General features: G+C 44.9%; 2 protein-coding genes across 13 annotated transcripts; one reads left to right on the top strand and one right to left on the bottom strand.

Annotated features, from left to right (window-relative positions):
* Positions 1-1,936: 1,936 nt before the first annotated feature.
* ERG28 (ergosterol biosynthesis 28 homolog) lies at positions 1,937-10,025 on the bottom strand. The gene is made up of 5 exons (XM_004584384.3): positions 9,795-10,025; positions 7,291-7,437; positions 6,049-6,139; positions 2,918-3,036; positions 1,937-2,765 (listed from the first exon to the last, which is right to left on the bottom strand). The coding sequence occupies exons 2-5, from the start codon at positions 7,421-7,423 to the stop codon at positions 2,686-2,688; spliced, it is 423 nt and encodes a 140-aa protein (XP_004584441.1). The 5' UTR covers positions 7,424-7,437; positions 9,795-10,025; the 3' UTR covers positions 1,937-2,685.
* A 428-nt stretch (positions 10,026-10,453) lies between these two features.
* TTLL5 (tubulin tyrosine ligase like 5) lies at positions 10,454-226,572 on the top strand. Of its 12 annotated transcripts, XR_009244284.1 has the most exons (34): positions 10,533-10,695; positions 12,321-12,489; positions 20,538-20,644; positions 27,571-27,653; positions 29,055-29,161; positions 33,950-34,080; positions 39,044-39,126; positions 44,258-44,327; positions 45,108-45,192; positions 54,854-54,955; positions 56,669-56,760; positions 57,509-57,616; positions 69,741-69,822; positions 71,162-71,223; positions 72,345-72,439; positions 74,561-74,602; positions 80,816-80,929; positions 81,185-81,276; positions 83,512-83,574; positions 87,951-87,989; positions 95,213-95,370; positions 96,274-96,574; positions 101,429-101,549; positions 104,271-104,417; positions 105,396-105,499; positions 107,948-108,075; positions 111,543-111,626; positions 112,154-112,555; positions 114,220-114,407; positions 130,393-130,547; positions 163,266-163,461; positions 175,356-175,573; positions 225,833-225,899; positions 226,270-226,572. XR_009244284.1 is itself a non-coding variant. In XM_058655595.1 (33 exons), exons 2-33 carry the CDS (start codon positions 12,416-12,418, stop codon positions 199,396-199,398), a joined length of 3,867 nt encoding a protein of 1,288 aa, XP_058511578.1. In that variant the 5' UTR covers positions 10,454-10,695; positions 12,321-12,415; the 3' UTR covers positions 199,399-199,532. The 12 variants fall into 12 exon arrangements, 11 of the variants coding, with proteins under 11 accessions (XP_058511578.1, XP_058511583.1, XP_058511582.1 ...); XM_058655595.1 differs by lacking the exons at positions 225,833-225,899; positions 226,270-226,572 and adding an exon at positions 199,365-199,532 and having other exon boundaries at positions 10,454-10,695; XM_058655596.1 differs by lacking the exons at positions 225,833-225,899; positions 226,270-226,572 and adding an exon at positions 199,365-199,532 and having other exon boundaries at positions 10,530-10,695; positions 114,223-114,407.
* Positions 226,573-228,280: the final 1,708 nt, after the last annotated feature.

The following is a 228,280-nucleotide window of genomic DNA, read 5'->3' as shown; positions in this document are numbered from 1 at the left end:
GTGCTTTACTTTTTAATCAGGAGAAATGTGCTTGCTCTTGAATCCCTGGAACTATACTAACAAAGTTTACTGAATCTATTGCTTTATTTTTTCTTTAAAAAAATATATAGTTTGTATTTTCTATTTGTACTACCAGATGTTTTGAGGCAATAAAGGATTTTCAAAGCCGGTAGCCTTGTCCTTTGCGTTTCCAAGCACTGTTGGGGGTGTGGGGAGGGCTGCAGCATGGGTGACAGTGGCTCCCCCAGGAGCATCTACATCCTTGGTTGACCAGGAGGTTGCCATCATGGAACAGGTTAGGTTTGAAATGCAAGCCTGCACAGGTTTCTGTCTCTCTACCCACAACGCCATGTCCAACATTGGGCCCTGAGCCCTTTGGCAGCCCATGCACACATCGAATTGACTGTGGAGTCCCACTGCTAGTGCTACTGGCTGTGCCCCACAGGGTGACTGGAGTGTGTGCCTGTATAGTTAGTGTGGCCACATGCCAGTGCGCTCAGCTCCATCCCAGTACCAGCAGCTCTGTGCTGTTGTTCTTCCCAGCTGTCCTACTGCTCGCCACTGTCCTCTCCGGAGTTGGGTTCACCTGCGGTCTCTTATGTTCTGTACACTTTTTCCTGGGGGATGTGCCTGGGCCTGTGGCCTTCAGGCACCACATTTATTAGCAATTTTTAGTTAGAGACAATGTTACAATTGTAACACATCTGGGATGGGGTAGTATGCAGGGGGCAGTATACAGGGGGCAGTATTCAGGGCAGTATACAGGGGGCAGTATACAGGGCAGTATACAGGGGGCAGTACCCTGGGGTAGTATACAGTGGGCAGTATACAGGGGGCAGTACCCTGGGGCAGTATACAGGGGGCAGTACCCTGGGGTAGTATACAGGGGGCAGCTGCCTGAGATTTTCCTGTCCCCTATCCATGGCACACAGGGATTTCTTTCATGCCATCTATATCTAGTTTCTGCTTGTTTTCCCCAAAATCTGTTTCTTAGGGCTGGTGCTTTCATGGTGCAGTGGGTTATGTTTGCTTGTGATGGCAGCATCTCATGTGAGTACCAATCTGAGTCCTGGCTTCTCTTCCTTTGATTTGGCTCCCTGTAAGGTACCTGGGGAGGCAGTGGAAGATGGCCCAAGTACTTGGGCCGCTGTCCCCCATCTGGGAGACCCGGATGGAGTTGCCAGCTCCTGACTTTGGCCTGGTCCAGCCCAAGATGCTGCGATCATTTGGGGAGTGAACAGACCTTTCCATCTCTCTACTTTTCAAATACAATGAATAGTGATTTCAAAAAAAAATGTTTCTTCTTTGACACCTGCACCCCACATGGCGTCTGGGTTTGACTCTGGGCTCTGGCTCCTGACATCATCTGCCTGCTTGTGCATAATCTGGGAGGCAGCAGTGCTGTCACTTACCTGGGAGACCTGGATTGAGGCACTGAGCCCCTGGCCCCTGGCCCCGGCCTCGGCTCGGTCCCTAGCCATTGTGGGCATTTGCAGAAGTGAACTAGTGGGTAGAAGCTTTCTCTGCCTGCCTCTCAAAAGAACCCAGAAGGGCCTGGCGGCATGGCCTAGCGGCTAAAGTCCTCGCCTTGAAGGCCTCGGGATCCCATATGGGCACTGGTTCTAATCCCGGCAGCTCCAGTTCCCATCCAGCTCCCTGCTTGTGGCCTGGGAAAGCAGTCGAGGATGGCCCAATGCATTGGGACAATGCACCCGTGTGGGAGACCTGGAAGAGGTTCCTGGTTCCCGGCATCGGATTGGCGCAGCACCGGCCATTGCGGCTCACTTGGGGAGTGAATCATCGGACGGAAGATCTTCCTCTCTGTCTCTCCTCTATCTGACTTTGTAATAAAAATAAATAAATCTTTAAAAAAAAAGAACCCACAAAACAATAACAAAATGAAGAGTATGTGGCAATAATGAGGAGCGTGACAGGGCAGGCACCATGTTTACTGGGCATTAGGGCTGCTCACAGTGGGGTATTCCCTAGACAAAAAGCCATGCTGCTTCGATCCTAGGGCTCCTGTTTTGGGGGGTCACAATACAAGCACTGACCAGAATGGATGGTTTTCTATTTATTATAAAAGTTGCTACACAAATATAGCTGACCAGAAGGTCTAAAAACAGCCCTGACTCTTGTAGCTCTTACCTGCTTATCGCTGTAGGAAGAGCCAGGGTCTTGCCCATGCCCAGGGAAGCCCTTCTTAGAAGAACTGCCTGTCCCTTGGGTGGCTTAGAGTCTTGGGTCCAGCAGCAGAGGCTGGCCTGAGCGGCTGTCACCTTGGGGCAGTCCTTGGTCACAGATGCTCTGGGTGGGCAGCAGCTTTAGGTCTCACAGTACAAGTTCCAAGGAATGAAAATGAAAAGAAGCTGGAAGAGGGAACCCGGCTGGGGCAGCAGGCTGGGGGTCGGGCGTGGGGAGAGAGGGACACACGGTGAACTTCGGAAGTGTGGGTCATTTCTTGGTTTTTGATGGAGTTGGAGCATTCACTTTAAAATCTTTTTCCAGTTGCGTGTATGTGTTAGCTGCTTTTCCATACACATGTTGTATCTGAAAATGTCACAGGTGTAAGAAACCAGAGAAAAGGGGCAGATAATGGAGCCAAAAAGAAGAAATGAGAAGGGTGGAGATGAGAAGACAGCCAGAGTGGAAGGCGATGGAATCCTGGACGTGGCACTCATGGCTTCAGTTTCTCTTCTTCTGTCTGGAGACTGGCTCCGCTTCCAGGTACCGAAGACCCACAAGCATCCCCAGGATGGAGAAGCCTGCAACAGAGAAATCAGTGGCTGCGGTGGGCATGGCACCTTCGCCCCGTGTCTTGCACATCTACTCTGTGCCAGTCCCGGGTAGGGACAGCTCCTAACTGTGTGTGTGGGGGCGGGGAGGGGGGGAGTGAGGTGTGGGGGGTAAAACTTACTTGCCACCATCAGGGGGGCCATGACGCCAATCGTGGGGGCTGCAGTTCCATATACGAGCAATTCAGACAGGAAGTGCCCCAGGGCGAGGAGGAAGGTCCAGAGAGTGATGTGGTAGAGCCTGTGGGTGGCAGACAAAAAGCAGGGACCAAGTCACTCTGTGCTTGTTAGAGCATGGAGGAAGAGCACTGCGCAGAGCTGAAGCTCACAGAGAAAGGCCCAGAGCAAGGCGCTGGCTTAGGGAAATGGACACTGCATCCTAAGAAAGACTGGTTACTGGATCACATTGGTTCATCCTCATCTAGGGTCAAGCGAGCGTTGCAGCTGCTCAGCTGAGAGAACAGTCCTCGCACCCACTGTGGATCTTTAAGTCTTAACAAGGAGCAGATTCTGCTCTAGAGAAGCAACAGCTTGGCTTACAGCAAGCCCTGGCAGAGTCTTAGGATGCTGAGATTCTAACAACCCACACTGGCCGATCTGTGTTCTGTTCCCGTCTGTCTGTCTGTCTGTCTGTCTGCCACTCAGTGGATGTATAACAGATGCCGCAGGATGTACGCCTTGAAAGGGAGTAAGGAGCAGGGACATGGCAGGGGCTTTCAGATGCTCTTGCAATACGGGCTGGCCAGTTGGTGTCTAGGTCTGGAAAAGCAGGCAGGGAGAGGACTCTGTGACAACCTCAGGGGAAAGAGAACTTGCTCCTTGGCTTTAGTTGGGCCTGGGGCAGAGGTTACAGGATGGCAGACCCCTAGGATTTCCATGACATTTTAAAAAGGTAGGAAATACTTCAAACATTTGGAAAGTTTGAACAACAATAGGCCCAGATCTTCACATTCGGACCCATTGGTCCAGACACTTTTTTCTAGGAAGTAAAACCTGTAGGTCACAGGTCATGGATCCTGTGTATCCTTAACCAATAGAATCCTCCCTCTGCCCTCTCCAGAAATGAATAAGATTTGTGTAAATCGAGGATGGTTTTACATATTGACTAAGCATGCTTGTATGTCTGTTGCCTTTGAGTTTCAGGTTTGGGAGAGGACAGCGCAACAGTGCATATCAGACATTAATGGATTAATGAGCTGGCAAAGGGGATACCTACACAGGAAATAGAAAAGGGATGAGTCTGAGCTGTTTTCAGTTGCTTTCAAGGCACAGTGAAATGCATTCCCTGGAGGCCAGCGTGATGCTCAATTGGCTAATCCTCTGCCTATAAGTGCTGATGGCCACTAATTCATGTCCCGGCAGCTCCACTTCCCACCCAGCTCCCTGCTTATGGCCTGGGAAAGCAGTAGAGGATGGCCCAAAGCCTTGGGATTCTGCACTTATATGGGGGACCCAGAGGAAATTCCTGGCTTTGGATCGGCTCATCTCTGGCCATTGCAGCCATTTGGGGAGTGAACCAGTGGATGGAAGATCTTTGTTTCTTCTTCTCTCTATAAATCTGCCTTTCCAATAATAATAAGTAATTCTTTAAAAAAAAAAAGAAAGAAAGAAAATACATGCTCTGTACCGCTCAGCACTTCTTCATCACGATTCAGGTCTTCACAATCATTACTGGGGTGGGTGCAGGGTGTGGTCTCTAAGCCATCACCTGGGATATCGACATTCTATACTGGACGGCCCAGGTTTGAGCCCTGGCTCTGCTCTCCCTCTTAGCTGCCTGACAAGGTGTACCAAAGGCTACAGCAGGTGATGCCTCAAGCACTTAGGTCCCTGCCACCTATGCCACCTACTTGGAGGACCTGGATGAAGCAGAGGGCTCCTGGCTGCCTTTGGCTTGGCCCTGGTTGTTGTGGGTTTTGGGGGAGTGAACCACCAGGTGGGAGATCTGGCTCTCTACTGTTCTAAATAAACGTGGATTTAAAAAAATGATTACTTCAATCTTTCCCTCCCAGTCACAATGAGCGGCAGAGCAGATGTGCGTTCCCAGTTTTCAGTTAACTTGGAACCACGAGCAAAATCTTCTTGTTTTTGTTCTTGGCCCCAGGCAGCTCCCTCTAGGACATGTGTCCCTCTAGGACAAGGAAACTATGGTTAACAGAAAATGTTCTAACTGCAGTTGGAGAAACCAGAGGGCTAATAGCCATGCTCCCAATCCCCTTCAGTTCTCTTCAGCTTGAATTAATTGGGAGAGAGCTGGAGCATTCCTACCCCCAAGGCTAGGAGCCTGCTATCCATTCCAGGCCTCCCTTCTGAACCGCAGGAGCACAGCCTCGAGCCAGCACCACTCCCTGCCTGTGTCTGCTTTAGCAGGAAGCTGGAATCAGGAGCCGGAGCTCAGAGCTGCTGGTATGGGATGTGAGCCAGGGCACACAGGTGTCCTAACCAGCATCTCACCTGCGATGCCCCAGGTCAGCTGTAAGGCGCTTCATTATTTAGATCTGCCCAAACCAGGAACCAGTCACTCCTCCCCGAGCTACCGGGTGGCACTTCATCAGGTAAAAGCTGCTGGTGTAAGAGGTGTTCCATAAGCATCACTGCCTGCCCCTTCGCCGGATGTCACGGGTTCAGAGAAGGCAGAGAAATCTTTTAGGAGGAAAATGACTGAGAGCCTCACCCAGTGGTCTCAACGAAAACCGCTTCTGCCTAGATCCTGAAGGAAGCTTGAGCCCCCTCTAGTGGCCAGAACCAGTTACAGCATCATGCAGACAGGTTACCCGGGACAGCCAAAAGCAGAGGGTTCCACCTGACTTGAGAACCCTAGAGGGGGAGAATTCAGCAGGAGGCCTGGCTGTTTCATTCTTAGCAGCAACTCTGCCTGGACATATGACAATTTACTTGGAAGTTCCTCTTTTTACGCATGGTGACTTCTGTTCATTTCTGCAGTTTAAGGAGGAATGTGAGGAAGGTATGTGTGGGCAGCTACACTAAAAACAGCCTACCACCCTACTTCAGTGAACAAGCAGAAGGTGACACAGGCCTGGATAATGCCACTGCCAGTTTGCTGGGTCAGTTCCAAAGATAATCCCGTTTTTCAGGCCTGCAGGAAATGGCACCATTAGCCTCTTATCATTGACCTTCCAGATAGGGGTCTTAAAGTGATGGACGGGTCTTACTTAACAGCGGGGTGCACTACCTCTGCCCAGCACCTGATTTCCCTCACGAGGGGAGCCAGGTTCTTCCTTCCCTTACGTACGTCTTGTTGTGGATGTCGATGGCACAGAGGCAGCGGATCACCGAGGACAGCAGCGTCCAGATCCCGAAGGTCCGGGCTTGCAGGCCGTTCACTGCACAGCACAAGACAGCAAGAATGTCAACAAGGGGCAGGGCGGTGGTCCTGCCAGAGTCCGACCCCTGCCCCCTTTTACCCAAGTCCTCTGTGGCAGGCAGGGGGCTGAATCTGACTTCCCTGTGGTGGGGTAGAGGGCAGGCGCTGGTGCCACACTTGGAAACCAAAGGGTATGGAAGGGAGGTGGGGCCCAAGAAGTGCTTGAGTGCCCTTCTGGGGTCCACAGTGGGAAGAGGAGTCCCAAGAGTGGACGTGGCGGTGGCTCACTCCCGTTGTAACTGAACATGGCTCAAGAGGCACCTCCACCTACTTCACTTCATTTGATGCCCAGAGCTAGGTCAGTGCCTGAATCTGGGTTAGCTATAAATGTGACACACGCCCATCAGCTGTTCTGAAACCACAGGTCAAACCACTGCAGCCAGCAGTGCTGGGGAGCACCAGCGAAAATGTCATAACACCAGTGTGAGGCTCAGAAAATGCTCGGGTTCATTCTGGAAGACCAGCTGGGTGGTAGGTGGGCTACCTCCGTAGGGACGGTGTCACGGTTAGGGAAGAAGCCAAAGAGTCACCCTCCCAATAACCTGGAGTGTATAACATGTCTGCCATGACCCAACTGCTGAAGAAGGCTGAGACAGCAAGAAAAGCTGCTTGGTGACTTTTTGGTGGGACCTGTACAGTCGCCGGGTAACTCTACTTTCTCATCTATTGGGTAATGTTTACTGTGCACACCAACTTCATGGCGCAGTGTAAGGTGAATCAAAAGGTATTCAGAGAAGCTACGGGAAAGGGGTCACGTATGCCCTTGATAAAGCCGACCCTTCCGGTGGCTGCTGAAGGTTAGATGAGGCAGGACTGCCATCCCTTGGAACGTGAGGAGAGCCTGGATTCCCGAACCTCCCCCAGGTTCCAGAAGGGTACTTTATGGCATCCATGGACAACTAAAACTGAAAGAGAAATCTTAAGATTCAGCAATCCACACCCAGTGTTTTGGGAAGCCTCTGGGAAGTGGCCTCAGAGCGTGGAGTAGGAAGAGGGCACGTGTGCTTTCCCAGGTCTCTGCTGTGCCGACAGCCCGCAGTAGGACCCACACCCTGGCCACCCCGACCACCCCGGCCACCCCGGGCGAGCACGCGGCTCCCGCCTTCTTACCGAGGTTCGGCTTGCCCGTGTAGAGCTTCTCGTAGAGGAACGTGTGGTCCCGGAAGCTCTGCAGCGTGTTCCCCATGGCTATGATGGACACCATGACCAGCCAGCTTCGTAACACGTTCAGGAAGCGGCTCATAGCTGCGCTCACACCTGGGACAAAGGTGGAGGACGTGAGAAGCCGAGGTCCGTGGAGCCCCTCTCTGTGGCTGACTCCCTTCAGGAGAGCCAAAAGTCCAAGCAGGCAGTCACTGCACAAGTGTCTCTATCAGTCCCTCAGCCTCATCTACCAGTCCTCTCTTTTTTTTCTTGATTGAAATTTACTTAATCAACTTCTATTTATTTAAAAGGTAGAGTGAAAAAGAGCAGGACACTGAGATGGTGAGAGGAAAAGGATCTTCCATCTGCAGAAGCCCACAACAGGCGGGGGCTGGGCCAGGCGGAAGGCAGGAGCCGTAACTCCACCCAGGGCTCCGTCAAGTACTTGAACCCTCACCTGCTGCCTCCCAGGGTTCACACTAGCAGGGAGCCAGATCTGGCTTGACACTAGGCACTCAGATACACAGCAGGGATGTCCCAAGCTCCAGTGCCCTGAACACATTACTCTTACTTCATTGGCCAGTATGTTGTCTTTCACTCTTTGCCTTTGGTCACTGTGTTGACCTTTACCCAGAGTGACAAAGACTGAATAGCACAGTGGACAGAAAAGGCAAATCCAGCGAGAAGAGTGGACCTGTACTAATATTACCATAAGGTGGAAGGCTTACAGAAACAGGTTGTAAAGCTTAGCTACACGAATAGTGGGGAATGCCCAGTATGTGACGAGGCAGGGTTCCTTCGAAAAAAAAATCATGGATATGTGTTCAAAAATGTTTTGCATCAAAAACAACTCTAGCTTTCCATTCTGGTTTCTAGGAACTTTTGTGAGTAGACTCGTCCAAGCAGGACAAGAGTCATCCTTGACTAAGCAACTTCTTCCAATTTGACCATCAGTCACTACTCCTTCCTTTCTGCCGTGCGGAATCAGTCCTCCTCTACCTCAGCTGGTTCCCATCCCTGCTCCGGCAAGCTAGCGCTTCAGGGCGTCCACACATCCACACACAGACAGGAGCCCGGTTCCTGCCGACAGCTGCTTCCAGGCCTGAAGCTACAGACCGCGGGGAACCACATCAACAGGGCACCCCTGGGTTTCTTCTGCTACTCTCTCTCTTTTTAATTTATTTATTTTTATTAGAAAGACAGGTATACAGAGGAGGAGACAGAGAGGAAGATCTTCTGTCTGCTGGTTCACTCCGCAAGTGGCTGCAACAGCTGGAGTGAGCTGAGCTGATCTGAAGCTAGGAGCTTCTTCCGGGTCTCCCATGAGTATGCAGGGTCCCAAGCAAGGCCTTGGGTCATTCTCGACTGCTTTCCCAGGCCACAAGCAGGGAGCCGGATTGGAAGCGGGGCTGCTGGGATTAGAACCAGTGCCCATATGGGATCCCAGCGTGTTCAAGGTGAGGACTTTAGCCGCTAGACTACTGCGCCGGGCCCTGATACTCTGTTTCTTAGGCACACTCACTCCACTCACTCAGAAGAACAATCCTGAAGTGTCACAGAAGCCACTGTGACTTTAAAACTAGCAAGCAAAAACAGTGGGAACAACCTTGGTGTGAGTTGCCAGAGCTATCCCTGACTGAGCCTTTGTGCCATGCACTCAAGAAGTATGATTTCATCCAATATTTCCATTTTATCAATCAGGGTGGGCGCAGTTAAACAGCTTAAAAACATGTGCATCAGAGTGCTTAAAGAAGCCTGCACCCCACACTGGAGTTGTAGGTCAAGCTCTGCTTCTCAGTCTAGTTTTCCGCTAACGGGCACTGCGGGGAGTAGCAGGTGAGGACCCAGGTCCCCACCACCCATATAGGAGACTCCTGACTCCTGGCTTCAGCCCGGTGCAGCCTGAGGCTGCTGTGTGCCTCTGGTGAGGCAGGCCATGTATGGGAGATCTCAATCTGCTGCCTCTGAAATAAAATGAAATCCATCTAAAAATTACAATAGTATGAACTTTCTTTTGGAGGGGGGGCAAAATACACTTGTCTTTTAACTCCATTTTTTTTTCATGAACTTTTAAAAGTACTCTCTTCCAACATTTTGGGGAAGGACAGCATAGGTCATGTCCCCACCACCCAGTGGCTGTGTGAGGCTGGGCGAGGTATTGTCGCATTTCAGCCTTGGCCTCCCTAGCTGTAAGATGGAGCTACAAACGTTCCCCTCAAGGGCCAGGGTGAGAAGAACGACATGATCTGCAAGTGAGGGGGCTCCTTGCACAGGGCTGGGTTCACTCGGTCATCCTTGGTCCCCTCAAGTGCACTTACCCCTCTTGCTGGTTCCCCCAACTTGATTATCCCCCATTCCAACCTCTCTCTCCTCCACAAGGCTGCGGATTTGGTATCTTCCTCCCACCCCACTCTTGGGTCCTCTCCATCAGAGGCCCCTCCGACACCCACGCCCACCCCTCCTCTCCTCACCTGGCAGCCAGAACCGCGGGCACAGCAGCAACCCCCAGCCAGCTTCCCCAGCACAGCTCCAGCGGGATTCCACCTGAGCCACTAAGTCCCGCCCCCGCCCTCAGCCGAGCGCCACGATTGGGCCGTTCCCTGCGGGCCTTGCTCTGATTGACTGATACGAGCAGGAGATGGGGAGTGACCCCCTCTGCTGCCAATCAGCGGCTGCCTGACTGAAGCCTCTCCCCGTGGGGCGCCGCGCCGGCAGCAAACCCTCCTGCGGCTCTCGGCGGGACTCGGGGTTGGGAGCCAACCTTTAAGGGGCGGAGATTTAAAAAGGCGAGGGGCGGCTCTACCTTTAGATAGAGATGGTCTCACCAAGAAACCATTGAACTTACCAGGACAATAAGATGCTGGACTTTATGCTTGGTAAATACCTCCAATGAAAGAATGTCAACTGAATTTGAACTATGGAAATGCAACAAGGTGGAGCAATCCACCGTGGGGGGAGGGTTTTGGGAGGGGCGGGGGGAATCCCAGTGCATTAAAAAATGTATCACATAATGCAATGTAATTAGTTTTTTAAAAAGGGAATTGCAATAAAAATATATGTTAAAAAAAGAAAAAAAAAAGGCGAGGGAGCGGACTAAAGTCCAGAGCGCCTTTGCAGCCAGCCCCGCGCAGGATTCGGCTCCCGCGCGGCGCAGCGCTGACGTCATCCGTTGGCGCCGTAGCCCGGCCCAGGCAGCGCCGGGTGGCGGGCGCCTGCGCAGTGGCTCCCAGCGGGCGGTTGCTTGTTGGTTGTTGTAGTAACGGGGGAAGCAGCCGTCGGCAGCCACTGTGAGCCCGGCTGGAACAGGAGGAGGGAGGCAGGCGCAGAGTGCGGTCCCCACCTACCCGCCGGAGCCATGGGAAGATGAAACAGGTAAACGCCTGCGCCCGCGCGCCTCCCGGCCCAGGGAGCTGCACCCCCAAGGGCTGGGCCGGCCAGGTCCACTGCACTTCCCTCCCCGAGCCCGGGATGGGCTTCCGGGCGCGCTGGGCTGAATCGCCGTGGCCGGGGCGCCCCGTGCTCTTCAGGGAGTCCTCCTGGGCTTGGGGGCAAGCTGAGGCTAGCGCGGTGGAGCAGGGCCCTTGGAGGGCGAGGACTCTTAACGAGGCGAGTGTTTTTAATCCTCTTTGGATCTCTCCCTCTCTTCCCCGCCCCGCTGGGCTGCTATGGTACTGGGTTGGCATCCCTTGCTGCTGTTGTTGGTTGTAACTTAAGGGGCCTCCCAATGTTTGGGGGCTTGGGGGGGACCTGAGGAGATTCCTTCGGGAGGCTCCAGAAGAGAAGACACCGAGGCTGTTAGGATTTGCCCATGGCCCTGGAGGTCTGCAGGGCTCGTGCGAGGGCTCAGGTTCTGGGTTTGGGGTTTTGTTCAGTTCCTGGTAGGATTTGCAACAGAATGTGGAAAAGAATCGAGTTCAGAAAGATGAACCTCAGGTGGTTTAGCTCTGAGCAGTGGAATTGTGGTCATTTAAACATTTTCATTTTATAATTTCCATTCTTTGCTCGAACCACATTGAACATGATTTTTTTCTCTTCCTCTGAGGGGGGAAAAAGACGTTTTAAATTAGAAAGGCCATGTTGGGAATTTATGCAGTTGCAGTGGCTCTTGGCGATTCAGATCCAAGTTTGTGATTTTCAATAAGGGAGAGTAATATTTTTTTTAAAAGATTTATTCATTTTATTACAGCCAGATATACACAGAGGAGGAGAGACAGAGAGGAAGATCTTCCATCCGATGATTCGCTCCCCAAGTGAGCCGCAACGGGCCGATGCGTGCCAATCCGAAGCCGGGAACCTGGAACCTCTTCCGGGTCTCCCACGCGGGTGCAGGGTCCCAATGCATTGGGCTATCCTCAACTGCTTTCCCAGGCCACAAGCAGGGAGCTGGATGGGAAGTGGAGCTGCCGGGATTAGAACTGGCGCCCATACAGGATCTCGGGGCTTTCAAGGCGAGGACTTTAGCCACTAGGCCACGCTGCCGGGCCCAGGGAGAGTAATATTTTAAAGAGTGTTTTGGAAGGGCAGTGCCCTCCAGTTATTGATTCAGGATATTTTCATCTTTGGGCTCCATTACGGAATTTGACCAAAACATGCTGGCATCTTGTGTCATTGTGTGTGAATAAATATTTGCAGAGGTCTCAAGTCCCGAGTGCTTATTTCTATCCTGGGGCAGGTTCTTATCGAGGTCCTAGTAAGGAATGTGTTCCAACATATACAGTCAGCCTCCTGCTCCTCCCTCAGACCACCCTGAAAGTGAAGTGAGCTGTCCTTTTGGGCGTGTGTTAGGTTTACTCTGTGAAAGAAACGGGAGAATAAGAGCTTTTTAAGTAGCTTCCAGACAGTGGTTGTGCCAGGTGTGTGACACCGCTAAGGTAAGCTTACGAGCAGCTGGGCGCTCCTCTATAACTGCTGTGTTTCCCATGATGTGGGAGACTGTCCGCCATCACCACTCCTTGCCCTGCTGCGTTGTGTAGCAGAACCATCGACTTCCCCCGCAGGAATCCGGGCTACCCGAGTTGTTTGATCCAGTGAGTCTGCAAGGAAAGGTCGTGGAGGCCCCTGTGTGCTGACTGTATGACAGACCCCCAAGGAAATGCCGGTCGTGATGGCCCGGGACCTGGAGGAAACAGCGTCATCCTCCGAGGATGAGGAGGTGGTAAGCCAAGAGTAAGTAACCAGCAGTCCTTTTGTTTTTGACCTCTTGCTTCCGGAGCGGGTACCTTGAGTTTCCGGTCCTCGGAGCCTCGCCCCACCGGTAGCCTCGGTTTTGCGTGGCCCAACGCTGGGTTCTGCTTCTCTCCCAGAAGCTGTTAGAACCGGAACATACGGCCCTATTTCTCTCGTGAGTGAACGCCACCTCCAGATGTTGCAAAACAGAGAGTGGGGTCTTGGTGAGCACTGGGTTAGAGCTGCTTAACACTGAGGATTTCAAAATGTTTAGGTGTTGGAGACAAGTAGGTGAGCAGATGGTGACCGTGCTTATGTTAAGGTTCTTGGGAGCCCTTAGAACCGCAGAGTGGGGGTCATCTAGAGATGGCAGGTCAGTTGCTGTGGTAGCTCTGCCGTGCTGCCTCCCCCAGCCGACCCGGGGCAGTGGCGGGGCCTTTTCCTCACCTGCTTCTTGTCTAGACTTGATGATGAACCTGCTGCCTCCGATTTACCCTGTTTCTACATGATTGGGCTCAGCCTTAGGAATACTGGAGGCCTTCCTTAGAGACCTGTAAGGAGCAGGGGGTGACTTGAAATTCAAGCTCTGCTTTTCTGGATTGAGAACCCCTCTTCCCTGTGCCCTCCGTAAATATGATTGCTCAACCCAGGGGAGAGTGCGGCTTAACGTGAAGACCCGTCTGCAATTCTCTAGGGGCCCTTTGGACGTGTTGTGCCGTGTGACTTGAAACATAGCGGGTGATGTCTCTCAGGCTCTTTTGTAGCAGTGTGCCTAAGAGCAAAGGAATACTTTGGGTGAAAGCACTCCGTAAGTGATGAAGCCATGCATCTGTAAGGCATTATCATTACTGGCTTAATATTCAATGTATGGCAGACTTCTGATAAAGATGGAAAATTGTACAGATGCAGTTTGAAAAAAATTATTGCAGCATTAATAAAGTTTGGGCACAGAAAGTAATGACAGTTTTACTATATTTGGGTCATTCTTTTTCAGGATACTAAAGTGGGTAATTCCCTGTGGTTGTTGGCCTTCTTGTGACTTTTTACTTTCAGTGCACCGCTTTTTGCCCATTTTGTGAAGTTTTTAGCTTCTGTTGCAAGCATCAGTCTTTCCAGATTGTTTTTCCCTCTTACCATTTCCTGTATCAGTGGGCCCGACAAGTTTTATTTTGAACTATACGAAGTTAGCCTTTAGGTTAAGAACAATCACATATTGACAGCTACAGATGGTTTGGCCCAATAGTAGAGCAGTTACTCTATAAATTCTGACTTGGATAAATACAGGGGTTCCCAACCCTTTTATGCCATTAATTCTCTATCAAAAAGAGTTTTTTTTTTTTTTTTTTTTAAAGATTTATTCATTTTATTACGGCCAGATATACACAGAGGAGGAGAGACAGAGAGGAAGATCTTCCGTCTGATGATTCATTCCCCAGGTGAGCCGCAACGGGCCGATGCGCGCTGATCCGAAGCCGGGAACCTGGAACCTCTTCCGGGTCTCCCACGCGGGTGCATTGTCCCAATGCATTGGGCCGTCCTTAACTGCTTTCCCAGGCCACAAGCAGGGAGCTGGATGGGAAGTGGAGCTGCCGGGATTAGAACCGACGCCCATTTGGGATCCCGGGGCCTTCAAGGCGAGGACTTTAGCCACTAGGCCATGCTGCCGGGCCCCAGAAAGAGTTTTTAAAATGTTTTTGTTTATTTATTTGAAAGAGGGAGATTTTTTAATCTGTTGATGTACTTCCTGAATGCCTGAAATAGCAAAGGCTGGGTCAACCCAAAGCCAGGAGCCAGGAATTTCGTCTGGGTATCCCAAGTTCCTGAAGAGTAACCTGCTGCCTTTCAGAATATCCACTAACAGGAAGCTGGGATTGGGAGCTGAGGTGGGACTCAAACACAGGAATTCCAAGAAGGGAAATGAGTATAGCAAGCAGCGCCCTAACTGCTGCACTAAATGTCTGCCCCAAGAATGCTTTTCCCCCGTAAGATTTACTAATTTTTATTGGAAAAGTGGATTACAGAGCAGAGAGACAAAGATCTATCACTGGCACACTCCCGAAATGGCAACGGCTGCAGCTGAGCCCTTTCAGAGCCAGGAGCCAGAAGCTTCTTCTGTATGGGTTCCCAAGGCCATCGGCCATCTGTCATTGCTTTTCCGGGCCACAGGCAGGGAGCTGGATGGGAAGTGGAGCAGCCGGGATTAGAACTGGTGCCCATGGGCTCGGCAGTGTGGCCTAGTGGCTAAGGTCCTCGCCTTGATCCCATATGGCCGCTGGTTCTAATCCCGGCAGCTCCACTTCCTCTCTAGCTCTCCTCCTCTCAGTATATCTGACTTTGTAATAAAAATAAAATAAATCTTTAAAAAAAAAAAAAGAAAAAAAAAAAAAGAACTGGTGCCCATGTGGGATGCCAGTGCTGCAGGCGAAGGTTTAGCCTACTGTGCCGTATCACTGTCCCAAGAATGTTGCTCTTAGGTGCTTAAAATTAAATGCCTATTGTTACAAAGAGTACCAGTTGCATCAAAACACATTTTATTTCTATATAATTATATAAATTATATAATAATTACGTAAATTATAAAAGATTATAAAATGTGCATTTTGTTATATTAAGTAACAAAAATCATTTAAATTTCTTTCAAGATTTACTTGTTTTCATTTGAAAGGCAGATTTTACAGAGGGAGAGAGAGAGAGAGAGAGAGAGGGAGAAGGTCTTCCGCTTACTGGTGCACTAAGTGTCCACAGCAGCCAGAATTGATCCGATCCAAAGCTAGGAGCTTCTTCCAGGTCTCCCACATGAGTGCAGCAGTCCAAGTACTTGAGCCATCTTCCAGTGCTTCCTCAGGCCATCGCAGGGAGCTGGATCAGAAGTAGAGCAGCCAGGACACAAATTGGCACCCATGTGCGGTGCCAGGGTCACAGAGCAGAGGATTACTAACCTGCTGTGCCACTGTCCCACCCTGTAAGTTTTTTTTTTGGGCCCGGCAGCGTGGCCTAGTGGCTAAAGTCCTCGCCTTGAATGCACCGGAATCCCATGTGGGCACCGGTTCTAATCCCAGCAGCTCCACTTCCCATCCAGCTCCCTGCTTGTGGCCTGGGAAAGCGGTTGAGGATGGCCCAAGGCTTTGGGATCCTGAACCCACATGGGAGACCTGGAGGAAGTTCCTAGTTCCTGGCTCCAGATCGGCAAAGCACTGGCCGTTGCAGTCACTTGAGGAGTGAATCGTTGGACGGAAGATTTTCTCTCTATCTCTCCTCCTCTCTGTATATCTGACTTTGTAATAACAATAAAATAAATCTTTAAAAAAAAAGTTTTGTTTTTTTTTTCCTAAAGAGAAGCATACAAAGACTGTTTTCTGCTTCGCTTGTATGAAACATTACACCGTGGGTGGTGCTCCTGGGTGAGCAGTTCTGGATGGGGAATGCCGAGAAGGTACTGGATGGCCTGGTTCTTGTCCAGTCTCCTCACACACACTGGGTAGGACAGATGATGCCATAGGATCTGGTGAGTTGTAATAACTGCTCCCTGAGAAGCAATGACCCACGGAGGTGGCACTGTGAGATATTTGCTGTGACTGTAAGAGGGTATTGAGAACCACGTGGGATTTCAGACGGAGTCGAAGGCACTGGTGCCTCGCTGCTGCCGTGGCTTCTTCCCTAGATCCCAAATGAGAAGCACCTGGCTTCTTTCTTTCTTTTAAGATTTATTTTATTTTTATTGCAAAGTCAGATATACAGAGAGGAAGATAAGGAGGAAGATCTTCCGTCCGATGATTCACTCCCCAAATGATTGCGACGGCTGGTGATGCACTGATCTGAAGCCAGGAGCCAGGAACTTCCCCCAGGTCTCCCACGTGGGTGCAGGATCCCAAGGCTTTGGACCATCCTCGACTGCTTTTCCAGGCCATAAGCAGGGAGCTGTATGGGAAGTGGAGCTGCTGAGATTAGAACCGGCACCCATATGGGATCCTGGCACGTTCAAGGCAAGGACTTTAGCTGCTAGGCCACGCCACCAGACCCACACCCGGTTTCTTAAGGAAGTTGGTGAGAAGAGAACTATGGTCGCTCTCCTCCCCACTCTCCATCTTTTCCCAAGTCACAGGCCTGTGCTCTGTTTTCATCCGGTCCTGTCGGGCTTGCTTTACAGGGGAGACTTAAATCACTGATGTTCACACCAGGAGCCACGCTAGACTCACAGTTGCAAAGCATCACCGGTTGCAAAGCCTTCAATCACCCAAAGGTGTTGCTGTGATGCCAAGATGTGCATCCTCGGGCACCTGTCAGGTCTGTGGGATGTGCTCCCATCCCCCAGCTGTCTGAGGATGTTCAGGCCTCGCCATCTGGAACCTTAGAAGCCATCCTGGCAGTGCTGTTCCTGGTGGTGTCATTTCAAAAAGCAAATGTAAAGAGGCCTTTGGTTTTTTTCTCCTTTCTATATCTTACTTGGAGATCCTAAGCACAAATTCATTTACAGATGTGGACACAGACAAGAACTTGATACAAAGTTTCTTTAGTTCCTGAAAAGAAAATAGTAACTTTAATTTCTGCCATAAAAGTGGCAGGAAGCAGTTATATAACGGGCGAAATCAGAAAGTGGCATGGTCACGTGCCCAAGGAGTGGTGAGGGTTGAAGTGGCCCGGGGTGGGTGATGGGTGGGCGGGTAGAAGCAGGGAGAAGTGGGGAAAGGCATTTCCAGGAGGGGCTGTGGAATGCGGAGGGCGGAGAAGCATTTTTGCAAAGACTGCTTCACTTGGCCATCTTTTTGTTATTTTCATTATTTAGTGTTCATTCACTTAGAGGCAGAGTGACAGAGAGAGTGGTATGGTCCACCTGGCTCATCCCCACGCCCTCCGCAAATGCCCACAACAGCAAGAGTCAAGTCAGGCTGAGTTCATGAGCTAGCAACTCCAGCCACGTCTCCTCCTTGGGAATATTTATTTGAGAGACAGAAGGAGAGCTCCCAAATGCTTGAGCTGGACAGGGACGAAGCTAGGACTCCAGAACTGGGATCTGGCAGTTGATGTCAGTGGAGGGGACTTGAGCATTTAAGCCCTCACCTGCTGCCATCCAGATGGCGTTAGCAGGAGGCTGGAATTGGAAACAGAACTGGGACTGGACTTGTGTATACCATGGAATGTGGGTATTGTACCTGGCATCTTAAATGGCTAGGCCAAACGCCCAATGTCCCTTGCCTCTGTCTTTTTGACTTATGTAGTTTATGTCCCAGGAGTGACATATCCTCATTAAATTGCTTCTTAACCAAAATGTTCTTTAGCATTTGATAAAGTAAACCATGAAACAGTTCTACTTGAATAAGTAAACACTTAATTCCTTAATTCTTTAAAAAAGTGGATTGTCTCAGTAGTTACCAACTTCTGATGCAAAGGAATATGTAAAGTCCCAGATTTGGACTTTTTCTCTTTAGCGCCACCTGGTGGGAGCATGTTTTTAATGACAGTTTAGCCTTTGTGTTTTTTAAGTTGACCTTCCTGAATGTGATCATGGGTCTACTCCGTTTTACTTTTCCATGGGCTGTAAATGGAAAGCTTCTCTGTCCAGAGGTTATTTTGCACAGAGAGCATGGATAGGGCCTTGGCCGGACTCAGCTGAATGCCGGGCTCCTGATGCTTGCCCTGCATTTGTAACTTGTAGCAGCAATCCCTCCTTTGTAAACATTGAGGCACAACGGTACCAGTTTGTAGCCAGGGCTAACTGGACAAGGAACTTTGAGTAGTGCCTCAATTTTTTCTCCAAGACCTTGGAGTTTAGTCGGCCTAGCCCCCCACCCCCCGCTAGCTAGAAATATAGTGGGAAAATTAAAGTTGGAAGACGTCATAGGAATCAGCTGGCTCCCTGCCCACAGTTTACAGGTGTTTAGAATTTAAAAAGCAAGCAATCATCCCCCCACCACCTGCCCCTCCCCATCACAGACTCTTGCTAAAACAAAAAATGTACCCTGTAAACCCCATTCCTCCCTGCTCGCACACCAGTCTTGGAGTCGGAACTCAGTTTATTTAATCTTCTTTCCCTTATCACTTCTCCGCCCTAAAGAGATGGAAGATTTTTTTTTTTTGCAACTCTGAGTAAATATCAGTTTGTCTAAGATGGATTTGAAAGTTATTTATTTATTTTGAAATAGCATTGTGTGTCTCTCACACATAAACAAAGAGTAAGATAGATTCCTTCCATCTGCTGGCTGACCCCCCAGCTGCTGGCAACAGCCAAGGCTGGAGCAAGCCGAGCAGGGAACGTGGAACAATGGACCTCCAGGTACTGGAGCTGTCTTCACTGCCTCTTAGAATGGGCATTAGCAGGAAGCTGGATCCCAAGTGGGACAGCCAGGACCCCGGCCAGGCACCATGACATGGGATCGCTGTCCCAGGAGGCGGTATAAAATGCTCTACCACAGTGCTCGTGGCTAAGGACATTTCTTGGTAACAGGGAAAGAATTTATTTTAGTCGGAGGTCCCAGCGTTCTGTCCTCTGGTTCCTTCACTGGCGGAAACTCTATGAATGATCTTAAAAAAAAAAAAAAGTTCATAGGTGATGCATGTCATGAAAAAGCCGTGCATGGATTTCAAAATCATTTTGCACCAAATTTTATCTTTTAATGTTGTTTTTCACAAATTTTTTTGAAGTATTCTTGTATATTATTCCATTTAACATAGGATTTCTTTAAAATGTATGATTTCCAATGGGGTGTTTGTATTAATTTTGGGGTCTTAGCTCAGAATCTTTATGGCTTGAAAAGGCAGTGTACATCATTGTGACTATATCAGGATTTTTTATGCATACTACAAGGGATTAAAATGTAAGAAAGGCAATTTTTTAAAAAAAGATTTATTTTTATTGCAAAGTCAGATATACAGAGAGGAGGAGAGACAGAGAGAAAGATCTTCCGTCTGATGATTCACTCCCCAAGTGAGCACAATGGCCGGTGCTGTGCCTGTCCGAAGCCGGGAACCTGGAACCTCTTCCGGGTCTCCCACGCGGGTGCAGGGTCCCAAAGCTTCGGGCTGTGTTTGACTGCTTTCCCAGGCCACAAGCAGGGAGCCGGATGGGAAGTGGAGCTGCCGGGATTAGAACTGGCGCTCATATGGGCTCCCGGTGTGTTCAAGGCAAGGACTTTAGCCACTAGGCCACGCCGCCGGGCCCAAGAAAGGCAATCTCACACAACGAAGGGGATGTGTTCACTCGCGGCCAGGCACAGCTGGATTCTGTTGCTCTTTGTCACCCAGAATCCCATTCTCTCTGACTTACTGTCAGGCCCCCACTGGCTGCCTCCTCCAACAGCTCGGAGCACCCCTCTGAAGGCCCTCAGGTGGCTGTTGCGGTTTCAGACTTTTGTCCCCTCTGCTTGCTGACCATAAGGAGGAAGAGGGGTGGGGACATGAGTTTTGTGGCACGGAGGGGTCAGCTGCGGCTTGGCATGCCTGCGGCCCATGTTGCCATGGCAGTTTGAATGTTGGCCCCCCTGCTTCTGATCCAGCTTCCTGTTCCTGTGTACCTGGGAGGCAGTAGATTATGATTCCCTTGTTGGAGACCTGGTTACAGTTTCTGGCTCTTGGCATCAGTCTGGCTGTAAACTGGTTGAGGATTTAAGGAGTGAGCAGTGGGTGCAAGGTTTCTGTGTCTTTCCCTTCCCCACCCCCACTCTGCCTTGGAAATAGATGAAAGTAAAGTGAGTGAAATAAACTTCCCAAGAGGAAGAGAAGCCGTCTGCGGTACCTGCTGCCGCTCACTCAGAGCGTCTTCGAGCTGACCTCTGTACAGAGACAGGCTCTGCTGGGCTCCCGTGTCCCTGGCATGAGTGCTGGCATGCCCAGCGTGCCGAGAGCAGCCATGGGCCATCCCTGAAGCAGCGATGGTGTCCACTGTAAGCCAGTGCAGGGCTGGGACTGGGAGCCGAGGGGGTTCTCACAGGATAGTTGGGATCCTCATTCCAGAAGGCAGGGGAAAGCTGCTCAGCCAGAGACTGCTAATGCGCTGTAGCACATGATTCAGATTTTGAGCTGTAGGTTAACGAAGACTTGTGTTCCGGCTCTAGGGATCATCCATGTATCATGTGGACCGGTGGCTGCAGGAGGATTCCGGTTCTGGTTTTCCATGCTGAGGCTATCCTGACCAAGGACAACAACATTCGAGTTATTGGAGGTGGGTGTACTCCCCCACGCTGGGCAGAGCTGGGCGTGGTCCTGACAGACCCTGTCCTGAAGAAGTAGATGCGACATATAGACAGGGCAAAGGAGTCCTGGCCACGAGACCAATCTATTGCATTGTTTTACTTGAACGAATTTGTTTCAGAATTATATGTGTTTGTATTTTTAAAAAGTTGTGGTAACATACACATAATGGATTTTACTATCTTAACCATTGTGTGACGTACAGTTCCTTGGCGGTTCGATCTATTGATGATTGTGCAACCGTCACCTTGGCCTAGCTTAGGAACATTTTCATCATCACAAAAGTGAAACTTGTATCCCAGTTCCTGTATACTGCCAGTCCCTGGCTACTGCTAATCTGCTTACTACACCTATGGTCTTGTTTATTCTGAATATTTTATATAAATGGAATCCTGTAACATGTGGCTTTTCGGATCTGGCTTCTTTCATCATGTTTTCAAATTTCATTCAGGTTGGGACATGTGTCAGTCTCTTACTTTTTTTCATGGCTAAATTGCTACAAAGAAGGGTCCTGTCTTTTTGTTTCTGTGAATAGACATTTGTGGTGTTGCCTCTGGCCATCGTTAGCAGTGCTGCTAAGAATGTTTGTGGACAAGTTTTTCTTGAACACCTGTTTTCAATTCGTTTGGGTATTTTCAGGAATGAAATTGCTAGACCACATGCCCCTGACACGTTGCACTCACTAAGAACCTGTGCAGCTGTCCTCTGCGGTGGCTGCATCCTTTCCCCCTCTCATCAGCAGTCTAGCGTGGGTTATTTTCTAACTGTTTACATTATAGCCGTTCAGGTGAGCCTGAAATGCTCCCTCACTGTGGTTTGGTTTAACTTTCCCTCCTGCCTACTGACCGGGAGCGTCTTTCTGTATGCTTGTTGACCATTCATGTATCTTCTTTGGAGAAATGGCTGCTTATTGAAGGCCTTTGCCCATTTCTTTTTAAAAATTTTTATATTTTACTTTACATATTGTTTACATAGTTGAGCGATGCATGCCCATGTGGGCCTTGGAGTAGGGTGAGAGGGTTGAGGTATGAAGGAAGGTAGGTTGGACGAATGTTTCAGTTGCTCTTTATTTTTTCTTTTCCTTTATTTTGGCAACTATGTCTGTTGGCAGATTGCAGAGGGGGCCTCTCCTTGCTGTCAAACTATGTCTGACCTTGGGGATGGTGGATCTTCATTTGATGATGCCTTGAAGAGAACCTCATTGTTGGGAACAACGTGCTGAGGCTGTCACTTCGTTTTGATAGTTCTGAGGCATTGTCTGCTTCCTTGTATCAGGGTTGCGAAAATCTTCCTAAGGTCTGTTTGCTGATCTAGTCCATCTTAATACATCCACAGTCCAAGGCACTTACTGCAGAGCTTGGCCAGGAGAGTGGGCCAACCTGTCCTGCTTTCCATCCTCTGATGAGGCATTCATTGTCCTCTGCTGGCCTAGAGAGCTGGCTGTCATATCCTCCATGTGCATCTGGGCATGCTGAACACTACACAGGCATCAGCAAATGAGGAGGCCCTGATATACGCACTCCAAGGTTAGACCACATATCTCGTGACTTTTCCCTATGGCCTGGGTTTGGGTCCAGAGATCTAGTTAAGGATTCCCCCAGACCTCCTTCTTCACACAGTGTGCATTTACAGGTAGCTGGCATTGTGGAGGCGGAGCCAGGGACATCCCAAGCAGCATGTCAGCTTCTGGGTTAAACACCTGGTGTTTGAACTCTTTAAGCAACTTTCATTGTCAGTAGCATGGTGATAGTTGGCTGAGGATTAAATGAAATCACTTCATGTTTGGCACGTAATAGCTCACAACTTGTGCCATTTACTGTGCTTGTTGAAGAAGGTTTGAGGTTGCTCTGTGATAAGCCAGGAGTTGAGACAGCTGCAAGGGTCATTGTGTTCTACTCCACACAGGAATTTGCAGGTTTACCACTTAAAGGGACATGGTTTCTTCATGTTATCTAACCTAAAGAACTGAAAAATCTTTGCTAAAAAATGCCCTGTAAATTCAATTCAGGCCAAAATACTTGAGGTGGGTGAAAGCAGTAAGGGTGATAGTATTCCCAAAATGTGCATTTTTAGCTTGCTCATTATACAAGATAATCTATTTATTCTATGGCAATAGAAAGATCCATCTTTTTTTTTTAATAATACTCAATCCTTTTTTAATATCCATTAATGTAGTGATTCCACTTAAGCAATTACTTTTTCTAAAACTCATAAATCTGTTTTGTTTTCTTTACAAATTCCTGTGATTAAAGAAAAACCATTAAGTTTGTCCTCAGATTCTTTGTTTTTGAATATTCTTAATGTTCCCAGGTTCATTGAGGCTCAGTAATTTTCTTTAGCTTCTTTGATGAATAATTTGAAGAACTCGTGCTACTTGCTGCCTTAGTTTTCTGAGTTGCTCAACAGTCACAGTTTGCACTTTTTTTTCGTAGCTCTCTTAAATGGCTGCCGTAAATCTGCTCAGACCATAAGCCTGTGGGTAAATCCTCTCAAGAGCTATGTGTCTAGGCCATCCATCATCTTCTGTTGCTCTTGTAGTGTTAGCTGTCAGACTTGCTTTGTCTGTTTATACATATAATGTTTTGATGAATTCATTGTTCATATATTTGGTAAATAGTGTGACTTCTCATGCTTTTTTGATGGAATGTGTCTTTTTCTCCATCATAAACTCCTCTCCTCCCCATTGTATGTACTTCAAGCATGTAAATAGGATTGTACTTTTTAATGAGAAATTCAATATTTAGCTTACATTTTTTTTGTGGAGTCAGGCAGTATTTTATAATTTGCCTGTGAATATATATTCACTATTTAGTAAGTGTGTGTTTGGGCAGCTTAACAGTGGAGGTTGTATATACAATTGAAATTCTTCAGTGCCAGTATTTAAAAGGTAATTAGCTTCAATAATGTTATTTTTTTCATTTTTAAAATTATTATTGTCGGGCCCGGTGGCGTGGCCTAGCAGCTAAAGTCCTCGCCTTGAATGCCCCGGGATCCCACCACTCTACCTCCTGTGATCCCATGCTGTTGTTGCACCATTGTCTGTACAACGTTTCTCCCACTTCCAGTTTGTGTAGTTCCCAGGATTAGGGAGATACCAGGTGTCTAGGTTATTGGCAATGCTGATCTTGCCAGAACCTGCTGACCATTAGGTCTGAGAGCCACACAGACCTATTTTGAGTTGTCAGATGCCAAAGATCGTATTATTTTCAATGTGGGACCGGTGCAATGTACTGAGCTCAGTGAGTTCGCTCCCAGCTCAGCACATGTGCAGCTCACTGTTGTCCCTGCAGGCTCGAAGCCTTTGCCACACTGTACAGAATTAGGTCTTGGGGCTTCCCAGACGTATTTTGGTTGTAACGTGGTTGCTGGTGGAGTTCTGCCTGCTGGTGCAGTTCAGATCGCTGCTGGCTAAATGCCGCTGGAATGTCTGGTCACTGCAACACCACCCTGTTGTTTTCACTGCTTTCCTGTGGCCCTCAGTCTCCACGTACCCCTCTATCGTCGATCTGTCCTCTCCTGTTTCCAGGAATGTGCCCTCTCTGCTTCACCCTGGCTAATGTTTCTTTATCTGTTTAGACATGTTCTCACCCTATTCTGCCATCTTGATTCTCTCAACAATGTTCTTTAACTCAATGTATCAAAATACTATTTTTTCACATACTATATTTAAAAATCATTGATAAGATATTTTATATCTCATATGTATTTTACGCTTAAAGTACATCTCAGGACTGGTGTTGTGGTGCAGTAAGTTAAGCTGCTGCCTGTGATACCAGCATCCCATGTAGAGCGTGGCATCAAGTCCCAGCTGCTCCACATCCCATTCAACTCCCTGCTAATGCTCCTGGGAAAGTAACTGAGGATGGCTCAAAGGCCTGGGCCCCTGCCACCCACCTGCGAGCCCCAGACTTCAGCCCTGCCAGGCCATGGAATTGAGAGTGGAGCCAGGACTCAGCCCATGCCCTCCGAGAGTGGGCTGTGGATATCCCAAGCAGTGTCTTGGCCTCTGCACCAATGCCCACCGGCCTTCCCTTGTGTTTCTTGTGTTTCCTTTTTGAAAGATGTCCAGTGTATCTGAGTTAAATTATAGTTAGGTGATAGGAATTAAAAGTGGTTGGTTACTACTTAACTGCTTGGTGAGAATCAGATCTGTCACAGAGTGCACTGGTGGTTGTTTTTCTTCTGTATTAGGAGGAATGAAAGATTACTAACACTGTAAGTTAAAGGTATAGTTTCCTATGTTTGGTTCTGTATATTAATAAAAATTATTATACTTTTACTTTCTACAGTATAAAAATTTTAATATGTAGCAACAACTATCCCCCCCCCCCAAAGCTTTATTTGAAAGAGTTCCAGAGAGGGAGGGAGAGAAGGAGAGAAAAAGAGACATTCCGTTCGCTGGTCCACTGCCCAGATGGCCTCAATGGCCAAGACAGAGTCACACTGAAGCCAGGAGCTTTCTTTGGGTCTCCAACTTGAGTTGGAACACAAACTCTTGGGCCATTTTGCGCTACTTCCTAGGCCACGGACAGGAAGGGAGCCTGACTGCAAGTAGAGCAACCAAGCATTCAAATGTTACCCCTGTTGGATGCCCCACGCCACGGGTCGTTGCTTTACCTGCTATGCCTGCAACAACTGTTCGTTGTTCCAAACATTTCATGTGAAAAAAAAAAATCTATCAAGTTGCAGAATACTACAGTGCATACTTGTATCCTTTCCCCTAAATGCACCGGTTATTAATGGTTTGAGTCTTTAAACCATTTGTTAATTCATTCAAGTACTTTACTTCCTGAAACCTTAGAAAGTTTATGAAAACGTAGAAGTGATATTTTAGCATATATGCTGCCAAAGCGAGCACAGAAACATAGAATTAAAAGATAAGTTTATTTTGGCACAAAAAATTTTTGAAATCCGTGATTATGTATCTCCTGAAAGCTAGATTTTCTTATGTGTAACCACAATAATTAGGCATTCGTAAAATATTGTCACCTGACCTACAGCTGTGACAGCAATTCCTGCATTGTTCCAGTTTTGCCCTTTATAGCTCCTTTATTTTGTTTATCTATCTAGGATCCAATCAAAGATTACATTTAGTTGTCATATTTATTTAGTCTACTTTAGTCTACAACCAGTTTCCAGACTTTGTGTGTCACTCATGACACTGATATTTTTAAAGATTCCAGACTAGCTGTTTTGTAGACAGTCTTTATGATGTATTGTTATCCCTGCCTGATGATTTCCATGTGTAGATTCCAGGGTGTTTTGTTTGTTTGTTTGTTTAAGTGTTCAGGACTGTCCCTGGGTGAAGTGCTTTTACAATGTGGCCTTTACAATGTGCTACGTTTGGAAGGGTGTGATGTCATGCATCGTTGGTGATGACAGGTTTGGTCACTAGGTTGTCGCATTGCCGAGCTGTCTCTTCCTGTTGGTTCCAAGCACTCCCTGGAGTGAGATGTTGAGACGTGCATGGTACGTTGTGTTCTCTAGGATGAGTCTCTCACCCATTGGTGTCCCTTGTTTCTTATCTGAGTTAATCTTATGGTTATTGTAAAATGGTTACTTTTCGTTTCTATCTTTCCTTCTACTTTTCTTTGTTGACTTTTCTATAAGTTTTACTTCATGTCGGAGGCAGAATAGTGGTCCCAAAGATGTCTGCTTCCTGATTCCTAGATGATGAATAGGTTACCTTGCCTGGCAAACAGATATTGACCTTGTAGCTGGATTTAAAGTGGCTCAACAATTGACTTTAAGATACCAGAATTACCCCAGTAGGCTTGGTGTAATCACTGTGTAAGAGGAGTCTGAGTGGTGTAATGTGAGGATGATGGCCTTATTGCTGCCTTTGAAGGTGGAGGAAGTAGACCTTAAGCCACAGGCAAGGAATAGGGGTAACCACTAGCAGTTGAAAAAGGGGAGGAAACACGTCTTACCCAGAGCCCACAAAAAGGAACATCTCCCCGCCAGTTCCTGAGCTTGGCCTAGTGAGATTTGTGTTAGACATACACACCTCAGAGCACTAAGATGATGGGTTTGTGTCTAAGCTGCCAGGTGTGGTGATTTGTTACAGCCGCCAAAGATAACCAGTGTACCTGGATTCATGGATTCCGTAAGTGTGTTAGAATCTCCCTTGGTCATTCCTCATTTAGTGTTCAAATTGGCTCTGTCAGTGGCTCCCTCAGGATTTTCTTGTGGCATGTTTTCAGTCTTTGGACATGACAGTATGCTTAGGCCTTCTTCCCTGAATTGGAATCCTCCATGACTTGGAATCAGACATGCACACACACATGCACACACACATACATGTACATATACATGTATACACACACAGATTTATTTATTTGCAAAAGTTCCAGAGAAAGTCCCAGGGTAAGAGAGAGAGAAAATCTTCCATCTGCTGGCTTACTCCCCAGGTGGCCAGGGCTATATCAGACTGAAGCCAGGAGCCAGGAGTTTCCTCCCAGGTCTCCCCTGTTGGTGCAGGGGGCCAGGCACATGGGCCATCCTCCACTGCCTTCCTAGCCATTAGCAGGGAGCTGGACTGGGAGAACAGCCAGAACATGAACTGGCACCTGTACGTGGTGCTTGTGTTGGTGGGTGGTGGCTTTATCTGCTGTGCATGACACTGTCCCCAGAACAAGCATTCTTCAGCAGCTCACAGCACTGCCTCTTGTGTTGTCTCCTAAGTCAGCACAAGTGACTGCCCTTTTCCTCCTGTCATCCACAAGAATCCCAAAGAATCTCAGGCCAAGAACCCTTGGCCCAGCATCATATCCTGCTTATGTATAGTAGTTTGAATGGTGGCAGTATTGGGGAAACAACTCTAGTGTCATAGGGTTTAGTCTCATTTTTACAGTTAGCTTTCTGGTTCCTAAAATTTGATCCTGTGCTTTTCTTTAGAACGTTATCATTTATCTTACAAGATTGTACGGACTGACAGTCGTCTAGTACGCAGCATTCTAACAGCCCATGGATTTCATGAAGTAAGTTGATTTTTGCTATTTCACCCGATCTGCTGAAAGGCTGGAAATCTTAACCACCTATCTGATGCTACCTGTTAGCAAGGTCAGTTTTCAACAACATCTTGGGAACCAGCACACAGTGATGGCGCAGAACTTGGGTTGAATTTCTGAATGGTCTTACCAGTTTCCTCTTACGATACATAGAAGACCTTTTCACAGTTTTGTTTGTTTGTTTTTCTTGTCGTCATTTTCGATTTGAGCTAGAAGCTGAGTTGCCCATAAGGATTTGTTTGATCTCCAAGTAAGATTATCTGATTGCAACAAAAATGGATTTTGTCTAGCTTAAGCCAAAAGGGATTTGTGGAGAAGGTGAGCAGGGGGCAGTTAATAGGCTCAAAGGCATAGCTGCAAAGTTAGGCTTCTGGAAGGAGATCAACTCAGGTAGCCCCAGGGATCTGGGGGCGGGGCCCTTTAGGATCATCATCAGCCACTGGGGGAGGGGGGAGGGTGGGGGTAGCGTGCGAGGTGACTCCATTCGTTGTCCTAATGCCTTTCTCTGCTTGGGGACTTGAGAAGCACATTCTGGAGATAGTAGATTGGCCGACTGCAGGTCATGGTTCAACCTTGTTATGGGAAGAGTTGGGTAGGTGATTGGCAGTGCCTTTAAAATGAAGGGATAAGCCATTGGGACATATCATCGAAGACTGGCAGAAATGCAACAGTTTCTGCTTTAGATCTTTTGAAAGAATTTATCAAGTCTGTTTGTCAGTAGGAGATGTAGTTTTTTTTTTTTAAGATGTATTGACTTATTTTGAAGCAGTTATAGAGAGAAGGGACACACACACACACTCCTTCCTTCTGGTGGTTCACAACCCAGATGAGAATAACAAACAGAACTGGGCCATATTAAAGCCAGGAGACTGCACAGGGTCTCCTACAAGGGTGGCAAGAGCTCTTAGATCTTCTGATGCTTTTCCCAGGCCATTAACAGGGAGCTGGGTCAGAAATGGAGCAGCTGGGACAAAAAATGGCACTTGTGTTGGACACTGTCATCACAGGCAGCAGCAACTTCATGTGCTACGGCACAATTCCAGCCTCTGTAGATGTTTTGACAAAGTTCTGAAACAAGTTTTTGTCTGTCATTTTTGCTGTGTTGTCTGGTCCTTAACATGGCGTCTATCATATTGTAGAAACAGTACATAATTTTTGGATGAATGGACACGTGAGTGCCATATATACATAGAATTTAAACTGTTGCCATGTTTTGTGAAACTCTGCTGTTTTCTCAGCAGGCTCACGTAGTAGCAGGGTCACCTCCAGAAACTGGATCAAAAGCCATTTGACCTTTTCTCCCTTGGCAGTTCCTGGGCAGGGACTCCCTCTGATGTTTCTCTACCTTCCTGTCTTTCTCTCTGCCTTCAGGTTCACCCAAGCAGCACTGACTATAACCTCATGTGGACAGGATCCCATCTGAAGCCCTTCTTACTTCGCACCCTCTCTGAAGCACAAAAGGTCAATCACTTCCCCAGGTAATCGCTCTTATAGCTGCTTCCTCAAATTTAAATGGTTGTAGCCATCAGAGATAATTAAAGTTCTTCAGGAACAGCAGCAACAAAGGCAGTTGTTTCGATGCAGGGCAGCAGTGTGCAAGCTGAGGTGTTCTTCTCCCTGAGTGCGTATAAACACTTGCTGAAGGGGACACAGATGGTTGTGTCATCATTCTTGTCTTACTGTTATTATTTTAATCTGAGAGAGAGAGAACAAGCTTTCTTCTGCTGGCTTACTTCCCAAATGCTCACAATGGCTGGATCTGAACCTCCTGAATCCAAACGCTGGAAACTCAATCCAGGTCTCCCGTGTGAGTGGCAGGAAGCACATCAGTTGACTCAGTGCTTTTATTTATTTCTTTTTAAAAGATTTATCTATTTTTATTGCTAAGTCAGATATATAGAGAAGAGGAGAGACAGAGAGGAAGATTTTCCATCCAGTGATTCATTCCCCAAATGGCCACAGCTGCCCCAATCCAAAGCCAGGAGCTCTTCCAGGTCTCCCACACGGGTGCAGGGTCCCAAGGCTTTGGGCTGTCCTCAGCTGCTTTCCCAGGCCGCAAACAGGGAACTGGAGGGGAAGTGGAACTGCCAGGATTAGAACCGGCACCCATATGGGATCCTGGTGTGTTCAAGGTGAGGACTTTAGCCACTAGGCCACTGCGCCGAGCCCAAGCCAGTGCTTTTAAGGGAGACAGTTTCTGGTTCTCCTTTCACAGTTACTATCTTTCTCCTTTAAAGAAGAATGGTTCACCTAGAATCTTTTCCTTCTACATAAAAATTTAATTGTATTTGAAAGGCAGATTTGTATAGAGAAGGAGAGACAGAAAGATCTTTCATCTTCTGGTTCATTCCCCAAATGGCTACAGTTGCCAAAGCTGAACCAATCTAAAGCCGGGACCAGGAGCCTCTTTCGTGTGTCCTACATGGCTGTAAGGTCCCAAGGCTTTGGGCCATCTCCTGCTGCTTTCCCAGGCCATAAACAGAGAGCTGGATTGGAAGTGGAGTGACTGAGGTACAAACCAGTGGCCCTATGGGAAGCTAACGCCATGAGGTGGAGGATTAGCCTGTTGAGCCGTGTCACTGTGTCTCTCCCCTCCCCCACACACCTAGAATTTTAATCTACTATAATATGCTTGGTTGTAAAAATTTCCACGGTTTCAAAGAAAGGTAGAAAGAAGATTGATATTTTATTGAATTCTAGTGTATGTCATCAAATCATTTTTGTATGATGGTGGTTTCTATTTCTGTGATTTGATTAGAATTAATGAGTGAGGGCCCAGCTTGGTAGCCTACTGGCTAAATTCCTCGCCTTGCATGCCCTGGGATACCATATGGGCATCGATTCATGTCCCAGTGGCCCTGCTTTCCATCCAGCTCCCTGCTTGTGACCTGGGAAAGCAGCTGAGGATGGCCTAAAGCTTTAGGACCCGACACCCAAGTGGGAGACCAAGAATAAGCTCCTGGCTCCTGACGTTGGGTTGGCTCAGCTCAGGCCATTTAGGCCCATATGAGATCCTGGCAGATGCAAGGCAAGGATTTAGCCGCTTGACTATGATGCTGGCCCTTATTTGGTTTTCACAAAATCCATATTCTTCTTGATTGCTCCATTCTACCAGTCAGTGTGTATAAAATCTGGGCCTCATAGTCTCTATTATCAGGTGGTCTCCTTGGTCTTCTTGTGCCTCTACCAGATAATTGTGTATGTTAGTCTTTCTACCAGAACCCAGTTTTATTTTATGTGTGAACTTCACTGGCAGTAAATAATTTAAACATAATTTTCTTCTGTGATGCCTGAAAGATGTGGATTTGATCTTCAAATTGTGTGACTGTTAGCTTGAAACCGATCAGTTGCATCTATTTTAAGTAGATATTGCAAGTGGTCTTTGAAGCAGCCCACACTGGAGTCTGTAATCCTGACTGTGTTGGTCGTATTTTTTTTTTTTTTTTTGGTCGTATGTTATTTATTTCAGTTGTTTTTGGTTTTCCTGGAGGTGCGTAGGAATTCTATCTCAATTTGGAGTCAATAATAGTGAATTTCAGCTTATGTTTTCCTTGTCTACTCTCCCATTGTATTATGCCCATAATTTTGAGAACATTCATAATCAGCTTTCTTCCTGTAATATACTTAGTGGCTTCTTGTGCAATATTCTTCCAGTTTCCATCCAGAGACTCACATGCAAATGAAATTCAGGCACTTTAATTTCCCAGTTAGTATTTTTAACTCTCTTGTAAAACTTTTGTATTTTAAACAAGTGCCAAAATAATGTAGAGAGTGCTTGTCTGTTTACCTGGTTCTCCCAATGTTAATACATGGAGTAACTGAATGTAACTCTCAAAACTATGATTTTTTTTTTTTTTTAAAGATTTTATTATTATTGGAAAGCCGGATATACAGAGAGGAGGAGAGACAGAGAGGAAGATCTTCCATCCGATGTTTCACTCCCCAAGTGAGCCACAACGGGCCGGTGCGCGCCGATCCGAAGCCGGGAACCAGGAACCTCTTCCAGGTCTCCCACGTGGGTGCAGTGTCCCAATGCATTGGGCCGTCCTCTCCTGCTTTCCCAGGCCACAAGCAGGGAGCTGGATGGGAAGTGGAGCTGCCGGGATTAGAACCGGCGCCCATATGGGATCCCAGGGCGTTCAAGGCGAGGACTTTAGCCGCTAGGCCACGCCGCCGGGCCCAAAACTATGATATTAATATTGAGGTTACACTCAGCTGAATTTCTGACTTTATTCTTACTTTGCTAGCTTTTTAATGAATGTTCCTTTTCTGTTTCAGTGTCCAGTCTAGGATCCCACATTGTATTTAGTTGTCACATCTTTTCAGTATCATCTAGTCTGTGATAGTCTCTCAATTTTCCTTAGCATTGCAGCAAAACTTCTGTTCTTATAATAGAAGTTCATTTAAATCAGTTTACAATATTTGTGATATTTCAATTAATTATATACTACTGAGTATTTAAGATGAAAATCAGTCTGCTATATGAGGGGTCTTCAAGTTCATGCAAAACTCATGACAAGACTGTGTATGGATTTCAGAATGTTTTTGCATTGAAATAAACTTACACTGTTTGTTATAACATGTCTGAATATGGTCTAGGTTGAGGCTCTAAGGTGAAGCATCAGTTAGGAAACAGCCCCTGTCCAAGCAACACGAATTCTTTATTTGAATCAAAAACAAGCATCAACTTTATGGTGAAGCTTTGTAAAAACATTATTGCTTTATGAAAAGTTTATGGGGACAATGCCCCCCAAAAGCCAGTAGTTTGTATATGGATAACTTATGTTTTTAAAGATTTGTGTATTTGAGAGGCAGAGTTACAGAGAGAGAGAGAGAGAGACTAAGACAAGTCCATCAGTTCATTTTCCATATGGCTGCAATGGCTAGAGCTGCGCTGGTCCAAAGCCAGGAGAGAGGTTTCTTCTGGATTTCTCAAGTGGGTACAGGGCCCCAAGTACCTGGTCCATCTTCTGCTTCTTTCACAGGCACATTAGCAGACAGCTGGATCAGAAATGCAACAGCTGGGACTAAAACCAGCACCCATATGGGATGTTGAAATCAGAGGCAACAGCTTTACCTGCCACGGCACAACACTGGCCTCATGGAATACTTGTTTTAAGGAGAGATAATAGAGTGTTGAAAATGAAGCCTACTGCAGCAGATCATCTACATCACTTCCAAAGGAAAAGGTCATCTCCTTTGTGCTGTGGTCGAAGGGAACTTGCAGTGGACAGCAGAAACAGGAGCCAATACCGTGGATACCTCAGTTTTGTTCAGCTTTAACAGCTGTGGGCCAAACTGTCCACCTCAGTGATACCCAAATTGGCTGCAAACAAGAGCAAATCCTTCAATGGAAAATTTGCACAAGTGGGATCAAGATTTGTGAAGCATTTCTTGGAAGAATTGGAACAAGAGGTGAAATACGGCTTTACAAGTGCTGTCCTTAAGACGCAGCACAGGGCTCGGCGGCGTGGCCTAGTGGCTAAGGTCCTCGCCTTGATCCCATGTGGCCGCTGGTTCTAATCCCGGCAGCTCCACTTCCTCTCTGTCTCTCCTTCTCTCAGTATATCTGACTTTGTAATAAAAATAAAAAATGAATCTTTAAAAAAAAAAAGATATATATATAAAAAAAAAAGACGCAGCACAATCAAAGCAGTGGCAAGCAGCAGGTGGAAGAGTTCTAGGGAAAGCAGCAGAGACAGGGGAGCGCGGAGAGCCAGGAGCAGTCACATCTGCTAATCACCCAAGTGTCTTGACAAAGTCAAGCAGAGAAAATGCTTGGGGAAGCTTCACCAGAGAGTTCTTATTACAGTTGCTCTTTGTGTTTCATCAAACAGGGCAACTTTTAAAAAATTAATAGGAAATGATTAGATATCACCTTAAATTCTGATTTGGTTCCTTTTGGATTAAACAAACAAACAAAACCCAGAATTTTGAAGGGCACCCATTTTTCTTCAGTTAGTAATGTAAACGGTATTTTGTTAAATTGTCACACCCTTCAGTTCTATAACAGTGGACCAGATGACTGCTGTCATCCCTGAGAAAAAGTGTTTTAGGTATTCCTGAGTAAATCTGGTTAAGGAATCTATTGGATGAAAGTGATTGGTATTACGATTAACAAGGGAATTGACTTGGACGATGTCTTCAGTAACTGCTCTGGGACTGTGAACTCTTAAGAATGTAATAATAGGAAAACCTCTGAGCTGTAATTTACTGAAATGGAAGGTTTTTTTTGTTGTTACTGTTCATTTTTTATTCTTTTTAAGGTCTTACGAACTAACCCGGAAGGACCGATTATACAAAAACATAATTCGAATGCAGCACACACATGGATTCAAGGCTTTCCACATCCTCCCGCAGACCTTCCTCCTGCCAGCTGAGTACGCGGAATTCTGTAGTAAGTGCTTGGCTGGGAATGCCCCAGTCCCTGGCACCTGAACTTGAGGCAGGTGCACCCCAGCATCTGCTTCAAGTTAACCATTCAATTGGTGCTTCTCATTTCCTTTAAGAATTTTTTTTTTTTTTTAGTTCTGTAGTGAAATAATTGCAGAGATAACTTTGAGTCTGTTTTATTTATTTATTTAAAAAAGATTTATAAATTTATTTTTATTGAAAAGTGAGATTTACAGAGAGAAGGAGATACAGAGAAAAAGATCTTCCATCTGCTGGTTCATTTCCCAAGTGGCTGCAAAGGCTGAACCTGACTAGGAGCCAGTAACTTCCTCCAGGTCCCCCATGCAGACACAAGGTCCCAAGGCTTTGGGCCATCCTCAGCTTCTTTCCTATGCCACAAGCAGGGGGCTGGAAGGGAAGCAGGGTCACTGGGACATGGACTGGTGCCCATATGGGATCCTGGCGCACGTAAGACGAGGACTTTAGCCACTAGGCTACTGTGCTGGGCCCATTGTTAGGGTTTAAAGGTACCAGTAAGCTATGCGCTGTTTGCTTTGAATTCAGAATGATCAGTAAGTACACATGGGAACCAAATAGGAATTTGCCTTTCAGCTCTGTTGCTGAGAAGATGTCAGAAAAGCGTATGGCATAGGTCTAGATCTAGGTCTAAAACTGAATGCTTCTATTTTTTAATTTAAAGATTTATGTATTTATTTGAAATGCAAAGTGATAGGCATAGAGGGTGAGACAGAGAGGGTCCATCTACTGATTCACTGCAAATTCCTGCACTAGCAGAGGCTTGGCCAAGTTGAATCTAGGGACCATGTCTTCCACTTGAGTACTGGGCCATCTTCTGCTTCTTTCCTGCATATTAGCACGAAGCCAGATTGGAGGCCGAGTAGCCAGAACTTAAGCTGGCACTTTGGTATGGGATGCAAGCTCTACAAGCAGTCGGTCAACCAGCTGCTCCACCATGCCAGTTGCTGGCTCCTTGCTCTACTTGAAGAGAAGCTTGTAGAGACCCATCCCAGAGACGACTGTCAGGAATGTGGAAGCCTGATGCTCCCTTGACTGCTCAGAGTGTTGGGAAGGGGATCCACACACAGGACTGTCTAGGCTCTAGACCGTGGCCAGTTGCAGGGTTGAGTTGAAATGAAGAACCCATGAGTGTCCTGCCAATCCCAGTCCTTTGTTTCCACGGGCAGCCTTCTTGGGAGCAGGAGAGGGAGTCAGCGAGTAGTTTGGGGTGGCACCAGCATTATTGAAGAGTAGTTTTTCCATGGAAATGTGTTCTCTGTGGCTGTCTCCTGTTATAAGACTGAGAAGTGATCCTAAGATCCAGGCAGTCTGATGCCAGTTCAGTGCAGATGACGATTTCTAAGCCATCAGTAAATTTATAGGATCATTATTTAGGTTGTAAGAGATCTTAGCTGTCAGACTAATCCTCCCACTTATTGTTTAGTTACTCGAAAGAGTTGCAGAGAGAGAGAAACATAAAGAGGAAGAGACAGAGGGAGAGAGACCATTCTAGCTGCAGGTTCTCTTTCCAAATGGTTGCACTAGCCAGAGCTGGGCTGATCAGAAGCCAGGAGCCAGGATCTCCGTGTGAGTGGTAGGGACAAGCACTTGGGCATCTTCTTCAGCATTCCCAAGATGCATTAGCAGGAAACTGGATCAGAAGTAGAGCAGCCAGGACTGGAACTAAGTAATGGCCTAATCTGCTGTGCCACAACGCTGGCCCGTTAAAGCCCTGATTTTAAAGATGGAAATAGATGGTATAAGCAAATCTCGTGCAGTGTCATATATTTGAAAAGCTAGAGTTAGAACTCATCTCAGTACTCCCAATCCCGTGCTCTTTCTCTTGGACTGAGCATGCTGCCACTTGTGAGTTGAGAGGTCGTGGGCAGTGTTAGAGAACCTGCTGGGTGAAGGTGATCCTGTAGGCACCTCTGCTCTGCCCTGATTCTTCTTGCTTCCTGCCCACAGTTTCAGGACTCATGAAAGAAAGTGATCCTTACTACATATCACTCTCCACATGACCACAACCCGTTGTGACTGGGCTGAGCCAAAGACAGGGCCCACTCCATCCCCAGACTCTCCAGTACGCAAGTACTTGGGTGGTAGGAGCCCAAGTGTTTGAATTATCACTTGTTCCCTCCCAGAGAACACATTAGCAGGAAACTGGAATTGACAGTGGATCTGAAACTTAAACTCAGGCACTCTGATAACATGGTGTGGATTTCCCACATTTTAGCCACTGCAGCAAATGTCCATCCTACTCAAAGAGCTTTTTTTTTTGGAGAATTTTCAATGGCATATGAGATTGGGCACATTTAGAGTGGTATAACCATATGGTGGGGTGCGGGGTGTAGGGAAGGGAGAGGGAGAAAAAGGTCAGATTTTAATCTGGTTCACTCGCCAAGTGTCTCTAACAGCCAGCTCTGGAACAGGCCAAAGGTAGCAACTCCATCTGACCTCCTGCATGGATAACAGGGTCTGATACCTGGGCCATTATCTCTGCCTTCCAAGGAACAAAAACAGGAAGCAGGATTGGAAGAGGCAGAAGTGGGACTAGAACTGTAGTGGTGGCATAACCTGTGTTTTGCTGCAGTGTCAGCTTTGTAAAGGCTTTTTGTTTTGTTTTGTTTTTCTTTCATTCTAATAAGTTGCAGCAAGGGAGAAGGCAGAGAAAGCTGGGAAAGAATGGACAAAGATTTTCTTTTTCTCTTCCTGGCAAATGCTTTGTGACATTGACAAAGTCAGGTTCCTGTTGGGAGGTCATGAAAAGACTGGCCTATACCAGAGTGAGAGGAAAGAAGAGGAGGTAGCAGTTGCCAGCAAGTTATCCAAGGAGAGGAGCTGAGCCAGGATTGTTCCTGTTGAAGGCCTGCTGGTGGGAATCCAAGTTTGGGGTTGGTAGGGGAGAGTTGGTGTTTTTATTCTGGGGAGGAAAGAAAGTGGCAGCACCTACAGGTGGGAGTACTGGCCTCTTAATCACTTAATCAGGAATGAGAGGAAACTTCACTGCATTTATATTGTTGTGTTCTTGACAAAATAGTGTGAATATCCAGGTGCCTAGCAACCTAGGCACTGAGGAATAAGGAAGTCTTTTGCTGTGATCTCAGAAACATTTATGTTTGCTGAGCTCCCCATATACATCTGTGTTCCTCTTTCTTTATTTTTTATTTTTTATGTTTTTAATTTTTTATTGGAGAGTGAGATACATAGAAAGAAAGAGAATCAGAGAGGAAGATCTTCCATATGCTAGTTCACTCCCCAAGTGACTGCAATGGCCAGAACTGAGCCAATCTGAAGCCAGGAGCCAGGAAATTCTTCCGGGTCTCCCACGTGGGTGCAGGATCCCAAAGCTTTGGGCTGTCCTCAGCTGCTTTCCCAGGCCACAGGCAGGGAGCTGGAAGGGAAGTGGAGCAGCTGGGGTACAAACTGGCACCCATATGAGATCCTGGTGGATGCAAGGCAAGGAGTTTAACCACTACACTACCTGTGTTTTCAAGTTTTTTTTAAATTATTGTTTTAAAAAATGCTTTATTGAAAAGCACATTCTCTCTCCCTCTCTCACTCTCTCTACCTCTCTCTCATACACATACACACACACACACAGAGGAAGATTGACCCAAATGGCTACAGTGGTTCAGGGTTGGCCATTTTGAAGCTGGAAGTCTGAAAGTCCAACCTGGTCTCCCATATGGGTCAAAAGAATTCAAGTACTTGAGCCATCAGCTGACCTCCCTGAACGGAGGGCAGGACCTTCTGCTGCTTTGCAGGTGCATTAGCAAGGAGCTGGATTGGATACAGGTTAGCTTGGGTTCCTGCTGTTACTCTTATGTGGGATACAGTCATTGTAGGAAGTGACTTACTTAACTGTGCACCACAGTGCTGGCCTCCTCCTATATTTATTTTTTTTAAAGATTACTTTTTAATTTAAAAAATTTATTTGAAAGACAGAAAAACATGCATCTTCCATGCATTGATTCACTTCCCAGATGCTTGCAGCAGCCAGAATACTGAAGCCATGTGTCTGAAACGATGGGTGGCAGGGACCCCAGTACTTCAGCCATCACCTGTCGCCTCCCAGGGTACAGATTAGCAGGAAGCTGGATCAGCAGCTGAGTAGCTGGGACTAGGATTGAGCACTCGGATCTGGGATGCAGCCATCTCATGCAAGGCGTGTCTTAACTGCTGTACCAAACACACATACCTGTCTATTTTTTTTTAGAGGAGGAAAAGAACAAATAAATAAATAAATATGTGAACTTTAGATTTTCCTCTTTCTCCCCTGCTTTGAGATATAACCACTGCCACTACCTGAGGTGTTTGATCAGACTGAGAGTGAATTGCGAGTTGACCTCCCTGAAGTGGAGGGCAGGACCCTCCTCTCCCCGGAGCACCTGGAAGGCTTTGCACATCATCCTGGTAGCTGTCTGGCTTTTGTTCTCGGGATCCATTGTGAAGCTGAACCCGGGGAAGTACAGAGGCAAATGACACCTATTGCTTGGATTCGTCTTCCTCTCTCCTTGTGCTGTGCTGGGTTTCAGGCAGTTGTGTTCTTCTAAGCTGAGGAAAGTAAGTATAGTTGGAGGTCTAGCTTTGCACTGCTTGCTTGAGGTTCTATAGGTAACCCAAGTGAAGATTTCAAAGATGCTTCATTTGCATCCTGTTGTTCAGCAGAGTGGGGAAAGGGTGGAAGAAGTCACTCTACATGATTTACTGTTTTCTTTCCTCCTCCTCAGTCTCCTCCTCTTTATCTCAAACCCTCCCACCCTGTGTTTATTTTTAAGCCTCATCTGAATACACAGGTAATTCCAGTTGCTGCACTCCATTTAGAAACTTGAAAGATTCATTTAGCACCCCTGTTAGATAACCAGTGTTGGAATGGTACGTAATAAACTCACGTTTTTTTCTTTGTTTCTCTCACTTTCTTTTTTGTCTCCCAATGTTATGAGCAGATTCATATTCAAAGGACCGGGGACCTTGGATAGTAAAACCAGTGGCCTCTTCCAGGGGCCGGGGCGTCTACCTGATCAACAATGTGAGTACATGGCTGAGGATGAACCTGCCACGCATGTGGTTTCTTTCTATTAAGAGCAGGTGCTCCCTTCTGAACTCTGCACTCGCAACTCTGCACTGCATGTGGAGGTCACATGCAAGTTTGCTGTTATTCAGCTTACCAGCCCTGTCAACAGTTAGCACCCTAACCCTAGAGCGACAACATTACTGGATCACATTTGAGGGGAGGGAGGCCTTTTGAGTCAGCAGGAAGGAGGGACTTTCCCTGCCTTCAACCTATTGTCATATTAATTCCTTAGCAGGAAGTGTTGATTGGCAGCCCATCCGTCTCCAGGTTGCCAAGCAAATTAACCTTCATTTGGTGAAGTGACCTTGCTGCTGCTGCTGCCACATTTCTATCTCCGTCCTTCCTTCTGCTCCATTTCCTAATCTTCTGTTTTCAAAAGCTGCCAATACCTTGGTAGTTTGCAGAATTCTTATTAAAAGTTTTTTTAAATTTTAAAAAAATTTTTAAAGATTTATTTATTTATTTTTTATTGGAAAAGGACTGATAGAGGTCTTCCATCTGCTGATTCACCCCCAAATAGCCGCACTAACCAGAGCTGAGCTGATTCAAAGCCAGTAGCTGGGATCCTCTTTTGGGTCTCCCACATGATTGCAGGGTTCCAAGGGCTTGAGCCATCCTTGACTGCTTTCCCAGGCCACAGGTAGGTTGCTGGATGGGAAGTAGAGCAAGCCAGGACATGGGATCCTGGTGCTTGCAACTGGACTATTACTCCATTGAGTTATCTTACCCACCCCTACCTCTTTCTGAAGTTGATTTTAAATGGAATAGGTGTACACTGTGAAGAAAATCAAATCCAAACTCTAGTCCCAGTCTAGAGTTGAAACAGTTTGACAAGCTCTGCCCCCAGAGCACCATCCTTAGGTTTGCAAGGCAGCTAAGAGTGTTGGGGAGGCTGCTGGTGGGTTAGTCACCTGGTTCTCGCCCCTGGGCTCAGCCGTGGGCTTTGTGTTAGTGGCCTGTGCAGTCTGGCAGTGGCCCCCTTGGGATGCCTGCTGTCACTGCTGAGGTTTGGGGCTCGGGTTTGCTCTGCTCTGCTTTGCTCATTCTGATTCCATCTGCTTTCTGTCTTTCAAGATTTCCTTAAAGTGTTGGTCTGTTCTGGCTCCTTTTACTTAAAAATTTTTTGAGCTTTGTTATCATTTTGTTCCTTTGAAAAACTCTTTTCCATCCTTCCACTGGCATTTGGGGAGGGCAGGGAAAGTAGATCTGTGTGCCTGTGGCCAGCACTGCATCTGAAATTCCCCAGTTATCTTTTCACATTGAGGTATTTCCTACATATGCAGAAACGAACTTTCGGCGGGGGCAGGGGGGTGTCCTTTCACATTGGAATTTCCTTAAATTCAGTCTGGACTTGAAATGGTCTGGTAAACAACAAGGACCAGGCCTTTTCATCCTAAATAAACATAGGGCCTGGCCTGATACAGCAACTACTGCAGCAGCCTCAGGTCCACCAGACCTGTTACCTGGGGCCCTCTGGAGGCCTGCCCCTGCTCTCCCATGGCACAAGGCTGCCAGTGCGCCCTGCTTCACTCTCTTCCCTGGGCTGTGCTCTGACCTCGGCATGGCAGCTGCTGCAGCCCAGCCTTGCCTTGAGCCCTGTGCCAGGAGCCCCAGTGTTGTTTGAATCTTGGAGACGGCACTCACTTGGGTTCTTTAGCTGCCAGATGGAACTGCGATGGAAAGTGAACCATTGTACACGTTTGCTTTGTATTTTCTTAGACATGAGTCAAACAGAGTAGGATCTATTCCCACTTCATCTGGACAGTTTTCTCTCTTGGAATGCTCGCTGGTCCTCATGATTTGCTGTTTGAAAGCGAACATCCCAAAGGGCAGGAAAGTGAAATTTTCCTTGGTGGAGCTGAGAACCTGGAGCCCTGGCTCCTCACCGGGGCACTGGGTGTCCAGGGCGTCTCAGAAAGGCGGCGACTTGTCTTTGCAGAATACACATTGGCAAGCTGTGTAAGACTGTCTTTCTTCTGCCTTTCTTGTGCTGAATCCCTTAAACCCACCCCCAACCACCCCCAGTAGATCGGAGTAGTTGGAAGGACCTTTGCCTCCCCCTGCTCCCTTCCCATGAAGCCCTGGAATGAATCTGCTTTTTTTTTAAGGTATTTAGTAGAGGTGCCAGACAGAAGCCTGGGAAGATGCCAACAGACAGGAGGGGAGCTGGCAGCATGTGAACATAATGGGCAAATATTCCCTTTCACCCCAAAATGAATTCTATCACCTTTTACCGAGACTTACAAACGGTGTAGTTAATACTTGTCTCTCTCTCTCTCCCTACACAGAAGGCCTAACCATCCCCTCTTTTCCATACCTGGCTCCTTTCCCATGGAATATGTGACCCATTAGCCAACTGGATGAAGTAACTCTTTCCATGGCTGCTGCCTGCTTTCATAGTTGAGGAGGAGGGAGGGAGCAAGAGCTCAGGCAGGGGTCTGTGAGCAGAACCCGCCACGAGTGGGTGCGGGACTCTGGCAGGGGGCCGGAATGAAGAGTGAGGGCCAAATGAAAACATCTTCCCCTGCCTTCCTGCTGCAGTGGGAGGGCCTCTCATTAACACCTCACTAGAATAGTTGGAACTTTTCAGACCATATCCCCCAAAGCAATGTTTAGCATTACAGGACCAAGGTAAAGGATTGCAGAAAGAACCCAAGTGTCTGTGACACCGCAAGGAGAAGTGTGCATCCCAGGAATGGGAGCTGTTCTGTTGCTGCCTAACATGGCTTCTTCCAGGTGCATTCTTAAACTCTAGAATGTGACCAAAGATAGCAAAGCTGTGTAGGCTGCAGTTCCTATAGTAAGCGTGACCAAATGCCGTGTTTTCCCAGTTTAGTGCATTCATATTGAGGAGGGGGAAGATCTGGTGTTCTCTGAGTGAAGTATGAGTTGGATTATGGAAGTCAAGTTCAGTCATCCTTGTCTCACCTATTCTCTGCGTTACATATAGTTGTCCAGATGCTCCTAGAGTTAGGGACTAAATGGTAAAGTTGTAGAAGAAAAGGACACTTTGGGCTGTACATTTGTGATATATGTAGAAAAGGGAGTTAAAGACCGGTAATGTTACCTACATAATGGGTTTATGTTGTGCACCCTGAAAGGACAAGTGTGTGCAATGAGGAAGAGAAGAGAGGAAACGCTCCTGGGCCTTTCGTGTCTCATGGGATGGGAACAGCTCCCAGAGTCTTCTCTGGCTCCCAGGAAAGTTGAGTGATCATCTGTGTCTGTTGCAGGCCATAGGCCTTACTCAGTAGAAAAAGGCTGCAGTTGTTTAATTTAGCTTAGTGCTATGTTCAGGGATTGCACAATTCTTACCCACTAAGCCGACTCAGAGAGTGGTTGTACGTGCCATCATGAAGTGGACGAGAGCCAGGTGTGGATGTGGATGGCTGCATCCATTGGCGATGAATCAGTTCTGATGCATGATGTCCATAAGATGCATCAAGATGGGTTATTAAAGTCGTGTTCTGATGGGGAGATAGCAGTAGCAGAAAGTGAGAGGGACATCTTCGTTACCCTGATTTTATTACCTGTTCATTGTGCGGGTGGATGGTGTTGTGGTCACAGATTATCCTTATTTTAGGGACAGCCATAATGCATTTAGGAAATGCATTGTCACAAAATCAAGCTTTCTAATTTGGAGGACAATTCTAGATTAGTGTATAGGAGAGGTATGAGTAGAAAGAGAAGCCTGAAAGAGAAGCCTCTGGGGTCCAGGGCTGCTGTTGGCTGTGTGATTTGGAGCAAATTTCTAACCCTCTCTAATTCTTCCCTCATCTCTAGAATGGGTATAGTGATTTACCTGACCTACGTAGTGGGTAAAAATTAAATAGTACTTGGTGTAAATGTCAAAGGGAAGATGGCATATCTTAACTGTTCAGTGCATTTAGTAGATTTTCGTTGTTTCTGTAATTGTGAATGGGTATTTCTGTTGCTGTTAGTGTAGCTGTTCCATTCGTAATTATTGCCATTGTCATTTCCCATTAGGAGCCCTTTATCCCACAGGGACTGTGATGACAGAGCTGATCGCTTTGTCTTAATCTAATCACACAAGGAATTGTTCTATTTCAGATACTTTACTGTTACTGTTTCATCTGTAAACCCCCCCCCCCCCCCAGTGGCTTTCTGCTTCCTACCATGTTAGACCTAAGCCCCCCTCATGGAGGATCCAGTCCCTTTGCCATTGGGTTCCCTCCTACCTTTCCTTGTTCCTCATCCAGACTTGAGTTCCTGGCCCCTGAATCTGCCTTGCCTTTATTCTGGACGTGACCTTTCCATGCTGGCCTTTCCCAACTCTCACACTTGATGGGTTTCCACGCTTGCCTCCCCCTCCACCTGCTCTTCCAGGGTGAGTCTTCTCACCGGTCACAGTGACTGGTCCGCACTTTCACCATACTATTCCTTTCTGACTCGCCATTCTACCTGAATTGCCAACTGTTTGGAGGTGGGGAGCAGATGATCTTGATTCCTGTGAGAGCAGAGATCGAATCTGCGCTCTTGCTCCCTGTACCCCAGCACCTTACACTCTGTACTCACAGTTTATGGGAATGCAACTTTCGCTTCTGCTTGAAGAAATCTTGGGAAGATCTAATTCAGTCTTCCTACACAACTGCCTTACTAAGAGGTCTCGAATGAACTGATCAAACATCCTCCCATATCACAGAGGCTGTGCTGGGTTCTTTTGTGGATCAGACAGTTCTCCAAACAATGTGAGGAAAGCCTTTATTTACGAAGCGTGGTAGTGCTGCTAAATTCCTATATTATCCTTAATATTTGGGAGAAAGCAAGTTTTTATGTATTTACTTAAGTAGCTCTTATTTTCTTGACTTGTAATTATCCAACCTCGTGAGTTTTCAAAGCCGTTTGGACTGTACTTATTATGTGAGAGATGCTATGTAAATTTATTTTCTCCCCATTGTAATTGGATACCCATGGTGTTTATGGAAGTGATATGTTAACATGACTAACTGGACATATTGATACCTTGGAGGAAAATTTGCCTGAGGTTTTAGTTTTCCACATTGTTGTTTCTTAAAAGATTAAGAATTTTGCCTGTCTACCCTTTCTTTCTTTCTCTGTTCGATAGCCAAACCAGATTTCCCTGGAAGAGAATATTCTGGTCTCCCGTTACATTAGCAACCCCCTGCTTATAGATGGTGAGTTGTAATTATGGGCTATATTTTTGTTAAACTTTTTAACCTTTCCACACAGTCTCCTCTTGTAAATCTTCATTAAACTTGTCTGCAGTTCTTGGAAGCTATGGCTGCTGCAGAGGTGAGGCTGGTTCCTTCCCTACCTCGGGGGGAATGACACGCAGATTGAGCATCCCTAGTGCTCAAATCCAGAGTGCTCCCAAACCAAAATGCTCAGAGAGCTGACATTGTGCCACAGGTAGAACATTGCATGTCTGACTCCATGCAGGGAGTCCCAGAAAAAACACAGGCTCAATGAAAATTATATAACAGTGTCCTTAGACTGTGGGGAGGATGTATATGGAACAGGAATGAATTTTGTGTTTAGATCTGAGGTCTCCTCCTGTATCTTGCTATATGTGGGTAGATAACTCCAAAGCCTGAAAAAACAAAAATAAAACAAACAGATTAAAAAAACCCCTTGTGGTCCCAAGCATCTTAGATAGGAGAACTCAGCCTTAGCATAAGAGTGCTTTATTGGCTGCACAGGAATTGGTATCTTTGTGAATGCTGTCCAGGATACATATAATAATACTTTATATAATACACGTTGTATGTACATTATCATATAAGGCACACTGTATCATACACTGTAACTGTCCTAACAGGGTGGGCATTGTGTGTCTCTTGCAGAGAGGGACTTTTTTTTTCTTTGCTGTGTCTTAGTTATGTTGCCCTGCCCCTCTGCAACAGAAAACAAATGCACTTAGTTTTTGCTGTGATGCTAAACCATTTTTTTTCCAGAATTCAAGTTTGACGTGCGCCTGTACGTGCTCGTGACTTCCTATGACCCTCTTGTCATCTATCTCTACGAAGAAGGACTGGCTCGGTAAGAGAGAGTGTTCTGGGTAGAGGGGACAGGGTGCTGTGTTAGAGTGGACACTTGAAGCCTGCTCAGCTCAGAGGTGTTTTGGTTTTGTTAGGTCGAGAGGCTATTGAAGGCTCAGCTGAACTCCAGATGACAGAAAGCAAGCTTGTAGGCTGTACAGCGTCATTTGCGTATACACACTTGTGTGTCAGCACCCCTTTCCCAGCGGGGTCTAGGATCACAGTAGCTGCTGTCTTCCTGGGATGATGACAGTTGTTACAAAGACCTAAGTCGTTAAGCCATTATTTGTTTTGTTGTTGTTGTGGGTGTGTGTGTATATATATATATATATTTTTTTTTTTGGTTCTGTTTTGTTTCATTAGAGCATCTGTAGCAGGAACACTGAATATTCCACACTTATTTACCAAGTTATATACCGAGTGTTTTATTTTCATCCTCATAGCTGATACAAGACTGCGCTTAAGGCTCCTGAGACGTAGAAGGGAGGAGATCCTCCGTCCAGTGCATCAGGGATTTGAACTCCTGGATCTAACCATTTCATGCACTCTCATATTTAGAGGATATTGGCTACTTTTTAAATTTTTTCTTTCTTTTTTTTTAAGATTTATTTATTTATTTTTATTATGAAGTCAGATATACAGAGAGAAGGAGAGACAGAGAGGAAGATCTTCCGTCTAATGATTCATTCCCCAAGTGAGCACAATGGCTGGTGCTGTGCCGATCCGAAGCCGGGAACCAGGAACCTCTTCCAGGTCTCCCATGCGGGTGCAGGGTCCCACGGCCTTGGGCCGTCCTCAACTGCTTTCCCAGGCCACAAGCAGGGAACTGGATGGGAAGTGGAGCTGCCAGGATTAGAACCAGCGCCCATATGGGATCCTGGCGTGTTCAAGATGAGGACTTTAGCTGCTAGGCCACGCTGCCGGGCCCTACTTTTTTATTTCTTAGTTTATAAGTTACATACTTTCCAGTGGCCATTTAAACTTTTGTTTTTTCTTGAGGTGGTTTTTAACTTTTAAAGTAATGTAATTTGTAAAATTAAGTTCAACTATAATGACTTAAAGTTTTGTTTCCCATATCTGCAGAATTTTATATGTAAGGGTGTTTTTTATTTGTTTTTCCAAACCCTTTACATTGCTTAAAATCAGTACATGGCTTTGCTATCCCTGTTATTTTTATTTTTCCTGTGCAAAGCTAATTTTTCCCTGCCCAGCTATCCTGAAGTTTCCTTTACATATAAAGGCCTTGGTGTCACCCAGCTCAGCAGTTTGGGAGGTAGCTGTCCTATCCTAGCAGGTATGACAAGTGAAACAGCCTGGTGTGTCAGTTTATGCCACCGTGTTTTGGAATGGCATCTTAATGGTCTCACATACCAAATTTTTGGGTTCAAATCCTGTGATTCTCAAATGCAGAGGGAGAGAGCTGGTTAACCGGATCTTCCTGGGTGTTGAGCTGTGTCTCCCATTCACCTCTAGGTGGCAGTGGCTGCATTTTTAAGCCCTGTCTTGGCCTGACTAGGTAAACCTATGTTTGATCCCTGGAAACACTGGCTGCCACCGAAGCCCCTCAGTCCGGGCCTCCTGTTTTCTGAACATTAAACCTGGGGAGAAGGACTGAACATGTTCTGGTTGTTGTAAAAGGCCAGACCAGGCATCTGAGCTTGAAGTAACCACCAGCTGTCATCAGGTTTTCATAGCAAGCATGTTCTCCATAGGCTCTGCACTATGAATTGTGCATAGACAAAACTGGATGTAAATGCCTAGGTATTGTTTTAGATAGAATCCAGAGGAAAGGGAAGGTAAAATGTACCCCCTGGCTTCTGCCCAGGTCTCTCAGATGCTGAGGCTCTCCTATCCTGAGCCTCTCCTCTCCTCCATGCACCCTCATCATGCCTCAGCTCCCAGCTCCCCCAGCTCCACTGGGAGCTGATTATGGTCTGCTGCATGCTAGGTTGCTGAAACGGAGAAAAGATTTTGAGGTTATAGCTCCCGGGCACTCCAGGTTAATCAACCAGTGTGTTTTGTATGACGTTCAGAGATCCTTCACCCCAATATCCGCAGCCCTATTTATGGGTTAAATATGGCACAGTTTTAAGGGCTTCATGTTGAAAGCTGTACAAACATTTACTATACAAATTACTTTTCTTTTTAAAGACTTATTTATTTTTGCTGGAAAGGGATTTACAGAGGAGAGAGGAGGAGAGACAGAAAGATCTTTCATCCACTGGTTCACTTCCCAAATTGCTGCAAGAGCCAGAGCTGAGCCAGTCTGAAGCAGGAGTCAGGAACTTTGTTCAGGTATCCCAATGCGGGTGCAGGGTCCCAAGGCTTTGGGCTGTCCTCGACTGCTTTCCCAGGCCCGAGACTGGGAACTGGATGGGAAATGAAGCAACTGGGTATGAACTGGCACCCATATGGGATGCCAGCGCTTGGAAGGGGAGGATTAACCAATTTTGAGCCATCACACTGGGCCCTATTATACAAGTTTATACAGTCATGCTAGTGCTTCAGCTATCAGTTTGTATTGAGTTACTGAATTGAGTAACTCACTTCTTTTGCTGACAGCAGGAACTGAAAAGGATTATGTTTAAAAATTCACATTTGTACATGTACGCTTATATACATCTACACATGCATATAGTGAATCAGTGGATGCTTTTTCTCCAAATAATTATGAAAAAGCTTGTAGAAACCCAAACTACATTGAACCCAACACCACATTTTATTTTCAGCTGTCTGGGGAAGTTTCCCTGAAAGCAAGAGTGAGTGGCAGAGCTTTGGGACGGCTTTGCTGCGGGCTGGCACAGGGCGTGGGGCTGGCTGCTTGCCGGAACCCTGCGAGTACAGTGTGTTCCATGCACTGACCTCACTGTGCCTCTGTTCCTGCTTCTATACTCACTGTGTGTCTCATGCCACCCTGCATCTTTTTCGCCACCGGTGTCTGCCAGACTGTGTCACTATCTTGGGCAGTGGCCTCTAGCCACTCGCACCTGTGTGTCCAGTAAGTGTGGTCCACCTGTGTTGTATGTGGCTCAGAGCAAAGAGAACCAGTTCAGGAGGTCACTGGGTCACTCACTTGACAGGTTTCAGGAAAACCATCGTCTTGCCTGAAGAGTTGGAATTGGAGGCCCACAGTATTAGCCTCCCTCTTTATAAAAAAAGGTTTTTATGTGCTAGCATTTTGGGCCTCAGATTAATGCAAGAGGTAGAAAGATGAAGTTTCTTTCACCAGAAGTTCTCTTGTATAAATTCTTTACCTCCTTACACTTGTCAACAACAGTGGAACCAGATTGGTTTGTATGTGGGTTCAGCTGTTCTTGCTCTGTTCACAGCAAAAGCAGGAGCTGTCTCGTTGTTTTATCCTGTGTGTTTGAACTGTTGAAGAGGGGGCGGCGTGAATTGTCTTTTGGGGATTCAGGTCCCAGCCTCTTTGGGGTCCTGCAGGAGGGCCCCTGAGCAAGGCCTTGTTTTTGAATTTCATGTGTATGTGTGTTGCTGTTTCACACCAGCAGAGGACACTCAGCCTCCAGACAGGGGTGCCACTGTGCTCCACCAAAATGGTGTTGGTTCCTCTTCCCATGAGGAATAGAACCCAGAATGACTCTGGATTTTACAGTCATTAGGTGGACCCAGTATTGGGTTGAAATGATTTGACACAAAGCTCTTTTTGAGACAGAGCTGATAGCCAACTTTTCACTGAAATAGGAAAAATAAAAAGTGTAAAAACAAATCCAAAGAAAATTGAGTTGAAAACCAAATGTATTGTCTGAGACCCAACGAAAAGTGTAAGTGGCAGTGTGGGGGACATGTGGGGGCCCCTGCAGGGAGCTGAGGGCCCGCCCCCGAGGCGGGGATGGGAAGAGAGGGCTCCAGAAGGTCCCAGGCAGGCCTGCCCTTTCTCGGCCTGGAAACTGGGCAAAGACCCCAGAGTGTTGGTCATGTGCCTGCCTGTTCCCCACCCCCAGTTCCTTCTTCAGTAGCCCTCCTTGCTAATTAACACTGGCTCCGCAGGGATATTTACCTTTTCTCCGCTGGATTCCTGTGGTTTAGAAAGAATTCAGGTACTTGCTGGTTGCCAAGGAATTCAGATTACCTCACAGGCTGCACACGGTCCAGATTCTGCCACAGCAGCAAGTGGCGAGGGGTGGGGGTAGACACCGGAGAGAGAGGAATCCCTCTGCAGCACTCATTGCCACCCGCCCTGGCAGGCTGTGGCTGTTTGTGCAGTTTGAGTCATATCTTCTGGCTCTCAAGGCAGAGGATCAGGCTGGTAATCCCCTCCCAGACGGCTCTGTAGGGCGCTGCCCCGTCCCTGCAGTGCCTTGGCAGTCTCCCCCTGCAGCTGGTTGACAGGCAGATCAGAGAGCTCGTGGGCCTCTCATCCTCTCCCTTAAGATCTTTCTGGGTCAGGCCAGGATGAAACCCAGTGGCTGCTGGCAAGGCTGATGGAGGTGCTCTTTCTTCATCATCCAGGCCTCACCGACTCAAGAGTGGCTGCACCTGCTGAAAGATAACTTGGGGCTCCTGATGTCTGGTGCCACCTTTTCTTCGTATGTTTGTAGTGAGTGTTCATTAGAAAATCCAACTACCAAAAACTGCCTCACTTTCCAACAGCCAGACTATCTGTAACAAGAATGTAGGTGTCTGATTCTTAGAAGGACAGGGGAAGAAAGGCCAGCAGATCTGTAACTGTGCTTCCCTTCTCCCCATGGTTCTGTAACGGTGGTAGCTTTGGAACAGGTGCAATTCAGAGGCTCTTTCCATTAACTCTTAAGTTCCTACTACGGACACTCCGCTCATGACAGGATTGTGTTCCTGGAAGTCCACTGCCAGCTGGAAACCCACTGGGCATCCTAGCTCAGCAGTGCAGTGCCTCGGGGGAGGGAGTGTTCGTAGTTTCTCCTGTGACTGCAGGGCTACTGTGGATCTCACGTGCTGCCGCTACCCCACAGTGTGAGAAAATACTGTGCTGCGTGTTGCTGGCTCAGGAAACATCAACATTCTACTGGGTGTGTGTTGTTTTTGCACTGTCCTGAAATGGGAAAGTTGTCAGTTGAACCATCTGTAAAGGCTTAACATTTGAATCCTTTCTTCTTACAGATACTCCAAGTTTAGACAGATTGTTATCAATGTCATCATTAACAGTGAGAACCATTAGAACCATTCCTAGGCTGCAGTTTCAGAATTTATTGTCAGAATATAAGTGTAGTCAGAATAAGGACAGTCTGTATTTGTTTTCAGTGTTGTTTTAAAAAAATCGTGTGTGTATATATGTGTATTGTTCTGCCTTCATGAATAAGCTGCAATGTAGTGCTCAGGGTTTCAGACTGAGCAGAGAAAGCAGCCTCTTCATGGAGCCAGAGTCAAGGATGTGCTGCTCCCTTGGGAGAGCTGTCCTCAATGCTGATCTGGTTAGGAGGCAGGTTGAAGACCTAGTGCATGATGTGTCAGCCTCCCTTAAGATGCATGTTTGCAGACTTGCTTCTGGGGCGTCTAGTAAAGGGGCAAATCTCTGGCATTGTTGATAATGAAGCAAATGTGTGGAAGCTTTCAGACTTAAATAAGGTGAAATTTGATAACAGGTGCAAGTCCAGGTCAGAGGTGACACAGCTGAGTGCTCACAAGTACATTTGCTGAAGAGTGTTGGTCAGGTGGAGCCTGGAGAGGGAAGCCGGAACACCCATGTGCCATCGGAAGGCGTTCCCTGTTCATTACTAGCCAGTCACTGATGTTGGCATCGCCAGACCTTCTGGTTTTGGGAAGGTGGCAGAACATGTGGGTTTTTATTCATCCTATATCCACAAATTCTGTTCTAATAGTCTCTATAATAAAAGGATCCATTCAAGGCGCCCATGTTAGATGCTGATTTATCCAGGCCCTGTAGTCTCCTCCATTCTAGGTAAATCTTTTGTCTTTCCTGGATTTCTGTAACCTTAGCATTTTTGAAGACCACAATCCAGTCATTTTGTAGGTTGTATCTCTATTTGGAGAGTTTCTCGTAATTAAGCCCAGTTATGCATTCTTGTCCTAGAGACATCGCAGAGGTATTGCTAATTCTTCATGATGTGTTGTATCTAGTGGCATGTGTTAGCTTTTAGTAGTGTTTGGCTACTTGATGGAAGTGATGTCTTCTTTAATATTCTACCATAAAGTGACTTTGTCTTTCATTTGTAACAGGTGTTTTATGAGGAGATAGTTTGAAAGCAAGAAAAATCTCATTCTTTATCTCAATTTCAGCCTGTTTCTGGCTAAAATGAAGTCGTGCGATAATGGTTGCCAAATGATGATTTTGTAATCTTTAGTTATTTGACATTTTACTGTCAGGGAGAACTTTCTGCTCTTCTGCTTATTTATTCATTTATGCCAATGACTTTGAGAATTCCTTTTTGACTTAATGGGGTATAATCCTGTCCTAGCATGATTCTCCCAGATTTTCCCACATTTGACCAATGGGAGCCCCTTTAAGCTGGATTTTATGTCTTCCTGACACATCCCCATCATTCTTTAAACACAAGATGTTTCAGGCTCAATTTGTTCTTTCTCTGACCCAGCCCTAGCTTCAACCATTTCTCTAAGGAACACTGTTTGCCTTTTAATGGAGAATAGTATTTGGAAATCAAGATTTGAGTGTTAGATAAATCCTGCTCTGGAGACATCTCTCCTCTTAGAGTGACAAAATACACAAATCTAGGAAATGTGCATGTGTGTATAGGTGCATGTACACGTATGCACACTTTAATATGTGTTTTTATATTCATCTGTGTTGAAAAGCAGACACCTATACTAGCACCTCCAACTCTAGCCCAAACCTTTGGTTTAGTGCCAGCCCAGTGGCTCAGCAGGCTGCTGTTCTACCTGTAAGCACTGGCATCCCATATGGTACCGGTTCATGTCCCGGCTGCTCCACTTCCATCCAGCTCCCTGCTTATGCTCTGGGAAAGCAGTGGAATGTGGTCTGAAGCCTTGAGATGCTACACACACGGGAGACCTGGGAGAACTTCCTGGTTCCCTATTTCAGACTGGCTCAGCTCTGGCCATTGCAGCCACTGGGGGAGTGAACCAGCACATCCTTCTCTCTGTCTTCCCTTCTATCTGTAAATCTGCCTTCTAATGAAAACAAATAGATCTTTAAAAAATTTTAAAAAGCCAAACTATGGGTTCTTTCTAGTTTCCCCCTTTCTCTCTCTGTCCTCTTTCTTTATGTGTGTGGTGTGTATCTCCTTTTCAATAGTGAAAAAATCTGGCTTCTGTTATCTGCAACAATGTTGATTTTTATTTATTTATTTATTTTTTATTACATTGCATTATGTGACACAGTTTTATAGGTACTGGGATTCCCCCCACCCCTCCCCAATCCTTCCCGCCATGGTGGAATCCTCCACCTTGCTGCATTGCCACAGTTCAAGTTCAGTTGAGATTCTTTCATTGCAAGCATATACCAAGCATAGAACAATGTTGATTTATTTATCCAGTTCCCTTGAATGTAATCAACCTTGACCCTGCTGAGCCACTGCCATGCTTAAATCACCTCCATGTACTGCCTCCAGGCTGTCTTCTTACACTCCCTGTCATCATCCTTTAATGGGACCTGGTTGTCATTGGGAAGGTCTCATTTTTCAGTTCTGGTCAAGTAATTAAAGTTTTTTTTTTAAAAGCTATTTATATTTTAAGAAACTATATATAAAATATATGTAGCTATGCATATGTATATATGTGTGTATGTACACACACACTGACCAGGACTGGAACACATGGAAACCAGGAGCCTAGTATCCAGGTCTCCCATATGGGTAGTTGGGCTCCAGGTACTTGGGTCCTCTGTCGCTTTTCCAGGAAACCACATCAGAAGTGGAATAGCTGGGACTTGAACCACGACTTTACTATGAGATACTGGCGTTGCTTAACTCAGTATGTCCTGGTGCTAAACACTATTAGTCTTTCCTTGCTGGGATTCAGAATAAAATGTCCTAGTCAAAAGGAAGATTTAAGAAGAAGAAAGGTGATTTTTTTTTTTTTTAAAGAATAGCCCTCTTGGAAGAAAGACAAGAGGAATGACAAATGTGTTGGGTACCAGATTCCAGCTTACCTCACACTCTTGCCAACCTGTTCTTGTTGACCAGGTTCTAAGAGATGAAAAGCCTCTTGGAATAGGACCTTCCCTCTCCCTCTCATTCTTTTTGGGGAGAGGACCGTGGTAGGTTTGTCACTGGGGTGCTGCTGTCTAGTGACATAGGCCACCTCCAGGGAGACCAGCATGGGCCGTTTTTGCATTTCACAAGAATTCAGGGGATGGCTGTCTTCCACCTGCTCCAAGATTCTCTGTAGGAGAAAGGTAGGGATGTGTAGGTTGGGTTTACTCATGGCAGAGTGGAAGGCTGGAAGTTAAAAAAATGACAGCTCCTAAAGTTTCTGGAAAAATCTTAGATTCTTCTCAAATGTAGACACAGTGCTCCTCAAACTCTTGTTCTTCTGCCATACATGTATGGTCAACATTTCTTTTTGTCCACATCCTTTCTCCTGGCCTTGTGTTTGTTTATTTTAGTGTTTTGGGTTTGGATTTTTTTTTTTTCTCACTTGGCTTTCTTTGGCTGTTGTGTATTTCTGTTACAGGGAATTAGGGAGCGGAGATAGTGGGTGGGTGAGAAGAAATAGAGAAGAGGAAAATTTTAAATGCTGACCCTTTAATGTGGTAAAAATTCATGTTGACTTCATAGTCTGGGTAAGCATATGTAAATAATTTGTAAATCATATGAAAATAAACTTGTGGCCTTTCAGTTTTTTTCACACACTTTGGATGTGTCTCTTGGGAAAAGCACTTTAGGGAAGGGTGATATGGTAATAGTGGTATGTAAACAGGGGTTGATATTTACCATCATCATTTGCCTTGAGTGTCCTTGTGTTGATATTGAACATCACTGGAAAGTTTTCTTTCTCTAGTGACTTCCTCTAGAGGAACATAGATTTTATACTTTGGTCTTCTTTTGACAGCAGTCCAGGATATTACATTGCTGCTCTGTTTTCAGTGGGCTCTGTGTTTAATCCCTCTCTCTTTTGCCTCCTCACCACAGGCAGGGTCTAGGCTCTTGTGCCTGGCCCCCCGTGTTTATGTTGTTCTGTTTTCTCTACTGTTCATGCTGCCATATCTGTCCCTTTACAGAAAATCTTATGAGCCAGTTCTGATCTTTTGATAGATGAGAGTTCTAATCGTACATATTGCTGTTCTGCTTTCTCTGCCCCTCCTCCCCTGCTCGCTGGAAATTTCTGTTTAATTTTATTAGCCAGACACAGTGTAGGCTCTCAGGAGGTGTTTCTTGGCCAGGGAACACCTGCCCCATCATCCACAGCTTCGTGCACACCGTTTGTTCCCCAGGTTGTGAATCCTCTGAGTTTTCATCTTCCTGTATGTGTATGGTTCTGTATAAGACCATCAGTTTTGGAATCAGGGTGAACTTGGGAAAGTTGCTTAATCTTCCTCAGTCACATTTAGAGTTGACAAAATCTGTCATCAAAATGAACTCTGACATTATGTATTTCATAGGATTGCTTCAAGTCCTTGGGAGATAGGGGCACTCCATATCTGTTAGTGAATGGTATCAGTGCTCAGTTTTGTTCTGCGCCACCTTCAAATCCTGTGCCTAGCATTTAACCTGCATCCTTTCCATCAGGTTTGCCACTGTGCGTTATGATCAAGGAGCCAAGAATATTCGGAACCAGTTCATGCACCTGACGAACTACAGTGTGAATAAGAAGAGCGGAGACTATGTCAGGTACTGGCCCTGCCTGAGCCTGAGATCAGGGAAGTCAAATTCAGGTGTGTGCCATAGAGGCAGAAAGTTAATACGCTGCACTGGAGTGTGTTTTAAGAGTTACAACATGCACAGGGTAGCTTTGGAAAGCTGTGCCAATGGGACGTTGTTTTGAAGTTCTGTGGCTCCTTCTCTTGCTTGCTCAGTTGTAATGTCACTGCTTCTCCCAGAGTTGTGTCTTGAGCATTGTCCCCTTTCACTTTTGACTTAGGGGTGGGGATTTAATAGACATTTGGAACTTTTTAGAAAGCAACAAATGAGGTCATTTCAGTGCTTGGCGAAACAGCCAAAGTTTTAAACTTTCTTGCACCCTTGGATCCAGCCATTCCGTTTCTAGGAATGTAGCCGTAAGATATAAAGGGTGCAGACACAGGACACAGAGAAAGAACACTTGTTATTCTGTGCTGGGGGAGTGGAAGAATTGGGTGACCAGGAAGCATACGTGCTTTAATTTCTTACTTAAATCTGTGAGATACCTAAAGTTGTTTATTTTTGCAGACAGTGGAGGAAATAGGAGGCTGTGATGTATACCAAAATGTTAACCATGTGTAGCCATAGTGGGTGAGGTTGTGCTCTTTGTTTTCTCCTCTGTGCGTTTAGATTTTTTTTTTTCTAAAACAAAATGCGCATATGAGCAGGGGAATAAGAGAAAAAAAAATTAAGGAAAGAAATGAGGCCATCTCAGAAAAGGATCCTGTGGAAAGGAGTAACAGCCCAGCTGTGTGGAAATATTCTTTGCTCTGTTTTCTTTCATCCCAATAATTTTGCCACAAAGTGGAAAAATAGAAAAGAAACCCAAACAGTTCCTTTCTACTCAGACTAAAAATAGGCACCTAACAGGTCCAAGGAAAGAAGGCAAAGGCAGCAGTGTGGGAGTGATTGAGCAGTTGCTGAGGCCACATAGATTTCATTAAGTGTCCTGTGACCTGCAATTGAATCGGTTAAACGGCAGAAAAAGTGTGATTGGTGGAGGCTGGGCTGTGGCAGGGAATCAGGGGGCAGTTGTATAATGCAATTTCCAGGTTGCAAAACACCCCCAGCCCCTATGGCGGGTGGTCTGCCCCGTTGGCTGCTCCACGGCTATGGCAGAGGTCTACTTCACTTTCACTGTTGTTTTAGGCTATTTCCCCTTCCAAAGCCATCAGGAAAGCTGTGTCTACCGCCCAAAGAGGAGGCAACTTGCTTCGGGTGCTAAAGCAATTCCATGTGGGATCAGCATATTAAAATCCTCCTCTGTTTTAGTGCACTAACCCAGCTCAGCTCCATGCTGGTCTCAAAGTGGGTATTTTATCGACCCCTGTGACATTTATATTAAATGCTAGCTCTGTGTTCACCAAATATTTCAATCTGCTAATTTATTTTAACTTTTTAAATTTGTTTACATTCTTCCACTGGTTACTTCTCCTTTTTCATAATGCATAATTTGGTTAAGAAAGAATTTGTCTTTCCCCCCCACACGCTCCAATAAAACAAAATCTATGTGTTTTCAATTCCATTAAAGAAATTGATACAAAGGAATACATTACACACACACACACACACACACACGTACGCACCAAGGAGAAGTTGGCGAGTAGAATTCACCAAAGTGAATTTTTTTTTTTTTTTAGTGAAGACTTGTTTCTGTAGGCAGGCCTTGTCGTGTCTATGAACTTGAGTTTTGATCTGTTTCAGTTGTGATGATCCAGAAGTGGAGGATTATGGGAACAAATGGAGCATGAGTGCTATGCTTAGGTACCTGAAGCAAGAGGGCCGGGATACAACCGGTGAGTAGTGGCGTGGTTCTACTTGGTGTCACTTTTTCCAGTGACTTACAAGTTGTTGGGAATAGTCTCCTCCTGACTCCTCCCCAAGTTCCCTTTTTCTCATTTCTTGTTGTGAAAAGTCTAACTTTTCCCTTTACTCTAGAGTGAATTTATCCTTGAAGATTGAACTGCTAACTAGGATTCTGTTAGTTTCTTACCCAGCAAACTTCCCATCATCTTAATGGGCCCCAAGTTCAAATCTTTCCAGGTGAATCACTCTCACTCCTATTGTTGAGGTGGTGCTGGGAATGGGCGGCGTGGAGTCAGCACAGAGCATGAAATCAACATGAGTGCTGCTGCTGAGTCTGGAGCAGAGCGGAGAACCGTGTGCCCAAGGAGCCCAGCTCTGCCTAAAGTGAAAAGAGTGGGAAGTGTGAGAAGGGCAGTGAGGCTCCTTTGGCGTCTTGTGTCTGTCTTTGGTCATAGGAGGGCACTGGAGTATATCTCCCCATGCTGGCATTTCTGTAGCATCCACTTGGAGAGTACACCCGTAGATGAGCACCCATGCTTTTGTAATCATATTGTGGTGTGGAACCCAGTCCATATGTGCTATCCATAAGACATCTATAAAGACTTAGGTTGAGCCTTAAGTCTACCATTAATGATAACTGTGAAATACATATTATGTCACTATAAATATTTGCAGAATTGAAGACTCTAATATTTCTTCATCCATTAAAAAAAAATGTTTTTTTGTTGCGTTTTGTAGCATTGATGGCCCATGTAGAAGACCTGATCATTAAGACCATCATCTCTGCTGAGCTCGCCATAGCTACTGCCTGTAAGACCTTTGTCCCTCATCGCAGCAGCTGCTTTGGTAAGGAGACTCAAGAAGCTAAACGTGTCTTACAGATAGGTTCTTGGGAAGTTGGATTGGGAGACTCAGTGACTCCACAGGAGTAGGTGATGTGTAGTGGGTTTGCTTTTCTATCTTTCTGAGCTTATATGGCATGCGCATATCCCACCAAGAGGCCAGTGGTACACCTAGGTAGGTGTCCCCCCAATGGTAACTGGCAGGACACATGGGGAGCAGGGATTGGAACTCAAGTGTGGGTGTCTTGCGGGGCAGTCAGCAAAAGTCTGCGACCAACTGTGCAAGGCTCAGCTCTAACAAGTATATTCCTTAGTTCTTTGGCAGCCAGACTGGGAACTGTTCCAGGAAGCTCTGGCTGGTACCAGTGTGTGCTTTCTCTCCCATTTTCCAAGGTCTCCTTTTTGTTTTAGCGTTCTTCCTGGTGGGCTCCTCCCCTCTCTTTCTGCTTCTTTCAACTGGGTTCCTCCCCCACTTCTCCTTCCTCTCTTTTTATTTCCCACCTTCCTTCCCTGCTGCTTCCCTCCCAAGTAGCTTAACTGCGCAAAGACTAATAAACAAACAGGCCACAACTACTGGACCAGGAAACATGTTACCTGTAGACGCACCAGGTGTGCCTGCAGCGCTCAGTGGGCCTGTGTATGTAGGCCCTCCGCTCGGCTATGAACTTGTAAATGATCGCTAGTACGAACGTCTGTAATGACTCTGGCTTTCAGCAGGTCTTAATCTGATATAAAGCACAGTAGGGCTGTTGGTGAGGAGTAGTGCAGGTGGTAAGGCTCTAAGTGTCACGGCAAGGTCAGGAGGCAGAGTGACAGGACAGTGAGGAGCGTGAGCTTCTGCACCTGATAGCTTCAGCTTGGACCCATGAGGCTCTCTGAATCTTTTTTTGACATTTCTGCAAGTTCCTTGACTCCTGTCTTCTCAACTATAGAATGGTAGTAGTGCTGGTGTCTACCTGCTAAGGGTGCCGTGATGATCTGTGAGGTGACGCATGGTGCGATGTCCAGTCCTTAAGTCAAACCAATGAAGATCACTTATTATTGTGTTTATAATTAGACAGTATAGTTCTTGATCTCTAGTAGGTTATTATAACAATCTGAATTTAAGGGGTACTACACAAAAAGAATTGTTAAGGTTTGAAAGTTTTAAGTAATGAATTCTTAAGTCCTAATTCTTTAAGACTGGGCTTAAGTACTGGTCAGACATCTTTGATCTGAAAATTCGAAGTCCTGCCCCATAAGGGATGTTTAACCAGTAAGGTGTGTGCACACATTTAAAAATCTGAACGATTTCCAAGTATGTAGGGTAGGAGATGCTGAACTTGTAGTGTACTAGCAACTTGGTGTGACCTTTACGACCACTGAGCATCTGATCCCAGCTGATTTTGTGGAATTCTATTTCTGTCTTTTTTTTTTCTTTTTTAAGATTTTAAAAATTTTATTTAAATTCAAAGTGACAGAGAGATAGAGATAAGAGAGAGAGAGAATGAGAATCTTCTATCTGCTGGTTCACTCCCCAAATGTAGCAATGGCCAAGGCTGGGTCAAGCTTGGGCCAAGAGACAGAAACTTCATTTGAGTCTCCTACATGGGTGGCAGGGGCCCAAATGCTAGACCGTCCTCTGCTGCTTTCCCAGTCACATTAGCAGGGAGCTGGTTCCGAACCGGTGAAGCTGGGATTAAACTAGCACTCTGATATGGGATGCTGGCATTGGTTCAACTATGGCTTAACCTCCTGCACCACAATTCCAAACGGTTCTCTTTGTTTGCCTTTATATCTTACAGTCTAACCAAATGGTGCTATAGCTCTGAGTATTCCATGCTTTTGTCTTTCAACGCCAAGTTCTGTCCATTTAGAACATTCTCTTCCTATTTGCATTGTGCACTCCTGTTTCCATATGGACTTCATTTGAGTCATTTCCTATCATATTGTGATAACTTCTTTGCATGTGTATTTTCCACCAGTCTATAAGCTTATCTGTTTTTACAGTGTTTATACATTATTTTTAACTACTTGAAAAACAGAGTGATGTACACCAACACACAGAGGAAGAGAGATCTTCCATTTGCTTGTTCACTCCCCACGTGCCCAAAATAACCAGTCTGGGTCAGGCTCAAGTCAGGAGCCCCAAACTCCATCTGATCTTTCACAAGGGTAGCAGTGAACTGCCAACTGTTGCTTCATGGGTACATTAGCAGGAGGCCACATCGGAAGCAGAGTAGTGAGGGACTAGAAGTGGGGGCACTCTTATTGGATGTTGTTGTCTCAATTCCAAGGCTCAACCAACTGAACCACAAACCGTCTTTGAATTCGTAATAGTTATTTATTGTGTCCCCTTTCCCACATTACCCTTTTTCTGCCAGACTCAATCATTTGTCATTTCCCTGGCCTTGCCAGGTGCTTCCCTAACCCTGTGTTTCTGCTTCTGCTTTATCCTGGGTCTAGCCTTTCTCATGTCACTATTCCTAATACATTGCCAACATCTTTGAAGATCAAGTCAAGTATCCCTTTTTAGGTGGCATTTTTCTTGGTCATTTGAGTCAGAGTTAGCCTTCCCTAACCCTGGTACTGTGTTCACAACCCTGGAAGAGTACCTGCCTGCTCCCATCCCTTGTGTCCGTTCATGCTGTACTCGCCCTCTTGGACTGGAAGCCCCTTGAGGACAGGACTCCGACTCCGGGTTTTGCCCCTGCACTGTGTAGTAGCATCCTTGCTGTTAGAGGCTGTTCAGGAAACTGTAGTTGATGAGTGGTTAGCATGTGATTTCCTTGCTTTCTGGTGGCCTGGCAGTTGGCTTCCCAGTGAATTCTGGTGAATCTGGAGCTTTAGAATGGCTGCCAACTGTTTGAGCATAGGTCAAAGCCATCCTGGAAGTGAGAGTTTCCTTTCTGCATCTGCTTGCCTCTTAGGTGGCAGCCCTTAGCATAAAACCTTTTCTTCTAAATTGTTAATCATAATTTTTTTTGTTTCCTTTTCCATTTGTTTTGTTGCATGAATGTCTTTGAAAAGCTCACGAATTGATTAAACTTCATGGCAGTAGGTAGCTGTAGTCTGTAAGAAACTGCCTTTCTCTGACCTCCTAAGAACATTTTATCTGCCTTGAGGCTCCTGTTTCCCTTCCTACTTATGTTTGATTTTAATAAACTGAGAGTGCATCTGGAGTTTTTTAAGTTGTTGACTGTTTTCTTGGCTTTTGTGGTTCTGATTCTGTTTCCTGTCAGCCCTGGGATTTTGTGTGCCTCATTAACCTCCCTCCCTCCCTCCTGACCATGAGATGTGAATGCGTATACGTGTGTGTATTTGTGCGAGTCTCTCAGCCTCCCACGGATGCCTAGTCTTCCCTGAAGTTTAAGTCACAAGGAGTAAGCTTGTTTTTAAGATTTGTTTTAGAGTAAATAAGATTTGAGAGCTTCCCAGAAGCTTTTGGCTAAAACAGAGCATTAGTGCTTTTAGGGGAAGACAGTAGCCTGGAGATGAGGTTCACTGTATTCTTTAGTGGTTGTCTCTGTCGTCTGGAAATGTCTGCCAGGAGCATGACGTTACTGGTGAAGTGTTGCTGCCTTAGCATTTCCCCCCAACCTAGTTCCTCATTCATTCATTACAAAAAAAAATTTTTTATTCATTTATTAACTTTCTCTTAGTTCCTACTGTGTCCAGAATTGTAGTTTGGTCTTTCATCCATGCTTTCACCACCAACATCATCCAAGCCACATTCAACATGGGATGAGAAACATACATAAACTCACACGGTTTTAGTCATCCTAGGGATTTTCTCAGGCTATTTGAAACTCAGCCACCTAGTCCTCTTTTCATTGATGTTGTGCTCCTTTGAGAATAATTAGTTCAGACCCAGAAGCTGAAGCCCTAAGCAATTAGCCTATGCCCCAGCATCCAGAGCTGGAAAGCAGAAGGACTTAGTTGGACCAGGGAGACCACAGAGGGGAACTGGGCTGCAGAGATGGATGTGGACAGTACTCTAACCATAGCATTATAGACTTGTACAATTTTTGATGTCTTCCCCAATAAAACAGATTTTTGACAAGCTTTTTTGCTGTCCAACTCTGTGAAAATGTGAAGTAATATGTTCACCAACAACCCTTTGAATGTGCTTAGGAAATTGGCACCATGAGATAACTGGCTAAGAGAAAAGCTTTTGTGACCAATTGGGGAAAAATAGGCAGAACCAGCAAGAGATTAGCTGTCCTTTCAGGATGTTGCTTTTGATAATGGCCTTATTTGTGTGTGTGTGTGTGTGTGTGTGAGAGAGAGAGAGAGAGAGAGAGAGAGAGAAAGAGAAAGAAAGAGAAAGAAAGAGAGAAATAAGGCTGAAATGTTGAACCCCAGCAGTCTGGGCTCACTTGTGACCTGACTGGCCTGGTCTGTTGTAATCAGAGAACAGTGACATGGTTGCTCAGGGCGAACCATGCCCAGTACTTCTTTGCTATGCTGCTGTCACTCTTGAGCATTTCACTGGGACAGCTTTCATGGTTAAGGGGAAGGTAACCCATAAATAATGGGTGAAACAAGGAAAGTGGGCAGCATGCAAAATTCCCAACACTGCAGAGTGCTTGGCCAGCAACAACAAATAACCAAAGGCAATCTGTTTCCTTTTTGAAATCATCTCCTTTTCTGACGTGTTACTTGCTCTGGTTTAGAAGGGAAGGAAGGTTTGCCGTAGAAAGGACTTACCTCCACAAGATCTACTGTTTGTCAAGCAAACATTAATCATTTCCTTTAGTGAGTTTAGCTTCACTGGTTGCTGCTTTTTTATCCCTCAACAATTTTGTTGGTATTTACTACTGACCATATACCACAAGCCCATTTGTCTTATCAACAAGGGAAAAAGGATTCAGGAAACGTAAAAAAGTTGTCCAGGTCAGGCAGCTAATAAATAGCAAAGCCAAGTTTAGGAGCCAGGACTCTAAGAACGTCTCTCCACTCACAAAGATGAGTTCTGATGAGTCCGCCTGCTTGTGCCCACGTCCCCCACCCCCCATGGCCTGGTGTCATCTTTTCCAGCAGGTTAGACCTGAATAAGGCTGCTCTTCCCTCTCTAATCAGCAGTGCTCATCCTCACTGCTTCCTTTAGATCTATCTTCATATCAGGTTGCCAGAATACCCTACTGATTTATTGGACCTGTTCTGAAATTTGATTCCTGGTATTTTTCTTTTACCTTAGTTCATTTTCCTATGGGGACTTGGGCCTCTGGCATGCCAAGTGAAGGCTCTTCCCTTGACTTTTATTAATTTATTTATTTAGATTTTTAAATTATTTATTTGAAAGTCAGATATACAGAGAGGAGGACAGAGAAAGATCTTCCTTCCGCTGATTCACTTCCCAAAGTGACTGGGACTGCCAGAGCTGAGCTGATCTGAAGCCAGTAGCCAGGAACTTCTTCCAGGTCTCCCATGCAGGTGCAGAATCCCAAGGCTTTGGGCCATTCTCAACTCAGCTGTTTTCCCAGGCCACAAGCAGGGAGCTGGATGGGAAGTGGGGTCGCCAGGACATGAACTGGCGTCCATAAGGGATCCCAGCATGTGCAGGGCGAGGACTTAAACCACTAGGCTACTGCACCAGGCCCAACTTCCCATAACTTTTCTACTGAGACCCAAAGCCAAGGTTAAAAACATTTCCTTGCTGTAACAGCGCTTCAGTGCCAGTGAACACTGACAAGTATCAGCCCTTGCCAGTGCCCTGGGGACTGTAGCGTCAGCTGGGACTTCAATTCTGGGGAAAGTTCATGGATTAATTTCTTAATTAGTGGTGTGACATGTTTAGCCATCTTTTTAGATTTCAAATTATTATTGTTTTGATCAAATCTTTTCCCCTTTAAAAGTATTTTTTGTTTTATTTTATTTTTATTACAAAGTCAGATATACTGAGAGGAGGAGAGATAGAGAGGAAGTGGAGCTGCTGGGATTAGAACCAGTAGCCATATGGGATCAAGGCGAGGACCTTAGCCACTAGGCAACACTGCCGAGCCCAAAAGTATTTTTAATATGTATATTTACTAATAAAAAAAAATTTTTAAACAATGTTGGTGGCTTTGTTATAAATACTCCCAAGTCAGGTGATCAGGAGTACTTTGAAGGGAATAGCTATAAATCATTGGTATTTCTCAAAAAACATATGGTGTTTTGGTTTAATCTTTTTCCCCTGTATGGTTCTTCTCTACTTTCTCCCCCTACCTGTGCCCATAGTACTTTTTATCGTTTCTCATGTGTTGGTTATGGTGCAGGCTACTTGATATCATGCCAAACGAGACTTTGTCCCTGCCCTCACAGGCAGGGGAGGCGCAGACATGACATGATGGATGACTGTAAGAGCCCTAGAGTGACTCAGGTGCTCCTGGAAAAGACAGGAGTCTCCCGCTCTGCCTCGGGGAGCCAGCAGAATGCTTTCCCGACTGAGGAAATCGGGTTTGCAATGTGTGGTGACATGGCAGGAAGTGCTGTTTTTTTTTGAAATGGTGGGAAATGTGACTAGATGTAGTCTGCATGCGTGAGTGGGGTCAGGCAGTTGATCAGGGTTGGAGGTGGGTAGGGGCCAGATTATGTAGGCTGAGAAGTTCAAATTCATCTCTAGAGAACATACAGCTGCTGGAGGTTTTTGAGCAGAGGAGCAACAACTTCTTATTTTTTCTTCCATTCTGTTTTAATTTGACCTAAGGCTGTAGAGGTCAGAATTTACACAAAGGGAATACTGCACAATATTATTAGCTCGCTTAAAATCCTCCAGGAGCCATACTGATATTACTGTCTCGCTGGGCCCGTCTGCTGCCTATCTGTATGTGAGTTTTGTGTTTGCATATTTAGAAAAAAATCTGATGGCCCTAGAGAGAGTTTTGTTTCAGGGAAATGATTTAGGAGGTAAGCGGAGTGTAATGATAATAGACGTTTATTGTATGACCCAGCAATCCCACTTACAGATATGTACCCACGAGAAATGGAACGTTCCAGACACCTGTACACACACATTTGTAGCAGCATTACTCAAAATCACCCAAAATTGGAAACAATCCAAATGTCCATCAGCTGTCAAAAGGATAAATCGAATGTGGTTTGTCTGTTTCATGGAATACTGTATAATAATGAAGAGGAGTGAGCTATACTGCTTATGCCTATAACGACATTGGTACACCTCAGAAACACACTACTAAATGAAGGAAGCAAAGACCACATACTTAGTTTGTTCCATTTAGTTGGCTTTCTGGAAAAATAGAATGCTGAAAAAAAAAAAAAAAAAGATCCGTGATTCCTGGGCAGGGGTTAGAGATCACAAAGGAGCATGTGTACTGTTTTTGATAAACTGTCATGTGCAAATAACTATAATATGCCAAAATGTATCAAACTGTATACTTTAACAGGGTGAATGTTACTGTATGTAAATTATACTTCAGTAAACCTGCCTTAAAACATAAAATCATAATGGATGAACCTCAGAAACATGTTGAATGAAAGAAACCAGATTCCACAAATTATCTACTGTATGATACCATTTTTGTGAAATTCTGGAATTGAGAAAGTTGATCTATGATTAAGAACGGTGGTTGTGAAGGGGGTGCAAGTAAAACACGGGGTGTGTATCAGGAAGGGGGTAAAGTTGTCTCTGGGCTGCCTGAAGTCTTCCTGAAGGTTGAGAAGAATGTGGGTTATATGAATGTATCCATTTATCAAAGCTCATCCAATCTTACACTGAAGACCCACAGATCTTTGTGTCTAAGCTATGCCTCAAAAGGAAACAGAAGATAGGCTGACTTAAAAAGGGAGGCAGGGGGACAGGAGAGGGAGAAAGATGGTAAGGGATGGTAGGGGAGGTGGTTTGCTTTGGCGATACACTGCATTTAGGAGGTGATGAAGAGGTTATTTCTGACTTTTGAGTTTGGTGGATGGGTTGCCATTTCCCAGAATGAAGGATAACAGAAAGCCAGATAGTCCTGGGGAAGCAAGTCAGGGTTATTTGTGGCACACCTGTGGGGGTCTCCTAGTTAAGATGTGTTGAAGGAAGCTGGAAGTATGGTTTGGTATCCTAGAGACTCTTGACTGAAGATACTGATCTGAGCGTCAGCATCATAATATTAATTGCAACCATGTAAATACATGTGGTTGTTCAAGAGGAGGAGTAGAGTTGAGGAGGGAATAACACCCAGGGATTCCTCCCTGAGCAAAGCTTCCAGTGGAAAGAGCAGTATCAGAAGAGAGCAGTGTCTCAGGATTCAAGGGAGGAGAACTTTCCAGGCAGTAGGGGCTGGTCAACACTTGGGATGCTTGAACTTAGCGGTCGTTGGTGATCGTGGCCAGGACAGTCAATTATTAGAGAGTGAAAGCAGAAACGAATTCTCCTGGGTTGGGGAATGAGCAGGCATTTAGGAACGTTCAGACAGCTAAATGTGGATTGCTCGTTCCAGAAGCTCTGTTTAAAGAAATAAGGGATGAAGGTGCAACCGAAAACTCGGAGGGCAAGTTAGGCTACTTACCTCCGACTAGTCTAATTTTCAAATTTGTTTTGGTTTGGCTGGGGGCTGAGGGAAGGAAATACCAAGGAAATTGGTCCTGAGGAAATACTGTTGAATAAGGTAAATAGAATCATCCTTTGAAAAAATAGTTGCTCTTCTGTCATGAGAAGACAACACAGAGGAACAAAGAAAGGAACTGGCAAGTGGAAAAGCCAACTTGCCTGTCCCCCATAGTGACAGGTACACTCGTTTGCGTCCCTCTGCATGCTGTGTATTTGAAACTCTAGGTGCCACTGCCACAGCATACTGCGTGAAAAGGTGAAGTTTACTCTTCTCAGTACAGCCCACTCCTTACCTTTGCAGATCTCCAATGTCCGTAGAAAAGGCCACTCAGTAAAAACAGGTTTTATAAGTACTGTAGTGGCCTGCCAAGGACCACAAATTACTGAAGTTGAAGTAGTTATCATAATAGATACTTTCAGTACCCGAGCCATTGTCCATCTTGGCTGCCCCCTAGGTGACTAGGTTTAGGCTTTGTACTTTGTTGTGATGCTGTCACATACCATAAAGTAATAGCTGGATGCAGGTGCAGATGAAATTAGATATTTGCCTCTCTTTTCTGGTGGGTTTTTTTTTTTTTTCCTTCATTTTGGGAAAACTATTTGAAATTAAGAAGAGAGAGTGAGCCAGTGAACACTCCCGTCTGCTGGTTCACTCCCTGGGTGCCTGTAAACAACTGCTGGCTGGGGCTGGACCAGGAGCCAGGATTGACTTGTTTATTTATAAGGTTTATTTCTTTATTTACTTACTTGCTTACTTAAAGGAGAAAGTGTGACGGGCCTCCTGGGCGGCAGGAACTGAAGCACTTGAGTCACCGCTGTTGCCTCCCAGGAAGCCAGGATTAAGAGCCAGAGCCAAACTGGAGCACTTGATGTGGGTTGTGTCTTAGCCAATGTCTTAAGCACTGGCCAACACCTGCTCCAGAGGTTTGAGTGTGTAGGTTGGTTAGTACGGACAGGTTTTACTTACTTAAGTGAAAGTCGATTTAACATCGTAACTAAAGTTCTTTTTCTCCTTCTCACTTCTCAGAACACTGGTTGGCAGCCCGTCAACTGCATTTCTTGGCCTTTGCCTCTGATTTGTGGAAATAGTTAAGTAAACATGAGGTGTTTACAGAGTGGATCTTATTGATTATTCATTTCATTTGTGGCTGATCCTGCAAACTTGATCAATTTGTGTTCCCGCTCTTTTAATAGTATCATGTTATGACATAATTGTTTCCTGTGCTTCAGCTTTTAAAAAGAGAATATAACTTTTCCTGAATCAAGATACATTGCTTGTACAATGTAAATGTGCATTTGGGGATTTTTACAGTTTCCTTTTAGATAAATTATTTAATACTGTATGATAAAAATATTTTTTCATGGCTTAAAGGGAAAGCATTCTGTGGCATTACTGAGGATGAGGTGAGATATTCAAATGAATGTTTTAGCTGTAAAAGTGATGTATTTCTTGCCAAAAGAAGATAGATGGAGGATTTTTCTTTTCTTTGAATTTTAAAATAGTGTAATATGTAAATTTTGTGTAATTACCTGAAGGTGAATCCCATCTCAAAGTCTGGTGTAGTTTGTGATTATGTTTATATATTAACTGGAATGCGGAATAATTAGTAAGGAAACCAACTTGTTTCACGGAAACATTTCGGGAGAGGTTTGGAATATGCGTGTCTTGCTCTCTCTAGTCGTGGCATTCGTGGTGCAGTGCCATACTGCACAGGGAGGATCTGGCTCTCCGAGCATTGAGACACTGACAGTGATTAATGGGGAGGGGAGAGGGAACCAGAGAGTGCTGGCAACTCGGAGAAATCATGTCCCTGAGAGCCTCCGTGTCAAGTCACGAGGACTCTTTATTCCCATTCTTGGCACTTCATCATACCTTCCTAACCTAGGGTGTTCTTAGAGATAATTTTGTGGGCCATCTTTTTAGAAGTGTACATTTATCTTCCTACATTTTTTTTAGGGTATTGGGAAATGAAAAAAAAAAGCTTGGAGTAAGGAAATTGGTTTTAGAATTAATTTCTAGAAATATTTAATTACATCCTCCGGGTGTTTGCTCAAACGGTAAGGAAGGTAGTCTTCTCTTTTGCAGAAAAGATGTAAGCAGTTGGACGGATGTGGAGAGACATTTTGGGTGGTGACTTCCGTAAGTCTCATGTATCTTTAGCAAGGACTGCTCACTCCTGTGATTTTTGTGCAGAGGGTCTCATTAATAATGGCACAAAGGCTTCCAAAGGAAAGTTTTTGTTCCTGAACTTGTGAAACAAAATCAGGTATTCTAGGAGAACAGTCTGCTCATGGGTCTCCCTTTGCTCCTGGTAAGAGTTGTGAAGCAGGAGGAGAGGAGATCAGTAAAGAGTTAGAAGCCATGGAAATGGCATCTCTGGCTCGCATCCTTCCTAACTAATGTTAGCAGTGCAAGAGGACCCTGTCACAGTCCTCCTTCGCCACCACTGGCTTTCTGTTTTCTCTGCTGTCTGTGTTGGACCACTGTGTGTTTTATTTTCTCATCACAGGAGAGGGGAAAAGAATAAATGTGTTTTACCTGCAGATGTCTTCTTGACCTAGGTTACAAAAGCAAGATCTTGATTTTAAAAAAGTGACGGGAGGATCCCCAGGGTATGACTTCAGCAGAGTCTCTTTTCAGAGTGGTGGTGGTAGGAGGGTGGCTCAGACAGCCTGCAGCTCAAGGTGTTGCTGATACTGAATGCGCTTGTTTCATTCTCTCCCTAACATTTTGTTAATGCATAAGCACAGCACAATCGTGCTTACTGAGTCTTTCAGAGTCAGGTCACTTTCTGTACAGCAGTTAGGAGCATCAGTACAGTGAATGATGAAAATGGTGTAATTTTTATCTTAATATCCATTTATTCGAAAGGAGAGAGAGGGAGACCCTCCATCTGCTGACTCACTCAATACCTAATTGCAATAGCTAAGGCTGGACAAGGCCAAAGCCACGAATCAGGAACTCTGATAACCACATCTCCCATGTGGGTGGCAGAGACCTAAGTCATTACCTGAGCCATCCTCTGCTGACTGCCTTGCACATCATCCAGGAGCTGGATCAGACGCAGAGCAACTGCGGACTTGAACTAGCACTCCAGTGTGAGATGTCAGTATTCCAAGCTGTGGTATATCCCACTGTGCCACAAAACAATGAAACTAACTTATTTTAAAATCTGTTTTTTTTCAAGAGATGGAAACAGAGAAACATGGAGCTCCCATTTCCTGATTTACTGCCAAGTGCCCCCAACAGGAACTAGGAATCTGGAGCTAGGAACACAATCCAGGTGTCTCATGTGGATGGCAGGGAGCCAGTGTTTTGAGGCATCACTGCTACCTCCTGGGGTCTGTGTGGACAGGAGCGTGGTGTCAGGGGTCAGAGCTGGGGATTGGTGCTCCATAGGTGCTCCACTGTGGGACGCAGGCATTGAAACACCTGGCCCTAATGGTGGCATTTTATCACTTCTCTTGAACTTTCAGACTCTGCTTCTACTTCCACTTACCACTGCTACGTAGTGAGTTTCCAGGTCTCTAGTGGGGCTAATTGGACTGAACCTTCCAGATGTCTGTGCAGTAGTGACAGAGAATGATGTGTGTTATGTTGTGTTTCTAGAACTCTATGGCTTTGATGTACTCATAGATTCTACTCTGAAGCCATGGTTGTTGGAAGTGAATCTGTCTCCTTCTCTGGCCTGGTAAGTCAATTCCCTCAACTAGAAAAGGCGCTAACTTCCACTAACCTCCACCGCACTCCGGCACCCCTGTTTTGTTTTTTTAAGTAATTTTTCTTGGTCCTAGATGACTTTTTTTTTTTCATGGTTATCAGATAGAATTTCATCTTTGCAAATATTTTGTCAAGACTAGAGAAATATGTAAAGTCTTATATTCCCTTTATACTCAGTGGTTTGGACAGCCTCAGATTCATGTAACCTATAAAGGGGTGAAAGCTACACCTGGGGAGTGTGGATAATATCTGGACCTTTCGTTCTGCTCCATTGAAAGTTAAAATCTAAAAACTTAAAAAAAAAAACTTAAAAAAATGTTTTTAAATCAGATAATGGTTTAGAAGAAGGAAAAATGTATATGCTTCAATACCAGGGAGGATTCTGCTGATACCTGCAGCTTCAGCCAGGATTTCTATTAGCCGTTTACTTCTCTAAACAGTGAAACAGAGATTTATGCCCGGGACCACCCGGCTGCTCAGTCTTTAAGGATGAGAGATGTTGGCAAAATACCAAGTCATCAAATAAAGACAGATTGACTACTTCGTGGAGTGGGAGTTTGGCCGGAGCTCAGCGGTGTGTTGTAGAGCTGGATGTTACAGATACTTCAGATGTTAGGCTGTGCTCTTGTCGAGCCAGCCTCTCACAGATCACCCAGTCAAGAATATTATACCATGGCAGAGAGCCCCAGGCCGATGCCTTGGGTACCGCAGCCAGAACACCTGGTGGTATGTGGAGAAACCTTGCCACCAAAGTCGGCGTGGCAGTCAGCGCCGCAGGGAGGCCTCTGACTCGGGGGTCCAGGCCATATGGCTTCCTGGTGTTCTCATTTGATGAGATTTTGGTATGACCTCTAATTCTCTATTCTATTTGCAAGCAGAAGATTGAGTTAGAAAGCTTGACTCAGAAAGAAAAAGTGACTCAGAAAGTGAAGAGTTAAAAAGAAGTAGCAGTAAAACAAAAGAATAATGATAATCTGAATGCCTGGCACCCTCAGAAAAGAGCGCACTGAGAAGTCTGGGCCTCTGAAATCCCCAGTGGTATTGAAGCCATGAACTTGACTCGTGCAAATTCTCAATCACCCACGACTTTCTGGAGTAAAAAGATCTCGTGTCAGGGAACCAGTGCCTTGGTGCTGGGTTTGCCTGTGAAAGACTAATTTAGCACCTGCCTTTTATTTCTAGAATTTTTTTGGCCAGACTTTTTTTTTTTTTTTTGCTGCTTTTCTATATTGGACCTATTAGGAGATAGATTGTTATTCTGTTAACCTACCAAATTCTCAAATTGCTCTTTTGTTTTTTTGTTCTGTTAGCGATGCACCTTTGGACCTAAAGATCAAAGCCAGTATGATTTCAGATATGTTCACGGTTGTAGGTGAGTAGTGTGGTGCTCCCTGAACTGGACTCGCATGCAAATGAACCAGCAGGCATCCATTTTGCCAGGCTCCCTAGATATTTCAAAGTGGCAGTTCTTAAGCCATGCTGAATGTTTTGTACTAAAAAAAAAAAAATGATATTTTTGGGGAAGTGTTTATATGTTTCTACTCTCCCTGGCTCCATCCTGTCCTGAGGCTCAACCACAACTAAGGCAGAGACCTGAGGCCCAGGAATTAGGAGCGGAGGCAGAGAATTAAGCAAAGACCTGGAGAAAGCGTATTTTACTCCGAGCTGGGAAAGTGAAACCCAACGAAGGAGCTTTGTTACAAAGCAGCCTGGCTGTATTTCTGCCAGACAGTCTTTCCTGGTTTCACTGTGATCCCTGAAGTACACTTATAACTAAGAAAGAAATCACATTTTAAGTAGATTAACCAATACTTTGAAATAGAGATGGATGGTCAGGTGGATAAGTTGCGGATTTATCGTAATTTTTTTTGTCAAGTACTCTAAAAAGATTAAATGAAATATATTTAAGATGAACTGGTACTTAATGTACCAGCGTATGTTGTGAAACTGAGCTATTCCGTTATTCTTGAATGAGAATCTACTTGTTTTTAGGAAGTAAATCAATTAACCAAAGTCCAATTTCTGAAACTCTCAATCTACAAAGCGCCTTTCAGCCAGTTGCCGATAGACCGCTGTGGCCGTTGTGAAGCAGATTACATAGCAGGCTAAGACTGTACACTTGCGCTTGGCATCTCCTGAAAAAGACACGAGTTTACCACTCATGATCCAGAAGGCTACTTTAAGCTAATTTGTTTTTTATTAGCAACTGTGTATTTTAAAATGATGATTTGCATGTTTACCCTGGAGTTCCTAAAAGATTTGCATCCGTCTCTTAGAATCGCTTTTAGATTCCCTCAGCAAGGTTGACTAACCTGCATGCTTCTCTTTCTCTCCTGTTCTGGTGTTCATAGTGCAAGCAGAGGCTGTGTAGGGGACAGTTGTGCACAATTCCCCTAAGGATAGACCTGTGTTATCTGAGACCAATGAAAAGGTGCAGCCAAACTGAATTTCTTGGACGCTGGCAGGTTTTAATGTTGCCCATTCCCTATTCAGGATTTGTGTGCCAAGATCCTTCCCAGCGGGCAGCGACCCGGCCAATTTATCCCACCTTTGAGTCTTCCAGGCGAAACCCTTTCCAGAAACCTCAGGTAAGCAAATTGAGCAGCATAGAGCCCACAGGAGGCCAGCTGAGAGGAGGCGACTGATGTCCCTGAGGCCTGTGCAGAGGCCTTGAAGGGGTCCCTTAGAACAAGGGGCTGTCTAGACAGGAGGCTGCCCGCCTTTAGCCAGGCTAGGAACTTGTGTTTTCAGTCCTTTCCAGCAAACTTGTTCCCTGCTTTCTGTTTTGTCTTTTTTCTTGACTTTTTTTTTGGTATTACTATTGTTCCTTTTTTTCTTTCTGCTTTTTCAAAATCACTGTTTTTTTTCTTTTCTTTTTCTTTTTTTTTTTTTTTTAAATAGCACAGAGAGCCTTCTAATTCTTACTACTGCATTCACTTGGATCTTCAGACTAACTTGGTAACAAAGATACTCCATCAAAACATCTAGTATCTCTCTTGGAAAGAACTCTGTATGACAGGAGTTCCTGACTGAGACAAGTGTCTAAAGATTCTGTACTTGTCTGCGCCGTCCTTTGACCAAGGCTTGCCCTAGCGTTTGTGTGCTTTGCAGTTGTGTTGTTCAGGTTGACCTAGTCAGCCAGTGTTTCCATCCACTCACTCCATCATCTCATCAGCCCCCGCCCATTTCGGCCCTACTAGTTTCCACTGCTGTATCTTTTCATAAAGAGCCCTTTCACCTTCCGCCTCTTTTCCCATCTGCTTGATTACTACCTCTCAGAGGTCTCAGAATTCTTTTCTTACTTAGCCCACCCCACTCTTCCATGGCCTTTCTTTTTCATTGCAGTATTATTGATGTGTCCTATATTGCATTGCTCGGCAGTCATTCACATGTTACTTTAGGTTGCCCTGTCCTCTGCTAGACTGTAAGCTCTTAGGAAGCAGAAACAGCTTTTTTGCCCTTCCATCTTCTTTTCCCCTTTCTGCTTCTACCTCTGTTCCTGCTACCCCTCTTCCTTTTGCCTGCTGATCTCATTTAGAGTTGGGCTGTTTCTATCTGCCAAGCTCATACACACTTATTTATTCAGAGAGTTTTCTTTTTCTTTTCTTTTTTTTTTTCAGAGAGTTTTCTTTTTAAACAGGCTTTTCAAACTCATTTGCCTCCCACGCTTGCTGATAGGTAATGTGAATGAGTTTATAGGGGCAGATATAATAGAGCTAATAGTAGTATATGGAGGAGCCCAGGAAGGGCTGTGGCTGATTGCAGTCAGGCCTGAGTGTAGACCAGGCAATCTAACTGTTTGCCAATTAGTTCATTAAAATAAATAAATAAATAACTTTGCAGGCCAAACGTGACATTTCTTGGAACTGGCAGCACCCTGTGCCGTGCTCCAGGGTGAGCACTTCCTGAGTGTTGGGACATGGAGCAGGGTGTACTGTATTTTAAGGGGTATTATCTTGGATTAGAAGTAAGCCCAGGCAGCAGAGTTATGCTTGATCGGTGCATCATCATAGATCAAAGAGCTTCCTTTAATTTTTAATCAGAAAAGTGGAGGATTAGCCTGGATGTACTAGGAGAATGTCATTCAGGCACCCACATTCCTTTGCTGGTGTTTAATGCGGTGTCTGTGGCAAGATCTGCAGAATTGTGTAGGGAGGATCATGAATATTTCTGTGTAGTTTTAACACAGCTTCTGCCAAGTTTCACTTTGAGGAGTAGCTGTATGCCAGTCCTAATGAATTGGTCTCTCTTCTTGGATTGCCTGTCTGCTTTTGCTGGCAACTCTGCGAATTGTGAAGAACCTAGTCATGTTTGTTTAGCTAACTGGTAGGTAATAGCATGACTTCATCTATAAGCAATCTACAGGACACTTAAATAAAGGCTTAAAAAAGCTAGATTAACTAATATGTACTGTGCAAAATACAGTAGCCAGGTAAACTAGTTAACTTTAGGATCTCCAGTGCCTCATAGGAGGATTGTGCCCTCAGTAGTGATAAGTTGGGGCTGGAGTACATATGGCATTAGGAGAAAGCAATGTGGAAAGTAATACATGCTCTGTGCTTCAGTCACAAAGGCCAGAGCTCTTGCTCTTTGGCCTCTGCTTCAAGGTTATGTAGGTTGTTTCTTTTTTATATTCTTGATGTGGGAGATGGAAAACATAGGCTTGTTAGGAGAAGATGAGGCTTTATTCCATTTTCTGTCTTTTGTAGCGTCCAGTCTCTGCACAGTTTCAGGCATCAAGCAGCAAGCAGGTAAGTTGTGAATCATTTGGGGATTTCATTCGATTTCTGTTTCCGTCCCTCAAATGAAAAACCTTTCAGCTTCAATCATGCTGGGTACATATTTCATGAATCTGCTTGTTGCAGTTTGTTAACATAAAAATTAAATACAGCGAGGTCTTCTTGGTAATAGAGTACAAAATAAAAAAACTTACTAATCCTGTTTTCTTGATAGTGATTATATTATGATAGAGCTAGTTGGACTTAAATAATGAACAGATTAGGGAACATATCCTTCACTTGGCCTGAAATATCCCATAAAGGCAGTGATACAGTCCATAAGTGAATTTTGCATTGTTCATTCATCTTAGGAAACATAGTGTTGTCAGTAGCTTCACACTGGAAACTTTTTGTCATCTCTTCTGCCTGCTGGTTCACTCTCCAAATGACCACAGTGAACTGGGCCAAAGCCAGAATTCTCTTCCAGGTCTCCCACAGCAGTAGCAAAGGCCAAAACACTCTGTCTGTTTTCCTTTGTCGCCCTTGAACATTGGCAGGCAACTGGATTGGAAGTGGAGCAGCTAGGATGTAAACCAGCCAGCACTCAGATGGGATGCTGGCATTGCTGGCCATATCAGTTGCTGCCTTTAAATGACAACTGTCTTCCTCTCTGAATGGTCAGCCTTTGCTCTCTTGTTGTTCTTGCTAGGAGTGTCTGAGATGAAACCATCACTTTTGCCCCAAACAATTTTGTGTTTTGCAGACATCTTTTGGAAGTAATAGGCTTACAAGGGAAAATGTTTCTGTTATTTGACACTGTAATATGAGGGGTGTAGATGTTCTTATACAGAGGTCTGCCATTGCAGCTATTAGTTATTTAGCAAATTATTTTAGTGTATTTATTTTGGCATTTTTACTCTCTGATGCAATTTGCGGTAAGCTTGAATGTTTAATTGTAACTTTCATAGCTACTGTTTATGATAAAGTGATTTTATGGTTTACATGAAACCATGAAATGACAGAAAGACTTACTGGATGCATTGCTTAGTATTTAGTAACTGGCTGATGTGGCTCCATAATACAAGTTTTGGTGATTAGTTGGTAGAAATTAAAGGCAGTATTTTATGTTTAAAAAGTATCTGAGAATGCTAACTGCTAGCCATGGCAGAAAGCAAAGCAAACCTAAGAGCTCGGAGTGCACACTGTGCAGACCCCCTTCAGCCTATTAACCTAAGAATGCGAGGAGTACTCTTGTCTGGTTTTCTAAGTTTGTTTCCAAAGGAGCATGTTTAATTTTTAATTTTAATGTTAATTTGTTTTTATCCATTTTATTTCCATCACATATGACTGCATGGGATTGCCCTGGGTTGACACAGCCTTATTGGAGAGAAAGCTTCTGCACAGTTAGGCTTTGCAGCACTGGCCCTATGATGTAGAGCCCTACTGGCTTTCTTCAGCCAGCTCTGCACATGCTGGATCTTTGGACTCTTGCTGTTCTTCTGCTTTGTTACCATCTTCCTGTTCATGGAGCATTCTCGCTGCAGTGTGCTTTCATCAGAGCTAAGTAAAAGATAAGAAAGAAAAACTTTTGCTCTGCCCATTCAGACTATGTGTTTCCTTTTGCCGTTGCTGTCAGATTGTGAAATCTCTTAATTCTTTGTTCTTTGTCTACTTTTTTAACCCATTGTCTGTAACTACAGTTACAGTTAAATGCTGTTATTGATTTGTTGGTTATTTCTTCCAGAATTCATGAGGATTCCAGATAGTGTTTAAATCAGAACCTATTCTGAAATTACTTCCCTAGCTTGAGTCACTTTTTTTTTTTAATTATTTATTATTTAACTTCATTAATTACATTGTATTATGTGACACAGTTACATAGATACTTGGGTTCTCCCCACCCCTCCCCAAACCCTCCCACCATGGTGGATTCCTCCACCTTGTTGCATGACCACAGCTCAAGTTCAGTTGAGATTCCCCCATTGCAAGCGTATACCAAACATAGAGTCCAACATCTTATTGTCCAGTCAAGTTCAACGGCTTCTTAGGTATACCCTCTCTGGTCTGAAGAGTATCATCCCAGTCAATTGAAAGCTCCAACATACCATCAGCAAAAACTTACATCATTATGGAATTAATTGACATAGTAATGAGTAACCAATATGTTAAAGATAAATGCGAGTTCCCAGCCACCTTCTGTGACCACCTCACCTATACTTCAATTTTAGTTTATACACAACATATAACATTCATAACATAACATGTTATACATAACATCATATCATCTTAAATTAAGGCAAACATGTGGTATTTAACCTTTTGGGATTGGCTCATTTTCCTTAGCATTATGGTTTCCAGTTTGGCCCATTTGGCCACAAAGAACTGCATTTTGTTTTTTTTTAATAGCTGAGTAGTATTCCATGGAGTAGATGAACCATAGCTTTCTTATCCAATCCTCTGTTGATGGGCATTTTGGTTGCTTCCATGTTTTTGCAAATACTGATTGTGCTGCTATGAGCATAGAAGTGCATGTTGGTTTCTCATAAAACAATTGTTCTGGATATATTCCTAGGAGTGCTATTGCTGGATCATACGGTATGTTGAATTTGAGTTGTTTGAATATTCTCCATACTGATTTCCATAGAGGCTGTACCAGCCTGCAGCCCCACCAGCAGTGGAGTAGGGATCCCTTTTCCCCGCAACCTCGCCAACAAGTGTTGTTGGTGCTTTTATTCATGTGGGCCAGTCTTACTGGCGTTAGGTGGTACCTCATTGATGTTTTAATTTGGATTTCCCTTATTGCCAGGGAACTTGAGCATTTTTTCATATGTTTATTTGCCATTTGGGTTTGTTCCTTTGTGAAGTGTTTGCCCATTTCCCGTGCCCATTTCTTGAGTGGCTTGTTTGTTTTGACATTTTGGTTGTTTTGTAGCTCTTTGTATATTCTGGAGATCAGCCCTCTATCACCTATGTCGTGTGCGAAGATATTCTCCCATTCTGTGGGTTGCCTTTTTACTTTGTTGATTGTTTCTCTAGCTGTACAGAAGCTTCTTAGTTTGATGAGGTCCCAATTGTTTATTTTGGTCTCGATTTCTACTGCATTTGGAGTCTTTTTTAGGAAGTGAGGGCCTACCCCTTGAGTCACTTCTATACCTCTTATCTTACAGTTACATCCTGTAAATGTTTTCCGTTTTTGTCAGTACAGTATGTTCATGATATTGGCACTAATCCCTGATTGGAAATATTATTTGGAATAAATAAAATCTAAAGATATAATGTAGGTGCTTTTATTCATGTAGGCCAGTCTTACTGGCGTTAGGTGGTACCTCATTGATGTTTTAATTTGGATTTCCCTTATTGCCAGGGAACTTGAGTATTTTTTCATATAGTTTGCTTTTTGTCAAGGTCTGACAAATAGTACTTGCCAGCTTTCTTTTAAGCTGAAAATAATCTTTTTGAATCAGAATTGATTTTTTTTTAAAATGCCTTGAATGGGGTAAAGCAGTTCTTTGTCTCAGAAAATGCATTCTTCATCAGTTCTTCCTTCATGTAATGATTAGATATGTACAAGTTCTTTTCTAGGTTTTTTTTTTTTTCTAAACAGGTTTCCAAATCACAAATTGTAGTTCCGATTATTAAACATCTCCCACGTGTGTTACATGGAAGCATTCTTACCTGGACAGTGATTGCACAGTTGAGACTGTGTTTTGTTTAGCCAGAGGCAGTCATTCGCCTTCAGGTCAGCAGAGTCTTATTTTCTTAGTGCTTTCATTCAACCATTGAATCATTGTCCAGAGTCACAACCAAGGAATGCCGTGTGTTGGATTGTTCTGCTCTTGTTCTCGATAGCCCTGAACACTTTCAAGTCAGACTAATTCCTTTCTTTCCCCCATGTTTTTCATCTGAAAGTATATCTGCTTGGCACTCCTAAGCATTATTCCCCTTTCTCTACTCTCCTCTTTCTCAGACCTTCCCAGTACCCTCACCAGAAGCACCGTCCACACGTAGCACATACGTCTCTCACCTGCAGTAGTCCACATATGTGCACACAGCAGCTCATGCTAGAGTTGTGGGCTGTTAGTAACAAAGGAGTGTCTGCAAGTGTGTATGGAGACAACTCTTTGAAAATGATTGGCAGAGAAGTTTTAGAGATTTTGGTGCTGTAGGTTAGTACTGTAGAGAAAGGTCAGAGGTTGTAATCAGTTTCTAGAAAGCAGGAATATTAAATCTAGTTAAAGCAAATTGGAAGGACCGTGAAATATCATTCAACAGTGATTTGACCCCATTCTCAAAATTAAAGGCAATCAACCTGCAAAGCTGTTCTAATAGGTAGTTATTTATTAATTAAAATATTTTTAATAAAGATTTGGTCAAAGTTTTAATGTAGCATTTTCTCTATTCTAAAATGCCTTTAAGTAAAAGCGTTTGTTTTTATTATAATATTTAAATCAGTACTTATTTCTTGCTCTGTCCTTAAATAATTTGTGACAACTCTAAAGAAACCTTAAATAGCGTCAGGCAGAAAGACTGTTCTGTATGGCCAGTGACTGTATGATTGGATCAGACCCATTCTGTCATGTGTGACCAGGAAAAGTATTTTGGGGGAAACAATAAGAAATGTGTGATCAGGTGAGAATCCTCAAATCTTCCATTTAAGATGTTGACTTCTCCAAATGTTGCACTCAGTAAATGTTCACAACATATTGCTTCTTTAAAAAGTATTTTCCATTCATTATCCATTTATAGTGGTTTCCTTCTTAAATCATCACCTTTCCCCATATATACCCCTCTGATTCCAACAGATACAATTTACTGTATTCCCAGAATCTAAAAGAAATAATTTCATAACTGCTTCTGCAGAGTTCAATTCTAGCCATGATTGAGCTTTCCTTTTTGCTCAACGAGTAATTGGTGATCTACTCTGTGCCAAGTACTGTTCCAGATGTTGCAAGATTCTACAGTGAAAGCTAAACATCTAAAAGTCCCCGCCTTCACATGCTGCTTCCCCCTGTTGATTTCCTAGTGTTTCTTTATGCAGTTTATTCTGGAGTTGTCCTCCTCGCTCCCATCAATTGGCACTGAGGACTAGTTCATTATGGTCTCACTTGTGTCCCAAGGTGAAGCCATCCATGGGTATTTGTGTGCCTGGGAATGTTAGTCTATTCAGGCTTCCATGACAAAATACAGTTGCTGAAGTACCAGAAGTTTGTTCCTCACAGTTGTTGTGTTTGGGAAGTCCAAGATCAAGGTGTCAACCAGATAGATTTTATTCTGAGGCCTCTTCTCTTGGTTTGTAGGTGGCCCCCTTCTTGTTTGAAATTATTTCTAGAAATCTAGAAAGAACTTTGTGCCTATAAATTCTTGACTTATTTCTTACTTTTCTCTGGGCCAGCTTAATTTGTCTTATTTTGTCAGTTCCTATATCTTGTTTTATAAGAGTGTGGTCATGCTTCACTTAACTTCCTTTGCTACTTTTGTATTGCCCTGCCCACATTAACATTGAAACCCTGTACTACCTGTATACTCAGGCGACCTCCCCTGGTTGTCATTCAGAAACTGAAGTGGGCTAGCCGCCCCACCCCCTCAGGCTCAGTGACCCATGTGGCCCATCGCTGCTTCCCTGGCAACCAGGGCAGTCACCCTGGTCCCAGGTCTCTCGAGGTCCAGCAGCCAGGATTGTTTCCTGGTTTGTAGCTCTTTCAGCTTGCTTCTTTTCTGCCATCATTGATAACTGTGAGCTCAGTATGTCCCACTCTCAAGTCCTAACACATCCCACAGCCCAGCTTTTTCATTTTTGGTCCAGGATTGCTCCTTCGTTTTATGCCTTTTGTTTCAATTCTCCTAACTGTCCTTCCCAGTTCTAAAAAGAACATAGTAATTTACTGAAATCAGTATATGTTTACTTTCCTAAGGAGGATATTCTCAGTTTTTTTTTCTTCCATATTCTTGAAATACTGGATATACTCTAAAGCTAATGAGGAAAGTACCAGCTCAGAAAGACTTGTGAGCATCCTTCATTTAATTAATTTTTTCTCCCTGCTTCTCTGTCAACCTGTAGCGTTTTCCTGCTGCTCTACTCTTCTTGCTTTTGAGGTTCCTTGCTGTCATCTATTTCTCAGGGTTTCAGGCTAAGGGGTGAATTTTAAAAGTCCAGCTATGACTGTGAGCTTATATTGTCCAGGGGAATGAAGAGAGGTGAGGCAAACTGGATTGTAGATTTTATTTGTGTCTTTTTCTTCTTTTTAGCGTTCCCGTCCACTCTCTGCCAGTGATGCAGAAATGAAAAACCTTGTGGGGTCTGCCCGGGAGAAGGTGCCGGGGAAGTTAGGTGGTTCTGTGCTTGGCCTGTCCATGGAGGAGGTAAAGAGAACTGCATCTTAAGGCCTTACAGGAAAGCCCTGGGCTCAGGAGACTCAGTTTTAGTGTCCCACACACCTGACCAAGAGAAGTGCCTGCGGGAAAAGTTGCTGGTTTGGAAGCAGCATCTGCAGTGGAGTGGACTGCTCTGTGCTGCCTCCTCCCTCGTCCCTGGGCAGAATGTTGTGCTTGCCGTATACAGCCACATGCGCTTCCCTTTCCAAAGTAGGTACTCATTTTATTTTCTCTCTTACCTAGATCAAAGTTTTACGGAGGGTGAAGGAAGAGAATGACCGGAGAGGTGGATTCATTCGCATATTTCCTACATCCGAGACGTGGGAAATCTATGGGTGAGGTGACTATTTTTTTCTAATATGTAAAATTTGTAGCTCGGGTGTAAGGGCTGAGACTGTGACATGCTGATGTTGTTGCTGCCCACGTGGTGCCCACATTTCCCCACCAGCTCCTCCCCTTTAAACAACCCCAACCGCAGGTAATTGCCTTTTGTTCTGTGCTATGGTAACATCATTCAGTGCTTGTCCTTCTGTGCTATTGTTTTTAAAAGAGTTATTTATTTAATTATTTATTTGAAAGGCCAACTTACACTAAGAGAGAAGAGAGGGAGAGACAGAGAGGAACATCTTTCACTTGCTGTCACTCCCCAAAGGGCCGCAGTAGCTGGAGCTGTGCCTGTCTGTGCTACCAGCCAGGAGCTTCTGAATTTCCCACATGAGTGCAGGGGCCCAAGCAATCAGGCCATCCCTCACTGCCAGCCCCCCTGCCTTGACACATAAGCAAGGAGCTGGGTTGGAAGTAGAGCTCGTGCCCATGTGGGATGCTGGCACTGCAGGCTTTATCTTTACTTGTTATGCCACAGCAACAGTCCTTATGCTAACTTATTTCAGTTAACATAATGCCCTTTAGATTAGTTCTTGATGTCAAAAATAATAGGATTTCATTCTTTCCTAATGACTGAATATAGTTCATTGTGTATACACGTATCTTCTTTATCCATCCATTCATTGATGAGCACTTAGACTATGTTATCTTGGCTATTGTGAGAAACACAGAAACAAGAAACCCGGGAGTGCAGCTGTCTGGTCAACATACTGGTTTCATTTCCTTTGGCTATGTGCCCAGTAGCGGTATTGGTGGATCTTGTAGTAGTTCTACTTTTAATATTTTGAGGAATCTCAGTAGTTTTCATAATAGCTATAGTAATTTTCATCAAATTTGGAAAGCACTCGCCCATTATTACTTCAAGTATATTTTATTATTTTCCTCCTTTCTTCTTTTGGAATCTTGTTACGTGATAAATTGGTTTCTGCTTACCACAGATCTGGCGTGTTCATATGTTTTCAGACTTGATCTCCCCCCGCTCTTTTTTTTTTCTTTTAGGATGGTTTTCTATTTCTGTTTATGGCTAAAGTCATTTTGCTTGCAGCGCTTTAATCCTCTTAATTCCATCAGTAAAAACTTTTATTTTGAAAGTTCAGTTCTTTAATCTGGAAAATTTCAGCTTTTTTGTTTACTTATTCTCTTTTTTTATGTTATTTCTATGATAATTCACTTTAGATCTTTGTGCATACATTTCTAGTAGCTATGTAAAAATATTTTTCATATTCTTTTATCTGTTCTACTCTTTCTGTTGGCTGGTTTTCTTGTTGTTTATAGATCACATTTTTTCTGTTTTGCAACATGTACAATAATTTTAAAAATTGGACCCTGGACATTGTGTTACATTTTTGAATGTTTGGATTTTAATGCCGTCTTTAAACCCTCTTGAAAAACATGTTTTTCGATGAGGCTTCTGTATGTCAGCATAGTATTTTTCAGGCTTAATTTTAAGTATCATTAAAAGTTTATTTATTTTTTATTTTTAGGTTATTTATATAAAGTGAGCAGATTTCACAATACAGATTCAGGAGCGTATTAATAACTTATCAAAGAGATCGGTCTTCCATGCCTTTTCTTTTCATCTTTCAGATTTGTTTTCTAGATTTAGTATATCATATTTTATTAGTCCAAGAAATGTGATCGTTTTTGTAAATAAAAATTAACTCTTTTTGTATTTTTTTCTCTTTGTTTCTCTTGTACTAGTCTGGTGTTTTCATTTGAGCAACTGTCTTCTCACCTGATTCTTTAAAAGTAGCCTATTTTTAAAAGGGACTTATTTTATGTATTTGAAAGGCAGAGTTAACGGGTCTGGGGTTGGGAGAAGGAGACAGAAGAGATTCACTCCCCAATGGTTGTGTCTACTGGGGATGGGCCAAGCCGAAGCCACGAACCAGGAGCTTTTTCATAGTCTCCGTCCAGGACCCAAGGACTTGGGGCATCTTCCATTGCTTTCTTGAGCCATTAGCAGGAAGCTGAATCATCAGTGGAGCAACTGGGACACGAACCAGCACCCATAAGGGACGAAGGTGGTAACTCTACCTGCTCTGCCATTAATGCCAACCTAGCATAGCTCTTTGAAGACATTGTATGAAGTTAACTCTCACTCCTGTGTTTGATGTACAGTTTTTATTTCTGGCTTTTCCTGTAGAACTAAGTAAGTTAAGCAAGTTTCTTTCCTTGTCTTTCAGGTCCTACCTGGAGCACAAGACCTCCATGAACTACATGTTAGCAACACGTCTCTTCCAGGACAGGTGGGGGTTTATTAAACTTGTGAAGTTAAAACCACATCACTAGATGAGAAGCAAAGCATGCAAAAGAGGGAGGAGGTTTCCTAAACGTCTTCCTATGCAACCTGTGGGAGAAAGGACCTTGTAGAAAACATAATACCTCATTTCCCAGAATTTGTCTTTAATCTCTCATTACTTTGTTACATCAAAGAAACCACACATGACACTGTAGTCTTAAGGGAAGCCCTAAACTTTACTATTTTCAAAGAAAGTTCTTGTTTGTTGTCTTTTTTACTTTAGCTATATTTTTTTTTTTTTTAGCAGATGTGATTATCTGTTTTGCTGGGCCAGAGGGAGATTAGATTACCAGATCTCAGGAGTGAAAGGGAAGCAATTCACAAAATAAATACACCAAAACTTGTAAGAAATGACAACTGACAACCACAGTGTGAGGAAAATGGGAGGAAATGATGGGAAGGAGACATGGAGATACAAATAACACAGCAGTCAGGGACCACTGAGGCCCAGCCACCGTGCAGTACAGCTCACCGGGGATCATAAAGCTGTCCTGGTTATTTAAAGATTATTCTTTTTTGAGCATGTGTTTGCTTTTTTTTTTATTTTTTTAAAGACTGTTAAGATATATATCTAGATTTCAGCCTTTTTTTTTTTTTTTACAATATCATGATTTTTTAAATTAGAAAATGTATGGGGTTTGCAGTTCCTCTTTGTAAATATGCAATAAATATCATTGATTAAGTAATCACAGCTTTTAATGAAAGATCTTTGAATTTATTACAAAGACATGGAAACTTGACTCTGCATGTAATCCGTAGTTGTGGGTCTTTTTTTTTTTTTTCCTCCCCTCTTTGAAAACTTTTTCAAAGTTCCTCTGGAGTTCAGCTATTTTACCAGGATATGTTCTGTCATTTTTCATTATTTTTGTTTTGCACTGAGTGAATCCATTCAGTCTGAAGGTTTATGTCTTTAAACTGGGGAATGTTCTCCTTATCCCCTTTTTCCTCTCCGCAAGGAACTTCTGTTAGATAAACTACAGCCTCCATATGTCTTTACCTTTCTCGTACGTTTAATTTTATCCTAAGTTCTTAGAGATTTTTGAAGAGTTTCCTTCTGAAACTCTAAATTTGGTTTCCAGGCTTCCCTCCTTTGTTATTCACTGTAGACACAGAGGAAGGTTGCTCAGTTTGCTTTCTTATTTAGCAAGTATGACCTTAAATATTGAAGAAATACCCTTGCTTTCTTTTTACTTGTATTTGATGTATATAACATCTGCTAAAATTCCATTGATTGTATGTATCCTGTATTATTTTTTATTCTTCTGAATTAGTTGTGTTAATCTCTTTTTTCCTTGAGTTTTCTATCACATGTCAAGTATTTGGGCATCTTCGATGTGCTAGTTATACTCAGAAGGAATGGGTGTTTGTTTGCGTAAAGTTAGTAATTTGCATGGGTTGCCTAGAGAGGTTTGTGCTTGAGGCTGGGTCTTTCCACACCTGGGTTTCCCATGAAGGAGAAGGAGGGGAGACAGAGAACCCAGGGACCCCCCCCCCATAGTAGCCCGAAGTAGGAACTGTTTCTCTGGGTACAGCAGAATAATGCACATCTTGAGATACAGAAATACATGTGCATCTTTCTTAATTCATTATATAACAAACCCGAGGATAGGAGCAGGTCTAATAGCTATTATAATTTCAGAAACTATCAGTTGTGTTTTGACATACTTGTGATGGTTCTAAAACATTGAAAGAGCTATGCTCTTTCAGTAAAGAAGTCAGGCTGACTCATGGCTGAACCTGGTTTCTGACACTTTATGGAAATCCTAGATTTCAGTTAGAAAATGCTCTGTTCGTTGTGGTATGTTTCTATATTTATTCTTCACTCCTAGTTTACAACTCCTGCTTTAAAGCATTCTAAAAGCTTTGATTTAAATAAATAAATAAAAAGCATAAATCTCTCTTTTCAGCAAAGAAGGACCCCTGAGATATATTTCTGGATACCCTTTTGGACTTTTGCTCCAACTCATGGTTAATCAGATCATATTGACAGTTACTTTCATACCTCTTTGTCCTTACAAATGCCTTCTTTTGAAATGTTCTTCAATCCATCCTTAAGCTCTTCCAGCAATTTCTTCCTCCTCCAAACTAGAGCAGGAGGGGGCTACTCACAGCCCTTCGTTTCTCTCAGTTTAATTGGATTCTAATCACCTGTGTACTAACTCGTACTTCACAAGGTGCCTTGAAGACCAGGTGCTTTGTTGTGGCAGTATTAACAACCCACTACTTCCTAGGAGGCGTACAGAAAAGCATGCACTAGGAAAAATCCATTTTCTTCTAAGTTGCTGTTTTTCCCTCTGGCAAATCTGAGTCTGTTATTGTCAAAACCACTTGCAAGATGATTCTCTGCTCATCTCTTTTATATTAATTCTGTTACTTCCCCAGTTTTCCGTTAAGGTCCTGGCAAACTGTATGCTGCTTGCTGTGTGACAGCATGCTGTAGATTTATTTATTTATTTATTTGAAAGATAGTATTAAAGAGAAAAAGAAATGGAGAGAGACTGCCTTTGTTCTGCCCCATTCCCCAAATGACTGCAGCAGGCCCAAGCACTTAGGATGCTCCCCGCTGCTTTGCTAGGTGCATTGCTGGGAGTTGGATCAAAGTGAATCAGCTAGGAGTCAAACCAGTGACCATGTGGGATGCTGGCGCCGCAGGATGCTGGTGCTGCAGGTGGCAGCTTAGCATGTTACACCATAGCACCAGTCCCTAGCCTACTGTAGTTTCAATGCTGATGGCAAATTAGTATCACACGGGGACCTTGTTAACTGTGTGTGTGTCCAGAATGAAGTAGTGTATGGATGAAAGCTGTCCTGGTAGTCACAGTGTGAAGCTGGAGTTGCTGGGTGAAAAACTTAAAACTTGTCCTGGACCTTCTCCATGTTAACATGACAATATCAGGACATTTATCATTGTAGAAGACTTGGAAAATGAAAGGCAGAAGGATAGAATCTCTTGTTAAAAACTCAACTTTTCCACTTGATTTTCTATAGGTTTATCATCCACATTACATTTGTCCCTCTCTCTTTTTTTTTTAATGTATTTTTTTTTGTTGGAAAGGCAGATATACAGAGGAGGAGAGACAGAGGAAGATCTCCTGTCTGCGGATTCACTCCCCAAGTGGCCACCATGGCCGGAGCTGAGCCAATCAGAAGCCAGGAGCTTCTTCTGCGTCTCCCATGCACACAGGGTCCCAAGGCTTTGGTCTAGCCTCAGCTGCTTTCCCAGGCCACAAGCAGGGAGCTGGATGCGAAGCGGGGCCATCGGGATTACAAACTGATGCCCATATAGGATCCTGGATGTGCAAGGCGAAGATTTTCGCCACTAGGTTACCGTGCCAGGCCTGCATTTGTCTCTTTCTTTAAAAAAACAAAACAACAAAAAAAAAACCATAGTATTAAAGATTACATGGCATGCGTTCTTATTTACATAATATTTTTGAAATGCCAACATTTTGCAACTAGAGGATAGATTAATTTAATGTCATCTAAAAAGAGGGTATGCATGTGATTATAAAGGGACACTACCTGTGTAAGGTTATCCTTATGATAATGTAAATCAGTATCAGTGAAATGTTATCACTTGCGTAGATTCATCTGCCTACCCGTTCAGCCCTCCACATACAGAATCACAGACCTTCATGTGCAGATATGAGCACGAGACTGGCGACACACTGCAGAATTAAGTGGAACGAAGTCAAATCAGGAGAGAATGGTTAAGAGAAAAGCTATGGCCTATTTTAAACATAGATGGTGCTGAGTTCTGGGGCTTAGAACGCTCCCCAATCCCCCCGCCCTACTTTTTTTTTTAACTCATGGAAAACCCATTTCTGATTAGTGTCCCTTGGCAGCCCAATGAGAACCGAACTTGATTTCCTCTCCTGAACAGTTGAATGAAAATAAAAGGAGCACTGTGCCCTAAGACCCACTCCCTGGGACCGCGTGGAAACCTGTGAGCTCTGACCATTGGGCAGGCCACTCCTTCATCAAAGTGCAGCTTACAGTCTCTTTTACACAGTTGTTGCGAGGAGTGTATGTGACGTGTTTTATAAAAGAATAGATGAAGGCAAGCAGTCGTTAGAATTTTTTTTTTTCTCTAGAATTTATTTAACCTTCTCTGGCTCATCACACTTGTTTCTCTTAAGAGAATGTTCTTGACTTTGTCTGCTTCTCCTTTCCCTCCCCCAATCCCAAGATGCCCTTTATGGCCCAATTCCATGTTGAGTCTCTGCAGTAGAAGTTTTAGGAGTGTGTGTGTTTGGGGGAGAGTCTCAGCAGAGAAAATCTGAACAGCAGTCTCTAACCCAGTTGTCCTTTCTACTTCTGTAGGGGAAACCCAAGAAGAAGCTTATTGACAGGAAGAACACGGTAACCGCCTTTTATCTGTTGAGCAGTTCTTTCCGTATGCATGGGGTGGTACCAGCTTGTAAAGCTGAACCCTGTACTTGCTATAACCACTCTCATTTTAGCCTCACTTGAAGACTAACACAAAAATATTTCCTATTTTAAAAAAAGGATTTCTTAGCTACTTTTTATCAATTAATATGGGATTACTTTTTGCAGGTACAAGTATGTCATTTCAGTTGAAAATAACAGTGTTGTTATTTGGCTGTGTGTGAGAAAGATCAGAGTGTCAATACGATTTCCAGACCATCAAAGTGTTCGGTCCAAATAAGAGTTTGTGTTTGGGCCTTGATCTGAGGGTACAGCTCCATGGCTTACAGCACTGAGCCTGATGTGCTTACTCCTCTCCATAGAACTGGAGGCACGCCAAGTACCTGTGACACTTAGACTGGTCAGAGCAGACAAGGGCTTCCCTAAGCAGTACAGGCAGAGTTGGCTTTGCCTCGCTGAAGACTAAAACCAACACACCAATTTTAAACCCAAAGTGCTTACCTTCTTGTCACAGAGAGCTTGAGACATACATTACATATATTACCTGTATTCTTTTTGTGCAGTTCCTTTTTAAAAAACAGCATGATGACAATAAGAAAGAAACCTTTAATAACCAGTCTTTCGGTCAAGCCATGCACATCCCATATTGGAGAGCGTGGGTTCAAGTTCCAGCTCTGGTCCCCATTACAGTTATGCTGCTAAGGTGTGTCCTTGGAGGCAGTGGGACATTTCAAGTGTTTGAGTCTCTGACACCCACATGGGCCACATGAGCTGAGTTTCGTGCTGTTGGGCTTCAGCCTGGCCAGGCTCCACCTATTTGTAGGTGTTTGCAGAGTGAACCAGTGAAAAGGAGATCTCTGTTTGTATCTCTGTCAAAAATATTTTAGAAAGAGTTAGTTAGGATAAACTTGGCCTCTCATCCAAACCCTTTGAAGCATAAATCTAATTTTTCTCTAAAGAAGGAAAACATTATGATTGCCTTAAGGGAAAGCTGAGATAGGCCAAGTTTATAGCTTATTTCCAAATGAAAGTCACACTTATTTTAAAAGTTTTTTCTTTCCCCCACTTTTTAGTCAAGGATAGATTTTCTTCCCACAGCACTGCTATCAATTTCAAAGTTGGAAGATACAAAAAAAAAAAACTCTTAAGGATATTTAAAGATGAATGTGTGGGCTCTTAATTAAGTTTTGTACTCATTTTATACTGCCATTGGTAGGGACTTCTGGTGGTGTAGAAGTGAAAGGTGGCATGTGGTAGACCAGATGCTGGAACGCTGAATGAGTCTTGATGGATAATATGATGTAGAGTATGTTCTGTGACCACAATAGAGGCAGATATCAAGAACAATAGAAAATTCCCAAATATATGAAAATAAAGCAATACATTTCTAAGTAACCCATGGGTCAACGAAGACATCATGAAGTTAGAAGCTACCTTTTTTTTTTTTTTTTCAGTAACTTTTGGTAGGCGGAATTAGATAAGGAGACCCAGATAGAGATCTTCCAGCCTGAGACTAGAATCAGTAGTCCTGTGGGGATGCTGGCACAGCAGGCTCTGGCTTAACCTGCTGTACCATGCCAGCCCTTAGAAGACACATTAAAGTAAATGGCAATAAAAATACAACGTTAACATGTGTGAAATGCAGCTGGGGCAGCGCTTTAGGAGAACTTTATAGCTTTAAATGCTTTTGTTACAAACCTGGGGAATAAATCAACAGCAATAAATTAACAACCATCTTAAGAAATTTGAAACACACACACACACGCAAAAACAGTAACTTGGACCCAGTGTGATGGCCTAACAGCCAAAGTCCTCGCCTTGCATGCCCAGGATCTCGTATGGACGCCTGATTGTGTCCTGGCTGCCCCACTTTCCATCCAGCTCCTTGCTTGTGTGCTGGGAAAGTAGTTGAGGATGGCCCAAAGCCTTGGGACCCTGCACCCACGTGGGAGACTCAAAGGAAGCTCCTGGCTTCGGATTGGCTCAGCTTCAGTTGTTTCAGTCACTTGGGAAGTGAACCAGCGGACAGTCAATCTTAGTCAATCTTTCTCTGTCTTTTCTTCTCTCTGTAAATCTGCCTCTCTAATAAAAATAATTAGAGTAACTCAAAGTAAAAGAAATAAGAAAGGGCAAAAATCAGCTAAGTAAAAGATGAATAAAATTAATAAGATCCAAAATTTGTTCATTGGTGAACTAGCAGAATTGATTAAACCCTAGTTTGATCTAGAGACAAGGAGGAAAAACACCAATCTCCAATGGGAAGATTATCACCATAGATACTACAGACTTACAATATGTATTGAGGAGGAGGAGGGAAAGGATACTATGAGACTATTACTAGTAACCAGCTCTGTTACTACCACCTTAGATGAAATGACTGAATTCCAGTGTATGGGTTGGTGGGTGTGGGGCAGTGGTAGCAGGTAGACTTCTACAAACTGAAACAAATTGTGAAGAGCTCTGTTTCTGCTCAGAAACGTGAAATTTTGATCAAAACTTTCAAACCTAGAGAACTTCAGGCTCATTGAAGAAGAAAGATCTCCATTTTGCACCAACTGTTTGTACTTTCCAACTCATTTTATAATGCCTGCATGACCCTGATACCAAAATCTTATAGTGACATTAAAGAAGAACTTATAGGTCAATATCCTTCATGAGCATAAACACCAATTTTCTTAAAAGATTATTAACAAATCCAACCCATTGCTATTTGAAGATAGTAATATGACTATGTTAGAATTCCCCCAGTAATACAAGGTCAATTTAACATCTGGAAATTAGTCAATATAATTTACCTTATTATTATTAATTCGTGGAGAAAAACTAGACAATTTCTTTAGATGCCAAAAAAAAAAAAAGACATGGATATAATGAACTTTAAAGCATATTTTTCTAGAAAAACTACTAACAAATCAGGAATAGAAAGGAACTTCTTTAATAATATATACGGGAAGCTTTTCCCCTGTGGTTCATAATAAGGCGAGACACACCCTGTGCTACTTTTGTTTACATTGTACTAGAGGTCCTAAGATGGTATAATGACAAAGGAAGAAGAAAGAAAAGATTCTGATTGGAAAGCAAGAAATAAAATATCTATTATTTATTCTTGGGCACCATCCTTAAGTTTGTTAAAACCCAAAGCACTTTTTTTTTATTTAACTTTTTTATTTATGTATTACACTGTAGTGCTGTGACAACAAAATGACATTTGTGTACCAGAGCATACATATATCAACAGTAAGGTGTAACTTCTCCCTTTTTTTTTTTTTTTTAAGATTTATTTATTTTATTACAAAGTCAGATATACAGAGAGGAGGAGAGACAGAGGAAGAGCTTCTGTCCGATGATTCACTCCCCAAGTGACTGCAATGGCCAGCGCTGCGCCGATCCAAAGCCGGCAACCTGGAGCCTCCTCCAGGTCTCCCACGCGGGTGCAGGGTCCCAAGGCATTGGACCGTCCTCGACTGCTTTCCCAGGCCACAAGCAGGGAGCTGGATGGGAAGTGGAACTGCCGGGATTAGAACCGGCGCCCATATGGGATCCCGGGGCGTTCGAGGTGAGAACCTTAGCCACTAGGCCACGCCACTGGGCCTGATGTAACTTCTCCTTACACCACTGCTACCCTAAGGCATTTTTAACATAGCAAGAATAGAAAAGTGCACTTAGCAGGGTTTTAGGATACAAGTTCATTATACTAAAATTGATTATTTTAGTATGCAGGCAACTGGTAGCTGGAAAATAAAATTTTAAATTTCATCTATAATAGTAATTGAAAATATGAAATATGTAGGAATACATTTAGCAAGGTATGTTCAATAAGTATGTGCTAAAGTCTGTTAAATACTGCAAGATGAGAGAAGATCTAAATCAATGAAGAGATTTGCTGGGATCATGCATTGGTAGACTTTAATTTTGTCAAAATACACATTCTCAATCAATCTAAAGTTATAGTGCTATCTCAACCATTTTTCTAGTAGGTTTTTTTTTTTTGTAGAAATGTATTCAGCTTCTCTTAAAAAAATGTATGTGGAAATGCAAAGTACCTAGAATATGTAAAGTAATACTGAAAGAACTTGGAGTTCTTGGCTTAACTACCAAAATGTTATGGTAAACAAGACTGTGGCAGATTGTTCAATGAAACCTAATAGAGGGCCAGAAATAGATTCATGTTTATATGGTCATTGAATTTTCAACAAAAAGCCCAAAGTAATCCAATGGGGAAAGGAAATTCTTTTAAAGTAATGGGGCTGGAACAGCTGGATTATCATATTTCTAAAAATGAACCTCAACCCAGGATGATTCACAGACGTAAACAACAAAGCTTATTATACTTCTCAAGAAAAGTATAGAATGCTTGTGACTTTGTGCTTGGCAGAAGTTATTAGGCAGAGAACAATAGGCAGAAAGGATGCAGACCCACACTGAAAAAGCTATGATTTCCACAAAAATAAAAACTTTATCATATGGTACCATCAAGATGACTGCAGGTGCCGCAGACTGAATAGAGATATTCATCAGGTATACATGTCAAAGGAAATGCAAAGAATTAGGTATTTAAACCATGACTAACTACTCCGCATTAGGCAGAATGGCTGCAGTTATTCTGACACTGCCACATGTTGGTGAGGATGGAGGGCCAACAGAACTCTGGTAAATTGTCCTTAGCAGCTTAAGTTTAGTGAGAATTTGTTAGAATATCTGGCAAATTCTACTCTCAGGTATTTACCCAGAGGACGAGAAAAACAAAATCTTACAAGTCATTTGTACACATTTGTTCGTGATTTTGCAAAACAAGGGAAATCACCCTAAGGCCCAGCACTAAGAAAGTCGATAAACTGTGACAGTGGCCACTGCTCAGCCCTCCATGTGGTTGCATTCTGGCACACACAAGCATGCTGAGTGCCCGAGGCTTTACACCAAAGCTTTCATACTGTATGATGTTCTAGAGCAGGCAAAGCTAACAGGATGAAAGATTCGGAACAAGGCATAAGCAGGGGGTGGTTAGGAAGGGACATGAGAAATTTCTGGAGTAAAGGTAAGTACAGGTTAGCTCCAGCCATTTGTTAAACTATATTAACTGGATACAATATGTGGGCATTTCTCTGCTAGTAATATCTAGCTCACAATTAAAAGCCCATAAAATAAATAATGAATTCCAGTTAGTGATGTTATGCGTGCTGAGACGTTTAGAAGTCAAAGGCACCATTATCTGTTTGCAAGTTTTGAATGTTTTAAAATCAAATGAATTGATGGATACATAGAATAATGTACATATAGTCTCTGTATATTGATATCCATATTGATATATATCCATATGTATATACATCTGCATGTATGTCGATATAGGTATGTGTGTGTATATATATATATATAAGGAGATGGTGACATAAATGTAAAATGTAGCTGAAGATGCGAAGTTGGTAGGTAGGTAATAATTGTGTAGGTTTTTAAAGCTTTGTTTCTGTTTAATACTTTAATGATAATATACTGGGGAAAATGAAATAGATGCAGCGAAGAGATAGCCTTACAGCTGATTTATAGTTTATTGATGAGACTGTGTGGGTGATGTCCGTTTTGGGTGGGACAGTCTCCTAAGCAGCATGGATACAGTGATCAAGCAGACGAGCAGAAACCCTGTGCTCCTAGAACTGAGTCTTGTGGAGCAGATTCTCGTCTTCCCCAGCATTCCCCAGGTTCTGTCCGTGTGCTACTCAGGGTTTGTCTAGTTGATCTGATGGTTATCATTTTGAAGTATCTCGAGAGAGAGAGGATTTTTAGTAGCTTTTCGATGCCCTTGGGATTTTAAGATTATAATCACAAGTTTTTACTTGACTTTTTCTTGATAATTTTCCTGAAGGAATTGGCTCTTTGTTTTTGTCTGTTTTCCTATACAATCAAGTTCTTGGCAGTGTAGGCACCATCATTCTTGCTCACAATGGGCATTGATTCTTGAGTATAAACATTGGGCTTTCATTTATTAGGATGTTAACCTCCCCTGACCCCTTCCAATTAGGATAACCCAAAAGAGACCGTCTAAAATTATGTTAAGTTTTTAAAAGATGGGTCTTTGAGAAGAGGGAAGTTTGTGAGCCTTTAGCATGGAGATGTTAGTGTTATGCCAGTCCTGTTTTACCTGTGCAGTAAGCAATTTTAATCAAGGTGGCTAGACATTAAATAAATTAGTTTTAATAAGTTTATTGTTCAATCATATTTGTTTTATTTTCTTTGTTATTTATATTTTCATGGCAGAGAGGAAGAGAGATTGATTTAGTCGTTAGGACTATGATGATAAGTTTGAACTCTTTTGAAAGCTCATGAATTTGCTTCCTATTTGTTACCAGGGTCGGGCTCATCCCTGTTCTTGGCTGGTGTCCTGTTCTGGAGAAGAAGCCTCCAGAGGACTTACTGTCCAGTCTGTCCCCCTAGAAATCTCCATCAGAAGGTCCTAAACAGCCCAAAAGACACAGCCTTGCCTTCGTGCTGAGACGGAAAGCTCCAAGATGAATTATGGAGGATTTCTTGTCCTCTCAGGGCGTATGCTGTCTGAGTTCCCAAAAGAGTTCGGAGCTCGGCATTTAGCCCCTGAGATCTGTGTGTGTGGTTAGCTGTATGCTTCAAGGCATTTCTGACTCCAGGACATAGGCTGCTCTCCTTTTTGGTGTCCTAGTTAACTACCTGCTCTGTGCTTCCTGAATTTGTGGTTTGTCTTACTTTAATTTCTAATGTAACTGCTACCAGCTTCTTTCACCAACCCCATTTTCTGATCCGTCACCCAGTGGAGTGGCTTTGTCTGTGCCTCTGACTTGCAGCTCCTGACCTGTATCCTTCAGGTTGTAAGTTATCAGATGAAACTTCATGATTCCTGGCAGGTTCCATAGTGTAATGGTCAGCATTCTGGACTCTGAAACTTCATGATTCCTGCAGTAAAGTAGCAGTCAGCCAGTATCACTAAATACTTAAAGGTACTTTAGCATTGTTCAGAATTCATTTTTGTACAGAACACTTAGCAAGTTGAGACAGGCCATTGGTGAGGTTTTAATGTAAATTCCATCATTACCCCTCTATCTGCAAGTCCTTTGGAACTGAATAGCATTGCCATGTCCAATCTATTGTCGGTATACGGTCTTGTACGACTCATCCTGGAGTATAGGAGAGAACTTTGTGAAGACTGCAGCTGTTGTGTTGTTTCTCCCCAGAGTGACTGCAGACGGAGCGCCAGACTTGAAGGTAGAGAGTGTTAATTCAAAGGCCAAGCTACACGCTGCTCTTTACGAGAGGAAACTTCTGTCTCTGGAGGTGCGAAAACGTAGACGACGGAGTGGCAGATTGAGGGCAATGAGGCCAAAATACCCAGGTACCTGCTGGTGAGCTCTCACCAAACGCCTCTGTCTGGGTTCTGCCAGACTGTGGTAATCGGCTTCTTACTCAGAACCTTCCTGAACACATATGCTTGCTTGCTTATTTATTTATTTATTTATTTATTTATTTATTTATTTTAACATACATGGGCTTGTTCTCTAAAACAATTATGAAGTTGTAAGCCTTCCAGTTTGTCCCATCTGTATTGGAGAATCTCTACACACGCATTTGGCTTTTGCTGTTACCTAGCATTATACTTTAGAAATAACACGAGCCTGAGGCTAATGAACTTCTGAGCATACAGGTCTGGTTTTTAGGGAATCCAGGTCATGCTTTGGTATTGCTCACTTTCTAAACACTTTATACCAGGGGGGCATACCTTCTCTTCTAGATTCTCCCATGCTGCAGGTCTCTTTGTAACTGGTCAGCAGCCTGGACTTTCTTTCTCGTGCTCTTTCTGTCCCTTGTAGAGCACTTGTATCAGAAATCTTGTAAGTCAGTATGGTTCCCGATCTCATAGAACTTAGATGGCAGTGGCAGGAAAGAATAATGAATAAGCATCAGAAGGAAGTAGTCCCATTTTCTTGTACTTCCGTGAAGGGTAGTTTTCTAAAATCCCCTAATACCACGTAGCAGTTAGTCAACTAAGAATGTGATTTTGTTTGTTTGTGTGTTTGTTTTGTTCCATGTGTGAGAGAGTTCACATGAAAAATGAAAATTACTACTAGGTTTTATATATAAGATAAAGGGGCATGCAGTTAGTAGTGATTTTATACCTTGTTTATGATTTGATTTAGAAATGGGTTTTTAGTTTAAAAAAAAAAAGTACAAGAAAGGTATTGGGAGAGAGGAAAATTTAATCCTTTTTTCAGCAACATTAGTGATTCTTCGCATTTAGTGATTACCCAACCAGAAATGAACGGTAAAGCTGAGACAGAGAGTGAAGAGGAAGAAGTCGGCTTAGACAATGAAGATGAAGAACAGGAAGCGTCCCAGGAGGAGTCTGCAGGATCTGCTGGAGAAAATCAGCCCCCATACACCTCCTCAGTGACTGTTACAGCAGAAAATTCACTCAAAGAAAATCCCCTTAAAGTTTCCGAATGGAACAATAAGGGAGAACAGTGCTGCAAAATTGAGACCCAGGAGGCAGAGCCTAAATTTAACCTGATGCATATTCTGCAAGATAATGGGAATCTCAGGTAGGTACCTTTTGTAATTGCAATAGATTCTTCAGTAGTTCACTTGTAATGTGTGTTAGGTATTTTGTTAATGGCTTTATAGGCCTTTTTCATTGAATATGCACAGAAGTCCTATGACATACAAAGTCCTATGACATAGTGACTATGATTAGACCTGGCTCTTATTAAGGAAACTGAGGCTGAGAGAAGTTAAGCGACTTGTCCAAGGTGGAATCTCACTGACCCAACCAGTCTTTGTTGGGTGGTGATGTCAGTAACTAAGAGCAGAAGGTAAATGAGATAAGCTGCTAATAGGTTAGTATTGGAGACATGTACAGAGCTGGGGTCATGACCCCAGGATGAACAGAGTACTCTTAGGACACACAAAAAAAGGAATGATCGATGTGACTGAGTGGTCTAAAAAGACATTTCAGAAGAGGCAGTGTTTGAACTAGGCCTCAACTGATGAGGCCTAATGAGTAACCTTTCTAGATTTGGGGACAGTAACTTAGGAATATTAGGTCCAGAAGGCAGATAGGTACAGAGGTGTGATGATACAGTCACTGAGTCAATCAACAAGTATTTATTGAATACCTACACTGTGCCAGGAACTGCAGTAACCCATAGAACATTACCATGGGGAACAAGACAGGCTTATGGTGAGTCAATAGGATGGAGAAAACTGAGTCAGCGGAAACAGTACAACTTCAGGCAGTAAGAAATGCTGTGCAGACCCTGTATATAGTAGTATAGTTTCAGAGTACAATTGGCATGTTATTGGTGATTGGGCATGAAGGTGTAACTTTTAAGTGGAGTACTAAATACTGAGAGGTCAGTGTGAACTTTAGGGAGCAAAGTACCCTTGGTGGAGCACAAAGTACATGGGTTCTGAAATAGAGGAGTGAGCTGGTGCACTTATGAAATGCAGACTATAGAACAGTGTAGAGTTACATGGAGAAAAGAAATGAGAATATAGAATTTGGATAATGCTAGATTGTGAAGGACATTAGGACGAGTGAGGGCTTTATTTTAGATTGATTTTAAGCAGGTGGATGATATAATCAGACTTTGTTTTATGAAGTGAATTGTTGAATTGTGGCATATGCATTGATTAGAGAAAAAGGCAGGAAGAGCTAGGGACAGTTAGGACTGTCCAGGATCATTGTTTGATTAGAACAATGGTTATAGGAATGGAAAAATACACTGAACTTGGTGAAATTTATAAGGTAAAGTGGAGCAAGACTTAAGTTTCCACACTTGACAATGTGATGATGATGTAAGTCAGTGTAAGTCATGTAGGAGTTGGTTTTAGGGAACTAATGATGGGTTTCACTGCAGATTCAGTGAAGAGAAAGTGCTCTGATGTAAAGTCCAGCAGACAGGTAAGAAGGCAGCAAAGTTTAGTAGGATTGTGTAGTTGATAGTTGAAACTTTCAGTGTCAATGAGGCTGTTCAGTTCAACAAGGATAGACCAGGAGAAAAGCAAGAGAATTGAGCCCTGGAGATACTGCCAGTTAGGGATAGTCAATAAAAAGACCAGGAAATACCAGTTAGGAAGACAGGCATACAGCTCAGGCTGTAGACATTGTGGATGGGATAGCAAAACTACAAGATGAAAGTTTGTCAAATCTGTGGAGTGTCTAAGGCAGCACAGGTGAAGAGTAGGAACTCTTGGGTTGTAGCCCAGGGTCAGCTGCATGGGTAGAAGACCAATTGTGAGCTGAGGGAATAAGAAGCCAAGTGTGAACTTTCTGAAAAGGTTTAGCAATATAAGGGAGGAAAGAATAAGAATATGCAAGAGGTAGAAGGTGAAAGAGAAGCTAGTTTGTTCATTATCTAAGAGGAAGGATTTGGTGGCAAAAAGATTACAGATGCAGAAATAGATATATTGGAGAAAGACCCTAAGGGGAGAAGGAAAAAGGCCAGTGGATGGCATGGATGCAGTAGGTACATGTTGAAGAGCAAGGAAACTCTGATATTACACATGATACGTTAAGGCCAGTTCTTACACTGGAAGACTGAGAGTTGGAACCCAAGGATATAAGGGATACAGAGGTAGTTAGGAACAGTGCTACAGAGAGTAGGAATCTTGCCCTTAGTGGCAACCACAGTGAGCTCAGGCAGAAGACTGGGGCTCTGCGTCTCTTGTGCTACCAACTGGCTATGTGATCACAAGCTGTCAAAGAGCTTCTCTCAGCCTCAGTTTCCTTTTCTATTAAGCCAGGGTCTGGGATTCAACAATTGTTTTTCCAAGCTACTTCCTGGAGAGGAAAAAGAAAATGTCATGAAAATGAAAGTACAGCATTTGAAAACCACTGGACTGTGCTCTAAGGTTGTTTCCAGCAATAACATTCTCCTTCACTGTTATGGAAATACATTATTTCTACATAAATCTTACAGATCTCATCTGAGTGGGTAGACTGTTAGAGTTGCATGGTGTGTTGGGGTAAATCAGTGGTTTTCAGACTGTTCCTTATAGCTGGGCCTTGCTCTGGGAATGTCTCTGTGGCAACTCAGGGGCCTCGGAAATTGGCGTTGGCAAGGGTTTGAGGCTACAGGCCAAGGCTGCTTGTAGCACGTTCTCTATACTGAAAGCCACATGATCTTTGGTTTTTTAACAGTCTTTTCCTTTGATGTAGGTCATTCTTGTTTTCACTTTTTCATCTTTTTTGTTGTTGTTAGGGAGATTGTTGAGGATGGCTTACTTTCTGATATATCCAGTATCTTAGAGACAATCTTAAAATTAACACGGGAAGCCTCTTTATTTTTTTTTTAAAGATTTATTTATTTATTTTATTACAAAGTCAGATATACAGAGACGAGGAGAGACAGGAAGAGCTTCCGTCCGATGATTCACTCCCCAAGTGAGCCGCAACGGCCAGTGCTGCGCTGATCCGAAGCCGGGAACCTGGAACCTCCTCCGGGTCTCCCACACGGGTGCAGGGTCCCAAAGCTTTGGGCCGTCCTCGACTGCTTTCCCAGGCCACAAGCAGGGAGCTGGATGGGAAGTGGAGCTGCCGGGATTGGAACTGGCACCCATATGGGATCCCGGTGCGTTCAAGGCGAGCACTTAAGCCGCTAGGCCACACCACTGGGCCCGGGAAGCCTCTTTAATAAGAACATTTTTTAAAATGGAAAACTCAGTACTTGCTCATTTGATTTGCAATGAAGATTTGCTGTAAAATAGTGGTCGAAGTGTCACCTTGTGAGCAATGATTTCCTTATCTGAGAGACCTTATTATTTGAGTAAAAGAGAACCAATCAGTGAAATTGTGTATTCTGTGACATTTGAAGGTTCTGAGACATCCTGTTTCTTGCTCATTTATATAATGCATGTGAATTTCTTCACCAAAATTGATATATTTTTCATTGATTTTGACTTGACTGCTTGTTGTGGCATTTGTTCTTGCTGGGCTAAAGAACCTTTATTGGCCAGGAGCCATCTGGATGTTTATAACATCACTCATGGGCCATCCAGAATTATTGGATTAGAAATCAGGCTGCTGTTGATTTATTGAATTTCAAGTCCTGCCTGCAGTTGCCTTGGCAGGGCCAGACCAAATGATTTCACAGGCCTCATACAGCCCGCGGGCTGGACACTTGCCACCCCTGGCTTATGGGAATGGTTGAGGGGGAAGTTGTGATGCCGTGTCGATGAGTTCGAAAATAGTCATTTTGTTGAGAAACATTTGAAAGTATAAGTTTATTGTTTCAAAGGCCTAATATTCTCCCATAAACTCTCCCTATTAATTGCACCAAGATCTAGCCTTACAGTTCATGTTCTAAAGCTCCTTAGGTGTTCCACTCACAGGAGCAGATGGCTCCTCAGCTAGACTCCTTGCCTTTTAGGCCCCCTAACACTCACAGGAGGGTGGATCCTCTTAGGATTTCCCATGTGCTGTGGGACAAATCCTTTATCCTAACCTTTGGAGGGGCGGGGTCAATGAATAGAAAATTTTCGCTCAGTGATCACATATGTGAGGATTGTAAACAAAGTTTGTGTTGGGCCCTAATCTTCCCTGATGTCATTTTGGCTACAGTGTCAGCAGGCCGATCAGCTGAAGTAACCAAAATCTCGCCTGAAAAGAAAACAGATCTGCCACAATTAGCAGCTAAAGTGAAAATCATCAATACTTCTGTGGTACTTCTATCTTCCATACCACAGAGCTAGACACACACCCACCCACCCACCGGGCAAAAATCAATGGACTTCTCCGCGCTCTCCCTGGGCTGCTTGCCTCCGTATTCCAGGACTGCTTTCTCCGCTGAACATCTGGGCTCAGCCTGACCTGGTGGTCCATCTGCGCCAGACGACACTGGGCCTCACGCATTTGTCCTGGGCTCCAGCCACTCCCCTCTTGGAGTTGAGAAAGGCATGACCTTAAAATCTGGACTCAGAAGTCCGTTTGTAGGATTTATCTGTTTCCTGCTTTGGAGACTTCATTCACTGGGAAGGGTTAGTTGCCATCGTAAAATCCATACTCTCGTGCTGATAAGTGTGTTCTTAAGAACATCTAGTACGGAAAACCAAGATTCGATTCTTCTGTCCGTTTCCCCCAAATAAATTGTTTAAAAAGTTTGCAGAGAAAAAGTGATAGAGCAGGAAACCCTGTTTCTTACTCTTGTTTTGTGTGTATCACACTAATAATAAGAAAATAAACAGGATTCTCCAACCCTTTTAATGAAAAGAAAAAACAGAAAAGTCCCATGTACTGTTTAGAAGGACTCTATTGAGGGATGGTGTATATTTAGGGGCTTGTTATTTCTTGGTCATCCTAATAAGAGGATCATCAAAGGTGACTGTCAGAGGCAGGTACATGTTGGGCAGGTGTACTGTTCCTCCTCGTAACAGCTCATTGTTTTGAATTTCTGTAGCAAAGTGCAGGCTCGAATAGCATTCTCTGCCTATCTCCAGCATGTTCAAATTCGCCTGATGAAAGACAACGGAGGCCAGACTTTGAGTGCCAGCTGGGCTGCCAAAGAGGATGAGCAGATGGTGAGGCTGTTCCTCCTAGAACCTGTTTATTTCCTCTTCCCCCTCCCCACCCCACCCTATCCTGCTTTGTGATAAATAGCATTGTGTTTTTCTGATGAAAAAAATTATTGCATAATCAAGTTTCTAAACTTCTTTAATTTTAATGGGAAGGAAATCTTGCATCTGGAGCTTTCACCATGCAGTGCATTGAGGGCATCCATTTATTCATTCTGGAATGGAAATTCACTTCTAAGCATGTGCTAAGTTCTCTTCAAAGTCCATTCTTTTGTTGCACAACTTGTATGGGGAGAGCCTGGATGTTAGAGTCTCTTGCTGTTCTGTTGTTTCCCTGGCTCTTAAGGCAATCCTTTTCTGGGGCCAGTGCAGTGGCTCCACTGGCTAATCCATCTCCAAGTGCCAGCATCCCATTGGATGCCAGTTCATATCCTAGCTGTTCCACTTCCCATCCAGCTCCCTGCTTGTGGCCTGGGAAAGCAACAGAAAATGATCCAAAGCCTTGAAACCCTGCATCCATATGGGAGACCAAGAAGAAGCTCCTGGCTGCTGGCTTGGGATCAGCTCAGCTCTGGCCATTGGAGCCATCTGGGGAGTAAACCAGCAGATGGAAGATCTTTTTCTCTCTGTTTCTCCTCTGTAAATCTGCCTCTCCAATAAAAATAGTCAATCATTTTTTAAAGGCATTCCTTTTTTGTCCTGAGGACTCAAATTGATTCTTGGAAAGTCCCCACCTTGTCAGGGTCCTCTCAGAATGCGCCATGCTCCAACTTTGCATTGGTTTATTTACTAATCACAAGATTTTTAGAATTCTTGTGTTACTGGAATTGGAGTTGCATGATAAATTTTGCTGTGTGTCAGCCATTTGACCATGCCTGAAACTTAATGTTCTAAGAAGGGTTTTCTTTTTACATCAGGAGGATGTGAAGCTTCAAGCTCTTTGACAAACTCAGAGCTTAGAGGGGAAGACACAAAACCTTCCTATAGCCTTTTTGACAAGGGGCATCTATTTCTATAAAAAAGGAAGGACCTCTAAGGCTGAGGTAGCTGTATCCTTTATCCCAGTCAGTGGTGACCCGCCTGTCATTTCTAGTCCTTCATAGAACAAAAAGCAGATCTTAGTGCCAGGTTTATTACAAATGCATTTGGCTTACCCTAGAAAGCGACTTGTGAATTTAAAGTAGTTAGTACAACCCAGAGATAACACTGTGTGTATTGTGAATTATCATCAGTGGAAAACATTAGCTTTACTCTTTCCAAGTGGAAAATTGAAACTGTCTCTTTTTTGCAAGTCAGTTTGTCTGCTCCGCTGTAAAAAAAAAAAAGTAATGTTTTAATAAAACAACATATAGTGAGGACGACAGAGTAGAACTGTGAAATCCAACCCTCCAGTCGTGAGGGCTGTTCCCTTCTTGCTGGAGTAAACCAGCACCAAAGGACAATGAACCAAAATCAAGTTCAAGAAGGAGAGCGGGAGAGGAGAAAAAAAAAAGGTCAACAGAGAAAAATCACCGCAAATGCTGGCTTGGAACACACACATAGAATTTTTATGGTTCTTTCTCTAAGAATATTTAGGATCATCAGTGCAAAATTGAATACCAGTTTTGTAAATTCCTTCTTGAAAACAAATCGAAGAAGCAAATCCAGTTCCATTCCCAGTGGCCTTGCTTATGAGGAACATGAGTGTAGGATTGCTCTCTGTGGTCTGGGTGTGGGCCAGGCATCCTTTATCCTGTAACTCATGGGCAAATCTTATAGAAGGTCTCAGGACCTATCACCAGAAGGCAGTCTTATTGTGCTTTTGGGACCTTAACCTTATACAATCTCTTTTTGAAGTATTTATGATGTTGTTAATAATGTGATTAGCATCTATTCAGATTCCACAGTCCTTTCTCCCCACCTCAAGTGAGATGGATTCAATCTTTCCCCTAATGACTTTTGTACTGTGCCTGTCTTCTCAACTAAAAGGTTCCCTTATCCTTGGAGGAGATTTCCATGGCAGTTGTCTCTTCCTCCATCAGCAAACTTTTCAGGTCAATGGTTTCTGCTCATTGCTTTTGTTCTTCATTGTCCCTTGTTTCCTTTGACTCTGTGTACCCAGTGTCCTCTGGAATGCATCCCAGCGTTGCAGATCCAGGCCTTTGTCTTGCTCATGGGCCCTCACAGCCACAGCCTCTTAAAAGTGTTGGCTGGAATTCTCTCCTCTCTTGGCCTCCATGACACCATTTTCTCCCCAAGACTCTTTCGATTTCTTATATTTCCATCTTTTTTTTCCTCCTAATTCTTTCTCCTCTTTGCTGTCCGTGGATATTGCTTTGTATAATCTCTTACCTTTGATGATTTCATCTGCTTTCTGAGCTGGTGCAGCACATCAGTTTGTGCTGCCTGTCTTTGAAGGTTACCTTCCCTAAATAGCTCTCTCTAATCACCCTTTTCAAGTGATTGCTTTGTGAGTTATTATAGCACTCTTTGCATATGTATTATACTACTTTTACAACACGACTGTATCCTATGACAAGTTTCATACATATTTAATCTTGAATTTTCTGATTGCCAACTTATTGAAGGAGGAGAATGTCTCCACTTTCTGTATCCTCCTAATACATAAGGTGTTTACCCTTGATCTTGTTGGTTTAAATATACCTTTCCTTATATCTGTATTTTGTAACCCCTTTGAAGTTTGTCTTCTGTTCCTTAACATACATTTCTGCCTACCTTTCCCTGTAGGAGCTGGTAGTTCGTTTCCTCAAGCGGGCATCCAGTAACCTCCAGCATTCAATAAGGATGGTATTACCTAGTCGGCGACTGGCACTTCTGGAACGCAGGAGGATCCTGGCTCACCAACTAGGTGACTTCATCATTGTGTACAACAAGGTAAAAATGGCGCATGTTGTTCTTGTGCTTCAGGTTGCCCCACGCTTGTGAGAAACAAGTGGTGGGATCCTTCTTCTTCTGTGTGTTACTGTTAGGGTCAGTGGAATGCCACACCTTAATTCAGCTGGGCTGAAAAACTGTTGATGACCTCAGAAGGCCCAGCAGCCATCACTCACTCTTACCAGAAGGCGTATTCCTCTTGAGCTGTTAGAGCTCAGTGACCACATGAATCTGTATTGTTGTTATTGTGCCTTAAAACAGTGGTGAGTTGACTGTTTGGGGACAAATGTGAACTGCAAGTTTAACATGATGACATATTCTTTGGCCTTGAGGGAGTTATACTGTCTTCTCTGAACCTTTTTCTTCAGTGACATCATTTCATAATCAAGTTCAAGAAATTTGTTGTTTAATTAGAAAATTTTGCAAACAATCTTTTTGCAAAGATTTCAGGATCCATTTAAAAAATGGATTTGGGGGATGCAGAAGAAAGGCAAAGAACTGGAAATTTAAGTAACTTCTCTTAACTTTCATGGAATGATTAAATCCATGATTTATCAGTGTACCAAACCTATATTCATAATTTACTCCAAATCTTTTCAGAATTTTTAATGCCTTGCTTATTCAGTTTATAATGAATGTAGGAGTATTTTTCTAAGATCTTTCCGCTTCTAATTGCAGTGAAATACCATGCTTCTGTTTTCATACCGTTAAAAACTGCATATGTGATTATAAACATTACCAAGTTAGATATACTGTTTTCTTAGTGAGCTGTGTACATTTGTTTTGCAACCTGGGCATTTCAGAATGACTTTACAAAATAATGGTTAAAAGCTGTATGTGGCTCATGCACAGGGAATAATTGAATGTCTTTTCTGTAAGGACTGATTAATACGAAGATAATAAAATCAGGTGATAAGATGCTTATTTATCAGAAATCAGTTTTATTTTGTTTTTCTGTGGGATTTGGGTACTGGGTAGGAAACGGAACAAATGGCTGAAAAGAGATCAAAGAAGAAACTGGAGGAGGAAGAGGAAGATGGAGTGAATCCAGAAAGCTTCCAGAAGTTCATCAGACAAGCAAGGTATTAACATCCACCCTGTTCCTTCTTCCTTGTTGCCTTCTGAATCCCCAGCGTTCCCCTGGTTTCCGACACCTGGACATGAAGACACTCTCAAAAGGAGAAAACGTTTCCTAGGCTTCCTTTCCGAATCTTGGCCAGTGATGTGGCTGTTGTCATGACTTCAGTTATCAAAACACTGCTGCTGGGTATCCGGGCTGCAGTTTAGACAGTCTTCAAAGGACACACCACTGCAGAACTGAGGGAGCCTTTGGAAAGTCAAAGGGAGCGCCTTCTCATGCTTGCTGCGCCTAGATTTATCCGTGCCTGCCCTGCCGAGCCATTGGAGATGACCACATTTTGCCTATACTGAGTGGGTTGAGGAATTGGCAGTTTCTCAAAACTGTGAGGGTTACGCGTAATTTATAAAATAGAACAAGCCCTTCATGCTTAGGGCTTTCAGAACTGAGACTCCGAGTACTCAGCTCTCTGTCATGACGAAAGTCAGGCAGGCCATTCTGTTCTTTGCATTGGAAGAGATAACAGAGAGGCCGAATTTTAAATCATATAAAACTCCTTCTGGGGACCCTTTTTCTGATTGGATAATATACAAAGCCACTAACATAAACAGAAAATAACAGTAACCACCTTCAATTAGGCTTTAACCATCCAAAGTTAAACCAGGAAAAAAAAATAAACACTAGAAAAGAAATTTTCTATTATTTGTGAAATTTAAATCATGTGGTTTATCAGTCACCAACATAGTATGGTCTTTGTTGACCCTGCACAGACCTCATGACTGCCTCAATCTCACGTGCTTAAACACAAAGCAATTAAATACATGGTTCTGTAGGAGTCTATAATTGTGTAATGTTGCTTTGTTGACATAAAGGTATAGGAACAAAGCAAAAAATAGTTTCTTGCCTCAACATTGTAAGAATCGATAGGAAAACTAGATTATATTCAGAAAATACCTTCTTTTTAAAGCTAAAAAAAATAATTTCTAGTTCTTCCTAGGCATCCTCAAAAATCTCAAAAATATACAAAAAAGGAAGAAACTCTCAGGCCTTAGAAGTGATATGCATGTCCTTCGCAGGCCTGAAGTCACCTACGTATATTGTTAGCTTTAAATACATTTGGAGATAAAATTTATTGGAATGCATTTACTACTAATTGAAGATTTAGAGGTGATTTTGGGGAAATGAGTGGCAGTATCAGTTCTTATTTTAATGTTTAGGGCTGAATATCACAGTTGCCTTTGTCACCACGGATAAGCTTAAATACCTACAGATGTTAGGCAGGAAAACAAATTATAAAGAGGACAGAAAATAAGGCAGCTATAAAGCAACATGTATTTTAAACCAGCTGTAAGGTTTGCTTCTCCATGTTTGGTCAGAGCTAAATAAAATACCCCAGCAGGCAGAAACAGCTGCCCACTGGAAGCCTCCATCCTGGATCTTTGAGAGTTGCTTGCAGCACATAGCTACTTTGGAAATGTTAGTGTTTACGCGGAGATTCACAAGAATTGTTTGCTGAATTCTCACTAGAGTGTCCTTGGAAGACAGGAGAGAAGCGCTTTGTACTCACACAGGTGTGTGTCACTTATTTGAGGACCGCCTACCTACCTGGAGCAAGCTTTAAAACGAAGATAGGAGAAGTCCATGGAGAGATTGCTAAAGATAATAGAAACCCTCCATGGCATATTTATTGTAAGAAACACCTAGACCTCTGTCTATTTGCCTATACTTTCCTTTTTGTGGATGTTCATAGGGTTTATGATTTTGACAATTTGAGGTGCCCATCGTGTTGGATTTCCGGCAGCCTGCAGATGGATAGGACACTTGTGGTTACGCTGGTAGGTCCCCTCATTTCTGACTCAGGCAATTGAAAAGACAAGTTGCTTGTTTAGTGATGATACTGTGGTCATTTAGAAATGGAGTAGACAAACTAAAAGGCCCAATAATAAATGTGTCAGGCTCTGAGGGCCATTCATAGTCTTTCCCTTATAGCCTTCTTTTAAAATATTTTTAAGAGCATTGTTAGCCAGAGGGCATATCAAAAGTGGCTGCTGGTCAGGTTTGGCCCAACAGTCTGCAACTTATTAACTCCCAATACAGAACACTATCTGAAAGAACTTTGTTTGAATGACTACCGAGTACTGGGAATGTGAATCATGTAACTACAGGAAGGAATATGTAATTCAATTGCATTTAGGTATAAATAGTCTCATATGACTAATTGGCTACCATATCAAACCACATAGAGCTAGAAAATACACTGTGGAATGAATAAAGTTTTATTGTGCTTTAGATCTTTAGGTTTTCATTTGAGTTTCATTTCTGCTAACAGACTTGTCAGCCTGTGCTTTTCCTGTTTCCCTTCTTTAGCTTACTCTGTTTCCATAATAAAATCTGGTGGAAAGATTTTTTCGGATCAGCTTTCCTTCTGATGATACTTTTCTCCTCATTTCAGTGAGGCCGAACTGGAGGAGGTGCTGACTTTTTACACCCAAAAAAACAAATCTGCAAGTGTCTTCCTGGGGACTCATTCCAAAAGTTCTAAGAACAGCAGTAGTTATTCTGATAGTGGGGCAAAGGGTGGTAAGTATGCTGGTTCGTTGGTGTGAAATAAAATCAACGTTTGTCAGCAGGAGCAGTGACTCAGGAATGGAGTCCCTGCTACTCCCCTGCCAGGCTCATTCCCCTTGCCCCAGTCTCGTGTGTGCTGGTGAGTGCTGCATTCCAGTCTGGCGTGGCCCATCTCACCTTGGCATTTGCTGGCTGGTGCTGTTGCCTGGTCCAGCCTCGTCTGCCTCCATTCCAGCTTGTGCTGGCTGGAGCTGCTGCCCAACCTGGTGCAGCCGGTCCCACCAGTCCTGGCTCTAATGTGAACTGGCTGGTGATGCAGCCAGACCCATCCTGTCCTGCACCTCATCCTGGCTCTCAAATCTTCCAGTGGGTATTATGAACTGGCCAAGCCTGGCCCACACTTCTGCCTGAGCCACATGTATGCCAGCAGGTACTGTAATCTGGTATGCTGTGGGCTGTTCCTTGCTTTGGTTCTTGCTCTCATCTGCAGGGACTGCACCCTGACAAAGGAGTTCCCCAAGCTCCTCTATCAAGTCTCCTCTTAGTGGCAGATCTCGTGCACAGTGGTGGGTTCTTGCCCTGCTCTGATTTAGTTTCTCTGGCTTGGAAAGAACAATAGCCTTCCCAGCTGGCCCATACCCAACCGTTCTTACTGTTGGTGTTACAACCTAGCCAATTCTGGTATACACCCTGACGTAGCTCTCATGTGGCTCAGTGGGAATGGAAATCTAGCCCAGCTGTCCTACACCCGCTCGGGGTCTCTCGAACAGCAGTGGATGCTGGAGTCTAGCCCAGTCTGGTGTGCTCCCCAGATCCTGTCCACACCCATGCTGAGGGACACTACAATCATGTTCAGCTCATACCACCACCCCCATTCTGGCTGTCACACTCACCAATGGGAACCACAACCTAGCTGGGGCATTCCCTTAGCTCCCCAACAGCCACAGATCTTGTGCCTGCCAATGGTTGCTCTGACCCAGCTTTGCATAACCCATCCCTTGTCTTGACCTTTGCCATTGGGTGCTGCAACCTGACCTGACCTGACCCACCCCCAGTCCCAACTCTCGCTGGCAAGTGCTACTGACTACCCCCTACCAAAACCACCCCACACACATGCAGACAGGTGGAGCTTGCTTGCCTCATCTGACCAACACCTAGGCCTGAATCACATATTCAACAGCAGGAGCAATGACCCATCAGGGGAGTTTCCCTAGTACCTCCACCAGACCCAGATCTCGCCCATGCCAGTGGGTGCTGTGCCCTTACCAGTCATAGGCTACCCCCTCCATCTTGCGTATGTATGAGCAGTGGATGATGTGGCCTGGCCCATACCACACTTTATTCTTGGGTGTGTATGCAGGTGTTGCAGCCTGGACCAACGCAGCCCATACCTAATCTGAGTACCCATGAGTTTCAGGGGAATTCCATGGTCATACCTAGCTCAGCCTGTTACCACCCCCAGCTTCAAGCAAACCAGCTGAAATTGCAGATCACAGGGGGGGGGGCCCACACATCCAAATCTGCCCCCAGACACAATTCTCTTGCATGTTGGCTAGTGCCATGGCCCAGCCTAACATTACCTGTCCCCTGTTTCAACTCTCAATGATGAGTACTGTGATCTAGCCCTGGAACAAACTGACCCATCTGGCTCCGAGCACATGGTGGGCCAGTGGGCCCAAGCCTCCAGACCTGAGCCACATCCAGGAACAAACCAATCCACCTAACTCTGAGCCCATGGCTGGATGATGGACCCTGGCCATCCAGCCCCAGCCCTGCTGCCTGTGAGCCCATCTCTGGGGCTAGCCTGACCTTCCAGCTTCCAACATTCTTTTGAAACCTAGATGGAAGTGGTTAGCATAGGTCATAAGTGCACCAGTTTTGTCAGTGTGCTGAATGCTAGATTCAAAAATATAAACTTCTTCCCTACCCTTTAATGTTGTCATAACCTAACTTGTAACTACCCAGGAAAGCTGAGCCTTAAAATTTGAAGGAATTGCCCCCAGAGAAACATGTTAATATTTTAAAAATGGATATGGTTTCTGGGTTACTCATCCATAGATGCCTGTCTAACTCCTCTTATAATTGTATCATTGAATTACTATGAGTTCCTCCCAGGCCAAGCTTTGAGCTCCAAGTTCTCTTAGCTCCATTCATCTGTTCAGCCGCACCTGTACATTTTTACTGAGTATTTGTGATGTGACAGGCATGTTGATAGTACAAGAAAATCAGTGACCAAAAGCTGGCATAGTCCTAGACTTGGTTGCAAAGTTTATTGTCTAGTCAATGATGAAGTTAGGCACAAGAACACATGATTAATAGGAGCCCTGAAAAAATGTCTTTGACAGTATTGGAGAAGGAAGGCTGAAGAAGTCTTACAAGAAAGTTGTGCTAGCGTGAGTGGGTGGGAGCTTAGATGGATGTTCCTATAGTAACTCCTGCTCTTGGCCACGGGGATGCAAACATTAGAGCCATTGCTTGGCGTCCAGGATGTGCATTGATGGAAGCTGGATTGGAAATGTTGGAAGTGGAGAAGCCAGGACCCGAGGTAGGCACTCCAGTATGGGATGGACACATCCCACATGACATCTTTTTTTTTTTTTTAATAGATTTATTCTTATTGGGAAGGCAAAATTACGGAGAGGAAAGAGAGAGATCTTCCATGTGTTGGTTCACTCCCCAAGTGGCCACAATAGCCGGAGATGAGGCTATCTGGTTCCAGGAGCTGCTCCCATGTCTCCCATGTGGGTGCAGGGACCCAAGGCTTTGGACCATCCTCGACTGCTTTCCCAGGCCACAAGCAGGGAGCTAGGTGGGAAGCAGAGCACCTGGGACATGAACCGGTGCCCACATGTGATCCCAGTGGATGCAGGATGAGGATTTAGCTACTAGATTAGCACCCTGGGCCCTCAGGTGACATCTTAACCATTGCACTAAACACCCACTCAGAGAAAAAGTAATTTATTAGGCTCTCAAGTATGACTGCTGAGGGGCTTAAGATAAAGAACCATTGCAGTGTCCAACTGTTATGCAGGGAGAAATAATAGGGCTGCCTTTTTCCACCTCATGGCAGCTGCCCTGTCGCACCTGTGCTGTGACTCTTCAGCTTCAGTGGGTACTATCAGCCAACTTGGCCTCTTAGATCCTCCAGTTTGAGTTTCTGGCAGAAGCATCTTACCAGCCTCACCAATTTTCCTTTCTAGGCATGTCCTAGCATGTTGGTAGTTCATGGACAACTACTATGGGTTTCAGTAGCTTTCCCTGGTTCAGTTAGCTGGAGCTACGGTTGAGGAGAGCTAGAAACCATTTGGTCGGTTGTCAGCTCAGTAGGGCTATGGGAGTGGCAGTCCTAGGAGAAGTGTGGTGGGATGTGGTATGTTTCTCATCATTGATGAACATTTGTGTTATGTTCATGAAAACAAAATTGTATATAGAAGAGTGTTCTTGCACTTGAGTTCAGTGTTTCTTATTTCTTGTTTCAGATCACCCTGAGACAGTGGAGGAAGTGAAAATTAAGCAGCCGAAACAGCAACAGGCAACAGAAATCCACTGTGACAAACTATCACGTGAGTGGTTTCAAACCTGCTCACGTGGATCTACTACTTTCTGATGGAGTCCTAAAATAAAAAAAAAAAATTCGAAAGCATGAGACATGGCCCCCAAAGGACTTCTTTGTCTTCCTTTCCCTTGAAACATCATCTTATCTACTGATAACATATTTTCTCTCCAAAAAAAATCTTTATTTTCCTAAATGTAGAACTTCTGAACACTTTTTTCTTTTCTTGGAGGGTATAAAGAGGGAGAGGAATTAATTACTGTGAAACTTTGTTCTGATGCCCTAGCATTGGTAAAAGCTGTCTACTGTGTTCCTGTGGGGGCATTTGCAACTCCAGCTTGTAGAAAGCTGATTGTTTCTGATAGGCAGCACTTGTGAGGTTAGTGGTGAAGACCATTGAAGTGTGTATTTGTCATGATTTCTCTTTTATGTTAAGATTCTTTTACTGTTCTTTTTCTTTTCTTTCGTTGATGCCTTATGAAGATCATATATTCATTTCTCCTAAAATGATTTTGTTTTTTGCTTTTGTTTTGATAGGATTTACCACTTCGACAGAAAAAGAAGCTAAAATAGTCTATGCGAATCCTCCCTCTGCTGTTTTCTCTGGTCCTGTAGCTGCTCCCCTCCACAAAATTCCCAACACCCATTTGTCATCTGTTATTTCCTCCACTGACCTCTCGCCCGCATTGGGCCACCATGCTTCCTTAGCACAATTTCCTCCAGCAATTCCCAGCATGCCTCACCAGCCGCCCGTTTTGCTGAGCCCAGTCCCCGACAGTGCTCCCCACTTGATGCATTCTGGGACACAGAATGTACCAAGCCCAGCAGGCTTACCACGCTGTCGATCAGGCAGTTACACCATCGGCCCCTTTTCCTCCTTCCAAAGTGCCGCGCACATCTATAGCCAGAAATTGTCTCGTCCCTCTTCAGCCAAGGCAGGTGAGTGAGAAAATTAAAGGCAGCCTGCACTGTCAGCTGTCTCTGGCTTGCTAAGGAAGAAATGCTATTTCTTCCCCTGGCCTTTCTTTAGAAACGTGGAAGGACACAGGCTGCATTATACAGAGTCTTCCGTTTTGCCTGTTAGCTACCAAGCACTGATGCAGAATGAAGCAAGACTTCTTTAAGGTAGTGGAGATGAAGAGATGAATAGCACTGGGCTTCTGTTCACCAGGGGCCTATACGCAAGCTTCCATATCATAGACAAGCGTAGGTTTAGGAATGTGCTCAGTGCATTCGGTTTTTTTTTTTTTTCCAGGTCATTATTCCTGACATCAAACAGATTTTTATTTTTCCGTGTATTTAACAAATGACCTGTGTAAGAAACTGAATAATTCTTAAATAGAATATCTAATTTTAAATAACGTAGACCTAGGTTATCAGTCAGGTTTTCCCTTGCTCATTAGATAGCAGCCAAATGATATACAATTCACATTCCATAAAATTTGCCTTTTTCGATGGTTTGTAGTATATTCACCAAACTGTGCAACAAATACCACTACCTAATTCGCTAGTTTTCATCATCCCCAAAAGAAGTCCCCTATCAATTAGCAATTACTGGCTGTTTCTTCTTCCCAACAGCTCTTGGCAACTACTGATTTTCTTTCTGTTGTTATAGATTGACCTTGTGTGAATGGCTTCTTTCATTCAGCATAGCATTTTCAACCTTCAGCTGTGGTGTAGTATGTCCCAGAGCTTCATTCTTTCTCCTGGCTGAAGAATTCTGTGCTGCATGGGCACCGTATTTTTTTATATTCCCATCAATTAGTGGACATTTGGTTTGTTTCCACTTTTTGGCCATTCCAAATAATACCACTATGTACGTTTGTATATGAATTATGTGTGGATTTAATGTAATGCTGTTTCCCTTAGATGTACAGCTAGAGTGCATTTCTGAGTTGTGTAATGAAATTATGTTTCCATTTTTTTGTGGGGCACTCAGCTGTCTTCTAAAGCATTGCACCATTTTACCACCAGCAATCTAGTGTCTCTACATTCTCGCCAGACACTTGCTGTCTTTTTCATTTTTCCTAGCCCAGTCAGTGTGAGATCGTGTCTTTCTTTGCGAATGTGATTCTAATTTCCCTAAAGGTTAATGCTGGTGGGCAATTGTTTTTCATGTATTTATTGGATATTTATCTTCTTTGGGGAAATGTGTTTTCATATTCGTAGTATATTATAAAATTGAGCAAATATTGTGGATCATTTTACGGTGAATGACAAACCATTACAGTCACATGAAAACAAAAACAAGTAAGGATTATAATAAATTTCCTGGATATATTTTTTTAATCCAGTAAGATAATATATTCTGTCATTGGTTACTCCCCACTACATATGGCAAAAGTCCTTCATTGTGAAGCTCTCTTTGTAAGCGAAAACATAAACCAATACATATAAAGATTTGATAATAACAAGGGTCTCTAGATTGTAATAATGTGTTGTTTTTCTTTGTGTGACCCTTTGAGGTAACTTGTTGCTCCCTTCTGTTGATTAAAATCCCCACAATTCGGTCAAGTTTCTGTTGACCCAAGGTCTCTCTGTAGCCATTCTAGTTTTTGGGGAGATTTTCGCCCTAGACTGCTCGAAGTTTTTATCTTTTACAGCAGGTTCATGTCATCCAAGCAAGCATCATTCAGGAGCAACCAAAACACAGAAAGAGGGAGAAGATGCTGCTTTGTATGGCAAACGGTACAACCAAAGCATGGTTACGGCTGAACTTCAGCGGCTGGCCGAGAGGCAGGCGGCAAGGCAGTACTCTCCGTCTAGCCACATCAGTCTCCTCACCCAGCAGGTAGGGGCCATCCGGGGATACAGGAGGCGTGGCAAGCTACTCTGTCCTTATCTGTCTTGACTAGATCCTATATACTAATGCCCCTTCAATGAGTCATGGCTCATTTTGAGGCAAAGAATCAAAGTATTCCTCTTCATCTTTGGAGATAATTACTTTAGTGTTTCAGACATTGTGAGGTTACCCTGCTACTGGCCATGTTGTACAAAACTCACAAATAAACGGAATTGCATGTTCAGCTGTAAAGATAATCTTACAGAATCTTGAAAAATAATTTTTCTTTGGTAAATTTTTCCAGTGAATTTTACTCTTAGATTTTTTTTTTACTAAGATGTCCTAATGTTACCTTTCTTTTTTTTTTTTCTGAACTGTATTCCCTTTCATTCTATGATCTCAGAATGATTTTTTGAGTCCTGATTAATGAAGTATTTCATGCTGCCCTTATCTGATACACATTGCTTTCCCCTCCTTTTTTTCAGAAAATATTTATTTCTTTTATTTGAAAGTCAGTCATGGGGGTTTGAGGGTATGACAGAGATAAAGATATCTTCCATCTTCTGATTTCCATTTGGGATGCCAGAACCACCATTGGAGGCTTCGCCTACAACACCAAGTGCCAGTGTCCCTTATTTTCCCCATTTTATAGATGGGGGAAGTAAAGGCTGAAAGAAGTGATGTTATTGGGTTCATTCAGCAATCTGGATGTTTAAGAATATGCAGAAGATTCCTTATAATTGATAGACAAGCTTATAGCACAATGATGTTGGATCTCTTTCAGCAACTCTGTGCTTTTTCTTTGTTTCTTGCTGATGAGCCTCCTAGCTTGTAATTGGAAGTAGAAGCTGTATCTTCTCCTCCTTAATGCTGCCTGGTGCTAAAGCCCTCCAAAGAAATAATTATAATTTAATTCCACGGTTGTATTTTTTTCCTGTGTCTCTGGTATGCCAGCTTCCTTAACTGCTGCTAATTCTATAAAAATAATCAACTCTACAAAAAAAGATGAAGCTGGAAAGTGCTTCAAGTACATGCTGTGAGGAGGCGACACGCTGCCCCCCTAGCGTTACCCAGCTTCTCCGTGTGAAATTCTGGTCAGAACTAACAGTCAGCCTCGGATGGACTTAGCCCTGCTTCAGCCCTCTCCCTGTGTGGGAGACAGTGAATTTTTTCTTTTTTTCCAGTCCCTAGTGTTTTTTCTTTTTTTTTTTTTTTAAGATTTATTTATTTTTATTGGAAAGTCAGATATATAGAGAGGAAGAGAGACAGAGAGGAAGATCTTCCATCCGTTGGTTCACTCCCCAAGTGAGCGCAGCGGCTGGAGCTGAGCAGTACCTGTGTTTTGAGGCGGGCAAAGACTTTCAAAGGACACTGTTGGGACTCAAGGAGAGCTGGAACATTCGATGTGAGCAGTTGAATGATGCGGGAAGGAGGAGCAGAGCATTGTGACTGTGGTGGAATGGGATGGAATCTTGACAGGTGAAATGGCCTGAAGGAAGGTTAAGCCAGCGATGAGCTGCACTCATGTCATTGAGTCACCTCCTGGAGTGTCTGAGCAGCTGGAAGCACCAAAACATGGAGAGTTTCTTTGGGCTTGCAGCAAAAAGCAGCCAACGTTTGTTGTTACATGTTTTCAACTCCCATCACACGTTCTAAACTGCAAAACCTGCAAAGTGATATCATCTTGATGCTGTAGGAATCTAAAGTGCCTCCATCCTGTTGGGAAGTCAACCCCATCCCCTTTCAATCTGTCTTACTTAGAAAGAATTAAAAATCCACCAGATTCCCATTCTGGGATCTGAACTTGCGTTAGATGTCAGTTGAACTTCTAGTGTCTTGGTAATAGGGTGGTTGGTACTTAGTGCATTGCTGAGCCAGGGAGGTGCTGTGGTTCTCTCACTCTCACCTTCTTCCTCTCTTCCTGTCAGATAAATTGATGAAAGGGAGTGTTTTGCAAGCATGTGTGCCCGTTGCGGGGCGGTTGAGGAAGTTCAGAGGGGCTAGAGTTGGGCTTGCTCACCAGGTCTCACTGGGTGTTGGGAGGGAATGCAGCCTGCGCTGCTCTTTGTGGTTACCGCTGTTCATGAACAGAAAAATGTGACGAATTAGCCCAGCTCTGCGGTGAGAAGTGGGAGGCAGGGAATCCGAGGCAGCCCTGGCCCTCTCCATGAAGGCAAGTGTGAGATTTCAGGACTCAGCTATCATTAGGAGCAGCTCCAGTTCTTCCAGCCTGGGAGTTTAATCAAAGGAATAACAGCAGACCACCCAGGCGAGGACCAGAAGGCAAGCGAATGTGCTGTGTCAGGCCCTGCTCCCTGGCCAGCCAGTGCCCGCAGTGTGGCCAGGCCTCCTGCAAATGTGCTGACAGATACAGAGCAGGGAGGAGACACTTAGCATGACTCCTATTTTTCATTTAGATGGAGAGCAGGAAAGGAAAGTATTGCCTGCCTTTCACTTTGTCGTTCTTTAGCCTGTTACTTTCCCAACTAGTCCTAGAGAAGGATCCAGGCAAAGCTACTGAGCGTCTGACCCGAGACACTTGCTTACGCAACCCCTCTTGCTCTGTGTGGAGGGACTCCTCGTGCCCTCTCCTGCTGTGCCAGCTGCCAGCATAAAGCTGCCCTGTGGCTCTGAACCAGACCTCAGTCTCAGAAACGCTGCTTTTAAGGCAGAGTGGTTTCTGATGTTCTCCAGGAGTGACCAGATGACATACCCTCAGAACCTTCTTCTTGCTGCCTTAGTGTATCTGGCCGCCCTGGGACTACTGTACTTCTGTGCTGGGAGTTTTGGGCTGTAGGCTCATTCTAGACTCCTTGGCCCCGCATTCTCTTGGTAGCAAGAGTTACTGTTTGTTTTATGCCTTTCTCATTTTTGGAAGTGTATAAACTCTTTGAGTCGGTGAAACCTTGGAAAAGCTGCTTAATCTGCATCCATGGATTTCCTCATCTGTATAATGGAATTGTTTCAGTACCAGGGCTCTCTCCTCCATCCCTGGGCCTCACTGTTCTCAGACCCAGCTCCAGTTGACCCAGATTCCCTAGCACTTCTGTGTCTCTTGAGACTTTGACCTCCCATTTCCTTTAATGCCTTGTTGCGGTCTCTTGTTTCAGAGAATCTTCTTTTACTCTGCCACCCTGCGAGTGCTTATGTCACCAAGCTTCTGGCAGCCTGACTTCACTCTCAGCATTTGCCTAGCTCTCTTTTAGCTCACACAAATGATGCTGGAATCGCCACCTTCAGCCACCTGCCTTTGGTGCCCATCCTTCATTAGGGTGCAACATTCTTACTGATCACCTCCCACCCATACGTGCCCCTTAGCTTCGCCAACACTTTTACTCATTCCTCTGAGAATATTCATACCTTCATCTTTATCAGCATTGTTGAGAAATCTCCTGATATATCAGAAGGCAAGTGTCCAGAGCTGATGTTGGCCACTCTGATTACAGAAGTCAAGGTGACACCTGGGCCTCCGTGCCCTGGTTCTCGGAGGTGTCCTCCAGGAGAACTCTGTATTCCAGGCCTTGATCCTTAGAAAATCTCTTTTGTTCCTCTGGTTCCCTCGCAGGGGCGGGAATACATTTTCTTTTCCTGTAGCTTCATCTATGCTTCTCTGTGCACATTCTCCAAAATGTGCATCTTTAGTTTTCATCTCTGCATGTGGCAGATGCAGATATCCAGCTTCTCACTGGATATTTCCACCTGTCTGTATTGATCAGCATCTAAAATATTTGTGTATTTCAAAAATACTCAGCAAAGCAGTCAGCGTTTCAGACCCTGCCAATTCTCTGCTCTTTCTCGTCTATACTGGTGACACTGAGGCTCCAAGGGGTTAGGGGTTCCTAATCGGGACTCCTGGTCTCCTCATCCTTTCTTTGCCCAGCAGTTTCCAAGCCTCACATTTGCTGTCCTGCCAGCATCTCTGAACTATGTCTCTTTCCCTTTTCTGCCACCTGTCTTGTTTTCACAGACAGCTGCAGTGACCTCTAAAGTCACCTCCCAGCCTGTCCACCCTAGTCTCTGCTCCAAAGGACTCTTTTTAAATCCCAAGTCTGATCATGAGAATCATCCGCCGCAAACTCCTGAGACTTCGTGTTGCCTCCGGAATGTAACCCAGGCTAGGAAATAGCACTCAGAGCCTTCCTGTCGCACTTGCTCCAGGAGGCTTCTCCAGCCCATTTCAGTGAGACTGAATCAGAACTTCTGCTAGTTGCTGTGGCCTGGAGCATGCGGTCCTTGCCTGGCTGACATTCCTGGCACTACATCTCATGCGCACCTGTGACCCACTCACAATGGGTGCCACTTAACTCATCAGTGTGCCAGTGCCCTTGTTACTGGCATGCTGTGGGTGGGTGTCAGAGTGGGTCTTGCTCTCCTTTGATAGACAGTGAGTGCCTTAAAGAGCAGTGGCCTTTGTCACTGATCCACCTGACTCACAACTGGTACTGTTGCCCTCCAGCTCTATGGGTTCTGCATCCAGGGAATCACCAACCAGACTGGCAAAAAAGTGGGGGAAAGCTTGAATTGCCTCTGTACTGAACTTTTACTTAAAATAATATACTACAACAGCTATTTCTATGACATTTACATGATTTTAAGTATAATAAATCATCTGGAGATGGTTTCAAATATTCAGGAAGATGATCATCAACTGTGTCCAAAGCTGTGGCATTTGGTTTAAGGAACTTCAGAACTTAGATTTGGTTATCTCAGGAGAGATCTGAACCGGTTCTCTGTGGGTGTAAGGGATGACTGTACCGCGTAAATGTACTGATTGGGAGGATGGTTGAGGGTGAGGTCATGTCCAGTTTTTCACTGGTTCCTTCCAGCATGGGATATATACTATACCTTCAATACGTATTTTTGAACAAATAAATGAGAACCCGCTCCTGCTGCAGACAAAAGTCATGCTTCTGTCTTTTGTGCTTCTCCAGTCCTTTGCTAGAAACTCTGTAGAACAAATCTGTGAAAGTTATTTCTGTCTCTTCTTTCCTGTTCCGCTCTAAGGCACATGATGGCTGTTCTTTCCAGCTATCACCCAGGGCAGGATTCAGCACGTGGTAGCTACTTAACACATGCTAGCTAAACCAAAAAGAATTTTCCTTCTGCATTTTGCCAATTTTATTGCCTTTTTCAAAACTTTTGCTGTTTTACTCTTTTTTTTTTAATTGGGAAAAAAATCACACCTGGCCACACACTAAAGCAGCTGATCCTAATCAGATGCCTACTTTGTCCTAGGCACTGTGCTGAGAGCTGTGCACGCAGTTATCTTTTCAACTCTATGAGATGGGTGCTTTTCCATTTAATTTTTCTGAGAGACACACAGAGAGAAATAAAAGAGAACATATGCTCCTGTCTGCTGGTTCAATCCTCATATATAAACTGCAATGTCTTGGACTAGAACCAGGTCAAACAAAGCTGGAAGCTGGGTGCCAGGTACCCAATCCATCATTTGAGGCATTACTGTTACTTCCTTGGGTCCGCAGTACTAGGGAGATAGATACAGATGATATGGATATAGTCCAAGGATGATATGAATTTACATCTAGGCAACTGTAACTTCATTTCAGCCCAAGACTTCTAGGCTTTTTGGGGGGACAGGGATCCCTTTTAGAAGGAAAGCCATGTTCTTTATCCTCCTGATAAAAGGAGAACACTCAGACTCAGCACTGTGCATTCAGTTACAGAGAATTTCTAGAAGCCTCCCAACCAGGCTCCCTCTTGTCACCCCCTGGGCCAATGGTCTCCAAGAGCCCGTGAGAACTCCAGGGTAGTGTGTATTAATGTCAATAATCTAGTCCAAACTCCAAATCTGTGACCTTTTTTTTTTTTTTTTTTAGCATCACACATTCTTGACATATTTCGGTCAGGATCCCCTGGCTAAGCTGTTATCTCCTGGAGGGCAAGGGTTAGTTTTTCCTTTGTTCTAGCCAATGCTCAATTGCATGCCATGCCCAGGGTAGGTGCCTGGTAACTATTTGTTGAATTAATGCTGTAATCTTTTGAAAATCATTCCTAGACTGCCTGAGAAAAGAATCCTCTCTCTCTCTCTCTGTCTTTTCGGGAATGGATCATGCTGTAATAAGGAAAATTGAGCTATGACAAACTGTAGTGAGACCATCGCCAGTTGCTCACCTGTTACATGGTGGTTAATTAATCTGTGCTGTTGGATTCCCACCTCCATTTTGTTACAGAAGAAACTTAAAATTTGTGGCCAGCCTCAGTGAGCCTCAGGTTAGTCTGAGTGAATTGTTGCAAGTGGTTTGTCAGACCTTGGCAGTTTGAAGCAACTGATCCACCCCGCTCATCATGCAGAGCAGAAACAGCTCTGTGTGTCACAGCCATTATTTCAGCCACTTGAAAGCCTCGCCCCAAGACTTCCAGGCCAGGCAGGATCTCCCTTGAATTCATGCAAGACACCAGTCAGGGCAACACTCACCTTCCCCTACTCTGTTCACTGAGCATTTTATCTCCTCCAATCACATAGTCCCTCCTTTGTGGACTGTGCAAAAAAAAGAAAGGAGCAATTTGACCTTGTAATTGCCTTGCTTGTCTTCTGGTAACATTCACCGTTTTGCTGCTCCCTAGTGAAACTGCTCACTGGGGACTGTGTGTGTGTGTGTGTGTGTGTTATAGGAAGGAGGGTCCAATCCTGCAGAATTGTTTAGTAGGCCCTGTTTGGCTGAAGTTCACTTAATGTATGTACTGTATGTAGTTAGCACTCTGTCTGTGGGTTCTGCATCTGCAGTTTCAGCCAACCAGGGGTCATACCTATTTGGGAGAATAACTCGTGTCTATAGCAAAGATGTGTAGAAATTTTTCTTGTCACCATCCTGTAGACAATACAACATAAAGAGCTACTTAGAGAGTTTCAGGTATAGTAAACAACGTAGAGATGATTTAAAGGATCACAGTGCACGTGTGTCACCTAACTGTCCATGCAAATGTTAAACCATTTTGTGTAAGGGACATCAGCACCCTGATTTGAGTATCTGGTGGCAGGAGGGGCTGTCCTGGAGTCCATGCCTGTGGATACTGCTGGAATATAGGTGCCTTTGGTGCTGCTGGGAATGGGACAATAAGATACAGCCTCTCTTAAAGGAGCTTGCTGTCTATGGGGTCAGATAGGCAAGTAAACTTGAACTTATCACACAGTCAGTGTGAAGCATGGCATGAAGCTTGGCATTCACATCTCCAGAATTTCTTTTACAACTTTTTAAAATATTTATTTTTATTGGAAAGTCAGATTTATAGAGAGAAGGAGACACAAAGATCTTCCATCCACTGGTTTACTCCCTAAGTCACCACAATGGCCAGAGCTGAGCTGATCTGAAGTGAGGAACTCGGACCTTCTTCCAGGTGTTTCACATGGGTGCAGGGTACCAAGGCTTCAGATCATCCTCTGCTACTTTCCCAGGCCACAAACGGAGCTGGGTAGGAAGTGGAGCAGCCAGGACATGAACTTGAGCCTATATGGAATCCTGGTGCATACAAGGCAAGGACTTTAGCCATTACGCTACTGCGCTGGGTCCTCTTTTACAACTTTTACACCTGAGGGAGATCCTTTGTAAGAAAAAACTGTGACATTAGAGTGGGGTGATCAAACACAGAAGAAGCTTCTCATTTTTGCCTCTCCTTTCATAGCATATGTATTTGCTGATTTTGACTTTCCCAAGCAGCAATAGTAAGCCTTGATGCTGTGTTATGACAACAACAAAAAGTCAGAGCCAGCATGTCTTATAGTGGATTAAGCTGCTGCTTGCAGTTCTGGCATCCCTTAAAGGTGTTGGTTCAAGTCCTGATTGCCCCTCTGCCAATCCAGCACCTGCTAATGCACCTGAGAAAACTACAGAAAATGACTCAAGTACTTGGACCCCTGCCACCCATGTGGGATACTCAGAAGAAGCTCCTGGCTCTTGACTATCTGAGCCACTGCTGTTGTAACCATCTGGGGAAGCGAACCTATAGATGGAAGGCTTCTCTCTCACACTGTGCCTTTCAAACAAATCTTTTTTTTTTTTTCTTAAGTCGAAGTTATATGTAAAAGCCTGAGCCCAGTCAGGTGAAGGTCTATACCCTTGTATTTGTAGAGAACCGCAAATACCTAGCACCTAGGGTCAATCAGGCACACTCACAGAGGCAGGTACTAGTGTTGGCTCTGTATGCTGGGAGAGTTGAGGCCTATTTTTTTTTTTTTTTTTGTAGTTCCTGTTGTCTTCCCATACATCTACTAAAAACCTCACCATCTCTAAATGTGACTTTGGACTTTTTTGTTCTTTGGTGGGGTTGGAACTTGCTACGCTTGTGGCAAATTAAACATTGATTTAGAGACAGTTGTGGCTAGAATCCAGAACTCAGTACCTTGAAATTAAAAGAGGATGCCCAGGGAGGCACTTCCAGGAAAAAAAGCCTTCTGTTAATCCCTGTTTGCAGTTACTGTCTGCAGTGACCTGGGATGGCAGTGTGTGGTCCTGACAGAGAGGAAGAGAGAGAGAGAGAAGGACATTGTCCATCTGTAGGTCTACATGGCCACAGTGGCCAGGATTGGGTTAGGCTGAAGCCAACTTCATCCAGGTCTCGCACATGCGTGCAGGGGCCCAAACACTTAGGCCATTTTCTGCAGTTTTTCTAGGATCATTAGTAAGGGAGCTGGATCAGATATGGCATACAGAGGACTTGAACTGATGCTGCTACAGCATGCTGGCATCGTAGACACAGCAGCTTTACCCACTGTGCCACAGCAATAGCCCCATGACCTTCCCTTCCATCTTGCCTTGCCAGCTGCATGGGAAGACACACGCAAGAAGCAACCAATCCCCAAAGAGCACGTCATCAGTGAACACCTGCGCTCACAAGCGTGTATCATTAGATTGCAAAGCCAGTGAGTGCCTCACTCTTAGGCCTTGCAACCCTCCTGGCCTAAGGGAGAAAGGAGAAGAGGCCAAAAAATCAGCCTTTGGCTAGTCGTCTGACTATCCTGCCTTCTGCCGACATGAGCCCCCCGCCATCCTTCCTGGAGAACATTGCGAGGTTGTCTTGCTTTACCCACGACCCTGGTCTGGCACTGCTCTAGCGGCAGCCTGAGCAAGCACCTATCGTCTGCTGACAGTTACTCATCTGGCATTCAAAAGCCTCCCTGAAGTCTTTTTCTGTTTTTCATGACTTAACATTGTGCCAAGCTTTCACCACATTCAATAACTCTGCCTTCCCCAGGTGTTCTTCCTGCATTTCTCTCTCTGTCTCTGCATTGTTACTTTGCCTTTTCCTTACTCCCATCTCTTCCTGTGAGTCCATCTCAGAGGCTATCCTGCAGTTTCCTTAGCACTGCCATGTTCTGGAGGTCTTGAATATTGTTTTTGATCTAGGCGTCTCATCTCTCCTGGTGGATTGTAAATGCCTGCATGGCTTGATGATGGAGGCCCCAGTTCTGTCTGGGGCACATACCCAAGGCCCTGTCTGTGTTAGGCAGTTCAATGATGATTTATTGGGCTTTCTTTTGATCATTCAGGACTGTAGCCTGTCTTAGAGCACATGGCTGTAGTGACAGAGTTGTAGTTAGGACTGTCCCAGACCCTCTTCTTGGCAGATGGTGAGAATAGGACCCATCCAGGCAATACCATCATATTTTAATTATAGCACTGGCAACAGAACTCCTCTTTTAGCAAATGGCAGTAACAAGCAGTAACACTTGGGCAGGCCAGGCCCCGGAAATTGGCCTCCTCCCTGTGTTGCTCCTACCCCCTCTTCAATCCATCACCTGTATTTATTCCCGCTGTAATTTAAACACCTGTCTAGATGGAATGCATGTGATGCGTCCCTACCCCACACAGTCAGATATTTGCTCACCTGCCTTATTCGGAAGGCTTCCTCTAAAATAAACAGTGTTTTTGGTACTGAGAGAAAAAATGCACTGAGGTCACCGTGGCAATGGACATGAGGCAGGGAATGGGTGAGAAACATCTGGATAAGTGACTCCAAAAGAGTGGGAGTGAAAGAGGAAAATAAGATGTGAAGGAAACATCTGCCAAGCAGGCCCCAAGCTCCGGTGTAGGTCTCGTGATGACCCTGTTTCCCGCGGGCAGCTCTCCTTAGCTAACCAGTGAGGGGAAGACAGCGATGGAGGCATGACTAACAAACGAATTGTTTTTAGCTGCAATGTTTTTTGGATTTTTTTAATGAATATTATTTCTTAAGGCAGCTGGACAAGTAGTCTTGGAATTTTTACACCTGTACCTGTTTCACCAGTTTTGTATCCTTGGCATATTTATTGGCTGCTGCTTTGACCATCAGAGCCTCTGAACAGTACCAGAAAATGGGGGCACCTAAAGACCCTGATGAAATACCTTCCCTCTCCCTTTTGCTCCTATTCTGCTACCTCCCCTGTGCTTTGTCTCGGAGGGAGGGAAAGTGTTGCAGGGTTCCTCTTTGATCATCCCTCCTCTCCCTCTCCACCATCTCTTGTCACAAGTGTTGCTCAGACTTCACAGAATAAGCACATTACTTGTGGATCTCACTAAATGCATATTTGGGTGGCTGGGACTGGGCCGAGATGCTGCTGGGATTAGAACAAGTCCCCGCAAATGCAGATGTTGCTGGTCCCCAGAGCAAAGTGGTAAGAAGCATTGGTGGTACCAGGTAGCAGAAGTTACAGTGACTAAAAATAGAAGGTGAAGAGAGCTTGCCTCAGGAAAACCAGACATCAACATGTAATGAGTTAACTATGCATATATCACACATGTACTGTGCTTAGAGCAATACCTAGAACAAACTTAAGTGTTCATTAGATCTAGCCACCATCCAAGTTAATAGGATTTTGTTGCGACTCTTATTAGAATGGAATCTAAAAGTCATCTTTGCATAAAATTATTTGTGGTGGAACATTTTGAAGGTCCAAACATAGAATTCTGAAAGTCTTGAATGCATTTACTGCCTTTTGCACAGGAAGATATTGGTATCTGTGATCAATCAGGTTGATAATTGACTTACATTCCAGTAATTAAAATGGATTTTGAACTCTCCACTGTCTTACTCCCAGACAGACGCCTCTGTGACTAATGGCAGGTGTTTGCAAGTTGACCTTCCTAAATTTAGTAGCACAGACTCTGTTGATAGGCCCTGAGAAGGCCACCTGGCCCTATGGTTACAACTTCTACTTTAATACCCTCTAAAATCATTAATATGACTAACCACCAGCCTTGTGAGTTGTGTTACCTCTATACATACTGCAAGCTGGCCTTCTATAAAAGTCTCTTGCATTGCTACATTAATCACCATTGCTTATCAGATGCCTATAAGGGCTCTGCTTTTGTCTGATCAAAGCTAGTTTTGTTACCGTTGCCGGGGGACCTGTAGCTAGACAGAGGCATGCATGCAGCCTGGTGAAAGCTATGGTGATGGTTCCCTCTGTCCTGTCAGGAAAAGCACCTGCAGGTCTGGTCCCTGATTGCCTGGCCTAGAGAGTTAGTAGTAAGTTCTGATGTTGTGCTGGGGGATTTGGCCTCCATTTACTAGGCAAGAAGAAGGTGGTTCTAGGATCAAAATGATGCTTGGATCCATGTAGCCTAGTACTGCCTTCCATACACATATGGGCAATGCTGTAGAGCTGTGACAACCAAAGAGATAACCATTAGCTGCATCTAGCTTTTAAAATTTCAGTTACATAAACTTTAAAATCCAGCTCCTCATTTACTCCAGGCTGCTTTTCAAGTGCATAACACCTACATATGGCTGCTGGTTTCTGTGTCGGGCAGGGCACATCACAGACTTTTCCCATTTCAGAGCATTCCTTAGGACAGTGCTGTTCTGGGACAACTGTTGTGATTGGTCAGGGAAGGTGGCTTGGAGAACTGTGGAAAGATTGTGAGGCCACAGTCAAGTTGGCCCTGAATTGCTTGTTAGCACTGTATGTCCTAGGAAGACAGCTGGGGAGGCTTGGGAGCAGCGCTTGGGGCATGTGTAGTTATAGGTAAAACCACAGGAATGAACATTTGAAATAGGGGCAGGAGGGCAGGTAGCCATTATTGGTAGCAGGAATCCATTGGGAAGAAAGTTGAGGATCTTTAGTTTTCTCATTCCTTAGTCTTATTTAGGAAGTACCATTTTTACTATTTCTCAAAATAACAGTGAAGCTTTGCTTTTGTGTCAGAATTAAACAGTGGCTTCAGATCTTCCTTATTTGTGAAATAAAGAATAGATGTTATATTAATAAACAAAATCCATCATCAAAATTAGTTTCGAGTTCATGCCACTTTCTCCTCTACCTGCCAAGAAAAAACTGTAAATCCTTTTCTTTGTCTCACGTCTTTGGTATTCTCTGATGAAGGATAACAAGTGGAAAATGAAATGTAGGGAAAGAAGAAAAAGCTGGTATCATTTTTATCAATCCCTGCATAACTTTTCACAAATTGAGGTCTGGGGGTTGGTGTTATGGATAAGCTATCAGTTGCGGTGCTGGCATCATGTATTTAAATGCCCTCTAATCCCAGCAGCTTCCCTTAAATGATCAAATATTTGAGTCCCTGCCACCCTGTGGGAGATGGAGTTCCTGCCTCCTGCTTTGGCCTGGCCCAGACCTAGCTGTTGTGGCCATTTAGGGAGAGAGGATCTTGCCTGTACGCTCCCTCTCTCTCTGTCACTCTGTCTTTTAAATAAATAAATCATTAACAAATAAAATTTTGAGGACTCGGTACAATAACCTAGTGGCTAAATCCTTGCCTTGCATCTGCCAGGATCCTGTATGGGCACTGGTTCGTATCCCGGCTGTTCCATTTCCCTTCCAGCTCCCTGCCTGTGGCCTGAGAAAGCAGTCAAGAATGATCCAAAGCCTTGGGACCCTGCACCCACATGGAGACCCAGAAGGAGCTCCTGGCTTCGGATCAGCTCAGCTCCAGCCACTGTGGCCACTTGGGGAGTGAGCCAGCAAATGGAAGATCTTTCCGTCTCTCCTCCTCTTTGTAAATTCAAATTTCCAATAAAAAGAAATAAATCTTTAAAAAAGTAAGATTTTGAGATCTGTATCTGATGCTGTTTTCAAAAACTCTTAGTTATACCTCATTGCTGAGGATCAACTGCACTAATGCACAAGTGATGCAAGGACATTTAGTACATGTCACATAATGAGTGTTCAATGCATGTTAGCTGTCAGGATGTAAATCATGTTTATATCAGAGACAGCCTTGCCAAAAGATAGAAGATTTGCCAAATCTACTTCCCATCCACTACTCTCCTAACTATACCATTTATACTAAACATGGTCAAGTGCGCCTATTTTGTTTATTTTATTTCTAATCCACTGTAAATGATTATTAAGCCTCCTGAAGATTTTTGGCACAGCTGCCCGTGGCTGTAATCAGAGGAGCAGTTATCATGGAGAACTTTGTCAGTGAGCAGTGCGGTTACAAGCACATGATCCTGTCTGATGGGTTAAAGCTGGAGATCAGGGCAGCAAAGAGGAGGGACTGGTAAGCGGCTGGAGTGAGTCAGCCCTGAGGGAGCCTGATTCATTGTTGCAGCCTGACCTGTATGGTCTCTAGGGTGTAGGACAAAGGATAAAGCACTTCAGAAAGACTAGGGGCCAGAGAGGATCCAGGACCCAAATTTGCTAAGTCTGTCTTCCCTGTCTTTAGTTAGCCTTTCCACTCCCCCTGGTAGCAGCAGGGACGAGGGTCAGAAACGATAAATTGTGCTGGTCTTGGAGGCTGCTGTTCAGGCCTGGTCCACACTGGAGGGTGCAGCCAGTGCCCCACACCCCAGCCCACGCAGAATGCAGGCGCCAGAGATGGCTCCTGACCTGTGGGAAGCAACTTTCTTTCCAAGAGAAATATTTTGAGTCCTATGATTGGTGTGAAGACACAGTCCTGAACTGTTTTCACTTACTGAGTTCTGTAACTAGGAATGAAACACTATGGTGTTGCTAAAAATGACTTTGCTTTTTTTCCCCACCCCAGGATGTTCAGGTTTTTTTGTTTTTTAATCCAAAATTCTCTGATTTGCAAATGTTGGAATTATTTAGTACCTGGATCGTATTCCAGGACGTCACCTGCCTCAGGCTCTCCATGTCCTGCATTCTGGCTGCCACAACTCCTCTGTATCTCTCACACCTGAGACCCTGCACTCAACCTTATGTCTTCAACATCTTCAGGGCTCCCACTCTGCTGTCCTTCTCCAGTGCTCCCACATCTCGCGGGTTCTGTGCACAGCACCTCGCAGCTGTGTTTGTTCTGGCAGCACTAAAACACGTGCTTGGGATTGCTTGGGCAATGCAGACAGCATGTTCAGTGAAGAAAACCAATCCCACAGGTGCCATTTATGTGCAGGATTTTCATTTTCAGTCTTTAGCAGTGTGTTCCTGTGCATAAGTGTGTGTGGATATAAGGAAATTTGGATTTATTGTCTATGTAATACTGTTTTGTGATTTTTTTTTTTTTTACTGGAGACATCAACATCTTCCTATTATCATTAAGTATTTATGAAAAAAATGTCCCTCATGGGTAGAATAATACTCGTGTGTTGTTAGCCATTCGATCGTCTCCGTTTTTCCGTATTAGAAATATGCTTGCTCTTTAATGTTTGTTCACAGGATAGTGTATTGAGTAAGGACATAGACATTGGAGCCCACTATTCCGGGGTTCAAATCCAAGTTCCCCTTTCGCTGCTAGACACCAGTGAAGTCCTAGGCTTCAGTTTCTTGCCTTATATCGTGAGGATTGTAATAGTACTTCATATCAAACTTTGCCACTCTCAGTGAAATGTGTGTATGTGCTGTTTACACCGCGCATGACACCTCATAAGATCTGATGGTTATTAGCAGCGGTGGTAATAGCCAACACCATTAATCAAATGTAGGAACTTTTTCATGTACTTGCTAGAGTCCAATTTGTAGCACCAGAGTATACAGATGGAATCTATTCTAGTGATGCATGACCAAATTAATTTCTAGGAAGATTCCACCAATTTGTAGTCACACCTGTAGTAGAAGTATTTCTCTAATCTCTCACCACCTACCATCATTGGAGATTATCTTTTATGGTTGTGTATCAGTGTAATGCACAAAAGTAGTGCCATATAACTTGTGTTTATTTGTTAATTTGCTTTACTTTCTTATTATTTACTATTACCAGATGAAATAACAAGTTGTAAGTATTTAATTGGCTAGTCATAGTCTTCTCTGTGCATTATTTTTTTTTAGGTCAGTACTCATTTTTTCCATTGACTGTCTTCTAATTTTCAAGATTATTTGAAAGGTATCGTAACAGTGACAGAGAGGGAGAAGAAGAGAGACAGAAAACTTCCCTTTACTGGTTCACTTCCTGAATGACTGCAAATGCCAGATTGAAGTCAGGAATCAGAAATTCTGTCCTGGTCTCCAGCATGGGTAGCAGAGCCCCAACGGCTTGGACCGTCTTCTGCTGCTTTCCCGGGCATGTTAGCAGGGAATTGGATCAGAAGCAGAGCCGTCGGAACTTAAACTGGTGCTATGATGTGTGATGTGTCCCCGCACACAGTGGCTTAACTGCTACACCATCATATCAGCTCCTGCTTTTTTTCTAAACCTGTGGGTTCTTTATAGTTTTGATAATAATTATGTATAACTAACACTGATGGAACATCTGGAACTTCTGAATGTGGAAGTAAGGACCACAAAGGCTAGGTCTTTGCCTCTTTTAAAAAAAAAAATTTTTTTGCAACATAGCCTGGCAGAGTGGAAACTCAGTAAATCCTTGTTGTTTTTGTAGCCCTTTGTTTTTCACGGGACTAGCACAGAGCAGTGCCTTGCCTGCTGTAGGAGCAGAAAAGCATTTTCTAACTTGGCACCCACCCATGGCCTCTGCTCTGTGTGCCCAGCAGCCGACTGTTCTGGGCGCCGTGGTCCCAGCCCCCGCCTCAGCTCAGATGAGTCAGCATCTCCTGGACTTGGCTTTGATTGTTCCCACATGTTTACACCGGTCCTTTTCTAAAGTGCTATAAACTCAGGTGATCTCCCTGCCTTCATTTCTAGGTAACAAACCTGAATTTGGCAAGTGGCATCATGAACAGAAGCAGTGCTTCGACACCCCCAACCCTCAGACCTGTCCTCAGCCCCAGTGGACCAACATGGTCCATGCAGCCAGACCCCCACACTCCCGAGAGCCACTCCAGCCCGCCCGGAACCAGGTACGTGCAGGGCCCCAGCGCTGATATGAGCTGTGCAGGGATGACCTGTGTCCTCAGAGTGGCACATGCGCTTTCTGCACCCACCCAAGTCCTGTGGGCCTAATCTCTTTTGTTTTTTAAGATTTATTTATTTTTATTACAAAGTCAGATATACAGAGACGAGAAGAGACAGAGAGGAAGATCTTCTGTCCGATGATTCACTCCCCAAGTGACCACAACGGCTGGTGCTGTGCCGTTCTGAAACCAGGAGCCAGGATCCTCTTCCAGGTCTCCCATGTGGGTGCAGGGTCCCAAGGCTTTGGGCCATCCTCTTTTGCTTTCCTAGGCCACAAGCAGGGAGCTGGATGGGAAACCGGGCTGCCAGGATTAGAACTGGTGCTCATATGGGATCCCAGCGTGCTCAAGGCTAGGACTTTAGCTGCTAGGCCACTGCGCTGGGCCCTAATCTCTTGTTTTGTGAGACAGTTGTCAACAAAGCCAAATGAAAAGGAAAGACCTGAAGCTGCTGAGCAAACCACATCTACTGAAGGCACGAGAATTTATGCTCGAAATTGTTGATTAGAATCCTTGTTTATGGCTAGCATTCTCATCTACTGGGCCTTGTCTCCTCTCTGGTTTTTTGTAGGGGAAGGGTAGATTTAACTATATATATTTATACCTTGTCCTGTATTGGATTCTGCTTTTGAAGGATGTACTTACTTATATTTCCATCTAGGATACGTATTAAGACTCAGTCAGACCCAGGAGTAATATTCACTTGGGAAGTGAGAAGGAAATTTCTTGTATATATTGAGAGATGTGACAGAGGATAAACTCCAAATAGGTTCTGGCCATAAAAGAAGCAGTTAAAAAGAAACTATTGTGCTGAATTCTGGTCTCCATATTTGAAGCACCTCTGTTTGTTTTTTTTTTTTTTTTTCAAGTAAAAAATGGAACCCAGTTTATCAAATATGGATTCATTTGCACCAGTCCCTGAGTCCCATGAGCTGCTCGAGAACAACATTCCAATAATCTTCTGAGCAGCCGTGCGATAAGTCAGAGGAGACATCCTGATACCCGCACTCATACATCCTGCCTCTGCTGCTTAGACAGTGCCTGCCCTGATCTTGGGTGGGACAATGGAGGATCTAGGCATGAAAGAAAGACCTAGCTGTTGTCAAGTAAGGGTTATTACTTAAAGATCTCATCTGCAAATCATGCACGCTCTCCACGTATAACAGAAATAGAAGCATATTGTGTCCATGTTTCTCACACCCATGGGTCCTTGTAGACAGGGTGAAAAATTTCATCTCAATGGGGGAATGAAAAGACAGTCATGAGCAGGGAATCAAGACAAGAAACCCTCCACACAGTTCTCTTCACGGGAACCGTCTGTTTCGGGTGATTTATAATCTACAGAGTAACCGCATTCCTAAAACATAAGTCGTAAAAATGAAACTCTGTTTATACCACAGAACTTTATTTTCCGTGTAAAATGTTTCCAAATATTCCATTTTCATTTTCAAATCATGGCCTTGTTTCTATGGAAAACATTTTCACTGCAGTCTTGGCCATATTATCTCTTATGACAAGGCTACAGGCATTTTCCATACTGTAAACAAGATGTCAGAACTACACATTCTGGAGAAGAAGACCATTAGCACTTTTTATGCTTGTAGGTGGAATGAGGAAAAAGGGAAAGAAAAAAAGCAACCCACAAACTTTTAATAAAGTTGTGTATGGCAAGGCTGAGAGCTTTCTCCTGGCAGCGCCTGACGGTACCGAGACCCAAGGTGGTAGATCTGTGAGGTTCAGAGTGGCCTTGTGCCTGCCAGGCTGTGTCCTCAACACTGCCCTTCCATGACACCTTGCAGGGCTCACGTCAGAGCCATAGCAGTGTCATAAAGCAGCCCCCCATGACATTGCCTTTCCCTTGACGTTGTTCTTTTCCTTCCTGAGGGTGGCAGTTCCTCCCAGCAGCCCTCATTTATCCTCCTCTCAAGCACAAGGCCCAGCTTCGGATCTGTTTCTATTCCAGAGTGGCCTTGAGAAATCTTCCTCTGCCCTCAAGTAACCTCTGGTTGCCAGAACGGCTTAGAGGCTCGGCCTGGAGAGTCCAGTTCCACACAGAGTTCCCAGGGGCCATTGCATGGTGGCGGCACTGAACACGTCAGAGGTGCTTCCAGACCAGTCTGCAATGTGGGGCCACCCACCCGACCCACAGCGGACACCCTGTGCAGTGCTGTAGTCTGACTTCCATTTCTACCTGCTCAGTCACTGGTTTATGGGTATTTATTTTGTCTCTTACTGTTCTTCCATTGTAGAAAGAGTGACTTAGCTGGTTGGAGATGAGGATTGTAGCTGTGAGATGCGAGTTTTGTGATTGGTTTTGACACTAAGTGACCCTGAGCCATTCATTTAAGCTTCATATTGAGCAAGTATACTTACACATAAACCAGCCTGTTGGGAGAGCCTTGAGGTTGCCTGGAAAGCAGTTTGATCTCCCTGGAAGTGGGCACTAAGTAAACTCAAAGGGACTCTTACTCACTTTTCTGAAGTGGTGACAGTGGATTCCAGGGCCGGGAAACTCTGATAGTTCACTGAACTTGTGGGCTGCCCTGGGAGCTGAAGAAGATGTAAAGAGAATGAGAATCCTGTTGCTGACCCTGCTTTCATCTCGGCGTGTTGGAGAACTCAGGGACTTGGTAGCTGCAGGCACGAAAATGGGTGACTCATGAGAATTCTGCAAATAGTGTTCTTTTTCATTTCCCCATTGTGTTGCTATTGTTCTCAATTTTATGGATCACACAAGTTTTCCCCAGACAGCCTTGTTCTTCCCCCTCCTACTCCTTGTCTCCCCCCTGTTTTGAAACCACCCCAAGATGTAGCCTCGGGGCTGTCGTCTCTCATTGGGTCAGTGTGAGCTCAGCCCAGCTCCTCAAATCCCTTGGTTCCTTTGGTCTGTCTGGAGTCCCCATCCAGGCTTTGTTGTGGGAGAGGAAGGCAGAGAGCCCACGACTTGCCCAGACAGTCTGAGGCCTGGCCATGGAGCTTGCAGTTCCCTAGACACTTTGGAGTTGGACTTGGCCAGCCATTCCTCTGTTGTTACTTTTCAGAGGTAATAAGTGAGATTAATTGCAGGCCATTCTCCAGAAGAGAAAGTGACCGGAGCCAAGCACAGTCACATGTTTTGAGGCCTGAGGTGTGTCTCCCAGCCGGGCTGCCTCAGAACTATACCCTAGGGACTCTAGTATGCAGGGTCCAAGAGTTGGCCACCTTCCTTCCTAATCTGATGCTTCCCTCTGTAGAGGTATTCCAGCTTCTCTTTAACCAATGAGAAAGGTTAGATGTTTCAATCACACAGGGTCGTCAGAAGCTTTATACACATGGGCAGGGACATCTCCCTGTTGCTGCCAGCCCGCTGTGGACTTGGACCACATCCGGGAGGAGAATTTTGTAGGTGAGGAGCAGTTAGTGGCTTCGTGGTACGTTTTTCTTGTGAGACCTGGAAGGGTTACTGTAAAGTCTTGGCTGCTGCTTGGAATGAGTTGGGAAGGACAGGGCCTCAGACAGCTTGGCAGGAACCTGAGGCCCTGTTTTTTTCCAGTCCAGCCCTTCCTTGTGGATCAAGCTGTCAGGGAATCCCACGAATGTCTGGCTTCTGCCCTGCTGTGTGTTTTTCCAGCATTTGTCATTGAATTATTTTTATCCATCTCTGGCTTTTTCACACACGCATCCTGGGGATTTGTCTGTTCCTCGATATTAAAGGTGGGGGAAGTTGACAAAAGAGCACAGCCACAAGTTCCTTCCTAGTTTCTGTGAAAGGACAGGGTGTTGCAAGCGTGGGCCAACCGGCTCTCAACCCCTAGTCTGCAAAATTTGCAGTCTGCCAAGGAATCAGGACTCTGGAGAATTTGTACCACTTAGGATGTTCCTGTGCCCTCTTATTTTCAGATGTTTTATTTATCTATCTATCTTGAGAAAAAAATCTCCTCTTTTGCCACCTCCTATCCCCCCCGCAATATCACCGCCCAGTGCCCAAAACAGGTGGGATTAGGCCTGGGTCAGAATTAACAGCCTGGAATTAAACCAGGGTCTCTCAGAGGGTGGAAGGGTGGGGACCAAGGCACTTGAGTCATCACCACTGCTTTCCAGGGTGCACAGGGGCAGAAAGTTGGACTTGAGAGTAGAGCCAGGGCTACTTGAACTTGGGCAGCTGAGACCACTACGCCAAACGCCGATCCCTACCCTCTTACCATGAGAAATAGATTAGATTAGAAATAGTCCGCTAGCCTGCTTGGCAAAACTTTGGGGAGCATGTTATCCAGAGGTGCTAACTCTGGTACAGCTAATACTTTTTCCCCTTTCTTTGAATTCTTTTTTTTTTCTAAGATTTATTTATTTTTATTACAAAGTCAGATATACAGAGACGAGGAGAGACAAAGAGGAAGATCTTCTGTCTCATGATTCACTCCCGAAGTGTCCACAACGGCCAATGCTGTGCCAATCTGAAACCAGGAGCCAGGATCCTCTTCCAGGTCTTCCACGCGGGTGCAGGGTCCCAATGCCTTGGGCCATCCTCTTTTGCTTTCCCAAGCCACAAGCAGGGAGCTGGATGGGAAGTGGAGCTGCCAGGATTAGAACTGGTGCCCATATGGGATTCTGGCACGTTCAAGGCTAGGACTTTAGCTGCTAGGCCACAGCGCTGGGCCCCTGAATTCTTTTACAGTTGTTGCTGGAGGTGTTTGCCTCTGACTTCCCACCTGTTTACTCTCATTGTATCTGTAGGAATACTGAATTTGTTCATTTCTTTGAGAAATATTTCCTGAACATTTTGTGTGTGTCAGAGATGATGTGAACCACTATTTGATAGTAGTGAAGGAAGCAACATTGTCCCTGGCCTTGTCGATTTTACTGTCTGGGTGGGATCCTCCATGCTCTTAGCCTTGTGCTGGGTGCTGGGTGTTGAATGCTGGGTAAGGTCTAAATGACCTTTAAAAACATGGCGTTTGGTTACCATCTAACGGAGAGAGGGAGCCATCTGCCCAGGAGATGATTCAGGAGCAGTTGTGAGTGGCATATAACACAGATCTAAACCATACAGCACAAGGGACTAGAGGAGAAAGCCTCTATGAGTCGTATGTGGAGGTGCAGTTCTATCACGTGCTGGTCTGCAGCCGGGATGGACCGCAAGGAGGTTATTCTAAGTAGACCTGTTACCAAAGGACAGATGATGTGTGAGCACACACGTGTGAAATGCCTAATATAGTCCGAACCACAAAAACAGAAAGCCAAAAAGTGGCTGCCAAGGGCTGGTGGGTAGGGGAGAGGAGAGTAAATGTTTAATGGGTATAGGGTTTTAGTTTTGCAAGATGAAAATCTTCTAGAGATCTGCTACAAAACAATGTGAATGTACTTAACACTCCTGAACTGGACATAGAAAAATGGTTAAGATGGCAAATATAAAATTTGGTGGTGTTTTAAACTTTGACATTATGTGTGTGTGTGTGTGTGTGTTTATATATATATATATATATATATATATATATATATATATATATATATACAGGGAGAGAGAGAGAGAGAGAGAATCCATGAATTTAAAACAAAGTCCCCATAGTCCCACAAAAATTATTCCATGACCAAAGTGGCACAATTTCACGTGCCTCCTCTGCCTTGGTGCAGGGAATCTTTCCAGACCAAGTCCTTTACATGTTCTTCTCTCTTTAAAGACGTGTTAACTGCCATGCTCACTCGGAAGGCAGCCCAGTGTGGTAAACTTTAGAGCCACACAGAACAGCGTCCCGCCTAAGTCTGCATACACTTACCTGCATACACTGAACCACAGTTTTCCATCTTTGAAAGAAGTTCCCACTTCGTGTTCTAAGAAAGAAGAGGGGTGTGTGTGTGTGTAAGCAGCCAGCATAGTGTCTGAGTTTGGTGCAGGTCCTTGGTTAAGTCTCAGCTCCTTTCCAGAAACAAACAGCAAGCTGAGTTTGGACTTGCTTGGAACACAGTCCAGCTAACGCCATGCGGTTCCCTCCGCACAGGTGGAAGCGCCATCAGCCTCATGCTGACGCCTTCCCGTGAGGATGGCAAGTAGCAGACCAGATGCAGCGAGAGAGACTTGTTCCTCTTTGTGTGGGACCCTTGGTTGAAGAGTGACTTCTTGGCCCTCATCAGGCCCTGCTCCGGCTGTCTTCTGGATGTTGAAATTTCCATTGCAGCTCAGTGTCCCAGCCAGTAAACATTCAGAGTTTCCATCCATCCTGGGGGTCGAGCTTTGGGAGAGCTTTTCTCTGGAGGAGTTTGGAGCTTATAATTTTGTGCTTTATCCTGTTATATAAACAACGTCTCTCTAGCCAAAGAGCACAATCACAAGAAACCACTGTGGAGGGGGAGGGGCTGCTAAAAAAAAAACCTTCATGTTCAGAGTTCTGTGAAAGTGATGTTTCATTCCTTATTCTCTTTCCTCCTTTCCCACAAAATAAATTTCACTTCACCTTCCTCCTCCTGGGTCTTAACTCCTTTCCACTCCTTCCGGGAAAATGTCTCCAGCCTGCCTGTAAGCGACAAAGACCTGTTGTTCTGCTGGAAAAGTCCTCAACTTACTCATTCTGCCAGCCACGTGGTCTCAAGGTTTGTACCCGCCGTAGGTTCAGACCCTAGAACAGATACTGTAGTTCCTCATTCCCCAGGAGAGCCAGGTGCCATCTTTGTTAGCACCGAAGCCAGAGCGATTGGCTTCTGTTTGCTGAAGGAACGTTGGTAAACCTGGAGATGGTGTTGGAGATAGCTGGCCAGCCATCGTTCCAGGACCCAGCCCCAGAAGGCTTGGGAATCTACTTGGAATCTGCTAACAGGCATGAACGAATTGGATCTTTGTGATATTCAGGTCAAAATAAAATTCCCAGAGCTCTGTTGTTAGCTGGTGTCAGCTTTTCCAGTTTAGCTTACCTCCCCCACCTTAGGAATAACACACACAGACTCACTGTGAGAGGCTCTTACATCACTCTTTGTAATTTTTTTTAAAATATATGTATTTGTTTATTTGAAAAGCAGAAAGAGAAAGAAAATCTTCTCTCTGCTGGTTTACTCCCCGGATGACCATCGTGCCCATGGCTGGGATAGGCCAGGCCAGTGGCAGGAGCCCAGAATTCTGTCGAGAATTCCCACGCAAATATTGTGGGCCCAGCTGCATGAGCCATCCTTTGCTGTTCTTCCAGGCTCAGTCACAGGATGCTGGCTTGGAAGCAAAGCTGCCAGGGCCCCCCAGCGCTCTGATACAGGATGCCAGGTTTGAAGTTGGCAGCTTGGCCAACTGCGCCACAGTGCAAGGCCCACCTTGGTCATTTCATATTGATCCAATGTTAATGATTATTTTGGTCTTCAGAGGCCTGAGTGACAGCTCCATGTGCTAAGCTGATGAGCCTCCATTTCTAGAATCAAGGAACTATGTCAGAGTTGGTTTTACTCATCATTCTTTTTAATTCCCCTCACATGACTTTTCCGTCAGCCTCCATTGCTTCAAGTGATCTGGCTTTCACGAGCCTTGAAAGGTCTTGGAAAGAATCCCAGTGGTGAACAGGTACTGTCTGTCTTTCTGATTCCAGTGAAGGAACATTAATGATTAGTTTTCAAGTATTTTTTTTTTTTTAAGATTTATTTTATTTTCATTACAAAGTCAGATATACTGAGAGGAGGAGAGATAGAGAGGAAGTGGAGCTGCTGGGATTAGAACCAGCGGCCATATGGGATCAAGGCGAGGACCTTAGCCACTAGGCCACGCTGCCAAGCCCAATGATTAGTTTTCAAAGCCTATTATTGGCTTAGGATCTGTTCCTCCCCTCCTGCCCATCCTTCTGCCAAGGAGCTCTCATTGTTGCTGACCAAGTGGCAGTATTTGCTGCACCAGTAATTTCAGTACCTGGTTTGGTGGCATCATTCTTGTGCAGTGTCCAGCAGTCATGGAGCTGAACATCCAGGAAAGCAGTAGTACCTGATCACAATGCTGAGACTCGCATTTTTATTGCAGAGTAAGTGTCCATATGTTAAGTTTTTGAAAGAGAACTAAGGGAAGGGCAACCTGAAAGGTCATTTCAGTCCAGAGCCAGGCGTGATGCTTGGACTAGCAGCTCGCTCGCTCGCTGTCCTCTCTCTCTCTCTCTATCTCTCCCTCTCTCCCTCTCGATCTCTCACACACACACATCCCAGACTTGAGTCCCTGGATCTGATTCCCAGCTTTGCTCCTGACTCCAGCTGCCTGCGCATATGCACTCTGAGAGGTATCAGTGGTGCTTCAAGGAGTGGCATCCCCGCTGCTCACATAGGAGACCCGGATTGAGCTCCCAGCTTCAGCCCCAAAGCCATTGCAGTCACTTAGAAAGTGAACCAACAGTGGTAGTGTACCAACAGTGGTAGTGTACGTGGTCTCTGTCTCTTCCTGTCCCCTCTCCTTCTCCCTGATGAGGGCATGAAGACATGAAGAAAGAAAGAAAAGCTTAAAAATGAGTGTGGAGGAGCCAGCCTTCTTTGGGAGATGGAATCAAGGCCAGTAGAGGGAGACCAGCAGTGGATGAGAGCTCCTGGATTCAACTGTGACAATGTAGATGCCCAGGTGTTCATTGTAAATCACACCAGAACCACAGTCCTAACGGCACTGTTCTGATGCTGCAGAGGCTGTAAAGGGACGATTCATGGTCTTCATGTATTCATGTGCATTCAGAGCCAATAGTTAGTGCTACATTTGACCTGGTTTTTATTTCATTTTTAAGATTTCCTGTTGTTTGTTTGCTTTGAAAGTGTTAGAGAGAAATCTTCTGTTGACTGGCTCATTCCATCCAGGTCTCCCATGTGGGTGGCAGTACCCAAGTATTTGAGCCACTCTCAGCTGTCCTCCAAGGCTCGTCAGCAGAAGGTTGGATGGGAATTGAAGCAGCTGGGAATTGAACTCTTGGGACACCGGTATCACAGGTGGCTGCTTAACCCACAGTGCTGGTGCTTTGGCTGGTTTTTTTTTTTTTTTTAAGTTGTATTATTTTCTCTGATGAGACTGCAATATGAGTACATCTCAAAGATGTGACTACAGTGTAGAAGGACTTAGGTGAGGAAAGATAGGCACTCTGGAATAGCAGGTTAGGAGACCGTAAAAGAGCTTAATTAAACAGGATGTACTTCAAGACTTGGGGCAGTCAAGTCATGGGCTTCTGGAGCTGAGTTACTCACCAGGGAAGACTCAGTGACGCATCCTGCCTGTAAGTAGTGCTCACAAATACAAGGAACTAGGGCCCGGCGGCATAGCCTAGCGGCTGAAGTCCTCACCTTGAACACCCCGGGATCCCATATGGGCACCGGTTTTAATCCCAGCAGCTCCACTTCCCATCCAGCTCCCTTCTTGTGGCCTGGGAAAACAGCCTTAGAACACTGCACCCGCGAGGGAGACCTGGAGGAAGTTCCTGGTTCCTGGCTTGAGACTGGCGCAGTACTGGCCATTGCAGTCACTTGAGGAGTGAATCATCAGATGGAAGATCTTCCTCTCTGCCTCTCCTCGTCTGTCTCTGTGTATCTGACTTTGCAACAAAGAAAATAAATCTTAAAAGAAAAAAGCCATAAGGGTTTGGGTTTCTAAGCTGACCTCTTCACTGTCTGCTGTGGCTCTTCTGCAGACACTGGGGCAGTTTGATGTAGAGCTAGAGATTGGCCACAGGTTCTGTTCTTGAGCTGATGTTGGAGCTGGGAATGACATCTGTGTCTTTCAAGTCAGCAAAGACCCAAACTCCTGTGTCACAATCAGAACTGGCCCCACTGGGAGGAAAGAGGTTTTTGCGGAGGGCGGGGGTATGTGTATATGTGTGTGTGTTTCTTTTACATGTGGACCCTGTCGTCATCCATTTTCTTTTCTGAGGTGGCCAGGGCTGGATATTAAGGGAGGTCTTACAAAACACCAACAGTCCCTTCCCCGCCCTCACCCACTCCCCACCTGCCTGGTTTCTGCAGGCTCTAAGCTGGGGAATGAAGCCAAACATGCGAAGTGGTGGCAGCAGTGGTGGTGGGCAGTAGTGCCTGGGGAAGCTGCGGCTAGCAGGGAGAGTGGGTGGGGTCCCGCCTGATGGCTTTTCAAAGAAGCCAGATCTTTGAAGTTTTGTTTTAGCAGCTGTCAGGCATGCTGGTTCAGCACTTTACTGACTCTCTCCCTGTGTTCTCGGATCACGTTTATTCCTTGCTGTATGTGCACGGTATACACAATGGAGCTCAGATGATGGGAGGGCAGCTATAGAATGGTGGAATAAGGGGCAACACTCAGCACTCCTGGCTTTCCCTCTTTATGGGGAGTCAGCCACTCCAGCTCCCCCACTTTCCCTTCCAGCCTGTCCTTTCTGATCAAAGCAGAGGTCAAGTTCCTCCTTCTCTGTTTTGGGCACATAGGTTTGAAGAGCTGGGAGTCCTGGGTTTCTCTGCTACAGGGGGTATCCCTCTTGAGAATAGGACTTCCCCTTTTCCCAGATCATGACACCCCCACCCTCATCCACAGCAGGAGCCCCAGTATTGCTGGTCTTGGTGTACATGTCTTGGTTCCATTGGCTCCTTAGCACTTAGCTAAATGTCGGCAGTAAATGCTTGTTTGATGGTTTGCACTTGCTTCTGCTGTGCCAGCAAGGGGCCTGGCTAGGCAGAGAACGCTCAGGGTCCACGCTCTGCGCTCAGCCTGCTTCCTTCTTGTGTGTTTATTTCGGTCCTCTCTTCTTTGCCAGGCCTCAGTCACTTCGAGCCTTTCCTGGCTGCCCCCAAATTTGTTCCACCCCCTGAATGCCTCTCTTTTCAGCGGTGTGTGTGCCCAGGAATAGCTCACCATCTCTTGTCATTTCTCTGAGTGACATGTTAGCCTTTTGCAGACAAGGGCTGTGATGCATTTCCACACAAAAAAACCCAGGATCAGGCTACTCCCTGCGGTCCTATTGACTCAGTTGCCTAGTGTTGCCCTGTGGAAACCAGGTGAGGCGCCAGGGCTGTCCCATAAGGGCATACACACACACTTTGTAAGCCATGCAGGGCTGTCCACAGCCAACATGCCCAGCTCTGATCATTCTGAGCATGCTGGGGCCACCGAAGCACACAGACACACGCAGACCGCCCCTGCCAGAGCCCAGGCAGGTCAGCGGTGGGTCTCAGGTTACTCAGCTAGCTGGCACAAGTTGAAAGCACTCAGTGGCCCATTCCAGGCCCTTGCTGTCATCACTTCTCTCTGAGTTTGCCAGCCCCTCCTTCCAGACCTGTGGGGTCTCCTGTTTTCTCAGAGTCTCCTCCTCCTCTTCTGGCAGGCCCCCTGCTGAGCTCTCCCTCTTGACCCCCTCCTCTCTCTCAGCAGCAGTGCTCCCCAGGTGGCCACTCCCTCCTCACTGGCCTCCCTCAGCCAAGCCCCACACCTGTTCCCTTCCTGCCCTTCTGTTCGAACAGGCTGTCCCTCTAGCCACCATCTTCCACATTGTTGCATCCTACATTTTCTTTCCAAATGTCCTGACCTCTCATCCAGACAGGCTCATCCCCATTTCAGGATTTCCACCTAGTCCCTGTCACCTGAAAGTACCTTCTGCTGGGATTAAAGGTAGCTCAGGTATGCCCTGCCGTGTTCAGTATTCTCATCTGCCGTCATCCTGAGGTCCCTGAGGTTGCAGAGGCCAGTGTTGTGGTCCAGTATTGGAGAGCAGGTATTTGAGAGGCACCTCAGTCAGGCTCCTCTTGCCTTAACCCTTCACTAGCTGTTTCACCTGTAGTAAGGTCTGTGCACCTCACGTTCTCATTTCTGAAATGGAGACACAACACCTACTTCCTGGGGATGTTCTAAGGAGCAAGCAAAAGTTAACTAGGGAGGAATCCCAGTGCCTATAAAACTGTGTCACATAATGCAATGTAGTCAATAAAAATAAAAGTAAAAATTAAAAAAAAAAGTTAACTGGCAGGCCCAACACAATGGCTCAATGGCTAAATCTTCACCCTGTAAGTGCCAGGATCCCAAGCGGGCACTGATCATGTCCCAAATGCTCCACTTCCCATCTAGCACTCTGCTAATGCACAGAGAAAGCAGTAGAGGACAGCCCAAAGCCGTGGGACCCTACCACACACATGGGAGACCTGAAAGAAGCTCCTGGCTCCTGGCTTTGGAATAAATCATAAAAAAAGTTAGGTGGCATAAGAAAAGCACTTTCTGACATTCCCTGCCATGAGGCAGATAGTTGGTAAACGGGAATTATTATAGAACATTTCCACGTCATGTGTTCATGCCTTGTTTTACATATGTTAGTAATTAAGACTTTAAGACTAGGCTGGTGTCTGGGTCAGGAGCTAATATGGCTGGATCCCACACTTCAGTGCCTGGGTTCGAGTCTTGTCCCCACTCTGTGTCCCAACTTCTTGTGGATGCTTACCCTGGGAGGCAACAGGGATGACTCAACTAATTGGCTTCCTGCCACCCATGTGTGTGGGAAGCACAAGTTGAGTTCTTAGCTCCTGACTTGAGCCTGGCCAAGCCAGGGTGCTATAGACATTCAAGGAGTGAATCAACAGAGAGAAGATAGGTTCTCTCACTCACTCACTCACTCTCGCTGTCTATTTCACTTTATTGTTGTTGTTGTTGTTATTATTATTATTATTATTGTTAAACTGTGACACCTGCAGAAATGGGGTAGAGTGTACAAATTCCTATACCTGCATGATGATAAAAACCTGCGAGTTGGGGCTTCTTCTCCTAGTGAGTTTTCCACCTGAGCCCTCGAGCTCCTCAAAGGGTTTGTCTGACCTGGTTTCTTTTTTCAGGTAGAACACAGGACCATCCCAGATGGAGGAATGTGATGCATTCAGCCATTTGTCCTTTCAGCAACATTGTAGTACCCTGATAGTGCCAGACTCAAGGTGTACAAAATCCAGTATGGCAGACTCACTCCCCGATAGTTAGTCTATGCATGTTGGAGTTCAGAGGAACAAGCTGTGCCAGAGGAAACCAGGGTAGATTTTGCAGAGAGTGGATTACAGCTCTTATACATGGTGAAAATGGGTGAAGAGTTGTGCATCGGCACATTGGCAGCAAGAGCATGCCTAACGTGAGACATGTCGCATGTCTATCAGGCACTGGCTGAAGTTGAGGTTGGAAAGTTCAAGTGCCTGGTATGCCACGCCTAGATTTATAAATATATATACTGTATATATAAAGATTTATATATATAAATTATATGTCTATATACATATATGTGTGTGTCTTTATACCTGTGATTCAATAATATTTCCCTTTGCCTTAGTAATATCTGGCAAACTTGCTCTTTTTGGTTCCAGTCCTGTCCTCTGCTCCTTCTACTACCATCCCCAGCCAAGGCCATCTGCTTGGCCTGTGGCTATGTCATTTACATCGCTAGGCTTATACTTGATTTTCATGTCTTTCCTCTGCTGCTGGAGGTCAGGAAGTGAGGAGTGGCTTGGCTAGTCTCGTGACATTGCAGATAAGGTGCCAACCAGAAGGGTGTCGGCTCTGCTTCCGTGAAGGTACCCACTCAGCGCCAGGATGCGTTGCTGCTGCCTCAGAGCAGGAGGTCTCCATTGCTCCCCATGGGGACTCATCTCACAGGCCAACTCCACTGCCTTAACCTTCTCCTGGTGGACCTGGCTTTCTCCAGAACCAGTTAGTAAGGGAGTAAGGCAGAAATCACAGTGTTGTTTGTGACCCCGCCTCGAAATTCTTCCTAGCTTCAATATACACATCATTTGTACTCAATTATTTCTTTAAATTGTGATAAAATATACGTAGCATACAATTTGCCATTTTAACCATTTAAGACATTTTAATTCCGGTTAAAAAAAATAGCAGGAAACTCGCTCACCTTAAAGTGGACAGTGTAAGTATTTTTACTATCGAGCAGCCATCTCCACCATCAGCACCATAATCCATTTCTTGTTATTAAACTGTCCATTAAACAAGAATTCCTTGTTCTTGTCTGCCCCCACTTCCTAACTGCTGGCACCACCATGCTACTTTCCATCTCTGTGATTTGATGGCTTTAAGTACCCCAGGTACCTCCCATTAGTGACATCGTGTTTTATTTGTCATTTTGTGACTAGTTTATTCTAGTTAGTATAATCTCAGTGTTCCTTCAAGTTATTTGTCAGAATTTACTGTTTTGATTTATTTATTTGTTTATTCATTCATTCATTCATTCATTTATCTTTTTTAGTCTAAAAGGCAAAGTTACAGAAAGAGAGCTCTCCCACCCAGTTGTTCACTCCCCAAATGGCCACAACAGCCTGGCTGAAGCCAGAAGCTAGGGGCATCATCTGGGTCTCCCATGTGAGTGTAGGGGTCCAAGTACTTCAGCCATCCTCTGTTGCTTTCTCAGACACATTAACAAGGAGCTGCATAGGAAGTGAAGTAGCCAGGATTTGACCTGGCATCTGTATAGCATGTAAGCCTTATAGGTATCAGCTTAACCCTCTGTGCCACAGTGCCAGCCCTAAAAATTTCTTTGCTTTTCAGAGCTGAGCGATATTCCATTACCTGGATTCATTACATTTTTACTTTTTCATCTGTTTGTAGACATTAGGGTAGCATTTATGATGCTACTCTTTACATGGGCATGCAAATGTATTTTTATAACCCTGTTTCAATTTGTTAGGTACATATTGAAAGTGGAATTACTGGATCATACAGTTATTCTGGTGTGTGTGTGTGTGTGGTTTTGTTTTGTTTTCACTCTATTTTCTGTACTTATGTGATGGCTCTAAGCAGAATGCTAGTCCTCTACACAAGAGGCTGTCCTGTGAGTAATGGTTATGTAATGTAATGGTTGTTGAGTTTCTGAGATGCAGACCTCATGACCATGAACTCTTTGCTGAGGTCACAGGTCAGATAGACAGGGATCTTGGGGATGGTGTTCAAGATGATTTTGGCCAAGTTGGCCAGAAGGGTAGTGCCCCTTGGGTATGGCAGTTGTCCACACTGACCATCTGCAGCAACTTCCTGGTAGTGGTGCCTTTTTAGATGGACAGTACATGATGGTCCAATTGCTTAGTTTCCTGCCACCCACATGGGAGACTAGGATGGAGTTCTGGGCTCCTGGCCTCAGCCTGACCTGGCTCGTTGCTAGCTGTTTGGATATTTGAGAAGTGAACCAGCAGATGTTACATCTCTTTCTCTGTCTCTCTTCGCCCTCTGTTACTGTGCCTTTCAAATAAATAAATACATCTTGAGAAATAAAAAATAGTTCTATAAACATGTGAAAGTGAGAATTCCCTGCCTCTTCTCTCCCCAGCACTGTCCATCTTAATGTCCATGCCCCATAGATGACTGTATGCAGTTTTCCTTTAGCTGTTTCTTCTGCTATTTGCTTTCATATTTCCTTTTTAAAATATTTATTCATTTGAAAGTCAAAGCTAAAGACTGAGAGGGAGTGGCAGAAAGAGAGACCGCTTCCATTCACTGGTTCACTCTCTAGATGGCTTCACCTACTCAAGCCAGGAACCAGGAGCTGCTTCTAGGTATCCCATCCCGAGGACTTGGGCCATCCTCTGCTGCCTTTCCAGACATCAAACAGAGAGCTGAACTGGAAGTAGAGTAGCCGGGACATGAACAGCACCCAAACCGGATGCTGGTGGCACATGGCAGGGAATTAAATCGGCTGCTGTACCCCCCTCCTTTTATACCTTATATGCCGTGTGCTTCCATAGGTCTGGCATTTAGTTCCTGTTGTGAGTTAAGAAATGTTCTAAGTTTCAAGTTTCTTCAAAGTCAGGGCACTTCACACAAGATTGGGTAGAGACGAGCCCGGCGGCGTGGCCTAGCGGCTTAAGTCCTCACCTTGAAAGCCCCGGGATCCCATATGGGCGCCGGTTCTAATCCCGGCAGCTCCACTTCCCATCCAGCTCCCTGCTTGTGGCCTTGGAAAGCAGTTGAGGACGGCCCAATGCATTGGGACCCTGCACCCGCGTGGGAGACCCGGAAGAGGTTCCAGGTTCCCGGCTTTGGATCGGCGCGCAGCGGCCCGTTGCGGCTCACTTGGGGAGTGAATCATTGGACAGAAGATCTTCCTCTCTGTCTCTCCTCCTCTGTGTATATCTGGCTGTAATAAAATGAATAAATCTTTAAAAAAAAAAAGATTGGGTAGAGAGGATATTTATATTATACGTATTTATGTTTTCCTGTTTTCTACAGACTGAAATATTTGTGTTCATACTTTTAAACATTAGATGAGCAAGTTTTGCACACACACAGCCATGTTATATAGTAACCTAAGAAATAACATATAGAACATGAGGACATGAAGTCTTCTCATGGGTCGATACAGTTAAGCGTTTGATTTGTATATTTTTCCATGAATTTTCTGTGACTTTTTCCTTTCTAATATGAGGAAAGCCTTGCACAGTTCATGGAAAACTGAATTGAAACATAAGTGTAAGGGCCTCTGCTTTATCATAGCAAGTAAAGCTTCCACCCACAATACTAGCATCCTATATTCATCCCACTACTCCACTTCTGATCCAGCTCCATGCTAATGCACCTGGAAAAGCAGCAAAGGATGACCCAAGTTCTTGAGCCCCTGTGTCCCTTGGGAAATGAAGAAGAACTTCAGATTGGTTGGGAAATAAGGAAGAACTTCAAATTGGTTCAGCTCTGGCCATTCCAGCCATTTGGAACCAGAGAATGACCTCTCTCTCTCTCTCTCTTGCCCTGCCTTCTGGATAAATAAATAAATCTTTAAAAAAAACCCATAAACTTATTTTGGTACAAATAAATAAAATAACTGTATTCATTCTATTTTCATAATTTGCATTTTTTGTAAACTTTTCAAAAGTCCACTGTATGTTTCTATTTTTTAGTCTGTTCATATAAACTTAATTAAGGAATATAACCATTGTGTAGATTTCCCAGGTATGAAGTAATGTATTTTCCCATTCTATTAAGGAGCACCAAGTTGGATCTAATTGAGACATCTGCAAGGAGTATCTTGTGGATGTATCTTAGTGTACATGTGCAAGTACTTTTTTATTAATTTGAAAGACAGAAAGACAAAGAGATCTTCCACCCACTAGTTCATTTCCAAATAACTCTCAGTGGCCAGGACTGAGCCAGGCCAAAGCCTCAAGACCAGAACTCCGGCCAGCCCTCCCACATGGGTGGCAAGTACCCAAGTACTTAAGCCATCACCTGTGCACTCCCAGGAAGTTCTTTAGCGGAAAGCTAGAATCCAGAGCAGAGTTGAAACTTGACCTTCGGCATCGCAGTATATGTTACTACTGCCCCAAACTCCTACCCCATATTGCAGGTGCTTCTGTAGGGTAAGTCACTGCAAATGGCATTTGTTGACTCAGATGGTATGTTTTCTCCTTTGAATTTTTATGGATAATGTCAAATTGGCCTCTAACACGAAAAGGCTATGCCAGTAGTTCTCGTAATCTGGAGTGCAGAATATGTCCGCCTCGCCTTACCCCTGCCAGCATTGCATACCCTTGACTTCTGTCTGCACCTCAGGGCTCCCATCCATTTCAGACCAATTCCCTGCTGTCTTTATGGATGAGAAGATTCAGAATAGATGCTAGCTTGGGATCCATTCATTTAGGTGCGGCAGGAGTACAGCTGAGAGGGGGCTGAGGAGCAGAGCAGTGAGGGGTTCTTAGTGTGCCCTTGATGTCCAGTAAGACTGGGAAGAATCCCTGAGTCAGGTCCTTTTCCTTCTGGTTTTGTTTTTTTGACTGATTTCACCCAAGGAGCCTGATCTTACCCTCTCCCTAAGTAATGAATAACCAGAAAAAGTTGCAGAACCCAGCAAACAGAGTAAAAGAAGCTTAAGGAAAATATTTTTTTAAAGGAAGAAAAGTACTTGATGTATTTTTAATATAAAATGTGGAAAAAGTAGAAAAGGGTGGGGGCAGGGGAACGGAGGGAGGAGATTCTTCATGGTAATGGGAACCAAATGTTGGCCAGGAGCTCTGTGGCATTCTCACACTCTTCCTGTAAACCCAGCGGCTTTTCAAAGTGATAGTAACGGAGAGGCCAGGCACGGGGCATTCCTTAACCCTTCCAAACCGACACAGCTCCGTTGAGTCAGCCCCAGAGCTGGTGTCCTCTTGGAAACAGTCCTGGAAGTGCCCCTCTTGTGATCGTGGCAAAAAGAAGCAAACGGAGGCCAATACTGGATGATAGAGACTGCTACTTGCCAGTGTGCCCAAGTTTCTATTGGGAGAACAGCAAGCAAGCACTCTTTTTTTTGTTGTTGTTGTTGTTGTTTTTTTTTTTTTTTTTTTTTTTTTTTTTTAAGCAAGCACTCTTGACCAGCAGCTCTATGGGCACTGGCTTCTCCCTTGTGGTGTTGATGGGAACCCACCCCTAACAAGCCATCTGTCTCCATTCGTCAGAATCCCATTTCTTGAAAGCCCTGAAGTTTTCAATGGTAGCATGGAAGTGCATGTACTCCATGTGGACTTGTTTGTGTACGTGTTTGAAGGTCTGGGCCTCTGTTGGCCATCCTTGCCATGGTGCCATCAACATATAGGCTCTCCTTGACTTTGTGACTTCCAGGGTTCAAAGATAGGCATCTGCTTCTTGACCTAGGCATTCATGCCAGGAGGGAGGACAGAGGATTACCAGGGTCGGTCCCCGGTTCAGCTGGTTCTTTGACCTAAAATTAAACTTAGTTAAGGTCCCTTTTAAATGTCCATCTCAGGCAGGCATTTGGCATAGAGATCAAGTCCCTACTGGGGATGCTCACACCTGCTATCAGAATGTGTTCAGTCCTCGCTCTAGTCCTGATAGCACCTTGCTGCTGAGCTGCACCCTGGGAGGCAGCAGGTGATGGCTTGAGTAGTCAGGTCCCTGCCTCCCACACGGGAGAACCGTACTGAGTTCCAGACTCCCGATTTCAGCCTGGCCCGAGCCACGCTATTGCTGACATTTAGGAGTAAAACAGCTAGCTAGCTCGCTCGCTCGCTCGCTCTCTCTCTCTCCTTCCCCTTTTGAAATAAATATGAATAAATTTAATATGAATAAATTTAACATCTGTCTCTCACAACAAATCTTACTTTTTTTTGTGGCACGTATGTCCCAGCCACTGAGTACAGGGTGGTGGTAGCCACAGAGGCAGGCAGCACTACAAGACAGTCCGGTGTGCAGACTCTGCAGTTCTCAAAAATGAAGACTCCCTTTGATTTGAAATGTTTGTATTAAAGTAATCTTTGGGATTTTATAGTTTCATGTTTCACATTTAAGTCGGCAATCCATTCCAAGTTAATTTTTGCATGAAGTTTAGGTTGAGATTTTTTTCCCCCTTTTGCCTCTGGGCATGCAGTGCTCCAACAATGGCACAAGAACAACAGAACCACTGCAAGAAGTTACGGTTCCTCCATTGCCTTGGTTTTGCAGCTTTGTCAGAAGCCAGTGGAGCATATTTTTGTGGATCTTTGGATAATTGTATTCTATAAACAAAATCCTATAGCAACAATCATTTGTTAGATAATCTTAGTAAGGGCAGTTTTAAGTTCCAGTGTTCCATCCCCCGTTGTTACTCTGGGGTCCAACAGACTAGGTTCGAAAGAAGCCATTTTCTTCATTGTGTATATAAACATCCAGAAGTTGCTTAACACCAGCCTCGGTTTTCTCACCTGTGAAATGGAACCAGCCCCACCCCAACAGGTTGCTATGACAGCTGACAAAGAAGAGAAAACCTTCTCAACTAAGGAGGTGGTGACGAGACTTGGCTGTCTTTATGGCCAGCCACCATGATCCACGTGGCCCCATGCCTTTTACCTTCCCAAGCTGTAACTCTTGTAGCTTTTTTCCATTCTAAGTGCCGGAGTAATGCTAATTGGAGCCTCCGTGCTGTGCTTACATGGCAGTTTGGGCAGTAGCATTGTTCTCTCTGAATATGCCAGCCAGGGTGTCACCCCACCCCTCTGCAACCTGCCATTTAGCCACAGGGGTTTTCCTGTTATTTCCTGCCCTTTTATAAGCTCTGCCCTCTGCCCAGGATTTCCTTGTCAATTGACAAAATGCTGGTCATCTTTCGAGGCTCAACTGTTATTCCATTTCTTCTTGATAACCTTCCTTGATTTTCTTCCATGAGAAATTGTTCACTTCTTGTTGTGTTTAGTTTTTTTGGTTCTTGGTTTTAAAGTTGGTGTCCTGTTCTCAGCCCAGTGGCATAGTTTGGTGAGTAATTGGAGTTAATTCAAACACACACACACACAATCATTTTAAAACTAATCACGCATCACTTAACAATAGGAATGCTTTTTCAGATTTACATGTTGTGCCAGCATCATGGAGTGTATGTATACAGCCTGAGGTACTATGATATCTCTAGGCGATATCATCTTAAGGGGCTACTATCACTTAATACGAGCTGTTATTGGCTAATAACGTCATTGTAAAATGCATAATTTTCGCTGAATACCCAAGTGGAAGGGATATGTGGTAAATGGTAAAAGCAGAAGGACTGAGTGAAAGGTGCCAGGGTCCACAGCATGGTTGCACAATGGCACTGTGGCCAACTTTCTCTGCTCCTTTATACTGCTGGTGCTGGCATGCTTTAATTGTCATTGTGTTTTTAGTTTCTAGATTGATTTTCATAGTGTTTATATGACAACTTGATATCAATTCGATGTCTTTCTGTTTATTTGAAAATAAGATTCTGACCTGTCATTTACTACAAGAGAGGAACAGGGCCGGCAGTGTGACGCAGCAGGTTAAGCTGCCACCTGCATGCTGACATCCCATTTGGGCGCCAGTTTGTGTCCTGGCTGCTGAGCTGATGTGAAGTGGGACACGGGGCAAAAAAACAAGGTGCAGGCTGATGTGTTTCCCAGTGGTCTGATCCCATCATAGACAGGCACTTGTATTGTGTGGCTGCTGAGACTTTGCACTATCCCCCAATGTTCAGCTGATCTTAGTGTCAAGAAGCCTTTGTCATTGTAATCATGCCATGGACATGATGAGTGTAAGGAAAGGTGTTTCGCAGCATGGTGAATTCTGTAGAGTGTATGTCCAAGGTGGAGTGACAGCGGGGCCCCTAAAAGCAGTTCAGACTCACCACTGTAGTGAGCAGAAAGCTGGACTGGAAGTATTCCGGGTTTTCCCTCTCTCCTTTGACCCTGTTATCTTTACAAAAGACTTCTCTTAAATGCCTCAGTATTTTCCCTGTTTAATCAAAGCACCTTAGGGAAGAAGGGCAATGCACAGGTGGAGAAAGTTCCACCAAAGAAATGCAAAGAAGGGTGGGGTTTCTGGTCACCTGCTCTCCTGCTACCTGGGGAGAAGAGGAGCAGTGAAGGGAGCTTGGCTGATGGCCTGAGCAGGAATTCTGAATTTGTGACGCTTCACAACCTGCTTGTGTGCAGGTTGAACTCAGCAACAATTCAGTGTAGAAAGTTCCGGGGAACTGGTATGGCAACTGCGCTGGACAATCTGTGTATCAGCAATTATTGCAAAAGCTCCTCATGGCCTGTCTTTGCAGAGCGTGCAAGCTAGGTGATGGCAGTCTTATTTTATAAAGGCCAGCTGGGCTTGTGTGTACCTGTGTTAATGTACAAAGGCGTCAGACCTGTTCCTTTATTTGATTTAAAAAAAAAATCCTGCTGAGCTGGGCTGAGTCGGCCCTGTTGAATGGACTGGTGTCAGGGAGTTCTCATTTGGCTTTCTTAAAGGTCACTCTTTGCTCACTTCTTTTTTAGTTCACATTTTTTCAGGCTTCATGCGGTGTGCTGGTTATGCCAAAATAAAGAGCTGGATCAAAGACATTTCTTGTTCATAAGGTTAGGGATCAATCTGTCCTTTTGGATCCAGACTGCTGATAGATAAAGGACCTAGGAATCTCTATCTACACACTGGCTGCCCTCCCCTCCCCTGTCTCCCATCCTAAGTGCTGTGAACTTAACCTTTTGGAAAAGTTTGGTTTTGTCTCTCGCCTTGTGTTCCGTAAAGCTTGCTCCCAGAGTTTCTGCCAGATGTACTGAGAAATCCAACTTTGTCCTTATTTCCTCCTCCTGGGGACCATTCCATCAATCATGGAGCAGTAGGGGTGTGGAGAGGGCCCAAGTCTGGTTCACATTCCATATCCATTGTCAAGTCCAGCTGGCTGAGATCTCACTGTACTTGTAAGGGACAGGCATATCAGCTCCTCGCTTTTGACAGGATGCCTCAGCGTGTTCCTCTTAAATTTATGCTGTTACCACACATGTATTTAACAAAATAACGTTAGCCAAAATACCCCCCTAAGACATCTTCCCGTCATCACTACTGCTTCTTTTCCCTCTTCTGTATCTCTGCTTATTGAGTAAATAATCCAACCCTCCCGTTTCTAGTTTCTGACAATTGTGCATTTCTACTTGGGTATCTTAATTTGGATATTACTCATGGTCTCGATTTCTGTAAAAAAAAATTTTTTTTTTTTACTTTAGTCTTTATTGATTCTGAGCTTTTTAATTTGTGGTCCTGTTTCCACTTTCAGCTTTTTTTTGTTAAGGTGTATGGTCAACTGGAGGGGGTAGATGGATTTATTCTGATGCTCACTGGCAACACAGCCCCTTCCTTGTTTGGTTTCTTTAGTTTACAGGGTGGGTCTTCCTCCTCCCCAGGCTGTTAATTTGCCAGGGAAAGTGAAACTCACAAGAGTCCAGCGTTGACTCTCTCCTGTTTTCTCTGTTGAATACTGTGTCCAAAGAGTAGTTTTCAGGATTCCTGACTCCTGATTTATGTCTCTAGGACTTGGGGTAGGGATTCTCTGTATGATTTAGTGTGCAGAGAAAGGAGCCCATGCCTGGGGAAAGCAAGGGAAGAAACAGAAATAACTTAGAAGCTGAATATATAAACTGATAATTGAGATGTCAGTTTCAGGCCAAAATCTCACAGATTAGCAAAGCAATGATTTGGCAGCCCTTGCAAAAGGAAAAGGGACTTGCTTAAGCCCAGCATTGATTCATGAAAACAGTAAGTCATGCTAGAATATTCTTATTTCCCTTCATGGTAGAATTGCTTTAGTAAGAGAAGATCTGAGGCCTAAAAAAGAATTACGGTAACTGAGTTTCAACAAAGCACAGTGAAGTCTTGTAAGCACCCAAGAGAATGTGAATGAGATAATACCGCTGCAGAGAATATCTCGTAACTGTGCCGAAACAGAGGGTCAGTGTGGATCTGAGAATTAAGTCTCCAGGACTCTGTCATTGACTCACTGGTCCACCATTTTTATCAGTGGTTTTGTATATCCTTTTACATTCCTTTGGATGCCTACTATATGCACAATAACTTAGATATCCAGAAGACATACAAATCCTATCTTCAGGTGATGTGAAATTGGAATTCTGTGAATGACAGTCAAGATTCACAGTGACTTAATCAAGCCAAAGTGATGAATCTAGCTCATGGAACTGAATAGGGATGACAAAAAGCTCTCACTTGGGTTCAAAAATTCAAGTGTAAAGACAGATTAGGGATTTAGGTTGATTTGGAAGTGTAATAGAAGTTAACAATACAGTAAGAACTGCCAAAAACCAGTATTATCATGTGGGAAACTGTTTCACAACATATTGCCAGATGGAAAAAGCAGATGGTAAAATAGATAGCACAGAATCACTGTGCTTGCAAGGAAACTGCAGAGCATTCGCAAAACGGTCACAGGGTACTGGACTCCTGGGTGCCTTTTGTTTAACCTCAGTTTGAAAATGTAGAAAAACAATAGCCACCGTTGGTCATTTAGACATGGGAATGAGGAGGAGGAGGGATGCGATCACCTTCATTCCTTAAGCTTGTGTTTAATGCCCCAACTGTTGACCCTCTCTGGCAATCAGCATGGTTGACAAGTCCCTGCTACCCAAAGGAGGCAGCACCCTGCCCGTGATTGCTACACAGCTTGCCTGGCTTGAGCAGTGCACTTCCACCGTAAAGATGTCCCTTCAGAGGGGACCGCCAAGTGCAGTGGTCTTCTCGAAGGCGAGAAATAGCAGGTGGAATTTGCTGTCCTGTGCACACATCCTGAATGACTCTGACATATATATATACACATACACACACATACAGTTTGTTTGTTTGTTTACCCACTCACTTGGTTCCCTCCGTTTATCGGCCAGGTCAGCCCTGTGTGGCATGGTTCCTAATCACCTACCACTGCCCAAAGTTTCAGCTCACTTCCCACTGGGACAGTATTTATCCTAGCCACTAAAAGTCATCAGGCACATCCGATATGTGCTACACAGTGTGCTAAATATGTTATGTGGATTATCACACATATTCTTGAACCAGCCTGTGAAAAGTGGAATGGAGTTTTGTTCACATATCAGGGCTGAAGTAACCCAGACACTCAGAGTTGTATCTGTTGCTTCTAGTGGTAGAGCCAAGATGTGCTTCTAGCAAATCCTGAGCATCCTGGATCCTAGGACTTGGTCACTGAGTTGCTGCCTTCTGTTTTCAGGATGGCCCAGTTCAGAACCTGTGTGCGAAGCCAAGGACTACTCCAGAATTCTTTGACTAACCCAAGTCTTGCATTCATTTTGTTTCCTTTCCAACACTCAAAAACCTTTTATTTCTTTTTTTGTCTTCTTTCTTAAATTATGTCTTTAATCCTTTCCCAAGAGCCTTTCATTCTCTCAAACAAAAATATCGAAAGGTTTCTAAGCCCTTTCACCCTGTTCTCAAGCACTTATAATTTCACCTAGGTCTGTGCTCTTGACCTAGCACATCAGTCATCACAACTTCACACAGCTTTTCCAGATTATTTCTGAACTTTTTCAATGTTTTAAATACTATCACTTTATTTTGCTGCTTCCTGAAGATGGACCATCTCAGGATAATGCTATAGATTAAGAAAAGATAGAAGGGACCATCGTCTGATCTCAAGGAACAAGTTCAGAGGTGAAAAATTCACTTGCTTTCATAGACATGCACTTTTTTTAGATAATAAAAAAAAAATCATACTCTAACAGGAATTCTCGAAGACTCAAGACCATGAGCATGAACTTTCCTCCCAAGTCCATCATCTAACCCCTTCCATTTAATAGGCATACATTGCACTTGACTGGCCAACCGTGTTCCCAACAGTTCCCAACAGTTATACTTCATTTAAACTTGTCCATATAAATTAAGACTTGTCAGTGGATGCTTTCCATGTTATTTGTTAAATTTATATCTAAATGCTATTAGTTCTTTTTTTTTCTTTTTTTGACTAGTGAAAAGAAAGTAACTCGGTCATTCAGTCCTTTGCTGAATCCGCTTCGTAAGCAGATTGTTTTTTCTGCGCCGAGCCTACACTGTGCAGTTTTAATGCTAACCTTAACTGACATGACCCTTTGGCTCTCTTCTAAATGTCTACAGTTGTTAATGTCATAATACGCCTTCAGGCTCGGTTGCTTGGGGCCAGTCTTTCTTTTTGTTTTTCAACCCTAGTGTTCTTTTGCATCGTTTTTGTCCTTCTGCTTACATTCCTCTTACTTCTCCAGACCTTCATGCCAGATTATTTGATACTTCATACTAATATTTCATTGCCATCATTGTCATAGAAGCCAGTTTCCCTTAACTTCCCAACACTGTGCCCTGTGTTAAACCCTTTTGTAAATGCCACCTATTTCAGATTCCTCCTGTTTCTGACATTTCCGCCTTCTCGTGTTCCCTCTGGACTCGCCTGACAAGTCATTCATCCAGATCTGGAACTTTCTGAGAACAGGAACTATGTTCTTCTTCCTGGTAGTCTGTCTCTAATAAATACAGGTTGCATGGCACTGTGAAATTAGGTAATTACATGGGCACCTGTCTGTAAATATGATTCCACAGATGACAAAGTAAATAAAGAGAATGAAGTACTTTTACAAGTAAGCTCAGGTAACTCAAGAAGAGAGATGTCGGAATGGGCACTGTGGCACAGTGGATTAAGCCACTGCTTAGGGTGCCCACATCCTATGGTAGAGTGCCAGTGAGTCCTGGCTACTCTGCTGCTGATCCACCTTCCTGCTAATGCATCCCAGGAGGTAGCAGATGTTGGCATAACTACTTAGGTTCCTTCTACACATGTGGGAGAGTTGTACGGGGTCCCAGGCGCCTGGCTCTGGCCAGATAGGAGCTAATTAATTAGGATTTGAATGAAAAATGAAGATGCTATAATTTTTTGTTTACATGTTTCTTTGAAAGGTTGAAGTTAAACTTTGATGAACTAAAATTCAAGTATTTTAAGTGTCCAGTTTTCAAGTTTTAAGTTTCATATAAGTACATACAATCAATACAACATACAAATTTCCCTCACACCCCAGGACTCCACTGTCTCTTCACAGTCATACTGCCCGTTCCTACTGATCATGGCTCCTCACAGTTCTGTCCCCATCAGTCTATTGTGGTGTTTCTTTGCACTGCATATAAATGGCATCATGCAGTGTTCTTTTGTGTCTGACTTTCATGGTGCTTTTCGAGACTCATCTTTCCCTGCCTCTGTTGATAGTTCATCCTGTTTGATTTGGTATTTTGTTATAAGAATGTAACTGTTTTTGTTAGGATTGATTCTGGTCTTTGATTCTTACTGATCACAAATTCAGTGGAAATTACACTTTACAATTATTTATTTATTTGAAAGGCAGAATGTGATGTCTTTGGATAAGCAGAAATGGTTTTTTTTAAAGATTTATTTATTTTTTATTACAAAGTCAGATATACAGAGAGGAGGAGAGACAGAGGAAGATCTTCTGTCACATGATTCACTCCCCAAATGAGCGCAATGACCGGTGCTGCGCCGATCCGAAGCTGGGAAGCAGGAACATCTTCCAGGTCTCCCACGTGGGTGCAGGGTCCCAAGGCTTTGGGCCGTCCTCGACTGCTTTCCCAGGCCACAAGCAGGGAGCCAGATGGGAAGTGGAGCAGCCGGGATTAGAACTGGCGCCCATATGGGATCCCGGGGCATGTTCAAGGCGAGGACTTTAGCCACTAGGCCATGCTGCCGGGCCCAGAAATGTTTGATGTTTTTAAAACTCAGTGTATTGATTTTGTTTCAGGATGACTGGTTTTTATGTTATGTCTGATAAACCTTTACCCATCAGAAAGTTGCAATCTCTTATGTTTTCTTCCAGCAGTCTGTAATATTAGCTTTTCGATCTAGGGCCTTTAACCCAGCCTCAATGTTGATATATATAGGAGGTGAAATAGTGATTGATGCTCGTTTTTGCTTCTGATTCCTTGGAGTACTTTGGGTTTCACAGCTGGTGACTGCTTCGTGCTAGCTGCACTCATAGACCCCTCCACAGATAGCAGAATGAACTCGAGTCTTCCGTATACCACTTGAAAGACCTGCCAGCCCCTGAGAAAGAAGAGTAACAGTGCGAGCATCTACGGTAGCAGCAACACATTTTTGGGACCTTTCCCACATGCCCTGTTTTTCTACATGCATGTTTTTTCTAAATACTTCCTTCTTGTATTAGCCTATCCATTTAGAATGTCATCGGAGTTTATAAAGTACACTTGTGCTTTTACTTGCATTAACTCTTACAACAGATGAAGAGTGTTGACAAAAAAAAAAAAATACCAAAAAGTTGGTTGTACCGAGGGCCAGGGTGGAGGGGATCCTCCTTGCTTACCCTTGTCCATTTGGGCTTTGTGAGTTGGGCCCAATCAGAGCTGCTGTTTCAGGAGGTATTCATGATGTGACACGCAGACTCTGCTGCCTCAGCCAGAAGCTTATCTATGTCTCTGCAGAATCCCTGTTAGTTTTGTCCTTGGAAATACCTCCCCGAGTCCAGGGAACATCCCGCCCTAGTGTCACGCCTTCCTAACCATGCTGCTTCTGTGTTCTGGCTGCCACTGCTTTGTGCCACTCGTGGGGAACCCCCATGTCATCTAGGACACCTTTGGATGTCCTAAGTCGATATGCCAGGACCCCTTTGTGAAGGACGGAGAATTTATAGATGATGTCAGGTGAAAGGATTGTCCATTCTTGTGGCGCATGACTGAAGTTCTCCCCCAGAAGGCGAGTCCTGATTGCTTCCCAGCAGAAGCACCACTCGCACTTGGAGCAGCACACCTTAACCCCGGCAGGATTTCTCTTTGCAGTTCTGGAGGCTTTATGCCTCAGCTATGAAGTGTGCATTACATTCTCAGCTCCCTACCCTACCCAGGGTTCCAAACACATGTCAGGAGGGGCAGGGGCATCCCTGTCTGTGGTGGCCATCCAGCAGGACCCCTGGGGGAATGGATAGCAGAATCATACTTTGTAGGGTGTCCACAGCCCTGTGCCGTGGCCCCACCCTGCACTCTAGTGACATCACATCATCTCAGGAAACCTTGATGATGCAAACACGGCTTTCCGGCAAGGGAAACCAATTTTTGGATTCCATCCAAGTTTCCTAAAATATTTATCATCCAACAGAACAGATGTGAAATCAGAGGGAAAAGTGTCACACTGCAGTGTGTATTGGCTGGAGGAAGTGGTACAGGAGAATGGTTGTGGAGAAAAGTATTGCGTCCAGCAGTACCGCAGTGTAATATAGAAAGGATGGCAGCAGTCTCTCTTTTTATTAAGATCATTATTTTTATTTTTGAAGATTTTATATGTAGCTGATTAGGGTTCAAAGGGTCAAGGGCTACAGGAGGAAAGTGGGTGAGACCGTTATTTCCACATTCTCTTTTTTCTTTCCTGTATCTGGGGAATAAGGGGAGAAGTCACACCCAGCCTTCCAACCACCTCCATACCCTGGGATGGAGGACAGCCACCTGACGCCATCCCAGTGTCCCGGATGTGGGGCATGCTCTAAGGGTCCCAATCAAGAGGTTTTGTTAGTTCAACAGTTCCTATTTACTGCCAATCTCTCCACTCTAAGCACAATGAAATCTCCAGAATCCACGGATCGACATAGTCCAATTTAGAGTCTCCGTTTGCCCAGATATTCAACTGCCAACACTTGGCTGGGGTAGTTGATCAATTTGTTCTGTCCTATGTAATGGTACCAAGGGCATGGCAGCATTCCAAATGGGTAATAAGCTAGCAAAAGAAGATAGTACTTTGAGCTGTCATCACCCACTAGCTCTGTGGATCATAAGGGCAGAATGCAGTGGAGTTGACTTTGAATCAGGTGTTTATTAGCATGCAGAGCACTCATACACTTTGCTCTCTTGGCAGTATGTAAAAACTAGTGAAAAACTCTTAGAAATTCTTTTCTGGGAATATGAGAATGCCCACCATTACATTTTATTATCAAACGAAAATAATACAATCCATTAAATTTCAGAAAGAATAAATCTCAACGTTTTGTTCGGGGGTGGAAAATGTGTTACCAGGAAGATGGGATGAATTGAGGTTCAAAAAATGGGATGGAATTTGGGGTGTGAATACAATCTGTCAGACGCCCTGGGAGAGAGTATTTGGACGTGTGAGTTATCCACTCAGACACTAGAATCAGGAAAAACCCAGATTTTAGAGCACCTGGCTGCCAGATCACCATGGCAACACTTGCCCACTACAGACCCTGCTGTGAACCATCCCATGGCCCAAGGAACCTCCCACTCTAGTTCAAAACCTAGTGCATTTCTCATGGCACTTGTTAGGTTACCCAACTGGGCCCTTCCCACCCACACCCCATGTTGCACCATAAAAATTCCTGCCCTCTTTGCTAAAGCCTCTGCTTGCTTGAGAAACGTCCTTGTGTGATTTGGAGACAGCCTAGGTTGCTGATGAGATTAAAAACAGATTTCATTATAAAAAGTTTATGGTGTTCCAGCCTGTTCAGTATGTGTGTGCAGTTGGAAGAACGCATCTCCTCCTATCCAAAGTTTCTTACTTGACCTTCTCTTGCCCAGAGTCCCTCCCCTGATCCACCTGTGGGCCCTGGCCTCGTGAGTTGTAGACCTAAGAACCTGTACTTCCCAGACTGGCCGTGATCACCTCAAATAAGGAGGCCTAGCTCCTGGTACACAATAGAAAGACATTTAACCATTCTGAGAGTGTCTGTTAGTAAAAACAGCCCTTAGCAGATAAGACCAACCTATCCACCAGTGAGAGGAGTTTCAATTCGAGCTGCAGAGTTAGATAAATCCTGTAATACCCAATCACTGAGTCTGGATTGCCCCCTCTGACTAGGAACTTGTGTAACTTTAATAACTGGCAAGCCTCCACTCCAGTTCTCATAACTAGTAGATTCAAGGCAGTGCCTCTAGCAGGGGAATCTCTGTTGGCAGACACGTTCTTTGCTTTTCACCTGTCCCCCTTGAATCAGCCTCCTTGTGCCTTAAACCTCCTCTCTCATCTAGACCCGAATTCCTTTCTCCCATGTCCTTCCTTCTCCCCCCCCCCCCCCCCCAGCTCACTCGTTCCTTTAGCTGTTCAGTTTGTTTCTTGCATGCTATCTTTGGTAAGCTTTTCTGTTCCCTCATTAATGAGAAAGATATGAGATTCCTGGGGCCCCTCCTCTCCTAACCATGTACTCCTTTTGACTCCCACTGAATATTCTACCTTTTGAATAGTGTTAGCATCTTTTTTTCAGTGTTCTTTGCTACTTGCTTGCATTTGATCAGTGGTCCTTGCAATTCTCCATACCTTGGGGAGGCCCTTGGAAAAATCTCATAATTTTGTTTTTCTATGTGATTAGCATGTACAATGAAACATTTCAAGAGGGATCACTCAAGCTCAGATACTGTACTAAAAAAAAAAAATCTCATAAATAAGCTCTGAGCTTTGTACTTCATGAAGGTTGACTAGTGGTAGTTAATTGTGAAGTTGAACTGTGGGCAACAGCCAGGGGAGGAGAGGAGCAAGGGACGTGACACACCAGAGCTGAGATCCTGTGACTAGGAAACCTTTCATCCATGCACTAGAGAGTACGTTTCATAGACTTGCCCTGAAGTAGGTATTTGGGAATCTTCATTTGTCAGAAGTTGGGAAATCAAAGCAGAGACCTTGGATTACCAGGCTCTGAGGGGAGGTCCCAGGCCAGAGAGAAGAGTGCATCTCTGGATCTGACAAAACTTTCCCTGGGCTCCCTCCCACAATGCTGCACCAGGGGTCATAGGACTGGGCAATAAATAATCAGGAGACCCCTAGGTCAGGACTGAGGAAGGTCTGCCAAAGCTCACACGAGTGGGGAAATGATCGCTAACACCAAAGGACAGAAGAATGCGGTGATTGAAATCACTATAAATTCAATTGTCAAATTAGGCACAGTTTTATTCCTCCAGATGAGGTTGCTCTCTGCTAGAGTCCTCCTAATGTTTCTTCCATGCACAGTTCCCTTAACATTGAAGACCCCAAAGGGGGAGGGCAAACAAAAAGTAGATAAACAAAGTCCAGTGAGGAGTAATCAGGAGATGGGAGAACTGTCAATAAGACTGCTCTCAAGCTGAATGTACCAAAATATATGTAACCAGATCTACCTTTGTAATCATGTTAAGGGCATAATTCTGTGGCATTCCCACAAATTCCCACTGCTGTGCAACTGTCACTACCATATCTGTCTAGAACTTTCCCCACCCCAAATACCTGAAGTCCTGTACTCATTAACCAATACCTGCCTAACCCCTAGCCCTTGGAAAGCACTCTTCCACTTTCTGTCCCTATAATTTGACTCTTCTTGGTATCTCATATCAATGGAATCTTACAATACTTGTCCTTTGATGACCAACTTATTTTACTTAGCATAGTATCTTCAAGTCTCATCCTTGTTGTAGCACAAGTTGGAATTCCCTTCCTTCTTAAGGTCAAATAATATTCTACTGCATGCAGATAGTACATTTTGCCCCGCTCTCTACCAGCCGATGGACACTTAACTTGTTTTCATCTTTTGGCTATTGTAAGTAACGTTGCTATGAACTTAGGTAGAGTATTGTTTTAATTTCTATTCCTGTAGGTATTCTCCTGTGTCTGTAAGCATAATTGCTAGATCATAGGGTAGCTCTAAGTTTAACTTTTGAAGCACCACCAAGCATTTATCCATGCTGATTGCACCATTTTGCATTCCTACCTTGGCACACAAGGGTTTTCCATATCCTTGACAACACTTGTTATTTTCTGGTGTTTTGCTTTTGCTTAGGGTATGAAGTAGTGTAAATGGAGTCTTTTCTGTCTGGAAGAAATGGTCAGAGAGGAAAAGCAGGAGCCTGTAAGAGCAAAAATGTCTGCCTAGATGTACACAGGCATGACCAGCACATCTAGAACTTAAGAATCTGAGCAAGATATGTAGTCAAGGAATTTAACCAGCACCATAGCCTGCATAGCTATTAGTCAAAGAGATCATTAGCCCTTTGTCTTGTGTGTGTGTTGGTTGTTGGCCTAGATGGGGATCATGCTGGGATAAATTTGGAAGAACAAAAACAGTACTCTTTGTCACCACCAAGTATGTTATCCCACAATAGGAAAGTAGCTAATAGCTTCTAAAAATATTTAGATATTTCATTAATGGGTAGGTGAGTAAAGACTTAAGAATTCTGCAAAATGCACCTCTTTACTTTTGAAGATGACATTAGAGAAGGTGATTATGACTTAATTCGTACCTCTTCTAGGTAATCACCCCGGAATGAGCGAGGTATTTTGATTCTTGAATGCTCAGCGAGTACCTGCTGTACCCTGACCATGCACCAGGCTTATGAGCTGTGGGAACAGCTGGAGAGAGTGGTTAAGTGAGACAGTCCATTGACCACACACAAACAGCTTTGCAATTCCAAATGGTGTTTAGTTCTCAAGGAAAATGACCTATGACATTTCTTTGCTCTGCTTCAGATGGGTCCCACAGATTAAGAAATCTGCTTTCTTTCTTCCTCAGGAGCCTCCAAACAGGTGGCTTTGCATGGGAGGGGGAGCTGGAGAACAATGCTTACAGCAAGGCGACAGGAGTGGTCCCCCAACACAAGTATCACCCCACGGCCGGCAGTTACCAACTTCATTTCGCCCTACAGCAACTTGAACAGCAAAAACTTCAGTCCCGGCAGCTTCTGGACCAGAGTCGAGCCCGGCACCAGGTAATTCAAAATAAGGCTTTTCTGATGTACCAAGAACTTCAGTCCATTGGAAGTACTATGGTCTCTCCAAGGAAACTGCACTGAAGCCGTAACATTGACTTTGGTAGAACAGGATGCAGTATTTGAACTGATTCTTTCATGTGAATATTTCTCTACAAAAGTCTCTATCGCAGACTATCCTTTCTGTGGAATGGTCTCAGGTCAGTACTTTTCCAGTTCCCAGATAAGCTAAAAGCTTTATCTCCAAATGCACTGTTTCTTGCCTCCGTAGACTTGCCTACATGGAAGTCCATATCAGCCAGTCATCTATTAATTTTTAAGTTCAGCTTGCAAGTTCCCCTTGTAGAAGATGGTCGTGAGTTAGGTTGTTAGTCCATACATGTTTGTTCAACAGGTGTTTATTGAGTGTCTGTCACATACTGGGCACTGCTTTAAAGAGGGGGGCTGTGCTGGTGACCTTACCTACACAAACCTGTGCTGTTGTGGCCTTTAGGCACGCGGAGGTGTTGATCCCCTGTCCACTTGATACAGTGTGTGTGGGAGGGGGCTTTCTAAGTTTGTAGCCTCAGTATGTCAACATGGCCTCAATCACAGAGAAAGAAGCTGTCAGCAAGAAGTCAGGCCACCAAGCATGACACCCTGCCTGGTCCTTCCACGTCATTCCAAATCACCATTAGACTAGGCACTCAGTCCCACAGTAGGAACTCTGGACTGCATCAGGACTAAGGAGAAGCTTCTCTGATTCTTGGTTTCCCAAGGAAGTACTTGAGTCACCTTGTTCTCTGGTCATTGACCCCTTCTTTTAGAGAAATGTAGTATAGAGTGTGTATCAGTTTCTACCAAATCAATATTCACTCAAAGACAAATTTGCGTTCTCCAGAGGGTTGTTGACCCCCCCGCCTCCTGCCACATAAAACAATTTCATTGTGCTCTCGATCTTGTCTCATCTCTTCAGCAATCATGAAATACAGTCATTTTGTTTTATTCAATATAGTTTATTGCTTGTCAACTTCATCTTGATAGTGTACTCTATATTTTCAGTGATTGTAGTTGAGAAATTGTGGGTGCAGGCTTCTTTAAACTTTTGGTAACTGGAAAAAAATTCTGCGCTTTTTAATATGGACAATGTAGAATGTAACATCTCATTGAGATCACCACACTGTCCTCTGCGATGTGCAAGTTCTCTCTTCGGGACAGTCTTCGGAGTGCTAGACACACGAAGCCCATTTCATGTCTTTATAATTACTGACGCAAGTGCATATCGGAGGTCTTTTTGTAATCCATGTAAAACTCTAGAAACCTTTTAAATTTCTAACTTCCCAGTCACTTAGAGTCCTTGCGAATGACAGCCTAACTAGATGGTGGCTGACAGGGACATCATTCATGGAAAGCCTTTCTCCCCCTCGGTGAGTGTGAGCAGTGACTAAGAAGGCGAGACAGTTGTTCCTTTTCAGCCATCCTTCGTTGAAGCGGTGGGTGAATTTTTTATAAAAATGAAAGTAGGTGTTTGCAGAGTTTTGAAGTTTGAGGGAATTAGAGGCAGTTTTACTGATTTCACTTTTAGAAACTGCTTCAGTATTTTTTGTGCTTTTGATTAGCTTCCAGCAACTCACATTCTTTTGAAAATTCAGAGTACTGCTGTTCTTGTGTGGACTCTTTTTTTTTCCACTGAGGGATTATATTGGTTTAGTTTCACTGAATTATGAAGTATATGGAAAACGTTTTTTTAGAAACTGTCAGAATATCTGTCTTAGAAAGGAGGCAGAACTCCCAAGAAGGGAGTTATCTCGTGTCTCCTGGAGAGAGAACAGAAAATCATCCATCATGATTTTATGTATGTATAGAGCATCGTTTTCCTCCTTCCTCCTGTTCTTTTAAACCCAAGTAAAAACCTAGGCAAGATTCTTGGAACTGCAGGGGAGAGCTGAAGAAATGAAAACTGTTCATTTGGAAAGTTTGCTAATAAAATAGCAGATGAGAATATTAAACATCCTAACTTGAAGACTGTTTAGTAACTCTGAGTACCCATTTTCAGAGGGCATTTGAAATCACTCCACGGCCGAAGCGTAGCTCTGCTAGATGTTAAGCCTTTGCTTTTAGCCCAGCTGTCTGTGCAAGAACTGGTCATTATAATTATCACCAAATTGTGGATGGAAGCATGTTTTGCATTCTCAACATTACTCTGTCTTGTGTCCTTGGATTAACCCTTTACATAGAGTTAGACTCCTTGTGCCTTAGTCTGCCCATGCAGGTAAAACCAGTAATCTGCCTGTTTGAGAGCAGCAAGCAGAACTGAAGTCTGATTTACTTCTCATTCATCCAAAAGAAGGGGCCAATTTGCAGAACAGGATGCTAAAAGGGGCTGCACACTTAGATAATATAGCATTGGTTATTTTTTATGAACGGTGTCTTCCCCATATTTGTGTCTTAATAAATGGGGAAAACTCATGCAGCCTTTCTCTCATTACATGTGTGAGAGCCGCACCCCCCGCCAACCCTCCCATCTTCTGCCTGCCGTCAGGGCACCAATATGCCCAGCTTACCGACAGTGTTGATTTCAGGAGGTCAAACTCTTGATTCAGAATGTGCATTTATTTGGAAAGGGGCACCTGCAGGCTCTCATGCTTCGCTGGAGTTCATCTCTGTCTAGAGTTAGAGTCATGAATCTATTGCCATTGCCCAGCCCTGGCCCTGTCACCTGCCAGCCAGAGAGGAAAGTCACCTAGAGCCATTGGCAGAGGTTTTCCAGGGAGGAGATCCAGGAGAGCGGTGCAAGCTGGTCCATTTGTTGAAAGAGTGCCTCACTCTATCAATGAGGCCTTAAGTGAGGAAATTGAAACTCGAGCTTACACACATGGATGGGACAGAGCAGCAGTTTAGAAAACATTATTTTAAGTCAGAGCAGAGCTCAGCAAACTTCTCTATACTTAACCAAATAGTCAGCATCTCCAGCTTTGCAAGCCGTATGGTTTCTGTTGGTGACTGTCAGCTTTGCTGTGATGGAAGGAATACAGCCATTCCCAACGTGGAAGCACATGAGTGTCCTGTCCCCCAGGTTGGTGTTATTTGCCAAAACAGGCAGTAGACTTGACTTAGCCTGTACCTTCCAGTGTCAAGAGCAGGAAAGCCATTTGAGAGGATCTGGGAGAACATCACTTGCTTCCTTCACCTATTGGGTTTCTATAGGTCTGGCTTGTGGAGTGCTAACTCCACTCTACTGGGAAGCTTTGAGATACTTTGAGACTGTCAGCCTAGAGAAAAAGGGATCCAAAGTTTCTCCTCGTGGCTATTTATTTCCTACCCTTTGGGAGGGAGGTGGGATGTGTTAAAAACCAAATATTTGCCCTTATAAAATTCCAGGCAGTAATTTTTTTATAGGAACTTTGTTGCCATCCTTTTCACCCCATCTGCCACAGCCTGCTCATAAATAAGTTATCAGAATACCTCCTTGCTCCTCCTCCTTATCAGGGTACATTCTGCTCAGTAATCACCACTCCCAGGATTCAAGTCTCAGGGTGAGCAGAGATAAATCCTGTGCAGGACGGATTCCTCCCTTCTTGTAATAACTCGCCACAAACTTCCTGTGTTCCCAGCACCATGCCAGGTGCTCCACACACAGTAACTGATTGGAAGAGGGCTGCTTTCAGGCTGGCTAGCTGAGGGCAGTGAAGTCAGTCTGGTGAACACAGATACATTCCACTGCGTGTCTTCCCTCTGGTGTCCCTCCCTGCCCCCCACCCCGCTTCCCACTTCCCCTTGGCCCTGGCTCCCTGACCCCAGAGGAGAAGACAAACAAGGTCTCTTCTTCCAGCTGAGTTGGGGGCCTTCCTTAGGCAGCAGTGACTGCTGGTGACATCAGCAGGAGTAGCTCTGCATGCTGGGGTCTGCAAGGAGGGTTGCACTGGCCACGAGGCCCAACTGACCTGATTCTAATTGCTAACATGGAGCTGCTATTATTCTTGGCACAGGCTGGAGCGATTACTCAGTGGTTTCTGTTAAAGTGATCCTTTGTTAGACTTCTGCTCCCAACCCTCTCTCCCCTTCCTTCCCTCCCTCCCACTCTTTTCTCTGCCTCATCCAAACTGAAAGAGAGCCCCAAAGGCAGAAATTTTAAGTACAATTTAGTGACCAGCGGAGAATGGCTGGAGTTTCAACAATAATGGGGAAGAGGAAAGGTTCTAAATACATCTCAATTCTTCACTGATTCCATTCTCCCACCCTTCAACCCCTTCCCTTCCCACCTCAATTCAGTCAAGCTAACAGAAACTAACGGACCTGCCACAAACAGGACCACGGCCATCCGGGTTAGCATCAAAGGTGTCTTAGAATATCTGGCCATGTCGCAAGTGCCATGTGTCACCAGCTTCCAGCTAATGGCATGTGTTTACATACAAAGCCCTCAGGTGTGGAACGGCTCTGAGACTCCATGGTACGTGCCTAGGAGCATGTCTGCCCCATTGCAGGAATGAACAACCTCCCCGTGCCTTCAGCTGCTGTGGGTTGGGACTCCAGGGGCTGAGGTTAGGAGCAAGAAAGAACAGTTCAGCAGGCAGCAGATCTGTCTTCAAGCAGCCAGCAATAACACAGCAGCGCCCCGGCATGGCCCAAAGAGCAGGCAGGCAGTGTGTCCTCAGGGGAGGCGTCTCTGGGTGGATCAGGGGCTCACCCTGTGGGGGAGCTGTGGCTTGTCAGGTTGTCCAACATGTGGGTTTGAAGGTCGTAACCTGGTGCTTGTTTGTCAGTTTTTGTTTGTCCTGCTAGCAGGTTGTTTTGTACTGTCTTGCTTTCCCTGCTGACCTTTCTCAGGAGCTCATGCGGCAGTTTCCTAGGAGCATGTGATGTGGTAGATTTTTGCCAAAGCAAACTCTTCCTCTTAGCTAATAAAGTGCATTGAAAATTCGTGAAATAATACATTTCTAACAGCGTTCAGTGGTTTGGGGGAGCAAGCACTGTTCCTCTATTCCTCTAGACAGCCTTTTGCAGTCAGATAATCCCCACTTGAAATCCTGGCCCTGGCTCATCCATGACCTGGGTCAAGGTACTCAGACTTCCAGGAACCTCATTTTCCCTTTCTCTGGTATGGAGCGATAGTGTATGTGTGCGGGTTTACATGCTCAGGTATGATGTTGCCAGGCATCGAGCACCACACTAGGCGCTTCATTTGTATCAGCCCACTGAATGCTCTGAAGTGCCCTTCTGTCCTCCCACCCCACCTGCTTCACAGGTGAGAAAACAGCATCATTTGTGTGACTTTCTCAGGGTCACACAAGTAAGGAATGCAAGAACTGGTATCTGAGTTGCGAGGGGACTTAGTAACTCTCCCCAAGTATGTTTCATTTTATTAATCAAGAGGCAGCAGATAGGTAAGTAGGATAGCAGGGGCCCTAATGGGCACATAATTCACTACAGATGAAATTGAGGCTGTGTATCCTCTTCCAGTAGTCCGTTGCGCTCCCCATGCTGGGTCGTGGATCATCTTTCGAGATTATTTGTATACATGCACATATGCATACTTCCACAATCTAGCATTTAAAAGAAGTCCTGAAGCTTTTCTTTTAGGCAGCTTTTTTTGTTCCGCCTTTCTCTAGGATTCTCAAGAGAATCCTGGAGTGTAACAAATGAACTCTCCATCTTTTTTTTTTTTTCCTCTTTAACGCATCTGACAAAGGTTGGACACAGTGCTGGGTTTGCTTTAGATTTGCTTTGGACAGGAGATTAGATTTAAATAAATTTGCTTTAGACACATTCACTTGAATGGGGGAGTCAATGTAATACAAATAAAAAAGGAAGCGTAATACACTGGGACTCTTAAATCACACTGTGTGAGTGCAAATCCCAGCCTGCTGCTCGGTAGCTGTGTAACTGTGGACAAACGACTTGACATGTCTATGGCTTGGTTTCCTTTTCTGCAAAAGGAGATGATAAGGGGACCACACCCCTCCTCAAATAAACGGGTGGGTAAAATGAGATAATACATAAAGCACTTCAAGCAGTGCTGACCGTGGTAAAACTTGATTGCTCATGTTATATCTTGCCTTGCTTTTGGTACAGTAAAAAGACATGAAACATACACATCCGTCTTAGCGGGATCTAGGTGTACCCTACAGCATTGCAAACCTTTGCACGCATGCTTACAGCAGGTCCTAGGACTTCATAGTGCACCCGTGTGGCTCTGCCCTCACTCAGCAGTGACTGGCAGCTTTCCCTCCTTCCCGCCTCAGGCAGTGACCCCCTCACTTCCTGTGTCTTCAAGTTCACTTCCTGTGTCTTCAAGTTCACTTCCTGTGCCTACAAGTTGCATATAAGAGGTCTTCAAGAAGTTCACAGAAATGCATGTTCTTGAAAAACAATGTGTAGATTTCAAAAAATTTTTATAAAGATTTATTTTATTTATATTTGGAAAGCAGAGGTACAGCAAAAGAAGGAGAAACACAGAGGGAGAGATTTAGATCTTCCACCCACTGGGTCACTTCCCAAATGGCTGCAGTGGCCGGAACTAGACTGGTCTGAGCCCAGGAGTAAGGAGCTTGCCCCAGTCTCCCCTGTGGGTGCAGAGGCCCAAGGACATAGCCATCTGCTGTCTTCTGGGACCGTTAGCAGGGAGCTGAACTGGAAGTGGAGCTACCGGGACCAGCACCCATATGGGATGCGGGTGCCACAGGCAGGGGATTATAGCAGGCTATGCCACAACACCAGCCCTCAAAGAAAAAATTTTTTTAAAATAATGCAATCTTATCTTCAATTTTGTTTTCCCTTCATGAGTGGACTTATGTAGGATTTATCTTCTTGTGTTTGGCTTGTGACACTCAGCACACGATCCTGAAGTTCATGTACATGAAATATCTTTCACTGTGCCTAATACTGACTTTCAAATAAATATTTTAGAAGAAATTTTAAGACAAAAACAGACTTGTATGTAGCAATTCTACTTCAAGGGAATTTTTGAAGATCTATTTATTTTTATTAGAAAGGCAGATTTTGGGCCCAGCGCTATAGTTAAAGTCCTCACCTTGCAAGCCCCGGGATCCCATATGGGCACCAGTTCTAATCCTGGCAGCTCTACTTCCCATCCAGCTCCCTGCTTGTGGCCTGGGAGAGCAGTCGAGGATGGCCCAAAGCCTTGGGACCCTGCACCCGCATGGAGACCCAGAAGAGGCTCCTGCCTTCAGATTGGCTCAGCTCCAGCTGTTGCGGCTGCTTGAGGAGTGAATCATTGGAAGGAAGCTCTTCCTCTCTGTCTTTCCTCCTCTGTATATCTGCCTCTCCAAGAAAAAAAAAAAAATAAATCTTAAAAAAAAATGATTGTTGGCACATCCTTTGCAATATATCTAAATTGAATAATGCTACCAGATGAAACTACAGATGAGAACAAAGCTGTGTATCATCCATTGTCATGTATAATCAATAACTGGTTTAATTCTCTTGAAAAATAAAAAAAAGGAAATGTATAACCAGTAAAAGCAATGCTCTAGGGCACAGCACAGTAGCCTAGTGACTGAAGTCCTCGCCTTGAACGTGCCAGGATCCCATATGGGTGCTGGTTTGTATCCCAGCGGCCCTGCTTCCCATCCTGCTCCCTGCTTGTAGCCTGGGAAAGCAGTCGAGGATGGCCCAAGGCTTTGGGACCCTACACCTGCTTGGGAGACCTGGAAGAGGCTCCTGGCTCCTGGCTTTGGATCGGCTCAGCTGTGGTCATGGTGGTCACTTGGAGAGTGAATCATCAGACAGAAGACCTTCCTCTCTGTCTCTTCTCTTCTCTGTATATCTGACTTCCCAATAAAAATAAATAATTTTTTTAAAAAATAAAGCAATGCTCTAGACCCACCTTATGGTAATATATAAAAAAAAAAACCACTGAAGTAGGCATTTGAGTGAAAGAAAAATCAGACTCCAGAATACCTGTTAAGTGTTCATATTTTATAAGAGCAGCCATACTTATACATGGAAAAAATAACAGTTTACATAGGAAGTATATAAGTGCTAAAAATTGGGTAGAATTAGAGATGGCTTTCCACATTCATTTCTCTTTTTTGTAATGAACCTGCCCTAAAGAAACTGGAGTGTTTTTTTGTTTGTTTGTTTGTTTTGTTTCGTTTTTTATCGAAAGAATGAAAACCTTCTGTTTGGCCAACCCTTTGAGTGCCTATGCAATCAGGGTTCAAATATTGCTGGGTGCACAGTTTCACAAAGGAGATGGGAAGCAAAACAGAACCTCCCATGATATGAGCCAAAATTTCCCATCTAAGTATCTGCTGCTACCATCAGTTCTGTCATGAGATGGAGGTGGGGCCGCTCATGAAGGAATGATGTCTTGGGGCTGGTTGGTTGCAACTGGGTTTTATTATGGCGGATGGTAGCCTTGGCCTTAGGCCGCTGCCTGACAAGGCTTCTTTGACATAAAACACACCCAGCCCTCAACCAAGTCAAGCTTGTTAGCAGGCTCAGAGACTACCAATGGCATCTTCAATTTGATTAGGCCAAGGAGCCTGAAACTTACAAATGAATTTGAATATCTGGTATTAATTATCTTCATTTCTTCTCAGTTGCTCTCTTATTTGATTTAGGACCCTGCCTGACGCACATTGGTTCCAGTTGGTTAGTGAATAGTAGTTTCAAAAGCATTCTGTCCAGGTATACGCCTGTATTCACATCCTTGAGAGTTAAGTACTAGAAATAGTAAGGCCTTCTTGCATGCTCACTAGAGGATGTACCAGCAACACCCCATGTTCTGCCTCGGGTGTGAGGTGGGTCTCTCTGGATGGTAACAGTAGAACTGCCGGGTTCCTGGCCCATCCCTGTGAGGCATAGTCCTGCCCAGTGCTGTGTTAGCACGGCTGGAGGCTGCACTGTTTCTCTTGCTTAGCCTTCAGTCTTGTCCAGCTGACAAACATTGTGAATGGAAGGCAGCCAAGTACTCCACACTGTGTGAGACAGAGGCCTTTTGGAGGCTTTCTTTTGTCCAAATAGAAAGTTGCCGTCACCTTCACCTTGGCCTCGAGGTGGTTTAAAGCATCATGGGGTTGCACAGAAGTCCTCATGTGTTTGTTGCCTTGAAAAGCTCCTGGCCTAACCATGGCCAAGTGAGTGGTGAGTGAGGACAGCCTCTGATGTAGGGAGGATAATGCTGAGAAACCAGAGTACGACAGGCAGAACGAGACCTTAACGTTCTCAGCTAGAGATTAGTCTCTGCCCACGCTCTCTGCCTTAATTCTCAAAAAGTGAATTTACAGAGAGTAGTTTCCCTGCAGAGAGCCGTCCGGCTCCGCTTGCTCACCAGGCAGCCCCAACTGAAAGCTGAAAAGGGTGTGTATTTCTGGAAGGAATTTAAAAAAAAAAACACCCAGAATTTAATCTCTGAACAGTATTATCTTTCAAGTAAGAGAGCCCAGATCTTGCTTGCCGTAACTTCCAAGTTGCAGTCTGTGTTCTGTCTATCACAAATCCCTCCTTCCCACCCACAAGTCCCCTTCTGTTGTGGGAAATGGCAGGCCTTCCCAATCTTTTTTTTTTCTTTTTTTTTGCCTTGGGCCAAGCTACTCCTCTAACCATGGTTTTCTCTGAGCCCCCTTGCTGTAGCCTGACTGTTTTCCCACACCCGGCAGAGAGGCAAACACATGTGTGTGTTGACCAGGTCTGAGGGAGAAAGGCCAGTGCAATCCAGAGCTCTTGTCATTCCCAGGACACCAGCTGATGACCATGCAGTACCCCCATCCCTGAGTTGCTAATAGCGACTATCCAAGCCTCACATTCTTTGAAGCTATATAAAGAAAAGTTGATATCATCTTTCTGTCCAACTTATGAATGACTGTCAGGACATAGCCACTCACATGATCTGGAGTTGGTGGAGTTGTAGGATTTGGGCCAGGACAGGCCATGGGGATTTGAAGAGGCTGATTTCTGCCAGTAGTCAAAACACATCCACTTTTAACATGGCTTGAATGTTTTGATGGGGTTCATCTTATCAGATTTGGTTCACTTTCATCCCATCCTTCTCAGCGTTGGCTCTGATCAGTCACCTGGGTGACAAGTTTCCGTTACTGACTTTTTTTGAGTTTCAGATGATGTACAATTGTAACCATTTCATTATCCAGTCATAGAGCATGATTACCAAACCACAAGGCACAACCTGTGAGATTTTTGCTGTGTTTGGAAAGTGTATCTGCCTTCTGACGGCAGTGTGTCTCTCTCGTCTTAAGGCTTAAGCAAGCTTTGATTAGATGGAGAATGATTTCTCCCGTCAGTTAGGATGCCATTTGACTGCAAGTAATAGAACTCTCTGTCTTGCCCTAGCAGCCTCAGCATCCTGGAGCTTTTTTCTATGTAGTCAGAGGTCTGGAGCCAGGCTCTCCCAAAAGGAGCCTTCCCTGTTGCCATTAGAAACACATGCCCCTGCTGTCTGCATACCCTGTAGTTCTTAGCATATAACTTTCATAGTATTCCTTGTCAGCCTCTAGCTAGACTTCCCTTCCATTCTCTGGATGGGAGAAGAAAAATCAGGGCAGAAAGTGCATACCAACCAGCCTGCTACATTGAGGTGCTCCCACCCATCAAAAAAAAAAAAAATCTAGAAATTGTTCTTTATGTCTCGTTGGCAAGATCCGTGTCATGTGGCCCTACCTAGAGACAAGAGAAACTAGGGAAAGTAGCTTTTTAGCTGGGCCTGCATTGTTACCAAACAAAATCCCAGTGGTATTATTAGGGAGAAGGGACGACCTAACTGTATCCAGACAAGTGGCTGTCTCCTAAGCACTAAGTTTCCCTGGCTAAAGTTAAGTCTTATCTTACATAAAACATCGGTGTGAAGGTCCTCCTGTGTAGTTTGCCTCTAGGAGGTTGAGTCTGCACAAGGCCTGGTTTACAGTTTGTGAATTGGACACATATAGCCCACCAGGTGCTATTTAAGATTCAGATTATCCTATTGCAGGGTTACATCTGTATGTAAATGTACATTTGCCTGTCTTCTTTTATAGAAATGTAATTGTTTCATAGTGGGTTAATCCAACACCCGTGACATCAGCATTCTGTATTGGAGCACCAGTTCTAGTCCAACATTTGTGATAGGATGATTTCTAGTGAAGCAAATAAAGTTATGAAAATCTTTAGTAATCTTTTGGAAGGAAATGTGTGCTTACATCCTAATGACAAATACACGTAGGTGTCTGTGATCTTTCGAAGGTCATTTGTGGTTCTCTGTCCATTTGCAGGCTTAGCTTCTGGACAGTAGTATCCTTGTGTGGATCTTATACTCATGTAAATTACGATTGTGTAGCATTTCTGCTTTGAAAGTGAAAATGAAAAGCATAGGTTAATCATTAGGTTAACAAGATATGACAATGTTAGAATTCTCAAAATAGCTCTCAAAGCTATTCTGGGTCTAACTCCTGGACACTCTCACTCATGAGGCCTTTGCCACACTAGCTTCTTCCGTTTTCCCAGGCATGCAAACCTAGAAGTATTCAGAGGCCTGGGATGGGCTAGGCTCGAGTCAAGCGTCAAGTCCGTCTTGCTCCATGTGCAATTTCTAGTCCCTGAGACTCAGTGGGAACATTTGTTTAAAATGTGTTGGATTTAACAACAAAGGCAACTGAGAAGGAAAAAGCCCAAACGTGCTTCTGGTTTTCCTATGTGGCCCACCATGTTGTACCCACACCTCAACCCCATGCCCTGACTCGGACCCCCACATAATCAAGACCATCTCAGCCTCAAGATGTTACCCTTCTGTGAATCTCCACCAGCACTGGCAGTATTTGAAGAGTCTTTCCCACAGAACTGCTTTAGGTCTACGTTTTCCCCTCTCCTTCTGCCTGCCTTCAAGGTGACAAACCAGTCAGGAGACTAGCAGGTGGGTAATGAAGGACATCTCCATGAGTCATTTTGTTCTCTTTTTCTTGCAGGCAATATTTGGTAGCCAGGCACTATCTAACTCCAATCTGTGGACCATGAATAATGGTACGGGCTGCAGAATAGCAAGTGCCACAGCCAGTGGCCCGAAGCCAACCACGCTGCCACAAAAAGTGGTGCCGCCTCCCAATTCCTCTGCCTCCCTGGTCCCCAAGCCTCCGTCCAGTCACAAGCAAGTACTCAGAAAGGCCACATCACAGAGGGCTTCCAAGTAAGTTTTCTCCAATCTGTTTAGTCTCCTCTGTGTTTTTTCAATACTAAGTTCCTTTTATTCATGGAGCCCTCAGGACAGCTTGCACTAAAGTTGTTGAAAATACAAACATCTAATGAGGAGGAGGGAGCATACAGGCTAACTCTGGTTCTTAGACCTGGTTGCAAATGAGAATCATGTGGGGAGCTATGGCAACCCTCTGGTGACAGGGCTGTGGCCCATAGGAGCGGCAGGGGCTGGTTTCTCAGGTGATTGCCAACCAGCACTCCTAGGGCAGGAGCCCCAGACAGACGTGCCGGAAAACAGTCCCAACTGTGGCCTTGGAGAAGAAAATGAAAATATCGTTCTTGGTGTGGCTGCTCATGATCATTCTAGAGAAATCTTCACCTTTTCACGTAGGGTTCAATACCTTCCTCCCTCATACATTGGCTTTTAGGCATTTCCACGGGAAGTCATGGGATTGCAATCTCATCTGGGAAGGTTGAGTTCACTGACACTAGGCAGCAAGCTCTAGAGCAGCAGGATTCCTACCACTTTTTATAGTCTGTCCCACGCTAATAATAATAATAGTGATAATGATAATGAGACTTTTCCATGCCTGAATCAAATTTATGTTTGTATGTATGTATATATGTGTGTATGTATTTTGATTATAGTTTCCCATGATATGGATTTGTAGATGTAGGGCTTCCTCCATCCCCCTCTTCCTCTCTCTCCACCCTCCCTGTTTTCCCCTTCTGCCATTTCCCCCTGAATTATGACAGTGGTATAGTCCCCTAAGAACAGTTACGAGGCGTAACGTTCTGCTGTTTAAGTGTACCATGGCATTGTAGGTATAGGCAAAGGTTGAGAATCATATCATGCTGTTAAGGTACATATAAATGGTTCACTGGGAATCGAATGCATGCCATAGTTATCCATTATACAGTTCATCTATGAGAATGTATGTTTATACATGTTTACCTTTATATCTGTTTACTGTGTACTTTGCATGAAGACTATCTTATATCAGAGAGAACATATGATATTTATCCTTTTTGGACTGACTTATTTCACTAAGCATAATGGACTCCATTTGGGACCATGGTAGGATTTCGTTCTTTCTTATAGTAGTGTAATATACCACAGAGTAGGTATATATCACAGGTTTTTTTTTTAATCCATTCCTCTTTGATGGGCATCTGAGTTGTTTCCATGTCTTCGCTATTGTGGATTGTACTGCTATAAATACAGGGTTGCAGGTTGCTTTCTCATTTGCAGATTTCATTTCATTTGAGTATTTGAGTCAAATTTCTTTGGTAAAAAAATGGTTCCTCTTTTTTTTGCTTATTTTTTAGCTGTAACCTAGACATAAGCTGTTAAAAAGTGTTCACTCTAGCAGACCTTCAACAGCTTGAAACTGGGGAACTTTTTAGAGATGTCTGAATGAGCCAGGCATTCTCTGCTATGTAGACTCCTACAAGAGGGTGTGTGTGTGTACATGTGTGCATGTCCATGCACACGTGTGTGTCTTCCTGATACTATGGCTTTTTGTTCATGTGTTCTTCACAAGATCAAAATCAGTGCTAAGAATGAATCCCAAAACACAAAAACAATAGTTACTGTTCCCTGTCTTTGGATTGAGAACAGTCCCTGGTGCTGTTGTAATTATGTTGCTGCCATTATTCATGTATGCGACAAATATTTATTCAGGGCCTGCTGAGTACTGAGTACCGTGCTCGCAGGAGCTGGCATGGTGCTGACTGTTAAGCTCCCCAGAGTGCTGAGGAAGGCTGTAATTCAGGGTGAACGCCAGCAGCAGAACAGCAAGGAAGCTGTGGCGCCCTCACCCTAGCTGAGTGGACACAGGTACGTGTGGGTGCATTCTCTGGACCACACAGGCCGTGTTGCCTGCCCGTTCACACCTTCAGGGAGATGCAGAAGACTCCATCGCTCGGCCTCAGTGTCGTTGTTTGTAAAAACATGACAAGGAGAATGCCCTTCACAGGGGAAAGCTGTTACAGGTAACATGCCTAGGGTAGGCATGGCTCACTTCAGAACCCAACAGTCCCTGCATACATGTGCTGAGAACCCCCCATCTCACCCCTACCCCATCCCTCACAGGTGGGAAGAGCCCACAGTTCATTGGGAAAATGGGTGAGTAGAAGGTGAAGGTTGTATTTGCCCGTGTGCTCGCCAGGTGTAGATTCTGCAAGCACTTGGCATACCCCAAGATGGCTTTCAGTGGCCTGTGCGGCAGGGTAGGCCCCGGCAGTGGACCCGGCTGTCTGAAGATGCTGCTCGCTGCCCTGAACTCACTGGCAGGCCGGAGTGCTCTTCAGTCTCCTGCTCTTTGGGCTAACTTCTCTCTGCTGCATTTTTGTGGGTTTTTTTCCTCTGTGACAGGCAGGAGTGTGGGAAAACCGGAAACAGCTCAGCATCAAAAATGCACAGAAGGTGGGGGGGAAGCAAAGATTTCTTCAGAATTGCAAGAAACATAATCCACATATCAAAAGGCATGCTGCGAGGCATTCCAGGAAATAGTTTCCAATTTGCCTGTAAAACACTAGCACAGTTCTCCAAAGCTCGGCCAGCAGTGGTGGAGACTTTACCGTTGCCTCCTTTACATGTGAAACGTGGTGTCATAAGGAGCCCAGGAATACTCTGAAACAGCCTTCCGAATTTGAACAAAAACACAAGAACAAGGTGATTTTGCATGCAGATAATCTTCATGTCCTCCAGTGTACAAGAGGAACCAATGAGTCCCAAGGTGTGTCCACTTCTCTTGGGGCAAAGCTCCCTCTGAGAAGTGCCCAGATGCAACTTTTTTTTTCCCCCAAAGTCAACTTTGTGTTTGTTTTGGATTTACAGAGAAATGGTTAAGATGGTACAGAGAACTCGTCACTCAGACTTTCACATCGTCCATTTCCAGTGTTGCTGTGGTACATTTGAAAAATGCACCATACTAAGAAACTGTCCCTGCGACACTTTCAAGAACGTGTCTCCATACTTTATTTGGCTCCATGAAGTCATTTTGAATCCAGGAACATTCCTCGTGGCTCCCGAAACTGGGATCCTGACTCGGTTGATGTAACACAGCTCCTGTTCCCAACCAGCAAAGCAAGCAGTTGGCACCTCTGTGTCTCAGTTTCCCATTTTCCAATAGGAATAATACTCATGCCTGCCTCATAGGGTTATCAGAAGAAATACATTAACAAATGCTGAGCAGCAAGGTAATGCCGGGGACGGGTGTGTGACGTGTATGCCTTGAGCGGTAGTACCTGTTAATGCTGATGCAGAGGTGGCATTTCAAGATTGTCGTGTCACCTTGCACTTTCCTCCTGCAAGAGGGTTTGATTGCTTCCTATGCTGAGTGCAGCCTTCACTCTGGCTCAGCCCACATCTGTCAGGAGCTCTCTGTGAGAACTGGAGACTCCGAGTCACACTCGGCAATGAGAAACGGCTAATGAGAAGTTGTAATGAGCTCCGGACCATGCCAAGCCCTGTGTTTTTGGGTTGAACTTCAAACTTCTCCAAGCACAGAAGTTGGCATTAGACAAATATAGGAGCAATTTCCAAGAGCATCAAAGTTTCCACACTCTTGAGGATTGAGTTTACTAAACAATAGAACATAAAAGATGGAATGTCATTTGGATGTTGGTGCAGAGGGAGCTGGGAATCAGAACAGTGGGGTCCTGTTTCTTTATGGTAACAGTCAGGCCACTTTCCTTTGTATGCATTCCTTTTCCCATCCATAAAACAAACAAACCCTGTCCCTACTGAATAATTAGCCAAAGTAACTTGTTTTGTGACCATTCTGTTGAAAGCTTTTTTATGAGCATGTTGTTTTTTAATCTTGATGCAGTATAGCCACTTTCACCATCCCCTGTTGGCCAAGCAGTGTTTTTTTGTTTGTTTTGTTTTGTTCTGGTTTGGTTTGTAGAATTCTCGAATTTATATCCTCACATTTCCTTTACCTAAGGTCTGGTTTGTCAATTCTGTGAAGAGAATGATTTAGTTTTTCTTTTTTCTTTTTTTTTTTTTAACAATTTCTCCCATGCTGATAGCCTTTCTTGATTTTTCTCCTCTCCAATGTTTGCAACACCTAATAATTTAGTACTCACTTCAGATCCTCCTTTCAAAACTATTTGTGATATTTCTTCCAAGTGGTCAGCTGGACTGAGGACAGCAGCCGATGAACAACCACGTGCATCCAAACCTTCTCTTTTCCTGTCCCTGAGCTTTCCTCCTGAGCCAGAGTCACACTCCCCAGGAAATATGGTGAGACCTGAGGTTTGATGTCTGCCAGGCACACGGTCAAAACCCATAGACTAAAGTTGAAGATGATAGGGCAGGGTGCAAGCTGTTCTTCACTGGCAACGTTCTCTGAAAATAGAACTGCTAAGAAGCCACAGGGCTTGACTGGGCATTGCTGGCATTGCCCTTCTTCACCAGGACCTCAGGCTGTGCCACCTATGAGGGACATCTGTGCAGAGTCAGGAGTAGCTGCTGCTCTGGGTCAGCACCCAGGACAGTAGTGCCTGGGAAAGGCTGCTGGGCACAAGGAGGGGTGAAGGGATCCGGAGGCCCAACAGCTTGGTGAATCTTGATACCAGGACATGGAAGTGAGTGTCAGGCAGAGCCAAGTTTGCTTGTCTTCCTAAGCTGTTGAGTCATAAAAAGGGAGAAGATTCTTGCACAAATGATTCTGGAGTTAGGAAAAAAGACCCAAAAGCTGTTGTTGTGAGCCTAGATATCAGCCTGTAGGCTAGTTACCATCTGTCAGCCTTGTATATTGTATCATCACAAGAAACACATTTAAATCTGTGCCCTACCCATCTTTCAAGTAGGATCCTCCAAATCATTTATTTCTAAAACATGTAAATATAGCACTTTCCTGCTAGGAAAAAAAGGAGGGGGCATCATAATGGATTGTGAGTGTAGCAAGATGCACAGATGGTTACTGTGACAACAAAAGCCAGTACTCATACCACCTCCCATGCTCACCACAGACCTTTCAGCAGAGCACTGATTTCAAAAGTTCGCACCAGTCCATTCAAGTATATCTGTACAGCAAATGGCATATTAATCACCCTAACATACTGCTTTTGGATATGAACAGTGGAAGCATCTGGAATCTCAATCCCCTCCCTTTCCACATGAGTCTTAGCACTAAAATAACCAGTGGAATAGTTAAAGTGGGGAAAGTGTTGGGGGAATTCCTAGCAGAGGTTGCACAGGAAGGACGAGGCTGTAAGAGAGCACGGAGGCTAGAGCAGAACATGGCCAAACACTGAGCACCTTCCTGTCTTAAGAAGTGGGCAGGAGCCCAGGCATCAGCCTCTGCCCATGTGGGGCAAGGCCTGCAGGTGGGCAGAGGGCGTCTGCTTGCTACACCCTCACCATCTCAACATCAGTGATAGCATTAGGAGGTCTTAGGATTTGCCTTTGGCATGGACACCAACATCAATCATAGGGGTGGGTGCTAAGCAACGACTCCCGACCAAACGTTTCCCAAGCTGTGTGTCCATGGTTCAGTGGGGTGGAAGCGCCCGATGGCCCTTCCTTTAGTGATTCATCTTGGAGTAATTTAGATGAAGGTCTTCTCCTCCCTGCCAGCTGGGATGTTAAAGCGGTTGTTGAAGTGGTGATATAGCTGCTGGATACTCCCTCTCCCTTCCTTCCCCTCCTTCTTATCTAGGTATGAACATCCTTCTTTAAAAGATTTGGGCAGGAACTTACAGCCCCCTCTGACGTGCATGATCCCTATCAGTTCCTCCCTGAACACAGGCCCTTAATGGTGAACTTGGACTTCCTCCTTCAAGGATAAACCAACACTGAAAAACCTTTGGTGCCAGGGGACGGATCATGAAACTTAAAAAGAAGGCTTCCCAGAGAAATATCAGTCCCAGGGAAGAAAGCAACACTAAAGAAACTAACCTGGGGTGTGTGTGTGTCTATTTTCTTGATGCATGGAACACAGCTTGCGTGATGCTGGAACAACCAGTGATCTCAGGTCAGGGGGAGGCCCAGGGACAAAAACCACCAGAACATCAGAACCTGGATGCTGCAAAATGTTGCATTTGTGAAATAGAAGGATGAAGTGGCAGAGCTCCTGGGGAAAAGTGTGCAAGGAAAAAGACTGAGAGGAAAGGCAGATTGAACCTAAGATAAAGCATTTCAGGCAGAAACTAGAATAGTCACCATTGTCAGCAAGTTGAGATGTAAAGAGCATAACCCAGGTGCACAAGGATTTCGACTGATGTAATTAATAATATTACATCAATACATGACTTTGGGCCCTGCAGGGTCCCCTTAGATAATTCTAAAAACTAAAATACCTCAATGAAATCTTCAAAAAATAAAAATTGCACAGACCTCATTCTTTGACCACTTGGCAATAAAATTAAGTATTAAGATAAAAGAACTTGACAAAACACCCACATGATTTGGAAATTTTAAAACATTTTAAATACTTAAAAATTTTAAGGAAGTTGGATCAAAAGTTTATTGCAGACTGCAATGAAAATAAGAATTATCAACAGCCAAACATACTTGAAGCAGAGTCAAAAGTAAATTCATGATCATCATTTCTTTTTCTTTTAATTATTTTTCAGTTGAGAAACAGAGAGACACATACAGAGAGATCTCCCCTCTGCTGATTTACTGGCCAGAGGTCCTCAACCGCCAGGGCAGGGCCAGGTCTGACACCGGGAGTCTGGAACTCAATCCAGCTCTCCCACGTGGGTGGCAGAAACTCCATTACTTCAGCCACCCACTGCTGCGTCCCAAGGGCTACATCAGCAAAACGCTGGCAGAAGGAGCCAAAGCCAGCAATCAAACACAGACACTCTGATGTGGAACATTTTGGCAAAATGGTTAGCCACATGTCTATTTCTAGAATACAAAAAGACTGAAAAGAAATTGTCAAGATACAAAGGGCAGGTTGCTCAGAGAGTTGTGCTAAAAAGAATTGTGAGGTCTTTTGTGAGCTTGGGCCAGGGTGGGGGTGAGGAGTGGCAGGGAAGGGTCAAGGGCAGCAGAAGGGCTTTCCTGGATGAACAGCATATGATGAGACTGGCAAATGTGTGTGCCACAGAGTTGTCATCCCTGAGCTAAGCTAAACTTTTTACCCTCTGAAGTTAGAGAAGAAAGGAACAAACAAAAGGTGAAAGAGAATCAAGGGACTGCCATGGTGGCATAGAGGGTAAAGCTACTGCCTGTGACACCAGCATCCCATATGGGCACTGGTTCATGCTGTAACTGCCGCAGTTCCAATCCAGCTCGCTGTCAATGACCTGGGTAAAAGCAGTGGAGGATGGCCCAAGCATTGGACTGCCCCTTCCCCTGACGTGGGAGACCTGACTGAAGCTCCAAGTTCTGGGTTCCTGGCTTTGGCCTGGCTCTACCCTGGCCATTGCAGCCATCGGGAGAGTAACCAGCAGATGGAAGATTCTGTGTGTGTGTGTGTGTGTTTCCTTTTCTCTCTATAATTCTGCCTTTCAGAATAAGTAATTAAATATTTTTTGAAAAATTAAGTGCAAAGCAATATAATTGTTAAGTTCAAAACCTCATCTAGTGTAGGTGTGGGGATAGGCGAGAAGGAAATCATCATACCCCTCCTAGGAAAGAAGGGATTAAAAGCGGAAGAGAGACCGCGGAAGTACACCTAGAACAGTCAGCCGAGGGCGGAGAGCACGCGCTTTGCGGTTGGGTGCCACTGAGTGCTGAAGCCTGGATGAATGCTTGGGAAAACCCAGGTAGAACACGGGAGGCGTTTCCTGACCCTCCAGATTGCTTTCTTCTTAGAGGAATACAATGCTCTCAACATCATCTCTGAAATAGATCTTCAAACCTTTTTTTTTTTTTTTTTAACTCTTCAGAGACCAGGCTGATGCCTGCAAGAGGAAGTTGAGATTCTTACTGTGGCATTCAAGACTCCCACAGCAGCACATCCTCCATCCTCTTCCCACCCTCTCCATGCTATGTTATGCACTGGCGCACACACCAGCTATTCCAGCTTCCTACCTGCTCATGTCCCCTCTACTCAGAATGCCCTGAGCCCTGTGCACTCAAAGTCTGGCCTTTGATTCAAGATGGGCGTTTAGTTTATCACACTTGTGGCATTTTTTTCCCAGCTACCCCATCCTCAGCTCCTCGAATGCCTCTACTTTGTTCCTCCTTGTTTTATGTTTTCAAATATATGTTCTGCTTCCTATACATCTCTGGAGGACAGATCCTTTGTCTCACCCTGTCATCACATGTATATGAAATGTCCAGGGCCAGCATTTAGCCTAGCAGTTCAGAAGCCTGCATCCTGTATCAGAGAACCTTGGTTCCCTGACCACCTCTGGCTCCTGATCCCAGCTTCCTGCTAAGGCAGACCGTGGGAGACAGCAGTGATGGATCCAATCATTGAGTTCCTGCCACCCTTGTGGGAGTCCTGGATCCAGGCCAAGCTCCTGGTCTCAGCCTGGCCAGTCCTGGCTATTGCTGGTATTTGGATATGTCTCTCCCCTCCTCGTGTGCCTTTCAAATAGATAGAATCAATTATGTGGTGTGAAGAGCTATAGAAAGACAATGCAGCTTCCTAACAAATATAAAGGCAGTATAACCATGCAGAAAGCGTGGCAGAGTCCGAGAAAACAGAGCCTCAAACCATGTCTGGCAAGTGGTAAATGCTCCTTAAACGTTTCCCGAAGGAATGGATGAAATTGACAAAAAATAGAGTGGATCCCCTTCCAGAAGACTAATGAATGAAGGAAATGGGTCATGTGAGAATGAGCAGGAACTGAAAGGACTACAAGCTCAAGTGTAGCGGGATGGATGCCGTGCTGTCTTGCCATAAGAAGGAGTCCTAGGTACCACTGATGGTCAAAGCTTAGTTTCATGAGATGTTTCTCTAGCAGACTTTACAGCAAGGCTCTAGTTAGCAATATTGTAGTCATTATTTTCTTAGGGTTAGCACATTAGCTTCTTTTTGTACAATGCACATCTAATCCCTGGACTGTTGGATGAAGGGAGTATAGCTATGGCAGGCATGTGGTAGGGAAAGCCCCAGATGTTTAACCTGAGTGGAAACATTTGTTAGAAGTTGCAGTACTTATTGCTTCTCCACCGTGCCCCAATTATTCATTCCTTTAACCCAACTTCCACTCTTGAGATTTTTTTTCTCTCTTCGGAATTAGAAGAAGGTTGGTTGTCAGTATTCTATAAACACGATCAAGTTTCAAGTTGATGGCTTTCAGGACCTTCATAAATGCCACCCTGCCTGTTTTGTCGCAGCCCTGGTGAGGTCAGCATTTCCACAGTCTGGAGCGTTGGCCTTTTGCGGGGCCTTCTTTCCACAGAAGGATCATCTCTGATGTGGTGGCATGAACCCAAGATAAACTTTTGCTAAACCATTGAAGGAGAAAACTGGTGGCTTGGAAAGAGCCCCAGGAGAGCCAATGTAGCACCCAACCAAGTCAGTCTTGTAAAGCAATGAGCAGAGCAGACCCATCCCTGCTGTCGCTTGGAGGAAAGTCTCACTGATGAAAGTGAAGAGGAGGAGCAGTGGCAGGGGGAGTGCAGCCGAAGCCCTGCCGGAGGGGACGTACTCCTTTCAACCTGCTTACGTTGCTGGTGATTTGTTATGGGGACTGACTATATGGCATGGGGTTTATTTTTTGTTTTTAAATTAGAGAGAAAAAGAGAGAGAAACATCCCATCTGCTAGTTCACTTCCCAAATCTAAGCAGAAGCTGAATCAGGTTGAAATGGCTAGGAACTGAGTCTTGGTCTCCCACAGGTGTGGCAAGGGACCCAGCTACTACTTGCTGCCCCGCGTGGTACACATTGACAGGATGCTGGAATCTGGAGCAGATTCTAGATTCTAACCCAGGTTTCCAATATGGCATGCAGGCATGCATTCCAGAAGTTGCCTTAACCGCTAGGCCAAACACCCACCCGAATGCCCCAATGGCATGGTCTTGCTGCCAGAGTAATTCTTAGCCAGCCCTTTTTTCTTTCTTTTTTAAAGACTTATTTATGTTTGCTTTAAAGGCAGATTTTCAGAGAGAGAGATCTTCCATGTGCTGGCTCACTCCCCAAATGGCCAGAGCTGAGCCAATCTAAAACCAGTAGCTTCATCCTGGTCTCCCATGTGGGTCCGAGGGCCCAGGGAGTTGGATGGGAAGTGGAGCAGCTGGGACTAGAACCAGTGCCTATATTGGATACCAGTGCCTGAAAGTGGAGGAGTAACCTGTTGAACCATGGCACCAGCCTCTCTCAGCCAGCCCTATAATTAATTTATAATCCCTAAGTAGATGCTTGTAATAGAAGAACTCTTCCAAAATGGTAGACACGGACAGCATGACGTCTTACAAGGATAGTATTTGTACTTTCCTAGGAACTTCTTTGAAAGGCTCAGAAGAGCTATTCCCTTGGAGCAGGAAGAATGCCACTGTTGGGCTGTTACTCTTCAGAAGAATATGAGGCAAAAGAGTGCCAGTAAATGGAAAAGAGTAAATTAGTCTCATTCTGGGTTAGGATGTATGTATTTAATTGGAAGGAAAGACAGAAAAACCCTCCATCCACTGACCCACTCCCCAAGTGGCTACAATGACCAGAAGCAAGGAGCCAAGAACCTCCTCTGGGTTTCCCACATGGGTGCCGGGTCCCAATGCCCAGGCCATCCTCCACTAGAAAATTTTCAGTTGAGGCTATGAACATGCCCCCAAAGAAAGAGACCAATTTAGTTGAAAGAAACATGTCACCATTAATGGGATCCTTCTAACTATTGCTGCTCTACACAGCCGCGTCATTGGTTATATTTTAAGTGGCTGGGTTAATAGGCAGCCATCCCTTGGGTGGTTTTTAATAATTTTGGACAGTGTAGACTGAATTATGTGCATCACCACAGCTGAGACTGTGCTAAGCCTATGCCTCTCAACCTTTGACCTCACCCAACACTTCCCCAACTCTTCAACACTGGCGCCTTTCCAGGAAGACCAGTTAAGGTTGAGTGTTCCGTCTGTCACTCCTCCTGAGTTTGAACCCATACTTTTGTATAATATCAAGTTAATGGCAAATTTCTCGTCACCTCTTTTCAGTATTTCTCACTGTAAGAACTCTCGGGATTTTTGTAACGAGAGTTTTTCTCTCTGTGTTTGCTACCTCTACATAACCTTGTACAGGTGCCTGATCTGTATGCAGTATATGGTTAACTCTGTGCATGCCTGTTCGTAGAGGAAGAGAATGACAGTTGCAACAACATGGTTGATGCCATGTGCTGTCCCGTTGAGGACAGATGAGAGATGAGGGGGTTCCTGTCGCTCCATCTCAGTTTCCACGAGTCCTTCCTGTTGAAGGACTTCCTATGCCCCAGGTGGTAATAATAGGTCTGCACCATGTTGTGCACCAGCATTTCCATGGAAACACTGCCTCAGCAGTTTCCTCCTGAGCCACTGTGGACGTGTCATTATGCACATTTTGTGCAGCCTGACCCCTTGATCCAGGCCACCTTCTTTCTTTGCTGCACTGTGCAACAGTGACTCATTGTGACACTGGCAGGCAAATTGTATCTATTAGAATTTTTTGAAGAGATAATTTGTCCATTTCAAATGAGCCTTTTCTTCCCAAGGAATGCTTAAGAGCAATTTTTGCATTTCTGCCTTGTATTTTCATAGCAAGTTTCTGGTAACTTGCAGATTCTGAATGACTGTGATCCTTCTCTACAGTTTAGCACTAATATTTCATACGGACATTGAAGTTGACAAGTCATTCAGTTCATATTTCAGCATACAGATAGGTGTATAGTGAATGTGAAGCATTTTGATCCATATTCCTAAGTAAAAATGAAAATGGTAATAATTTTCAATGCTTACTTAGTTCTTAGTGTAACACCAGTCACAGTGCTAGGATTTACTTAAGTTCACTATCCTATTTAATCCTCACCCAACCCTGTGACATAGGCCTTATCATTCTGTTGTTAAAACACAGTAACTGGGCCCGGCGGCGTGGCCTAGCGGCTTAAGTCCTCGCCTTGAATGCCCCGGGATCCCATATGGGCGCCGGTTCTAATCCCGGCAGCTCCACTTCCCATCCAGCTCCCTGCTTGTGGCCTGGGAAAGCAGTTGAGGACGGCCCAATGCATTGGGACCCTGCACCCGCGTGGGAGACCCAGGAGAGGTTCCAGGTTCCCGGCTTTGGGTCAGCGCGTATCGGCCCGTTGCGGCTCACTTGGGGAGTGAATCATCGGATGGAAGATCTTCCTCTCTGTCTCTCCTCCTCTGTGTATATCTGGCTGTAATAAAATGAATAAATCTTTAATAAAAAAAAAAAACCACAGTAACTAACTTAAAGACACTCAAGGAAGTTAACACAAGTCTCCTGATAGAAGCATTTGCTGAAACACAAGTCTCCCAAAGGAAACAGCAAAGAATCATTGCAGAAACAAGTGCAGTTCAGAAGTCCTCCCTTGGGAGTGGCTTGTCTGGAAGTCAGAATGCTTTATTTCCCAAGGAAATTATATTATCACAATGAAAGCATCCTCACCTATATGTGCCTAACCCATTCTGGCCACTAGTGTTTCCATGGAAAATGTTACTCAAGAATTTCCACTTGGCCAACGGCTGGAGGAACTCTCCCTCTCTCTCCATCTCCCTCTTCCTTTCCCTCCTCACTCCATCCCATTCTCTCTTCCTTCCTAATTTCTTCCCTCTCTATAACTCTGCTTTCAGGTAAAAATAGGGGCCAGCATTGGCATAACAAGTAAAGTTTCAGCTTGCAATGCCAACATCCCAAGTGGGTACTACTTCCAATCCAGCTCCCTGCTAAGGGCCTTGGAATGGCCCTATTGCTCAGGCCCCTGCCCACCCACGTGGGAGATGATCTAGGCTCTGGCCTGGCTGTGGTGGCCACTTGGGGAATGAAGTATCTAGCGGAAGAATTTCTGTGTCTGTGTGTGTAACTCAAATAAATAAGTAAATCTTTTTTTTTTTAATTGATTTCCCCTTGGATAGCTGTGGACATAATTTTCCATCACAGGGGAATGAAGATCCTGTGTTAAAAACCAAAGTCGGGCCCGGTGTTATGGCTTAATGGCTAAATCCTCACCTTGTAAGCACCAGGATCCCATATGGGTGCCGGTTCGTGTCCTAGCTGCTCCACTCCCCATCCAGCTCCCTGCTTGCAGCCTGGGAAAGCAGTCAAGGATGGCCCAAAGCCTTGGGACCCTGCACCTGCTTGGGAGACCTGCCTGGGAGACCTGCCTGGGAGACCTGCAAGAAGCTCCAGGCTCCTAGCTTCAGACCAGCCATCGTGACCATTTGGGGAGTGAACCAGTGGATGGAACTCTTTTCTCCTTTCTCTCCTTCTCTCTTTATAAATTGCCCTTTAAATAAAAAATATATAAATCTTAAAAAAAAACAAACAGTAGTGTCATTAAAAAATGGTCACATTGTGGCTCCGTGGTGGCTTCCAAGGCCTGCGGTGGCAGTTAATGGGAGGAAGGGCAAACCCCAGCACAAGGGCTGTGGGTCAGGAGACCTGATGCTAGGACAGAGCCGGGAAAGTGGAACGCGGCCTGGGAGTCCCTGGGGGAGGACAGGGTTGGAGAGTTTGGGGGCCCAGAACTGACCAGGCCTGATCCCTGGTGAGATCTGCTCCTCCAGATGGCTCTGCTACCTGATTCTGACCCTCAGGGCACCTCTGTGAAGCTGTGACCAGGCCAAACACCCTGGCCCTAAGGGATTTTCTGCTTTTCTAAAGGAGCGAGCCCATCCTAGGCCCCTTCCAGAACTTTGCCTCATCCCCCTGGGAGCTGGAAGGGCAAACATCAGCCTGCATGGTTGAGTGGGTTCATGGGTCCACTGGGGCTTAGGCAGGTCCAGCATGCGAAGCTTGTGGGACAGAAAAATAAACCTCTACGTGTGTCCTGTGCTCAAACAGGAGTGCCCAGCTAGGGCAGGGCTGGAGGACAGCGTGAGCCTGCGTCCCCTGGGCTGTGTGTTTTCAGGGGCTCGCATCTCTCAGACACATAAAGGACCTCTGCCTGAACCTGCTCCCGATTCTCCAGCTGCACCTCCTGCTCGCCATCCTCCTTACCAGCCAGCCCGTGTTGCCCTGACTGTCTCCTAGGCCCCACACTCCTCCCAGGCCCTAGCACAGCACCCCTTAGTCAGTGCCTCCCCAGGAAGGGCCTGGAGAACTGCACAGACAGCAGGCAAGTCCAGGGGATTCCTGCCAGCCCTGGCTGAGCCTGCCCCTCCTCACACCCATTGTTGGCATCTGCAGGTTCCTAACCCATTCTAAGCCGCCTTCCCCCTCGGAGTCTTTATGGCTGCTGCGTCCTCGTGGGAAACTCTTTCCCACTCACTCCCAGTAGCGGCTGTCTGGCTCTTTTAGCTGGACCTCACGCCTCACCATCTCGATCTTTCTCATAACCCCCAGTGCTTTGTGCTGTGCAGCTTACGGGATTGCTCTCCTCTCTGTGTCCACTCTAGTACCTAAGACAGGAAATGCTTGTGTGTGAAAGAGCAAATGAAACAGCATTGGGAGGGCAGTTGTAAAGGTTGTCTTAGCTGTTGCTAGATGAGGACAGCCACAACAGAATGCAGAGAACTGAGCAAATGGGAGCTGCCACTTCCCCACTGGGTTCCCACTAATGTCACAGTATATGGCCCCACGAGCAGATGTACTTCTGAATGCAACTGATCAGATCCTTTCCAAAAGGAATTCTTGAATATTGAATATGTGCAAAATGCACTGTGAGGAGCTAACAATCCAAAAGTAAGACCAAGTCATTCTCTGTGTTTATGAAGCTTACGTTCTAACAGAGATGACCAATGTTAAGCGACCAGCTGCAGTTTCATAATCATGATTTTGATCAATGTGGTGCAGAATGTGCAGGGAAAGGTGACATCCTGTCATGGCACTTCTTGACGTGGTCTGTGTTACTGGAGTCCAACTGGTTGCAGGATCTTGGAGACGTGCGGCTGGGACATCTCCAGCTTTCTCTGGAATCTGCTCTGTCCTGTTTCCTGCCAGAGGTGGCGTGAGGGCAAGTGCTGTGTGACGTTTCTCGCCCTCTGTGCTGTAGACATCTTGCACCGGATGGTTCTTGGTTGGGATCTTTGCTGTTACTGTAGGACGCCTGGCAGGATTCCTGACCTCTGCTCACTCCCTGTTCATGGCACCCACGCTTGGGATAACCTGGGCCGCTGGTGGGACATCTCTCCCCGCAGAGTCCCACTGTTTGGCGTGGAGCTTGTTTGTTGTTGTTCCTGTGAGTCACCTGATTCAGTCCCAGGAACTTCATTCAGTCATTGAGGAAATGGGTGCTGAGTGCTTAGTGTACAGCAGGTGGGCAGGCACTGTGCAGGGCCCCGGGAAGCAGCGCAGTGGTCAGAGCTGGTGCTCACCTCAAGCTGCTCTCCCGGAAGGAGAGGTGACACTAACTTTTAAAACCTGGAGAACAAGGCCGTAGGTTAGCTGTGGACATCCTTCCTGATAAGCTGACATGTGAACAGTCTTGAAAACAGCACAGGGCAGAGCCGTGGGAGAGCCTGTCCTTGACCTTGGCCCTTCCGTGTGCTCATCTAACCAAACACCTTTGTGTTTCATGGGCTCCTCCTCAGACGGGCAGCTGAACAGACTGCCAGCAGCCTTAGCTCCACTGCCTCTGTGCCCACCCCCAGCCCTTCCCTTCATGGGTACCCACTCCCTGCCTCACAGCTCAGGGAGTACCAGCCCTTTGGCTGGCAGATGTACCCAGCCTCCTCTCCTGTGCCTCCAAAGAAGATTCTAGTCCACTGTTTGTTTTGGGAAATTTTTATCTGAAATAATTTTGACATCCCAGGACAGATATTTTGGCGACGGGGAAGGGAGGGATGAATCTGGGGCAAATAGAATTTCCTGGTCTGAGGGAGCATACTCAGGTTGGTCATGTTCCATAACAACCCCCATGCTTGATTGGTGCTTCAAGGGCGCAGAATCCCTCCAGGTCATGTTGCCCACTGAGTCCTCCTGGCAGCTCGGGGTGCTCAGTCTTCTTGTCTTTCCCATGCGCTGGAGCTCCAGTCTGTCTTGTTCATGTCCTGGTCTGAAGACGGGACTGGGGAATGGAAGGCTTCTCTGCACAGGGTGTATTGGGGGCACCTCCACATCAGATTGGCATGCCTGGTGCAGGCGTAGCCGTTCATTGTTGCAAAGCACTAATAGATAAGCAGAAGGTGCAAAGTGAAGCACCACCATGGGATATATTGCTTAGTAGGTACTGTGGAGATAGTACCATGCTCGGCCCAGAGATAGGATGACCATGACAGGCTCCACACACGGGGACTCAAGACAGGTAACATCAGCGGAGAATGTGCAGCAAGGTGGTAGTATCACGTGCCAAGGTCACCGAGAATAATGCACATGATGGTGAACACTTGCCTGTGTCGCACGAAACAGCGCTAGGACGAGTGTGCTGCATCCCCTGCCGTATGGCGGAGGAGTGCAAGACAGCCTGTGACACATGATGGAGATCTCCCAGTGGAATGCCGTTTTGTAGTTTTTTATGAAAGATAGAGTGATGACAGGGAGAGAGACAGAGGAGAGAGAGACTTCCCGTCCTCTGGCTGACTCTCCAAAATCTCTAAAAAGCCTGGGGTGCAGAACCAAGAACTCCCTTGGTGTCTCCTGCATGTACTTGGAGACACAAGTACTTGGGCCATCTTTCTCTGTCTCTCTGTTGCTTTAACTTTTAAATAAATGAATGAATCTTTAACAACAGAAAGAGTTCAAAGCAGAGACCTATGTAAAGTGCAAGAGTGGAAGCAGGGAGCCTATGAGCAGATACACGCTGGGGGGGCGGGGGGCAACAGCCACGCCCCTTGGTTGAATAGAGGGTGGTGTCCTAAGTGAATATGCAAATTGGGTGGAGTTTGGGCATGGTTCAATGCAAGTGATGTTCTCTGGGAAAGTTTTCTTTTTGAGAAAACATTTATTTGGGGCCTGACCCAATGGCTCAATTAGCTAATACTCCACCTCCAACTGCTAAGACCCCATATGGGTACCAGTTCATGACCCAGCTGTTCCATTTCCATACAGCTACTAGCTTATGGCCTAGGAAAGCAATAGAGGATGGCCCAAAGTCTTGGAACCCTGTATGAAACCCAAAAGAAGCTCCAGGTTCCTGGCTTCAGATTGGCTCAGCTCTGGCCATTGCAGCCACTTGGGGAGTGAACCAGTGGATGGGAGATCTTTATCTCTCTCTCCTCTCTGTAAATCTGCCTTTCCAATAAAAATAAATCTTTAAATTTATTTACTTGAAAGAACTCAGAGGAGAAATAGAAAGATCTTGCATCTGCTCTCTGGTTCACTCTCCTAAATTGCTGCAATGGCCAAAGCCAGGGCCCTAAAACTTCATCTCCATCTCCCAGGTAGGTGTAGGCTCCCATGCACCAGGACCATCTGTTGGTATTTTCCCAGGTGCTATGGGAAAAGCTGAATCAGAAGTGGAGCAGCCAGGATTCCAACCAGTGATCAATAGTATTCAGGCATGGTAGGAGGAGGCTCAACTTGCTGAGCCACAGTGTGGGCCCCCTTGGGAAAGTCAGATGGATTCTGTGTGTGGAACTCAGTGCATTCATGTTCATTACAGCATCATCATGATGGAAGAGGCCCAGGTGCCTCCTGGGAAAGTGCATGCTCTGCATTGGGCATGCAAGGGGGCAGAACTAGGGGTGCAGGACTGAGAAACCTAGAGATGCTGAAAACCTAATAGCTCCTTTGGGTCACCTTGACTTCTGGCCTAGCCCCTATCCATCATTCACTGTGCTGAAGTTACTTGTACAACTAGGAGCTAACTGGCTGATACCTCCGTATTCTGACTGAAGCAGTTTTTCTGGGGCTTAGAACAGCATCCTATCTACAGAAGGTTCAGTTGCCGGGCACAGCCATGTTCCTTATCCACGGGTAGGGAGAGCAGCCTTCGTGGAATGCGGACGGCCGTGCCTCTGTAGGAAGTCCTCTGCTGTCTCAAAGATACAGCCAGCCCCTATCACTTGATTCATCAAGTGATTGATTACTAAATGCGGGCAGGCAGCAGGAGTCCGTTCCCTGAATGTTAACTCACTCACCCCAGGTCCAGCCAAGCTGTGAGACTTTGTTCCTCGAACAGTCCAAATCAAGGGTGGTTGGTGCCAGCACTGCTGGATAGCAGCTCGGCATCTTTTCCCACTGATGGTGAGCCTATGCTGCCTCATGAGCATTCGGGGGTGTGGGGCAGTGAGGTAGGGAGCACCTAGCAGACCCCCAGCAGTGACACCCTTCTTGACTGCCTTGCCTTGGACTACCAAGGCTAACTGTAATGGCAGGAAAGGCGTAGTCAGCAAATCTGGGAACCTGAAAGAGAAGCTCGAGTGAGGACCGCTGGCCTGAAGCCAGAAGCCTTGGCCTTGCCTCCCTGTTCACACAGCGTTCTTCTAGAGTTCTCCATGGTCATCGTGAGCCAGAATAGCAGAGAGCAGTCGGTTAGATACCTGGTGTTCCCCTCGGGCTGCTTTGCTATTCCCGTGAGTGCGGAGGACCACACCAGCTGCCACCAGTCTCTCCTGACCTCCAGCCCACCTCTCCCTGCTCCCCACCCTCTTCTTCATTTTAGCTCTTTCATGAGGCTGTGGTTTATGGAAGGGACCCTAACCATCACTTCCAAAGGCAGCCATGTTAGGCTGTCTCGGGCTGAGTGTGGTGCCCCACAGCCCTGGGCCTTGTGCCCAGGCCTGGCCCATGCCCACCCACTGCTTTGTGGCCCCCAAACAGTGAAAGTGAACATTATATAAACCCAAAGGAACTTTTACCTTGAGACTCTAACAGTCACTTCTGACTTGCAAGTGGAGTTATTTGCCTGGCAACTCTCAGCAGCATCTGCTGTTTTCATGCTCACATTCTCTCTCTCTCTCTCTCTCTCTCTCTCTCTCTCTCTCTCTTTCTCTCTCTCTCTCTCTCTCTTTCTCTCTCTCTCTCTCTCTCTGTCTTTAAGATTTATTTATTTTTATTTGAAAGGTAAGAGTTACGGAGAAAGTAGGAGAGATGGAAAGATCTTCTGTCAGCCATAGCTGGGCCCATCCAAAGCTAGGAGCCAGGGCCCCCTCTGGGTTTCCTACATGGATGCAGGAGCCCCAAGGCATTTGGACTGTCCTCTACTGCCTTCCCAGGTCATCATCAGGGAGCTGGGTGGAAAGTGGAACAGCCAGGACATGAACCTGCGCCCCACCAGGTGAAGGCTTAGCTTGCTACGCTATGCCCACTGGCCCTCCCTGTTGGGATTCTACCCGCTGTTCCACCAGGGGAGTCTTGGAGCTCTTGGTTCCCCTGAGACCCTTGTCCCTCCCTAGTTCAACACGTTCTTTTCCCCAGAGATAGGAGGGAGCAGTTTGAGTTGATGACTGTCGCTCGTGCTGTTCCGCAAGGCAAAAGCAGTCCACGGTGCGGGGTTTGGCAGGAAGTGGGGCGGTGACATTTGAGAGAGCTGTGATGTCCATCCCCTTCACCCAGTTTGAGCTTTTACTTCTCGTTCCTTGAGCCAAGATCAGACATGATGTTAAGCAGAGATATTGTTTTCCATTTTTCAGGGTCTTTGGAGTCTCCCCAAGTTGTTTTTCCCAGAGCCAAACCTTGGCCACACAATCTGGAGCCCTTGGCACAGGTCCAGGACAGAGACTTCTGTTGGTGAAGTCAGGACCAACTTAAGATAACAGGGCCCAGTGCAGTAGCCTAGCGGATAAAGTCCTCCCCTTGCTTGCTCCAGGATTCCATACGGGTTCTGGTTCTAATCCCTGCAGCCCCACTTCCCATCCAGTTCCCTGCTTGGGGCCTGGGAAAGCAGTAGAGGACAGCCCAATGCCCTGTGGCCATGTGGGAGACCTGGAAGAACTCTGGGATTCTGGCTTCGGATCGGCACAACTCCAGCCATTACAGCCACTTGGGGAGTGAATCAACAGGCAAAAGATCCCCTCTGTCTCTTCTCTTCTTTATATATCTGACTTTCCAATAAAAATAATTAAATCTTTTTTTTTAAGTGTATGCAAATGGATTTTTTCATCATTTTCAGTTGCCTTTACGCCATACCAAAAAGACTGTGATAGCTACCAAGAGGGGTGATCGACCCAGGTGGGAAGATTGTCCTAAACCAGGAGTCAAAGTTGAACTAAGTTCAACTACAGATTGTTTGCTTCTTCAGTGGTCTCCCAGTAGGTGGCACTGTGGCAGTAAATTTCTCTGTTATTTGAGAGGCTTTTGTTTTAAAAATATGGGGAATTAGGGCCCGGCGGCGTGGCCTAGTGGCTCAAGTCCTCGCCTTGAAAGCCCCGGGATCCTGTATGGGCGCCGGTTCTAATCCCGGCAGCTCCACTTCCCATCCAGCTCCCTGCTTGTGGCCTGGGAAAGCAGTTGAGGACAGCCCAATGCATTAGGACCCTGCACCCGCGTGGGAGACCCAGAAGAGGTTCCAGGTTCCCGGCTTGGGGACGGAAGATCTTCCTCTTGTCTCTCCTCCTCTGTGTATATCTGGCTGTAATAAAATGAATAAATCTTTAAAAAAAAATATGGGGAATTTGAGCCAAATCAAAGAAACTAAAGCCCTAAGTGAGTTGTCACGGGTGAAGTGTAACGGAATATATTGGAAAATATATTTTAAGGTCATGTGGCAATAGCCTTAGGAAAGAATGGGTATTAAAAAGAAAAGGCTTAGATTAACATGAGGTTGTTTGTGTACTGGAGTTTCAGAAATTGAGATTGAGAGGGAGCAAACTTTTTTGAGTTTGGTGAGACTGATGATTTAATCATGCTTTTTTGTTGAGTTCCTTCAATAAGCACGTGCTGTAGTTGTCAACCAAACAAACCATCAGCCATTCTGTACCATGCCTGCTTGTGCTGAACGAGTGGCCAGACTTGACCTTGGGCAGTTGCAACCATCCTTTACCAATGCTGCCCTTAGCATTTTGTTCCCAGCTGTGGCCTCCAAAACTTTCCAGAAAATTCTGTGAAACCTTGAGGCTTTGACAATGCTTCTTCCCCCCCTCCCCAGCCAAATCATGAATGGCACACCTGCTATGATCTTAATATTCTTCTTACCTCTAGGGTAATGTTTAGAAACTTATTAGAGAAGCATTATTCATCCAAATACCCCAGGAGAGAGGGGAATTATTTACCCACCACAGGATTCATTTACATTGGATCAGAATGCTTCAAATATCTTTTCCCCGGCCATCTAAGCCTTTTCCAGAAAGGAATGAGAATAGAGAAAGGAACACCAAATCCATGGCTTGCTCATCTACCAAGATGTAGTGAGACATTGAAAACAGCCTGAGTTCTATTGGCGACACCAGTCCCGTGGTCGTTTAAAATGCTGATACCGCACTGCCTGGACTGGCCTTGAGGAGCCCTGGGGTGGGAAGATCACGGTTTCCCCCAGGAGACCAGCAGCGAATGTGACATGAAGCTCCAAACCAAATGGCTGGGCTGCCAACAAACACTCCCATCCACCTGTTCCTGGGACTGTGAGACGTGGCCCTAGCACTTTCCCTAGTTTCCCTTGCTGTCCAGCCTGGATCCCAGCATCCAGTGGCACAGTAGGAGCCATAGCAGAGATGCCCAGGACCAGGGCTCTGCCCCCAGCTTTGCAGTCTTGGTCACACCCTGAGCTCACCAGTCTCTCGACGTGGCAGTGAGCCACATATGTGTGGTTAGCGAAACACACAGCAGGTCAGGATGGGGGTTGGGAGGGTAGAAAGATCTCGCCATTCCTCCCTTCTCCCCCCGGCTCCCCACACCCATGGCTCAGGATCACTGCCCAGGAGCCTGGCCGACAGCCGGTGGCAGTGGGCTGCCCATCTGGAGCCAGGGAATAAGGCAGCTCACCCAGTGAGGCGGCAGAACCCTCCAGTCCACAGCTTGGCACCCATACTCCTGCTTCGTTGTCACTGTGAATGCGGTGTGGACACTGAAGTCCCTTCAGTCACAGTGAGTGTCATCACCATCTGTGACAACTCCAGAGCCTTCGTGTGTGGATCTGGGGAGGACATCAGCTAAAGGGAGATGACCGGGAATATGAAAACAGCAAATATCCTTAGCAGAGACCCCAGGGCGCCACACCTAAGGGCATCAGGAGCCACAGCCTATCTCAGACCCCTCTATGCTGCCCCAGCAAATAGCATCTTTAGATACAGAATTATCTTGTTTGCTGTACTTACGTGTTTAGTGTCTGTGTCATATTAAATAGGTAATTAATAATACCTCTGTGTGTGTGTGTGTGTGTGTGTGTATTCACACACATAATAGTATGCATGGCTACATTATCCAGGGGGTTTTAGTTTTTGTGGTCGTTTCTTTTTTTAAGATTTATTTATTTTTATTGTGAAGTCAGATATACAGAGAGGAGAGACAGAAAGATCTTCTATCCGCTGGTTCACTCCCCAAGTGGCCGCAGTGGCCAGAGCTGCACTGATTCTTCCAGGTCTGCCACGCGGTACAGCTTCCCAAGGCTCTGTGCCATCCTTGACTGCTTTCCCAAGCCACAGGCAGGGAGCTGGATAGGGAGTGGAGCAGCAGGTTGTGAACTGATGCCCGTATGGGATCCCAGCAGTGAGGACTTTAGCCACTAGACTATTATTGCACCAGGCCCAGTTTTGGTATTCTGAATGTTCTTGTATTTGGGGGCCTTTCGGGCAGTGGGGAGAGACTATCTAGTTAACTCTTAGAGGGGATGATGACTTGCCCAGCGCGAACCTTTCGTTGCATATACCAGCCAAATCCAGAGTCCAAATAGCCTGAATCATCTCCTTATGTTACACACACAGCAAGCCAGAATCTCCCCTGCCTAACATCCCCCCCGGGCTCAGCTACCTGGCAGCTCAGAGCACAAGCAGGGATCCACAGCAGCCAACCATGCCTTGCCACGGCTCTCGTTCACACCCGCGCTCTGCCCCACCTGACCTGATGCTCTCCCTGTGCCCTTCATTCTCTCTCTCTCTCTCTCAAGCCCCATTCCTCCTCCCCACACAGCCCCGCAGACTTGACCACGTCCTAGTCAATGCAAGCAGGCTTAGAACAAGCATCAGGAAGTAGGGACGAAGATGAGTCAGGTGCATGTCACCCACTTCACTTCTGAACAGCTGATCCTAGCACTGCGGTACAGACCGTCTTCCATGAGTGACAGCCCAGCTGGCCAAGCTTTGCTGGACTCCATCCCACTGCAGCCACACAAGGACGTGGATTCCCTCCACGGGGCAGAATTGCCTGGCTGGAGGCCATGAACTCTTCACGCTGTCATGTGCCCCAGGCCTTTAGTTTTAATTGCATTTCATTTCATAAATATCTCTGTCTTTAGAGACGAAACTCAAAAGTGTAGCCCAACAACCTGGTTTGAAGTCAGGAAAATGACAACCTGTCTTTCAAGGGGTTGGAGATGTACGTTTACAAACCCACTCAAAGGGGGTTCATCTGCCTTCAAGTACTCCAGGGAGCTCTGTTTCTGCAATGGATTAAGAAATAGGCTACCAACGAGGATAACATCTGAAAATTGATATTTGTCTCTTGCTGAGCTGGCAAAATCCCAGGAGAGAAATAGTGATGCTTTAACTGCTAACAATTGCTACTTTGTTTGAAAGAGACAAGGGAAGCACAGTGGCCCCTTTCTCCAATTACACTTCTGTTATAGAAGCAAACACATCTCCTTGAGGGGGTAGAAAAAATACCTGGCACCCTGGGCTGCTAAGAGTCCTGCCTACCACTGCATCTTGTAACAAAGTTGTGTGGTCCTACAATTAACACCCATTCCCTTTCAGCGGAAGAAGAGCCAGTCTGTTCTTGTCGTCCTGAACCGGCAAGTAGCCAGCATACCATTGCCTTCCCCTGGGAGTCTCCATCCACAGCACACCCGGTTGTCACTCTGTGTTCTGTGGTTACCCACACACCTTGCCTCTAGCTTCAATGGGGTGCTTGTTACAGCCACATGCCTTTGCTTGACCATCCTTCTGTCCTCGGGACATAATTGCCCCCGAAAGTTCTAAAGAAAGAAAATGGCATGCCATGCCATGCCTGTCTTTGGGGAAAAAAAAAAAAAGCAAGCTTTGCACATGGAAATATTTACAACTCTGCTTGTCTGATGGGTAGGGCTTGAGCCAGGCCCCAAAGAGTGTAGGTGTGCAGCTGCAGAGCTCAAACGGCATCTTGCCTGTTGGCATGATTGGCCTGGATATTTACCCTTTATTCTCTTGGAAATGGTTCTGCAGAACAAGATTCTTAGGAGGAGCACCCCTAATAACATCATGGCAGTGGTATCTTCCACATCTCTACTGTAATCTTTTGAACATGTGAGTATCTGCAGTGGGCACCATAAATCTCCAGTGTATCCAGTTGTCTGGTGCTAACTTGAATGTATGAAGTAGTCTTAAGCTTCATCAGTAAGATGTAGCCAGGGCCTCAAGGATACAGTGAGGATCCAGGTTGAAAAATCAACCTGCAAGTCAGATGACCGTGGGAAGGAAGAAGCCCAGTAGAGGTTGTTTGTTGGTATCAGATGGAAGAATCATCCTTTTGTGTCTGTTGGGGTGCTTGAGGGTTCCCCCGCCCCCTGCTCCCATTCACTTCCATTGTACCTCCCAGGGAAATGAAGACACGTGCAAAGTCCAAAGGAAGACATTTTGGAATTTTATAAGAGTTGGGGATTTTTATTCTGTGCGTTTTAATTATGTCTAAGCTGCAAATTGTGTTAGGCAATGAATTCGATGCCTCTCAGGCCTTTTGCTCTGACATCCTCCTCCTCCACCCCTCTCCAGAGAAGTCCCATTGTGCAAGTGGCCATACACTTGCCCGCCTCTTTCTGCAGGGGGCTTGAGTTGTCCACAATAGCCTGGCTGATCACGAAGAGAGACACCCTCAATTTACCTCCGTTAAGGGACAATTGTGTGCATAAACACGGGGGAGGAAGAGTCTCAGGGGCCAGACCTCAGGCAAATTTGCAACCTTATTTGGGATAATGAGCAGCTCTGCGGGCCAGACAGCAGTCCTGTGGCTCCATCCCTCTGACCCTCAGGTTGCCTGCTCGGCCCCCAGAAGCTGCCTTCCATCTCATCATCCAGGTTGGCAGCTCTGCCGTGCCAATCTCTTCGTTTGATTGCTCCTCTGTGTCCTGCTTTCGAAGGCATTATCAGCACTACTCCTGGTGCATTCATCCAACAAGATGCCACCGCAGAGGATAGAGCATCCTGTGGGCAGCTGGTATGGCAGGAAGGTAGCATGAGTTTGTGTACAAAGTTGCCAACCTAGGTATTTCTGGCAGTATTCCTCAGACAGTTTTAAAGCTGGGCAGGAGTAGCAAAGACTTTATCTGTAGCTTAAGTGACTTAAACTATAAAACTACTTGCAATAAAATAAAATAGTAATAAATAAACAAATAAGGGAAAATCAGGAAAAACAAGGTAAGATGTTTACAGTGGAAGGACAGAGGTAGGCCTCTCACCTCGTGGTTCAGATACCAGTTAAGGTGTTCGCGTCCTGGCCCCAGCCAAACTTGCTTTTGTCCTGCTTTAAGGCTTATTTATTTATCCCAAAGGCAGAATACCATAGGAGAGAAATATCAGAGATCTTCCATCTGCTGGTTCACTTCTCCAGATGGCCACAACAGCCAAGGGTGGGCCTGGTCAAAGCCTGGAGCCATGAACTTCATCAGGTTTCCCACATGGGTGACACTTGGGTCACATTCCACTGCTTTCCCAGGCACATTAGCAGGAAGCTGGATCAGAAGCAAAGGATTCAGGATTCAGCTAGCCCCTATATGGGATGCTGGGGTCGCACGTAGCAGCTAAACTCACTGTACCACAGCTGCTGCCACCCCCTCTGTGGGCTTCCTGCTAATGCAAACCCTAGGAGGCAGGAGTGATGGCTCAGTGGGTTTGGTCTGCAGCTGATGCTGATGCTGTGGAGCTGCTGCCTGCAGCACTGACATCCCGTATGGATGCTGATTGATCTTTGTTCCCTGCTAATATACCTGGGAATGCAGTGAAAGACAACCCGAGAGTTTGGACCCCTGCACGCATGTGGGAGACCCGGAAGAATCTCCTGGCTCTTGGCTTTGGCCTGCTCCAGCCTCGGCATTGTGGCCCTTTGGGGAATGAACCAGTGGATGGGAGACTCCTTCCCCCCCCCCACCAACTCTCTCTCTAACTGTAACTCTCCCTTTCAGAGAAATAAAATACATCGTAAAACTTTTTTTTGATGGGATTCTTGCCACCCATAGGGAACATTTGACTTGAATTTCTGTCTCTCAAATTAAAATACACACACACAAACACACACACAAATACTCTCATGCCTTCAAATAATATATACATGACTGCTTCTCTTACAGTCCAACTCCTTGTTGATTGGCCTGGAATAACTGAAAGATGGCCAAGTACTTGGGCCCCTCTGCCACCACCAGGTGGGAGACCCAGCTGGAACTCATGGCTTCAGCCTGGCACTGGCCCAGCCACAGCCATTGCAGCCATTTAGAGCAAACCAGCAAATAGATGCTCGCTCTCTCTTTCTTTCTCTCTCTTTCTTTCTCTCTCTCATCCTGTAACTCTCCCCTTCAAGTAAATAAACAAAATATTTTTTAAATATCTGGAAGAAAATCCAAGATCAAAGTTTTTCCTGGTCCTTATTCTAAGGGAAATATTTTTGCATACCTTATCTCTAGAGGACACTGAAAGACACAGTAGTGCCCTCCGCAGGCTAACACAGCAGAGCGTCTCACATGGCTCCCTGTAGGCTGGGCCTCCGAGTAAGCCAGAGGTGACACGAAGACCAGAAGACCACGTTGTGCGGGAATGCAACCCGTAGAGCTTCAGTCTCCTCACCGTGTTCATAATCCAAGGGTAAGATAATGATGATTTAGGGGACTGCATGACTCATGTGTGTCTTAGACTGTCCTCTAAAATAGAACTTTCTCTCATCTGATTGCTTGATAAGAACTAGTTGTGCTGCTAGGCGCAGGCCTGGGTTCGTGGACTTTTCATCTTGCTGTTAGAAGGTGCATCAGAGGTAGGTGGTGGATGTGGCGTCTTGTGAAAACCAGATACTAGACAACCTACTTCCCCCACCGCCACAGAGCCTATTTGTTGCCTTTTGGGGGGTTCACCCACACAACTGCCACTGTCTAGGCACCCTCTCCCACCTCTTGCCCTGTGCGGCTAAGTCCCAGGAGCCCACAGCTCATTTCGTCTCCTGCAGCTCCTCCTTTCTCCCTGCCCCCAATCTGGCTGAGATGCTGTCCCACTCTGTGACGTTGACAGCACCCCAGTGTCTCTGTGGAGCACCTGACACTTCCTTCATTGGGGTTGGAAATCCCTGGAATGCAGCATCAGGGGCAACTCAGCTCTGAGATCCCAGTGCCTAGCCCAGAGTCATGCCCCTAGTAGCTGATGAGTGAGTGGGTTTTCATAGTTCTGCTTTTGTTCGGCATTTGGAATAAATAATGTTTCTACATATGCAAAGCATTCCAATCCTATGGGGGTCCAGGGAAGTTTTACCTCCTCCAATAATCCTAACTCATGCTCACATCATTACATTTATCTTATCATTTTATAAATCTCAAGGCTAAAATTTGATACCACAAAGTGTGACACTCCCTTGGGCTTTGTCACCTTATATTGCTGTGCACTTCTGGATGCCCGTGTCTCTTCAGTAGTACCATGAATTCATTGGTGGGAAGGATTACATTGTGTATGCTTGTTGAGTCCCTAGCATTACCCCCAAACACTCTGTTATGTTGTAAGGTAGACACTAGAGAAAAGGATACATGCAGACATTCCTGGGGAACACTTCTGTTCCTGCTGTTTTGCCTTCAAGTAAAATGTCTAACCTCAGAAGATCAAGTCTTAAGATGAATAACTCAAACATTGCATTGTATGCTGAGATCATCTTCACCATCATCCTTAAAGAGGAGCAAATATCATGCAGCAGGAGCCAGGACTGGGGCAAACAAGGGGTCAGAACACTTCTCCAGACCAGGGGAAGAGACCTGGCGTGGGGAGACTGCTGTGACAGCAACCTTCATGCTGGGCGCATTACACACACAATAGATGCACATGTCCAGCGGCATCTAGTCTCCACTTCGGCCTTAGAGAAACAGAGACTGCTATTAACGCAAGTGATAGCTGTGCTCTACATACACCTGCCACATCCACTCACATCAGCGACCTACTCCTTGCTCTGAATAATCCTGCTGCACACCAGTGGCTATTGTGTTCTCTCATTTTATGCAGATTAGCATAGTCTTATAAATTTAACCTTACTAACCACACTGCATTCTGCTCACGTACGTCCTCTTTGAGATTTTGCTCACGGTGGAACTGCTTTAAAAGCTAAGAGGTTCTTACTGACCCGAGTTTCATGTAAAGAAAAGCTTCCTTGTGCTTAGGTCTTTGCTGCGATTCTCCTACCAAAAAGAATGGGACCACGGCCTGGTAGCATGGATAATCCAAACCAGAAGTTTACTCAGCAGTATTGAGTCAGAGAATTTTAAACAGGATTTAAAACTAATCGTGAATACAGAGCCCCAGTAATCAAGACAGCGTGGCCTGGGATAGATGAACAGAATAGAATTAAGCATCCAGAAATAAGCCCATACATCTATGGCCAATTGATTTTCAACAAGAGTGCCAAGACTGTTCAGTGGGGAAAAGAATAGTTTGTTTCAACAAATGGCACCAGGATGATTTGTTTGCCTTCCACAAAGGGATGAAGTCAGACTCCTATCCCACACTCGTCACAAAAATTATCTCCAATGCGATAGAAGGCTCAAGTGGAAAGGCTAACGCTATAGAATTCCTAGAGCATATAGAAATGCATCTGCATGTTCTTAGGTTAGGCAGTGATTTCCTAAATGGGACACCAAAGAATATAAACAACAAGAAAATAGTTTGGCCTTTGAAATTCTTTGCATCAAAAGGCACCCTTCAGCAGGAGATAAAAGTCCACAGAAGGGCAGGAAACATTTGCAGATCACATACAGGGTGCTTTAAAAGGTTCCTGGAGATCTGGCAGCTAAGACTGCCACATCCTGCATCCCAGTGCTTGGGTCCAACACTCCAGATCCTGGCCCTCGACTGCAGCTTGCTGGCAGCACAGGTCCAGGGAGATGGCAGTGGTAACACACATAATCAGGGTTTACACCCAAATGAGAGGTTTAGATTTACTTCCCAGCTCCCAGAATATCAGAGCACAGATTTCCTCACTCTCCTCTTAAGTCAATTTTTTAGTTTTTTTTAAGTCAATTTTTTAACAATTAAAGCGTTCATGGAAAGTGCATATGGAAAAACTATGCATGGACTTCAAAAAGTGTTTGTTCCTAAACAAAATTATCTCTTAATTCTGTTCTTGTATATTTATTTTAAAGTACTCTCATATGTGACAAGGGGCTTGTATCCAGAATATAAACAGTGCAGCAATAAAAAGACTATCCGAAATTTTTAAAAATATTTAGATTTTTCATTTTATTGTGAAAGTTGGACACATACTCACAGATCCTCCATCTGCTAGTTCACTCCACAAATGCCCTGAGGTGGGCTGGATTGAAGCCAAGAGCCTGGAACTCAATCCACATATCCCAAGTGGCTGTCAGAGACCCAGTTGCTTTTGAGCCATCGTCTAGAGTCTCCTAAGGTGTGCATTAGCAGAATGTTGGGTTGCAAGCAGAATAGGCAGGCCTTTAACCATGCACTCTGATATGGGATGCAGGCTAATCCAGGCAGTAACTTCAGCCACTGCATCACACATCTGCTCCAGCAACCTAATTGTGTAAATGAGCAATCCGTTTCAAAAGACATTTCTGTAAAGCAGATAGGTAAATAGCAAGTAAGCACAGGAAAAGGTGTATTGTTACTCGTCAGAGAAATGTAAATGTAAGCTACGACCAGATACCACTTTGTCCTCATGAGAATGGCTATAACCAAAAGAAAAAGTAATAACAAGTTCAGATGAGGATGTAAAGAAATTGGATTTCTATACAGCCACTGGGAATGTAAAATGGTGTGGCTGCTTTGGAAAGTAAGCTGGCAGTTCCTCCAACTGTTAGACACAGAGTTACCATATGACCCAGCAATTCCACTCCAAAGTGTATATCCAAAAGAAATGGAAAACATATGTTCACATAAATGTTTGGATATGAATGTTCATAGCAGCATTACTCATAATCGCCAAAATATGGAAACAGGTCTCTCATATGATGAGGAAACAAAACACAGTGTGTGCTTTTCAAGCCATGAGAAAGAATGAGCCACTTACACAGGCTGCAACACGCGTGGACCTTAAAAGCATCACACTGAGCCTGGCATGATGGCTTAATGGATAAATCCTCACCTTGCACGCACCGGGATCCCATTTGAGCACCAGTTCATGCTCCAGCTGCTTTGCTTCCCTTCCACCTGCCTGCTTGTTGCCTGGGAAAGCAGTAGAGGATGAGCCAAAGCCTTGGGACCCTGCATGCATGTGGGAGATGTGGGAGGCGCCTTTGGCTCCTGGCGTGGGTTGGCTCAGTGCCAGCCATTGTGACCATTTGGAGAGTGAACCAGTAGATGGAAGATCTTTCTATCTCTTCTCTCTGTAAATGCGATCTGCCTTCCCGATAAAAATAACTAAATATAAAAAAATAAAGAAAGATGAATGTAGTTGGTTACAGGAAGCCACATAGTGTATTTTAGGGGGGAGGTCCACCATGAGTCAGTCCATCAAATCAGAAAGTGGTTTAGCTATTGCCCCTGGCTGGGGTCAGGGGAAGGAAGGTGGGACGTGACTCCCAGTGGAGTTGGTGGCTCAAATTGGTGTAATGAAGATGTTTTAAAATGAGACTGTGGCGGTGATTGCACAACACTTGTGAATACAATTGAAACCACTGAATTATATGCTTAAAAAAAAAAAAAAGCAGGGAGAGAGAGCAAGTGAGCACTTGCTCCCCCACCCAGTGGTTCACTCCTCAAATTCCTGCAGTAGGTCAGAGTTGGGCCAGGCTAAAACCAGGGTCCAGAAACTCCCAGTCTCCTGGGTGAGTAGCAGGAACCTAGCTGCTTGGGCGACACCATTGGCGCCCAGTGTCTGTCTTAGCAGAAAGCCAGAGTCAGGGACCAGAGTTGGTAAGCAAACCCCAGGCACTGTGACATAGTGTGCAGGTACCATAACCATTAAGCCATGTTTGCCTGCCCAAATGAACATCTCTAATGAGTGTATTTTATTAAGATGTCAGCTACAGGGCATACACACACACACACACAAAATCACAGAAGATGGAATTTAAAATGTTTATTTTTGTGCAAAAATATTTGAACTTCATGCATACACATGTATCAGTAAACCTTAAGAAGTTAATATTTGGAGAATAGCAAGCAAAACAAGAAATGTCAATGTAAGCAGTCCGATTATATTTACTTCTTAGCCAAATTCTTGCATAAATAGTCAGTACTTCCTGTTCATGCATTCCACAGCTATTTGGTGACGACCTTTGTGCTAGGTGTGCTGGCAGTTCCCAGGCGGGAAGATGTCTGGGCGCAGCTTTTGCCCCTGGTGTGCCTAGGGAGAGCAGCTGTCCCCAGGCCAGGCCTCGCCTGCCTCTTCCCTGTTTGGAAAGGTGTCGGGCTCCGGGGCATTTCTGAAGCTTTAGTCAGCACAGAACAAGAAGGACCTTGACTACAGTTTCAGAGCCATAAGCTTCCGCTCGTGCTCCAAATCCACGAAAGAGCAGCTGCGAGTGGGGCTCGCTGTGCTGCTGTGCCACTGTTAATCCCTTTAATTCTGCTGTTCCCGGGCACCCTTCCTTCGACACCATCCTGCTGCCTGATGGTGATGTGACAGAACAAGTGGTTTGTACTTTGAAAGGTGACCCTTAGAGATACCTCAAGTAACCCAGCCCATGGCTGGCTGGGACTGCCTTGGAGAGGAGGTCCAGAGATCGTCTCTGGGTTGAGCCTTGCCAATCAAGCCTGGCCGACAAAGCAGCTAACGGCTGCTGGCTGCCAGGATTGGAGGGAGTGCAGCTTTTTGTTACCAGGCAAAGACAGTGAGGAGCCTCCAGTTCCCAAAGGGTTTTTTGCGGTGGTACATGAGGCGTTAAATCATGGCGTAGCTAGCCTTGTGATGAATGAAAAACTATGTACAGGTGGCCCTTACTGCCCAGGGGTCCTGCATGCCTGCGTTCAACCCACCACTGATCGAAGGCATTTCAAAAAATATGCTTGTAACAAGAATGCAAACTTTTTCTCGTTATTCTCTAAACAATGCAGTGTAACAACTATTTCCATGGCATTTGGATGGTGTTGGCATTGATGACTAACCTAGAGATTGAAGCAAATTGAGAATTGCATAGGTGATGTGTAAATGCAGCCTTCTACATATGGGACTTGAGCATCCTTGGGTTTGGATGTGTGCTGGAGATCCTGGACATAGTCCCCACAGGGACCTGAGGGATGGCTCTGTGTGTGTGTGTGTGTGTGTGACTTGTGTGTGCTCATGTAGAAATGCATATAAGTATACTGGTATGTATCACTGTGTACAAGTGTGTGTTCTCATGTATACCCATCTCTTTGTATGTATGCATGCACTCCTATAGATCCCTATGTACATATGTATGTGTGTTCTTATATATATGCATATGTATGTGTGAGTATGCTCATGTATATCACCATGTGTGTATGTGCAATCAGCTCACATATGTCTATGTTGTGTGCTCAGTCTACACTCCTATGTATATATGTGTGTGTGCTCATGCGTGTATATACACATGTGTGCACAAAGGTGTACTTCTGCTTTGCTCTGTCACTGGCCAAGATTCCTCAATTTTATTTCCAATCCATCCATCTCTTTCCCACACTCCGGCTTTTATAGCAAAACAAATAAAAGATAAAAGGCACGAGTCACTTTTCAGTCTGTCAGCACTCTTAGGGAATCCTAGAACTGACCTGTTTCTGACTTCTCCATCTGGTCTAGAGGGAGCTATGTGTGTTCTAGAGTGTTCACGATGCCCCTTGGTAGGGGTGGACAGAGGCTTCCAGCTGCGAGCCTGGGAACCTGCCGTGCCATCCTCGGGCCCAGCGGCTGCCCAGCACCCTGGAAGCCACTTCTCCCCTCAGTTGCCATAGAAAGGGGAGCAGCAGCAAATAGAAGCTGACCTGGTCATGGGATTTTTCAAGGCACAAAGCCTGATCCGATGGAGAGCAGGCTAATCCTGCTGTTTCATTTCCCTTTCAGAGAGCGGGGGCAGCATCGGGAGATGAAGTATTTGATTTCACATCTGTTCCAGGAATTATCCTCGACATAAATCCATTTTTCTTTTAAGCATCCTAAAGCATTCCCGCGAGCTTCTTCCCCCTCACCCTTCCCCACCCCATTTATTTCATGGCTGCTGAGCAGCTGACAGCCTCCTGGAGATCTGTTATTGTGACACAAGGGTTCAGGGGTCGGGGGGGGGGTTTCAAAGTCTTTGGGGTCAGAATTTCTGTGGCTCAGCGGTGTCAAGCTCCTTGTGAAGGGTTTGGAGGCACTGGTCAGCTGCACACCCACCAGCGGTGTAGTGCAATGGAAAGGGACCCAGTGGCTCTCAGCACTGCTGCTGCTTTTGGGGGGACGTCGCCAAACCCCTGTGGGATCAAGCTCCTTGTCCTGGAAACAAGGACAGTGATCCCAAAGCATGTTCACAAAGCGCGTCTTCACCAGCCAAGAAGGTTGGGAAGCACTGTGCACCCCCTGACGCTGCCCAAAGCCGTCAGATGTTAGCATCATAGACGCGCCAAAGACTCTACCAGTAGAAGCAATTCTTTTTTTTTTTTCTTAAGATTTATTTTATTTTTTATTTGAAAGGCAGATACACAGAGAGGAGAGACATAGAGAAAGATCTTCTGTCTGCTGATTCCTCAAGCGGCTGCACTGGCTATAGCTGAGCTGATACCAAGCCAGGAGCCAGGAACTTCTTCTGGATCTCCCACATATGTGCAGGGTCCCAAGGCTTTGGGCCATCCTCGACTGCTTTCCCAGGCCACAGGCAGGGAGCTGGAAGGGAAGTGGAGCAGCCAGGAGGTAAACCAATGCCCATATGGGAACCTGGCAGATGCAAGGCAAGGATTTAACCACTAGGCTATCACATTGTGCCCAGAAATGATTCTTTTTAAACTCAGCATTTCTCACATGCTTCTGACCTGGAATCATTTTTCCTATCACACCAATTAGCATCTTGATGCTTTAAGAAATGCGGATCCATTCGTCATATGCTGTATTTGCCAAACTCAGGCTAAAGTAAAACGTCAACTTTTAAAACTAAAGCATGATTTCAAATTCTTAATGTTGACAGATATTAATAAATGTAACTAGTGAAATATCCTGTGAGAAGATGGCAGGATCTAAGAATTCAAGGAACAGCTATTATCTGGGTCAAATGAGGAGGGAAAAAAAATCAAAATAGAATTAGGCAAATAAAATAAATATAAATATCAAATGCAAATAGAATATAAATTAATATTTAAAATATAAAATAAAAATAAAAGCAAATAAAATTAAAAATAGAAACCAGTGCTTTTATAGACCAAGAGGAATGTCACCTTATATGCACCAGGATCCCATATGGGTGCCGGTTCTAATCCTGGCAGCTCCATTTCCAATCCAGCTCCCTGCCTGTGGCCTGGGAAAGCAGTCGAGGACAGCCCAAGGCTTTGGGACCCTGCACATATGTGGGAGACCCGGAAGAGGTTCCTGGCTCCTGGCTTCAGATCGGCTCAGTAACAAACATTGCGGCCACTTAGGAAGTGAAACATCGGACGGAGAATCTTCCTCTCTGTCTCTCCTCCTCTCTGTATATCTGACTTTGTAATAAAATAAATAAATAAAAAGCTTTAAAAATATCTACCTTACAAATAAAACTAAACAAATCTTTAAAAAATATCAGTGTGAAAGACAGTGTGCTTCTCTCTGCAAGTTCCCTCCCTGAAATGTCCGCAATGGTTAGAGCTGTAGCAGGGTCTCCTCCTGAAGCCAGGAACCCAGTTACTCAAGCTGTCACCTGCTGCCTCTCAGTGACCAACAAGAACCTGGAATCAGCCAGGCCTTGAACCCTGGTACTCAAGCATGGGATACACACATCTTAGCTAGTAGGCTGAACACCTGCTTCTTGTCTGACTTCTTTTAAGAGGAAATACAGGATCATAAAGACAGACCAGGAACACACACACACACCCAGACCTCAGGACCTATGAGATGAGCTTATGTTCCGTAAGCCACTCAGTCAGGGGTTTTGTTCCCGCAGCTCTAGCAAACTAATGCTGCTGCCTTATAACATGACAAATGACCTGCCCCACGCAAACAATCCACAAGAAAACAAGATGGCACCCAGAAGAGAAACCACAGTGTGTTATAACTTGATCATTGAAGTCACTAGTCCATACTGAGACAGGTGTTGCAGCCCAGCATTTGGAAAACCCACGTACCACACCAAGAGCACCCGGTTGAATCTCAGTTTCTCCATGCTTTCCCTCCAGCACCCTGCTCATGCTTCCCATCAGTGGGAGAGAGCAAATAGTGCGGTGTCCGCTGGCTCTGGCTTAACACCAGCCCTGGCTATTGTAGATGTTTGGGAAGTGAACCAGCAGATAGAAGAGCACTCTCTTTTCTCTCTTGACTCTTCCTGCCACATGCCTTTCAAGTAAATAAGTTAATCTTTTTAAATAGTCCCTGGCTTTTACTACAGTCCATTTGTTAGAAGTAAATCATCAAGTCCAGCGTGCAGACAAGGGAGGCCATAAAGGACCTGGATACCAGGAGGCAGGGATCACTGGGGGCCGTCTCAAAGACTGCTTGCCACACTAGTTTTATTTTCTAAATTGTTCTAACTAAAGCATTAAGAGATGGACAAACAGCCAATTTAGACATGATGTAGTAGGTTCAGCCCTTACTGAGATTGTTAGGATCTAGAATTTATAGACTTCTGACTTTGAGGACAGATTTTCTTGGCATGAAGAACACTTTCTGGGCCACACTGAGGCCAAATGGCACCATGAATCCTCAAGTCCAAGACCAATGCAATGATTTTCAACCAGGGGTGCATACCAAGAGGGAGGCAGTGCAAAGGCGGCGGGGGAGACAGTGAAGGTATCATGAGTTAAAACAGCATTGTCCAACTATCATATAATTTTATGTGGGGAAAGTGAGAGAAATTTATAGCTTTCATAAACTACAGAGAGTCACACTGAATGAAAGCTTGCTGGCCTATGGAGCCTAAGGCTGTGAGAGGCTGAGTCACTGCTGCAACCAGTCTCTCCTCAGTACTCAACAGAGGAGACTTGATGAGCCAGGGTGGGAGTTAGGCCCGTCATGCGCCACAAGTCCCCAAGAGATGTTGGCAGTTTAGGGAACCCAGTGAAGAATCCTGAAAATGACAAAGGGGCCAGATGGATCAATCGGGAAGATGAACGTCCAATAGCAGACATTTTCAGGAACCTTTAAAGAACGCATAGGAAAAACTTGACAGGAAAAGGGTTGGCGATTGTTGACCCCAAGCTCAAGTTCAAAGGATCCAGAGGACATGTGCTTTGTGGTGATAGCATGATGACATCTGACTCCCCTGAATGTACGCTGAGTCCTCAGGGACCTCAGCCTCCAAAATTAGCATCATTGTCAGCTTGTCTTGTGGCTGGCAAACCGTTGGCTTAGGTGGCAAGGCTGTCATCGTTCCCAGCCAAGGCCCAGCTCCTTTTTTGCCAGGAACTCTTCTCAGTTGCTTCTGGGATGCCAGCGTGAGGGGGCCTTTCTCCCTTTGGCCTTTGGCACTCTAAGAAGCTGTCCCTTGTCATCACATCTCCACATTCTAAACCCCACAGGCTCCTACTCCATTGCAACTCTCTCCTGGATGGCTTTTGTTGAAAGAAGAGGAAGAAGCTGTTTCCTGTTATCCTGGTTGCACTACAGCAAGATGACAGCGTGAACCTAGGTTCCAACTTCAGTGCACTTCCAAAAAAGCCAGAGAGGGAGACAATGGGAGGATCCCACAGGACCTACCCTGAAAAGGTGCCACACATGAATTAGAATGGTCCTGGTTGGAATTCAGCTGAAACTATGGTAGGGGCAAAGGACAAGATCCTGGAAGACCAGGAAAATTAGCGTGAAGGCAAAGCCTTATAAGAGAAACTAAAAAAGAGCTGGAAAGAGGAAAGCCGGCATTCCTGAGAACTCAACGTTACTGAGGAGGAGGAGCTGGCAGTGGTGCAGTGGTTAATACAGTACTCAGGACACCTGCACCTGGTTTGAGTCCCAGTTACTCCACTTCCAATCCAGCTTACTGCAAGTGCTTCTAGGAAAGCAGCAGATGAGTATTCAAAGATTTGAATCCCTGTCATCCATATGAAGACCTATCTAGAGTTCCTTGCTTCTGGCTTCAGCCCGGTCCAGCCCTGGCTGTTGTAGGTATTTTGGGAAGTAAACCAGTAGGCAAAAGATCTCAATCTCTCTCTTCATCTCTCCCTGTCTCTCTCTGTGTTTCTGTGATTGTGTCACTGTATTAAAAAAAAAAAAAACTAAGAAACTCTAAGATTTATTCTTATTGCAGACAGATTCACAGAAGGAGACAGAAAGATCTTCCATCCACCTGTTTACTCCCCAAATGGCCGTGATATCTGCAGCTGAACCTGTCCAAAGCCTTTCTACAGTCTCTCACTCGGATGCAGGGTCCCAAGGCTTTGGGCCATCCTCTGCTGCTTTCCTGGGGCGTAAGCAGGGAGCTGGATGGGAAGTGGAGCAGCTACGACATGAACCAGCACCCGTATAGGGTACTGGCACTTACATGTGAAAGATTTATCAATTGAGCCACCACACCAGTCCCACAAATAGATAAAATCTGAAGAAAAAAAAGGTGAAATGTAAACTACCAGGTATACATTTAAAATCACGCTACTATTCTCTCACATGGAATTTTCCAGTTATGTCTCATCATTGTGATTTAAAAATCCATGTTGGTACTGACAGTTAGTAATTGGGCACCTGTTGTATACCCCAGAAGCTCTGGTTTTTAGTTAGATTGTTTTTTCTTCATCAACACAACAATCCTAGGAGGGATGCTGCTTACCAATGACCTCACTTTCCATCCACATCCTATACATCCCTTCCCATGGCTGTCTTTAGAAACTAGAGGGTTCCAAGATGAACCATTCAGACATCTGGCCGATGTCTCAAGAGCAATTTGCTCCAGCAGAGTTTCGAATGACCCTTTTCTTAACAGATAAATTTGGGATTAGTTCTCCTTTGAGATTTTTCTCTTTATGTTGTTTGTTTATTCTGTTCATACTGAGAATTTCTAACTTTTTATATTTCTTCTAACATTTCTGACATCTGGGTGTCCACTGGTGATACTCAGAAAACATTTGGTTGCAAGTAACTGAACCCAGTTACAGCCTAAGAGCTGAGAGGATTTACGGCTGCACATTGCTAGAGGATAAAGACAGATTCTGGGGCTGTGTGGTAAGATCTTTCTTCCTGTTTGTTTCTGTGTCTTCCTTCATCCTTTCCACTTATCACAGCATTGTTGACTTTCCTAGTTCCCACTCTACTGGGCTTCTCCTTAGAGGGACGATGAGAGGTGGGGTGTAGGTTGAGCAGCTTAGCAATCACAGGGTAAAGCAAGCTTCTCTCTGTCTATTTCAGGATATATGCGAATCCCAAGCAAGGACTGTGATTGGCTGCTCCAGGATGTCAGGGCCTCCAATCGAAACAATGTCTATGTCCAGGGGGATACAAACTTTGTCATGTCTGGACTCCTTGCCTGCTTTTTGTGATCAAGGGAGTCTTTGTGTCCTGGCTGTGATAAATTATACTGGTTGGAATGGAGGAAGTGAAGAAGAGTTTCCCAAAGGAACCAGAGGGGGCCAAAAGCACAAGCTGATGAGAAAGTCACTAGTAAGACAAAAATAATAAGTGCCTCCACTTTGCACCCTTCGCTTCTTAGCAGCTGTATAAATTGCAGGGTTAAAGACAGCTTGAGAATCCCTTATTTGAAACTCTGATGGCTAGAAGTGACTGATTTTACAGTTTTTCCAATTTGGGAGTAGTTGTGTAGAATTTACCAGTTGAGCATCCTTAATCTGAACTCAAATTCTAGGAGCCTACATAAGTGGAATCATGCAGTATTTGACTTCTTGTGGCTGACTTCTTTGACTTCACATAATATTCCTAAGGTTCATCTGTGTTGTTACATGTTTTAGAATTGCTTCATTATTAAGACTAAACAATATTCTGGCGTGTGTGTACATGCACTTGTGTGAGAGAGAGAGAGCATTTTGTTTATCCATTCTTCCATCAATAGACAGATTAATTGCTTCCACCTTTTGGCTATTGTGAATAATATGACTGTAACCATGATACTGCTCTGAACATAGATGAACAAACATCAATTCAGATCCCTACTTTCATTGGTGTTGGGTCTATACACAGAAGTGGCATTGCTAAATTGTATAGTAATTCTGTTTTTAGTGTTTTGAGGAACTGTCACACTGTTTTCCATAGTGTCTGTACTATTTTACATTCTCATCAACTTTGCACAAAGGTTCGTTCCTGCTACTCCACATCCTCGCCAATGCAAGTTCTTTTCTTGTAATAGGAAAATGGGAGTTATCCTAATGGATGTGAGGTGATCTTGACTGCTTTTAAATTAAGCACTGGGGAGTGAATGCGTGGCCTAACAGTTAATGTGCTCACATCTTACACTATGACTGTGCTTTTAGTTCTTAGCTCCTGGCTTAAGTTTCTTGTCCATGAAGACCCTGAGAGGGGGTAGGTGGTGGCTCAAGTACTTGGATTCCTGCTGTCCAGGGGAGACCTGGATGGAATCTAGACTCCTAATTCTTGAGTAGTGAACCATCTGATGAGAGTTCTGTGTGGGTGTGTGTGAGAGAGAGAGAGAGAGAGACAGAGAGACAGAGAGAATGAGTGGTGGGAGTAATGATTAATTAAACCTTGATAACTGAGCTAATTGTTGTTGCAGAATTAGCTTTATAGGTGATTGGGACAGACCATACTGTTGGTATTTTCATAAATTTGGATGGCAACTGAATGTTAAATTGAGAAAGATCTTAAGAGAAGCCCAGTGTAGAATTTAACAACACTCCCTATAGAGATACCTGCAGCACTGCGAGTGGGTGAATTCCTCCAGGAACAGAGGATAAGGAAGACAAAATGGTGCCAGTGGAAGAGCCTCAAAAGACACCTGGAATTGAAAATTCATGGGGGTGGGATGATGAGCTCATCATATTAGCACAGAAGACTATATTAATTGCCTGTAGGTAAAATACATTTTGTTTGCTTTCATATGGATAATGCCTTATGGAGCCCTTTGTCGTTTGTTGAATGCTTTTATCTGGGTTGTCTTACTTGGTCCTTGCAACCGTAAAATGATCAAGTCAGAGAAAGAAGTGGAAGCACAAGAGATGGCAGCTTTCCTGTGCTCACCACCAGTACAACTCAGTTTTCCAGGATAGTCAGTTCCTGAGCACTGAGACAGAGGAATTCAGAGATGCCCATGGCAGGGCAGGCCTGAACTGTTCCCCTGTAATGCCTGGGATACTTGCTGACCCCAGCACATGGAATCACACGCAAAGCAATATCAGTGATAATTTTTGAAATTCCTGTGTGGTTTTTTTTTCCAAAAATACACATCTTTCTCTGAACCTTTTGAAAATCCCTGTGTATGCTGGCCCTCCCAACTTCCTGCAAGCTGGTAAGGAAGTTCACTAGATAGACGATAAGCTGTGGTTTCTGAATCACAGGCCACAGCCTGGTGGTTGGTACAGAGATCAAGTGAACAGGTACATTCCCTCCACTCTCTGTACCTTCCCATGGGTTGTATATACTCAGTGTGATGGGGCTTTGATGTTTCTTGACAAGGAAGGCATTCATTGGCACAACCCTGGGCACTGACATCAACTCCTGCAGAGCAGAATGTAATGGAAAAGTGACCAGGGTCCATGTGAAATAAAAGCCAGTATTAGGAGACCTAAGCCACAAGGACATTCATGTGTGTGGCCAATGACCATGTGAGATGTGTGTATTTTCTAATACACTAGTATACACTGAACTCAGGAAAAAGGCACCTGAAGTTGGCTGTGCTCCTAGTCTTCAGGTGGCGAATTGGTGCCCAGCACCTGTCTGGCTCGTTGGTCCTGCATCTCCTAGAGGAGGAATTCCTTCAGACGGAATCCTGTCAGAATGGAATGACTCTTCTAGAGCAGATGAGATGCCTTCCTATGCTTTTGACCTCAAAAAGAGCAGAAGTCAGATGAACGCCCCTGGCATCTTCATCCTGTTGCTCTTCGTGACCAAAGTTCTCGGTAAAGAACTTAAAAGTTCTTGAGGAAGCAAAGAAGTGTTTCATAAACTAAGTCACTTTCTTGTTAATGATTTGGTGATTTCTTCCACAAGCCTAGGCTTCACATATAGGGAGAAATATTGGATATACTTGCTTGGATTATAATGCTTTACAACTAGAATGGAAGATCAATCACAGAATTAGATTCCAATAATTTTGATTGACATTGCCTTGTAATAAGTTTTCCTAAAAGGATGGTAATAAGAATCCTTAAACAAACAAACAAAAAAAAACCCTATCCAATATTAAATTGTCTTTTCTTAAGATATTCACTCCCTAGCTATTACTCCACAATGGCACTTTACTGAGGAACATTAAATGTTCCAAGATGGAGTTTTGTCATGCTTATCTTACTGCTTCATAGAAAAATGAACCAGAAAAGAGGGTACATGGTCTTTTTCAAACAATTTTTAAGAATTAGTATATTTTCAGAAATTAATCAAAAGTGCATTTCACGTGGATGAATTTGGCTCATTATATAAACAGCTTCAGTACTGTTTGATTATAGTTCCTTAAAGCAGCATTTTATTAAAATTATTCCATCCTCATTTATGGATAGAAAGTCAGTCAGCCCCGACTGATGGACACTGGCATGCCTAGGATTTGAACCAAGCACCCACATTGACTCAGGAGTGAATCCTTGGTGAACACACAAGTGTGCTGGCACTGCCCTGGTCAGCAGCTCCCTCACGCCCACACAGCCACACTTCAGAGCCCCTGGGGGCTGCCGTGACTCTGAACAAACCCCTCACAGCTGTGCCTGGTGCCTTTGTGTCATCCGGGCAGGGTTTCATGAAATGGATCTGGTGCACCACAGCCCGTGTTGTTCATCCCTGCATGCTGGAGCCATGCCCGGGAAGGTGACAGGACAGCAGGTTGGCCCTCGCTCCCCAGCTGTCCCTTTTGACTATTGTCACTCAGTCTATAAATAAATAGATTCATTCACTCTCCTTCCTGTCAGAGCCGAACACTGCCAAGAGATGCTACCAGGGCCACCCTGAGAAGTTAGAAAGGCCTTTGGGGTAAAAGATTTGGGGACAAAGATCTTTCATTTACTTCATCTTTTTTTTTTTTAAAGATTTATTTTATTTTTATTGGAAAGGCAAATCAGACTTACGGAGAGAAGGAGAAACAGAAGGATCTTCCATTCGCTTATTCGCTTCCCAAATGGCTTCAGTGTCCAGAGCTGAGCTGATCCAAAACCAGGATTCAAGACCTTCTTTTGGGTCTTCACACGGCTGCAGAGGCCCAAGCCCTTGGGCCATCCTCTACTGCTTTCCCAGGCGTGTTAGCAGGCAGGTGGATCCAAAATAGAACAGCTGGGATTTGAACCAGCATCCAAGGAGGTGTTTTTGTTCATTTGTTTGGTGTTTGAAGAGATGGAAATACTAATTTGATTGTTACACATAGTACACAGGCAAAATGATTGATCATGTGCACACACACACACACAGGCCTATATGAAGTCAACTTTAAAAAAGTAAAATGACCTCCCTGACTTGGAGACCGTGGATGGAGGCAGGAGCGCTGGTCAGGGCAGGTGGATGCCACTTGTTGCAGCAGACCTATGTTGTCTTCAGAAACCCCATTTCCTGTTGCCTGTGACCTCTGTGCTGCTGTTGAGCATTTCCCACATCGGTCAGTCGACTGCTGACCACGAAGCTCCCATGTAACTCTTCTCATGACAACAGACTGGGTGCTCTGGGTTTTGTGAAAATCTATAAGATGTGGTCTCTGCACTTAACTGTGTGTAACAGGGAAGTGAGCTACACATTCAAGGCAAAAATCTTCCCTCCTAAATCCAGTAGTGATGTGGACAGCTTTGCTCAGCCTGTCCGCCGCTCCTGTCGGGAACGTACGCCTAGTGGGGGGGGTGAAGCGCAAACCTGCCCCTCCTCAGGTGCTGTCTTCATCCCTGGGTGACTCTCAGACTGTGCTTCACCTTGGCACGTGTTGCTCTCCATGTCTGAAAATGGCCATACGTTCAGTGGTGCTAGGCAAGTACTAATGGAAAAACAGCAGGCTACAAGGAGAGTTGGGTTTATTGGACTTTTGGTTAGCTGCCAAGCCAACATAAGATATTTTACATGTGCTGCTTAAAGTTTTTCAGCATTATTTTGAATACAGTTTATGTTTGTATTGCCTATTAGTATCAACATGTAAGGTATAACTTCACAAATTTGATAAATTCCAAGCGAGTGTATAATTAGACAATATCACTCATAAACATTTGAACAGAAGAGTAAATTATTTCCAAGCCAGGACATCCAAGCAAAACTGAAGCAGGTTTGTGAATTTCAGTGATTGGGATTTCAAAGAGCAACACGCCCCCCCCCCCCCCAAAAAAAAAACAGGTTATAACCAGGGTCACCTTTCTGCTCACATAAATCCCATCACTGGATCACCAGGCAGGAGTAGGAGGAGAAATAGCTCTGGACCAGAATTGTCACAGGGCACAGGGGCAACAGGCAGATCCCATGGCAAGGAGCCCACCAGGAGACCTGTCACATAAGGACAAGGCCTCAGAACATGGCCTTTATTGTCCAGGGGAAAGTTGGCGAGAATCAACTCCTCCCTTCTAGCGTGCCCCAGCCTCTCCGAGAACACGGTCTGTCTCGAGCCTCGGTGCTCAGGGGACAGAGCTGAGGACTGTCCTCCAGGCATTGTGTTCATGTGCTGCGCCTCCTGGAAGCCTGCGCAGGGACTCAGCCCAACAGTGTAGTACAAGGAAGTCGTACACTGGTAGTGGCGCCAGACGCCTCAGAGAATGAAATGCATAATTTATGTGCAGGAATCCTCCCCTCATGAGAAACATCTAATAAAGCTGTAAGAAACATGAGGCCGGCCCAACACAGTGACCTAGCAGCCAAAGCCCTCGCCTTGAGCATGCCCCAGGATCCCATATGGGCGCCGGTTCTAATCTCAGCATTCCTGCTTCCCATCCAGCTCCCTGTCTGTGGCCTGGGAATGCAGTAGAGGACGGCCCAAACCCTTGGGACCCTGCACCTGTGTGGGAGAACTGGAAGAAGCTCCTGGCTCCTGGCTTCGGATTGGTGCAGCTCTGCCCATTGTGGTCACTTGAGGAATGAATCATCAGATGGAGAATCTTCCTCTCTGTATATCTGACTTCCCAATAAAAATAAATAAATCTTAAAAAAAAGAAAAGAAAGAAACATGAGGCCACAGTTGAAAATCACAAAGCAGGAGCAAGCATTTGGCACAGAGGTCAGCATTTGAGATTCCTGCGTCCGTTATTCCGAGCTTCCAGTTCAGGTCCCAGCTTCTCTGCCTCTGATTTGTACCCGGAAAGGTAGCAGGTGATGGTTCAAGGTGACCCAGAGCTCCAGGTTCCTGGCCCAGCCTCAGCAGCTGCAAGCATTTGAGGAGTGAGCCGACAGATGGACGCTCTCACTCCATCTGTCTCTGCCTTTCAAATAAAATGATGATTAATGAATTAAAGTTACCAACTACAAAAGGAAACATGGAACCATGAGGAAAATCAGCAAAAGCAACATACAACAATATCATTAATATTTGGTAATGATATTACCATCAGCAAAATAAATTTTCTCATATGTGTAGAGAAATTAAAGTAAAAATATGAGGAAAATAAAAATTATCACAAGCACATATTTTTAAATAGAATTAGGTCAACACTTTTGGAATTGAAAAAAAGCAACATAAAGTTTAGCGGTCAGTAGATGAAAGTAGCTGCAGATTAGAGCCAGTTGAGAGATTTAGTGAACACAAAGATCTAGTTAAAGACATCATCTGAAATGTTGACAGAGCGAAAAAGAGGTCGAAAATCAATTGAGAAAGTCTAGAGTACTAGAAAGAAAAAAAAATGTAGGAAAGAGACAATACTTAGAGATTGGCTAAAAATTTTCCAGAACAAGTGAAAAAAATATGCATATGGCAGATATTTACCAAAAACCCACACCAAGACACATAATACTAAAACTTTAGAATACCAGCAAAGTTAAAGCAGCTAGAAAGAGAATTAGTAAAGGAGCACCATCTAGCTTGTTGGCAGCAGTCAAGTCCAAAATACTGTGTGATGTTGCTACTGATGTAAGGAAATTAATGCATTTTAATGAGAATATTTCTCGAGAGTGAGTATGAAGTACATTTTTCCTCCATATAAAACCCAAAAGCATTTGTCCCTCGCAGACCTTCAGCAAAGGAAAGAGTCAAAGAGAATGGATTTCAGATGGATGCTAGTGATGCCAGAGGGAGCATCTGAAATGCTGGGGAATTATGAGTAAAAATATATTTATAAATATATATGTGACCAATTAGAAAGATAATGACCAAGGAAGTGATATGAATGTTCTTGTGTGGTTTAAAGAAGTGGGAGACAAAACACTTGTCCTCCATATCCCGTGTGGATGCTGGGATGGTGGATGGAGTGTGGGAGTGTGAACCGCCACTTCTCACAGCGGACCTGTGTCGGCACAATGTCGGCCAAGGCACTCAGAGTTCTCATCCTTAGCTTGATCATGAACTGTGAAAGGATGAAAGATAAAGACTGGGGGATAGGTTTTTCAGAGCCTTATCAACCAAAAGAATGCCAACGTGGTTAGCTTTTCAAGTTAAAAAGGTTTTATGGCTAAGTATTCACAGATTAAGTATTTGATCTTTTCTTGTGGACTTGTTTTGACTAATGTATTTAATGATCTTTAGAAATGACTAAACAGTGGGCCCAGCATGGTGGCGTAGCAGCCAAAGTCCTGGCCTTGCGAGAACCAGGATCCCATATGAGCGGGTTCTAATCCCAGAGGCCCCACTTCCCATCCAGCTCCCTGCTTTGACCTGAGAAAGCAGTTGAAGACAGTCCAAGGTTTTGGGACCCTGCACCTGCGTGAGAAACACAGAAGAAGCTCCTGGCTCAGATAAAAGCACTCTTTCTTACTCTCTTTCTCTGTTGCTTTGCCTTTCGCATAAATAAAGTTAAGCTAAAAAGTTTAATAAACAAAGTGCATATTTATGAAAATTATATTGGGCTGATAGTTAACAGGTCCACAAAGAAAAACACATCTGTCTTCATATTGGAATATTTTAATGCCATAGATTGAAAATCAGCAATGTTTGAGAGAATCAGGAGCTCACAGTTAGCAGGCTTGATCTAATAGGCAGGTATGAAACATCACACAAAATAACTGCATCAGGAATATTATTTACATTCCTTAAATTTCAAAAGCCAGATTCCCTGACAGTGTGATAACTGGAAACTTTGAAGAGATTTGGAGATTAACAAACAGTTAACTCGCTTGAAAGGCAATTTAAAATTGTCTGATAGCAAAAATCTGAGGAATACAGCACACATACTATTAAAAGGAAAATTTATGTGTATGGTGACAGAAGCAGAGTCTGAGAATTAATTTGGCTTAAGAAGTTAAAATAAGAACAACAAAATAAATCCAAAGAAAGTAAGAAAAAAGTAAACTAAATAATAGTAAAGATAAGAGAGGAAAGTGATAAAATAGAAAATAAACAGAATGAGGAGGAATGAATGTAAGCATTACTGAACGCGCCTCAGATGCTAGGAAGATACTCTGTGCACGTTTGTGCTGATACAGTCCTAAAACCGTGACGGGATGGGTACAGTTTTAATATTTAATTTACAAAAATTTACTCAAAGAGAAATACCAAGCTATGATGTTGTGGCACAGTAGGTTAGGAACCCCCTTGGGACACCACATCCCGTATTGGACTGGCTTTTGGAGTCCTTGTTTCACTTCCCACCCAGCCTCCCTCTAAAGCACTTGGGAAGGCAGCAGGTGATGGTTCCCACCGCCCATGAGGGAGACCTGGAATGAGGCCCAGGCTCCTGGCTTCGGCCTGGCCCAGCCCTGGCCATTGCAACCATTGGGGAGTGAACCACTGAATGGATGGTCTCGGTCTCCTTCTCTTTCTGTTACTCTTCCATTCAAATAAATCAGTAAAACTTAAAAAAAAAAAAAAAGATAAGAAACAAATCATTAAAATCTTTAAATTCTATGATTTGGACATCTGTCAAGGCAGGGAAGCAACCACCTGTAGAAAGGGGAGAAAAGAAATCACATTCCTGCCAAGAGACCTATTAAAACCTTAAAAAAAGATAGTGCATTTTTAAAACAGGCAATGAACCTGAGAAAGACCTTCTACCAAACAACTACAGTGATGTCAGTAAGTTTGAGATTCTCGGAGTCATTAGTCACTAGGGAAGTGCAAGTGACAACCACAGCAGGACAGAGCCTCGCATCCCACCTGCGGCTGCAGTGGAGACATTAGCAAGTGCTGACAAGGAAATGGAGAGAGCTTGCTTTCTTTCTTTTTTTTTCCCCCTTAAAGATTTATTTTTATCAGAAAGGAGAAGAGACAGAGAGAAAGATCCTCTGTCCGATGATTCACTCCCCAAGCGGCCGCAATGGCTGGAGCTCAGCCAATCCAAAGCCAGGAGCCTTGAGCCTCCTCCGGGTCTCCCACACGGGTGCAGGGTCCCAAGGCCACAGGCAGGGAGTTGGATGGGAAGCAGGGCCGCCAGGATTAGAAACAACACCCACATAGGATCCCAGCGCGTTCAAGGACTTTAACTGCTATGCTATCGTACCTGGCCCGAGAGCTTTCTTACAGCACTTGTGGGAACACACCTGCTTTTGAAAACTGTTGGAACTACTATCATAGCTCAGCAGGTTTAAGCTGCTGTCTGCAACTTCTGACATCCTGTAAGGGTGCTGGTTCTTGTCCTGGCTTCTCCTCTTTGATCCAGATCTCTGCTAATTTCCCTGGAAAAGCAGTAGAGGATGACCCAGGTGTTTGACACCACTCTGTCAACTCCCCCTGGGAGACCTGGATGAAGCTCCTGGCTCCTTCCAGCTTGAGCTAGTGCTACCCTTTGTGATCAGCTAAGGTAAAGAAGTAGATGGAAGATTCTGTCTCCAACTTTCAAATAAGTTACTTTAAAGAAAAAAAAAAGTTGAGCAGTTCCTCAAATGGTTAAGCATGGAATCAACATGGGACTCAGCAGTTAATTCCACTCCTGTAGCTATACCTGAGAAGAAGTAAAACATCGGTTCAAACAAAAACAGGCATGTGGATGTCTATAGCAGCATTATTGAACACAACCAGGAAGTAGAAACAACCCAGATATTCTTTAGCCGGTGAAGGGATAAAGTGATGTATGTACCAAGTACAACAGAATCTTATTCAGCCATACCAAGGGTATAGAGTACTGATGCCTTCAGCCACATATGTGAAGCTTGAAGCGTTCTGCTAAATGAAAGAGGTCAGATGTAAAGAGCCATACGTTGTCAGATTTCCACTTGGCCAATATGACCAGAATAAGCGAATCTAGAGAAGCAGGAAGTAGCGTGGTTGTCACTTAGGGTGAGTACTGAGAGGTATGGAGGATAACAGCTAAGGATTAAATGGGCTTGCTTTAGGGACTGTTGAAGATGTTCTAAAGTTGATTGGGGTGACAGGTGCACAATTCTGAATATGGTAAAATTCCACCGAATTGGACACATTCAATGAGTGAAATGTAATAGGATAAATGAGTTTTCTCGCAATAACACTGTTCCTAAAAACCAGTACCCAGCAGCTCAGTAGGAAGAGACGCAAAAGACATGTGCAGGCACTCAGCGGAAAGGGAAACGTCTAGACATGTCTGCCAGATACCTGAAAGATGCTCAAGCTCACTTCTCATCATTAAAGCTATCTGTGAGCCCCGGCCCGCAGTGGGGTGCCATCACGTGCTCACATCGTCTGCAGCAGCATGTTACACTCAGCTGGCAGCACTTCTGCTGGTGCAGAGGCTGCTCCCTGCCAGGAGTGGGAATCGGCCCCACCACTTCGGGAAATAAGACGGCATCCCCAAGGGAGCTCCAGGTGCAAGTGTTTATGACCCAGCAGCCCCACTCCCTCCGTGCAGTGCTGGGAATAGTCACAGGGACAGTATGAAGTCCAGAGCCACATCTGGCCGAGCCACATTTCACTCAGGCATAGGCATAGTGAAGTCACCACGTTTTTAAACAGTAAACAAGGAAAGGATAAATGGGAAATTCAGGAAAGCACAAATGGGTCAGAATTGGGAGGGTCTTATAGGGGTTGGGGGGGATTCTTAAACAGGGAGGGACATAGCAGGTACATTGAAGGTGTAAAGAGGAGAGCAGAAGTGGTGTCTCACAGCATGGCGTTGGGAAGAGTTAGAACACTCAAACGTACGGAAGGCACAGGGTTTCTGCACAGTTCATAGATACTAACAGCTCTGACCCCATGTTCCCCGAAAAGATCTTCCTTTTGAGGAACAAAGAAGAATAAAAGGTCATGATCCAAGAGAAAGAAAAAAAAAGCTAAAGAGAACTACACCCTAAAAGGCAGTGACACCAGATTCCTGTTAGAAGAATCTTTCCAACCACAGGGTTAAAATGAAGGGTTTTGGGCCCAGAGCAGTAGCCTAGCACTAAAGTCCTCACCTTGCAAGTGCCAGGATCCCATGATCCCATGATCGCATATGAGTGCCGGTTCTAATCCCAACGACACTGCTTCCCATCCAGCTCCCTGCTTGTGGCCTGGGAAAGCAGTTGAAGACAGCCCAAAGCCTTGGCACCCTGCACCCAAATGGGAGACCCGGAAGAGGATCCGGGCTCCGGTTTGTGGCCACTTGGGGAATGAATCAATGGACAGAAGATCTTCCTCTGTGTCTCTCCTCCTCTCTATGTATCTGACTTTCCAATAAAAATAAAATAAATCTTAAAAAAATGAAGGGTTTTGCCCGAGGAGGTGAAACTTCCTTGATCTGGGTCAAGTGTGAAGTGAAGGAACTGCAAGCCAGGCCGAGCTGGCTGTCAGAATGCAAAACCCCACTGCTCCCTGCAGTCACCTGGTGCTTGGCTTTCTCTCTTTCAGATCCTGCTCACACTAACCAATGATGAGCCACAGACACGTGGAGGAAGGACCCGTGCTCTCCTCCTGGGTGCGTGACTGAGGGCCAGGTGCCCTCCTCCAGTGCCGCGAGGGGTGCATAGTGGTTTGGGGCTGCCTCCGAGTCCCCAAAGCCTTGGGGCAGAAGTGACAGTAGATGCTTGCTTGCCAGTCAGCTGAGCCAGTCCTGGGAGCCCGGGAAGGAAGATCTGCTAGGTTCTGGTGGCACCAGGCAGTGGGGCTGTGGAACCAGGTGCATTCCCTAGGCCGTCAGAGCATACATTCACCACTCCCTTCCCCAGGCCCTTCCTGCCCGCCTCCTCACCCACTTCCGTCCTCTCTGTCCCTCTCCTGTTGGGCCCAGAGATGACATGCAAGAGGTTCTTTGTCTTATTTGCATTTTGCTTCCTCTTCCTTTACAGATTGCAGCGTTAAGCTTCATTTTCTTGCACAAGCTTCAGATCTCCCCATTATTATCTACCAAAGCTGCTCCTCCCTTCCCAGAGGGCCCAGGGGCAGGAGGAGCACACAGCCCGAGTGTCCCAGGGTGTGGAGACGAGTGGGCCTGTGGCCGACAACGCGAGCCAGGGGAAAGGCACCCTTGGGAATTACTGATTTCTGAAATTAATAAAAGTCATTACATTTTTATTTTCTTTCTTATTTTGTTCCCATTTACTAATGTCCCAACCATCAGTAGTCACAAACAAGACCTGAAAGAGAACCAGTTTGTTTGTTTGTTCATTTTATTCCATTGCTGGGCTGCTTTGGAAACATCATTGTAGAATGTGCATCATCAAGAGATGTTCTGATGTTGTATTTTAGCAGAGATGGTGGTCCTGGGCAGCTCTTGTCCCTGGGAAGCTGCCAGCCCACAGCGGACAGGCACGCCACACCTGTGGGGTCTTTTGTGACGTGTAGATCTGTACCCAGTTGTATATGTTGTGTGCCTAGACAGACCTGCCAGCCACACAGCTCAACCCAGCAGCTGCCCACCTGACCTCCGGCTCGTGGCCCCCATCTATCGCAGGTGCCCTGTCTAGCTTCTTGGGAGAAAATGTATAAAAGCCAGCCCACAGAGCCCACAGAAGGATTGACCTAACTGCACTGGGGAGTTGCCAAGAGCCGATCCACGGCCTGGACTTCTTCAGAAGAAACTGATAGACTCAGTGTTGAAATTCTAAAATAAAAAGCACGCCTCAACGTTAAGTAGAAAACAGACAAGAGACTTTACTGCCTTCATGGGAAATGGAAACAGATCGGAACCCACGGACACATTTTGTTTGCTTGTAGAAGCTGAGGTCTGTGAATTGCAGGAGAGAAGAAAGTGTGCTCTATTGTGGTCCTGGGGCCTGTGCCTAGTAGTTGAAGGACCAGCTTAACTGTTTGCTCATGAGGTTGTACATTAGTGAGGTGACACATTAGAATTCCTGCACAGGTCCCTGCTGTAAGGGACTTGGGGGTGCTTATCCTCTGACCCCTAGGGAAAAGAACAAGAGGGGGTGAGCCCAGTAAAGGAACTTGTTAGGCCAACTACCATGCTTAAAATTCCCCTAAGTAGTCAATCAGAATTAAATCCTCAAGCTCATTTCTCCTGCGTTCACCACATGCTGATCCAGCGTTAAGAGCGGGCTCCTCATCTCTCCCTTCCTGTCCTCAAGTGCTTTCAAGTCATTTTGACCAGACTGGACTTCTCTTAGCAATAGTGGGGCTACGTGGGACAAGAAGGCTGCACTACAGACCCCTGGCCACACATATCTGTTGCTGAGCTTGAGAACAGAGCTCCAACACCAAGATTTAGGAACAGTTTGTTCTGCTTCTTTGGGATACTTCTAGGAAACACATCTAGTTACCTTGGTTCTTTTTTTTTTTTTTTTTTTTTGAAGATTTCATTTATTTTTATTGGAAAGACAGATTTACAGAAAGGAGAAATAAAGATCTTCCATCCTGTGATTCACCTCTTCCCCCTGCCCACCAAGTGGCCTCAATGGCTGGAGCTGAGCCTATTCTAAGCCAGGAGCCAGGAACCTCTTCCAGGTTTTCCATGCAGGTGCAAGATCCCAAGGCTGCTTTCCCAGAGAGCAGGATGGGAGGTAGAGTGATTGGGACACAAACTGGCACCCATATGGGATCCTGGAGGTTGCAAGATGATAATTTAGCCACTGAGCCATTGCACCAGGCCTACCTTGCTTCTTTAGGAGAAGCCAGAGGCCATTGACTTAGTGATGTCTTACAAGGTTGGGTGAAAAGGGAGGCTTCCTTTATAGAAGCCTCATGGAATGTGCTGCTTCTCAGAATGCAGTTTCTAGGCAGCCTAGCCCCTACTACACCTATCATACAGATTCCTCTCAAGCTGTTGGCAGTGGTTCATGTTCATAAACACTTGGGTGATCCTCATGCCTCACAGATTTAAGAATACCTGCCCTGAGTGAGGAC

Source organism: Ochotona princeps, chromosome 26, assembly GCF_030435755.1.
Source record: "Ochotona princeps isolate mOchPri1 chromosome 26, mOchPri1.hap1, whole genome shotgun sequence".
Classification (NCBI taxonomy): Eukaryota; Metazoa; Chordata; class Mammalia; order Lagomorpha; family Ochotonidae; genus Ochotona; species Ochotona princeps.
The sequence above is the reverse complement of the archived record's forward strand: the minus strand, read 5'-3'. Positions and strand labels throughout refer to the sequence as shown.

Coding starts and splice junctions, on each gene's coding strand:
- TTLL5 (XM_058655595.1), top strand. CDS start 12,416: ATGCCGGTCGTGATGGCCCGGGACCTGGAGGAAACAGCGTCATCCTCC. Junction 39,127..44,257: donor GCGTCTACCTGATCAACAAT/GTGAGTACATGG, acceptor TCTGTTCGATAG/CCAAACCAGATTTCCCTGGA. Junction 101,550..104,270: donor CCAAAGAGGATGAGCAGATG/GTGAGGCTGTTC, acceptor CTTTCCCTGTAG/GAGCTGGTAGTTCGTTTCCT.
- ERG28 (XM_004584384.3), bottom strand. CDS start 7,423: ATGAGCCGCTTCCTGAACGTGTTACGAAGCTGGCTGGTCATGGTGTCC. Junction 3,037..6,048: donor ATCGACATCCACAACAAGAC/GTACGTAAGGGA, acceptor TGCCACCCACAG/GCTCTACCACATCACTCTCT. Junction 2,766..2,917: donor GGCCCCCCTGATGGTGGCAA/GTAAGTTTTACC, acceptor TCTCTGTTGCAG/GCTTCTCCATCCTGGGGATG.